At 46.0% G+C, this 288,358-nt stretch overlaps 4 protein-coding genes across 7 annotated transcripts; 1 reads left to right on the forward strand and 3 right to left on the reverse strand.

Annotated features, from left to right (window-relative positions):
* Window positions 1-17,831: 17,831 nt before the first annotated feature.
* LOC142799297 (uncharacterized) lies at window positions 17,832-45,233 on the reverse strand. 3 transcript variants are annotated; one of them, XM_075887425.1, is made up of 4 exons: window positions 45,104-45,233; window positions 26,288-26,379; window positions 25,872-26,011; window positions 17,832-25,809 (listed from the first exon to the last, which is right to left on the reverse strand). In XM_075887425.1, exons 2-4 carry the CDS (start codon window positions 26,316-26,318, stop codon window positions 25,576-25,578), a joined length of 405 nt encoding a protein of 134 aa, XP_075743540.1. In that variant the 5' UTR covers window positions 26,319-26,379; window positions 45,104-45,233; the 3' UTR covers window positions 17,832-25,575. The 3 variants fall into 3 exon arrangements, with proteins under 3 accessions (XP_075743540.1, XP_075743542.1, XP_075743541.1); XM_075887427.1 differs by lacking the exon at window positions 26,288-26,379 and having other exon boundaries at window positions 45,104-45,186; XM_075887426.1 differs by lacking the exon at window positions 45,104-45,233 and having other exon boundaries at window positions 26,288-27,123.
* A 17,596-nt stretch (window positions 45,234-62,829) lies between these two features.
* Window positions 62,830-215,724, forward strand: LOC119177840 (activating molecule in BECN1-regulated autophagy protein 1A). Of its 2 annotated transcripts, XM_075887428.1 has the most exons (19): window positions 62,830-63,029; window positions 73,367-73,532; window positions 74,011-74,069; window positions 76,653-76,836; window positions 83,699-83,866; window positions 94,092-94,325; window positions 95,139-95,282; window positions 103,321-103,637; window positions 104,850-105,033; window positions 105,672-105,765; window positions 135,352-135,534; window positions 169,490-170,091; window positions 174,442-174,646; window positions 188,501-188,584; window positions 194,584-194,843; window positions 195,551-195,613; window positions 196,454-196,599; window positions 203,324-203,453; window positions 208,536-215,724. In XM_075887428.1, exons 2-19 carry the CDS (start codon window positions 73,377-73,379, stop codon window positions 208,770-208,772), a joined length of 3,450 nt encoding a protein of 1,149 aa, XP_075743543.1. In that variant the 5' UTR covers window positions 62,830-63,029; window positions 73,367-73,376; the 3' UTR covers window positions 208,773-215,724. The 2 variants fall into 2 exon arrangements, with proteins under 2 accessions (XP_075743543.1, XP_075743544.1); XM_075887429.1 differs by lacking the exon at window positions 95,139-95,282.
* On the reverse strand, window positions 96,278-99,220 carry LOC142799352 (uncharacterized). The gene has a single exon (XM_075887430.1). The coding sequence runs from the start codon at window positions 98,752-98,754 to the stop codon at window positions 96,889-96,891; it is 1,866 nt and encodes a 621-aa protein (XP_075743545.1). The 5' UTR covers window positions 98,755-99,220; the 3' UTR covers window positions 96,278-96,888.
* A 48,451-nt stretch (window positions 215,725-264,175) lies between the features above and the next one.
* LOC119177838 (uncharacterized) lies at window positions 264,176-265,217 on the reverse strand. Its single transcript, XM_037429026.2, has 2 exons — window positions 265,000-265,217; window positions 264,176-264,364 (listed from the first exon to the last, which is right to left on the reverse strand). The coding sequence occupies exons 1-2, from the start codon at window positions 265,111-265,113 to the stop codon at window positions 264,176-264,178; spliced, it is 303 nt and encodes a 100-aa protein (XP_037284923.2). The 5' UTR covers window positions 265,114-265,217.
* Window positions 265,218-288,358: the final 23,141 nt, after the last annotated feature.

The raw sequence follows: 288,358 nt of genomic DNA on the forward strand, positions 1-288,358 counted from the left end.
AGAACACATCCAACATACACTGCTTTATGTCTAAAGCCAGCAAGGCTCTTTCTAACGCCTCCGTGACCCACAATGCCAAAAAAATACCGCAAGACGAAGAGTAAGCTCCGCACCTTTCCATGAGCATTCTGAAATTAATGATGCACCCATGCGACTCTACCGCCTAGAAGACCAATCGCTCAACCCAAAGCCACGAGAACAATCCCCAAGCTAGACCTATGGCCCATATATTTCGCGGGACCCCAACATGCACCCCCCCCCCTCCAGCCACCAGGACTAACAGGTGAAGTCCACACACAGGGGGTCATGTAAAAAACACACCATAGCTAACGTACAGCAACTTTTCGTGATATGGCAATGGCACTCTAATTCATTCAACAAAAAAATTATCACGTATAGAAAAGTCACACGTAATCATCTTACACGAATGCGGGGAGAAAAAAAACACTCAAAACATGTATTTCTTGAGGTGCAGGTTTTCCACACCGACCCTTGACTCAGACTTCAAACAAGCCAGGGAAAGTGCCATTCTCATCCACAAAGACGTCACTTTTATGGCAAGAGACAGCTCTAAATACAAAAAAGCCTTGAAATCTATGTTAACAGAAGTCATATCGAGTCAAGTACTTAACCCAGTTTAACATACTAAAGGTCCATAAGTCCCCTACCGACCGACACAGGGAGCATTACCAAACTCCTCACATAGGCCACGTCGCAAGCCAAAGACAGGCTGTTACCGGCGACATCACTGCGCACAACATCATCTGGTTATATGCCAGCAATGAAACAGAAAGATTGACCTTGCAAAGTGTGCGTATACCCTCGGCATGACATTGATCACGGACTCAAGGTTGCTGACACGCATTTCAACGGGACACCACTCCCGGCCTGACTTTTCTGGGATACTCAGAAGGGTCGTGGTACAGCCAGCAAGAGGACCTTGGAGTGACCATTTTATTCTAGAAATTAACGTTCGCATCACACCCTCTCTTCCCAAGACGTACAAGTACGTCCACTGAGCATTATCCGAAGCATGATATGTAGCGAGGAAAGACAAGAATGTTATCTTCGACCTCGTGATAAAAAGAATAGTTTACTCTCACATAATAAAACTCATGCCACACAGGCTTACTGAAATGCCACACAGGCTACTAAGCACCACACAGGCCACACTGCACGAGTGTCTCTCTGTCAACGTCGTCGTCTTTCTTCACTGTCCACAGAAGAGACGTGCATTTCCAACAAGGAGAAACCTTCCAAGGACTTCTAGAAATCAAAAAAGTACGGTGGCTAATGCCAATAAAAAAATAAGCGAGATTCTGGAGGTGCCAGTCATGGAATCCAGACTCGCACATTTCCTGGAGTCTAATAACGCGCTGAGACAACAATGAAAACAGCAGAAGCTAAACAGGATGCTTAGATCTAAGGTAACAGAAATAAACAAAAACGTCGAAGAACATTCCAGAAAGCTGAGTGCGCAGCAATGGGACTAGATTAGTGATGGCGCGAATGATAAACTGGGAATGAGAAGAAAGCGGAGCCTTCTCAAAAACCTATTCGCTGACAGCAACAAACCGACGAATAGCAATGCCCAGGTAATGGTCGATGGCTTGCTCAGCTGCACACAAATGTAGGCACTTGTCTCCGGGACATTGCTGACAAACTAGCAGACATATAACTGGCGGCAGAGTCTGTCCTCTCACACGACCCGACGGTCCTGTCATAACTGAATGGGAAACAGGTGAACAAGATCATGTCTCTTGAAATAAGCTGGTTATCGAAAACGACTGCGGGATCTATACAGCAGAGATCTGCTGGAACACTTTGGCGAAAATTCAGTATCGCCCTACAAAGCGTGTTCCTTCCCAAAACAATTGAACACCGCGAAAGGAAACACATGTGGCCTCATTGTAAAATATTGAACACTCGGGGAAGTCGCGCGGTTTGCAATACAGCACTGTTGTTTTAACCAAATATTTAATTCAGTGTCTGCTCAGCAGAACCGCGAGTCGTTTTTGATAACTAGCTTTTGTTGTTAGATATCACTTTTTTTCGCTTGTTTTTTTAATCACCAGGCTTACATGCCTGGTTTCAACCTCAAATCAGCGCAACCAACAATAAGAACGCCAACTATGTAATCTGAACTCAGCATTCATCTCTTAACGGCAGCCTTCATCTCGCCGTAGCGGTTACTTCTTATGCTCTGTTCGCTAACTTTCAAAGTAGGATGCTGGTGCCGTCGTTCGGAGCTTCCGATGTTTGTGGAGGCCTTGTCTTCTTGAGCACAGCCTGTAGCATTTCGACTGCTGCTCGGTTACCAGTACACTCTAGTTCGGGTCACGAGCCTCCTGCGCTCGTGCTATTTCGAACGCTCCACACTTCGTCTTATACGTGTGGGGGGGCGTTTTTGGCGCCACCCGCCACGGCCGTCTACGTACGTTGAGCCTCGAAATGTCACGGGATCAAATGCCAGCCGCGTTGGCCACATTTTAGGCACAGGCGAAGATGTTTGATGTCCAAGCGCCTGAATTTAAATGGTTTGCATCTTGGGCTGGTTGGTGTTTTTGCATGTCGAATGGTTGCAGCTAAATTTCAACGTATGTGCACGAAACTTTGGCGCTGTCCCCGTATTTTTATTTCATGCGTACGTTTAAATTTAGTTGCAACATTTTGATATGAATAAATTTAGGCGCACATCAAAGCACCCCCGGTGTTCAAAATTCCTGGTGCCCTCCACTACGGCGTCCCTCTTAAATGTGTCATGTCTTTGAGATGTTCAACCCGAACAATAGTTTTTTTTCTCATACTTCCCTCATTACTCTCTCCATGAGGACTACAAATCGCTTTCATGTATATATATAGGCATAAAACACGAAGCTACTTGTGAAGAGCTGAGCCTCCACTTCTCTCAGACCTCCGAGTTCACGTCATTTCGTTATCATCATAGCCTAATACCATCATGAATGTATTTTTACTCCACAGCGTCATCTCTCCCCGGTACCCACTAAACACTGGAAGCACCTGATGTGGCGCTTAGGGCTCCCAGCCACCGTCACTCTTACTCTGACTGTGCTGGTTGCGAACTACGCGCTGTGGATCTACGTCTACAAGAACCGTGGCAAGTTAATGACAGTGTCTCAGCTTTTCCAGGAGGAAGAACTGGGCGAGAAGTTTGGCGGTGAGGCCGAAGCCCCAACGACCTCGAAGACCGTGAGAACGACAACGAATAGAAAAACTACAAGCAATACAACAACCATGTCAAGTACGTATGCAGCCCTCGATTCCACCTCTACAGGCACGATCACCTCTTTTTGCTCTTTTTATCTTGCACAATACGCTGTCCAACTTCACTGAGATCAATTACACGATGCTTCCAGAAAAGATTATTATGAAAAAAAATTGAAACCAGCTTACACTATCAGGCCGAAGTTGAAGTCAAATGTCTTTTCATGAGGAAAAAACGCGTCAATCATGCCAGTACTGGGAAGGTGTTATAGTGTTACCAAGATTTAGTTTGTGCCGACCGACCATAACAATAGGTCGGTGAGCGCATTCGAGTGAACGCAAGTGAGTCGTATACGTCAGCCTGCACCTAAGCATGAAATGCGAAATACTCGTTAAAGTGATAAACCCGAAACCAGATGAGGGCTTGGATAGATGTGCACCTGACGTAAGCTTATGTTGAATTACAATGGCGGAGTCGGAGCAAATGTGTTCCAATGGCAGAGTGAAGGCCGGAATCAAGTGTTCCAATGAGAGAGTGGGAATGTGTACACCTTGTCACAGGAGCCCACTCGAACCCCTGAGCGGCATGCAGCAGTCGAGGGTTGGTTCTCAGTGTTACCATCTTGCCTTGGGCTGCGCATGCAGTACCAGGACACATGGTACGCTTGGATGTAGTGTGTAATAGACGCCTCTCTCCGATAAAAAGTGACCGCCATGGCAGAAAATTGTGCGTATTTTAAGAACAGACCAACTGGACATCAGTGTGTCGTTTACGGGTGCACGTACAATCAGCGCAAGAAGAACAATTTGAGGGAAATCGTGTCTGCAGCGTAGTACGCCATGCGATGAGAGCCGATGTGATATATCCGCACTGCATCGCTTTCCGTCGTCGCCTGAATTGCGGAAGCAGTTGGTGTCGTCCGTAAATCGAAAGAACTTGCGCGTGTCTCCTTCGTTACGCCTATATCCACAGCACTTCGTTGGTGGCAAGAAAGCTGGCCAGAACAACGTTCCTGTGCTACATCTTGGATACTGAAAAGAAATAGAGACGGAGTCACTCGTGTCCAGAGCACCCGGCCGGCCGCTTTAATTACCGTTTTCTTCAAAGATATGCAGGTATCACGATGCTAAAATATTACGTAACATAGTTACACTGCATGCACTTTTTTTGCTTTATTTCAAGCATGACCGGAAGCTTGTAGCTAATGTGAAGTAGCAGCACTGGCCAACAGCGTTCCCAGCCATGCACCTTGCTGCTCTATACAAGTGTGGTTACGTCTGTACGCAAATCGCTGAAGGTACTGCACTTGCTGCTACTTGTACCGATGATGAAGCACTGCCGGTCGCGGAAGCAGAGCTCATTTTTACGTATAGCGTAAAGGCGCACCGCTGACCTGTTCATACAGCGACGGGTCGGTCAGTGGCAGCAAGGATATCACGAACAACAGTCTGAGCAAGCTAAAAATTGGCGAACACACACTTTAGCAGGGATCTCACACCAACGAATAATGTGCCGATTCGAGTAAGCGCAGCCTTAGATGGTGAGTTTGCCAAAGTTGCACGTTAGGCGGAGCGCATTTAAATATGGCGGCTGCCTGTCGTGAGGTTCATTGAAGTCACCGTCTGCATCGGCTTTTGGTTAAAGAAACCTGTGGCACACTTTATTTAGGTTGTGGTGTAATGTAATCGCTAGTGCAATCATGGTTGGTTGTGCAGTTGTCAGTTGCTCGAGTTCGAGCACCAAAGAGAAAAAGATTTTCAGATTCCCTTGAAAGGAATGAAGAAAACCGAAGTGGGTTTTGTGGTAATCATGAGAGCCTTTGGATGCGTAGCGTCAGGTGGGTGATATTTGGCACAAATCCTGCATGTGTGGTTTGGTTTCTCTGACACATTTGGTATTTACGTACGGATGCTCCCACCAAAGACCCACGGCAGGTTGACATTTTGGCACAATGAAAGAGGAACTGAGGCGTGAAGACAAAAGCACGAAAGGCATTTTGATGTGTCGTTTTTCATCAGCACAACCGCAATCGCTATATACGCAGCCACGATCGACAGGCATATGGCGTTTACGCTATATCGCACGGCCGCCGCACAACGTACAGCAAGCTTTGACCCCGATATCGAAAATAGCCTGACACAGCAGCCAACAGCCGCACGACATCAGGCCAGCGGTGACGCAGTGTAATCCACGGACGTGGCATTTGTCAGTGATATGCAACGATGTATACACAATCAGCCAGTGGTTCTGAAGGCGATGACCTCACACCAGTGGGAGAAAATCATGTAAGGCTATGTATACAAGAAAAAGCACCCCACTAATCTACTTACCAAACAGGTATACAATGTCTTGCTGGTAATTTCAAGAGTACCTCCAAGCATTTCTTTCGTAGTACTCAATTTATTCATACGTCACTTGGTGCACATGCGAGCAGAACAGGTAAGCATACGCATAACCAACACGGTGCCTGACTATGAGGTTAGTGTTGTCTTGGCCAGCTTGTTTACCGTAATACGTAAACGCTAAACCAGCTCAACTTCGCTGAAAAAAAAGTTACCGCCAACATATTTCGCTTTCAAAACTTTGTCAGCGCTACATTGAAGTCGAAGTCATTCACTAACAAACATTTGAACAGTTTGCAAGGATGTTGCCGCTGAACGCGTTAGTAAGATGGGATACCCATTTCACACGTTGAACACTGATGCGAGCTGCGGTGCAACTGCAAGTGCAAAAAAATTTGCCCCGTATCTGCATGTAATCTGCAAACGTCGTCAAAAGACGATAGTCTTGCGTGTGGAGAGAGTGAACAAGACATTTATTTGATGTTCTGCGCAAGAAAATCGGTGAATGGTATTCTGGAGGCGCTGCGATAGAGTGCCTCAAGCGTGCAGCGGAAGCGAACGAGCGCATCAAGTCACGCCACACGTGAGACATAAGCGCCTCCTGGCAGTTTTCTTGAAAAAAGAAGCGCGTGGCTCTGAGACGAGCGTGCGCGCCCGTCTCAGAGGTGAGAAGGTGTAGAACGCAAGGCGACGTGTAGGTGCTACCACCTAAGCAAAGCGGTAGAAACACTCGCCTTTTCGTGCAAGGGTTGCATGTGAAGCACAGCGCCGGTTTTAGTAAAAGACGCACATGCAGAATATATACGTGTTTGTTATGGTGCCACAGACATGCACAATAAGTGATTTTTAATTGACAATAGCACAAGTATGAACGCTGAACCTTGAGCAACTTTGGCGGACGCTGCGGATGGGGTCGACCGTTTCAAGTACCCGGTGCTATTAAAAGTGGACAAACAGACAAATGTACAGACAGACAGACTAAAATTTTTGCGTTGAAGGTCCCCAAAAAAGACTATCGTCTTTAAAACAGCTGAGCGCACCCACTGACGGAAACATGTAGAAGTAAGCATATTAGTGGGTGATGTGCGTTATTTTGTAAATGTAAAATTAATTGACATACGTGACAACCAAGGCCACACCACTTATTCCGAAGAAACGCAGAATCGGGATAGCACGTACCGCCTATTGTTCGCCACTTGAATGAATGAATGAACTTTATTTAAAGTCCGGCAGTGTCACCGGACGAAGTGGGGGAAGAGGAGTTTAATACCTGTTCCTTCCCCCTCTCCGTGCCTCTTGAAATGAAAATATTATTTCGCTATGACAGCGCATGCTTTCCTTTCGTTGTCAGTAGTATAGGTACAACCAAGCTAACGTGTGCTAGAAATTCACAGCATACGTGATGTGTAACCATGAAGAAAGCGAGCGACACCGACACCAAAGGGGTGAAGCAGCAAACGGAGAGCCGTTGAACCGAAAGCTGGTGCCGACCGCGTGCATCCCATGAACCTTCGTGACTCCAAGGAGCCGGAAGCCGCGTTCACACGGCCTCGAAGGCACCGAAAGCGGCAAAACGCGCCGGAAATTCACTTGCTTCGTCGCCTAAGCTGCCGGAAGACCACGTCGCGAGTCCAGAACAAAAAAAAAATGGGTCCGGGACCGATTTTTGCGCTACGCGAAAAGCGGATCCGCTTTCCGCTTCATTGCGTTAGCTGCACTAGCTCAAGCTATGTGATCTAACCAGCTGGCCGCCCGATTCAACACGGCGGCACAGGCGTCGGCGTTGGCTCACATCGGCTCAAAACGTAAACTACCCGTGCAGCACGACGAAGTTTGACGGCCTTCAAGAGGACGCGTTCATCGAGAGAGCCTGGTTTGGATTACGATGGCCGAAAACACAGGAAGTAGACGGTGCAGCAGCAGCAAGTTGGCCCCACCGCAGTGGTCTAGTGGCTAAGGTACTCGGCTTCAACCCCGCAGGTCACGGTATCGATTCCCGGCTGCGGCGGCTGCATTTTCTATGGAGGCAAAAATGCTCTAGGCCCATGGCTCACATTTGGGTGCACGTTAAAGAAACCGAGGTGGTCAAAATTTCTGGAGCCCTCCACTATATACGGCGTCTCTCACAATCATGTGGTGGTTTTGGGACGCTAAACCCCACATATCAATCAATCAATCAGTAGTTAGTGGGCATGCCCAAACGTGTCTCGCGTTTGTGTTCAGCCGGTTAAATCCGCCAACGCCGCTGCCGATGCGTTCACGCGTGTCGTTTCTGCTGGCTTATCTCCCAAAACAACGTTTGAAAAGGTGTCAGGTGTTTGTTTTCAGTACTTTGCGTGAATGACTACAATTCGCTAAAAAAGCAGGCAAAATCGAATTGATTCTGAAGGTATATAGCAACGGCAGCGGCTTGGGATGGAGCAGAATGAGTGTGAACGTCTTCGATGTACGTGGTCGTGGCTTTCAGGCCGTACTGCGTTCTCGTTTTCACTTCACTTTTTAAGTGTGAACGCGCCCTTTCACTTCCCCCTTTCTTCTATGCTTGCTCCGTCGGCGCGGAATTAGATCCAATAGTAGATTAGGAGGCGCTGCTCTACGCCAGAGTCGAGTGCTCGCTCACAAAATACATGGGCTCTCCGTCTCTGTCATTAGAACTATTGTTACTGACACTGCCTCAGGTCGCTTCGATGCCTTTCACCGTCTACCTTCCTAGGCGCTTCTAAAAATATACAAATGGCTTATTTTTACAGAAAAGGCAACGGAAAATAATTCCTGGAGGCCCTTCTACCACCGCGAAAACCCCCAAGGAAAACCAGATCTGCCGAGAATCCTGTTTTGGACACCCATTTACGGTCAATGGTATTCGGGGCTTTCGGAGGAGGGAGTGGCGGAGATCGAGTACGAAGGATGCCCCGATCGCTGCTACATTGCCAACGATCGACACATGCTTAGCTTCAGCGATGCCATTGTCTTCTACGGCCGAGACATCGACCCCGAGCACATGCCAGAAGAAAGGGCCCCTTTTCAAAAGTGGATCTACTGGTCCCTCGAACCTCCGTGGCACACTCCCGTGGCCTTACTCAAGGATCTCAACAATACCATTAACTGGACTATGACTTACAGGTAGGTGGAGTGGCCAGTGATCGCTTTTTTTGTGCGTGTGTATTGTTTAGCGTGTGTGGGTCGTTCACTGTGCGGAGAGAGTGGTTCTATAGCCTTGAAAAACGTGAGCAGTTGCCGTACTAGCTCGAGTGAAATATGCTTTATCCGTACAACAATAAGGGTGGTGTACCGTTGAGTTAACACTATTAATACCAACGAGAGCAGACAAGAATGGCAAGTAATGTAAAAGATACGTTGTTAGAAGTAACTGTAATGTCAATGAGAAGAAAAGAAATTGGACGAAAAGACATCTTGCCACCGGTACGGACCGAACCTGCGTGCAGCAGGACCACCCGAAATACCGAACATTTAGGGTGCTTCCTTTGGCTGTATAACTTACGGGGTGTTTTCTTGAAGTTATATGAATACTGGGGTATGCTTCAAGTACAGGTGACTTAGGTATATATTACTGATATTTAGCGTTGCGCAGCATCACAAATCTTCTTGATATCTACTAACACCAAGTAAAAGCAGTTTTTCCACGTTAGTTCGTTGTTTGCTGTATGTAGTTTAGCGTCCTAAAACGGTATAGGTTGTGACAGATGACGCAGTGGAGGGCTACAGGTAATTTCGACTGCTTGGGGTTCGTTATCATGCAGTGACATTGCGCAATACACGGGCCTCTCGCATTCCATCTTCTTTCAGTTCCGACCTCCATGGCCGAGATCGATGCGACGACTTCATTGATTCCGGGTCTACAGTGAAGCGCGGCAATTAAGAATACACTGTGCCTTCCGTGGTAGGGTCTTCCCGTGCACTCAACCAGTTCGCTTGGGCAGGCTGCGGAATTTCTGTTGAGAGAAAGAGAGAAAAAAAATAAGGGAAGTGCAGTGTGCTTAACGAGAAGAACATTTCCGATTCGCTACCCTGCACTGACTGGATTCGCAGGGAGTGCAAGCGGGTGAGGGGGAGACCGAAAGTTGGGTGGGCAGAGGAGATTAGGAAGTCTGTGGGTATAAAGTCGCAGCAGCAAGCACAGGACCGAGTGGCACATGGGAGAGGCCTTTGTCCTGCAGTGGACGTAGTCAGGCTGATGATGATGACCCTGGACCGGAGAACAGCTAAGGGGGATCAAAAAGTAACGAGGAAAAAGGAAAAAAGGAATGGATGAAAAAAAGAAAACGCGCTCACACCAAAACACCACGGGGCTATCAATGCCGTTTTTCGAGTCCGCTTGACCGCAGAAACTTCAGCAGAACATTCCTCGCTCTCTGGTTGGAAACTCGAACGTTCCGGCAGACGTTCTGTTCCGTGACTGAAGTATCGTTATGGAAACTCTTTCTGGGTTGCTCCGCAAATTTTCATTGCGTGTAGCTTGGTGTTTCCGAGTTTACCTGACAATTTGTTGCTGTGCTGCGCTTCGCATTTGGCGCCAAATTTGTCGCGTATGCCCCGTTGCCACTATAAAGCATGCTCAACTATTTCTACAATAATTAAAGAAATAAGTGCATAGGCAAAGTATGTTGTATTTTGCAACCATAAATGAAGCGTAGAGAGGATTATCCCATCGAGGCAGAATTTGCATGCCAAAAAAAAAACAAAAGGTAGGCCAAAAATAGAATAAACTATAGCCAAAAAGAGTTACGCGTCTATGAAAACGACTGCAGTGCTAAATTTAAAAGCGTTTTGGGGAAAATACGAATAAGTATGGTGCGAGCTCGTCAAGACCACAGAATCGTTGAGATTTAGGCATTATTTGTTGCCTTTAAAAATCATATTGGTCGATATAATGAAACCAATGAAAGCACTTTTTTAAAGTATATTTCTGTTTAAGCTCTTTGCGTGCGTGTTCTGGAAAATAATGGAAGTAAAATCCTTTTGGTGACAATAAATATGACTACAGCATGAGTGTGCCGGAACTGACAGTTACTGTGATTCAATCATAGAGTATTCATTCTGTGGGAACTACACACGGCTGCTATCTGGATGGAAAATGCCGCTCGCCTTGGTCGATAGCTGTCACCCCGGCAGCTATACTGCTCTGTCCGGCTTCGAGTCCATCCAGCGGAATATCTACGAAACTGCAGCCTCGTCGGCAGCGCACCGACTCTTCCTTCCGAACCGCGCAAGCTGCCACGGGCACCACCACTGCGCAGCACTGTCTCGAGATAACTGACACATGGTACCTACATGAAATTTCATGACTATTTATTGCGTCACGACAAAAACGGGGCACTTAGTGTTCTGGAGTCCAGTCCGCACTTAAACCAAAGAAACGACTCAAGCAGTTTGTCCGACATCCTATTTCTAATGTCGTGTGTAGAGTGCCCTCGTTGCGAAATACAGAGCGCTTGTCCTGTTCCCTTCCAACTTTGGTTTGTAGTCGCAGTTTGCGATGGAAAAATTCAGGTTCCAGCCACGCGTTAGAAAGCCTTAGCTTTTGTATACTTCTGGCGACAAATTCAATTTCGGGAGCATGAAAAACACCTTGGACATTATGTTCTCTCGCCACATTATTGAACGCGAGTGGTTGTACACCGTCTACATATATTTATACCTTGGCTCTGGCTAGTCAAGGGAAGAAAATACAGCCAATGAGTATTCATGTATAGCCATGGTGATTTTCCTGCCACCGCCAGCCTAGAAGAATAGCCAAACGGGCGCAACGTAGTCAAACTCGATAAACCTGAGTCGAGAACAAGTGACAGAATGCTTCATAACGTAACCCTTATTGTTTTACAGAAACCAATGCCCAGGTGGTATAGGTTGTGCGCTATATATAACCCATTATATATTTGCGTTCATGGCAGTTGAAAATAGACCGTCCTGTCACATTCCTGTGCAGGCACGACTCGGACGTCCGAAACGACTATGCCACGATCAGGAAAGTAATGCCAACTCAACAACCATACTCAGAACAGACCCTCAAGGAAATCTGGAAGGGAAAGTCTAAGACGGCGGTGTGGGCCGCTAGCAGCTGCAAGACGTCCGGAAAGCGAGAACACTACGTGGAAGAGTTACAGAAACATCTCTATGTGGATGTGTACGGCGAATGTGGTGAAAACGTATGTGCTCGAGGAAATGCACAGACTTGCTACCAGATGTTCGCGAGAAACTATTTCTTTTACCTGTCTTTGGAGAACTGCATCTGCAAGGACTACGTCACCGAGAAACTATACACCCCGCTGCTGTACGACATCATCCCTGTCGTGTATGGCGGAGCAAACTACAGCAACGTTGCCCCTCCAGGGTCATACATCGATGCCCTCAGCTTCGAGTCCCCGATGTACTTGGCTCGTTACCTTAAAAAAGTGGCTAAGAACTACAAGTTGTACAGGAGCTACTTCCAGTGGAAAGGCAAGTACGACATTGAGCCTTCGAACGGCTACAACTTCTGCAACTTGTGCCGGAAGCTTCACAGCGATGACTTCAAGAAGACTTCTGTCGTACCGGACATATACAACTGGTGGAACACGACGTCGAACTGTCGCGTTTGGAACAGGAGAACCAAGAAGGTAGAGTAGCGAGCGCCGTTTCATAACGGGTACCGGTGCACATGAGTCTGAAACCTTCTGATTTTGAAAGACGGCAAGCTAGGCACAGCAGCGTAATGCGTTAGATAATCGTGTATCATTTTTTTGTTTTTCTTTTCTCAAAACAGTGAGCAGTTTACTGAGTGACGTGACCAGTTGGACAATTTTCACGTAGCCGCCCAGTGAATGAAGTTGTTTACGCGCATTTCCCGTGTCAAATGTGCCGTTTTACAGCATGTGCCCGCCGTTGGTCCATATAGAGGAGTAGAAGCTTAATTATTTCAAAATAATTTTGTGTTTCTTCTGTTTCATTGTCTTTCTATCTGTGTTCTTGTCTTTTAATAATGATAATATTATCTGACGTTGATAATGATGTCTTGGGTTATTATCTGCAGGTCGAGCTCTATAACCACTAGAGCATCGCGGCGGGGCGATTTTCTAAATACGAATCATTTCTTTGCAAACCTTACGTAGTTTCAGCATATCTATCCATCTATCTATCTATCTATCTATCTATCTATCTATCTATCTATCTATCTATCTATCTATCTATCTATCTATCTATCTATCTATCTATCTATCTATCTATCTATCTGTCTATCTATCTATCTATCTGTTTGTCTGTCTGTCTATCTGTCTATCTATCTATCTATCTATCTATCTATCTATCTATCTATATATCTATCTATCTATCTATCTATCCTAGCCGCTTACATCTGGGTTATCTCTTTAACTTAACACATGTCAAAGTTTCAAAGGAAGGGCCATAGTGTATGATGAATGCATACGATGAACAGGGACCTTTACGTCAATTACGTGAGATATTTCACGCGTACGTCGATCCCTTTCAATCCGCCACGTGTATGGCACCTACCCGCATAGGACGGGTCATGGAATGTTGGTATGAGCCAGAAATGATCGACAAGTGATATCAGACCAGAAACAGCGATGACAGAACTTCAAAACTCTTTACGCCACGGCGTCACCCGTGAAATGAAAATTCGCGGCAGGATTAGGCCGTGCTGTACCTGAGGCAAAAATCAGAAAGTTAAATAATCGCATTAGGAGCCGCAATCAAACCCAGGCATTCTGCGTGACACTCAAGTACTCTACCACAAAGCTGAGCCAGCGCTCGAAACAGCTTACGAGGAAACTCCTTTAATGGCGTCATATCGCGCCAATGTCATCTTTAGACGCCCTGTTCATTATCAGCTTTTATAACAATGTAACCGACATTACATAGTGACTCTCGTGACTCGCCAAGTATGGTATGGTATGGTATGGAAAAACTTTATTTAGGTCTGTCGGGGCGTGAACTATAGCATGTAGCGGGCCGCTCCCACGTCGGGACACATAGGCCTAAACTCTCCACCACGTACGTCGTGGGCCCATTGGGCTAATAGCTGCGTCCTTTAATCCGTAGTGCGTAGTGCAGCATCGTGATCATCAGCAATTGCGCAACCCGGAGGAATATGCTGAAAACCACTTCTTATGATATACACTCATCATCTCACCTTAGCCTGTAGTTCATTCGGATAATACTGACAGCTGTGAGTATACAGTCATGACGTCGGACCATAGAGAGTCCTTCGGACGTCAATGTAGCCGACGTGCCTAATAAACTCACGATCAATCAGGTCACCGGGGGTGGGAGGGGGGATCCTAGGAACTTATTTTATTGTGTACAGCAATAAATTCTGGAAATACAGGTATATTGTGTTGCTTACTAGGTTTGCGATTTTTCTCCTCAAAAGTCATTTACACAGGAGCGCAAGCGGTACTTTTTTTTCGTGGGGGAGAGGGGGGGGGCACCATGCTAATCTGGAGTTCAGGCCCAACAGGGAGATGTGATCGACTGTCACTTAGAGGGCTCTATGTCATGGCTGGGGGGGGGGGGGGGGAGGGCATAGGCTCGGTGTGTCATTATCTGGCTATATGTATATATCACTGCTTCGACCAACGCTGGCTTCGACAGCAAAATAAAATGAAATACTTTTAAGATTGCACATCACTTGTGTTTTACGGGAATAAATATTATCAGCAAAACTAGCACTCTTTCACTAAGTGCGCTCAAGTTTCGTAAAGCGCCAAATTGGCGGTAAAGTGTTTTTTTTTTTTGCAGCAGAACTTTACATAGTTTGGGGCAGAGAGAGAGAAATGAACTTTATTGTGACCAGGCTCTCTGTACTTCAGCCCTAAGGTGGATGGCCTCCTCAGTCCAGGTATAGAGCCATGGTTCGCGGCCGCACCCGGAGCCATTTTAACTAATCGTAGCTGGTTGTCAGGGTCTTGCGTCACCAGCAGAGCCTCCCACATAGTCTTCGGATACTTCCTCTGGATCCATTTCTTTCTCTTCATGTTTACTTCGCAGTGACAGTGGTGGTAAGTCCGGATTGTTATCACACTCCTGCACATTGTGGCTGAGGGTGTTGCGTGTGTACGGAGGAAAAAACTTGGAGTTCGACCTTTAGGTTTCTGGATACGTTGCGTGCATCAAAGTTCCGTGTGAATGAGTTCCAGCTTGTGGTCTTCTCCATGTTACTGCTTGCACCCTACTCAGACTCTTGATTGTGCCGGTAACCATTTTGCAATACTTCGAAATCATTGTTCTGTGCCTACAGCCTGCTTGTACAGTAAATTTAATCAAAATCGGCATCGGGTACTGGAGACTCATGTGTCGCTCTGACCTGGGCACAACCGTAGACACAACATTGTACTTACACACTCTCACCACATCCACACACGCATACACTCAAGACCACCCCAAACAACGATGCTTGTGGGTCACTGTCTTCGCTATATATGTGCGTGGATGTGCGCTTGAATGGGGGAGTACAGCTTAATCACTTCATTAAAACTCGCAGAGTCTGAAATAAACTTCCACAGCGTTTCGATTGCAAGCATGCTCTTTGCGGTACTGCACTTGTCTGCATGCTTACGCATGACCACGAGAAGTGTCTTATATAAGCAAAAGCGCAGCTTCACGTAGCCGCACCGAGGACAACAAAGGGAGCTGTGCTATTCAAGGCAAAAGCCTTATGTTGTTCTTGAGTTCAATAATTCTGGCGTCTTGCGGTGTAAACACGGATGCTGTTCCAAGCCAGGACATAGCTGCCACAATGCATAGATTAGTGTATAAGGTTAATCACATGTGTATGAAGGCGAATTAGTATGAACCAAAGTAAATGATAAAATGTGAATCACGTGTGAATTTAAGATAATTTAAGCTGAATTACATGTGAATTGAGGGGAATTAAAGCAACAAATCAGATGTGGGTTCATTGTGAAGCAAATGTTAAAGCGTTAGTTAAAGTGGATTAAATGTGACTCAAACGTGAATAAACGACGTGCGAGTCTCATCACGGAGTTGTCAAGGTCTTGCGTCACCAGCAGAGCCTCCATTGGTACAGGCATTTATTGATCGAGTCACCCCACCATTGAGCTGAGAACGTCAATTAGATTTGAGCATATTGCGAGAGCACAGCTGGCTCTGTAGCATAGCATAAAGGATTGTAAAATTTTTCTGTTCAGAACAATTTCCTCTCGTTCCTCAATGCTCCGCACTTCACAGAACCTTAGACGTATGATGTCCCACTCAAGCTCATTCTACTGCAATTCTTGAAAATCAGGATGATATATTACTTTGTAACTCAGTTGGGGTGTTTTCTCGATTGTCTCAGACAACGTCACAAGACATCTGCGATATCTCACGAATATGAAATACCCGCCTCGGTGGTACGATGCTAGGCTGCTGACGCGAAGATCGTGGGTTTGATGCCATTGCACAGGCAGTCGCATTCCATAAAGGCGGAGCTCTGGAAGCCTATGCATGCGGATAGAGTTACTGTATATGCTACCTTTGCATGCCGATGTTTTGCAGAGGCACCGTGCGGTGGAAATCTGCAGCCAAAAACGCCCATGTGAGAATATCTACGCCCGAGCATCGACAAATTTGCCTCTCATACAGCCTGGCCCGACATTTTCAAATGAGCGCTAAGTTACATAAAAGCGCCAAACGATTTTTTTTCTCGCCACATGCAAGCTTCTTCAACAGCGCAGCATCCTTTTCGACCATACGAAGGAGCGTCGTGGTGCAGGGAAAAGAGCCGACACGCCCACCTCTCTAGCCACTATAATAACACGCTCTCTCCGTGCGATTAAAGGGGCCCTGAAACACTTTTTCAAGTAACAATAGAATGTATTCAGTAAAAGAACTCATTGCCTCACGAATTAAATGCCGCTCAAATTTTAAGAATCCGTCCTGTACAAGCGGAGTGTCAAAAATTTGTCAAACGTTGTAAACGCATTCTCTCTTCTCTCGGCCCGATGAAGGCGCTGAAAACTAAGCAGACAGTAATGGCAGGAAAAAAGAAAAAACGTCACGCGCGTTTTGTGATTTTGCGCACTGTTATGTATTTTTTTTCTTCGAATACGCGGCTTTGTCAGTGTGATGGCGCGCACACGCGTTGACAAGTCACGGCCTCCCGCTGCGATCCCTGTAACGACCAAGCGCACCATGTTCAAATCAGCCAATGGCTCATAGATGGCCTTCTACAAGTGATTTTTAAAAGTCTTCTGTTCTTTTATTGTGAATTGTATGGTGAATTTCAATTTATTGTGAATTTCAGGCCACGTGCTGCGCTATATTATTTAGCTAGGGTGTTTCGGGAGCCCCTACTGCCAATCGGCAGCGTTTTCTGACCGTGTTCAAGAAATGTTGGAAAGAAACAAGCCACGCGCCCGCTATCTTGGAGGCTAAGCTCTCTCCCATTGGTTTGCTGCAACGTTTTAAATGCAAAGCATTTCTTAGCGAACTTCAGCGACTTTGAGCGTATCTATCTATCTATCTATCTATCTATCTATCTATCTATCTATCTATCTATCTATCTATCTATCTATCTATCTATCTATCTATCTATCTAGCCGCCTATGACTTTTTGCTCTCCTGACCGTTTGGATAATGATATCAAAACCACACTTGGTAAGGCATAACATGACTGTATGAAGAACATATTTGACTAGTCATGAGATATAAATCATGACATGTCATGTCATGTCATGAATGTCATGATTTACATTTCATGGTCCTGCAGCTCTTGCGGTGGTTTCGTTCACATGGCATGTTGCAAAACTGGTATGGTATATGACACGATTGCATGGCGAACACAAGCGACAGACCCTAACATGAAAATCATGACACGTGTGTCATGTAACAACATGGCTACATGCCACGCTCATGATGCGCTCGCGGCCGTTTCACTAGCGTCACAAATACCAAATTTGGTATTACGGTACGTGAATGGATGACGAAGGTATTGTCACGGTACAGCGTAAGCAGATCACCGAGACTATGAGTCCGAGTACCGACGGCGTGCGTTTTTTATCCCTTTGCGACACGCATTATGTTGCGGCCATCAGAAAATTTTGAAACTGCTCGTGATTGCTTCTGATAGTACCGATTTCACTTAAAAACCATAACCAACTCGATCGCGTAAGTATTTAAAAAATTAGGTCGTGTCCTCATATGTACACAGTGTGACTCCATACAACCAAACCTGTACAAGACAAGCAGATGGTTTATTGCATAAAAATATTATAGCTACTGCAATAAAAAACATGTTTTGGGGTCCAAGGTGGTAAGAGAAACATCTTTATCAACCTTCTTCCTTACTTGATGTGGTATTCATATATCAGTCGTTAGTGGCAGAAAGGCACAAGAAAACTTCGCATTTCCTGCATCGAACTCGTGACTTGGGATTGCATCCAGGTTTCCGGCAACGCTGTGGGAATCTTACCGCTACGTGTTGTGGCCAGTGCTCTCTACCATCTAGCCGAACAGAGTTGGTTGGAAGTGGTCCACTATTGTGGCATGCTTTTGGGACGTCCTACAGATTTTCCGCACTTGGTCGCCCGCGCTGCCGCTCCAAAGTTTTATTGGAGACTGTGGGAATTGAGGCTAGCCCGCTGCCTTTGCGCGGGCTTTGCCGCCTTTTCTGCCGTTCTCATGCCCCGACATGTCTGCCCTCCTTTGCTGTCTATCGTGGTGGGAGAGCGGAGTGACGTTTAACTCCCTCACCCGGAAGCGGATGTTGACTGTGGCGCTGCGCGCGGGGACTCACGAGAGGTTTTCGCGTGCTGCGTCGGGAGCGGTGAGATTACTCTCCGGGACAGCAAACGGTGAGCCACGCAATCTTTTCCGCCCGTCGACTCCCGTCGCTCGGGGGCTCGTGGGACTTCGCTGACGGCGCCTCGCGCCCGAAGCGAACGCTCATCTTTTGTTGCCCCGCTGCGTACGCACGGCTGAGGGCAGTACGGTGTCCTAGTGCGTGGCCTAGCTACGCCGACCGGTCTCCCTCCGAAGCCAACGCGAGCGCCTTTGCCCTTGCTCGAGCAACCGGGCCTTGGTCCCGGTGTCTCCGTGGATCACCTTTACCGCGGAGACGTGCTCGAGGCACCCTGTGTAGTACTTTGTGCCCGTGGCGTGGATAAGCCTATTTGCTTTCTCGTCGCGCCTTTTTGCAACGGGCTGTACTGCGTTTCGTGTTGCCACAATAAAGTGTTGCGACTTTGAGCAGTATCGTGTTCTCGCCACGGCGACGGTTAACGCGTGCCATGCGGCTCGCTAAGACCGGACCCACGCTGGTGGCCATACTCCTTCGGGATACGTGTACACCGCCTCTATCGACGGGCGCCCTTCGGCGCTCGCCTGTGTCGTCACCCCCTTTTTGTGGTGAATACACTCCTACGTGGTAGCTGACGCGCTATCTCGTGCCCCCTGTTGTCTGCCGAGAACCTGGAATTCGGTGCGACGGCCGCTCGCGGTGCCTTAGCACATGCAAGCGTCGGGGGCGAAATAGCGGCGAAAAGGGGGAGTCCCCATGAGGACGACCTTGGCTGCTATCCAGGTAAGCGGCGCACTGCGTAGCGGCCGAGCGGGGCAACTTTCCGAAGGCCACCGTGCCGAGAGCGAACCCGTGACGTCGTGCACGCGGCGGTTGCTGCGGTCCTGAGTGGGCGCGATACCACACTCCCCCATTTGGGAGAATGGGAATTGCTTTCGGCAGCGAAGAGCTACTGAAGGCTCAGCAGAGTGATCCGTTTCGAGTCTCGGAGGGACGGAGCGCCGTATACGCTGCTTGCTTTGTAGCGGGCGCCGTTAAACCGTCTTGAGAGGCGCGGAGCGCCGTTACGCTGCTTGTTCTGCGGCGGGCGCGATTAGGGGGCTGAAACAGCGTGTGTCGCTGAGTCCCTGGCGGATTCATTTTGCTAGACCATGACGGGCTCCTGCTGAACTATATAGCCACTGACGACGAGTCCATCGACCCGTTTAAGGTGATTATGCCCAAAAGTCTAAGAGCCGCCCTGTTGCGATCCTCTCACGACGAACCCATGGCCGGTCACCTGAGTGGCTCGAAAGTTTTTGCAAACTGAGCAATGTTGTGACCTGGCCCGGCACGAAGCGTGGCTTTTATCGCTATTCCGTGCCTGCCACGTCTGACAAACGGTTGAGCCAAGTGTTGGAAAGTCGCCCGGTCTTATGAACCGATTGTCATTGAGCGTCCGTGGCGCGTACTAGCTGAAAGATCCCCTTTGGGAAAACTCAGCCGTGCCCACATTGCAGATCTGAAGCCCTTTGTCACGGTCTGACGAGCTCGCGCCAGTGCCCTGCGGCACTTCGCGCAAGCAACGGGCACACCCGGGGCGGCGGACCGCATTCGGACACCGCACCGGTATAATCTGAGGAAGCGGTCACCTTTGTAATTTCGCGCCGGACGGCGGACTTCTCCGCAACCGAAGGCCCTCAGTTTACTGTCTAGTCTCAGTACAGGTCAGCTTCTTTACGGCCTTTTCTCGTAAAGAAGTTGACCACGCCCTGTCTGCTGCCAGTGTTTTTTTTTTAAGTGTTCTTGTGAATTTTTGTTTCTTTTGTCTAATATTAAGTGTTGCCCCGCCGCGGTGGTCTAGTGGCTAAGGTACTCGGCTGCTTACCCGCAGGGCGCGGGTTCGAATCCCGGCTGCGGCGGCTGCATTTCCGATGGAGGCGGAAATGTTGTAGGCCCGTGTGCTCAGATTTGGGTGCACGTTAAAGAACCCCAGGTGGTCTAAATTTCCGGAGCCCTCCACTACGGCGTCTCTCATAATCATAGAGTGGTTTTGGGACGTTAAACCCCACATATCAATCAATCAATATTAAGTGTTATTTGTATTTTATGTTTTTTGCCAGATGTTGAGTGTAATTTTGCTCTGTTACTTTTTTCCCGTGTTCATTTCGTCTACCGCGAAGGGAGCTGTGTGTGACCTTAAGTGTCAGTGCTGGCCGGAAGAGAGAGACGAAGGACGCTTTGCGCCTACGCTCGCGCAGCTGTCGGCGGTGTGCGTGTGTGGGTGCGTGACGCTTCGGTGCGAGCCCGCGAAGAGTGCGTCTTGGCTTTCTTCCCATCGACGCGGACACTGGAGGTGCTGGGGGGGCATTGACCCACTGACGTCAGACCTTCTGGCTATGCTCTGCTCTCTGCCGTCGTCGAAGAAGCCCTGCTGCCTTTCCCACCATGGCTCCTGCGCGAGGCCAGCTGAAAGCAGCTATATGCTGCCGGCCAACGCCAGGGCGCCTCGCAGCCAATTTTGGTTCGGCCTTCCTGACCACTGGAGAGGCCCGGCTTCCCGCAACGTCCAGCTCCGTCATCGAGCCAGAAATGTGGGGCCTCCGAACAACCGAAGCGGCTTTCGTCGGACTCGCGGCTTATCAAGAGCAGCAACAAGCCATCAGTGAGCCACCTCCCGCACCTCTGACCTCGCACTCGGGCATCGCACCCAGCGGACACTGTCACGCCCTTCCGCCCCTCCGCGCAGTGGACGCTATCCCCCTTCAGCACCGCGAACACTAGTGCCACTTTTCTGTGCTCTTTTCCGCAGTTATCTTATTAGTGTCATGTGTTAATTTTGTTGTTTATGTTTTTGTTTCTCCTTTATAGTCATTTTTTAGCAGCAGTAGCAGGGCTGGACTGAGGTTAGCTGTCGCTCATAGCAGTGTCATTTTAATTGCGTGGGTGACACCCGGCTGCTTTTTGCAGACCGGTAAAGGGCAAATTTAGGAGAGGGGGATGTGGGAATTGAGGCTAGCCCGCTGCCTTTGCGCGGGCTTTGCCGCCTTTTCTGCCGTTCTCATGTCCCGACATGTCTGCCCTCCTTTGCTGTCTGCCGTGGTGGGAGAGCGGATTGACGTTTAACTCCCTCACCCGGAAGCGGATGTTGACTGTGGCGCCACGCGCGGGGACTCCCGAGAGGTTTTCGCACTCTGCGTCGGGAGCGGCAGTGATGCCAACCCTAGGAATTTATCCCTAGATCTAGGGGTTTTTTGTCTCTTTTAAAGATTTGGCGTCTTTTTTGTGAAATCTAGGGATTTTTTAGAGTGTTGAAATGAAACGCTAAAGGGATTTTTTAGAGTGTTTAAATGACTGGTGTTGCTGAGTAACCACGCGTTTTTAATAATAACTGCAAAGAATGTAATTTTTTGCTAATTTCTATTTTTCATTTCTAACTTTCCTTTGCTATTTCTATTTTTTTCGTTTAGAAGAGCATTGGTGTTGTGCAAACCGAGAGAGGGCGACTTTGGTTCTGTAACGCGAGCATTGAGAAAGTAATTTCTTTTTCTATGACGTGAGTTTCTCGCAGTAACAACCTCTGATGTGTGCTGTCGAAGGAACTTGTCTGAACTTCTCGTCGCGAGTGACAACTTTTCTTCGCAAGTGAAGTGCAACTGTGGAAACTCTGAGGTGTGCTGTACACTCGAAGGAACTTTCCCGAACTTGTCTTCACGAGTGACTACTTGGCTTCGCGAGTGAAAGTGCAATTGTGACTTACAGTGCACGGAAAAACGCGCGAAATTCACCTCCGCCGCGCACCTTCACTGTGCAAAGTGAAGGCGCGCTCCATGTGAAATGGCAACTTCTGGACGAAGAGACTTTGAGCAAGGTGAGCCAAGTAGAAAGAAAGCGAAAGCATACGATCAAAAATATTTGACGAGATGGGAAGCTGAACCAAAGTACAAGGGATGGCTAGCAGCGAGTAAAAAAGGGCCCCTGTACTTCTACTGCAAGTCATGCAACGCTGATTGCAAAGGTGGAAAATCGGAAATCAACCGCCACCTCGCTAGCTCCAAGCACAGGAACAGTGCTGCAAGCTTGCAATCGACCCGCACGCTGACATCTATGCCTGCAGTAAGTGGGCAAACTCAGCTAGACAAATCTGTCAAAGAGGTGGAAATAAGGCTTGCAGCGTTCATCACAGAGCATAACCTGCCATTTAATGTCATGGGGCATTTAGTTGACGTTGTCAAAGCAGCATGCGATGATTCCCAAATTGCAAAGAATGTGAGCTGTGGCCGGACGAAGTGCACTGCTATTGTAAAAAATGTTCTTGGAGAGCAGAGTCGCCAAGACATCTGTGAACTCTTGCGCAGACAGAAGTTCTCTCTGCTTGTCGACGAATCTACTGACAAGGGAACAGTGAAGCATCTGTCCCTTGTCGCCCGAGTGATGAATGCCAAAGGCGACGTAGTGGATGCGTTTCTTGACTTGGTACCAGTCAGCGACGGAACCGCCCAGTCTCTCTTCAGCAGTCTGAAGGCAGTCTTTACTAGCACAGAAATTCCATACGAAAGAAACTTGATCGGTTACGCGGTGGACGGAGCAAACGTGATGATGGGTGCTCATCATTCCGTCGCATCGATGCTGCAAGCACAAATTCCAGGAATTTTCATTCTGAAATTCATTTGCCATTCCTTCCATCTCTGAGCCTCCTACGCGTGCAAAACACTACCGAGAGGAGTGGAGGATCTGGCCCGCGATGTGTACAACTACTTTTTGTCTCCCAAGCAGACGTCTGCATACCAGGAGGTCCAAAGGCTCGCAGAGGTGAAGCCACATAAGCTACTGCACCCGAGCCAAACCAGGTGGCTGTCCCTCCAAGTTGTTGTTACCCGCCTACTTGAGCAGATGCCGGCCTTGATTTCATTTTTCAAAAAAGCAGCCACTGAGGACCGCGTGCTTGCCGCAGAAGCCATTCTCGAGAAGCTTAGCAACCCGTCGACTAAGCTTTACCTCGAGTTTCTTGAGTACATGCTGCCTTTTTTTACAAACCTAAACAAAGAAATGCAGTCCGAGGAAACCAGAATCCACTTGCTGCACGAAAAGGTTTCGGGCACGCTAAAATGCATACTCGAATGCTACATCAAGCGGGACTACTTGGAGGCCACGCCGTTGTCCGATGTGCAGTACAAAGACCCCGCCAAGTTCCTGCCACTAGAGGAAATATATCTCGGAGCAAAGCCAACCACAGCGCTATCCGGTGGCACACACGGCATAAACGATGACCAGATTCACAACATTAGGCTGCGGTGCTTAGAGTTTTTCATCGAAGCCGCTCGTCAGATATACTTGCGGTTCCCCCTGTAAAGTCACCAGTTGAAGAACCTTCGAGTCCTGGACCCGAAAGTTGTCATGGGAAAGACGATTCCATCAATCGCACCCCTTGTGGTCTCATTTCCCCTGATCGTGAGGGAAAATGAAGTGAATGAACTGGACAGGGAGTGGCGTCTCCTCCGCAACATGGACTTGAGTGAGCACGCTGGCTTGACTGCGAGCCAGTTTTGGCACGCCGTATCCCAGATGCGAAGAGGCGATGGATCACAAGAGTTTCCCCTGTTGTCAGCGTTTATGAAAAACATTTTGTGCCTACCACACTCCAGCGCTGTGGTCGAACGTGTGTTTTCGCAAGTAAATCTGCTGAAAACAAAGCAAAGAAACAGGTTGTCAAGAGACGCGTTGTGCGGCTTGCTGCACGCAAAAAGAACCTTGACGGACAGCTCCTGCTACACCTTCCAGATCACTCCATCGCATTTGAAGCGGATGAAGAAAGAAATGTATGGTGATTAAGACTTCAAAGGGTTACGTGTCACGATGTCCAGCATTTTCGTCGTCCTGCAAGCCTCGGCCGGCTGCCTCAGTAATTTGCGCATACAGAGAAGAAGCGTTGCTGTGAAACCAGAGTCGTCTGCTCAAAGAAGCGAATTCACATCGCTCCACAGAAAATATTAAAAAAAAGAGCTGCAGTTGCTGCTAGTAAGCTATATCTTAACTCTAATGAGATTCAGAGCAAACGAAGCGAAGAGCAAGCTGCGTTTAGACTAATAAAGGTGAATACCAACGTGCGAAAAGAAAAAAATGCAATCTGGGTATTTTGTCTGCTATCTAGGGATTTTTGAGGGGTCATTCTAAGGATAAAGCGTTGCCTCAGGTTGGCATCACTGGGGAGCGGTCAGATGCTCTCCGGGACAGCAAACGGTGAGCCGCGCATTCTTTTCCATCCGTCGAGTCACGTCGCTCGGGGCTCGTCGGTCTTCACCGACGGTGCCTCGCGCCCGAGGCGAACGCTCACCTTTTGTTGCCCCGCTGCGTACTCACGGCCGAAGGGCAGTACGGTGTCCTAGTGCGTGGCCTAGCTACGCCGACCCGTCTCCCTCCGGAGCCAACGCGAGCGCCTTGGCCCTCGCTCGAGCAACCGGACCTTGGTCCGGGTGTCTCCATGGATCACCTTTACCGCGGAGACGTGCTTGTGGCACCATGTGTAGTACTTTGTGCCCGTGGCGTGGAAAAGCCTATTTGCTTTCCCGTCGCGCCTTTTTGCAACGGGCTGTACTGCGTTTGGTGTTGCCACAATAAAGTGTTGCGACTTTGAGCAGTATCGTGTTCTCGCCACGGCGACGGTTAACGCGTGCCCTGCGCCTCCCTAAGACCGGACCCACGCTGGTGGCCGTACTCCTTCGGGATACGTGTACACCACAAGACAAGAAGGCTCATGTCAATGTCAGTTTGAAACTGAAGCATGTCTTTTGTGTTTTTCCTGACCAGGAATTCCGCAAAAGCAGCTCTTAGATACTCAAGCCATGAGTTTGCAAGTGCAAAAGAGGTGAGGTGTGAAATGAGCCTTACCGGCAATTTTTTTTGTCTTTGCTCGGATGTGGTAAAGCGACATGATAAAATCAGGCTTGTCAACCCCAGCCATGTGGCGGTTGTACTCAAGTATAGCCATGACATCAAGGAGGGGCCTCACCTTCCCGAACTTGTCATCGCTAGAAGTGTCCCTTGGATCATTCTGGTCGGTTATATGCAATGCGCTTCGCAGCTTTAAAAATTTGTTTAGTGCCATTGCATCTCCAATTGCAGAAATTCGGGTACCGCTTTGCCAATACATGCGGGCACGAGGGAATTTCAGAACTCCCATGTAAATAAAATCCCAAAGAACACCATCTCTTGAACAGAGCACGAAAGTTCTGTTTCTGTGTTCTGCAAGGCATAGATATTTGTGTACTTCATTAAGTCCTTAAATCGTCTTCGGTTAAATACTTCGCGAAATACTTTAGCGGTTCCACTGGCGTGGACCCGCCAAGCGGCTGGTAGGTGCAGGGCGTATCCACTGGATCGAAAGCCTTTGCGATCCACTTGAATTGCTTTCCTTTTGTCGGTGGCGGCTCATCGCTGTCACTGTGACGAGTCTCAGATTCTGCCGGATGCAATGTAGGGCCCTGCTCCTCGTCCGATGCAGTTTCCTGCAATTGTAAACGCATAGTGATGCAGCAACTAGCAAGACTTTTCTCCACATTCCGCTTACCGTTTCAACAAATTGTGCATCGGCGACTTCATCGTCCGAAAGCTCAGCGTCTGATACGTCTCCAGTGATGATAGCCACAAAAAGCTGATCAACCGCCGAGTTTACAGCCCTTAGCCTTGTTCGGGCATGATTGCGGATATCTAGAAACAGAAAACAAACGACAAAAGCAGATAATCGACATCCGCAGCAGTAACAGAAGGTTAACAGGGCAGCCGCTAACGGAGTGCAACGGTGACACGTTGTGTACAAACGGACACGCCATCGTAAACGTGACCACCGCTTCATAAATATTGGCACAATAGAAAACATAATCACAATAATATGATATTTAGCCCTTATATATTAACGTACAAGCTCGATTTTTGCTTTAAAACATGTTTTAATTAGAGAAAAAAGACAAAACCAAGAGCACCTACTTGGCGCGCCGTAGAACGCCGAGGCATCCATCTTGCTCTCTCGTTTTGGTAAAGAAGTTGGCGCGGCATTCACGAGGTAGCAGCACTGTTTTCTACAGTGGGAAATTCGAATGTTGGCTTAGCGGTTCAAATCGAAATGACGATGATTGTGACTCACAAAACGTCTGTTAAAAGTCACATGCACAATTGTACACGCCGTGTCGCAAAGGGTTATGCAGGAGCCAAAAGCAAAAGAGATTGTTTTGTTTCCCTGGGATGTTGTCTCATACCCACTCAGGGGGATTGGCCAAGAAAGTGTAGTGCAGTTTTTCTGTGATCAGATCGGGTCTCTGTCAACGCATTCCTCGGAGCCGCAACGACCCGATGCCGAAGACGGAGAGTATTTTATCACAACCTACGCCGACGTTCTGCAGTGGTACAGAACGAGCAGACGCCTCTACCCACCGCCTCACCGAGACCTACAACGCAGTGAAGCAGCCACACTACGGCAGCTGCAAGTACAAGCAATATGGACCCCCGTCTGGGCAAAGCACGTTTGCCCGGTGTTTTACACCACTGATGTATGCCAACACTGGAAGAAGGCGCGAGCCACCCAGAGACACCTCCTTTGGGACTGTGCACCACCACCGGGTAACCAAGAAGTAATGCCAACTGCCATAAGCAGCAAAATCATCAGCCGAGAGCCAGGCAATCAAAGAGACGTGGTCCAGCACGTGCTTAGCATCCTGGAACGCCAGCGGCCGAAAGCGGCGCCCCCACGGGTTGGACGCGAGTAGGTTGCTGCTCCGGGACGTCCGAGCACGCTAGTGTCTCGCTTTAATCCCCCTACCCCTTCCCCATTTATGCCGGATCGTCAATAAAGTTGTTTCACTCACTCACTCTGTGATCATTTTAACTATGTGTAATGAAATGGTATTATAATAAGACTAATGTAAAATTAAAAACAACATAAAAAGAGCAAAAAAAATCAAGTTGAGCAATTTGGAGATTTGAGGTGTTATGATTACCACTCAGCTGCGTTTACTTCACTCTGCCCTGGGGAGTAATAAATAATTTTTTTGTTTGAAGATCACAAAGGTATACGCTTGGTTGCCTGAATATAATCGCAAGCGGCATTGAAAGCATCCCTGTGGCAATGTCCCAAAACTGAGGCACCAAAGCTTAGCGCCGTTTCCGCCGTCAATCTAACGCCTGTTTTCAGAAATGGCATAACTAGTAACCTTTTTCTTAGTATATCGTAGCGGCGACAACACAAAAAATAATGATCTAGTTATTCAATTTCTCCGCAGAATGCGCAGAGGGGTGATGTCTGACCAGCTCTGTGTAGATACAGGTTTAGGGGGGGGGGGCACGACATCGAAATTTAGTAATTAAGACTTCGAGCTTTCTGGACTGACTCCAGTGGGGTTGCCATGGAAACATGAGGTGGTTATAGTCTGTCCATGTAGTTACTTTTTCTATCGTATCAGTGGAGATTGCTGATTTTTGATATCTTATTGCCGTGATATATTCAACATCTGGCAGTATGGACAAAACTGGCCCATCAAGTGCGGCTCGTGCTAAGGAATCGGCCAATTCATTTAATCTTAATCCACAGTGTCCCGGAACCCATAGTAATCTCAGGAGTCTCAACTGCGGGGGTACTAATGTTTTGAATGTGCTTAGAATTTGAGAGTTCTCTGGACCTGTCACAGCTGCACAAACTGAAAGAGAATCCGTCATCATGACTGCGTTGTTTTGATTTGATGGAAGTTTTCGAAGAGCTAAAACAATCGCCAAGAACTCCGCTTCAAAAACTGGAGTAAAATCAGGCAGTCTCACTGAAAAGGACCAGTCAAGCGAATCAGAGGCAATGCCTACACCTGCCTTTTGATTATTTACGGAATCATCTGTGGCTATTATATTTTTAGTTTCTGCATGCTCCAAGTAATCTAATAATATGTTATTTAAAAATTTGAGAGATTGTAATTTGGAGTTTTGGGGGAATATATCATCATACTCAATAGTAACATGACAATTTGAGTCATTAGTCAATTACATTTCTAGTGTTCACATTTATACTTTGTAGATTTTTTTGTACAAACATTATCTGAGGTGTGTGAAACCATGGCCAATGAGCAAGAAAGAAGGCGTCTGGGTTTGCGATAAAAGCATATTGAGATCTTCTTGCCGGTAAGCTATAAAATTTCAAAAATGCTTGTATGGTCAAAATTCGAAATCGACAAAGTAGTGTAGGCAGGCGCGCTTCCTGGCACAGTACGTTGATAGCCACAAATCTAGGGAGTCCCAGACACATTCGCAGTGCTTCTCGCTCCAAGACAACTAGAGGTGTCGTTTTATAAGCTGGGCCACCCGAGAATAATATGCAGCCGAATTCAATGATGAGGCGCATATAAATCTTGTACAACGTTATCAAGGTGTGCCTCCGTAACCCATATTTCCGGTTACTTAGCTTGTGTAGTGAGCCTGAAGCCCGCTGTGCTTTGGTAGTTATATACTCTATGTGTGGGCTCCAGTTAAGTTTGTCATTATAAATGATTCCCAAATATTTTATAGAGTCTACTTGCTGGATGGGTTCCTGTTTATATAGAATTGAAATTGAAATTGGTTCTGCAAGCGGAAACGCCATGAGCGCGCTTTTGTTGACATTTAACGATAACGAAATCGACTGCAACCAAATTTCTAACATGTTAATATATTTTTGTAATTTAAGTTGTAGTGAGTAAATACCACAGTCAGCAACAAAGAGCGCGATGTCATCAGCATAAATGTAGACAGTAGCTTCTTGATCTGTTGGAGTTGTGCTCATTAAAGCAATAAATAATATTGAAGATAAGACTGCTCCTTGGGGAACTCCGCGCGTTTGTTTAAATCTAGATGAGGAACATCCATCCTTGACGCAGTAGAATTCTCTTGATTTTAAGAATTCTGCCACCCACCCAATAAAATATTGTGGGAAGTTCAATCTCTCTAGCGTATTTAACAATATGAAGTGCTCCACACTGTCATACGCCTTGGCTATGTCAAGCTTTACTAAAGCAGCGTATTGCCTTCTTTTACGCGCGAGCTGTATTCGGCTCTCTAAATCAGCATGGGCACACCAAATAGAGAAATCACTACGAAAGCCGATTTGGTTCGGTTTTATTACTAAATTGTCTGCCATCCAGATACTTACTCGGCTAAGTAGGACCCTCTCTACTAGTTTGACCACGTTAGATGTTAGAGAGATTGGTCTGATATTATCGACTGTTAATCCTACACCCGGATTTTTTAGTAGAGGAATCACCTTTGCTATCCTCCAATCCTGCGGCACCCATGAGTTTTTCAAGGAGTAGGTAATAACATTGGCGAACAGAACAGAATTGAATTGAACAGAATTTTAATCATGGGTACTGTGATTTCATCTGGGCCAGGAGATGCACAGGGTAAATGTTTAATCACGTTGGATACTTCAGTCTGTGTCACTTCTTCAAAGTCAGACTTTGTCGTAGACTTGTGGCAGTTGTTTGGCACTACTGAAGTGAATCTGCTTTCCAGACCTTTGCCGATTGCCTCTAAGGTAGTGGTCATTTCTTGTGCCGACAGATTATCACAAGCTACATTAACTGGTGATGGCAAGATTTTCCGAGCTCTCATATATCGGAACAGTGCTTTCATATGTTTAGGCTTCGACAGGTATTCATAATGTCTTCTGTCATATTCTTGTTTAGCTTGAGCTACCGTTCTTTTAAAGCCCGCAGCAATGAATTTATAATCGGCCCAGTTTTGGGGGGTTGATTATGTAAGAGCTGCTTCCAAGCTGACTGACGTCGTCGGTGCTCTCTTGTACATTCATCATTCCACCAACGGCTATATACTCTTTTTGTGGATTCAACAGTAAATTCGGCTCTTTTGTAGGATCTTTTAATGACTGCGTTTATTTTCAGGGCTTTTTTATCATCGCTCTCTTCCGAGTGAAAAGCCAATGCTGACTTCAGGTCATTCCTAAATTTAGTGTAATTTACAAATACTCTTACATTTGAACAATATAGAATTATCTGACAAGAAATTTCAAAACTTATCGGTAAGTGGTCACTGTTGGTGCCACAGCCCAGCGCTTTCCAAGAAGAAGTAGTAATGGCTGAACTGACAAAACTTAAATCTAAGGCCAACCTGGAGTGATTACGAATAAATTTGGGGGTTCTGACGTTGAGGCACGTCAGGTCATTAGCCATTGTCCACTCCCACAAGCGTTTCCCACTCAGATCAGTTCTAAAACCCCAACTCGTGTGGTGGGAATTAAAGTCTCCAACTAAAACTTTGTCTTTGCACCACGATTTTGTAGCTATAGATCCAAACTTCGTGCGTCTTGAACTCCATACGGAAAATACATATTAACTAAAGTGAAAGGAGTGCAGTTGGGCAGTGTAATGTCTGCTGCCAAAATTTCGCATTCTGGCGACATGTGTTTGTATGAGCATTTGACTTTCATACTAATTCTATTATTAATAAAGAGAGCTAGACCCCCACCTCTCGATGGACGGTCCAGTCGAAAAGATCGGAAGTTATTTAAATGGAACAAATTATGTACAGATAGCCATGTCTCTTGTAATGATATATTATCAGGAGCGAATTTAGAAGTCAAGTATACCAAATCCGTAGATGCAGAATGGATTGATCGGCAATTCCAATGGAGAATCTTAAGCGACCCTATGGTTTCGAAAGAGCTGCTTCCGCTATAGCTTTCTCTAGAATGCTTTCTTTCAAGAAATCTCTCTTTGAAAGGCTCTCCTTTTCTTTCAGATACCTTTTGTTCTTTGTTTGTTTCGGTGAGTTAGTTTTCCTTGACACAGGAGATCTAGATCTCTTCAGGGACCTAGGGTCCAAATCCATGTCATCGGAATCTATTGTATATGCAGCTTTGTCCTCACTTACACTCTGTATATCTACTGCAGAGGGTGCTGTAGACGGAGAATACGATGGTGCGGTTTCAAATTCCTCATTTTGGCTGTGGACGCCTATTGCAGAGGCTCCTGCGGGCGGATAATACTGTCACGTAAGAGTGAGGGTAGCCCGAAGACAGGAGACCGGGAGGTTAGTAGAAATAGAAGGAGATCCGTTTATTTGGCGGACTTGCACCCACTAAAGGAAAACAGACGCGCCGGCTTAGCGGGTGGCGAACAGCGCGTTCGACGGCCGTCGGGGAACAGAATGTCCCACTGGAACGCAAGGCGCGTTCACCATCCGAGATACAGTCACCGTAGCGTCGGGCGCTACGGCGACTCCTCGCGGCATTGCCCCCCTCCTCAACGTAAGCATCGACCCGATGCTTTGTTTAAAATAAAACCAAAACAAAAGGACAGCCTGTGCGAAAGTAAATGGCAAATAAGCACGAATCGCGCACACATCAACAAAACAAGAGATGCAAACAGGGAGCCTCCTTTAGCGCGTATGATAGGGCTTCAAACGGGCGACGTGTACCACTTCTTGTCGTGCGTGGCATCGTTGATTGATTGATATGTGGGGTTTAACGTCCCAAAACCACTATATGATTATGAGAGACGCCGTAGTGGAGGGCTCCGGAAATTTAGACCACCTGGGGTTCTTTAACGTGCACCCAAATCTGAGCACACGGGCCTACAACATTACCGCCTCCATCGGAAATGCAGCCGCCGCAGCCGGGATTCGAACCCGCGCCCTGCGGGTCAGGAGCCGAGTACCTTAGCCACTAGACCACCGCGGCGGGGCTGGCATCGTTGGGATGAGCTAGCCCCATCAGGGACCACTTCATAGTCCACTTCACCCACTTGACGGATGACTTTGTATGGGCCGAAATAACGGCTCATGAGTTTATCGCTTAATCCTCGGCGGCGAACGGGCGTCCAAACCCAGACTTTGTCACCTGGCCTGTATGTTAAATCGCGTCTCTGCAGGTTGTAGCGTCTTGCGTCGTTTCGCTGTTGGTCTTTTATGCGCAGACGAGCAAGCTGCCGGGCTTCTTCTGCCCGCTGAAGGTAGGCGACCACGTCTAGGTTGTTTTCATCGGTGACATTAGGCAGCATGGCGTCCAGGGTAGTAACGGCATCCCTCCCATGTACGAGGTGTCATTTTAGTGGTCTCCTGCACCGCGGTGTTGTAGGCGAAGACCACGTAAGGCAGAATTAAGTCCCAGGTCTTGTGTTCTGTGTCCACGTACATAGCGAGCAAATCGGAAATGGTCTTGTTCAAGCGTTCCGTGAGACCATTTGTCTGCGGATGGTACGCAGTTGTTCTTCTGTGATCTGTATGACTGTAATGTAAGATTGCCTGAGTAAGATCAGCCGTAAACGCCGTTCCCCTGTCTGTTATTAGTACCTCAGGTGCGCCATGACGGAGGAGAATCGATTCGACAAAAAATTTGGCAACTTCTACGGCTGTGCCGTTCGGAAGGGCCTTAGCTTCAGCGTATCGGGTAAGGTAATCAGTGGCCACTATGATCCACTTGTTACCGGATGTTGACGTGGGGAAAGGTCCAAGCAGGTCCATACCAATCAGTTGGAATGGTCTCGACGGGGGTTCAATTGGCTTGAGAAATCCAGCTGGTTTTGTTGAAGGTCTCTTCCGGCGCTGACATTCACGGCAACTCTTGACGTACCGCGCAACATCTGAGAAAAGGCGTGGCCAGTAGTATCGTTCTTGAATTCTGTGGAGTGTGCGTGTAAAACCGAGGTGGCCTGCAGTGGGTTCGTCATGTAACGCTTGTAAAACATCTCCTCTGAGGCTGCTTGGGACGACAAGAAGGTAAGCTGCCTTATTCGGTGCGAAGTTCTTTTTAACTACCACCCCGTTTTGCACACAGAAGGAGGATATCCCACGCTTGAACAGTGCAGGCGGTATGGAGGCCTTTCCTTCGATGTAGTTGATCAACTGTTGTAGTATCGGGTCTGAGCGCTGCTGTAATGCAAAGGTGATGCTGCTGATAGGCCCAAGAAAGGCATCGTCGTCTTCATGGCTTGGTGGTGCGCCGACAGGGGCTCTTGAGAGGCAGTCTGTGTCGGAGTGCTTACGACCAGATGTGTAGACTACCTTCACGTCAAACTCCTGAAGCCGTAGGCTCCATCGAGCGAGGTGGCCAGAAGGGTCTTTCAAACTGGCCAACCAGCACAACGCATGATGGTCCGTTACGACCTTGAAGGGTCTGCCATACAAGTATGGGCGGAATTTCGAGGTGGCCCATACTATCGCAAGACACTCCTTCTCAGACGTGGAGTAGTTCACTTCCACTTTCGACAGTGAGCGGCTTGCATACGCGATGACGCGCTCGCAGCCCTTGTGCTTCTGAACGAGAACGGCACCTAAGCCGATGCTGCTGGCGTCTGTATGTATCTCAGTTTCGGCATTTTCATCGAAGTGACCCAGCACAGGCGGCGGCTGTAAACGTTGTTAAAGTTCTTTGAATGCCTCACGTTGCTCAGCTTTCCATTCGAAAGGGGCGTCCGACTTGGTGAGCTGCGTCAAAGGGTCAGCAATGTGTGAGAAGTTCTTGACGAAGCGCCGGTAATAGGCGCACAGTCCTAAGAATCGGCGCACTGCTCTCTTATCTTGCGGCTGAGGAAACTGTGCGATAGCGGCTGTCTTCTCGGGATCTGGTCTTACGCCATCTTTGCTTATAACATGGCCAAGGAACTGTAGTTCTTCATAGGCAAAATGGCATTTTTCTTGCTTCAGTGTCAGCCCTGATGACTTAATTGCGTCCAGTACTGTCCGGAGCCTTTTCAGGTGGTCGCTAAAGTTGGAGGCGAAGACGACCACATCGTCCAGGTATACGAGACATATTTTCCACTTGAGACCTGCCAGTACTGTGTCCATTTGACGCTGGAAGGTTGCTGGAGCGGAACAAAGTCCAAATGGCATCACTTTGAACTCATACAATCCATCCGGCGTGATGAAGGCGGTCTTTTCTCCGTCTCTTTCATCAACCTGAATTTGCCAATACCCTGTCTTCAGATCAATGGACGAGAAGTACCTTGCATCACTAAGACGATCTAGGGTATCGTCGATGTAAAGGGTACACGTATTTCTTGGTTACACTATTCAACCGTCGGTAATCGACGCAAAACCGAAGACTTTCGTCTTTCTTTTTGACAAGGACGACTGGTGCCGCCCATGGCCTTTTCGATGGCTGAATTACATCGTAGTGTAACATTTCCTCAACTTGCTCTCGGATGGCCTGACGTTCACGTGCCGACACACGATAAGGGCTTTGATGGAGAGGGCGGATGTCTTTTTGTGTTATGATTCGATGCTTTGCCAGAGAAGTGTGTCGGACCTGTGAAGAAGTGGCGAAACAGTCGTCATAACGTCGAAGGAGGTTCTGGAGCAGTTGCTGCTTGCATTAAGGCAAGGAAGGGTTAATGTCGAACGACAGCTGCTAGTTGTGGGTCTGGGGTGTGATGGTCGCTGGATTCGAAAGGGCGAGGGTGTCACTGACTTCCGCGATTTCATCGAGAAAGGCAATGGTCGTGCCTTTGGTCAGGTGACGGTGTTCTTGGCTGAAAGTTGTTAGCAGCACTGGGCCCTGTCCCGGTCTCCTGTCTTCTGGCTACCCTCACTCTTACGTGTCATCTGGTGGAGGTGCGGGGTATGCACAAAAACGACTTTAAAACAGCCACTGCCGAGAACGAGGACGCTGAAGACACAGATACTCGAAGCAGTCGCCGCCTCCGAAACCTGCCACCTGAGCTGGGGCCGCTACCGGACCCCACGCGACCACGAAAGGACGCTTCCACAGCCACCATGAGCACCCCGCAATCACCTACCCCGCACTTCCACCAGATGTCACGTAAGAGTGATGGTAGCCCGAAGACAGAAGACCGGGAGGTTAGTAGAAATAGAAGGAGATCCGTTTATTTGGCGGACTTGCGCCCACTAAAGGAAAAACAGACGCACCGGCTTAGCGGGTGGCGAACAGTGCGTTCGACGGCCGTCGGGGAACAGAATGTCCCACTGGAACGCAAGGCGCGCTCACCATCCGAGATACAGTCGCCGTAGCGTCTGGTGCAACGGCGACTCCTCGCGGCAATACGATGGCGCAGTTTCAGATTCACCGTCAGCTATTGACCATTTGGGGAAAAGTGAGCGTCCCCTGTCGTGCAAACAGGAAAGCTTTACTCGTGCTTTTGGTTGGAAAACATCTTAGTCAACTGACATGCTCAATGCAGTGTTTAGTGGTTTAAATGTGCTTGTTTTGCTGCTTTAGGACCAAAAACGCAGGCCCATTATTGAAAGAAGATGTTAAGGAGAAAAATTATTCTGTTGACGTTTGTACGCACGGTGTAAAACAAGAATTTTTCGCGTTTCAGCCTGAGCAATAACCAAGTGAGGTGATACCTGCACTCCGCTACCTCGACGGTTTGCCAGGCTCATCAAGCCTGCTCCTTCAAGAAGAACATTATACACTTGAAGTTCAACCTTGATTCATTATTGATATGTGGGGTTTAACATCCCAAAACCACCATATTGTCACGTGATCAGAGAACGACCACAACGTCTGTTCACAGGAGCAGCACTGGACGTCGAGCCGAACCGAACGTTAGAGCACGAGCACACCAACCGTCCTCTTCTTCTTTCACACCATGGCACATACTCGCCTTGGCATGGCTAAACCTCGTTCCATGCCTGTGACAATATGATTATGAGAGACGCCGTAGTGGAGGGCTCCGGAAATTTCGACCACCTGGGGTTCTTTAACGTGCATCCAAATCTGAGCACACGGGCCTACACCATTTCCGCCTCCATCGGAAATGCAGCCGCCGCAGCCGGGATTGAAGTTGAACCTTGAAATGTCTGTCGATTAACTATAGGTTCAGTAAGGACGGCTTGTGCACCGTCTGTGAGGTGTGGTGTTTGCGTAAAAACTGCAGTGTTTGCCGTTACTACGGATCACATTTCACATACCATTATACAAGCATCTCATTTCAGCACGTAGCCTCACGGAAGAGAACCTGTCAAAGTTAGCGCTAATTTCTCGGTTTTGCTGTGACAAAAACCAGCGAAAACTCAAAAGGAGGACGATCAAGGCACAACCGCATACACAGTCACCGGTAGTTTTCGTAGGTTTTTTTTTCGCACCTTAACATGAACTAACAAGCCCAGCTCTTCACGCTTCTATCTCGGTAAAATAGTTTACGCAGTGTGTTGGCATATTTGCCCTAACTACGAAAGCAAGGCCACTCAACCACGGCTAACGAATGTATGACTGGCGGCTGGCCAGGCTGATGTTTTCCAACCAAAACCAAAATGCCTGTAGAGGGCGCTGCCTGTGCCGTTACTGCTCATGCGCAGTAGTTTTCCCGCAAATGGTCAATTGGTCATGAACTCTCAACATGTTGGGATACTAGGCCTGACTCTCCCGTTGTACCAAATATGCGAGTCATCTGGTTAGCCAAAATTTGAGATAGAGAATCGCAAAGGTTAGAAGTCAGTCGTTCCATTGTTTTTTCTAGAGCCTTTCCTATGGCCTCCGCTATATTCAGGGAAATCGACCCATTTATTTCCGAGAGATGTCGTGCTGCAACACTCGCATACCCCTGAGTTCTAGTCTGTATTTCCGCTAGGGCTTCTCGTCGGGAACAGTGCCTACGCCCTATAATTTCAAGAATTTGCATTTCTGAAGCCCCTGCTGAGCAATCAGGATTATCCGCACAGTGTTGTTCGTTGCAGAGACAACATTTCTCTTCCTTAGCTTTGCAGTAATTTGTTTCCTGGTTGTCACCACACACTCGGCATCTGAGTTTTGACCTGCATCCTTTAATAGAGTGACCGTATCGCCAGCACTTCGTACACTGGAGTGGTCGCGGTGATAGCGGTTCCACTCTGTATATTAGTGGCCATGCCTTGATTTCGCTTGAGAGATTCGCTCCAGCAAAGGTTACAATTACCGACTCAGTCGGCGTCTTCTGCTTCTCTACTATAGTCGTGCACACCTATAAACGGAAATAGCACCAGTCACGGCAAACATCTCTAATACCTCAGACGGGGTCAAGTTAACATCGACACCGCGAACAATACCTTTCACACATGCCAGATGCGGGGGAATAAAGGCGCTCACCGGATTGGTCGCGAAACTCGAGCACTTCAATAGGTCTTGGACACAGCGCTGATCAGTTGAAAAAGATAGAATACCACCTCTGCCGAACTGGCGGACCTCTGTGATGCTGTGAAAGTGAGACGTCGCAGCTCTATAAGCTCCGCCTGGATCACTTTCGGATTCTTCATACGAATGAAGCCCTCATTGCTAGGGACGAGGGCCACAGGAACTGCGGGAATGCCGTAGCGTAGAAACTGATCCACTGGTATTTACTGTGGCGGAAGTGAAGCAGACCAAAGGCAAGCCCGTGTTCGAGCGTTCCAGGCACGTGCCAGCGACGGTCCGCCCCGCCCCGCCAACGTCGTCCTTCTTCAGTGTCCCTTTTCACGAGACTGTTGGCGCGCACATCGTTGTCGTTCTCTGTTTATTTCAAGTGCCGCATTTGCCTCCCCTTAAAAGAGCATCGCCCCGATGCTATAACTGAGCCAGTCATTCACGCATAAGGTCACTTTGTACAAGTGACGGTGCTTCGCCGAGTCACTCGCTGACGTATGGCTTAATGCGCACTACGTGCACAAGTTCAGGTCAGTGCTGGCGACGCCTTGTACAGTTTGGGCTATCCGGGACGAGTTCGTAGGTAACATCACTTAGTCGTCGCAGCACTCGATAAGGTCCGAAGTACCTTCTGAGCAACTTTTCGGATAGTCCCCGTCTTCGTACAGGCGTCCACACCCATACCTCCCGGTTTCGTACGTTACAGGTGTATTACGTTGGTTATAGCGGCCTGCGTCGTACTCTTGCTGTTGGTATATTCGCAGACGTGCGAGCTGCCTGGCTTCCTCTGCGCGTTGAGTAAACGCATCAGCACTCGTTTCATTGTCATCGCAATCGTGGGGCAGCATCGCGTCCAACATCTTCCTTACTTCTCGTCCGTGAACAACGCTGAATGGGGTCATCTGTGTGGTTTCTTGTTTAGCAGTATTGTATGCAAACGTTATGTAAGGGAGAATATCGTCCCAGTTTTTGTGTCGATGTCTACATACATTGGAAGCATGTCTTCCAGAGTTTTGTTGAGCCGCTCGGTCAACTCGTTGGTTTGTGGATGGAAGCTGTCGACTTGCAATAAATAGTACCGCTGAGCACCAACACATGATCTAAAGGCGCGGCCGTGAATGCGGTTCCGCGATCTGTTATAACGATCGATGGCGCACCGTGTCTCAGCACAATGTTCTCTATGAAGAATCGGGCCACCTCCTTAGTTGTGCCTCTCTGGATGGCTTTTGTCTCGGCGTAGCGAGTAAGGTAGTCTGTCGCCAATATATCCTAGCGGTTGCCAGCACTAGAGGTGGGAAGTGGGCCTGAAAGGTCCATTCTGATCTGGTAAAATGGCGTTGTCGGGATCTGGACAGGGTGTAGCAAACCGGCTGTTTTCTCGGAGGGAACTTGCGCCGCTGGCAATCGAGGCAGGTCCGAACATGATGTTTTACGGTGGCGGTGAGTCTAGGCCACTAATACCTCTCTCGATCTCTGCCCAGTGTGTGCGTGTAGCCTAAATGTCCAGATGTGACCTCGTCGTGGCACGCTTGCAATATCTCAGAACGAAGAGTGGTAGGGACGACAAGCAGGTAGGTGGACCCGTCTGACGAGAAGTTCATTTTGTAAAGGACATTGTTTCGCAGACTGAACGATGATAGTCCTCTTGCAAAGACTTTGGGCGCGTTCTGGCTTCGTCCTTCTAAATAAATAATCAAGCCAATGTTCAACATCTTCATGTGGGGCACCACTGAAGCGATGAGGTACAAGTGGCTGAAGAAGTGTTACCTGGGCTGAATTGGAAACGGGACTGCCTTGTATCCCTGGGACCACCTGTGGCTGGCTGGCGGAGGCCATTCGCAGAGATACGCAGTGCCTAGTAGAATGTTCGTCCAAGGTGGTCAGCTCAGGAGAGAGGCCTAGCAACCGCCGACTGAAGCGGTGCACTGGTGTCGTAACAGGTGGCTGCGTGTCGGGACTTGATGAACGGCTCCCAGATGGGGTGTAGAGCATCAGCAAGCTTGCAGTCCAGCACCTCCATCAATGTCGCGGTTCAACGTAAGCAGATTACCGAGACATTGAGTCCGAGAACCGACGGCCTGTGTTTTTTATGCATGGATGATGATAATGATGAGCCTTTAGCTTTGCTGGCACTCGCCTAGAACGGGGGATCGGCCAAGAACCGGGCGGCAGGATCATCAAGTGAGTTAGTTATGAGTCAGGCATTCAGGTAGTCTTGTAGCCGGAAATAATGATAACGATAGACTAACAAGGTAATCTTTCTGTTGCCATTATGTACACACACACGGCGGAGCAAACCTCCCTGTGGTTATAACCTAATGTAATCCCTCCGAAGGATAAAATTACTGCCACGTTCATTTTTAAACCTATCTTCTCAATTGGTTCGACCAGGTATCTTTTCCTTTGATAAGAATATCGTTGACAGGATAAAAAGAAATGATTTATTGATTCTGATTCCTTGCAAAAGAGACAAAACTGAGATGCTGTGAGTCCAGCTTTATGTAGGTAGTAATTCAGGTTCGGAATTCTGCATCTTGATCTATTGATTGTAATTTCTAACTGCCGAGATACACACCGCTGTTCGTTCCAGCAAAATCTTAGATGTACGAAGTCTCTGACTTTATCCAATGATAATTTTTCTATATATGAGTGCTGTTACATAGGATAAATCAGGTAAAATGGGTAAGAGTGGTTCGTGTAAAGATTATTTGGCTAACGAGTCTGCAATCTCATTTGGATAAATCCCGCAGTGGCCAGATACCCATAACAAGTGGAATTTTTTCAGGTTTGCTGGTGATAAACTGCTAATCATACTCAATAATGTCAATTTTTTGCTGTAGATAGTGCAGTGCATACTGAGAGAGAATCAGTAGTGACTGCTTCTGATTCACTTGCAGGAAGTTTACGAAGTGCTAGAATTATAGCAAATATTTCAGCGATGAATATAAGCGTGTAATCTGGTGATCTAACTGAAAAATACCAGTCCAGAGAAGTACAGAATATGCCTACTTCAGCCTTTTCATTTAATACGGATGCATCCGTCGCAATAATAATGTTTACGGACAGATGAGTCAAGTAGTTTTGTAATTGATTATTTAAATATCGAAGGGGCAGTTATTTCGCATTAGAGGGGAAAATATCATCGAATATAACTTCAAGTTTTTAATGAGGCATCTACGTTAAGGCAATCTGATAAATATTTACATTCAGAGGTTCTAGCAGCACTTGGACAAACCTAATCTGAGGGGAGTGTAGTCTAGATCATTGTGTTCCGAAGAATGCGATTGGTTCTTGAATAAAAACCTACGATGCTTGTCTCAGAGGCGTATTATATATTTTAAAGGAAGTTTGAACTGTAAGTATTCTAAATCAAGTTAACAAAAGTAGAAAACGCGCTTCCACATACAAAACATTACTTACCACAAATTTGGGGAGTCCAAAACACAAGCGCAAAGCTTCTCTTTCTAATAATATTAACTGTCTCGTCTTGTATGCCGCGCTGCTAGAAAATAATATGCACCCAAATTTCATAGTAGGCAGCACGTGCATCTTGTAAATCATTATCTATTAACTCCTTCACAATCCTGTTTTTCTGTTTCCCCATTTTCGTAACCACCCCAAGGCGCATGACGCTTTACAGCCAACCTCGTATATAACGCTTTTCCAATTTAGCGTGCTATCATATACGATGCCTAGGTATTTCAGGAAATTGACCTGAAGAGTGAGCTCGTTACAATACACCAGGGAAATGTTGACATGATCCTTAAAACGGAACGTTAGAAGCGCCCTTTTTTTTTTGACGTTCAATGACATATGAACATTGTCAAGCCATGCTTCTAGCATGTTCATGTAACTCTGTAATGCTTGATACAATGAGTGCAGATCACTGTTTGCTGCAAAGAAAGCAATATCATCTGCATACACGTAAACTTGGATATCCCGATGAGTTGAAATGGAACTTAGGAATATGTTGAATACAACAGGGGATAATACTGAGCCTTGAGGTACACCTTGTGTCTGCTTATATATTTTAGAAGAGCATCCACCCAAGAAGCAATAAAATTCTACGTCTTTTACAAACTCTGTAATCCATGATGGTATATATTTTGGAAAGCGATAGTCTTGCGTCTGCTGGATTAAGATAGGATACTCCACTTTATCTTACGCTTTAGATAAGTCTAAAGGGACTAGTGCACAGTATTCGCGCTGATGCCGAGCCAGCTGTATGCGACTTTTCAAGTCCACGTGTGCACACCAAATGGAGTATCCCGATCTAAAGCCATTTGTCTGGAGTTTAATATTGTATGTTCATTGATATAGTTCATTATACGGGCATTCAAGACTCTCTCTACAAGTTTGACCAGGTTAGACGTCAATGAAATAGGCCTTGTGTTATCCAGAGTAAACTCCATTCCCTGTTTCTTAAATACAGGAATTATTTCGGAAAGCTTCTAATCTGCCGGAATCCAACAATTTTTCAGTGAACAATTAATTATATTACGTATTTCATGTAGGGATATTTCGTATAGCACTTTTATCATTGTAGAGGTCACCCTGTCAGGTCCAGGAGCAGCGGGCGGTAAGCTCTTTATCACACCCGCCAGTTCAGCTAAAGATACCTCCTGGAAATCATAATCCACGCTTAATTTCACCATAGGCTTTGGCATATTTGTCGTAAACCTGGTTTGCAAGCCTTTAGCAACATTTTCCAAGAAATCAGAGAGTTCGCGAGGCGACATAATGGCAGAATGAATGCTTTCTGCCTGTGGATTCATTTTTCTCGCACCATTTCCGATGGAGGCGGAAATGGTGTAGGCCTGTGTACTCAGATTTGGGGGCACGTTAAAGAACCCCAGGTGGTCGAAATTTCCGGAGCCCTCCACAACGGCGTCTCTCACAATCATATGGTGGTTTTGGGACGTTAAACCCCACAAATCAATCAATCAAATCAATCATTTTTCTCGCACGCAAAAACCTGAAAAGCGCTTTCTTATTTTTAGACAGATTGTTAAATTTATTCATGAAAGCGATTTTAAGCGTATACGCTTAAAATCAGCGGCCATGAATTTATAAACACTCCAATTTTGGGGGCACTGGTTAATTAACAGCTTTTTCCAAGCCGCTTTTCGCTTTCTATACCCCCTGACACATTCTACATTCCCCACGGGCTAAAAGATCCCGCTGTGTTCAAGTTTATAGTAAACGTTGAATTTTTTAACGATCGTTTCAATACAACACATAGACTCATAGCCCTAAGGTCTTCCTGCATTTCCTCGCGAAAAGTTAACGTAGATTTTAAGTCTTTTTGAAATTTAGCATAATTTACGAATGAGCCAACTTTCCCGGCCAAACTAAATCTCGGGAACTTAATTTCGAAACTAATGGGAAAGTGTTCGCTGTTTATAGCACAATCTAAGATATTCCACGAGGATATTCTTAAGGTGGAGCTGGAAAATGTTAAATCAATAGTCGATTTAGAGTTACCTCTTATAAATGCAGCAACGTGTGAGTTGATGCAGGAAAAGTTATTATCAAGCGTCCATTCCCACAAACGTCTTCCACATACAGCAGATCTGAAGCCCCAAGACACATGGTATGAATTAAAATCACCACACAGTAATATTTCTTTTCTGCATGAAGCTAACATAATATCGAGGCATCTCGTGTCCTGAACTCCTGCAGGAAAGTATACATTTGCAAAAGACAAAGGCGAGTAGTCGGGTAGTGTTATGTCTAACACCAGAATTTCGTAATTCGTATCCATACGCTGATATGATATCTTGGCACTGTGACTGAATTTCGTTGATATTAAGAAAGCCAGACCACCACCTCTACTCGGCCGATCCAGCGGGATTAATCGATAATTTTATATGTAAACTTTTTTGCCATTAGCAAGCCAGGTTTCTCAATGGCAATTATGTCGGGAGAAATTTGCGAAGAAATATATTGTAAATCTGTAGTTGCCGAACAAATCAACCGGCAATTCGACTGCAGAATTTCAATGAACCTATTTTGTTGCTATACCAGCAGTAGAAGCTGCCTGATCAAGAATATCTTTTTTTTTCAAGAAATTATTTTTCGAAAGGTTCTCAAAGAAGTCCTTCTTTGACAGGTATTTCTTGGATTTTGGGTTCTGAGGAGACTTTTTAGAAGGGGGAGATCTGTTACGTTTCAAAGTCTTTTGAGATTCTGTGTTCATATCTGTAAAGTCCCCTGAATCATCTGTCACAGGTTCTGACTCAGCCTAAACTATATTTTTAGGAGGTCCTACATGTTTCGGAGAGATAGATCTGTGATTAACTGTCAGATTTTCCTCTTGTGTACTTCTGGAAATTAACAGAGCCTGCGAATCCCGATTTTGCTCAGAAACTGTACTAATGATTTGTGTCAGCTGTTGTGTTATCATATTAACCAAGGCTTCAAAAATAGTAGCTGTCAGACGCTGCATTGCCTTTTCAGTAGACTTTTCAATGGCATCAGTTATCGACTTTGCGAGCGATGCATCCATTGCAGCTGTGTGCCGGGATGTTAGCCTGCGTATCCTTTCGATCTTTCATGCATTTTTGCTACCACCTCCCTCCTAGAGCAACGCCTGCGTTCTATGATTTCTAGAACACCCATTTCCCTTTCTTTTGCGCCACATTCAGCAGAATCTGCAGGGTGCGCTCCATTACACAAGTAGCACTTCAGGTCATCAGATTTGCAATCGCGGCTGTCATGACTCTCTCCGCACAGACGACATCTAGCCTGTGATCTGCATCCTTTCATGCTGTGGCCAAATCGCCTATACATTTCGAGCACTGCAAAGGTTTCGGGGAAAGTGGCTCTACTTTGTAGATTAGTGGCCATGCCTTAATTTCTATTGGTCTGACTTTTCCTGCAAAAGTTACTATAACCGATTCAGTAGGCGATTTTGTTTTATCAGTCCTTCGGGTGCATCGATAGACTGAAACTCTCCCAGCTACAATTTCTTGAGGTGCCAGACTCGTATCCACCCCACGGACTATGCCCTTCGACTATGCCCTTCGTAAACAAAAGCACGTCGTCTTCTTGAGTGTCCCTTTTCACGAGACTGTTGGCGCGCACATCGTCTTCGTTCTCTATTGGCGCAAACATGATAAACATGAGATGCGTGTCAAGTAGCAACATGACTACATGCTACGTTAATAATGCGCTCGCGGCCGTTTCGCTAGCTTCAATTATACTAAATTTGGTATTACGGTACGTGAATGGCGTCTCTCATAATCATATAGTGGTTTTGGGACGTTAAACCCCACATATCAATCAAACGGTACGTGAATGGTTGACGAAGTTATGATACTGGTGAAAAAATGATAAACATGAGATGCATGTCATGTAACAGCGTGGCTACATATGCTACGCTCATGATGCGCTCGCGGCCGTTCAGCTAGCTTCACACGTACCAAACTCAGTATTACGCGACGAGAACGGACGACACAGGTAAATGACACATCTAAACATGATAATCACGACATGCGTTCTATGTAACAACTTGACTACATGCATGATGAGCTCGGGGCCATTTCACTAGCTTCACATATGCCACATTAGGTATTACGTGACGTCAATGCATGACGAAGGTATGCGACTGGTGCAAACATCATAATCATGAGAAGCGTGTCATGTGAGAACATGACTACATGCCACAGTCAAGGCGCGAATACATTTCGACGTGACGCGGTGCGCGTGCTCACCGGCGTTCATGTCGTCGCTTCACGCCAGCGTTGCCACGCAGGGCGCCGGTCCTGCCCACGACCTATTGTACTCCTGACCTGCCCAGCTGGTGGCGGTCTACGGAGCTGCCTGCGCCGGCCTCGATGCCGAACTTCACCGCCTAGGGGGCGCTCTAGTTACCTCAGCTGAGTGCTGGTGGATGCATGGAAATGCATGGGTTACCGCCGGTTCAAGAAGAATTTCATCACGCATTGAGTAAATATGGCAGGTATCTTGAATTTTTTTTATTTCATATGACTTTGAGAATCTTCTTTTGCATTTTAGTTGACATTTTAGTGCATTATTTTTCAAATGGGACCACAAATCAGATACAAACACATGTATCAGCGTGCAAAACAAGAATGATGACAGAGACAGGTAGTAAAAAGTGCTGGCAAACCAAATGTTTATCTAACTCTTGATAGCGGCTGTACGTGTATACATTGGCAGACTTGTCGCACACTCAGCTGGATTGAATTTACTGTCAGGACAAGAAAGGGCAAGGACTATGATATTTGACAGTGGCCGCGGCATCCAGCGCGCATAGAAAACAGCCCAATACAGACAATTTTGCGCATAAATACCTTCGTCTCAAATGGCAAATGTAGATCGCAGGTACAATAATAATCAATAAAAACACTCTGCAACTGTTTTGAAACGAAACAGCGCCAACAGCAAACAACTTTACCTGCAAGACTGCAGCGTTTGCTCTTGGAGAGAAGATTAACCTTTGCAACTTCATGGTTCAGCTTGGCTATTTGCGCTTTTATTTCAGCATTATTCCTTGCCATGGTTTGGCATTTCCGTTGCGATGATATTGCAGAAGTCATCACATGGCGCATCTTCTGGCTGGTTATAGTTGTTTGTGTGATCAAGGAGCGTCGGTTTTTTTTTTTACTTTGTCGCCAGGTGCAGTTTCAGGTGGTTCTATGCGTTCAAATTCGGTAAATTGTGCATAAAGTCTGAGGATGATCCCGCAGTTGTGTTTGTGGGTGGTACTGATGACATGTCGCTCGATGTCAAGCTTTGCTGCGCCAGGGCTGAACCTGTTTTCTTCCTGCATTAAAAATTGCGTTCTGTTATACGCCTTTCCTTGAAATTCGTTTTCATTGGTCTAATTTGTATGCAAGAGCCATAGGGAGACGCCAAGCATTAAACATTGTTAGCCACTTTTTTTTCTTTGGGCAGGGTCCATGTTCCTGAACATTTGAACGTTTCAAGGTGCGGCGGACTTTTGCAACGGGTGGCACCATGTATTTTGGGTAGTGTGGAAACACTGACGGCACAGCATCCGCTTTCAGTCTTTTTATCTTTAGTCCCTGCTTATAGTCGGTTGAAGCAAAGTGCACACTGCACACCTTCGACCTGTCATTTGGGAGCCAAACTTCATTGCCAGCACCTTGAAAGGAAGAAGATGAACATTCAGTGAAATGTTGTGAATAAAATACAAAATTTCTTGTTCTTTTCTAAGGAGTATATCATGCAATTAGAAGTTTATACCATGGTGGTGAAGTGAATAAAGCACAGTTATGAAGTGAGCGTATGAATTCACCTCGTTAACCATGTGACACACGTAACTGTCTGAGATACATTAGCGCTAAATAAAATGGATGACCACAAGAAAGAAGGCAAGGACACACGCTAATCACAACTTTTCATTGGGAGAAAAGTTTTCACGTACATGTCCTTTTGTCATGCATGCGCGTAGACGGGTAAACTAACACGTTCATATCAGACGCGGGAGCACATAAATTCAAGTTCGAGGTCGAACTAATTAAGCGACAGAGGATAAATATTCACTTATGCAACGATCTCTGCTCTTTTTGGTAATGTAATGAAACTACCAAAGCAATCTCGAAGAAGCTGGTTCTTCCCACAATGGGTGTGTTTGAAAACCTAGTTGCATAACGTAGTGACATGGCTTCCATATGTGCGCTCTTGTCATCTGTTCTTTTTCTTTTTTGCTAATAAAAAGTTGTGAGTATAGCACGTCGTCATTTACTTTTTTGAGGTTGTTGGTTTATTTATTTTCTTGCGCTAATATGCGTCTCAGTCTGTCATGCACCACCAACCAGCCCAGCAACTCACTCTTTTAAAGACACGTAGTCATTTACAACCCATTATATTTTCAGCATGCCAGACAACGCCTAATTGAGCAGACTTACCCTTTCTAGAAATCACCTCGGCGTTTGTCTGCCAGTCTGTCTGGCACGGTTCCAAAAATGGAACGGTTCCATTTTTCACCAACCTCGGTCACTGGAAACTCATGAAAAGTGACATCAGAAGTCTTCCCTTGCCTTGATTCGCAGAAAGGCACGCAGCACACCACCATTGTGATGGTTCATTTGCTACAAGAAACCTAGCTTCGCTGGTGTACAAATTGCACGTATACCTGCACGCTTCTATTGCAGCTCGGCACGAGGAGATGGTGGCAAAAGATCGTCATTATACCTTTAAGTTTATTCAAAAAGAGGCTTTTATTCATTTTTTTTTTCAATTGTCCAGAGTGTATGCACGCGTAAACATTGCTGCTTTTCTCCCAGTGTCGCGCGAGCAAACGACAAAGAAGAAAAAAAAAAAGCGCGGCGGCCTATATGTTTTGGCCGTCAACAACCGGTGCGGATGGGGTAAGTTGTAGCGCCACAAAGCGCATAGTGGCAGGTGGCAGTACCAGAAAGGGCGTGCTGGCGCCTCACTTGCTGGGTAGGTCAGTACTCAGTACAATACAGTAGGTCGTCGTCCTGCCATATATTCGCAGGAGCGCGCCGCGCCGCGTTGCTATGACGCATGCGCGTTTCAGTGCGCCTGGCATCCCTCCGCATCATAGAGTTTCCCACAATACTTACTAGAGAGAACTCTGGCGCTAGTGTCTAAGGGAGCTGCAACGCACGGCGCTTCAGCGCTGTCGAAATTTGGGCTTGTTGGTGCATTGTGACGACAGAAAATAGCGCAAAGAAACGGGGACATAAGACGAGGACACACGGCAGCGAGCATGGGAATGATGGGTAGTACACACATTTGTCTTATATTAGTACTTCTGGCCTGCTTTTGGCTCCGTGTGCGTTCGTGTGGCTTGGAGCTGTTTTCTTACAAAACAAGTATTAGCAAATGTTCAGCGGTTGCGCTTCACCATTTTATTTTTTTAGACTTATTTTCCAAATTGGCTGATGAAGTTCAAAAGGGTTCAATCTTCCTTTCAAAACAAAACCGAAACACAGCAATAAACACAGCCACAAGCACGATTCGCCGCCCACAAGTACGAAAACTAGGCAAATGTGTGTATTACCCATCATTCCCATAGTCGCTGAACGATCGCAGCGCCAGAGTGCCCTCTAGTTAATTTTGAGAAACTCTATGCCCCGCATGACGCATTTCTCGCCGGTTGCGTCGGGCAGCGCCGACGGACGCTCGTTGCGCCTGAAGTAAAATGAACTTTATTTGGTTTTGGAAAACTGATCAGACACCCCCCCTAAGAGGGGTCCACCGCAGTTGCTGGCCGCGTCCACGCCGGGACTGGAAGACCATGGCCCCCCGCCCGTTTGCAGGCCTCCTGGACTGCGGAGTAGTGGACTGAGAGTTCGGGGCTTTTAAGAGTCCTCTCCCAGTCTTCTCACGCCTGGCATCAAACTGTAGAGTGGCGTTTTGCTATAACGTAGCGTCACTGTGCCCAGCGTGCGCGCGTGTCAACGCTACATTGGAGTATATTGGGCCCTTCGTGATGTGCTCGTGACCGTTCTGCTTGCTCCACATATACCAAATTTGGTGTTACGTGACGTCAATGGATGACGAAATATATGACTGGTGCAAACATAATAATCCTGACACGCGCGTCATGTAAGAACATGACAGCATACCACGCTCATAGCGTGCTCGTGGTCGCTTCGCTAACTCCACATATACTAAATTTGGTATCACGGGACGTCAATAAATGACGAAGGTAAACAACACATCCAACCATGATAATCACGACATGGAAGTCATGTACAGCATCACTTACCTCCGCCTATTGACGTGCTCATTTTAAAGTGACATATGAACCGTTTCTCATTCGTGCTTCGCATATCATCGATTCCCACTGTACGTGGGATCTGCAAATTTTTTAAGATATGGTTTGCGGTGAAGACTGCACACTGCCCCATTCTAGTACACTATAATCATTGTATGCATGCAACCACAGAGTTTTATACAATATATATTACCTAGAGAGGAATCTGGCACCGCGATCGTGTACCCTCAAGGGAATTATGAGTTCCTAAAATTGATGTATTCAGTAGTACACCTTCAGTGTGTGCTACTAAGCACATTGTGAAAAAGTACTCCACAGAATAAATTAGGAAGTTATTCGTTTAGAAGTTTAGTATAGGAGCAGAATCTTCACCTTTGTATGCATAGGTTGTATAACAAAAAAAAAAAGGAAATGAGTACAACACTTTTGCAGGAAGTTAAAAGAATATCAGCAATAAGGAGAAAGGACAAAGAAGTCCGAAGACCTAGCACTCATATGTAATAGGATATGACAATCTTGTGTACTTAAAATATAGCGAAATTCCTACCCTGATTTCCTCTATGGCTTTGTTGATGCCAGGGGTGTATGCATTGTCCCTGTACTGCTGTAGCCATGCGTGAAACACAGCAGAGAAAAACACCTTCTTCTATACAGTATAAGTACGTCCATAGGAACGAGTATGGATTTGATGACTAATTACCAATTGTGTTATAATAAACAAAAAATTAACCGAGTATATATGGTTGTTTCAACAGGGAAAGAGATAAAACCTGAGACCAAGGTTACAATCAATATTGCACCTATGCTGTCCTTAATGTAGTTATTTCCTTTTGTCATGATTTATATACCAGTCATTCTTTAGCGTGTGTGTATGCCAAGCAATCTTATGACTCACAATAGAGCCAAAATATGCTGCGTCAAGTTAGGGTAGTGTTTGCTGGGTCACAATAATGAGGTGTCTCAATGATTAGGCTGCATTTGAATAGACATGATTTAGCCATGAATTTATAAGGACGACATTCATCAACATTATATAAAGAAAACGTGGGGTAAAAATTACAGACACAACATGCGTGTCCATTGCCTTATCTTTATTTCATCGACAGCGCTGTTTTTCCCTCCAAAAAAAGTAGTATTCAATACTACACCTGCTTACACTGCGCATGTGCCACCAAGCACATTTCAAAGAAGTGCTTCACAAAGACTGTGTAATTCCTTTCAGAGCCAATTACATCTGGTATGTAATAGGTATGCCACTTTTACCAAAAGGTTATAAAAACATATACCAGCAATTCTAAAGCTAGACAGAAAAGATATGTCTTTCAAATGCTAGGTATTTAATTGGCAAAAAACTTTGAATATAGCTTTCTGAAAGAATCATATTTGCAAGGAACTGCAGGGTTAGTACTTTTTAGTTAGTACTGCGGATGACTTCAAGTATAGTCACATATATCCTTTATAACGTGTACTGTGCGCATACATGTGCATCGTCACTGCACAACAAAAAAGTCATTGCAGTTGATGAATCAGGCAACCAAGTTTTTTGTATTAATTGCAGCTGCATAAACTGCTTAGTTCATTTCGGGTTAAGATACACTTTGCACCCGGACACATATATTGTTGCCAGAGATACTTGTACTGCAAATGAAACAAGTCATGGAAGGAATACGTACAGACGATAATTAACAGCACGATGTTATGAAACCAACGGGACTATCACAACTGTGTTAGTTCACAGCCGAGTTTATTGTATGACTTAATTTTTATTGTTCATTTTTTTGGTGGGTGTAGAAAAGTTGTGAGTGAATCGCTGAAAGAGATTTGGTTGTATACAGTATAGCAGTGATATTCCACGCTCGCTCATTTCTTTTTTTATATGATCGTGTTGGTCCCATGAAAAATTGATCAGCGCAGGTCATGCCCGAATTGTGGCAGCTTGGGCTAGTTGGTATGACATGGCGATAGTTATAGCCCGTTCGTCTCCTTCTTGTCTCTGTGTCATCGTTCTGTTCTCGCGCTATAACTATCGTCACGCCAGAATGTTTGAGAAACTTCTATATTGTTGTAGACTATTTGCATGAACGACACGTAGTAGAGGTTACTAAGACAGTTTTTATAACTGTGCTCCCAACGGGAGCCTCTGCGATAACGCTTGTCCTACCGATGGTTAGATTAATGGTGGCCGTCAACTACTGCGAGTGTACGTGTGATCGAGTGAACTTGGGTTTTCCGGGCACAAGTCAACTCGATTTAAGAGTTTCTTCTGTAAAGAGCTGGTGTACGAACGGCATGCTGTCATAAACACGCATGACAATAGTACTGCACGACCTAGATTGTCAGACGAGAAGCGGTTCTGAATGCCTGATGAATGATGTAGTACATTGAACTACGTAATGGACGCAAAGCATGTGAGCTGAAGTGCGTTACAGGCTAGTTTGTTCATCGTACTTTTATGCTTGATAGCTTGAGATAACCACATAATGTCTTCACAAATCTGGTCTCTAGAGATAATGTTGACTCTGATCTATTCGTTCGAGTGAAAATTGCGCCGTTGTGACCAGAGTTGAAAACGGTGGAAACGAAAGCATGTGCGCTACTTAGCTCTGAATTGTCATGTTCCAATCCGTGCATTTGTGTGTGCATTCACGCCTGTAAAAGCGCATGAAGATGTTAATTTGATGCGCAAGAGGTTCTTATTAGCCTGCTTGCCATGAGCAACCCAAGAGGTCCAATACCTTCCATTACATATATAGATTTTTGACAGGCACACCTTCGATCGCCGAACGCAATAATTTACGGATTTTGAATACCTTTTACCGAAAACGAGGAAACCGCAAGTGGACATGGGGGTGCCCTAATAGCGAAAATAAGAACGAAATAGATTTTATAATGATTGTACAGCCAGGCATCGTGCAGGATGTGGTATAGTGGTTGGCAAGGTACGATGCAGTGACCATAAAATGGTACCGTCTCGAATTCGCCTAGACTTGAGGAAGGAACGACAGAAACTGATACGCAAGAAGCCAATCAATGAGCTAGCACTGAGAGGGAAATTACAGGAATTCAGAGTCTCGCTTCAGAACAGATACACGGCTCTTAGTGAGGAAACCAACCTTAGCATAGATACAATGAATGATAATCTGACGAGTATCATTACGGAGTGTGCAGTAGAAGTTGGAGGCACGGTAGTTAGACAGGACACTGGCAAGTTTTTCCAGGAAACGAAGAACCGCATTAAGAAGCGTCAAATCATGAAAGTCTCACGTACAACAGACAAAATAGAACTGAGAACTGGCAGAGCTTTCGAAGTTGATTAATATGTGTGAAAAAGGGTTTATTGGCAACTGTTGCGACGGTGGTCCTACGACGAAATACGATCGGGCAAGAGCAACGGTCAAGCAGATGCCGGCGATGATCAGCACGAGCCGAGCAAGCGAAGCCAACACCACCTAGAGCTAGTTCTAGGTGGTGTTGGCGAAGCCCAGCACCCAGTACCCAAGCGGTGGCGATGTTGCTTGCCAACGATGCGTTTTCTTCTTCACAGGTGTAAGGTATCCGATGTAAGAAGGTATAACATGGAGAGAATTGAACACGCTCTGAAAAACGGAGGAAGCGTCAAAGCAGTGAAGATGAAACTTGGGATAGGCAAAGATCGGATGTATGCACTAAGGGACAAAGAAGGCAAAATAACTACCAATATGGATAGGATAGTTAAAATAGCAGAGGAGTTTTACAGAGATCTGTACAGTAGCCGGGACAACCATGACTTTAATACTATAAGAACTAGCAGGCAAAGCTGCTGGTGAGGATCAGGTAACATCAGATCTGCTGAAAGATGGAGGACAGATTGTGTTAGAAAAACTAGCCACCCTGTTTACGAGGTGTCTCCTGACGGGAAGGGTACCAGAGTCTTGGAAGAACGCTAACATCATCTTAATACACAAGAAAGCAGATAACAAGGACTTGAAGAATTGCAGGCCGATTAGCTTGCTATCTGTAGTATACAAGCTATTGACAAAGGTAATTGCTAACAGAGTAAAGAAAATATTAGAATTCAATCAACCAAAGAAACAAGCAGGATTTCGTACAGGCTACTCAGCAATCGACCACATTCATACTATCAATCAGGTAATAGAGAAATGCTCAGAATATAACCAACCACTGTACATAGCCTTCATAGATTACGAGAAGGCGTTTGATTCAGTAGGAATATCAGCCGTCATGCAGACACTGCGGAATCAGGGCATCAATGAAGTATACATAAACATCCTGGAAGAAATCTACAGGGGATCAACTGCTACCATAGTGCATCATAAAGAAAGCAACAGAATACCAATCAAGAAGGGTGTAAGGAAGGGGGACACAATCTCCCCAATGCTATTCACCACGCGTGCTCACCGGAGGTTTTCAGTACCTTAGAATGGGAACAGTTAGTGATAAAAATGAATGGAGAGTACCTCAGTAACCTGTGCTTCGCCGATGACATTGCATTGCTGAGTAACTCAGGGGACGAATTGCAACTCATGATTACGGAGTTACACAAGGACAGCAGAAAGGTGGGTCTTAAAATGAATCTGCAGAAAATGAACGTAATGTACAACAACCTCGGAAAAGAGCAGCGCTTCGAGATAGGTAATAGTGCACTTCAAGGTGTAAAAGACCATGTCTACTTAGGGCAGGTAATAACCGCGGAGCCGAACCACGAGATTGAAGTAACTAGAAGAACAAGAATGGGGTTGAGCACATTTGACAAGCACTCTCAAATTATGACAGGTAGATTGCCACTATCCCTCAAGAGGAAGGTATATAACAGCTGTATCTTGCCACCACTTAGCTACGGAGCAGAAACCTGGAGACTTACAAAGAGGGTTCAGCTTAAATTGAGGACGACGCAGCGAGCAATGGAACGAAAATTGGTAGGTGTAACCTTAAGAGACAAGAAGAGAGCAGAGTGGATTAGGGAACAAACGGGGGTTAAGGATATCATAGCTGAAATCAAGAAGAAGAAATGGATATGGGCCGGGCATGTAGCGCGTAGACAGGATAACCGCTGGTCATTAAGGGTAACTCACTGGATTCCGAGAGAAGGCAAGCGAGTTAGGGGGAGACAGAAGGTTGTTAGGTGGGCAGATGAGATTAAGATGTTTGGGGGTATAAATTGGCAGCAGCAAGCACAGGACCGGGTTAACTGGCGGAACATGGGAGGGGCCTTTGTCCTGCAGTAAACGTAGTCAGGCTGATTGATGATGATGATGACACCTTCGATCACTGATCGTGCACCAAGAATGTTTATTCTGTGTAGGTGTATGTGCGTGTTATCTTCTGTCCGTATTCAATCGCGCTGTTCAAACTTAGTGGGAGCTTGCGCAAGAAGCTCTTGCAAGTTGTATACATCAGGGAGTGCCACTCTCTGTATGCTCACAACGAAAATGCTTTACCGCAAAGCAAACATGCTTCACCGTGTGATATTTTTGTCCTGCAGTGAAGCCAAGGAAATGCTACATTGTTTTTTGGTTGCATATACAATCGGCCCTTCCCCATGTGTGGATATGTATGTGTTTTAAGACCACGGTCGTATTCTACGATTGCGACAATATCTGTAGCTCCAGTGCTGTTTTAAATCTCGATAAGGGAAGTTGGTTTTGAATTTGAATTGCTGACATTCTTAAAACATTTTCACAAGTATAGTATACTCATTTTCTTTTTCAATGATGTAACCCATACGTGCCAGATGTGGTGCCTCCACTCCCGTACTGTTAAATGATTGACTCCTCCAGGTTTTGTGGTGCACTTGTTCAAACTGTGCATGGTAGCCCACACTGCAGGTGTACTACTGAATATGGATTTTTTAGGAGGGTATCATACAGCACTGTAGATGAAATTTAGAGAAGGCAAAAGACACATATGTTGTGCCTGTCATTTTCACCTGCTTTTCCTTTACGGCGCTAATAAATTTCTTCCCCATCAGGTAATGCACAAACTTAATTCAGTCCAATGCAAATGCAGCCTACACACGAGCTAAATTAATGTGCCCAAGAAAACACAGCCCTGACTTGACATTGAACATTTTGGCACTATTTTGCATCATAAGATTGCCTGGCATAGCCACATGCTAAAGAATGTCTGGAGAAATCAGTCACAAAAAGAAATAATTATATTGAAGATGGTGGATATTCAATATTGCTTCTCACCTTGGTCTCTGCTGCTTTTATATGCTCCCATGCTGGCACAAACACATAACTCTGCTTTCTCGAGTTAGTAAGAACTTATTTGTAGCTCCAGTGGCTGGATGGGAATAGAGGCTCAGCGAGGTGGCCCCACCTTAAGAACCCCATTAGCAATTTGTCACTTAATCTCTACTCCCTCCTACACGTACTTCTGCCTTGGAAAAGAGTTTCTATGTGTGTGTTTCGTACTACATGGCTAGACCTGCACAGGGACTATGCATGCATCCCTGGCATCAGCGGAGCCATAGAGGAAACGAGGGTATGAATATCACTTTATTGTACGGTACACAATACTGTCACATCATATTATGAAGCTGACAAGTATTAAATGGAGGATACAAACATTTTTAGTACATACTTTGAATGAAACACAAAAGTTATTTTTTATACGAGATCATTTAGCAAAAAGGCAAAAATGTGAAGGTGCACCTGTAATTTGGAAGCATAGTAAACAAATAGTGGATTAAGATGCATCGAAAGTAGGCCAGGCCTATTAGAACCAACTTTGTAGGTGGCTTCCAGGCACACATGTGCAATGCCAGCGTCACATGCACCCAGGGTTTAAGTTGTTAAAGTGCGAATGCTAAAAATGAGAAAAGGCTAATGCGTCTGTTAATGTAAAAAAATTGGCAGATCCCACGTACAGTGGGAATCGATGATATGCGAAGCACGAATGAGGAAGGTTGATATGCTGCTTCAATTCAGAAAAACGTTACAAAGTGGACGTAAATTATATCGAACATGACTTCCATGTCACGATTATTATGTTTAGACATGCCATTTACCTTCAACGTCTTCTTTATTTCAAGGTACCTTACAGGCCCCAGGGGTGGGGGCATTGAGTAAGGGGGGCGATACACTAAATACATGTACATATACATATAGAGTTGGCAAAAATACATAAGGAAAGATATAATTACAATATAGTAAACATAAAGCATTATAGATAAGCATATACATGTAAAGATGACGCACACATGCAAATAATAAGCGAAAGTGTGCGTTTATTGAGCACAAGAAGGGAGCGGTTAAATGTCACAGTTGCAACAATCTTAAAACGAGTTCATGTTTTACAAAATAAAAACTAATACCATGTGTGATGAAGAAAAAAAAACGCTACATTTCATAGCCGCAATACATGGAGGTGAATTTACTGCGCGAGAAAAAAAAAAAGGCCATAAGCGGGATAACTGCCAGTCAGAATAGCTCATGTGACTTAGCATACGAGTGATTTGCTCTAATAATGGTGTAGGGTGGAAAAGTTCCCAAAACTCATCCTTGCGCTGCGGAAAGGCATCTACTCGGTGAAGTTTGTAAAGTAGATCGATAACATATGACAGAATGTTTCATGATTTGTCTCGGCAGCAATGTAATCAGGCAAACTATTCCAGAGAATAATGGCACGTGGGAGTGCCGACTTGTTGAACGCATTTGTAGAGCCGTATATACGGGAATAGCTGAGATGATTGTGTAATCTACGTGAGGTGAGATATGGTTTGTTCCGACCAGTAACGGTGATTCGGGAGGAGTGGGTGATTTTATGAAAGAATGAAATCAGGGCAAAGTCACGACGGATGTTCAAGGGTGGAAGTGAAAGTTGTCGTTTTATATATGATATATTGGAATGGGGAATGTAGAACTTGGCGATGAAGCGGCTTGCCCAATTCTGAATTTTTTCCAATGTGTGAATTAAGTATTTTTGGCATATTCTAGTTGAGGGCAAAGCAGGGTTAAGTATGATAATTTCAATGCTTGAAGGTGCAGGTTTCAAATTACGTCTTAAGAAACCAAGTGACCTGGAGGCGTTGGCAGAGATTGCTTTAATGTAGTCGAACCACGATAGAGCAGGTGTAAGTATAATGCCCAAGTACCGATATTGCGTTGCAGTCGAGATAATGAACTGATTAATGCTGTATAAAAATTCGGATGTGCTAGATTTACGTGTGAATAACATTACTATGCATTTCGAGGCATTTAGAGCCATGAGCCATGTCTACACCAACCATTATTTACATCGAGGTCATTTTGAAGCGACACGTGATCATTAAAGTTTTTGATTGGACGGTAAATAATGCAGTTGTTGGCGAATACCCTGATGCAAGAAGAGACATGTTGCGGAAGATAATTTGTGAATATGAGGAAAAGTAATGGTGCAAGTACGCTGCCTTGTGGTACACCTGAAGAAACATCAGTTAGAGAAAAAAAAAATTGTTGACTGTTGTGTACTGCTGCTGATTAGACAGAAAATTGCGAAGCCATGATAGTGTACGGGAGTCTAACTTCAAGGCGGATAGTTTCGATAACAGGCCACAGTGTGCAACCCGGTCAAAAGCCTTCGAATAGTCCAGGAACACGCAATCAGTTTTATAATTATTGTCCATATTTGCATGAAGATCTGTGGTTAGTTCGAACAGCTGAGTCTCACACGAAAAACCCTTTCGGAAACCGTGTTGATTTTTGAAAAAAAAATTATTGGATTCCAGATGTCTGTAAATATGCGAAGCGATAATGTCTTTAGCATTTTACAACAAATGCATGTAAGCGAAATAGGACGGTAATTTTCACATGAGGTTTCATTTCCACTTTTGAATATTGGTATTACTTTTTCTAACTTCCAGTCAGACGGTATTATGCTAGTTTCTAGAGACTGCCATAATATATAGAGTAGAATTTTGATTGAAACCATTACTGTATTTTTAGCACCTTAGAATTGATTCCATCTACATCGGACGACGAAGATAACTTGAGATTGTTTATGGCTATAACTATGCCGTCTTGCTCAATGTCTATTGATTCTATGAATTGGTAGTCAAGCTCGGCTACGTAGGGTATCTTTGTACTATTCTCTTTCGTGAAGACAGAAGTGAAAAAGGAATTAAGTGCTGTTGGGCATTGGCTAGCTGAAAGAGGGATGTTGTTGAAATCGTGTAATGAGATGTCCTGGTTTTCGCTGGTGGGATTGATGACTTTCCAAAATTTAGCTGGGCTGTTTTTCAGTAGTGTGGGTAGATCAATAGAATAATACTTCTCCTTAGCGTTACTTAAAGCAGTGCAATATGCTTTTATGCAGGTTTTATATTTGAGCCAACAAGAACTGCCTGAACACTTTGCGTTATTATATAGCCACTTTTTCTTATTCCGCATTTTCTGAAGATTTTTAGTGAACCACGGCCTTGATTTATCGTTGCTAATTTTAACCAGGGGTACATATTTGTCTACTAATGTACACGTCACGTGATAACGAATTCGCATCGATTCACGTCACGTGATTCCAAATTTGGTATATGTGGAAAGCGGCCGCGAGCGCGCTGAGCGTAGCATAAAAAGATGTTTTACATGACATGCATATCATGTTTGGACGTGTCGTTTACCTTCATTGTTCATTCACGTCACATAATTACCGAATTTGGTATATATGAAGCTAGCAAAACGGCCACAATTGCATCATAAGCAGGGTATTATGTCATGTTTATCATGTTTGCACCAGTCATATACTTTCAACATCTATTGATGTCTCGTAACACCAAATTTGGTGTATATGAAGCTAGCAAAACAACAAAGAGCACTTTGAGTGTAGCATGTAGTCGTGTTTTACATGACACGCATGTCATGATTTCCTCGTTAGGGTTTGTTGCTTATGTTCGCCATGCAGTCATGTCATATACCAGTTTCACAATATGTCATGTGAACGAAACCAGTGCAAGAGCAGCAAGATAGAAATGTAAATCAAGACATTCATTACATACACGTAATGATTTTCATGTTATGACTAGTCACTTTTGCTCGTCATACAATCATGTTACGCAATACCAATTTCGGTATCGATACCATTATCGAAACGGCCAGGAGAGCTAAGAGTCGTAAGCGGCTATCGATACCATTATCGAAACGGCCAGGAGAGCTAAGAGTCGTAAGCGGCTAAGTAGATAGATACGGTCAAAGTCGCCGAAGTTCGCTAAAAAAACTTAATAAACTAAAAGAGTGAAGTGGCAAAGCAATAAGGTAATGAGTGGAGCACAATTTTCTTAGTTTATCAAGCTGTAAAGGAAGGGCAGCATTGGAAACAGCTAGACATGATTGTGGTTCACTAAGCCCAGTGCTAATCAGGTGCACTGGGAACTCTTCAGAGGACAAAAATAAAAATAAATCTATTTGAGAAAAGATGCATCAGCCTTTGAGTGAATAACAATGCAGCTGCTGCTATCTGCAGGTATGTAAAGCACAACAAAATTAAAGCACATCCTTCACTTGTAGGGCAATGCATGTGGCAACACAGCTTTCAGAAGTGAATCGTTATTTGACATTTATTTCATACATTAAGTATTCTCAAGAGAGGCATAGTGAGAAGTAGAAATGAACTGAGTATGCAGCACTAGGACTTGGTGAGCATTCTTCTGTAGCATGCTGAAAGCCCCATTAAGTTCTAAAACTGAAAACACTGGAGAGTATGTTTTTTTTCCTTAGCGCTGTTGTTGCAGCAAGCTGCAGATGGGATCGTGAGCAACAGCGGATGCAGACAAGTGGACCCCTTTCACAAGATGCTTTAGTTGTTCTAAGATAGGAGTCTGCACATACAACACATACAACTAAGCCTGCTTATACAATGCTGAAAAAAAATAACTTCATTAAAGAAAATGAGAAATCGAGTGTTTAGGTACATCACGCTCATAACAAATATTTTCCACCGTGCAGCGTTCAATTGGCTAAGAAGAAACTGACTTCAATGGTCTATCTATCTAGCCACCTACGTCTGGTCGCTCTCGTGATCACTGCCTTAGCTTTGGCTAAACCAAATTAGTATGGGAGGTAAGATGGTTTCACAAATACGATTGCCCGTCAGGTCATGAATAATGCCGCGATCCCGTCGCGTATGTCGTCAAACCCTTTCTTCCAGATGAGTGGCACACATCTGGCAGGTATGCGATTATGTGCCCCAGGTGAATGACAAATCGTCTACACAAGAATGACAAGAAGTAATATTGGTAATTTTAACACGACAACATCCAAGAAAAAGTCAGTGTTGACTCTATAAATGCAATGAAGAAATATCAAGGCCCCAGCAGGAATGAAAGCCAAACATTCTGCGTGGCAATCAAGTATTCTACCACAGAGCCACACCAGGTCTCTGCACTGCTGTGGAAATGGACACCACTCAGGCACAATGTCAATTGCAGTTGCAATGCTAAATATAAAATTTTATAAAAATTACAGATGCACTCCTATAATGCAGCCGTCACAACCAGTTCACGTCAATTGTAGTTAAGTGCCATACACTTTGGTAGATTTATGTAGCAGTGTTCGGGGCTACCATCCTTGAGAGCACAAGCGCTACATATCAGCTTACCACGTCTGATGTTGCTAGCACTCGTGTTGCTACTGGCATCATTATGCAAATGTAAACAACTGGTTATATAAAACACATGTGACTGTTGAACATATATCTGTGCATACAACATTCACCTGTTTTCCTAAATACCCCACAGTCACCTTCCTTCAATGATATATGTGAGTCTCAAACAGTAAATTATGCCGCTGTACAACATTTTTATACATTAAAAGAAGTCACTATGTTTCCAGTGCTTTTTTTTTTTTGCAGTTCTCCTACATGGATGAAGTTTTTTTTCCCCCTAGAAGTTTACTTCCTTTCCAATTGGAGAAAAAAAGAAAACAGGTGGCTATCTGATTTTTTTTTTAATCTTTAAAAGGGATTGATACTAGTTTGTTATTTGCTTACAAGGGTGCCATTTCACACCTGAAAATGAGGCACGCGTGGGCAGGAAAACCTGCGGGATTCAAACCGCACGTTCTACATACCCAGGCGACGAACACTTGAGTATGTACAACTATCGATCGTGCTTGAGTAGGCTTGAGTAGTGCCATACAGGCTCTTTTAATTTGATTCGCGTTTCTCAACCATGAAAGACTCACTTCTGCATTTATGCACGGTCGTGTAAATTACATAGTGTAACACTTGCATGTCTCAACCAACAGAGAAAATCGGCCTTGTTAAACGATAAAACGGCAGTTATGTCACTCATTGATTAATTGATACGTTCGACGAGCAAGCGGCAAAACAGTCAAAAGCAAGTTGCCGATCAAGCACAGTAAAAAACACACTTTCACGCTCAGTAAAATTTGTACAACGAACGCTGCCACCTCACATAGCAATCACAAAAATAACGCTGAAGCACGCAATGACAGTGCAAGGGACCATAGTACAAGTTCAAGCACTGCAAACACCATTCGCGCTCGTCAAGCACACGGGCAACGATAAGCACAATCGCCATGCTCGCGTCCACGACCAGGACACCGCATCAGCACACGTCCAGCACAACACAAATGTGTACAGCTCATCCCACACACGCACGAATGCACACACGCCGAGAGAACTTGAGGTTGCCTGACCCACTGTTAACTAATGCCACAGCACGCCACACGCAAGAAAAATATGCCCAGAGAACCAGGTTTAACCACAGAACACCTACTCAGCTGGTAGATGTTCTGTGACCTTCCATGTAGAGAGGCTGGAACTTTGTACTTCCATGTGTGATCTACTCTGCAGAGAACCTCGGTTTGCCTGACCCACCGTTCTCCAAAAGCCATAGCTTTATACGGATCCAAGCCAAATTGGGTGCGCTATTTTCACCGGGTCGTAGCAGTCATAGAGTTTCGGAAACTCTATGGTAGCAGCACGGCCGCTGGATCGTGCGATCTTTCATCCAGCGGCCGTGGTAGCAGTCACTGCCAATTCCTATGGGCATAGAGTTTCATACAATATTACTTTAAGGAACTCTATGCCTATCGGGGTACAAGCTCCGCTGAAGTCATGGAGGAAACTTTCTTCATGGCTGAAGCAGCCCGCGTAGACACTAGCGCCAGATTTTTCTCTAGGTATTATTGTATTCATACATCTTTATTGAATGGAACCACGGAGGAAGGATTCCTTCCTCCGTGAATGGAACTTTGCAAATCCGAAAGGGAGCCAACTTGAAAAGGTGCTCATATATACGAAAAAGAAGATCAAGACATCACAAACGTTCTGTTCTCTTCTCATGTGTCTGTGTTTACAGTTTATGTTCTAGCATGACACGTTTGTAGATTGTCTATTATTGTTGATAACTTAGCAGTTTTTCTTGTTTCCGACTTGACTCATACTATTATTGTATGTCACTCTATGACTGATAAACATCCTTTCGCCCGTATGCTTTCACCGCCTCAAAAAGCCTGTCTTCTTTCTCTCCTGTTTTCTTTTTTTCTATTTTGCTGCCTCAAAGCATAGCTTTCGAGATTGGCAATAACACTCGGTAACACCATAGTTAAGTTAGCAAATAAATTTTTATTGGCCAACAAAACTTAACGCTAAAATATTATGATTAAGTATTCAACTTTTATTTATAAATATTAGTCTTTGTGTGATGAGCAATGTTTTTTTCCCTTTCATATCGGTTTGGTTACTACCGTTCTGTGGCGAGAAGTCGCTGGAGACGGCCATGTTTGATGAGTGATGTGCTTGGGTTGTTCGGTTTGCAACTGTAGTGGCATTACATCTCCATAATTTTGTTAAATCCTTCGAACTACATTGTTTTCCTATGTTTGAAGTGTCGCTAGTGTGATGGATTAGTGGCTGCACTGCGCAGGGATTCCTGGAAGAAGCTCCAGGAGCTGTGTCGCAAAGTGAGTCGCCCCGTGTTCCTCTGCTCTGGTGGACTAGCCCCTGGCACATTATCGTTAAAAAAATTTCGAACCCTGTTTTTTGTGTGCATTACGCGAAAACTCGGAGTTGATGTGTTGTGAGCCTCCGTAGCCGGCTAGAGCTTTCAGGTGGCTCACTTCATTGCACTGGTCTAAACGTTTTGGAATTCGGTCGAGATGCCTAGACGACGTTTTATAAAAGCGTCGCGTAGTATCGCATTTGCTGCAGAGACGCACGGCGCTTGTCGGGCGCCTTGAGTGCGTTGTCTTTCGGCCACACTCGTCTTAAAACTTCGAGTACTCGGGGAGCGATGGGACTTCGCGACGTTTTCGTTTGCCCCCATCTTGCGCGTTCACCGCGCTTCTACTCGTAGACACCCCGGCAATCGGTGACGTGAGAAGGATAACGCACTCGAGGTCATTAGCTCTCCGGTGTCGGCTACTACGATCGGCGTCACCTGCGCTGATCACGGAGATTGGAGGAAACGGGGATAGTCCCTAAAACGCGACAGCAGAGATCCCAAGCTGCGACGTTGGCCGAACGAAGCGTGAAGTCGTGACGCTGGATGAGCACGATCCAACCCGCCTTTTAATCCGGGCCCGCAGTGCATGCATGGGAACACTTCCGTGCGTAGAATATTGCCATGGTGGCTCAGACAGCGAGCCAGGCTAGCCGCTTCCGCACCGTTACATTTTAGTTGGCTCTAACTCGTCAACGTAGGGCTGCTTATGTACAGACATGCCGCGTCGTTGTTTGTATATTTACTAGGTCCGCCTTTCAGTGGTACTGATGATCCAATGAATTTGGAACGGATACCCGCACGTGAGCACATGCTATGGTTTGCACATGAAAGCAGTATTGTTGCCAGAATAGTAAAACTTCTTTCGCGAAGACACAAACATACTCAATGCATGTAATGCAAGCAATATGGACAGATGGGGTTTCGTATGGATTGCTAGCTTTCCAAAGGATAATAGATTTACAACGTGTAGGCGAAGGTTTGACGTGGTTCAAGGCACACTATATTGTGTTCAGAGAGCATTTTGGTTGGCACATGAGATGTATACACCACCGTGCTTATGTACGCACATAGTGCACCGCTCTCAGGCTTATTGTAAGATCAGTGATTCGCAAGAAATGATTAGCTTGCGATCAGATAGTTTCAGCTGAAGAGGTCAATGTAGAACACAATAGCATCGAAACATTGAGGCTTTTTTCTGGCATGCACAAAAATATCCAACTCATTTATAACAATCTACATTTGGACTAATGTTTCTTTCAGTTTGTGCCGTGCTCTTTTGCTTTCATGCGAAATATGTCTAAGCTCGCATTGTACAATTTCTCTGCCTGCAGACTGCGTTTATAAACACTACATTTGGGTGATCAAATGAGACCTGGTGTTTTCATTTGCTCATTCCCACAATGTATCAGCATCGGCTTTGTGTGTTCTTGCTGAGCTTAAGTGAATTCAGCTTGATTGGCACTTTATCATCTATGCTGCAATATTTTGCTTGATTTTTGTGCTGTTGTGCTATAGTGTTGTGACCCATGAACAGGAAGACGGCTGAGCTTCGGTTGAGTGCAGCTGAGTGTAACTACATTCGGTATGACCTCACACTGAAGTAGAGTTTCAGCTCGGGGGGGGGGGGGGGGGGGGGGTACTATATTGTGCTATAGAGCTGCAAAAGATGAGAGGTGGATGCAGGAGAATAACACAAAGAATTACTGACAGCTGGGTTATCGAAAAAGCACCTAGGCTTCTTTAGGTGATGTGCGCTGCATGATCCAGAAGGTTTTCACGAGGCACAAATGAAATCCAGAAAGAATGAAAGCTATACTTGAGAAATGTGCCATAACGACTCATGAGAATAAAGAATTGTAGGAAAGTAACGTGCAGACCACAAAGAATGGACAGTAATTCTTTCTGGTAAAAGATAGATGTCTGTGAGCTAACACAATCACTGCTGGAGGGGGTTGGTGTTTGAGGTGAGAGAATGTAGGAACGTGACTGTCTCAACAACCTCGCTTTTCAGCTTGCGATGTGTTGGTTGGCTAATCAGTTACTCGCAATGGAATGTGTCAGTGCACATTAAAACACGAAGCTTAAGAATAACCGACAAAACATTTTTATGCATTCTGCCTATTGGATCTGAAGATGAGGTGCGCTCTCGTAACACACGAAGACAGTCATGCAGTCGTGCAAACCAAATGTGTACATTTATTCACTTGCTTTGACAACGACGATCTCGCCAGCCGAATCTAATGCATCACTAGTGACATGCTAATTAACCTTATACAATATGCCATCACAATGCACAAGCACTGAACATAACCAAACGAGGTACATCATGCTTTTAAATGTACCGCAAATGTGGTTTTGTCAACATTAGACTCACCACAAGGGATTCATGGGAAACGATTAGTGGTGTCGTCCCACATGAACCCACCGCAGGAGCTGTCCCTCGATGCACTTGTCCAACCTCAAAAGAGACTCCTTACTGTTTCCTGTCTGCCCACCTAACCTCGCCAACCCTTATTCGTGTAAACACAGCACACCACTTCTTAATTGGCAGCTATTAAACCTAACTGCAAAACCTAACTTATAGCTCTAATGTAATTAATTTGATATAGCTTTTAGTGGGAAGTGCTTCCTTATTATAGTCTTTAAACTGTTTCAGAGCTCATTCCATTGATAAGCGTTTAATAACCTACAATCTGTTGAAGGAGTACTGGCACAAAAAATTTCAAAGGCGAGATAGCGAGTGAGATAAAATTATGTGGAGATAAGCATCTTCTAAGTATATCAAGAGCAAATATAGCCTGGAAGATCAAAATCATTTATGGAGTTCATGCTGTGTGACTGCGCGAGATGTGGAACAACTTGCGATGTCAAAACCAAGATGGTTTTCACATAAACAACCTCTACATCACAAATTTGTACTGGCGAGTTGCTGGCACGTGCCTCGCTGCAGCTGCCTTGGAAGCCTTGAGTGTGTTGTCAGAATTCTCTTCTGCTATTCGCTAGTTGGGCTCATTGGCAGATGTTACGCACCACCACTGTCGGTATTCCGGCACTGACTCCACAATGGTGATGACATTGCTTAACATGTGGAGGCATAGCAGTCTGTCAATGCAGCACTCATGCCACAGATTTCTGTGGTCACGTGGCTGGTGGCGTTTACCTTAAAACCCGGAACTGCTCTTGCCTGCCTCGGTGCTATTTGACGCCAAAAATGCGATTGGCTGAACTAAAAAAATGCCTCTAATTAATCAACCACCATGCACTCAAGCAAATTAAGTTTGGAGCCGTGTTTAGAGGTGATAAGCTACCAATTGCAATAAAAAAAAAGCAAAATTTTTATGTCACTGGTCTTTTACCCGTAAAGAATGTTGGTTTTTCAAATTAAACATTTCCGTACTTTAGGCTCTAAACTGGTGGCCGCCGATTGGGCACTAACTGATGACGATGCGTGCTTTTAGCTCTTGTCGGTATATATTGCTATATTGCGCTATAGAGCTGCAAAAGATGAGAGATGATGCAGGAGAATAAAAAAAATTTCGAACCCTGTTTTTTGTGTGCATTACGCGAAAACTCGGAGTTGATGTGTTGTGAGCCTCCGTAGCCGGCTAGAGCTTTCAGGTGGCTCACTTCATTGCGCTGGTCTAAACGTTTTGGAATTCGGTCGAGATGCCTAGACGACGTTTTATAAGAGCGTCGCGTAGTATCGCTTGGCTCAAAAGGTCGATGACCTCGCTTGGCTCTGCTCTTTACATGTTCTGGCATCCAACAGTGCAGCAAGAGCATTGTGGTGGAATTGTGTCTTGAATTCCATCAATAAGAAGCAGGTGAAGACTCCCTCAACACAACTGTAAAAGATCAAAAGAAAACCACGCATGGTGGATATTACAAATTTTCAGCCAGCCCTTGTGAGTCTCTTGTATAGAGATGTGCATCCTTTGATTTCACTTGACTTGCATTTCTCGAAATGCTGTGTGATTTAACATTGCTACGAAAAAAGTATCAAATACACGCACCTAACTTTAATCGGTGCACTTAAATTCTTGATGGCTTTCTGTGCCACATGTGCAGTTCAGTCAGAAACAGGCGCATCACTGCTTGACATGAGTTTTCTGTTGTATTGTTTGCAGCGAAAGTAGTATCGACTCCTTTTACCTTTTAGTAAGAACAGACGACAGCGGTGGTGCCTAATAAAATATACATACTAATTTTAAGGATTACTTACAATGGGTCTAAAACTACAAGGGACCACAGACAGCAATCTGAATGGATCTTTTGTGCAGTTTCCTGGTTTATATTCTAGGCGGCATGACATGCCAGTTCTTTGTGAATTTCAAACGCAATTTAAATATACAAATTCTATCCAAATAGCGAGGAGTATGCTTGGTTTTGTCACTGCTTTGTGGTCCTTTCATATTCGCTAGTATTTAATGATACGTCCTGGCTGCTTGCCTGTCCATTTGAAAGAGCGTGCATATGACTGATTCCTTCCAAGCATCAGCCTTGGAATAGTGGCCTGTACTGTTGCACCAGAAGTACGGTACGGTACTTCTGAACGTTCTACTTTCAAGAAGAAGCTTTTGTGGTCACATGTGTACTGAACCTGCTTTACCGTCTCATGCGTTCCCATCTTGTTTCTACATTTGTTTTCGTTATGTAATATACACAAAGTAGAATTTTTATTTGTGCCTTGGAAAACATAAACAGGGTCAGTTTGAACATTAAGCTTGTCTTATTCGGCCAGCATTTCACAAGTTCATGTCAAGACAAGCCATTTTATGGGTAACTCTGGCCAGAAGCGTCACATCCGATGTTTAAAGGTTTAAGATGATGTCTATTGAAAGCCTTAAACCAATCGTTTTGTAACTTGAAGAAACATAACTTGAGAATTTTGGTATACATTTCAACGTTTGTAACGCACTGAAGGACAAGGGCACTGAGTGGAAATGTAGATTATGCACTGTGTCCCTGTCTCCCAGATTGTCTGATTCTGCCAAGCTAGCAAAAAAAAAAAATCATTCCTTAGGAAATCTAAATAAGTTCTGTAACATTTGTGAAGAACTGCAAGACAGGCAGAGTTATAATCAATTTTTTCATTCCTGAAAATATATTTAAAAAAATCAAGAGAGGAAAGTAAAAAAACTAATTTTAATTATTTCATAGTGATGAAATATGAGCGCATATGAAGATAGCACATATTAACACGAAAACGTTTTATGCTGCGATCCACCTTGGTTCCGCCGACGTACTTCCATCATGGAAGTGACATTGAAAAACTTATACTAAGAGATTCCGAAGAAAAAAACCATTCGTCATGTGGAATTGAACCAGCCACCTCTCGGTTCTGAGCACACTTCCAGACAACTTCGCCACGGAGCGCAAGTTGTCTGGAGGGCTAACGGCGAGCCATTTGTAAACACCATACACCGTTCGGCAGCCCTCAGAGCTTTGATACTTTAGCACGTTTTCGTTATCAGTGGTGAGATGGCGCGACAGGCTCGCGTTGGGCGCGCTCTAAAGGTTGTCGCCTCCACAAAGCACCGCCTCTGCGGAGCGTGGTCTCTCCTGCGCACCCTCTTATCAGACTTGTAATTCGGGAGAGGACGAAGCTCGCTTCATATGCTGCTGCGGCTGAGTTTACGAAAGGAGTGCACTGCAGACACACGACGCAGGAAGAATTGGGACAGTTGTTCGCACTTGTCCTTTGTGTACCTGTGCACTTGTTTCATGCGGCTTTTTTTCTGTTTGAACAGCACGCTTTAAGTGCCGAGCTGTGACAGTTGTAAGTCCGCGCTCATCCTGTGTATGCTAATCTCATGCATGCTTTATGCTTGAGGTGCGCACTGCAGGTTTCGAGCTGCTTGCTGTTCTTAACGTGACTTTGAAATTTCTTGCGGTTGCTGAAACAATGTACAATAAATGCACAACTACCTGTGTTATGAGAAGCTTCACTTTTGTGTTACCGATTTCTATATCGGCTACTTTTTTTTTACATTTTAACATAGTCTCCGGGATAGTATACAATCTGTTCATTGCATTTTATTCAGTTCATGAATGCTAAGTTACAAAAAATCAACAAACATTTTATTAGTGAACGTAAAGTAACCATATTTGCAGGACAAGTGCACAAGTAAGACCAAAAAATGTGACAAGTGACTGCAAAATTCTACTTGTGACTTGGTGAGAAAAAAAAAAAAAAACAAGAAATTACCCAAGTCCATTTTTAGAATTGAAACTAGCAGCTTTGGCATCTTCCCTCTGTATCCTGTTCATTTGGTGCAGTAACCGTTGAAATTTTTTTAATGGTAAAACTGTTTTATTGTTGTTATTTTAAGCCAATACATGTGCTTAAGTTTTGTCATTCTTAACTGGGCATGAAGATGTACTAGTGTTGAGTACAATGTTTATCAGGTTTACATGTATGGATGTACAACAGTCTCTTAATAAAATAATATATAGATACACTAATTGTACTTTTAGAAAAGGGTGCATGATTGTAAGAGCAGACTGAGCATTTTGTTTTGTTAGTGCCATGTGTGTTTCAGCTATGCATTGTGCAAGCTTTTGTTAAAAAGCACACTTCTTTGGAGCGTTTCGTGTTAATATTTGGTGTGTTGATGCATATGATGCTTATGCTTATACGTTTCTTCTTTTTCAATGTATTTTAGCCATTTTTAGCTTTCCTTTCTTTCATCTTAGCAAAACCTTAGGTAGCAACAACAACAAAAAAATTAGATGTCTAAGAGGGCATCTTTCTGTTGTTCTAGTTGGGCCCTGGTGTAATTTAATGCAATCCTCAAATGCATTCTCGTAGCTGTCGCCTCACCTGCACCTTTTTTTGCTAGCTTGACTGATGGGAGTCACACATTTGTTGCTGGTGGCAGTAAAGCAATGAGTAGGCAGGTCTGCTGAATTTCTCTAGCTTCGTGCCACAACAGCCTTTGTGCTACATCACCCCCCCCCCCCCCCCCAAAAAAAAAAAAAAAGAAAGCGTGGTAACAGAGCAGATGAACAGCACAAGAAGGCTGACTATGAAAACATTATCTTGGTGCAAGGGATCTTAACTTGGGGCAGGTTTCTTCAAGGGATCTTAACTTGGGGCAGGTTTCTTCCGGTATGTACGACAGTGTGATTCCTGGTAAGGCTGTGCAACAAGTATATTTCCAGCAGAGTTTTTTCGCTGCTGTGTACATTCCAGCATGCCACCTTTGGAATGTCTTTGCACAGTTCACTCAGCCACATGAAGTTCCTTATATCTCTGAGGTCAGGCTAAAGCCACTTATGCTACATCATTCCTCACTTCCGGGCAATAAGTAATTGCATTGTCTTTGTCAGTTTTGCGGTGGTCCTTTAGCAAAAGCCAGCTGGTCAAAATTAATATAGAATGTCTGAGCTCATCGATTCTCGTGATTAGATAGTGACGTTTATTTATAAAACTGCCTAATTTTGCTGCCTTCATTATCGTTCAAAAAGAGGCACATACATCTCTGTGTGTGCACGGAAGTAAACACGGCACAAATAAAGGGAGTATTTGTCTTGTCAGAATTAAGCACTGAAAAGCTGGTCACTGGCCTAATGCTTTTAGTAATGTTCAGCTGGCTTTTTATGTTTTATTTACCATTGGACATGCATTTGTTACAAACGCAAGTAAAAAAACGTAGACTGTGCTGGAGCAGCGATTTCAGTCAACGTGCATTTCTGAACTTCTGCCTCTGAATATCTGTCATATAGTCGAAAATTTATTGTCACTGGATTTCACTCGGCCTGTGGCGTTGGAGGTAATTCCAGCATTCACTTTCATTTTCAGTGTAACCTGTCGCAGTAATTTTAATGCCGTTGCTCTTCTCATTGAGCCTCAATGACCGCAGAGTGAGAAGCCACAGCACTGGAGATGTAGACACGCTATGAGGGAAGTAGCTGTAACCTTTACAGCCTTTGCTAAATGTCAGACACGTTAATGTAAACAAAGTTTGTTGACAAAAGAGTATCCCACAGGTGCAGCATATTTGGCCGTGGCAGTTACATTCTATATGGGGAAAAAAAATTTCAGATAATCGTGTCCTGAAGTGCACACGTGAAGAGACTCGTTTCGGCTTTTGCATGCGTCTGTGTTTGTTTGTGCCTGACATTTTCCTGCAGGGGTCCTACTTGCCAGATGTTTTTTTATGTATATTGTTACTGCTGGCATTTACTGCTTATTTTAGCTGGCTTTTGTCTATGCACTTTTATGTGAATCAATTTTTAAAGGGACACTAAAGTCAAATAACAATTTGCGTTGGAGTGAAAGCTCAATGTTCGGCAACATCTAAAACGACAATATTATCAACAACAGTTCCTTACACACAGAGAAATTAACTTAAATGCACAAGAACACATGCGCTGCTATTGGACATTTTCAAAATGATCGCTATGACATTAGACGGACCGCCTACAATTAATGACTAGTAATCGATCTAGCTGCACTAAATAAAGAACCTGCTGTGCATCAAGAGACGCAATAAAATGCTGCTTTTTCATTTCTGTTTGATTCATGAAAACAATAACCGCCGGACGTTAACTATAGGGAATGGCGCGAGTGGTTCAAAAATTCAATTTTCGCGTAGTTATACTGGATAGGTGGTGCCATCTAGCGGGGTGCAGTTGAACCAAAAAACGTCTGCAATTTTGGAGCCAGTGGTGAGAAATTCATCGATGGTCGTTGTTGCTGCTGTGGCTCCCGTTGCTTTCAGTTTGTTGCTACTAGCGCAGTAAAGCCAGGCAATGTATACGGCAACAGTGACGCGAGTCGGTCCGCTTTTTCAGGTGGGTAATTTGAAGTGCGCTAACCCGGTGTGGACCACTAAAACGTGATTTTATTTCAAAATAGGCCCTTCCTTGGCACAAAAGTAACACTACGAGGTTTCTGGACCGCTATTTCAACAATCAACGCCGACTTAAAAGGTGCCTTTAGTGTCCCTTTAAACGTTCCCTGCGCATGCCCCGACGTATTTCAGAATTGTCAGGTGTCTACGGGAATTTTTGCTGATGGAAATTTGAACGTTAAAGTGGAGCAGCATTTTGTGTCTACTTAGGTTTCTTTATGAGACTTTTCCTCAGCTGCACCTTTTCACTGAAGGTCATGATGCCATTCAGCTGCCATGACTGTTCATTGGCTGTGGCACTTTGGTGAATGCAATGTGGTCAAGTTGTGGGCATTTCGTTGGGTCCTTCATCATCTGTTTATACATTGCCCTCATCAGACTGTGCGCCGTTCTTCGTCATTGATTATGTCAATGGTTCCTGATACTTCTTCCTCCTTTTCAGAGCTAGTAAAGGCCTGCCAAATTTCTACATCACAGCAGACAATAAAAAACAAATAATCGGCTGTGACATATGGTGCCAACTCCTTTGTAAGGTATGCCGTATGGAGGAGTAGCCATTGTTTGTAATACTTAGCAAAATTTTAGCTCATTAATGGAATTCCACAGACAGACTGCTTCCTAGTTGTTGATGTTAGGGTACCTGGGAAGAAAATTTATTTCTCTTGAAGGCATTTGTGTTATTAACATTTTTCCTTTTTCCAAACTCACTATATTTCAACACAACTTGGGAAGGCAGGGGATTAAGAAATAGTCCTGCCCTTGTTCTCGGTGACGAGCTGCTTCGCTCAATATGTCAGTCTAGAGTGTGTCCCGTTGTTATTGACCCTATTAGTCCGAGTCTGAGGAGGAAACGCTGTTTTCTTCCAAAGTTCTGCTGGACTACTTGCTTCTTAATTTTTCAATTGGTTTGTTTGTTACTCCACAATCCTAATAATGTTTTGCATAAGTTGGGCAACACATGTACACAGATGTATAGTTGGGTCGTCTTGCTGTGTCATTTTGTTCATGGTAATGGGAAGTATGGAATTCATAAATCGGGGCTTGGATCCTAGCTCCAAACAGTATATCTAAGGGGATTAGTATGATCTATCATTGCGCCTTAGTCTTTTGCCGAGTGTGCTTTTCTGTAGGATGCTGCGTTGTGGGAGGAATTTATTTGGTCAAACCTCATCTAGAAGTGCTTGTTTGCTACGCACATGCATTCGCACACATTGAAGAGATTTAGGGGTCTGTCCTATGTTTATGAGCAGGAAGCCACTGATTTATTTCTTAGTGTTGGTGACTGCAGTTCTATGAATTCAAGCTATGCAAATGTTTATTTACTCGAATGTCGGTGTACGTTGAAGAATGCCAAGTAGTTTAAGCAACTTTTTAGCCCTTGCCTGAGACATCTCTTGGTGCTGCAGTGTACCCAGTTTACAGTGCCTGTCTCTTGCAGTTGTGGGGCCATGTGGGTGGACCGGCGACGTGCACGCTGCCCGGGCAGCACTGTGACGCTGCTGCTCCAGCGTGAGCTCGGTTATAAACCGCGGCAGCCGACGCATGCATTGGCCTTCGACTGTGTAGGTGAGGACAGGGCGGCCCACTACGAGCTGGAGGAGACGGTGAGTGCATGTGTGAGTAGGACGGGAGAGTACGAAAGCAAACAGTGTGCTATCAGTGCTTCACCGTAGTATCCAGTTTTATACTGCTGTGTTCATCCAACAGTAGTATAGATTTGAATGCTCACTCGACTCGGTGTCGAGGCCAGTCTCATCAATATATACTGGTATGAAATCAACCGAGCAAATAAATTTGCTCCTAATTGTGCTTGTGCGAGTGTCGGCACATTTGTTGGCAAGGGATTTTTGTTAGCTAGGTATTTGTGTCTATAGATCTCACGCAGTTTTCATTGAGAAGTGGTCTCTTTCACCCTCTCCCCCATAGCTATACATAAATGTCGAACGATAGCATAATCTGTGCGAGCATGTAGTGCATATTTGCACTGTGTTTTGGCATATGTGTACCTCTCTCTCTCTCTTTGAGTGCATATGTTTGTATGCATTGACTTAATAGGACTGTGTCTTACATTTACTTTTGCAGGCATGTAATCTTCCGCAATCAGTTCGTTCAACGTTCCTAATGGCATTCAGTCCTGACTGGTGAGTTGCCTCTGTCCTCGTGCCTATTGAAATTTTGCTAGGCTTACCAATTCTGCATAGCAGGTTGTGCTTGACAGTGGTGATAGCGTGTATGTTCATCGGTGTGCGGCAATAACAAAAGAATATCAAGAAAAGAAGTGCGCTAGGGCTTCAAGCACATTAGTGCCTTCTTTTGTTACTGCTCATTTGGAAAGGCCCTCAAGTCTCATGGCACAGAAACTCTCTAGTATTTTTAAAATTACTAGAATTACCTGAGAAGTGTAATATTTAAAGAATTAGAAGCATTGTTTACAGCACTGAATGTGTAGTATTGCAGTTGTGAGCGCACAGCTTGCTCGACCTGTGTAGGCACCCCAGTTGCCACAATTTTAGTCTACTCGTGGGTGTTTCGCTCTGTACTGCATGGACTTGCACAAGAGCCCCTATCCTTTTTTTCTTATAAAATCTTTTGCTGAAATGCAACCTTCACAGAGCACCAAGCCATGTGCTATAGTTTTTCTAATTAACCGTAAAATCCTGTGCACGTGCCCCTTTTCCCTTCTTTGGTGATTTAAAATATATGCCAATGATTGAGCAAGCCCCCTATTCGTTCCTTTTTCAACCTGTTCTCCGCTATAGAATCCTACAGCAGTGGTTTTTAGGAAGCTAAGTTTTGAACTTCTTTAGATATGTGCACCATTTCTTTGTACATTTATAGTGTGGTACCTTGGGGTTGCATTGTTAGGTTTCACAAATGGTCGGGACATTTTAAGAACATTTTTTCCCTTTTATCATTATGCAAATGCTAGGATTCTCTCTCATTCAGTATAAAACAGTAAATGCAGGCACATTCAATAAAAAATTTCACAAGAAACGCTGGTGTGCATTGTTCCTTGAGGCTGCCCTGCTTCACCGCCATCTTGAATTTTATTCTGCCACCGAGCAACGTCACTTTCTTCAAATCTTGCCTGAGTATATTTAGCTGTAAGGGGGGGGGGGGGGAGGCATATTTTGGGGATTTATTTCACGTATGAATATCGTCACGTGTTCGTGACGTTAGAGAAGGCAGCAGTCGGTGTGTTCAAGACGAAACATGTTATTTGGTGAAGTTGTGCCCAGGAAATGAATAAATCAAAGTACAAGCAATACATGCTCTGCGCTGATAGCAGCAGACACTGTCTTTGGTAGTCGGCAATCTGATCTTCGTAAAGGGACTGCCTACCGTCCTTCGTTTCTCTCGTGTTTTGTGTCGCAATAGAAAGCATACCACGTGAAGGGTTTAACCATGCAGCGGTTTCTCTGGAAAGTGCGTAGAAATTTTTAAAACAGATTTTTTTTGGTCTGCGTTATGTCTCCTTCCATCGGTGGGATGAATGCCCACAGCACTGGTCGGTGCCCGTGAAAGTCGGAAACTGAAACCGCGTGTGGTTTTGTCGGCTTCACCAAGTTTGGTTATTAATAAAACAAATATCTTAGTGGTTGTTTTAGGCACATACACATTTTTGTTGTTCTCATAAGCGGCGGGCGGCGGCAGACGTCGTGGTCGTGTTTCTCCGCCGTTTGCTGGCAGGCATGCAGGCAAGCGACCGCACTGCTGGCAGCCACACCGGGCACCTATTTAAGCTCGTGAGGAAAAAAAAAAAAAAGGTTTTTGGCACAATCTAAAGCTGCTTCATGTGCACAAAATACAATTTCAAGTTAAACGTGTTCATTTTTAAGCAAAATAAGCTTACCTGCGAGGATTTCTTGTCGTACCAATAGATTGTCTAGATTGACCACATTCGCTGTTGGGTAACGCTAGTGGTCGCTTTTTATCGACCTTCAACATCAAGTAAAAATTACTATTCCTTGTTTCTGGCCCGAAAGCATGCTCGTTGCCGCTGATATGACGAACGATCTTTTCATTTGCACCACAATCAGAAAAAATTTTTCAAGCAGTAGACAGTCCTTTTAAGGTGCATAAACATTTCATGTGCATTGCGTCAAAGATTCCATTGTTTTATCAAGGTGGCCACATTAGTTTCCAAAATATACTCAGCTGTTCTTGTTGCACATTCAAGCTTATCGGAAGGTGTTAGACTAATGTGGAAGGTTTGTAGACACTGGATTGTAGTAGTTTGTACAAAGTAATGGTTATACATTTTATGGACTGTTTTCATAAATATAAAAAGAAGCACGCGTGGTGGCACGAAGCAGGCCATAACCTGCTTTGTTCCTTCATGGTCGTTGCCACCTCAAAACAAATGCTGTCCTTTTCAAAATGATTTTTGATTGATTTGCCCACGCTCAGCAGGGGGTGCGTTTGTTCGCTATCTTTTCTTTGACTGCTTATGCTCTGTTCTCTGGCATGCTCGTAGATTAAGTAATCTTCCGTGCTGCCAAGTGGTATAGGAGACCTCTATTACTTGAGGAGCTTCAATGACTACGTGCATTTAATCAGTTAGAATATACGTCGTGGCTTGGGATACGTAGGTCGGAATGTTTGCTTCTCGTTTATTGTTGCTGGCTGTATAATTAATTTTCTCGGTTTCGCGCTGCCAAGCTGGGGTCACAGTCCTTATGCGAGTTTGTACATAAACTGTGCGACACCACATTCTGCTGCAGCACCAAGGTGGCCTCGACGCACGGCGACCACCGCATCCACGTGTGTGAGGTGGCGACGGGCAAGCTGGCACACACCCTGGAGGGCCACCCACGTACTCCCTGGTGCCTGGCCTTCCACCCAAGCTCTAACCACATCCTGGCCTCTGGCTGCCTGGCGGGACAGGTGCGCGTCTGGGACCTGCGGGTGAGTGGAAACTGCTCGCTTGACGCTTCTTTGGCCTGTGAATCTCGGGTCGGTGAATCTCTGGCCAGTGAATCTGGCCAGTGAATCTGGCCAGTGAATTTCAGCATGGACAGCCTGTTGCGGACTGCCCAGGAATGCATAGGCTTCCTGAAGCATGCGTAATCAGTTTGTGCTATTTAAGTATTCAACCGTAAATCAGATTTAGCTCATTTTGAGCTAAAAAGTTGGTTGTTTTACAATTATCCAGGTGGAAGTGAAAATTTCAATTGTGGAATTTCGTTCTAAAAGCAGAGTGCCTGTTAGCATCTCATCAATATAGATTTCAGTATTGCTACAACAAAGTTTAGCGACTGAAAGTTTTTCGTGCATCCTCTCGTTGTCATTGTAGTGAGATTTGAATTTGCAACCGAACACTTGAGGCACACTCTTGACGTCGGTCTCATCGTCATGCTGTCTCACTGTCAACACCGCCTGCATTGCTCATTGCAATATTGTCAGAAAGTATCCAGGGATGCGCAGTGGATTTGACTCCAAAAACCAAGGAAGAGAAGATATGTGGTCAGTGTACCACTTAATCCAATGGTGTTGTCAGTACAATATAATGCCTTCAGCTGCCTAGTATGAACATTTTGCGTACACAGTGCTGTAAGTACACGAGCGTTCAGCCTGAGCTGCAACTCTGCATGTTTGCTGAAGTTAGTGGAGCATGCAGTCAACACAAGACAAGTATTATCTGATGTTTTGCTAGGTGTCAACCAGCACCGACACTTATCCATTGGTCTTGTCTCTAACACCATGAAGTTAAGAGATGCCTGTAATACTACCAGTGAGCCGGCAGCTGTAGTGAGTAGTGAGCTGGCAGCCGACGCTAACACCAGCAGCTGTCCACCGTCAAAGGTAACCGACAAAGCCTAGATGAAGGTAGGGTATCGTAGAGCGGCGACTTTTGCATTATTCTATGCCATTCTTATCATCCATCATTCGCAGCTAGCTGATTTTGGTAATAATGTAGACGAGCACTCACTCTGGTTAGTTACCACACTGGCCAAGCGCGAACATAATGATAAGCATTGGAATCGGAAAAGGCATCGTGCCGTTTTTGCACCCAGCAGCTGCGAGAAGGAAACCATGAACTGAGCGACTGAGCTTCAGCTTCGGATCGTCTGCAGCTCAAAAGCAAGTCAGTGGCAAAACAAAAGCAGGACAGTCTCATTGCCATCACTATCGAGCAATGGTGGTGCTCATGCTTGCTGAACAGCGGCGGTATAGCGGCGGTTTCTAGTTGTGCAAACACATGTTTTAGACTTCGTTAACGCATTTTCAGGCTCTGAAAATGGATAGAAATGTTAAAGATTGGGTTTACTGCATAGCAATAAGTATCTTAGCCTGGAATTGCATCGTGAAATTTCATTGAAGTGGGACGAACAAAGAAAAAGTGTTTGTTGTGGCGACAATATTTATGCATTGACTCCTATGGACTGCTGACAGGGAATTGTGAATTTTTCGTTGTAGTGGAAATTTCGTTCAAGTGGCGTTCGTTGCAGCGGAGTTTGACTGTACATGCTGTTGCTTCAATGTCATCCTAGCAAACACTCAGGCTTTTGCTTCTCTGGTCGTGAACCCAATCTCAAACCGCCTCCTCAACAGCAGGGTATCGTGCAGACTTCGGTTTGCAAAAAAAATGTGTGTCGCGGCGCACGCGAGGATCTTGGCCCTTTGTTTTCTCCATTACCTCATGCACTTTTCTGACACATTGTACTTCCGCCCTGCTTCGACGTTGTTTTCTGACTCTGCGTTGAGGATTGCTTGCCCCATGAAAGCAGGGCGGTTGCCGGTGTAGCAGTGGCATTTGCGTCTGTTGAGCAGCTTTGCAAATCGTGCACGCCACTGTTCGCAAGTGAGGCGAAAGGCAGGAATGATAAAGTCGTACAAGTGTCAGTGCAAGAAGATGTGCAGACGCTTGTGGGCGCATAGGTGGGGTGCATGTGTGACTGGTAATGTGGTTTAGTTCCTCATGAAGTCTTGCCAGCCCACGCGGCGCTGCCAGCTTGTCTGTGGAACGCCCATGGTGCTTCGCGGTCACGGGAAATCTCAATTATTGTATTGCCTAGTCTGCAAACGCTGTTAGGCCACGCTCTCCACTAAAGCTAAAAACTCATGTCGTGTCTTTGGTGAACGATAAACATCATGTTTTGGTTAGTCAGAGATGCATGTCGAGTTTTTTGCGACAGATAAATGTATGTCACATTGTTAGCAAGTGATAAACGCATGCCGTGTTTCCTTGCGGGCCAAATGCACCGTCATACCCATGTGCGGCGAGTGCCAGTGTTGTTGGCAATCTCGCCCTACAGACACGCCGATGCGGTGGCGCTACCATGGAATCTGTAATGCCATCGGCAACACATCATGAAAAAATGCTGCATCTCCGATGCGCCATTTCTGACACCTCCTCCTCTAGCCACTTTAGCTATACTGCAGTTTTGCGATTGTCCTGGTAGATCGTAAAAATGTCCGGCTTCGGAAGCGGCACACGTGCATTAAAAGATAGCAGTTCCCGCGACTCCGTTGCCTTTGTGACTGATGTTATCGATGAGTCGAATAGCAGTGAATCAGAAAACGGTGACACTTTTTTGGACTCCTCAGAAAAGTCGATTTTGTGATTCCAAGTCTACCGTATAAACCGAACTATAGGACGAGTGGGAATATAGGTCGACCCCCCAAGTTCAAGTTACCGAAAAAGAAAAAAAAGGAAAACAACCCAAAACTGCCGAACCACATTTATTTGCGAATTGGCGCACCGCATCCCGATCGTCGAAGCTCCCCTCTACCACCATCGCAACTGCTCCTATTCGTCCGATGAAGCACCACTGTCTTCTGAAGACGAGAGTTTGTCGCTGGCCACCTCCCACAGTGCGTCGTCTTCAGTGCCATCCAGCTAGTTGCTGATGCAACATTTCTTGAAAGAATTTTCCACCATGTAATCCGGCAAGGAGCGCCAGGCGGAAAGCACCCAGCCACAAACAGTCGCAAGCGGAGGCCTCTGTAGGCGGCCCGTTGGTGTCTTGGGGTTGTCGCCGGGCATCCACTCTTGGTATTCCAGCCGCACTCGGTCCTTGAACGGCTTGTTTAGTACAACGTCGAGCGGCTGGAGGGTTGACGTCATACCACCTGGTATCACTGCGAGGTCCGTTTTCCCGTCGCTGAGTGCGCGTTTCACTGCGTCGGTCAAGTGGCCACGAAACGCATCTAACACCAGCATGATGCGAAGACGCAGCAGTGCACCTGGCCACTGGTGGTGTTGCACACCACTCGTATCCGTTCGAGCATCATGGCCTCGTCCATGTATCCCTTTTTGTTGACGCGAACGACAACACCGGGCGGGAACACTTCCTTCGGCATTGTCTTGCGTTTGAAAATGACGAGGGGCGAAAGCTTTCTACCATCTGCCGTGCATGCCAGCATGACGGTGAAGCGCGAGTGCTCGTTGCCAGTGGACAGCAGCTTCACATTCTTGGCGCCGCGCTGAGTGATCGTGGTCGACGAAGGCATGTCAAACCACACGGGGGTCTCATCGGCATTGCCAATCTGCCCCATCATGTAGTCGTTCTGCTCCCGAAGCCGGTTTACGAAGCGCTGAAAGTTTATGAGCTTGTCCTCGAACTCCTCCAGCAACTTTTGACAGATGGATGTGCGCCGCCGGAGAGAAAATTCTTTGCGTCGCATAAATCGACGCACACAAGAGTTCGGTGCACGAAACTCTTCTCTCGTGAGCCCAGCTTCCCGAGCGAGTTCCACGGCTTTCTTGCGAATGGTAGCCATGGTCACTGGCAGCGAGCACGCACGAACTTCCCGCACCAAGTCCGCTAGCTTATCCTCCAGCTGCGGATGAACGGCACTTCGTCCACGAAACGACATTTTTCGAGGATTGCACATCTGCAGCCTCCCTTTCTGCGCCCTCCAATAGCGCACGCTTTTTTCTGATACACCAAAGCGGCGCTGAGCAGCCATATTCCCGTTCGCTTCTGTGAACTCAACAACATCTAGTTTAAACACAGCTGAGTACTGCCTCCTCGCATCGCTAGACATATTCAGAGAACGAAAAAAAAAGCCACTAAAAATGCAGCGCAATGTCAAGCGGAGCGAAAACTCTGAACAGATCAGAAGCAAATCACGAACACAAAGAAAACAAACTGCGATTGGATTTGGATGCGGATATGGCCGCGTCTGGCTTCACAAGCACACGCAAGCCATATGTTGCGAGACAGCGTTGCACTTTCGGCTAGACACCGCTATATAAGACGAGGGGCGACTTTAGCTTATTATTTTATTGAAAAATCTCGACTTATATTCTGGTTTATACGGTATTTTACAACTCTGTGTATATGCCGGCCTCCAAACTTTGGAAGGCCTTTTTATGAAAAAGCGTTGACTTACAATCGGCAATATATGGTAGTTACCAAAGGTGTTGTTTTTTCTTCTCATCAGAAGTTGTCGTGAGGGCTGCATTGTACCAGAATGTTGTACTCATCTATACTATGCAGTGTTGAACTCTGTCCAAGGGTATAGAGCCGAACATCGAGCTTAGCTGAACGAGCACTTCCAGTGCCTGCCAGAGGGCAGGCAGTGGATTTCTTTTCATTTACCTTATTTTTGAGCTTGCACCGTCCCCTTTGCCAAGGAGAACAAAACAGATGTATTGAAATGTACAGCAATGCAGACTGATTTGATTTTGTGATAAGTACTGCAACTAAGTGACAAGTGAAAAAAATGGCATAAAGGAAAAAGCTTGCACTGCACTTGCAGGGACGAAAGAAAAGACAAAGCCACTTATTGGACGCATACGATTCTTGGACACACACATTAAAACCTGCTTATAATTAAACTCCATATAACGAATTCCTCGATATTATGCAGTTTTTCTATCCCCTGCCGTTAATTCATCGAAGCACTAGTATTTGAGACCTCTATGTAACAAAGTAAAAGCAGGAGACATCCTTTATATAACGAATTTTTGCCACAAACAATTTAGAAATTTCACCCCAGATTTTGTCATTTTGGCGCAAGCATGCATCTACCGTCGACAAAGCGCAAAGTAACGGCCCGGACAACTCCCAGGCGAGAGCGAGCGGTCGCTTTTGCGCGCGGATCTCCGAAAGCCGGGCAGGTAGGCATGCACACTATGGGTACCGGTGTCACCGCGGATCTTGCCGCCGCGGGCACATGTGTGAATGTTTCTTCCCCGTCTCCAAACCAAAAAAGAAAACTACTTTTGTGTTGGCAGTAACATTCTTCGATTAGCATCACCTATGTGGGGCCACGCCGCATGTGGAGAGCACTTTACCAAATAGTTTCCGCGATATCCGTGGTTCACTCTTTGTTTTCAATGCTGTGTGCATGTGCATGGTTTCACTGCGCTTGCATGGTGTAATCCCCGACGATCTTCAGATTTGCTTTTTTCTTTTTTTCTTTTAATAGGGATACAACCGTGTCGTTCCTATTGAGGCGATGTCAAATTAGGCGCTGATGGGAATTCTCCGAGACCACGGTGACAACAACGAATCTTTGGAGGTCGACTCATCATGGGCTTTGTCGTCTTGCATTGCGCCGCGAGTTTGTGGAAGCGTAGCCTTCGCGATTAGCTCTGTCAACACGACGGCGCGTCCAGTGCAGTGCAATGAATGCGATAGCAACAAATTGTAATATGGTAATTGTAAGTTGTAATTCTTTAGAAAGCTTGTGATTTCCGTCTCGCATCTCCCTTTGAACACTTTTAAGTTCCGAAAAAGATTTGAAAGGCAGTGTCTACAATGTTGCTGAAAAAGTCCGTGTGATTCAAAAACAATATTGTCAGTTCCCGCTGTTCCAAGATGGCTGCAGTTAATTTGCTGATTGCAGTTAATTTGCTCCAGATGCAAGACGATAGTTTTGCATCTGGAGAGAGTGAACACAACGTTTATTTGATGTTCTGCGCAAGACAATTGGTGAATGGTATTCTGGAGGCGCTGCGTTAGAGTGGCTCGAGTGTGTAGCAGAGGTGAACAAGCGCATCGAGGCACGTTAGGCACAAGCGCCATCTGTCAGTTATCTTCGAAAACGAAGATGTACAGCCCGCGGAGAAAGATGCGTGCCAGTGTCGGAGTTGATAAGGTGTAGAACGTAAAGCGACGGGCAGGTGCCACCCCCGTTGGAAACACAAAGCGTTGGAAACACCTTTCTGAGCATCGCATTGCACTGTCAGTGCAGTGGGGTAAACACTACATTCCTTAGAGTTACTTGTGTGTGCCTCTTCTAGTATAAAGGCAGACATACAAAACATCGAAGCATTGTTGGGGCGCCTCAGATATGCGCGACAATTGCTTTTTAGTTGACAATCGCACAGCTATGAACGTTAAACCTTGAGCAATATTGGTGGGCGCTGCGGATGGGGTTAGCCGTTTGGTGCCGTTTGAGGTACCATCTAGGGCGGACAAACAGACAATTGTACAGACAGACACACAGACCAAAATTTCTTCGTCGAAGGTCCCCAAGAGGGTCTTGTGTGCCTAAACCTCACTATGATTAAGATGTATGTCATAATGTCTGCAATTTTCGACCATGTTAAGTTATATAACGTGTGCCAATATCGCACAGTATACATGGGCCTCTAGCATTTCACCTCCATTAAAGTGTGTCTGCCGCAGCCGGGATCCAACCGGAAACCTTTGGGTCAGCATCCGAGCACCACAAGCACTTCACCACCGAGGCAGACGTTCATAAATTTTAAGTTTGCAAATCGATAGGCTTAACATCTATCGTAAACAATATTGAAGAGAAACTGTGTTACCTTTCCTTCTTTACATGTTTGTGTATGTTGTATGCGCAGGGTGGCAGTGAAGTGTGGCATTCCCCGGAGGGCACGGTGATCTCCTCGCTGGCGTTTCACCCACTGGAGTCCTTGCTGGCCATTGCCACGGCCAATCGTGTGGTGCTCTGGGACTGGCGTAAGGGTCTGGCACTGGCTACTTGCAAGACCGCCTCCGAACGAGAGAAGGTAAGGCCTTCTTGGTTTCACAGGAAGCATTAGCGGCATCTACAGAGAGATGGTCCTTAGTAATGGTGCGTTGGAATGATAGCATATGGTCATAATTCTAGAGCACCTTTCTAGCTGGTTTATCTTTGTCAGACTCATTCATGGTGTTAACACATTTGCGGGGAACGCTATTAGGTGCTCACTATTTTAACATGCCGTCTGTTGTACCATGCAAACTTAAGAATGGGGCTGGTACGTATGCACTCAGACCTTGTTATAACATAGTTGTATCTTACATGAAAATAAGTTTCTTATATCCAAAAATTTGTTAAAAGGTATATTCCTAACGCTATATTTGTTGCAAGACTTCATTTAGTTTGATAGAATGAAAATTTTCATTATAGCCGATATTTCATTATATCGAGGTTTGAGTGTAGTGTGTCAGCTATGATTGCATGAACAAAAGCATCAATGTTTACCCTCGCTAGTTTTCACTGTTGTCAACTTGTTTGCCAGAAGGTTCTGGGTCATTCTAATTGAAGTTGGAGCACGATAGGAACCAAAGGAATGTGTTGAATGGGTTCATTTTCAAGTCCTGGCAGACATTTGAAAAGTGTGGAAGGAGGGTAGGAAGCATGGGGTGACGTGCGAACTTGCATATTTTGACCATGTTTCTCTGAAGCTCCCAAAGCACGCTGCTCTGCCGTTACTTGACATTTTGGGTACCGAAGTTCATATCCCCCACCACGGCACGAGAAAAATGTTTGGAACATTCGAATTTTGGCTCATCAAACAGGGAAATTCAGCCGAATAATTTCACAAACTAGTAAAAGATTATTGTTTTTATCACCGAGACTCTACCGTGGTTTTTCACAGTGGCCAAGAGTTGCTGAGGGAACTGTGTTTTATAGACCCCCGGTACTGACAAAGAAGGCACAATCCGTGAAGCACGTCGTAAAATCTGGGCACGTAGGAACACATTATGTCTCCAGTGCTATCACGAGCGAACTGTTCGACAGTTTCAACATCGTCATTAGACAAGGAAGTCTATGTTGTTTCATCTGAAATGCCACCTAGAAAGCTAGACAGGTGGCCCAACAAATGAGTGGAGTTTCTCGAGTGACTGATCTTGCTCGACAAGCTGGGATAGTTGGTACCGGCCTTACCTGAAACGCTGAGACCAATACAGTAGAGTCTCGATGATACGAATTCGGAAGGAGCGGGTAAAATATTCGTATCAGCCGGAATTCTAATGAACCAAAAACAACTTAAAGCTGATAAAAATGATGAACAAGAACTTCATAGGCAACTACACCTTGCTGAAAAAAGTCTGTGATGTTCTTTTGATTTTTCCTGTCTTCACCTTCTTTTAATTAAGTGCCGCGGTTTCCTCGCTCATGCTGCTGGCGCAGCGCGTTCACAGTTGACATCAAAGCAAGCGAAAGCGGCCTAACTCATTGGAGATTCACTCGCTTTCCCGCTTAAGCAGCTAGAAAGCCGCGCCGCGAAGTTGACACGAAAAAAAAAAAAAAAGTGTCCTGGAGAATTCGCATTGGAGAATTCAAGCGAAAATGCCAGCGCAGCCGGAAAACCACGTCCGTGCCCGCCGAAAACGTTCACATTCGTTCTGCACCTCGTATACATGCCACCCCCTCTGCCGCCATCACCGCTTGAGAATTTATTCCATTTTGCCCGTTTCCTGAGCACTGAAGGTCGTACAGAGTTAGAATTATGCATTCAAGGCACTAAAAAGAAACAGTTTACACCTTTACTAACGTTATTTGGGGAGACAGGCCAGCCGAAAGGACACGAGCGGACACAGTGGCGCCGACGGATTCAGCCGGCAGTGCAAAAGCAAGACACGTTCAGGCAAGCCGACTCGCTGCTTCTGCACGGTCTTCTATTTTCGGTGTTGTCAGGGATAGTAATCCAAACCAGGCTCTCGACGATCGCGTTCTTGTCAAGGCCGTGAGCTTTGACGTGCCGCGCGGGTAGTTCATGATAGTGCCGACCCGTAAGCCTCTCGGCGTGTTCTTGCCGCGTTGTGCCACTGGCATGCAGCGGTGAATTGCACATTCGTATCATCCGCGGTGGCTGGGGTAACCATTTGTATAACACCGAATCAAGGTGTATTTTGTATAATGTAGTCAATCCAAAACAACCTTGAAATTCATATCATCGTGAAATTCTCATCAACCGTAATTGTATCATCGAGATTCTACCCTATGCTGAAGGAAGTTCCGAATCGTTTGGTGCAAAGCACATGCCACAGGCTGGCAACATCATTACGTCTTACATAAATCACTCTACTCGCAGTCGAGCAATGAAATGGATTGGGAGCTAGCAGACGTGTTGCCATATTGAAAGCTAGATAGCTGGCCCAACAAATGAGTGGAGTTTCTCGAGGGACTTACCGTATTTACACGACTGTAAGACGACTCGAATGTAAGACGACCCCCCCAAAATCGCATCTCAAAAAAAAACAAAACAAAAAACCTACGCGACCTACGCGACCAACAACGATCGATCGCGTAGGTGTCACGTAGGCCGCAAGCTTCGCCTCTAGTTCCGGAAAGCGGCCAGACTTCGGCCCGCGAAAGCCACGGCGCTTGGAGTCGCACGAGAAAATTATCCACTTCCGCACCACACATTCACCGATTCCGAACTTTCGTCCTCATGTCACGGCACTCATGTCAGACAGAAGTGACTCGAGAGAGCCGGTCGTGGACACAAGCGACAGGAGCACGCGGTGACGCGCCCTCTTAGAAAATTGTATCACAAAGAGGAGCTCTTCCGTCAACTACCAATACCCCCCTACGGCGGCTCTTCCATCGATTACCGGTGCTCCCTCAAGAGCCGTGCGCTCGTCATAAAGGCACTCGTAATGCGCGCAGTAGATGCTAAAAAAAGAAAAGCTTTTGTATAAGCACGCGGAAAACTATGCGCTTTGGGTTGAGCGGGAAACTATTCGAGATGACAATACATGGTTCGATTTCGATTCTAAGGTACATGGTTCGATTTCGATTCTAAGTCGACCCCCCAACATTGGATTGTCAAATTTGAAAAAAAGGGTCGTCTTACAATCGTGTAAATACGGTACCTTGCTCAGCAAGCGGGGAGAGTTGGTACCGGCCTCACCTGAAACGCTGAGACCAATATGCTGAAGGAAGTTTTGAATCGTTTGGTGCAAAGCACCTTCTAGGCTCGTTGGTGCCATCCTAAGAACAGCCATGCTCTGAAGGGGAAAAGCCTGCTGTTTTTTAGGAAGCTGGCAATAATCAAGAGAGTTGAATGTGGACAAAAGTAGTCTGATGATGCTCCAAAGGCCGACATTAGAGCCAAGCTGGCCTTAAGACCAGCTGTGTAGGGCACCTGAAAGGCACACACAGCCACATTTGAAAATGTTGAGGTGACCTTTAACAAAAGGTTTCTGGTAGGCTTGTGCAATAATTCTAATGCTTCCATGCTTGCTCGATCCACCCGAGATTTTTTTGTTTCTTGACTTCGTTCCGAAGCACTTGAATACTCTTATGCTCTTGACATCTACCACACAGGCTTCACCTCATACCACTTTGCCAACTATGTCTCCTGGACTAGAGCCACCGGGAAAATTGGGTTTGTCAAGTGTAGAATGAAAATCTTTCATGATCTCTTTAAGGGGGGACACGGGTCTTAGAAGGCCGAAAATCGCAAAAAAATTGACTTTTTCAAGCTGACATTTTCGGAATCTATATCTATTTTTGCACAAATCTGCTAAGTTTCTAGCTTATATTGTCATTATTTTCGCCGTAAAATCAATTTGTAACACCAATATGAGGTGTGTATGAGCGCAAATTGACGCTAAAATCGCGCTTTTTCCGTGCCAAACCGTTGCCGGTACACAAGGGCTATCGTGGCCATCTCGATCTCGTTTGGAAGAGCCGTTCTTCATCTTCAATTTCCCGCCACCACTGGCTCGCTTTGCTCATTGGTTTTCTAGCAAAAGCGCGTCATCGAGAGGTACAAGCGCGCGATTCTATTGGCTGCTTGGGGCACGTGACAAAATCTAGGCATCCGATTGGCCAAGCGGCGTTTCTGGCGTCTGCTTCACCGCAGAGACGCGCGTGAGCGTGCGCCATTTTGTCTTGGTGTTGTCAACTGCCTACAGCTATGGGTCGTGCCATCGAGAAGTTCCGCACCAAACACAAATTTGGAAAGCGGGTGAGGCGATCGCTAGCCGAGAACTTCAGGAAGCGCCCCGCAACGACCCAGGACAACGAGGATGACGAACTCGCAGCGGCCAGCGGAGCGGTCGTCGACGCCAGCGCGGCAGGCCTAACGGACGCTAGTCCTACGAGCCCGTCAGTTGCCGACAACGTCGCGGAAAGCGGCCGTGTGCGTCACGACACACAAATTCTGCAGCCACAACAGATAGAGGATAAAAAGAAGAAGGCAGAAGAGAAGCTGCGAGAGATTTCATCTGTTGCGGCGACGGAGCGGAAGCGCAGCCTTATCGCTAAACGTGCCGTCGCTGTGGGTCCCCCACCCGATGAAACGACTTTCACCATCCTGGACTTGGAGGCGGTAAATGCTTTGATAATATTGCATTTAAAGTGCAAGATTTGCAACGGAGACGCCGAGATTAGGAGAGGCGAGCGGGAATACGGCCTTGCCGTCAAGCTTGAGCTAGTGTGTGTGAACTGCGGTGACGGGTCGTCAAAGTGGAGTGCGCCGCGCGTCGACGGACAGCAGAAAATAAATCCATTCACAGTGAACGTGCTCGCCACCCGCGCAATGCAGGCAACTGGCAACAGGCAGACTGCTTTTAACGACATATTTGCAATGATGAACATATCGCGTCGCGGCCTCTACACGAAAACGTGGCAGGCGTACGTGAAGAAGAAGCTAACACCTGCCGCTACTCTTGCTGCCACGAAACTTATGAGTGAGTGCGCGAAACTTAAAACTTGAAAAAAAGGCATGCTCATGCTAACAATCAATCTGATTATATGCCTGGTGCATATTAACTCGCTAAAATTATGTGTGCCTGTGATGTTTTACATTCTGTAACGCTAAATAAAGTTTTAACCTGTTTTGCTCATTTTCTCAGAACATGGATTTTGGCCACTTCCCTTGTTTGCTTCTTCTCTAAAAGTCGACCCAGGACAGCTAGAGCTACAATTCTTTTTGCACAATGTAGCTAAATGTGCATAGAAAGCAACGCTGCAAGCAGATTTTCAATCTGCAGTTCAAAATTTTTTTTATATTAATTTAAAATTTTTTTGTTTTTGGCTAGGTGTAGACCATGAACTCATTAGTGCTGTAAATTGAGAAGTAGTTGTTCAATTTCCAATCAGCTTGCAGCGTTGCTCTCCTTCGGCTTTCTTGTATCCATATATGTGTTTAAAATGATGTTATGTTGCATAGATAATACTTTATTGTTTCGGCAAACAATAGAATGAGAGTACTAATTACCTCTGGAAATAATTGACCTGTGTAAAATATAACTGGATAGTTAAATAAAGCTAAAGAAACTGAACAAAGCAGTGCAGTTTCATCTACTTTGGTCAAGAAAGAACCTATGTTATCTCTAAAAACCATGTCCCCCCTTAATTGTGGGGCAGGGAATTGAAATGTTTTGGGAACTATTATCTAGCAACTAGGCTTTTGCAAATAGTGAATTTGGTCAAAGAATTTCGAATTAAATTTGAATAGTATATATCGCATATTATTAAAGAAAATTGGTATATTTGTTGTGGCTCTACTAACTTGCACAATATATCTTAAAATTGAAACTAGGCCAGTGCAGATGCCATTCTTTCGTTGGGTGACCGTGCCCAACTGACTGATGAATGCCATCTAGAAATCTAGACAGCTGGCCCAACAAATGAGTGGAGTTTCTCGAGTGACTGATCTTGCTCGGCAAGCGGGGAGAGTTGGTACCGGCCTCACCTGAAACGCTGAGACCAATATGCTAAAGGAAGTTCTGAATCGTTTGGTGCACAGCACCTTCTAGGCTCCTTGGTGTCATCCTAAGAATGGTCATGCGCCACACTTGGTAAATTCCACGACTTGCCACCGGTCCTCTAAAAATGAGGAAGGCAACAGCTAAGCCAACAAATAGCCACTGATGTTAGTGGAGCAGAAATGTCCTTCCCTACATGTCCAGTTTTAGGCTTGGCACCACAACTTCTTCACCAAAGAAATTCCTCTCAATATTCTCCATGCGTCGCCCCTCCTCGGGTTTTACGTTAGTGGAGCTGCTTGCTTCGATCAACCCGAGATTTTTTTTCTTGACTTCGTTCTGGAGCATTTGAATCTGCTTATGCTCTATGTCTAACTATGTCTCTTGGCCACCGCGAAAATTCGGTTTGTCAAGTGTAGAATGAAAATCGTTCGTGATCTCTTTAATTGTGGGGCAGGGAATTGTAATGCTTTGAGACCTATTATCCTGCAACTAGGCTTGTGCAAATAGTGAATTTGGTCAAAAAATTTCAAATTAAATTTGAATAGTATATATTGCATAATGTTAAAAAACTGGGTATACTTGTCGTGGCTCTACTAACTTGCACAATATTTCTTAAAGTTGAAACTAGGCCAGTGCAGATACCATTCTTTTGGTTCAAAGCAAGAGGAAACAACTTAGATTTGCGGCAGCATTGGACTTTCGGCAGAATGTGGGTGGTAACTTCTAAATATGTTACATTTTCAAGTTTGCGATACTTGGAGCATTTAAGTTGGAATTAGAAGCTTTTAACGTAAAAAATGATTAATAGGTCTGAGGGTAATACGTTCATCTAACCTGGAAGTGGGGCTTTTCGGCAGTGCGGATTTCTTAAAAAAAAAATGTTTTCATGCCTTAGCATTCTTTTACTGCAGTACAACCACTTTTAAAGGAAGTTACGTGTTAATTGATACAGTCGAACCCGGGTATATCGAACTCGCCAAAAAACGTTTAGTAGTTCGATATATGGCATAATTCGATATAGGCCCGGTATAGGTTTTGACACAAAGGCACATAACAAACTAGAAGAAAAGTACTTTATTAATATGGTGGCTTACTTGCGTGCCCTACTGTGGAACAAAATAGTCCCGGATTTTTTTCTGTGTCAACGCTGCCTGCAACAGCACGCACACCTCCACGTTATCCGAGTCGGAGCAGCTGAGGCCGCAACCTTCCGCATTCAAGCAATAGCGCCGGACCAACCCAAGTGCACTAATCACTTCGGAGGATGTAGGCAATGGGCCGTCGTCGATTTCCATATTGCTGTCGCTTTGGCTCGTGGTCAACACGACGTCTGCAATGTAATCCTCATCCTGTAATTGGCCCATGATGGGGACATCATCGTCTGCACTGATGAACTCGTCAATCTGTCGATAGCACCCGGGAACTCTGCCAGCTCGTTCAAAACTTCGGCGGAAACACCTGCGGTGTCTTCAGTGCTGTCAGAATTTGGGGTGTCATCACCAGGCATGCGAAATCCGGCATGCCTAAAGCAGTTCTGGATCGTCTCCTTCTTGACATCTGCCCACGATCTACTCAACATAGAAATAGCTCCGAGCAAGTCGATCTTAAGCTCCCTGCCGACACGAAGGTTCTGCAGCAGCCTCTTTGCCAGGTGCTTCTGATAGCTGGTTTTCATAGTGCGTATAACGCCTCGATTCAGTGGTTGCAGTACAGACGTAGTTTTCGGGGGCAAAAAACGCAGCTCGATGTTGCTGAAGGTCGTACTGCAGTGGTGCGATGAACAATTGTCCACGAGCAGGCACACCTTGTGATTTTCGCCTACCAAATCATCATTCCACGACGATAGCCATCTGCTGAAAAACTCCCCGGTTATCCACGCTTTTGAGTTTGCTCGGTAGGTAACCGGAAGTGACAGCGCATTTCGAAAACACCGCGGTGCCATGCTTTTCCCGATAACCAGAGGTTGAAGCTTTTTCAATCCGTCTAAATTAGCTGCCAACAGCACGGACACACGAGCTTTGTTTGCCTTGCCGCCGCTTGTCTTGTCGCCATGACACGCAATGTCTTGTTTGGCAACATTTGCCAAAATAGAGCGGTTTCATCCGCATTGAAGATATCTTGGGCTCTATATCTTGCTGCGACATCTCGCCAGTTATCCTCGAGCCATTTTTCTACGCTGTCCAGGTCCGCCGCTCTGCTTTCACCTGCAACAGCTTTGTCAACGATGCAACGATGTCGTGCCGTTCTTTGAACCGCTGAAGCCAGCCTGAACCGCCTTGGAAATCATTCCTGCCAAGCAGAAAAGCAAGGTCCTTGGCTTTCTGCTCGATCACAGGGCCGGACACCGGGATGTTTCGCGACCAAACGTCCACAAACCACTTGTAAACGGCCGCTTCAACATCTTCGTACACAGCAGCGTGCACACGTCGGGCGCCACGGGCACCTGGCCTTTTGTCCGACTTGGCCCTGATGTCTGCCTTATTCTTCAGGATAGTACTCAAGGTGCTCCTTGGAATTTTGTACGCGGCGGCGACGTCGGACTTCCGCGCTCAACCCAATTGATGATTTCGAGTTTTGCGGCGAACGGCAAATTTTGCCTCTTTGCGCAAGCCATGAAGACAGCGCGCCAATACAGTTCACAGAGCACCAATAGGCAACACCACAGACCACGCTGAATTTGCAGCAGCAGGCACACAAGCATAAAGAAAGAAAAATTGGCACTCACTTCTACCGCCTCCGCGCCTCGGAGAAAGCACAACGGCCTCTAATTGGCTGTAAGCGCTGCGAGCGGGCCAGGATCATTTCTTGGAGGGGGGTGTTCGCCCGCGCACAACTGGGTCTAACCAACTTTTTCTAGGGTGGCGCCGGCAGTTTTCCCCGCCACCGCGAGGGGAAAGCCAACTTGCTAGGGCACTTTTGAGGCACATGGAGTTTGATATATCAGTTATCGTTGCTATTTTCGTTCAATAAAACAGTAACTTTTGCTATATATTCTCAATGTAAACTTACCCTGCTGAGGAATTGTTCGATATACGGGATAATTTGATATAAACGGGTTCGATATAGTCGGGCTTGACTGTATGCGTTTACATAGGTGCTTTCACCGTTTGTCACTTCTTCACTGCAATGAAACCACCTTTACAGGAGGTTACATGCAAACTAATGTAATCCTACTTGTTCATGTCGAATACTGTGAAGTTATAAACAATTTAAATTTGACTTAATGCAAATCCAAATACAGTAATATTCAATCGAATATTGGGAGCATTAGAATATTTGCACAAGCCTACCAGCAACCTTTTATTAAAAGTCGCCTCAACGTTTTCAAATGTGGATATGTGTGCCTTTCAGGTGCCCGACACAGCTGGTCTTGAGCCCAGCTTGGCTCCAATGTTGGCCTTTGGAGCATAATCAGAATACTTTTATCCACATTCAACTCTCTTGATTATTGCCAGCTTTGTAAAAAACAGCAGGCTTTTCTCCTTCAGAGCAGCCATCGTCACAGAGAAGCGGTGACCTGGCCCAACTGACTGATGAGCGTGGAGACGAGGAGTCATATCACCATGTGATAGCAATCGTTAGTTTCTGATTGCCCTGTGCACTCCCTCGTTATTTCACTGTTGACGCTCTTGAATGCATGCAGGAAAGACCCCAAATGTGAGAAAGAGCCAACTTAATTTGAAGGAAAGCAAACTTTCCTGTGCTATTTTGCACTGTCTGGCTGTTTCTGTTCGATGTAGCCGTAGATTCTTTGATGCATTAACATTAAAGGATTGTTATTTTTGTACATATAAGGGATAATTTGATTAGGTATAGTCGGACCTAACTGTGCATTGGGTCTAAGTTGAGCAACTGCAGCTGGTAGGGATAAGTCGGCCTGGAGCCGTTGAACATCTCATAGATACTTCATGTAGGTTTGGAATTTTATACCCTATCTGTCAATGAATTAGCACTAAGAACCTGATATGAACACATTGCATGTAGTTGTGACTTTGAATCTTTGAAAGGAAGTGTGAGTGGTATATTGGCTCCGGCAAAGTGACCCATCTGCTTATGATGACATAAAAGGTGGCGATAGAATGAATGCAAAAGGACGAGATGAAAACAGGGCTGTGTGTGTCCCGTCTTCTTCTGGTCTGTTTGTATTTGTTTTAGTGCTGCCTTTTGCGCTATTACAAGCCCAAACCAAGTTGCCCGTTTATCTGTCATATATCTGCATTCTTTCGAATTTCTCTACTTTAAAAGTTGCTATGCTGCAACATGTGCTAATGGTGGCTGCTCCTCTCTGCTCTTCTCCAGGTGCGATTTGTGCAGTTCTGTGCACCCCGAGGTGATTTGCTGGTGACGGGCATCACCAACGTAGATCCGGGTGCCCCCGGGACCAGTGGTCCCCCTCTTTTGGACCCCGTGCTGGGGACGCAAGTGCGGGGGCTGCATGTGCCCGCTGCGGCGGTAGACACTGGGGCGAGTCAGGGGCGCAGCATCAGCGCTCGGCTTGTGTCCTTGTACGAACGCTTCGGAGTGTTGCATCAGGTGAGACGGACACTGGTTGCTCTGTGGTGCCAGCACCAACTTAAATGAAGCTTGATAGGAAGGGCGAGTTTTCTCCGTTCTTCAGTATAGACATGCAATGACTAATTAAATTTAACTGCGGTATTCTCGAATGCGCTGCGACTTGACTTCATCTTTCGCTCAATTTAGTCGAGCATAGTGCTGCTGCTCATATGAAAGTGATGCCGCGTTTCTTGTGTATTTGCTGCCGACTATTGCTTATTCATATCAACCACTTCTGCCAAGGGGTAGTGCTACCGTAGACTTTTTCGAGTTGTGGAGGAGTGTTGTGCCGAGGTGGAGTGTTGTGCAGAGGTACGCTGTCGAGTATAGGGGCAAGTATTTCTGGCGTGCTGGCACTGGTACTGTTTGCTGGCCAAACCCTCTGGGAACCAATGCACTATCTTGTTTTTGATCCCAAGCTCGACTGTTACCAACGCTGGTCACTACATGCGACGGCTTATGGTTGCTGCGTGTGCCAGAGTCATCAGCACTAGGATTTCTTAAAACAAAAAAAAACATGCAAATTGATAGGACGGTCAAAAAATAAAAAAAATAAACACACACACACAAGCTTCCTTCGCGCAGTGTACCTCAGTGCCGTACATTTGATTCCTCACAGTGCATGCCGAGGTAGCACCACAATTCAATGGAAGAGGTGGACTTTGATGTTTTTCAAGCTACCACCAGATGGGTGTTGACTTGCTATTGGTGGACCCCTGTTGAAATGTCGATTGCAAACTGCCCCCAGTGTAACCGGTACGCCTTCGTTTTGTGTGTGCACTCTTGGTTCAGCGGTCGGGACACCAGCAGCTGGTGTCGCCTTTACTGGAGCCCGAGGAGGCGCTACGGCAGGCACGCAGCTATGCTCACGAAGTCACCAGCTACTCTGACTACCTTCGTCGCGTGAACCGGTTCAGACGACAGGAGGTGTCGCAGGCGAGTTACAGAGTGGGCCAAGCCAGAAGGCTTTGGGTCTTTTTTGTTTTTGCAATGGTAATTTCACTAATTTTTGAAACTCATTCAGGCTGCCATGCTGAATCCTGGATGCGATCGGCATGTGGGGCTCAAGTGCCTTAAGTCGGGGGATTCTGGAGCTGCAGCCTTGGGCAACGCAGCTGGCTTTGATTTCGGAGTGCACAAGGCCCCTAATTTTTCGCTTTATACCAATGTCCTTTTAGCATGAGGAAAATAGGGAGCTGGGGGGTGGTAGGGGGGATTTTTGTTTATTTTATTTACAAATACAGGCTCCAAGGACGAGTATTATATGAGAGGGACTATACAACAGTTTTTTTTATCAAGAAACATGGAAGAAACATTAGTAATTGAAAGCCTAGTCTAGAATTGCGAAGTGTGAGAGATTACATGCATTAGTTGTATGAAATCTAGATGTGTTATACATAACTGAACAGGTTGACAAGTAAACGTACAATGAATAAATGCCAATAAATATGGTATGTTTAGAAAATACAGTCGTAAATAGTTAGTATTTTATTCCTAAGTGCCACGTGATCACGAATGCACACATCATCAGGAAGGTCATTCTGTTGAGCAATGGCATGCGTAGGGCGGATGGGTTGAAAGTAGGCTTGTGGGAATATTCGAATTCTTCAGATATACGAATGAATAGTTGAGTATTGAAATTCACTTCGCTTCGAATTTAAATTATCGTAAATTTTGAAGTATTTGCAGTGAACAAATAAGTGTATATTAATCTGCACGTAACTGCCTGTAAAAGTGGTTTCGCTTCAATATAGGGGTGCTAAGCCGTGAAAGCACCTATACAGAAAAAATTTGTTTTGTCGCGAAGCCTTTCTTCAAATTTAAAGGGGCCCTGCAAAAATTACTGAGTATGGTCAGAAAACGCTGCCGATTGGTAGTTGAGGCTACCGAGAACACGCGAGGCAAATATTATAGCGCAGCACGTGGCCTTAAGGGGAGATGCTACTCGAAAAAGGTTTTTTTTTATTTCATAACCCAGCTCCTTGAAATTTTAGGTGTTAGTAAAGCTTGCAGTGCTGATTTCATAACTGCAATTATTTGTTTGATAGCTATAGTATTTCCGGAGTTACTACAACTTTGATATCAAAATATAGTGTTTTTTGTGCACATAATAAAGCTTACTAAAAATTTTCACACAGAATTGCAAAATGGCTCATTCTGCTGCACTTGAGCAGTACAATACAGAAAAGTACCTCAAACAGAAAATTTATTTGCTACATTAAAAAAAAAAATTAAAAGTACTAAATGCATATTTTACATCTCTCTATCAGTGTATCAAGTTGTGTAACAAAAAATCTGTGATGTATAATGCAACCTAAAGTAGATACTTGTATTCTAGAGTGGCTGATTAAGCTCTGTGCAAAATTTCATCAAGATAGGACTATTTTATGCCTAAAAAAGATTGTGCACAAGATGAGAGAATTACCTCAAAATGGAAATCGAGAAAAATGCATTTGAAAGTTGTAAATATGTTTACTCATGATTACACAGTGCGATTTGCACAAAACTTGGTGATATCATAGAAGGGACACAGCTAGAGCACCTAAAATTGTCCTGCTCCATATGTGGATCCTTCTCGCCGCTTGAGAAGGGAGTCATCAAGGCGCGCTTTCTTTGCCACGTTCCGCCGATGGGCCCTTGCCTCGGCTGTTTCACACGCAGACATTCTTTCGATTCTCCTCTGGTCGCGGGATCGGCCCAGGGTGATAAGTTGATCTGGTGGGACTACACCAAGCTCCTCTAGCACGTGTTCAAAGCTTGAATGTCCTTTATTGAACCACAACACGGCCATAGCAGCTGCAGTTTCCACTGTTGTCCGGGAGGCAAACTTAGTCTTCGGACACAACAACCAGATTTTGCTGTTCAAAGATTCTGCAGCGTTTTGGGTCTTCCCTTGGATACAACGCACCAGCAACTTTTCATCTGTGAGCCGCTTGTAAATGGGAAGCACAGCCAATCCTTGAGCCTTGGTCAAGATTGGTGTGTGGTCGGGTGGGGCCTCCCCAAGCGCTTCAGCTCGCCTATGCTTGCACCAGGAAGTCGCTCCTTCTGGACAGTATCGGTGGCTGCCTGCTGTGTTGCTCGATGATGAATGGAAATATGAGGCCCAGATGGCACGATGCATTTTCAGAATATCACCTCTGTTGTTTGTGATTGCAATACGGTAATAGTTCTGCAGCTTCTGAATTGTGCCATCTGTCAGCTTTTCCCCTCGTGGAAGTCTTGTTGGCAGTTTCCGAAGTGCAGTGCCTAGACGCTTGGCCACATGGTTTGTGCACTCCTCCTTGTCCACAACAGCTTCACCATATACCTTGGCCTCAGCGACAGCGGTATAAGCTTTGCTGTCCCCATCACTGAGGAACTTGGTGAAGCGCAATGGTGTTGTGTATGAGGATGTCCTGCCCCATATGCGCAAAGCTGCCTCAGTCTCCATGGCATGAGAGGAGCACTCTGTATTTTTTTCGCAGACAGGTGTGTGGAATGCTTGCCATATTTCTTCCTCATCACCCAAGTCCTGGTGCCGGCTACAGGCAAGGCAGTAATTCGATAGCACTTCAAAATCTAGGCACAAACCAGTGTCCACAGACACAGCAGTGCCGATGCCATTGTGGCTCTTGTGCCCTCTTTTTTGCCATGTGCCATCATACATGACAGCAACATCAGCCCCATCCACTTTCTCTTTAGTTATCATCCGCGCTTTCGCCAGGTTTTCTTGCACAGCTTTGGTAGCTGCAGCATGAACTTTTTTGCCGATTGCAATAAAAGTCTTATGATGCATAGGTATTGGCAGTCCAAGAATAGCGCAAAAACGCGACAGCTGTTCATGCCCAATGCCTATTGCACGCGCAGCCACAACTACCTTCACATTGACAGCGAAGCTGTCGCGCGAGCTGCCGCTTCGGTAGCTCCAGTCATCACCGGCATCGGTGGGCTGTCTTTCCGGCAGAACACGCCGCGAACTATGCGCGGCAGAAACCACTGACTCAGGACACTCACTGTTATCACAGTGCAGCTCGAGGAACGAAGAGAGGCCCTTACGTTTACTTGCGGTGTCGCGAACGACGAGTCCAGCGGTGTGGCATGTTGGACAAACAGCACGGCTTACCATCGATGTCAGTGCGCCGATGTCACAAAATACTCCGCTCACAGAGCCACAAACACTCTTCGTTCTTTCGCTTTCGAACTGTTCAATCTTTTTTTCTGATGCGCTGATGAACTTGATCGCGGCGTCGATTTCGTCAAAGTTCCCGCAAGCCGCCGTATCCCCGCTGCCTTGATTAGGCCTAGTGGCCCGCGGCTCGCATTCTTCTACCGCTGCTTTGCGCTTCGGTTTACGTCGACGCCCTTGGTACTTGTTCTTGCTTGCAAACTTTCGTGCTCGGAAGTCTCGCTTCTTCGAGTTATCCATGGTGAACTCGGAAAAACATAGAAACGCACGGCAAGTGCCGATCGTCGCAAGCGCTCAGCGAGCGAGGCCGATCAGATGTAGCCAATGGCGGCCTCGGTAGCGTACCATGTGACCGGTAGAGATGCGCGAAGCGGCTGCAGCTTGGCTGCAAACCGACTTGGAAACGACTGTTTTGTGAAATTCCTCACTAAAATACGAAACTAGGGGGACGCCTGTACACTAGAAGGAGCCTTGATCTACACCACCGAACAAACCCCGATGGCGGACGTCATCGTGTTGCCGAGTGGCGGATTTTCAAAAATAGCCGTCGGATGCGTGAATTCGCGACTTCGGCAGCTACCTTCACTAGCGCAGATCGACTTTTTACCACTTTCTCGTTTGAATTCAGCTATGACCTTTGGGGAAATGATAGTTGAATGATCAAAAGTGATTTTAGCAGCAATATCTCAAAAGTGGAAATTTTCGCAAAAAACGCGATTTTTCGACCCGCATCTCCCCTTAATAAGTTTTCAAAGCCGAACATTGCTTTCTTCTCTCGTCGAATGACACTACAAGCTCGAAAATCACTTGTCGCAGCCAAGAAGGAATATACGGCTCTGGTCACAGCCATTGGCTGATTTGAGCATGGCATACTTGTCGTTACCGGGTCTGCCACGGGAGGCCGCCGCTTGTCCACGAGTGCATGCACGATCGCACTGAAAAGCCGTGTATTCGAAAGGGGAAAAAAAAAAGAGGTTCTCAAGGTCACGAGATGCGTGTGACCAATTTTTTTTCGCCGTTCCATTCTTCTCTGCTTAGCTCCCAGCTATTTCGTCAAGACGAGGAAAAAGAATGCAATTGCAGCGTTTGACAAATTTTTGGAACTCCGCTCGCACTTGACTGATGCTAAAAACTTTGGGGCGGTAAATTTGTGAGGCAACAAGCATGTTTACTGGCTCCATGGCTACTTGAAGAAGTGTTGCAGGGCCCCTTTAAAGGAACATGTTACCCTCAAATCAATTTTTCATTTTATTAAGCTTTATATGACGGCTTATTTGCTCCATGTATAATGAATTTTAAAACATTGAGTATCTTATAACTCACATCCTACCCAAACTACTACTCAAGGTTGTTTCAACTTTCTTTGAATAAAAAAAAATAACCTTTCGCATAGAGCCCCTATTTCAATTGAAAATAAATGTTGTGCAGGTTAGTTAGGTCATGATAAATATTCCTCTTTCTTTATATGTCATACATACTATTCCAATTCAATTCGAAATTATTCAGTCAAAATCACTATTCGCTTCGAACCTAAAATTCACTATTCGCACAAGCGTAGTTAAAAGGCTTGGGTGCGGCCGAAAAGACGAGCAAAACTATGCCAATTATGAAGCCTGCGAGATAAGCGATGGAGCTCTGATAGTTGCAAGGTGTTCGTGTGTGTGCTGTAAATGACCTTATGAAATAAGCATGGGGTGTTCATCTACCTACATAATGCTAAGAATGGTAAGGATAACGAAGTCTTTATGTAAGTTACACTAGAATAGCGGTTGTAGTTACGTGCAATGAAACTTGCAGCACGGTTTTGCACAGATTCTAGTAAGCAAATGAAGTAGGCTTCGTGAGGTGAACAGAAGGATGATGCGTATTCTAGTTCAGGGCGAACAAGTATTAGGCATGGTAGCTTACACGTAATGGATGGCACTATATGAAGAACGCGTTTCAGGTATCTGAGTGTGCGTGATGCTGTGGCAGTAATTTTTTCAATGCGTGTTGACCAGGATAGATTCCGAGTGAAGGTAATGCCAAGGCACTTGTAGTGGTTCATTGCAAATACAGTAATAATACCTCGTTAGCTCGAGGTCGTAAAAACAAGGGAAAACTTCTAGATAACCGGAATTTCAGGATAATCAAAGTTGTGCAGATTGCCTGGGAAAATGAGTGCTTTTAAGAAAGTTTACTACTACTCATTGGCTTTTTAGCGGCACTGATCTTTCTTCTCATACAGATCTAAGAGAGAAGAAAATAACATACAAGAGACTTTAACTGGCTGGGTCTTGCTGCACTGGCATGGCATTTCATTTAGCGGAGAAAAATGGCATAATGCTTGTCTGCTTTGCGGTCGTACGCGGGGCTGGGAAGGCGTCCTCCAGCTGCTTGATGCATTGCATTAGTTGATGTTCTTTGCTGCTGCACTCAACCTTATTCTAAAGCAAGCACTGCAGATTTCTCGTCTCAGAAGATGTCGGCACCTCTGGAGGTGGTTTGTCATCACTGCAATTTCCTACGTTAGTGGCCATTTGAACAATTTCAGCGTCCTCCATTTCTCCGGTCACTGCCACATCCTGCTCACACAGCACATACTCAAAAAAGTCACGTCATTTTTGGCGGGACTGTTACTCGTTAGCTCGATGACCTCTTGACAAAATTTTTCACAGCCTGTGCAGTCATCTGCAGTCACTGCTTCCGGCAAGCTTGGTGGCACGTGAAAAACCCTGCGTGTGCAAAAGCAGTTTGCGATTCCACTGCGGAAACTTGCTGCCAAGTGCTGCTGAGAAGGTGTACTGCTTCCACCAGACCAATTTTGGAGCCTATGTCGTTGTCATGAGACAGTAAAATTCTGTGGAGATCGCTCTTTTGGTATAAGGTTCTTTCGGCTCTTCTGGTCGACACCATGCTTGCCGCACTCAGGCTAAGTTGCCGCTTTTCACAGCCAGTGAAAAATCCGTACCGCGTGGTTTCCGCAGATTGGGGGAGGGGAGCTCAAACTCCATGGCTCTCCCTTTCCCAGTGAGCCTGGATCTCAAGGGGAAGAAGGCGAGGCGGAGATAGTTGGTGTGTTAAGGCTCACCAGCACTTTATTTTCCTTTGGTAGCACTACTGCTGAATCTTTTATGTGTGAGAAACTTGACGACACTAGCACCTCCAATTTCTTTTGGAGCACATGCCATATTTACTTGCATAACGACCATAAAAATACTTCATTTAGCCTTAATGCCAGAAGTGGGGCATCTTATTAAAGTTACGTTACGTCAACCATATGCCTCAACTAATGTCATCTGTGCAGGCAATGTGGTGGGACCAGGCAGAGACTGTTGAACTTAAAAGTGGTCCTTGTTTTGCAGGGATTTCCAAGTTTGTTTGTGCTGGATGGGCACTGCGGTGCTGTGCAAAAACTACGCTGTGAGGCCAAAGCGAAAAAAATTGGTGCGACACCGGTTTTCCCGGCATGCGATAGCATATCGCCTTTATGCTTCACAGCTTTGGCTACACCGGCTGCACTAGCTCTCAAACCACGTGATGTGAAGAACCAGCCGCCAATTGAACATGTTGACCAAGGCATCCGCGGTGGCTCACATCGGGGCAATTGTGAACTCCCCGTGCAGCACGTCAAAGCTTACGGCCTTGACGAGGACACGTTAATATTGAGAGCCTGGTTTGGATTACGATTCCTAAGAACACTGGAACTAGGAGGTGCAGAAGCAGCAAGTTGGCATGCCCTAGCATGCTGCCAGCTGAATCACTGCTGGCATATCTCCTGAAACAACGTTTCTAAAGGTGTAAACTGTTTCTTTTCAGTTTGCATGCACAACTTGAACTCGGTACGAATTTGATTGCACAGAAAACGGGGAAAAACGGAATGAACTTTTAAGTGGCAGTGGCTATGGTGGCATATTCGAAAAGCAGAATGAATGGAAACGTCTTCGACCGGTGCAGACGTGGCTTTCCGGCCACTCTGGTGTTTTCGCTTGAATTTTGCAGTGTGAATTCTCCAGGACAATTTTTTTTTTCGTGTTGACTTGGGGCGCGGTTTTCTGGCTGCTTAAGCGGCGAAGCGAGTGAATTTCCAGGACTTCAGCCGCTTTTGCTCCCTTAGATGCAAACTGTGAACGCGCCTTTAAGCACCAGCAGCATGAATTGGAAAATCATGGCAATTTATTGTGAGACAGTAAAGGCAGGAAAGTTCAAAAGAATTTCATGGACTTTTTTCGGCAACAACCAGTTAACCCCAGTAAAGTTCTATATTTATGTGCACTGACGGTTTTCATCTTCATGATCAGCTATAACTTGTTTTTGGTTCATACGAATACGAGATGATACGAATATTGCGTGCCTCCTTCAAATTCGTATCCTCGAGATTCTACTGTAGTATGTGTAGCTCACTACAGAGTGTCATTTCTGCTGAATTTCCAGCTTGACATCTACTTTTGGCAAGCTTACCAGCCCCAGGTGTTGTGGAAAAGCATTGCAGTCATTGTCTAAAATGCCCGATGCTTAACGCCGGCATGCAGGAATGGAGAAAACTCGCTAGCTGTGCCATGTTGGGTGTCTTACTGTACACTGCCTAACTGTCGCTGAAATGCTAGCGTACATTGAAGAAATGCTACAACCTCAATCCAAGAGCCTCATTATTAAGCACCGAGTGCTTCTGTTTCTATATAGCACTTAATGATTTTTTCTGAAAATTAACTCTTCAAGAGGGCGCTCATGCTTCAACCAACTTATGTTTCATTCTGCTTTTTCCGCCTTTTAGCAACGCCAGTTTGAAATGTGCCGAGAAGCGATAACAGTAAATCTCGAATGCAGGGTAGCAGGCGCAGAGCTGAACGCGGCTCGTCAGCCGATGAAGAAGCCGGCCCAAGCGACAGACTGTCTTCGGCTTCAGTGGGAGCGGGTCCCAACAGCCACGATTTCTGGGCCACATTTTACCGGCTACGATCAGTCTGCTCGCGACTGGAACGCCGCATGCGACTGCACGCATCCCCTATGTGGGCACCGCCCCATACTCCAACGGCTACAAGGAGTGACTCTTTGCGAACAGCAAGTCTGGGAGCCACGACTCCGACTAATGCAGCGGCTGCGAGCCGTCGTACAGCCAGAATGTCGGCTCCTGGTCCTTCAAGGTGAACAGACAGGCACCTTGAGCAGCATGTTATTCATACAACCCGTAGTGTTTCTAATGATGCAGTCAGATTTATGTTTAAAGACCATGAATGTAAATAAATATACAGTCGAACAAGGTTATATCGAACCCACATATATCGAATTTTTGGGTGTATCGAACTCGCAAGTTTTCCCCTTGAATTTCTTTTGTAGAAGTATAGAAATTCGCACATTTATATCGAACGGTGCGGTATTTTTACCACCTTTCGAATATATCGGAAGGCCGTGCGAGCTGGAAAGTGCGCTTCAGCACTTGCTTCCCCCCCCCCCCCCCCCCGCGCGCGATTTTCGCGGCAGGGTGGCTCCGTGCGCGAGTTGGATGGCGCGCTTTTGGCACTCGAGCCCCGCCGGGGGCAACATGGGCATTTCAAATGTTTCTTTGCCTATGCTCTCACATCTGACTTATTTTGTTACCCTGTAATGCTTTAGTGGCTTTATATAATTGTGAAATTGCTCTAACCTGTTTATCGTTGTGCGAAACGGGTTTGAAGACTCCCATGGAAAATGCGCATCTACAATACAGGAAGCAGCCTGGCATTAATGGCATAAAAAGTTAAGTAAGGTGACGTGCTGCACGCAACTAGCAAGGGACAGCCGGCTCTCTGCTGTAGCACTGTTCACAATGAAACTGTCAGTTTTCGCTTAGAAGCGGATTATGATACAAATGCACACACATGTATTGCAGTAAGCAGATACGTCTACCTGTCCGTTCTTTCGCTACATAAGTCGCAGTATGTTCCAGACCCTGTAATAGTTTCGAAATGCTCTTCAGCATTGCCACTATATGCTACTAAATGGTCGTGCAAGAGAGCCAGAATTTTTTCTGTGCACTGCCATAAAGGAAGAAAAGGCCTTGTAGTGGGCGCATTTGGCAACATTTGCTCTGGTGTATACACACATACGGAAAGGCCAATTCGTACTTGGGGGTGAATGCGCACTACTGTTTAGTGCATAGTTATGCTTCGTTTTCGGCAGGTATGTCTTACGGAGGGGAACTTCATTACATAGCAAGTTCGATTGTAGGAAGGTTTCACCACATTGTATGTAAAGTGTGCATTGTGTGCCTTTGTGTAGCATCAGTGAGCATGCCACCTATAGATCTTTCTGTCATGAGCACAGCCCATCTTTTTTCTCGAAGCGATACTGATTACTGGCTTGGTGGCTTCACGCAGCTCCTTCATGGCTGGTCTTTCATCGACAGCCTCGTCTTCATCGAATCGTGAGGCGGCCTCATCAGAGACGCACCCAGACATGCCGCTGTCCCTGGCGTCACTTCTCGCGCGCCTTGAGACGTCGCTGCAAAGCCTGAGCAGTGTTGCTTTCACCACGGCTGTCGCTCGTGACCAGATCCATCAGGTCAGTGACAACGCTGCAAGGAATATGCCCCCATTGAGCCAGTCACCGCTACTGTAGATTCTCTATGATATGAATATGAATTGAATATGAATTTAGCAATGTTACAAATTTTAAGGTTGTTTTGGATGTACAATGCGCTGTGATTCGGTGTTATACTGTGATTCGGAATTATTTCCCAAGCCAACCGCGATGATATGAACGTGCAGTTGCCCCAAAGGGATTGAACACGGCAAAACTCGCCAAAATTTTCCTCTCTTTGCTGCGTAAGTGACCAGAAAAACGCCGAGGGGCCGACATAAAAACAAAAACAAAAAACAGTCGCAGATCAATTTTTCCTCCTTGTGGTAGCATATCGCCTTTCTGCTTCGTGCCCTACAACCAATACAACAGCACGGCTCGAATCACGTGATCTAAACAACCGGCTGTGAAATCAACATGGCGGCAAAAATGTCGGCAGTGGCTCGCATCAGTGCAGCTGAATATGTTGATGAGTTTGAGTCTGGTTCAGAAAAAGTTTAATGACTCTGAGTCCCATTAAGTCCGCAGAGCAAAATATATTTCTTGACCTAGCTCCAGTTTTGTTTTTGCTAACTTATTATGCAGTGGCTTCCTTTCACTCTTGTACATTGCTTGGACAGGTACGGCTGCGCATCACCGAGATCTCGGAGCGCTTGGCTAATGTGAGTGGCTACAGGGCTCGCCTGACCAGTCTACGAGATCAAATTGTCGAAGGTGAGCACTCTGGTGTGTGCTGTGAAAATCTCTATAAATGGCTAGTAGTGGGACAGAGGAAAAAAAAAAAAAGGTGGTTTATGCAGTGACTGACCGGTTACACTAATCACTTCACACCACTTGTCTTGTACTGCCAAACTGACTTATAGAAATTCCAGATAAAACGTTTTATTAGTTATAACAACTATATTTATGTGCACTGACGGTTTTCCTATGCCAACCATCGAAACTGCATCCACACATAGTGAACATTTTTTCAAAGCCTCCCACTTTTACAACGAACGCTTCAGATATGGCCGCAGTAAAAATATGGTGCATACCAAGGATGAAAAAAATCTTTAATCAGTAGAGACCAAATTTTAGGCGAAAAACATTTTTTCCTCGCATTCCTGTCGTGTCACTTTGATATATGAGCATGAATTAGAAGTTAAAAAGGACTTTTGTAGTGTTTTTATGTTGCCTATCAGTGCATATTTTTAACGTTTCTGCATAAATAGCACCTATAAGTGATTATGAATGCCTATTTTCAAGATCGGCACTTGTGCGAACACTACTTAAAATCAAGCTTCACTTTTGAGTGAAGTTTGAGACTAACATGCTTCAAGACAGGCTTAACTGGAGGCTAGGCCTGGCAGAAAGCCACTAGTGTTGCCAAATTACTTAGCATGCAGATAGCAGCATGGTCATGTCAGTTGAAAGATCGTGTCAACGTGGCAGAAATACGCTTTAGTGCATGATTTCTGAAAAAAAAAAAAAAAAAAAGGTGCTGATTTAGTCCACTGTAGCCGATTGTTGTATTGCGGTCCATTACAAGACAACTTTACGCAGACCAAACTTAGGCTGAATAATTTTTCGTTATATCCATAAGTCTGTTGTACGCGGGTATGTTATCACAAGTGTAGACTGTTATAACATAACAGTCTACACTTCCACGAGTGTTGAAGATTGGGCGAGTTGGTTCGTCGTACTTGAACTTGTATAGCGCATTACGGGGAAGAAGAAACGGCCGAGCAGACCGACACAAGAGGACAGCGCGCTAACTTCCAACTGAGTTGGAAATTAGCGCTCTGTCCTCTTGTGTCGGTCTGCTCGGCCGTTTCTTCTTCCCCGTAATGCGCTATACAAGTTCAAGTCTACACTTGATGCTACACAAGACGCCTCAGCCTGACAAGCTGGGGCGTGCGAAAACTAGAATCACGTTTGCGTATATTTACGTGTTCCAGAAAGCACTAATTGGCAATTGGGGCTAGAAGAAAATGCAGATAGATACAAGGATTACGTTTTTGCTAAAAAATAAATTTATGTTTGGGAACATTCGGGAGATATAAATTCGACGTCGTCCGAGTATCTCAGGTGAACCTGTGAAAGATGCATCTCTGATACTTGAATGTAAACAATGGACAGAAGTCTGCCTGGTTGGGTATGAAACTAGGAGATGATTTAGATTCCATCCAAAAGTTTTGAACAAACCCAACGTATCGAAACCGACTTGGTTCCTTCCTCAGGGGTGACTGAGAAGACTACGTAGCAGCGGCGTCTTCAAAGCACTCGCGTGGCGAATAATGACCCCCGTCTCTCTCTCATTTTGCCGTGGAGAGCAGTCCATGTGTATACACTGGGGGAAGGGTTCCGAGAGAGCGGTTGATGTTATGGGCTGTCCTCTGTATGGGCCACGACTCGAGTAATGACCTTCCCCTCCAGTTCAGCTTGCTTTCAAGGATGACCGTCGCTTCGAAATTTATCCGGTGATCCAACGTCTCGGCATGTTCAGCGGCTGCACTGTGCTCTTTGTAGAGCTTCCGCACTTCGTTGGCGTGTTGCTTCAGTCGTACAAAGAAGGGCACTCGGCGCAAAGAATTTTGTAAACGACACCTGGGATCCTGTCCATTGTTGGCCGGTCTTTCGGGCGGGGGAGAAGGCGGCCCAGCGCACACGAAGGCACGTGCGCGATGCGAACCCCATCCTTCTTGAAGATCTGCGCCAACATCTCGCTGGTTCCCTGAACGTATGTGACCGGTGCGCATTTCGGAGGGCTACCAATTAAGGTTGATAGAGGTTTTCGTATCCTCTGTTGCTCTGCGCGGTGGGTGGCGGCTCGAATGAAGTTCCTTGGTTATCCGTTTTTTCTGAAATCTGCAATTACGTGGGCCTCTTCTTTCTTTCGCTCCGTGTCCGTGTTATTGGAGCGTGAGTTCTTAGCTCTCTGGAGTAGCGTCATCACAACCGAGGCCTTGTGGCAGGCGGATTGGGAAAAATCATGTTGAAGGTAGCAGCCAGTGTGCGTTGGCTTCCTGTGAACGGAGAACTCCAGGCCATTGCACTTTCTTGCCACCTGGACGTCGAGAAAGGGTAGGCAGCGGTCGCTTTCACACTCCATCGTGAATTGTATGGCTGGGTGCACGGAATTTAGGTGCTGTCTGAAGTTTTCAACTTCAGATGTCTTCATTACGCAAAAGAAATCGTCCATATAACGGAGAAAAAGCTTGGGTCGCAGCAAGAAAGAGCTGAGTGCTTTCTTTTCTATGTACTCCATGATCAGGTTTGCCATCGTGATGGAGATGGAAGCTCCCATCGCGGTTCCACTGTTCTGCCTGAAAATAGTTCCTTTGTAGGAGAAGTACGTACTGGACAGGCAGAACTCTAGTAGACGGAAGAGCTTGTCAACCTCCAAAGGAGTCCATTCACTCAGGCATGCGCCCCCTCAAGCGCAGAACGGGCAGGGGAGACAGCTTAGGGCACTGGCACCTTGGTGAACAATGAAACAACATCAAATGAGATCAGGCTCTCGTCATTGTCGATGCTCACATTTGATGCTAGCTGCACGAAGTGGCTGGAGTCACGGACATGAGTTGTGTCTTCCGGGTTAGGAAGGCGAAGATTCGGTGTAGAAAATTCGAAAAGGCTCGGCATGGGGAGGAAGTGAAGCGTGCAATCGGTCTGAGGGGGACGTCAGGCTTGTCAATTTTCGGTAGTCCATAGAAACTCGGTGCGGATCTGTTACAGCAGATTAGTCGCAGCTAAGGTGTTCTAAGATCCGGAAAGGAACTATTTTCAGGCAGAGCAGTGGAACCGCGATGGGAGCTTCCATCTCCGTCATGATGGCAAACCTTACCATGGAGTACATAGAAGAGAAAGCACTCAACTCCTTTTCGCCTCGACCCAAGCTTTTTCTCCGGAGCCGGTCAGGTGACACCGAAACCCGTCGAGCAGAAGCATCAAAGGGAGCCCCAGATGTGCTCCAGGCGTCGATACCACACATACTTTATCCAGTCATGCGCTAACGATTCGTCTATCCACCCCTTGTCCTGGCAGCAGATAACAACATTTCTTGGGTGCTTCTCCCCCTTAGGCAGCATCTTTCGCTTGAACACCACATAGGTTGGTAGCTTGTGACCATCTGCTGTGCATGAAAACATTCGTCACCTGGGTTTGCTCATTCCCAGTCGATCGCTCGATAACTTGCGTGGAGCCTTTCTGATGCACCGTCAGCGCCGAGGGCATAATCAAGTAGGCCAGCTTCCCCATTGCCGATCTGGCCCAGCTGAAAGGGGACAGCCTTTCGCAGCTTCTGCGAGATCGACGTATGCTGACGTAGGGAAAACCCAGTGCTGTGCATGAAGAGAGACGCCCAATGCTTGCTCGCTTTGAAGTTCTCCGGCTGAATGCCTTTGGCTTGGCCGATGTCCCTTGCCTTCGCTTGTAGCAGCTCGATGTTAACAGCGAGATTAGCAGCCTGCTGCTCCCGCACAAATTCTGCAAGTTCTTTTTCCATGACAGGAAACGCTTCATTTTTTTGTTCAGAAACTTTTTCAGTGGCCACTGCAAGCAAAGACAGCGCCCTTCTGCTTCCACTGACCACGTATACTCCGCTCGTTGACTCTGAACTGCCGCTCTGTGGCACAGTTGCCAATGGTTTTGGCAGCAGCGATAACTTTCCTTTTAAAAGCAGCCAAGTACTGCCTGCGCGATGCTGACATGGCGAAAAATCACAGGAGCAAGATCATGGCCGTTTTTATGGGCGCCAAATTGAAGCAAAGGCCACTGACCATTGTTGCAGGCGTGGGTTTGTAAAACTAATGCCTGCTACCGCCGCTAACAGTACCTACCACCTAGCGTAGGAGCACGCAAACACCTAATGATAATGATAGCACCGCGTTATGCCAAAACCAAAACCGAATTTAGGCCAAAAATTCTTGGGACCCGCATATAGTACGCAACCGAAATTCCGTGCCATAAAATCTAGAAAAATGCCCTGGGCTTTACGTGGGCTTTTACGGTACTTCTACTGCCATTGCTGCACCTGCTGCCATGGCAGAAGCGAGAGAATCAGTGGGTAGCACTGCGCTGGTCACCAAGAAGGCACTTGTTCTTAATATTGACCCGTGTCTACATGTGGACAAAAACGATGATGGGGGATTTAGCGGACACCAGGTAGTGGGCCTCTGGCTTGACGCGAGAACGAGGAAGAAGATCTTGCGGCTCAGCTGTTGCGAACACGCTGCTTTCGCTGCCTCAAGGCGTACTTGTGCTTTGTTCCCATTGTACTGCGACACTGGTGGAGGCGCTGGCCCGCGACCCCGCCTGATGCTCCACACTCCCACGGGGAGCCGTTCATCCAGCCCAGAAGCACTTGTCGACACTCCCGTGCAGCGCTTCAGTCGTCGCTTGCGAGGCCTCGTTCCAGAGTTCACCCTCTCACAGGAACACTCTACAAGGCACCGCTCACATCTACCAATGGCCACCGCCAGTCCACAACAGTTAATACGACACAGTAGTTTGCCAACCCGTCTCAGGTAACCCTTTTTTCACCGCTGGTGCCTGATCGCTTTGGTGGTGGAGCACATGAAGACGTCGAAGAATGGCTTGATCACTATGAACGTGTCGCTAACACCAACCAGTGGTCCCTTGAACAAAGGCTTTCCCGCGCCTATTTTTATCTCGACGACAGCGCTAGAACTAGGTACGAGAACAGAGAAGGCAGTTTGTCAACATGGAGTGACTTTAAAAGAGGGATGATTGACACATTTGCCGATGTAGACTGGCGCGAACGTGCGCAGCATTTACTCGAGCTACGGGTTCAGAAACCCAATGAAACGGTCGCAATGTTCGCTGAGGACATGGCCCGTCTCTTCCGTAAAGCTGACCCGCACATGACCGACGACAAAAAGTTGCGCTACCTCATGCGCGGCGTTAAAGAGCAATTGTTCGCCGGACTTTTGCGGAACCCGTCAAGCACCGTGACAGACTTCATGAAAGAAGCTACGGCTATCGAACGGGCGCTTCACCTACGATGCCGACAATACGATCGCTTGTCCAGCAGCGCCCACATGCAAGTCGCCGCTATGACATCTGACAATCAAAGCTCATTGCGCTATTTAATAAGAGAGATTGTTCGCGAAGAGCTGCTGAAGCTGCGGAATCTGGTCACGGCGTCTGTCGCTGAAATCGTCCGCGAAGAAATACGCCAAGCGTTTTCAACAGCTGATCCTACTGACGATCAGCGACCTATGAGCTACGCAGTCGCGCTTCGCTGCCCACCGCCCGTTGCGCCGTCGTATCGCCAGCCATCGGCAGCCGTTCCTTGGTCGCCACCGCAAGAACAGACACCGCGGCGCCCTGCCATCGTGCCGCCGTACGAAATGTCGCCGTACCAAGAGCCGTCTCCCAACGAGACACCGCATTTGCCACATTACGAGCCGTTGCGGCGTCTACAGCTTCGTAATACAGACGCCTGGCGCACTGTAGATAGGCGTCCGCTTTGTTTTACCTGCGGAGGTGTGGGCCACATTTCCCGCCATTGCTGGCACCGCGTAGATATGTTTCGACCTCTTCGGCAATGTTCTGACGATCGACGCGCCAACGACGGCTACGCACCACGCCGGGACGCTCATTCTCAAGGACCCCCCTTGTTTCAGTCCCATTTTGACAACTGCCGTGCCAATAATAACGACAGTGTGCCTGATTACCAGCCAGGTTTGGGACGTCGACCACGTTCTCCGGCATATTCGCCTTCGTCGCGACACCGAACTACAGCCGACGTCAGTGGAAGGAGGTCACCAAGTCCACGCCGGGGAAACTGAAGGCGGCGACCTCCGGGGGTGAGGTTGCAGGCCATCAGGGCGACGAAAAAAAGCCCCCGTTACGTGTACCACAGGACGCCGTAAAGCTGAGAAGTTGTAACACCGATGAAACTGTGACCGCAGATCTTACCGTTTCGGTAGACGGACAGCAAGTAACAGCCTTAGTTGACACCGGCGCCGACTTTTCTATCATAAGTGAAAATCTTGCCGTACGCCTCAAAAAAGTGAAGACTACGTGGACGGGACCTCACCTGAGGACAGCAGGCGGCCAGCTGTTGATGCCTGTCGGAAAATGTACAGCAAGACTCGACATCGGTGGCTCTTCTTTCGTGGCGACGTTCGTCATCCTCACCTCGTGTTGCAAGGACTTGATCATAGGGATGGACTTCTTAAGAGAATATGGTGCTTTCATCAACATCCCGGACTGTTCAATTACATTCCGCAACAGCCCTGGTTTAGTTGACTGTTCAGACGCAATACGCAACACTTTACGTATAATTGATGATGATGTGGTCGTCCCGCCCCGGTCATGCACTCTTGTTTCGGTGGAAGGCCATGAAGCGTTTGATGGCGAAGGCATTGCTGACCAAATTGGCTCGCTGCTATTTAGTCATGGCATTTCGGTCGCACGAGGTATCGTCCGTCTCACTGGTGGATGCACGAATTTACTTCTGACGAACTTTAGTGCTGAGCGCCGGCACCTTCCGAAGGGCACAGCTATTGCTTTGTACGAAAATATTGTAGAAATGCGAGGCAGTTTATGTTTGTCGGTATTGGACAAAGCGCCTGTCAAGAACCAGAACCACTCTGTCAAAGGACGAGCGACTTCTTCAGCTGCTAGCCGAATTCTGCGACTGCTTTTCAACGACATCACGAGTTGGTTGAACACCTTTGACAAAGCACCGAATAATCACCGAGGACACGGTGAGACCTATCCACCAGAACCCTTATCGTGTAGCTTCAAAGGAACGCGAAGCCATACAACAAGTCGCGAAAATGCTTGCAGATGACGTCATTCAGCCGTCACAGAGCCCCTGGGCATCCCCTGTAGTGCTAGTAAAGAAAAAGGACGGCACCCTGCGTTTTTGCGAGGACTACAGGAAGCTGAATCGGGTGACCAAGAAAGATGTGTACCCGCTCCCACGTATTGATGACTCCCTTGACAGACTTCGGCACGCTCACTACTTTTCTTCCATGGACTTGAGGAGTGGATACTGGCAGATCGAAGTAGACCCAAGAGACCAAGAGAAAACCGCTTTTGTGACGCCAGATGGTTTATACGAATTTAAAGACTTGCCTTTCGATTTCTGCTCCGCACCCGCGACATTTCAAAGGCTTATGAACACGGTACTTTCGGGATTGAAGTGGAAGACGTGCCTAGTCTATCTGGACGATGTTATAGTGTTTTCGACCACTTGTGACGAGCATCTCAAAAGGCTGGAAGTTGTTTTACGTGCCATACGGTTCGCGGGCCTAACATTGAAACCAGAAAAGTGTCATTTCTGTTTTCACGAACTTCAGTTTCTCGGTCACGTCGTCAGCAACGCAGGCGTCCGGCCCGATTCTGGAAAAATTGCCGCCGTCGCACAGTTCCCAGTACCCTCCAATAAGAAGGCTGTCAGATGCTTCCTAGGCCTTTGTGCCTATTATCGCCGGTTTATCGCAGACTTCGCCTGCATCGCGTCACCACTAACTCGTCTCACAAGAGACGATGTTGCCTTTGAGTGGAAAGAAGAACAGGAGGCTGCCTTTAATGACCTGCGTCAACGTCTTCAAACGCCCCCTGTGCTTGCCCACTTCGACGAAGAAGCCCCGACGATGCTTCACACAGATGCTAGCAATGTAGGTGCAATGTAGGGTGTAGGTGTAGGGCTGTGCTTGTGCAACGGCAAGAGGACACAGAAAGAGTGATCGCCTACGCAAGCCGAACGCTAACACGCGCAGAGGCTAACTATTCAACAGAGAAAGAATGCCTCACCGTAGTATGGGCAGTAATGAAATTTCGCCCGTACTTGTATGGCCGGCACTTCAAAGTTATTAGTGACCATCACTCCCTTTGCTGGTTAACTAATATAAAAGATCCCACCAGCCGATTAGCGCGTTGGAGCCTAAAACTACAAGAGTTTGACATGACGGTCGTGCACAAGTCGGGCAAGCGACATATGGACGCTGACTGTCTGTCCCGTTCACCCATTGAGTCGGCAACCCTACCTGAGGGGGAGGAAACGGCATTTCTCGGTGTCCTCGAGACGACCGCCATTGCGCAGCAACAACGTGACGACACTAAGTTGCTTGGCTTAATTAACTACTTGGAAGGCAGATTTCAGAAGGCGCCAAGAGTTTTCGCAAGAGGGTTGTCATCGTTTTGTTTGCGTGGCAGAGTACTCTACAAAAGAAACTTTTCGTCGACAGGATCCGCCTATGTGCTTGTCATACCAGCAGCCGTTCGTACCGAAGTACTCAAAGCATGCCGCAACGAGGTGACCTTTGGCCATTTGGGTTACATGAGAACGTTGGCCAGAGTACAGCAAAGGTATTACTGGCCGAGACTAACCACAGACGTGAAGCACCACGTTCGTACCTGTCTCGACTGCCAGCGACGCAAGTCACCACCGACTAAACCAGCTGGCCTCCTGCAACCCGTGCAGGTCCCAACGGCTCCATTCTACCAGATAGGCATGGACATTTTGGGCCCACTTCCTATTTATACTGCAGGGAACCGCTGGGTTATCGTCGCGGCGGATTATCTGACACGTTATGCCGAGACAAAGGCTATCCAGAGAGGTACAGCAGCGGAGGTGGCAAGATTTTTCATCGAAAATATTGTACTGAGGCATGGTGCACCAACCGTCGTGATCACAGACAGAGGAAGCGCATTTACGGCAGCTATTTTGGATCACGTCCTGATGCTGAGTGAAACAACGCATCGTAAGACCACTGTCTACCACCCACAAACAAACGGGCTGACGGAGCGTCTTAACAAAACCATTGAAGACATGCTTTCGATGTACGTAAATTTTGAACACAAAAATTGGGATGAAATCTTGCCATACATAACGTTTGCGTACAACACGGCCAAGTAAGAAACGATCCGCATGACCCCGTTCAGCCTCGTTCATGGACGAGAAGTACGAACTATGTTGGATGCGATGCTACCGCACGAAAGTGATGACATCGACCCAGACGCCAACACGTTTACGGAACGCGCGGAAGAAGCTAGACAACTGGCACGCTTACGGATCCGCCAGCAGCAAGAGTACGATGCAGGCCGCTACAATGCTCACCGCAGAGCAGTCGTCTATCAAACTGGCGACAAAGTATGGATTTGGACACCCGTACGGAAACGAGGACTATCAGAAAAGCTCTTAAGAAGATGCTTTGGGCCATACCGAGTGCTGCGACAACTGAGTGACGTCACTTACGAAGTTGTTCCCGACAATTCGTGTAGTACCAAGTGTCGCCAGCACCATCCTGAACTCGTTCACGTAGTGCGCATGAAGCCTTACGTCAGCGAGTGATTGCGTGAGACTAATCTTTTAACAAAAACTGCATTATTGACTTCGCATCGGGTCGATGCTCTTTGAGAGGGAGGCAAATGACCCGTTTCTACATGTGGACAAAAACGATGATGGGGGGATTTAGCGGACACCAGGTAGTGGGCCTCTGGCTTGACGCGAGAACGAGGAAGAAGATCTTGCGGCTCGGCTGTTGAGAACACGCTGCTTTCGCTGCTGAAGGCGTACTTGTGCTTTGTTCGCATTGTACTGCGACAATATTGTTAATGGACGACAGCACTTCAAGCAGTTTTTTTGCTCTTTAATACTGTTCACATCAGATATATGTCTACAGTTCTGAAAGCAATTGCATGACCTTAATGAAATGGTCCTCTGAGCCCAGACACGTTTCTCTCATTGTAAACATGGCCATGTGCTCATATCAAGGCCTCTCAGAGGACGAGATTCTTCCAAGGGTTTTTGACAGCAATGCTGAAAGCAGCCGTCCTGATGACAGATCTGCTACTGGACTTGAAGGACTTCGAAAGTGCCAACAGCAACATTGTTGGTGATGATGTTGCTACTAACTTGTGAGGAGCGAGCCGCACTTCACATTCTTTTGTGTCTAATGTTTTTCCGCACTCATGTGTCACTCTGAGTGCATTTAATGCTGTACAGCAGGGGTCGACAACCTGTGGCCAACTGGGCGGTATCATGCTGCACCCTGCGTGTTGTCACTTCTTCTATGAAGGTCGACGTGGCGATTTTTTCGTCAAATGAGCTTCGGCAAAAATAAAAAGAATCACTTCCAGCTGGCATTGTTTCACACCTAACAAGATAAGGCCTTACGATTGATAACTCACCTTTCCAACTCACAATAGATGACAGTTATTTTATCTATTGATATCTATGTATATCTATCTATTATAGATTACGATTAATGCCAATTTGTTGATTTTTTTTCTCTGTGGCCTGCAAAGCCCCCTCCCTCCCCCATTTTCGATTTCCCATGCGGCCCCTGCCAGTTGGCTTCACACAACTTGGCCCCTCCTCTTCAAAAGGTTTCCAGCCCCTGCTCTATACCATTGAGATGAAAAAGAAAGCGTAATCTTTTAGATACAACTCCTTTAGCATCACCTATTTTTGGCTTTATCGAAAACTGCATACCACCAACAAGTTTTAAGAAATGTGGCACAGACAATAGATCGGAGCACGCCTATGTTGTGCTCAAGTGCCAAGGCTCTCGGCGGCATATTCTTGAACTCAGATGCCATTTTGTTCTGACTTCCAAGGGGTGTATCTGTTGCACCATGTTAACATGGCAAGTGTCGTCTCTGGTACTTCAAAATACTAGGAAGCGCCTATTCGTGCCACTCCCGCTTACAAGAAGTCGTATGGGCACCACTGCGCCATCTTTGGATGCAAGAAAAATCAGCACAAGAAGAAGATATTACTTCTTGGGATTGTCTGCAAAGATCATAGCACGATACTGTAAATGTGCGATGCAGTGTTCTCAGATTACACGGATTTCCATCTGCAATAAAAAAAATGTCGTACAGCACTGCCGGCGGATAAGTAATGAACGGGGAAAAGTGTGAGCCCTGTAAAAGTGTACGAATCGGCAGACTTAAGGGGGGAGGCTACCCAGGAAACCGAACTTTATTTTTTAGGATTTCTTCATGAAACTGTATTCAGGGGTTCTAGGAGTTACTGAGGTCTAACTGGGTGGTTCACTTTTGGGCCTGAAGAAGAGCCGGAAGAAATCCCAGGACATACCAGAAGGCTGAAATTTTTTGTGGTCATCCCTGGATAGATATCCTAGGGTGCTAAAGAGCCATTTTTTTTTCAATTTGCCTCCAAAAAATTTTTATGCAAATTTGAATTTGATGTATTCAGTAGGTATGACATTTATAAAAAAATAATTGTTGAATAATAATAACTGGACCAATTTTTCAATAAAGAAGCTTGTTACACCCTGAGAAAATCATCCAGGAGCAGAATAAAAGAAACGGTCCTCAAATCTAATAAGCAGTTCTTGAGAAATCGCTTTCCTCAGCACCACAACTAGCTGAAAAATCCATTCCGAGAAAACGGGCCTTGAAAGTTCAGCACATGTGCTTTTCTCAAAAAGCTCCAGCAGAGTAGCTTGAAGTGTGCTTGTGCACCTTTTTCTCTTTTGTCTTCCCTCCATCTTCTCCAAGTGCCATTTAGAATTTTTTTCCGGCGTAGGGCATCTTCTTCAAGAGCCGGCTGCATCAGTTCATATTTTTTCTGCGTCGCTGGCTTTGATTCGAGTTCAGCGCGAGCAGAGTCTTGACATCTTGCATTCACATTGCTTTCTTCTTTAGTACGTAAATGCGTCCGCAGATGAAGGGTTGACGGCCCATGCACGCTGTTGGACCCAAAGCAGACGAAGTGCTGGGTCTGGCGATCTTAGCAACACTCTGTGTGACGCTCGTGGTACTGATTCGGAACGCGTACTGGATCCGGCGATCCCGGACACGCTTGATGCATTCGCGGCTCCAGGTACGCACGGTTTGTCGGATTCTGAACTGGTGCCAGCCGACAGCACAGTTTCGTCACCGCAAGCATCTACGCACTGGACACTAGCAGCAGAAATGTAGAATTTCGATTCTCGTAGAATCCGCATAAAGCGTTTCCGCGCTCCCAACTGGTGCACCGTCTTCAGCTTTGTTGCTGGCATCCCACAAAGCAACAAAAATAAAGGGCACAGAACTTGTGTGAAAAGAAAAAAAGAAGAGAAACTGATCGAAAATACAGCGCAAGGCTAAAAGCGGCCCGTAAGCAATCGTCTATCAAGGCGGACGGAGCAGAGAGCAACGGCGAGACGAACGCGCCGGACGTGCCATCACCAAGCGGGACCGCCTGTTTCCAGCGCAGCAGCCAATGGCGGGCGCGCTTTCACCGCGAGATATGAATGAGATGCTCTAGCCAAGCAGCGCTCCGCATCACATCTTGGTGAAATGCCGATAGCATCTCGACCGTGCTGTTGACGCCATTTTGAAAGGTGGCAAACGAGAGAGAAAGAATTCTCAGTAAAAACAAGACCAAAATGACGCGGGACGGCCGCATGGTCTCGAAATAGCGTGCGCGCGAAGTTTGGTTTGATTTTGGCTTTAGCGCGTGCTTTGGGCACTACGGCAGCTTCCAAAATAGCATGTTTTGTGTACTTTGGTGTTGAATTAGGCACTGATATTTGCAGAATAGGTAGTTTATCTGACATGCAACCCAAAAATATGGTTTTTCAAAAACAGACTTTTTCGCAATTTTTCGGTTTTCAAGATTCGTGTGCCCCCTTATTGTTTGTTTTTAAGGATGATGCCAGCTATTTCGCTTGCAGCAGTAATTTGCGTGCAGTATGTCTGCAGTATGCAGCACCAAATCATTGCCATAATCTCGCAGGTCACATACGAATAATAGGAGCTATTACGACTCGCACGTGCACGCACATTGCGCACGTTTAGTACAAATGTAACGGCGTACTATGGCGATGCAAGGAAATGTGAACAGCAAAAAGCGTGGCTTTCGACTCAGTCGAACTGCCACATACATGCCTTGGATGTCGCTAGGCGAATCTGTGCTTTTAGCGGCCGTCACTGTAGCACTACAAAATCTTGCTCTGGCTAGCACTCACACTGCGTGCGTCTTCCAAGTGCCAAGCATGACTGGTAAATTATAAACACTAGTAGTGCATGTGCGCAAGCCAGAGCGGGATTCTAGCGCTGCAGTGATGCTGACAGAAAGCACGAGTTTTGCCTAGCCAGTCAGACAGTCAAGGCATGTCACAGTTTAACCGAGCTGAAAGCCACACTTTCCACTTTTTGCGTTTCTTTCCATAGCGATAGTACTGTACCTGACAAATGGCATCTTCGACTGGCAACATCGGTGGCGTTTTCTGTGCACTTCTGCCGTGCCATACGTTTGTCTGGGCACCACGCGTGCGGTGCCGCATGGTGCGATCCCATCAGCCCGCGCCTCCGGCAGACGACGCGGTGACGTTCCATCATTGCAGGTGTAACTTAATAGCTGGCGCTGCCGCAGAACACGGCTGGACGGCACGGGAAATGTGCGTGAGCTTACACTGTCCGACCGTACTTGTACAAGGCTACTTTTGCTGCCAGGATTCTACAGGACACCGAAGGTGATGCGAAAATTACCGTAACCCTCGTTGAGTTGGTACACAATCGATACAGCACAACTGTCTGGAGAACATATGCGCACCCACTGGACAAGTAGCATCTCGCAAATGTCTCTCATTGTTTGATTTTCTCTTGTTTGCTCTCTTATTACCAGTACAAGCAGGACGCTGGAAGTTGTCGTCTGCTAAATGACGTCTCTCGCATACAGCGCTGCTGTAGCGTATTCGAGGTTTGTGGTTCACACGTTCGGCTGGTTTGTAGCGAGGCGTGAAACTCGGGCGGTGTTTGACAAAACTTCCTTTCCACCGTCACGGTACCAGTGCATCTCAGCCGAAGATGCCAAAAGTTGCTTCTGCAGTCTACAGTGCACATGCTGTAGACATTCTGGACTGACGAGGAATGTCTTCTCGACGTTTCACAAGCAAACAGCACCGAATTCAAAGAAAGAAAAAACGCGAAACATGCTCCCAGACAGACTCGGGTTGGGAAGTTTTGCATTCTAATTGCAAAGCGTCTGCTAGCATGGCAATTCGAGGTGCTGTTTCGCTGCATTTTTGCCTAAATATGGCAGCAAGCGTTCCCCAGGGTAAAAGGTGATCCGGCTAGAGTTGGACGGCAAGAGGGTTTCTCGGTCATGGATCGAAATTCGAGATGGCAGTGGAAGTGCGAATAAAAGTAAATACTAATACACATCCGTTCTTCTAATGAAATGCTTCATTGAGTGCACGAGCATTCAGTGTGTAAAGGCATCTATTGAACGTTGTCCTAAAGTTCGACTGGTAACTCAACCAGTGGCTCAGTTCATGAACTCCTAGCACGTGCAAGCGATGTTCGTGAGCAATGCTCAATAGAGACAGACCCACTAGATGTTGTCACTGGAGAAGATGACCAGCCGTAGCATTTGTTCCTCTTCTCTGCAAGTGTTCTTAAAGCTCTCGTCAATTGAATAGAAATAGTTCATGAAGCTGTTGCATGAGCATAGCAACATCTTTGAAGGACATTGCTATTTTCTTGTAGAACTCATGACATTACACAGATGAGCAGTTCTTCTTCTCAACTCCCTGTACTGCTCCACTGGTTCCTACCAACAAAACAGTAATAGCAGGTTTTACACAGGACACCCTAAACATCTTCACTCCAACAAAGTCTCAGACGTACAGAAGCCTGTTTTATCTTTTGCAGAAAAAAGTAGAAAAGTAAACTTGCCAGTCACACTGTCACTAATCCCGTTAATTAGGGAGGTTATAGCTGGGCTAATTTCAAGGGCAGATGTATCGGCCCCCGAATCAAATGACGAAAGCACTGACAACTTAGTATCGGTCCCTTTGGCAAGCCAGCTGACGTCGGCTGTGGTCCAAAAAACGAAGCAGAGCCGAGAGTTGATATCAAAAGAAAAATATATACTCAGATATGGCAGAACAAAAAACACACAAAATACACACATGGCAATAATCCAATCACAAGATACTCAGAGTGTGCTATACAAAACAATAAGATACACTCAAAACAATCGGCACAAAAAAACACGCGCTACATTGCAATCTCATGCATTAACTAACTAAGACATTAGAATGTCCATCAAACAAATTCAGTCCAAAGTTCTTGGAACGAAACTTGAATGCTTCTTTTCAAAGAAACACTCACTCATAGTCTGGCGCCGGTTCTATTTCCGCTGCTCCTGAAGTTTTTCTTCCAAAAAAACTTCGCGTCGTCAAATGTCCACGCTTCAATAACAAAACAAAAATTTTTCGCCGGTAACACGTTGGCGACTCACGCACTGCGATTGAAGAACACGTCTTCGCCCGTGAGCGGTACACACACACTCTTCTCCTGCTTGTAACATACTGTGTTCACCAACAGGTAGAAAACCTCTTTATCTCCTGCTAGTAGCGGTTAGAATTCGGAGGCGCTCGCATTGTTGAGCGCTCGTTTGTGACACTGCACCCCACTTTAAGAATATTATCTCATAATATTGGAAACCACACAAATGAGTGCAAACAAACAGCTACATTATAAATGTCCCACATACATTGTCCATCACTTATGGCACATCACATTCACGATGGAACAAAGAGTACAATTTCAGATTGCAATTCAATTTCACAGTACATAAAATATAACCACAGGTGCATGGGTACAATCCGTCACACATTTCAAACGATTAAAACCTACAAGGGTTTGCTTTGACAAGGCCTGTACAATCATATCGATGACATCACGCCACCGCAACTGCCACTCTCACTTGACATACACTAGTGACACAGGGTAACAATGACACAATACAGTGAGGTTCAACACTGCCAAACACATGCAAATTCAACCCAGACTCCTAGTAATAAGGGCTGCAGCGCGAGCACGAAGGTGCTAGAAGAAACGTGAAACGAAAGGCTAGGCAAGGAAAGCAAAGAGGACAACACAAGCGCTTCCTTGCCTCGCCTTTCATTTCACGTTTCTTCTAGCACCTTCGTGCTCGCGCTGCAGCCCTTATTACCATGAATTCCAACCAACTAGCCCAAATAGCCGTTCTTCTCCAGACTCCTATCCTGTGCACTTCGGGTTGCACTTGCGCCCTTTTTTGCGGTGCTCACTCGATCTCTTATTTTTCTTCATTCTGTCCTGGCGAGCCATTTCAACAATGGTATCTGAGGCACCGTTGACATTTTTGACACTGCTAAAGTGTCGTCACGTTCGACTGATCTTGGCTGGTTATTTGCCAGCTTGTGCACGTCGCAACGTTGAGCGTGGATGGCCGCCTCCGTCACCTTTCGACTCTTGGTCGATTGAGGTCGTTTCGCTGCAGCTCCAACTGCATGACAGGTTTTCTCGTCCGATGTGATGACCTCTCGATTCACCTTCTTTTGCACCACGGCTTCATATTCAGCTCGGGTGAAATCCGGCACAGAATTCTGTTCCACTGCATCTGCACTTCGCGGTTCCTGTGTTAACGAGGGCTCCATCTTCAGGTCTTCCCCAAACGTTCTAGATTGTTCGGCCCTCACGCTCCCTCGATGTTACAGGGGGCTCGTCATGCACAGGGCCGTAACCTTCCCACTAAAGTAAGGTGTCTCGACTTCAATCTCAGCCTTGGAAAGCATCTGATCAGAACTGTCAATTAGGCAAACTGGCCTAGTTCTGCCTGTTAACTCACTTTCCTGCACCAAGTACCTCTGCACGCTCATAGTGGAGCTTCCTTTGTCTCTTAACACTGCGATCCTCCTTCCCGCAATTTTCCCAGGCAGCATTGGCATTGCTGCCGTTACACCTGTTTGGTGCGTTGTCATGACAGCACCCACAATAGGAAGTTTATTCTCGTTTTAGAGCTCCACAAATCCGTCGCTGATGTCTTCGTCATCTTTTGATGGCACATGCACACAGGCTACTTGGTGGGTTTTACTCGCTTTGTTTTGACATGCGTCTGCCTTGTGCCAGGTCTGACCACATTTAAAACATTTTGCTGCACTGGGACGTGTAAAGTTAGTTTGAGAACTGTTAGCGCGATGACCCACTCTGTTACACAGAAAGCATCGTGTGACACTCTCCTGTGCACGCTTCTTTTTTTCAGGTGCTGATTTCTTTGAATCTTTGGGACACTCCTTCTTAACCTTGGCCAAATTTGTGGCACCTTGTGCTTCCAAGAATTGATCGGCCAATCCAAGCATGTCTTCAAGCGGCTTAGCTCTCCTCTCTTTCAAGTACAGCGACAGGTTCGGGTGGCAACTGATGAGATATTGTTCTCTAATATGGAGCTCTCTAAGCTCGCCATACTCCTGTGCTGTTCCTGAAAGCTCAATCCATCTGTCAAAATAATGGCTAAGTCGAGCAGTGTACTGCGTAGCCGTCTCACTATTGGCTAGTTTTTCCGTCCGAAATCTGTTTCAGAAGCCTTTCACACTGAATCTGAGTCGCTTCAGCAAAGCAGCTTTCACTTTTGCATAGTTAGCTGCATCGCTTAAAGGGAGATGCTACTCGAAGCCGCTTTTTTTTAATATTCATCCTAGAGCAATGAAACTTGAGCTGTTTATGGAACTTTTTATGCTGATTTCAAATATAGAATTAGTTTTCTTGTAAGTTACACACTTTTAGCTCTGCAACATGACAAAGTGATAACCTTAACCCTTTTGCACCCCCTCTTTTCATTCATAAACTTCTGTAATTTTTTACCATTCATAGCTCATAATGCTTCAAATAAGGTGTAGAGTGCAAGTAACTAATTAGGAAGCATATACAAAATATGTAATATGCATGAAAAATAATAGACGTAAAAAGTCCATATATCACCTACCCTAGTAAAGGTATACATACAACTTTTTTATTATACAATAAATATAGAAATTTAAACTAGATAATTGCATTTGTCATACTTTGGAAAAAAATTGGGCAAAATTTCATGCAGATTTGAGCACTAGAAGGGCTCGAAAAAGGAGGGGCACATTGGAAAAAATGGCAAAATTTGTGTTTTGGAAAAAACGAGTTTTAAAGTTGAAATTGAGTTTTTATTTATGAAAGATATCATTAAATCAGATGAAATTTGCACACCAAAAAGAACAATCTTTCTTGTAGTGGCCACTGTGACTAAAATATGCCAGCACCATGAGTTTGTCCCTATCGACTTTTTCGAGCCGACTCCTCACAGGCATTTCGCTCACAGACAAGGCCATGAAACGCTTGCCAAACTTCCGCTCCATCTGGCAGAGCCTTGTGCCAACTGCAAGCTAGGAAGAAGTTCGACAGGACTGTGAAATCTAAACTAAGTCCAGTGTCATGCCATTTTGCAGTCATGCTTGTGCCACATACCGTCGTACATAATGGCAATGTCATCCCTGCTAAGTTCTCTCACTGCGAGCTCTTTCGACCTCTCAAGATTGGCGCTGACGTCATCCATTGCCGCGTCACGAACTTTCTGGCTGACGGGTGTCAATGACTTTTGATGCATTGGCTTTTGCAAGCCAACAACTGCCGCAAATCGGACCAGCTGCTTGTAGCCTATTCCTACAGAGCGCGTCGCACAACGGCTTTCACTTGCGAGCAATGCTTTTTTTCATCCATAGTGGAGATAATTACATGAGAAAAGCATTGTTCAGCTGCGCTGCTTGACGAGACATGGACCTCCCAAATAGGTTTCATAGCACATACAGGTACGTAGCGGCCAATGGTGGTCCCCGGTTCGTACCACGTCATAAGCTAGTTGCGGTGCTCGAAAAACGTGCAGAAGAGTGCTTCTTTTTATTATTTCTTGCGCTGCATCAGCGAGAAAAACGGTTGTTATTTGAAGAGTGAGGCTCGACTCTTCGACTCATGCGATCAACAATGGCTAGCGGCGGTGCATTATCGGCGGCAAGGTGCTCGAAGACTGCACACTTTCGACCTTTTAACAGGCACCTTGTGCTCTTTAGATGCAATTTTAAAGCATTTCCAGTCAAGTCTCGACCTGTATTATTTTTTTCATAACAGTAGATGTACTAATCTTATCAAAACAGGCAAAAATAAAAAATCGGTAATCTTGAAAAAAACTCGAGTTTTTCGACCCGCATCTCCCCTTAATGTCAGCCTTTCATACACACTGAGAGCTTCGCCACTCAAGCAAGTACTCAAAGCAGTTGCCCATTGACGCTCTGGCCAATTCTGGCTCCTAGGAATTGTCTGAAATCTGTGAAGGTATGCGTCAAGTTCCTCCTTCCTCTCGTCAAACATTACGAGCAGTTAGCTTTGATTCAAACGGAAGCTAGTATCTTCCCATTCACTGCATTCAACTCTAGCCTGTACGGGAGTACAGTGGCTTGAATAGAGAAGTGTGACAAGCGGCAAGTGGCGCCTACGAAGCGCACTAAAGCTTCTGAAGAGGAGCCGCGTGGGGGTGCGCGCAGTCGTTCATGCGTTGTTTTCACGGTTCTGACAGTTTCGTCAAGCGCGTTCGTCCTTGTTTCCTTTTTTGCGGTGGCACCAATGCTTCTTTCTGTATGCACTCTCATGGCGCAAAAACAAAGTGATTGCTTTGTCTGGGTGTGTACTACAGGCTACAAGCCAACTAAAAAGAAGCATTCGTTGTTCTGCGTTCCAAAGGACAAAGCTCCATTTGCGCAGTGGTGCAGAGCGATCCAGTGCGCTGACAAACTACTTCAAGAAAACTTGGCTGTGTGCAAGCTGCACTTCAACGAGAGGTACATCTCCCGGCACTTCGAGCACACTGTGAATGGTGAAATTGTCTGCATTGAAATGGGTAGGCCTGTAGGCGTGCGCAGGATTCCCATTCAGGGTGGGGGGGGGGGGGGGGGGATTTGTAGACGTCTTTGAAATCACTTTTTCAAGGTGGTTTAGCTACAACGAACTTCACAGTGACAGCTTGGAAGGGCTTGTTTCCTGCTTGCAAAAAAAAAATATGATGTAACACTGGTCTGTGCTCAACATGGTCAGAGCCTCACCAATCAAGTGACCAAGTTTTTTCTGCTCTAAAAAAATTTTTCCCGAAATACAGCCAACTAATACTTGTATCTTCTGCTACGCTATAGCTAACTTGGAAAATATACTCTGGCAGTGCCCCGCATTATGTGGGGAATTATTACGCCTTCCAAATGGGAGAGTGCTATCACAAGCTCCGGACTCGAACAACAGTTATTGGCAAGTCCACCGGGCCCGCAACGCAGCATAGAGACTTGGTCTTTCTGTCCTGATGTGGGAGCGGCCCGCAACATGCTAAAGCGCGTTCCGAAGGAGCAAATAAAGTTCATCCATCCATCCATGCATCCGTCTAACCAATTTTCATTTTTACACAAAGGCACTCCACAAGAGGAGCGAGCATCGTCTTGTGAAAAGAAGCACCTGAAGCTCAGGCACGTCACTGGACTTGCAGCTGAAGGGAAACAATGTTCTGTGGTGCGCTTGTGAACTACAAAACTTTTTTTTCTTGGGGAGAAAAAATTACGTGCGACCAATAATTAAGAATGCATTGTTGTAAACAGATAGTGAGTCACTACTCCGAAATGTGTTGTATGACCAGTGTGTAGAAAATAAAATGTTTTCATCCAGATACCTCTCGTGATTCTCGTCTCCGAGTTTGATTATGCGTTAGCAGAAGTAGCTGTAGCGAGCCAGGCATGTTACGAATGATGGAGCTTTATTTACAGATTAGTGCTTCAGGAAATGATGGTTCACCGTGGAAAGTGTTGCAAGCAATGGCTCACAACTGAGTTCATCGTTTTACTGTTTTGCGACTTCACATGTATAAAATGTTTGGTGCCGTCACACGCTCGTTTTCGGCGCCCTGTTGAGTTTTTTTTTAGTTGCTCACCCGGGTAGGCGTTCTATAATTCTAGAAGCTACTTAACATACTTGCTCGGTCGCCATATGAGGCCATGCACGAGCAACAAAATGTATTTGAAATGCTTCACATTGCTCGCGCGTGTGTTGATTCCCATCGCCTTGGGTGACGTGCAAACGTGTGCCAGCGTCACCTGGCGGTTTCCTCCCAAGGCGTTGCGCTCTAGCCGCCGTGTTCATCACACTTCCCTATTCTAGCCACTGTAACGGTAGTTTTACTTCGCTGTTGCAAACCGAGCCGCTCAAGTTCCATCTCCTGCTGCCGCTGCCTTTCTCTTTCAGTTATCTCAGCTTCTCTTTTTTTTCTTGCCCTCTCAGCTGCCAGCCTTCTTTCTCCAGCTCGGCCGCTTTTTTTTCCTTCAACTGCCACTCCTTCGCCTCTCTTTCTTCTTTCAACCACTGCTCCTTCACGTCTCTTTCTTCTTTCTCCCTCTCAGCCGCCAACGTTTATCTTTCCGGCTCAGTAGCTTTTTCTCCTTGGCCCTATCAGCTGCCAACCTCTCCTTCCGCCGCCTCTTTCTCCTCCTGGCTCACCCACTTCCATAGTACGGCGCCAGAAAGACCCACCTTCTCACCAAGAGCTACTAACTTCTCCAGATCCATGGTGCCTCTCGAATAAAATTCAACCGCATGCACTAAATATATGCCTAACACTGGCTATCCAAAACTATCTGCACAATCGTTAGCAAAGAATGCAGTGCTACAAAAAAAAAAAGCACTACCAATGACTCGAGGCTCTTTCTTTCTGCTTTGGACACACTGTGCACCAAAAAGGTCCTGTTGCCGACACCAGAATAATTGTCACTGGTCCCGTTAGTTAGGGAGGCAATCGCTGGGCTGATTTCAAGAGCTGACGTATTGACCCCCCGAATTGCACGACGAAAGTCCGGACTACTTAGTATAGGTCCTTTTGGCATGCCAGCGGACGCCGGCTGTGGTTCAAAGAACGAGGCAGAGCCGAGAGTTGATATCAAAACAAAAATATATTCTCAAATATGGCAGAACCAAAAACACACAAATATGCATACACACGACGATAATTCAAATACAAGATACTCAAAACAATAGATACAAAACAATGAGATACACTCAAAAACAGCGGGCACAAACGACGCGCGCCAGTATGCAATCTCATGCATTAACTAACCAAGACACTTGAGTAAATTTTCACTTGTACGAATGTTGGTTTAATGAACATTTGAGAATAACGAACTTTTAGGAAATCCCCGGCGATTTTCTTATGCATTCTATGTAACAATCTTTCAGTTAAACGAATTTCAGAATAGTGAATTTTTTCAGTTGAACGAACATTATCCGCGGACCGAGGCTAATTTTTAAAATCAATTCAGCGAATTTTTGTGCATTGCAGCATTCGAATAGCCGATGCAAGCCGCCAGTAAATCGTCCATCCATCGGCGGCAGCGGCGCGACATCGCTTGTGCATGCATAGCCGCTGAGGCAAAGCGGCCGTGTGGCTGATGAAAATGAGTCACGTGCGCATCAGTCACGTGCGCACCAGCACCGCCGGCGCCCCTTCTTTTTTTGTCTGTCTCATCGGCATTCATCGGCACCATTTTCATTTCGGGAAACAACAGCTCATTTCACATGCCGTGCGGCCATTCGTAATGAGTTCGACGAAACGCAAGTGATTGACTCTGTCAGACAAGCACAAAATCTTTCAGTGTCCTGACAGCGAGCAAAGGCAAGTGGACGTTGTGAAGGAATACGGAATTGTACCGTCAGCGTTGTCAATCATAGTCAAGCGAAAATCAAAGCTCGAAGGAGAAACTTTGTTTAATCGTACCATGAAACGACTCTGCACGGGACATTTCAAGGCAGTGGATGATGCCGTTGTGGTGTGGCTCCAGTACCTGCAATCCCAAAACATACCGATGTCCGACCCGATGATACAGTGCAAATCGAAAGAATTTGCTCTGCTTCTGGACGTTAGTGGCTTCGAAGCAAGTAGTGGATGGCTTACCCAATTTTGGGATAAGCATGGGACCGCATGGAAAATTATTTGTGGGGAAAGCAAGGATGCTGACCATGAAGCAGTGAGAACCTTGAAGGATGAAAAACTACGGGATATCATTAGTACATATTCGCCCGATGACATTTACAATGCCAACAAAACTGGTATGTTTTATCAGGTTCTTCCAAAAGAGACAATGGCATTAAAAAATGACAGCTGCAAAAGCGGGAAGCAATCAAAAGCAAGGATCACTGTGCTGTTGTGCTGCAACGCCAGTGGCAGCCACAAGCTCAGGCCCCTTGTGGTAAGAAAATATGCGAAACCGCGATGCTTTAAAGGTTTCCCTTCACTTCCATGCACGTATAAAAGCAACCAAAAAGCATGGATGACGAGGAATCTCTTCAGTGAGTGGCTGCTGAGTATCAACGATGAAATAAGAAAGGCAAAAAGAAAGATGCTTTTGATTGTATACAATTGCTCCGCACACCTTGTCGATCTCAATCTGAGCAATGTGCATGTGGAATACCTCCTGCCAAATTGCACTGCCGTGCTTCAATTGCTTGAATTGGGCATCATACAGAACTTGAAGGTCGAGTACTGATGGCGGCTCGTGCAGCCGATTTTAATTAATATGAGGATTGGCAACAATGAGCCCATCAATGTCAGGCAGGCAGCCGAGATGGTGACATGCTCCTGGTGGTAAGTGTCACAGGCTACAATTAGAAACTGCTGGCACAAATCCGGCCTTTCTCCCATGCAGTATGCAAGTGAGCATGAAGAGCACGACGAGGTCAGTGAGCAGGAGGAGGAGAATGGCGCAGTCATTGACTCTAGAATGTGAACAGAGGTCTGTCAGCAGCTGGACGTTTACAGTGGTGCTTCATTTAAGGACTATGTGCAGTGTGACAGGGATCTTGTCACTTGCGTAGAAGGATCTGATTTAGAAATTGTTTCGAGTGTTTGTGCGGAACCAGAAGAGTGCCACGAGGATACGTAATAACTGAGGTTGGTTGAAACCCTGTAACTTTAGCCGAGGCAGTAGAGTATGTTAGAAAGTTGCGAGACTTCGTGTCTCAGCAACAAGCTGTGCCAGAGCCACTGCACAGAAACTTAAACTGTCTAGGAAGCTTTGTCTCTTCTTTTGCTTTAAAGGTACCAGTGCAAATAAAAATTACAGATTATTTTTCAAAATGAATTGCATTTCACTCCTTTGACTCTATTGTCTGCCGTGTCCAATGCTGTTCCATATTCTAGTGAATATTCAGTTTAGTGAACTTCCAGTTTAGTGAACTATTTTCTTGGGTCCCTTGAAGTTCACTCCATTGAGAGTTCACTGTAGAATGTCCATCAAACGAGTTCAATCGAAAGTTCTTGGAACAAAACTTCAATGCTTCTCTTCAAGGAAACACTCACTCAAAGTCTGGCATTGGTTGTAGTTCTGCTGCTCCTGAAGTTTTTCTTCCAGGAAAGCTCGCATTGTCAAATGTCCGCACTTCAATAACAAAACTTCTTCTCCAGTAATACGTTGGCGACTCACACTGCAACTGCGGAACGCGTCTTCGCCTACTGGCGGTGCACACGCAAACTCTTCTTCTGCTTATAACACAAGCCTTCACCCGCAGGTGGAAAACATCTTCATCTGCTTTGGCACTGAAGACAAAAGCCTTCGCCTGACAGCGGAAAAACTCTCTTCATGTCCTGACCACCATCCTCTGCTGCTCGCCTATATACGTTAGCTCTGAGTTCTGGAAATGTCATTGGCACGCCGCACAGCCAAGGCTGGGAAAGGGACGAGACTTTTCTCGTACTCTCCTCAAAGCATGACACAACCAGGGAGTAACTCAAGCTTTTCTTCTCGATGATTCTGGTGGCTTGTCGATGGATACTAGGAGGTTGGTCAGGGTAGCGGCACCTTCAAGGGGGAGAGAAGGCGCATGGGGCATTTTTATGCTTGTTTTCTTCTTTCCGCCGGCTTCTATCACCTGTCTGGTGCCTCAATTTCGCGTAGCGGTTAGAATTCGGATGTGCGCGCTTTGTTGAGCGCTCGTTTGTAGCACGCTGCAAAATGGCCATCAATAGACAGATAGCAGGGGCCCTGCCGCAGTCGTCTAGTGGCTAAGGTACTCGGCTGCTAACCCGTAGGTCGCAGTATTGAATCCCAGCTGCAGCGGCTGTGTTTTAGATAGAGGCGGAAATGCTGTAGGCCCGTGTGCTCGGATTTGGGTGCAACCTAAAGAACCCCAGGCAGTCGAAATATGCGGAGCCCTCCACTATGGCATTTCTCATAATCATATGGTGGTCTTGAGACATTAAACCCCATATATCAACAGCTAGCAGCGCTAAGTCAATGTGCAGCCCACAGCTGACACAAAGCGATGCCTTTTGCGCTTTTTAGTTACAGAACCAAGGTGCAATGAAACCTCAATAATTCAAGCTTGGGTATTTCGAAATTCTCCTCAGTATGAATTTTGGCGGCACTTGGGTGCTCCATCACATGACTGAACAATAGGAGAGATTACCGAAGCATTCTTCGTTCACGAGACAGGCGACGCATGTTGCGAGGCTATCGTGTCATGGCATAGTTTCGAGCTTGTATATCTGGCCAGGAGCGCAAAGGTCACGATTTGTTTGTTTGAAATAGTGCTTATATATGTTTTCATTTTCTGTTTTAATAAACGCACTTGTTGGATTGGTGCTTTGTCATCCACTCTTTCTCGCCCTTCGTTTTTTTGCACCTTAAATTTCCTGTAAGGACTTACAACTTGACCTGTATTTAGTTCAAGTCGCTATTCCCAGTTTCGATTTTGCCACAAACCAGCAAGAGGGAACGAAAAGAAATAGAGGGGGGGGAGGGGGGGGGCATGGTCTTTGGAGCGATAAGGCAGGGCCACATAGCGATGTTGAAGAGTGACAGGTAAGGCACATCAATATTATTGCTGCCAGCGTAGAGAAAAGGAAAAAAAAATTGGCAGCATATCCACGGAGTGAATGATGGAGAGTGGGGCGAAGCATTCGTCCGTCCATTCGTTCTTGCTTCTGTCTGTCTATGCGTCCATCTGTGTGACCGTCCATGCATCCATCCGCCCATCCGTGCGTGCGTCTGTTCGTGCGTCCGTCCCTGCGTTCGTCCATGCATCCGCCCCTGCGTCCGTTCATGCGTCCATCCATGCATCTGTCTATGTCCGTTAGTCCATCTATTCAACTCTCCAAGTACCACCATCTCGCATCTTTTCATCATATATTCCCCATATAGAAGCATCGCCATCCAGCAGACATTTCAAGGACTAAACGAGAGGTGGCACACGCACACTTTCTTACGACTTGCGCTTCGGGTCTACTTCCCACCTTTAACCACCTCGAGTTCATGGTATATACTAGTTCACTGTATTCATGGCACTGTGGCCCAACGCTCGCTAAACTTTCTAAAACTAAAGAGGTTAGGCCCAGCGAGTATAACGTAGCAACCTTTTTCTGTCAGATAGTGCTCAATGTACATGCCAATGGCTGCTAATGGGAAATGAGAGACAGAAGAATTCGGCTTTTACTTTCTTACGACTTGCGCTTCGTATCTACTTCCCACCTTTAACCACCTCGAGTTCATTCATGGTATATACTAGTTCATTGTATTCATGGCACTGCGGCCAACGCTTGCTAAACCTGTCTAAAACTAAAGAGGTTACACCTAGCGAGTATAACGTAGCAACCCTTTCTTGTCAGAGAGTGCTCAATGTACATGCCAATGGCTGCTAATGGGGATCGCAGCATGCACATTAACTAAAAGCCGAATGCTCCTGTCTCTCATTCCTCATTAGCAGCCATTAGCATGTGCATTGAGCACTATTTTTTATTGTTCAACAACGCACAGAAGAAATCTCTCACCGGCACCACCTTGGGGGTCAAAATGTTATACTTGTTACACACTACAATAGCTACGAGGGACGAATGGGTGCCGCTATAAAGAGCTTCGCCCCTAAAAAACAAAACAGTCAGTCCTTGGTCTCATAGTTCGCTGAAATGCGCGCTTGTCATGAAGGAAACATGCTTCACCGCAACTCAGAAGCGTGTCATGTGCTCCTCATAATGCCGTGCAACCTTTCGATAATTTATTGTGGGAAATGAATAAAGAAAGAGTAATGAAGGACAGTCTGATGAAGTTCGCTTTGAGTTTTGGCTGGAAAACGTAACCCTTATATTGCTGCTTTTTTCTAAATATTGTTGCAGACAAGCGCTTCTTTGGTAGTGTCATTTCACACGTTAGTGGAGGAACACGTAATTAGTGGTCTACGAAGTCTAGAGACCATACTGTTCTTGACCTATGTGCGTATTTGCATATCTCTTCAATCCCGAATGGAAAAATGGAATGGTAGCTCGGTTTAGCATTTCCTGCGGACAGTCAGTGGTAGGGATCCGATGCAGGTAGGATGACATTCTTATGAAAGAACTTTTTGATTTTTCTTTCGAAAAATTGCCTATCTTGTAGCGAATCTAAGATGTTCTTATTTTACTGATGAGGTTCAGTTAGGTTCTTGGCCTGATGCCAATGGCATGACTGTAGTTATGGGAGCAGTCGTAGCTGTCCTACAAGCCACTGGACTTGACGCACCAATTTGACGGTGCTATATTCTGACCTTTTTAACTTACCATAAACCATAACCATTCGTTACTCTCTTCCCTGTCCTCCTTCCCCAGTGTGTATTAGTTGGTCTAAGTAAACTATATTTCAGGCCCACCTCTCTGCCCTTCTGTAAATGCATTATCTCTCTCTTTTTCTTTGTACAGCACAGTATTGGGCAGTAAACCAGTGTGATACTGAGCACCAGTGAAATGACCAGTGTCATCTTGGTACGAAGAGCTGGCTGCCTGGGCTAGCGGGTGGAACACACACAATAGTGCATACGCAAGGGCAGCACTGCTGCTGACCAGTGACAGTGTCTCTGCTCTTAAAGCTTGCCAGTGGGGCTCCTTTGGTAAAGATAAGGGTTCTCAAAATAATATCGTGGGGTACGAAGGCCTAAAACCATGATATGATTGTGAAGCCCACCGCAGTGGAGGGCTCTGACAATTTCGACCACCTGGTGTTCTTCAACCTGCACTGAGATTGCACAGTATACGAGCCTCTTGCATTTTGCCTCCATCGAAATGCACTCGCCACGTCTGGGATGAAACCCGACGCTTTTGGGTCGGCAACCGAGCACCGTAGCTGCCTCATTGCTGCGGTGGACAGGGGTTCTGGCTGCGAAAGTGCTGTGGTAAACGCACATGCTTTACATTAGTTTTGTGTAGCAGCTCTCGCACAGGAACGACAGCCCAGTCATATGTTCACGCATAGGGACTCTAGTACCTAATCTACCTTTTTCAAGGTGCCACGGTGCATGCGTCCTTCCCTGGTGCAAAACTCTCGGGAATGACTCCTTGTCTCAGAGGCCTTCGTTCTAGCAATGCCAGTTCTCCTGGCTCCTACCAAACCTACCTAAACGCCAGAGGACAGCGCGGGAAAATGGAAAAGGCGGATTGCTTAACTGCACGTGTCAACCTTTCTGAAATACTTCACTGGCCACTGCGCATTGGGAAAACCCTGAAACTGGGAGTGCCATTGGTGTAGCTCCTACATTCTTCAGCTACTCACGGCATCTATGCTGGAGTGCTACCTCCTGCAGCTGCAATTTCCTTGCGTGCACCCTAGACAGAAACCATGCACTCTTTGTACTGTGCCTTTAGCTCATAATGATGTCTTTTGTGCTGAAGCTTTGATACATTTTCCTCTGTGCAGACTGCCCGGAATAGTTTCAGTGGTTTTTTATGGCCCACTGACAAGTAGAATATGTCTTTTCATTTGTTACCAGATTGACTCAAGTGCTGTGCCTGAAGCATATATACTTTTTCACCTTGTTTTAAACATGCACGCTGCTAGAGTTGGCTGGGTGCCGTCACTCGTGAACTTTTCAGTCGCGCCTGTTTGGGACGTCATTTGTGCTACCTGTGTGATAGGTTTTTCGGTGTTTCTACCCGAGGAGAAAATTCGAGCAGCCAGTGATATGCGATGGTGCAGAGACCAACCAGGCAAACATGGCATGTTTTACATCACGTGCAAGACTTTTGATAAGTGTTGCGGAAGGCAGAGCATAGACTTGACCACATAGTGAAAAAGTTAGCAAAACATAGAGCCTTGGAGGACAGCGACCTTCACTTGCACCTAGCTTCCTCAGTAAGGGGTGTTTCACTGGAAATGGGAGTGCAAATAAGTCAGCGCTCGTTAAACAGCACCTAATAGGACCAGGAAAGAATGTTCTGTGTAACGAAAGAGAAAGAAGGAGGGGGCACATTTTAAATATAAAATGAGTCATGTCAGAGGCAGTTCTACCTGAGCAGCAATGCCATTAAAGAAATTTTTCATTTACTGAGAATCTTCCATGTTTATGTTATAGTATTTGAGTGACTGCTTGCATAATTTAAAAAATAAGTTTTTGGGTCTCCTTATGTCGTCCGTAGGTAATTGAAGGATTGAAAATGTGACAGCGCTGTGGAGACTTAGTTGTTGAAACTTTCCCCATGTGTTTCTATTGTAGCGGCTGCTGCAGCTAGTCGTTCCTGGTCTGGCCAGCCGGGTATGGGCTCTGTACCGGAGGCGGAGGCAGCTGACCACCATTCACGGGCATCTGTGGCAGCCGAGCGTCGCAGGGGAGGTGGCATCGAGGATGACACCTCCCGTAGCCAACAGTGGGACTTGGTGTACTGCCTGTGGCTTGTCGGTGAGCTAGCACACACTAAGGAGTCCATGCACAGCATGGGTGATGTATTTTTTCATGGCACTAGGGTCATTTTTTGATCAAAAAGAGCCAGGATATGGTGATGCAGCTTGGGTCAGCAATCTGCAGTATTTGATGCCTCATGAAAACACTTTCATATGTCTTCATATACAACATTCTTTGTGATTATAGAGATCATTTTTCTTGTTCAGGTGTACCAAAAAAATCATTCAGCGAATTTCACTTTTAGCAGAGCTGGCTATAGTACGTAGTCGGTGTAGAAAGATTTTGTCAAAATGTGCTACGGGGCATAAATGTGATGTACATTTGCTGACCATTTATTTGGATACTAGAAATTCGGACATGCTCTTCGAATTGTACATCAAGGTGCTGCCACTCATCCCACTGATGTGCTGTATAACCATGATTGACAATATTTTGCAAGCTCAACAGCATGCCATCAGATTTTTCAGACTGCGGCATCCAAATGAAGTGTGACATCAAACGCCATGACAAGCCGACTGAGCAATGCTTACATACTGCTAAGTTGCCAGCACCAAAAAGGTGCAGTGGCGGTGACTGGGCAGCTGGTGGCAAAATTCAGTGGTGGCCTCCTATACGCTAATATTTTTAATTTATATCGGAGGCTATGCTTTTGCTGGCTGTGCATATTGGTTCCTAGTGTCTGGATTGAGACAGTTGTCAGTCGAGTATGCATTGGCTGTCCACCATGGCCAAACCACAGTCCACACCAAGCTACTGCTCTTGAAAATGTAATCTTAGCATTGTCATTTGTGTCTTGAGGTTAGCCTGCTGTGTTATACTTCAATACCATTGTCATAGTGTATGTCGCTTGGTGTGCTAGAAAGGCTCTGCGGCTGCTTTATCTCATCCAGTCGTCACACACTTGTTCAAGATGGCTCCGATGTTTCTGCCATTGAGACCAACGAAACATGTGCCAATCTTTTTATGCTCTCTTAACAGGGAAGAAAGTAGCTCTTATTGGTCAGGCGGGAAGTTAGCCTGCTTCGACTGTATCTACACACTGAAATTCTTTGTTAGAGAATATTAGAGAGTGTTCAAATCATATGGATAGGTGCTCACGCCTGTGTGCGAGAACGCGTGTGTGTGATGCAGCGCAAGGTGCATCAGAGCTTTGCAGTCCCATGTCGTGCTTCTGAGGCAGTGATCTCAGTCTCCAACTCGGGGCCCAGAAACTCAGGCCGAAAGTCATTCACATAAATAATGCGATATTGAATCATTTACTGAGAGCATTCAAATAGCACTCCTTGGAGCAATAAGAAATGTTTGAAACAAAGAACGCACTTGCCGCAAGTGTGATGTTTCAACTCCTTTAAGGGGGGACACGGGTCTGAAGGCCAAAAATCGCAACAAAGTCGACTTTTTGAAGTTGACATTTTCGGAATCTGTACCTATTTTTGCACCTATCTGAGAGCTTTTCGCGTCATTGTTTCTGGTGCAAAATCAATTCATAACATCCTTGTGAGATGAATATGAGCGCAAATGGACGCTAAAATCGCGCTTTTTCCGCACCGAACTGTTGCCGTTACACATGAGCTATCGTGTTCATCTTGGTCTCGTTTGGAAGGGTCGTTCGTCACCTTCAATTTACAGCCACCGCTGGCTCACCTTGCTCATTGGTTTTTAAGCAAAAACGCGTCATCGAGAAGCACTATCACGCGATTCTATTGCCTGCTTGGGGCACGTGACAAAACCTAGGCATCCGATCGGCCAAGTGGTGTTTCCGGCGTCTGCTTCACGATCGTGATGCGCACGGACATGCGCCTTTTTGTCATGGTGCTGCTGTCTGCATGCGGCAGTAAAGAAGTTCCGTGCTACAGTAATTTGTGAAGCGGGTGTGGTGATCGTTCGTTCGCCGTGAACTTCAGGAAGAGCCCCGCTATGGCTCAGGACAACAAGGATAACCAACTCGCAGCAGTCGACGGTGGTCGCCGAATCACCGGTGTAGGCCTAACTCACGTGTGAGCCCTTTGGTTGCTGACAACGTTACTGAGAGTGGCTGTTTTTGCAGCCTCATCAATTAGAGGACGGCAAGTGAAAAGCAAAAGTGAAGCTACAAGAGATATCAATATTTGTAGTGACGGAATAGAAGCGCAGTCTTATCGCTAAACGCACCGAAGCTGCATTTGCCCCTCCCAGCCTGACGAAAGGGCATTGAACAGTGTGACGGGTCGTCAGAGTGGAGTACGCCGTGCGTCAGCGAACAACAGAAAGTCAATCCGTTCGCGGTGAGCGTGCTCGCCGCCCGCGCAATGGAGGCTATTGGCAACAGGCAGGCTGCTTTCAACGACGCGTTTTCAACGTTGTCGCAGTCTCCGCTAGAAAATGCGACAGTCTTTCGTGAAAAGGAAACTTAACACCTCGGCACTCATGTAGCCTCGAGATTTATGAGCGAGGGAGCAAGTTTAATTCGCGACATTTACGGTTAACTCATTCCGAACAAGCCGGAAAACATCGCCGTGTTATTCGACGGATCGCGGATGACGCGTGCACATTCGTTGCAAATCGCCATCAGTACAGTCACCGAACTGATAAGCGGCCTTGCGGCAGATGAGCACACGGCAACAACTTGCTACAGGACTTGAAGAAACGACACGCTCGTGCAAACAAGCCTATTACATTCCCGGTGCATATTAACCGACTAAAAGTATATGTGCCACAATATTTTTACTCGAAACGGCGAAATGAAGTTTTAGCAGCATTTTTTTCGAAGCACAGATTTTGACCACTTTCTTTTGCTTGTTTGGTAAAAGTGGACCTAGGACAGCTAGAGCTATAACTGTTTTTGCACAGTGTAGCTAAATGTGCACAAAAAACAATGATGAGAGCGGATTTTTAATGGGCAGCTTCATATTTTTTCTTTTAATATAAAAATTTTTATTTTTGGTTACATGCAATGAACTTTCGTGCTGTAATTCGAAAAGTACTCGTTCAATGTTCGCTCAGCTTGCAGTGTTGCACTCCTTAGGCTTTCTAGTATCCATATATATGTTAATGACTATGTCATTTTAAGTACATACATTTTTACGGCTAAAAATGTTAGAATTCTTTGTTTTCTTGATTTTCTCGAAATGGCAATTTTGTACACCGTGCATGATAATTCCTGCAATATATCTGAAACTATTACAGATAGCAGAATAATTTTTTTTTTGCAGCATGAAGCTATATGTTTGGAGCACACAACATAGGAAGCAAATTTTGGTTTTTCTTGATGCAGGTTCTTTAAATTAGTCTTTTGTGTGACCACACAGTGGCCACATTCAGAGCTATGAAGTTTAGTGTCATCATCATCATCAGCCTGACTATGTCCACTGCAGGACAAAAACCTCTCCCATATTCCGCCAGTTAACTCAGTCCTGTGCTTGCTGCTGCCAATTCATACCCGTAAACTTCTTAGTCTCATCTGCCCACCTAACTGTCTGTCTCCCTTTAATCCGCTTGCCTTCTCTGGGAATCCAGTTAGTTACCCTTAAGTGGGGACGTGGCAAGTAAAACTAATGTTTTTATTAATGTACTGTTTGTGATGAAATTTGGTGTGTGTATGTGGATGATTGTAAGGATTCCAAATATGAAAACAGTTTTCAAATACCTCTTGTACTTTTTGAGTTACAAGCATAATTTTACTATTAATGCTCTTCACACTTAAAGAGATAATTATTGCTAAATGAAATTTTTTTTTCATATTATTATGTTCCCAAAGCATCAACTTGTGCAAAGAAGCTATTAGTTGATTTTTCTAGTTCTTCTAACCATAAATAAAATTTCCAAAACATGGATGTTGTTTTGCGCACACATCGCAGTAATTATAAAATGTGTTCTAAAAATTTTAAATGATGGGTAAGAAGGGAGATAAAGCTTTATTGCACTGCTAAAGGCCTCCTGAGCCTAGTGCAAAAAACGGAAAGACTCTACCAGTCTTTGTTAGAAAATGACAGATGTTCTAGCGAAGGCACATAGGCGAAAATCAAGAGTTGAGAAAACTGACTTTGAAAGTTGACTCTTGTTTGGAAGTTCACAACATGCCTAAAACACTCAGAATCCCCCTGGGCAGTAATCCTGAGATGCTGTGGCCTTGGCCTCTGTAGAGCGCAACCCAGTTTTGCGCTTCTTTGTCGTGGAACAATGCGCCTTTTGAGCCCTCTTTACCCTTTTGGCATCCTTTTCGGCTGCTCGCCGCAAAGAGCAGTCTCCTGGATTGAAGCCCAGTTGAGCTGTGATCTCTTGCAGCGCACTCTTGCAGCCACCGGGGGGGCGCTGGCGTCGATCGACGGGAGCGGTCGCATACCACGTCGGCTCTGTGAAATATCGCAATTATTTGCGTCACATCAAGTCGTTCTCCTGCAAGCCTTCTACCACCGTCTCCAAGAACGTCAGCCGCAACCGAAGACATCACGTCTTGTCAGGTGGGCCGTCTTCTAACCCTTTTTTGGTCACTTGAAGCTTTCGCCAAACCACCGCGGAGTTAAGCCTAACCGCAGTAAGGGCCGCGCTGGCCCTGCCCGGGGTTTCCCCGGTAATGGCGTCTCCAAATCAAGTCACCGGCTACGATCCGGAGTCCCTACAGATAATACAGATGGATACCACTCAAACCGAGACACCTCTACCAACCGAGGAAGAGTACGTCAAGGATATGGTCCGCGTCTGGCGCGGAAGGAAGAACACAGCAGTGGCGTCGAGAGACGCCAGGGCTCCTGCAGCCAAACAACAAGCAGCGTCTCGCCCTCAGCAAGCACAGGGCAAGAACGCGCCGAGCGTCACCTCGCAGCGCGCCAAGCAACTCCAGTGGCGGCCGAAGAACACGCCGCGCATCGAAGAAGACGACATCATAGTGGTGCTGAAACCGCGTGAGACGCTCGACCTCAAGGCCACGTTTGGTCCTGGACAAGCCGGCGCTGCAGTCCACAGCATCCTCGGAGCCGACGCAAGTGTGGGACTTGCGGTGTGGCCCCTCTGGGATCAGAATGTACTTGTGTGCACGCTCAAATCAGTGGACGCCGAGAGACTCCTCGGGGACATTAAGCTGCCAGTCGGGGGCCGCCAGCTAACATTCCGGGGACATCCCAAACTCTCCGGTGAGTTCTGTCGGGGCATCGTGCATGTCTCTCAAGACGAAACGTCCGAAACTGTGAAAAGCAAGCTCAGTGCTGAGCCAAATATAGTGTCTGTGTGCAAGCTTGGGGACACCCCGGTTGCGGTGATCACCTTCGCGGGGACCAAGGTGCCACGGACGGTGTTATACAACTGCGAGCGGCTCCCTGTTCGCTTGTATAAGAAGACAGTGCCTGCATGCCCACTTTGTGGCACAGTGGGCCATCGAGCAGATACTTGCCCGCGCCCGCAGCCCGGCCGCTGCACAAGCTGCGGCGTTCAGGTACCTGCTGCTACTCCTGACGGCCCTACGGAACACCAGTGCATTCCGAGCTGCCTCCTCTGCGGCGGTGGCCACAAGACTGGAGCTCCCGGTTGTGCTGGACGGTTCCGGCAGCCGGTCAAGTCGGGATCCCCACGCGGATCCAAGCCGAGGGCAACGGGGGGAAACGGGGGAAACAAACAGGCTCCGACTCCCAAGACTGGCCCCAAGAAAGCACCAGCCGCCAAGTCGAATAAGCCAGAACTCAAGAAGACCGACACCGGGCACTCCACCAATGTAAAGCCTGGGACCCCGTCGGGGCCTCCTGTTGTGGTCAAGGACTTCCCACCCTTGACACCCGTCCAAGCACAGGTGAGCTGTTGGGGTGGGGCAGGCTCTGGACCTTCCTCTTCTCCCTCCCCTACTGAAACCGCCCTACAGCAACAGATAGGGGAGCTCAGGCGCCAGAACCAAATTCTTGCGCGCAAAATTCAGGAATTAGAAGCGAAGCAGGTTGGGTCATCCGAGCCAGTGCAGGAAGCCGAGGCAGAGGACGGGGATGACGGCTCTTCCGTCACATCCCGCCTCACTAGCGTCTCGCGGCAGGACGCGGACACGGTAGTTGGACCAGCTTCCATTACCGGATCCATCCGTCGCATCGAGTCCCTAGAGCATAAAACCGAGCAATTAGAGGCGAGCGTGGCAGCCCTCCCAACTCAAATCATGTCGGCAGTCCGCGAGTCCTTTCAGGACATGTTCACGGCAGCCTTAACGCAAGCACTTCCCGAAATTGTGGTGCGGGTCTCTAACTCAGTCCTTAAAGCCATGCAGCCCTGGGTTATCGCCCAAATTAAAAACACCACTCAGAGCGACTCCCCGCAGGTTAAGCGCAAGCCGGCCTCCCGTCAGGCAGCAGAAGAAGGCTTTTCGGGGCCGGCTCCAGGTCCGGACCGGTCCTCTGCACCGTAAATAAATACTAAAAGATGGCTAGCCGATCTAATAAACAAGCTAAATATCTACAAAAATTTGAGATTATACAATGGAACTGCAGGGGTTTTAGAGCCTGGAAAAAACGGTCGCACCTTCAGCTCTACTTGCAGTCCCTTGGAAACATGCCTGCCTTGCTTGCTTTGCAGGAGCCCGGTTTGGACGTTAAATTCTCTGGCTATAGCACTTTCCAGGGGGGCTTTCGTCATGCATCCTGGTTAACAAGGCATATACCGCGATTCAGGTCGATTTAAACTTAAGTACTGAACAAGAATACACAATGGTCAGAGTACTGCCTCTCAGACGTCGCGACCAGTCAATACACATCCTAAATATATACAGCCCCCCGCATAAGCCCCGCGTAACTTTTAGCGAAATCTTCCTCCGGGCGATCAAGTTGGCAGACAAGGACCCCTTAGTGATCGTGGGAGACTTCAATGCTCCCAGCCTTCACTGGGGCTATCACTACGAGAAGGCCAGAGGACGTAAGCTGGCGGAGCTTATCTCCACCCTTCGCCTCACGCTGCTCACGGATCCGGCGTACCCCACTCGAGTGGGGAATTCGGTAACCCGTGACACGTGTCCGGACCTCTCTCTCTCGTAAAAAACGCTAAGGATGCTACCTGGGAGAACTTGGGCGATTCTCTAGGCAGTGATCACTGCCTTCTCCGGGTCACACTCCTGGAAAAGTCAGCTCATAAAAAATGCGGTCAAGCCAAGTTGACCGATTGGACCCAATTTCGCAATCAGACTATCCCTCCCGTACTATTTTCTGGAGGCTATGCAGAATGGGCTCAACACGTAAACAACATTCAGAAAAGACTTAATACTACCCTCCAAACCAACGAAGAAATCCCCGCAGTTGACACTCACCTCCTACACTTGTGGGAGGCGCGCCGAAGCTTAACAAAACGTTGGAAAAAGCAGAAGACTAATCGCAAATTACGTATCCGCATAGCCCAACTCACGGAACAAGCTGCAGCGTATGCTGCCCAACTCTCAGATTCAAATTGGATAGCCCGCTGCGACGCCGCAGCTCGTCAGATGAGCTCGAAGGGGACATGGCGTCTCTTTCGCAGTCTCATAGACCCCTCTCAAACGAGAGGGGAGGCGCAAAAGCAGCTCCGGCGAGCTCTGCAAGGGTACCAAGGCACTCCGGCACAGCTTGCGGATGCTCTGTGCGATAGGTGTCTCTGTCGTACGGAGGACCCGCCTGGGCCGGCGTACACGTACTCTGGTAAGCCTAATCACCAACTCGATGCCCGTTTTGAGTTGCATGACCTTAAAGCGGCTTTAGCTAAAATGCGCAGGGGTACGGCTCCGGGGCTGGACCGCATAACAGTAAAGCTGTTGGCAAACCTCCCTGACACAGCCTACCTCCATTTATTGGAATACATGAACGAGATCTGGGACGGCCGTGCGCTCCCGTCCGAATGGAAAACGTCACTTGTGACTTTTATCCCCAAAGCAGGCAAGGCCGTGAATACGGAAACTCTGAGGCCCATATCACTGACTTCGTGCGCGGGCAAGCTTATGGAGACGATGGTACGGGATCGCCTCTCCCCATACCTTGAGGGCAAGGGCTTCTTTGCAGACACCATGTTTGGGTTTCGCCCACACATGTCTGCACAGGACGTCCTTCTCCAGCTCCATAGGGCCGTCATACAGCCCATAAGTATGCAACACAATGATAAAGCCATCCTCGCCCTTGATCTGAAGGGGGCTTTCGACAATGTTAAACACAGCAGCATCCTGGCTAACTTGAGCTCCACTGATTGCGGGGCTAAGGCCTTTGCATATGTCAGAGATTTTCTCTCTAAACGCCAGGCACTTCTTCGGATCGAGGATGAGGAATATGGCCCGTACATTATGGGAACACGGGGTACCCCACAGGGAGCAGTGTTATCACCACTCCTTTTCAACATTGCTATGATGCGCCTTCCAAGCGAATTGGCCAGGGTGGAAGGCACACAACACGCAGTATATGCCGACGATATTACAATCTGGACCACTGAAGGGAGCCTTGGTGAAATGCAGGAACGCCTTCAGCAGGCCGCATTCATAGTCGAGGCGTATGCCAATGATTGTGGACTCCAATGTGCTCCAAACAAATCAGAGCTTCTGCACGTTAGAGCGAAGCCAAGAGATAAGTCAGCCATACACATCTCCCTGTCTGGGGTTCCCATCAGAGAGGTGGAGGAGCTCCGGGTTCTGGGCCTGTTCATTCACCACAGACTTAGACCGGACTCCACTATAGCGAAACTTAAGAGAATAGGCGAACAGGTAGGGCGCATGATCCACCGCGTTTCCAACAAGCGGGGTGGTCTGCGGGGCAGGGACGCGCTTCGGCTCGCGCATGCCTTCGTGACTAGCCGGATCCTCTACGCCGTCCCATACCTTCGCACTAACAAGCAAGAAGACGAAAGAATAGATGCCATCATTCGTAAGGCTGCTAAACGAGCTCTGGATCTCCCGGTGGCCACTTCCAACGCCAAACTGAGGGCGTTAGGTGTGCTCAACTCCTACCAGGAGTTGCGGGAGGCCCACCTTATGAATCAATATACGCGGCTCGTGCAGACGGCTCCCGGGCGCCGCCTGCTAAACCGCTTACATATACAGCACACTTGCACTGCAGAGGAGGCGGAGCGTATTCCGGAACTATGGCGGCATATGCTCTCGGTCGCTCCACTCCCCAGTAACATGGATAAGCACACGCACGAAAGCAGAAGACAGGCGCGGGCTCGCACGCTTGAGAGGCAACACGGCTCCCGACCTGGTGTATTCTACGTAGATATAGCAGGGCCTTCGCCCACGGGATTTTACACGGCCTCTGTAGTTCACCGGGAAAAGCATGTCAATGGGCTCTCGTTCCGAGCACAAAATCCAGAGCGCGCTGAGGAAGTCGCGATAGCGCTTGCTGCTGCGGACCCCAACTCGAAAGTTATCATCACGGACTCCCGGAAAGCATGTACTCATTACTTGGTAGGAGAGATATCCCCCCTAGCCAGCCAAATTCTAAAACGGGCTCTCGCTGATCCAGCCCCGAAACGCATCGTATGGGCTCCTGGCCATCAGGGCTTACGAGGTAATGAGGCCGCTGACGCGGCCGCCCGAGCGCTTACCCACCAGGCTCCTCACCTTGGCTCTTATGACTCGGAGGCCAATACACCGCTGCTGCGGTTCAAAGAAATTCTGACTTATTATCGTGACACTCACCGCCTTTACCCGGCTCCTGCAAAGGGGTTGAGTAAGGCGGAAGAGCGAACTCTAAGGCGCCTGCAGACAGGTACTCTACTCTGTCCTGCAATCCTAAAGCATTTCGATGCGAACACAGATGGGCGGTGCCCATACTGTGGGGAGACGTGTGATATTTTCCACATGGTATGGGCATGTCCGAAAAATCCCCACCTACCCCCTTCCCCTACCCCTTCCTGAGAGGCATGGGAGACTGCCCTCCTCAACTGCTCATCACTAGAGTCTCAACGGGCTCTAGTGAGACGGGCGCGAGTAGGGGCCTCGTCATGCGGTGTCCCGGACTAAGGACGCCGACCATGTAGCACGGTCATGCTTTGGCCCCGTACCTCTCTCTTCTCTCTTTTGTAATAAATGTTTTTCATCATCATCATTGCAGCCACCATTGAAACGGCAGACTGCATCTGCAACTGCACTTTCCACACTCCGAAGGGAGGCGAACTGGCTCTTGGACTGGAGTGACCAAATGGCGCTGTTCATACTCTCCACAGCGTTCTGGGTTTTTCCCTGTGCACACCTTTCAAAGAGCTCTTTTTTCGAGAGGCACTTGTAGATTGGCAGCAGTGCCACTCACACGTGAGGGGGCAGTTTATGTTCGTGAGGCGGCAGCGGCTCTCCCTTGGCCAATGCCTGATTGTGCGGGCACCAGGAGTCGGTCCCATTTGGGCACAGGTCGTGGTGTGGATCCTTGTTTGTGGTTGTTACATGGTAATAAGTGGCCATGATGGCCCTCTCCATGCCAGGAACATCGTTGGGGTGGCTCTTAATGACCCAGCCATAATACGTTAACTTCTTTATCAGGCCCTGCGTCAGCCGGCCTTTGCCACCCATGCTCAGTCCTCGGCCTTTGGATTTGTGCTCATCAAGAAGGTGGCGCAAGGAAGTGCCCATTCTTTTTTTCACATGGTTCATACACTCCTGTTTCTTGATCACCATGTAGCCATACATTTTGTCTTGCGTGAGGGCAAGGTACGTATGGCTGTCACCGTCGCAGAGCACATTGATGTATCGAAGCTTGTACTTGGTAAACGATCTTTCAAACATGATCCTAGCTGCTTCTACTTCCATTTGGCCTGCATTAGCATCGGTGTTCTTTTGGCACTGTGGCTTGTGTTTCTCAAGTCACTCCTCATAGTTGTCGTCACCAGGCTTGGGGCCAACAGCACAGCCTTGGCAGTAGTTGGACAGGACACAGTGGTCCAAGACCAAGCCTGTGTACAGCTCGATTACACAGCCCACGCCAATATGACTTCTGTGCCCCCTCGTCATCCACGTGCCGTCGTAAATGACGTCAATGTTGCCTGGCACTCCTCCTAGGTCCTTGTAAATGTCATGCACCTTCTGTGCACTTTCTGCTTCAATGTGGATGGCAGCTGATGTGGTGGCAGGGTGGCTGTACTTCCCTTGCAGTCTCTGGTAGGACTTGTGGTGCAGTGCTCGATGCGAAATGTCCATCGCAGAAAAAATGTCATTTATGGCAGATTGTTTTCTGCCAACTGACTGCACAGCCCTCAAAGCACGCACGTTTACCTCAAAGGGGTTCGTTTTTTGTTGCCCGCAGCACCTCGGGGACGACCACGCACTGTTCACTATGCCACAATTGTCACAAAAAAGTTCCATCCTCGCCGCGAGTCCAAGGCAGTGCGTAGTCTCGAGGCGTATCGACCCTTCATCGCACTTGTTGCACTTTGCTGACGAAAGCAGACCGTTCAGCATCTTCTTATTTACAATAAAGAATGTGGAGTCCTTACCGCTGTCATTTTCGTCGCAGCCTTCGTCAGAAGCTCGAGCTTCCGCTTTGAAGCGGACTTCAATGCTACGGCATCCAAAACATCCCGCCTTGTCTGCACCCGCTGCGCGATTTCTTCACTGCTCGGAATCTGGGCCGAAACTCGCGATAGAATGTTCGACGCGCGAACGCCCGGAGTTGCAACGGCTGCCGACGCGGTGCCACCGCAATCGGGTTCGCGAGAGCGTTCATCACGGTCGACGGCACCCGGCGGTCTGACATACGACGAAGTGGCACCTTCCACACTCTCGGCCTCACAACAATCAGCGAAGGGTCTGAGTAGAGGCTCCGTGACGCTTGAAGAGCATGCTCCGTCCGGAACTGCGACTGGGACGGCAGCCGCAGTCGTCTGTCCTTTGTTCCAAGCTTTCCGACGCTTGCCGTACTTGTGGACGCTCCGAAACTTTTTTTGCGGCAACATAGCACCGCAGTATGAGCAAGCACTCAGAAGAGACCACCGTTGTAAACAAAGCTTGGTAAAAAAAGCACGCGAACTATCACAAAAACAGCAAACTGGCAAAAAACAAAGCGCATGCCGGATGATTCTCGGCGCGGCGGCCGCAGATGCGCTCGCGCTTCCAAGGTTGCCAAGGTGCGCGGCGCAGCTTTGACCAGTAAGAGGTCGCGCCTGCTACCACGTGACCCGCGCAGCCAATTGCCGTTCTTCATTTTCGTTTTTTTACTTGCTCCTCGCGCTTTTATTTTCACTCGACGAAATACGAGACCGCGACCATCGGGAAGCCGGCTTTCTCCTCTTTCCAATGCTACCAAAATGGCGGCTCACGGTCAACAACTTGGCGCGTTTGCGCGGCGTGAACAACACCGTTTCAGGGGCTTTTTTTTCGCACTTTTTGGCGACTAGCCTCGGCAAAAACACTATTTGCGGGATTTGTAGCGCACGTTTCGCTGTAATATTTTAGAACAAGGAAGTTGAAGGTCTGAAGATTACGAAAAAAATAAATCAGAAAATCGCATATCTTGACCAAAATCGGCACTTTACTTGCCGCGCCCCCCCTTAATGACCAGTGGTTATCCTGTCTACGCCTTACATGCCCGGCCCATGTCCATTTCCTCTTCTTGATTTCAACTATGATATCCTTAACCCACGTTTGTTCCCTAATCGACTCTGCTTTCTTCTTGTCTCTTAAGGTTACACCTACCATTTTTCTTTCCATTGCTCGCTGCGTCGTCCTCAATTTAAGGTGTACCCTCCTTGTAAGTCTCCAGGTTTCTGCTCTGTAGCTAAGTACCGGCAAGATACAGCTGTTATATACCTTCCTCTTGAGGGATAGTGGCGATCTACCTGTCATAATTTGAGAGTGCTTGCCAAATGCACTCCACCCCATTCTTATTCTTCTAGTTACAGTAGAATCTCGATGATACGATCACGGCTCATACGAAATTCTGGGTGATACGAAGTTTTTGTGATCCTGGCTGAGGCCCAATAATTTACTATGTGCTAGAGCACGGTTGTTACGAACTTATTTTTTACCCGAGTTGCTTAATACGAATAAACCCCACCCCACCGACTGCCGCGGAAGCAAGCAGCGTGCACGCACGCGCTGAAATGCGTGCTGCGCCGCCAGTTCGGCACGTTGTCAGCGCCGCCTGCGAGCGGCGGGCGACAGACTCGAAGATCTGCACGATCTCGAACGCCGGAGCAACAACCTAGTTCTAAAAACGTTGCGCCGGAGTGCGCCTTTTGCTTTCTCTCGAAGGCTCCAGATGGCGCTGGCGACGGTGGAGACACAAATTCAATCCAAGCTTTGTTTCGCTTGGTGGCGGTTGCTCTCTGGTGCGGACACGTGGTTGCTACAGTGCGGAGGCTGTTGAAAGTCTTGCCCAGTCGAGAACACATATTTGCTTTGTTGTGCCTTTTTGTGGAGTCGCAGCAAGCCATGTCTCGCAAGCGGAAGGCTCTCTCCTTTAAGGAGAAACTGGACATTCTTCGAAAGGTCGATGAGGATCCGAAAAGAAAACGCACGGAGTTGGCTAAGGAGCTAGGCCTCGCTACGTCGACATTGAGCACAATTGTTGGACAGCGGGACACAATAATGAAAAATGTGCTTTTGTTCAGCGCCAACGCGAAGCAAGCGAAGACAGCCCAACATGTGAAACTTGAAGAATCTGTATTGATCTGGTTTAAGGAAGTTACTGCAGCCGGTGTGAACATTGACGGCAAAGTTTTGCGTGAAAAAGCCGACGAGATCGCCCTTGCTCTGCACATCGACGGATTCCAGGCTTCAGGTGGGTGGCTGTACCGTTTCAAGACGAGACACGGTCTCGTGTACAAAAGCATCTGCGGGGAAGCTAAGAAGGCTGACGAGATCATTGTTAGCGACTGGCTCGCGAAGCTGGAGTCTCTTATCTCGGGGTATGAGCCTCGTGATGTTTTTAATGCAGATGAGGCAGGCCTGTTTTTTAATCTTCAACCCGAGAAGAGCCTTTGCTTAAAAGGTGAAGCGTGCCAAGGAGGCAAAAGAAGCAAAGAAACAATAACGGTTTTTCTGTGCTGTAACGCCGACGGGTCGGAAAAACTGAAGTTGATCATAGTTGGAAAATTTCAGAAGCCTCGGTGTTTCAAGTGCGAGAGCCATTTGCCATGCGTCTATCGCGCAAACAAAAAAGCGTGGATGACGGCGGCCCTGTTCGAAGAATTTCTGTCTCTCCTTGACAGGAGAATGGCCTGCAAAAATCGGAAAACTAGTATTTTGATTCTTGACCTGTGCGCCGCCCACCCGAAGCAAGTGACGCTTCAAAACGTCAAGCTGTTTTTTTTTTGCCCGCAAATACGACGACGCACTTGCAACCGCTTGACGCTGGCATTATAAAAAACGTCAAGCATCATTTCAGACGCCTTCTTGTGTGCCGGCTCTTTGCCAAAATCGACAGGGACAGGAAAGACGAAGGTGGCCTGCGAATAAGCCTTTTGAACGCCATCCATTTTATCTCAATGGCTTGCAATAGAGTAACGCCGACTACCATTGCGAACTGCTTCGGTAAATGCGGCTTCTTTAGGATTCCCGAAGAGGTGCCACAGGCCCTTTCAGAGTCGGAGGAGCCCATTTAGGGTTGGGAATGCCTTGATACCAAGTGTTCGGCTCACAACTTTTGCATGGCGGATGACAATCTTGCCACTTGTGGTGCGCGCATGGTGGAAGATATTGTCAACGAGGCCACGTGTGCCGATTCCAGTGACGATGACGAGGAAATGGACGAGTGCGACGGCGAAGGACTACCACCGGCGGCTGAAACTCTGCACGCGCTCGATGTCCTGAGGCGTGCTATGGCTGCTGAAGGAATCAGTGATGACACGTGCACGCGTTTTACCGATTTCAGAAAAGTCTGCTGAGTGACTTGGGAAAAAAAAAAAAGAAGCAGAAAGACATCAGAAATTTTTTCTCCAAAAAATAAATTTTTTTCGAGTGTGGAAAATCAGTTTGCCTCCGACTCGGTGTTAATTTAGCTAGCTTTGTGGGTGTTCCGATGATACGAATTTCGGATATTACGAATATATTTTGTGACCCCGCGAGATTCGTATCATCGCGGTTCTACTGTACTTCAATCTCGTGGTTCGGCTCCGCGGTTATTACCTGCCCTAAGTAGACATAGTCCTTTGCAACTTCAAGTGCACTATTACATATCTTGAAGTGCTGCTCTCTTCCGAGGTTGTTGTACATTACTTTCGTTTTCTGCAGAATAATTTTAAGACCCACCTTTCTGCTCTCCTTGTCTAACTCCGTAGTCATGAGTTGCAATTCGTCCTCTGGGTTACTTAGCAATGCAATTTCATCGACGAAGCGCAGGTTACTAAGGTACTTTCTATTAACTCTTATTTTTAACTGTTCCCATTCTAGGTCTCGGAAAACTTCCTGTAAGCATGCGGTAAATAGCATTGGGGAGATTGTATACCTTTGCCTTACGCCCTTCTTGATTGGTATTCTGTTGCTTTCTTTATGAAGCGCTATGGTAGCAGTTGATCCCCTGTAGATTCCAGGATGTTTCCAGGATGTTTATGTATGCTTCATCGACGCCCCGATTCCGCAGTGTTTGCATGACTGCTGATATTTCTACTGAATCAAATGCCTTCTCGTAATCAATGAAGGCTATGTATAGCGGTTGGCTGTATTCTGAGCATTTCTCTATTACCTGATTGATGGTAGGAATGTGGTTGATGTTGAGTAGCCCATTGAAAATCCTGCTTGTTCCTTTGGCTGATTGAATTCTAATCTTTCCTTTACTCTGTTAGCGATTACCTTTGCAAATAGCGTGTATACTACGGAGAGCAAGCTGATCGGCCTGTAATTTTTCAAGTCCTTGTCATCTTCTTTTTTATGTATTAAGATGATGTTAGCATTCTTCCAAGACTCTGGTACTCTTCCCGTCATGAGACACCTCGTAAACAGTGTAGCTAGTTTTTCTAACACAATCTGTCCTCCATCTTTCAGCAGATCTGATGTTACCTGATCCTCACCAGGGGCTTTGCCTCTTTGCATGCTCTCCAAGGCTTTTCTGACTTCTTGTATCACTACTGGTGGGGTGTCATCTGGGTTACTGGTAGTTCTTATAGTATTAAGGTGTTGGTTGTCCCTGCTTTTGTACAGATCTCTGTAAAACTCCTCTGCTATTTCAACTATCCTATCCATATTGGTAGTTATTTTGCCTTCTTTGTCGCTTAGTGCATACATCCGATTTTTGCCTATCCCAAGTTTCCTCTTCACTGCTTTGAGGCTTCCTCCATTTTTTTTTTCAGAGCGTGTTCAATTCTTCCCATGTTATACCTTCTTACATCGGATATTTTACGCTTATTAATCCACTTCGAAAGCTCTGCCAGCTCTATTTTGTCTGTTGTACTTTGTGCTTTGTGGGGTCTCGGCGAGGCGAACGAGCTCATCGCCACGCCACGCTCTTGGAGTGAACGGACACAGTAGACGCGGTCGGTACAAAGCACACAACATACATACATCAGGGTGTCTAGCAACCGGGAAAACCGGGAATTGTCAGGGAAATGATACACGCCGGGAAAAATCAGGGAATCGTCAGGGAATGTTGCCAAAAAGAGAACCCAGTCAGGGAAAATGACTCGCGACTTGTTCCCCGGCGCGGAGCGCGCACTCAGCTCACTGTAATTGGCGCAAACAACCTACGGGGACAGATGCAATCCAAGCCAGTGGGGCAGTAGTGCCAAGGTTGACAAGTTTGGCCTTTTTTTCTCCGTGGCCTGGCAACCTTGAGCAGTGCGCGCTGGGCATGCTGGGTATACACTTTTGTTGTTTTGGACCACCTCTTCTGTCCACCATGTTTTGAACGATGGAACCTTCCCGTGGCGGTGTGTTGTCATCGTTTTTTTCTGAAGAGAAGCCTTCTCACTGACGATGTCGGCGGCGAGAAAGTGCTCCTTTAATTCGGACTGGACGATCCCGAACGTTTCGGAATATGCAAGCTGGATTAAGCCCGTGCAGAATGATCCTCAGAGTGCTCATTGCACACTGTGCTGCAAAACGTTTTCTTTAAGCAACATGGGAGGAACTGCAGTTTCCAGTCACGCGTCCAGCAAGAAGCATCTTGCTGGTTTGAAGTGCCGGTCGAGCTCCTCGCAAACTGGTATGTTGTCCTTTTTTACGCCAGCGACGAACGCCTCGGCCAAATGTAGCGAAGACCGGACAGTCGCGCCCGAGGAGCCTGCCCCCACCACAAGTGCGAAGACATCGATGAGCGGCTTTCTTCTGAAGAGCGCTGTGACAAAGGCCGAAATAATGTGGTGCTTAAACGCGGTAGCGACTCACGGATCTTTTCGGTCAACAGCGGCGTCGGCCTCGCTCTTCCCTCTCATGTTTCCGGGATGTGAAGTCGCTGAAAAACTTCATCCAGGGAAGGACAAGGTAGGGTATACGATTTGCCACGGTATTGCGCCTTACTTTCGTAAGAATCTTCTATCAAGCCTTGCCGGTGTGCCGTTCTTAGTTGTTCCATTTGACGCTGCCGTAGAAAGAGGCTTCTCGGTCAACAAAGAATGCCTCGTCGAAAACTTGAAAGAAGACTCGCTGATAGCACAACGACTGGTGCATGATGCCGTGTTGGCGGCAGGCGGCGTGGAAAAGGTTCTAATTACTGACAAGATGCTGCAGATGGTTCGGAATTCCTACAGCGTCTTCAGAGAGGAACTGCAGAAGAACAAGGCAGAAAGACGAGTGGAGTCAGGTGTTCAGAAGAACAAGAAAAGAGTGGCTGCTCTTGTCAAAGAACTGGAAGAAAAGAAGTGAAGGCTGCTTAGTGACTCGCTGACGGAAGCTAGTCTCCTGCAAGAGAAAATAGATGCTCTTAAGAAGTAACAGATGAGTGCTTCAAGAACTCTTGTGCAGTGGCTGACACAAACAGCAGAAGCCGATGTGTGTTTGCATAGACTTTGTGCAATAATACTCTAGTCAGCGACTACAATTTGCGGTGAATTATTTATGTTCGCGCTCTAAATAAAACAATGTTTTGTCGTCTGCACTAATGATCTTACATGTATTGCCGCCTATGCAGACGTCAGGAAATTTCACTTGAAATTGTCAGGGAAAACCTGGAAAAGTCAGGGAATCTTAAAATAATAATTTGCTAGACACCCTGTACATACATTTATTAACTAATTTAGACGACAATATCATCCACCGAATGATACATCACGCTACTATACAAACAACATAACGCAATGACACACTAAACACACAATAACATGATAAACACACACTAACACACCCAACACACTAACACATACCCAAGGCAGCGTCGCCAATGCCTGACTTTCCACGTGGGACCTCGGCGCGAAGCCCACGGTGCCGAGCACGGGACCCACGTTACAGACAACCGTTCGCGGCAGCCGCCACGTGCAGAAGAGGCTCGCTCAACGCTCGCCCACCACCAAGGCCTGTCTACCGCCAGGGGCCACCGCTGGCGCTACCACTCTACCAACAGTGGTACTCAAAGCGAACACAACGCCATCTATCGCCCGGCGGCGGTCACCACCGAAATAAAGCCTTGGGGTGAGACACGTGCGCCACGCGGCGCAGACAACTTTACAGGGGGGGTGTCAGCACCCCCACATTCCCCCAACCTTAAATCAAACCACATCCCGAAATCAAAAATTAGCTACACAAGCTTTAAAAAAAAAAATGATATCGCACGACCATAATGTCCTTGCACCACGACACCGCCGCTGGTCGACACTGCTGCACTGTCCGGCTAGACTTCACCTCAGTACCGGCCCCGCAACAGCAACGTTGCCGTCGGCGCGACGATCCGTCGCTAGCGCCGACACGTCTTTCAGTTGCGACCAGCACTCGCGAGGGTGCCGGACTGCAGGCAGTTGCGCAGATCCCAGGCATCTCCATCGCCCGACCTCACGACCACATTCCTGGCCAGCGACGCTGACGATGTGCAGGACAGCCGGCCGTGGATGACATCCCTCCCGCTGAATACATCAATAACAACAACAAAAAACTTGAAAGAAAACAATCGAGCAGGTCCTCGGGAAGGGAGCTTCGAGCTTTTCGTCCACGTGGTACGTTGGTCAGTACTGCTAGCTAATACATCAGGGGCGGCCGAGACGCCCATCAAAATAAAACAAAAATCACTTTTCCTAACTCGTGCTCACAAAAAAAAAAGTGAGGGAAGCAGAGCGCAACACCTCAACGCCACGATCCACCTAGTTGTGCCACGTGCGACAGGCGGCTGCGCAGAGCCTTAGGCCAAATGAGGCGCTCGGCAACAACCGGCATCCACCCAGCACCCAGCCTAGGCGCAGAAAAGGCAGCCGCGAGGAGACGTCCACTCTGTGAGGTGGCCCTATCGCTCGCTGCACACAGCAGCTTACCGAGCGATCGGCGTCCACCGCCCCGGGCGGTGTCACGACGCCTCGGCGTCGAGCCGCAATACCAGACAGCAACGACGCCCGGCTCCCTGAGCCCAAAGATATAGAAGAAGCTATTTACAGAAAATTGGACCACCCACGAGGCTTCCGTACTCACTCGCTTGGGGCCTGGCCTACAAACCACGTGCTCTAGGCCTTGCTCACCCCAGGATGTGGACCGCATGGCTCTCGTCCTAATTCAATAACGTTTTTGAAAACTAACAACAACAAAAAATAACAATACTTGCGAGCAAAAAAAATAAATAGAAAGTCAACCTGCCGACAAATTCAAACACGTTACAAAACCAATCTCCTCGCTTCTCAACAAAGCACACCACCGACGCTAGCAAAGAAGTCCCCTCTAGGCCTACTCTACTCCGGCTCTAACAAGGTCCCTGTATTGAACCGCAAAAACTGTCGTCCGATACTCCAAGAGCTCCTTGTTGGGCCGCCAGTGTGGGGTCTCGGCGAGGCGAACGAGCGCATCGCCACGCCACGCTCTTGCAGTGAACGGACACAGTAGACGCGGTCGGTACAAAGTACACAACATACATACATACATTTATCAACTAATTTAGACGACGATATCGTCCACCGAATGATACATCAATTTTAATTAACACGCTACTATACAAACAACATAACGCAATGACACACTAAACACACAATAACATGATAAACACACACTAACACACCCAACACACTAACACATACCCAAGGCAACGTTGCCAACGCCTGACTTTCCACGTGGGACTTCGGCGCGAAGCCCGCGGTGCCGAGCACCGAAGACCCACGCTACAGACAATCGTTCGCAGCAGCCGCCACGCGCAGAAGAGGCTCGCTCAACGCTCGCCCACCACCAAGGCCTGCCTTCCACCTGAGGCCACCGCCGGCGCTACCACTCTACCAACAGTGGTACTCAAAGCGAACACAACACCATCTATCGCCCGGTGGTGGTCACCACCGAAATAAAGCCTTGGGGTGAGACACGTGCGCCACGCGGCGCAGACAACTTTACAGGGGGAGTGTGAGCACCCCCACAACTTGAGACTTTCCTGCTTTGACGCTTCTTAATGAGATTTTTTCGTTTCCTGGGAAAGCTTGCCACTGTCCTGTCTAACTACCGTGCCTCCAACTTCCACTGCACACTCCTTAATGATACTCGTCAAATTATCATTCACTGTATCTACGCTAAGGTTGGTTTCCTCAACAAGAGCCGAGTACCTGTTCTGAAGCGAGACTCTGAATTCCTGTACCCTCCCTCTCAGTGTTAGCTCATTGATTGGCTCCTTGTGTATTAGTTTCTGTCGTTCCTTCTTCAAGTCTAGGCGAATTCGAGACAGTACCATTCTATCGTCACTGCATCGTACCTGCCAAACATTTCCACATCCTGCACGATGCCTGGGTGTGCACTCATTGTAAGGGCTATTTAGTTCTTATTTTTGCCATTACGGCTCCTCTATGTCCACTCACGGTTTCCTCGTTTACCTCGTTTTTGGTAGGAGGTATTCAAAATCTACAAATTATTGCATTCTGCGAATTCTACTAGTAGCTCTCCTCTGGCATTTCTAGTACCGATGATCTCCTACTTCTTGATCTCCAGCCTGCTTCTTCTCTACCTTTGCATCAAAGTCTCCCATCAGTATAGTATACTATGTTTTTACCTTACTCTTTGCAGATTTCACGTCTTCATAAAAGCTTTCAACTGAAGCATGATCATGGCTGGATGTAGGCGCATAAGCCAATACCACCTACATCTTGTATCTCCTATTGAGTTTAATTATGATACCTACCACCCTTTCATTAATGCTAAAGTATTTCTCTATGTTGCCAGCTATGTTTCTGTGAATTAGGAACCCTACTCCAAGTTCTCTTCTGTCAGCCCAGCCAAGCCCCGATAGCAAAGGACGTGGCCATTCTGTAGTACCGTATAGGCCTCATCAGTCTTCCTAACCTCACTGAGCCCTATTTATCCCATTTTAGGGGGCAGACTGGTCTTAGACTTTTTTTTGTTTATTTCTTCAGTGATCTTGATCAAACTGCACAGGGTTATGCAGTTTTTTCTGCTGATTTCAAATATTTAATTAGTTTTTCTGTAACTCATTTTGTTCCTGAGGTAACTTAAGTTAACCCTCTATTGTTTAAGGCTGCCATAGAAAAAAAGTGGTTAATTAAAAGTGAAATTTAGGATATGACTAATGACTATAGAGTGAAAGTATGAAGGAGTTTTTTTGTTTTTAGGCCTTTATTGGTTATTTTACAGCAAAATGAACTATTCATTTTCAAAAGCAGTTGGAATTGTGTTACAATTTTGATTAGTATATAATTAAAAAGGCACGTGCTCTAGATTCTGCTCCCATACTTGCATTCTACACACATACAGGTTTACACTGCAAAGAGAATTATTGTTGTACCTGCCCTAACTGCAGATATATTGAGGCCTCAAAATTGAATAGTCGCAAGTTTACTTTCTTGAGAAAAATGGAAAAAAACTAAAAACACACAGTTTTTTCAAAAAGCAACAATCATGGTGTGCATGTTTTGCAATCCTCATAAAGGTGCTCATAAATTGGTAGTAGAGCTTTAGACACAGGTGCTGGCAAATTATAAAGAAGCCTCAAAGTCCGTTCCCAATTTTTTTACAGGTTCTCCATGTTAACAGCACCAAGTTAGAGAATGACATGAAAAAAAAAATACTACTTCCTGGTGCACAAAAATTTGCTGAGATATAGAAAAATAATTGCAGAAACCAAATATGTCAATTTTAAAAAATGAATTTTTTTGTCACTTTTTCATCCCAAAGACCAGTCTGCCCCCTTAACATCCTCTAGCTCCTCGAATAGTACAGCTAGACTTGCCTCACTAGACTAGGTTCTAGCGTTAAACGTTGCCAAGTTCAGGTTCCAATGGCGGCCTGTCCAGATCCAGAGATTCTTAGCACCCTCTGCTGCGTTGCAGATCTGACCGCCGCCGTGGTCAGTTGCTTCGCAGCTGCTGGGGACTGAGAGCTGCGAGTTGATTGATGTATGCACGTGGGAGGTAGTGAGTGGCCAGATACTCACCAGGGTGGCTAATTCTTCTCTGATGAGGGAGTGCGTTACCGGTGGTCGTTACCGGCGAGGCTGCACCCCAGGCCTCTTGATGCAGTTCCATCACCACGCGGATTTTTTTTTATTCGGTTGGGAATTGCCCGGCACAGGGATTCGAACCACGGACCTCTTGCATGCGAAGTGGATGCTCTAACCACTACGGCATCGCTGCTACTGAAGTTTAGTGTACTGTAAAGTAAAAAATAATGACCCAATCAAAGAAGTGCTTCCTATGTTTTGTAGCTTGTGCTTTCTTGTGTTGATCCCTATGCTATTTGTAAATTTCAGACTGGTGATTATTTTTCTATTGTAGTAGGAATAATATATATTGTTATCCTAATTAAGTAATGAACTAATGAAGATATAGAAAAAATAACTACATTTTTAGAATCTGGAGAACAAGCTTAGTAAGCTTGCCAACTTTTGTCACATTTTGTTCAAAAATAAATGAGAGAGTCCTAAGTCCCATGTCTCCTCTTAAGGGAAGCCATTGGGCTTACTCTGCCGTCATAGTTATTAAAAGCTTGGGTGATGTCCGCAGTGGTGTGGCACCGATGCTCTCATTTACATTAAAAGGAAATAATTGTTTCCCACTCGCTCTGATGAATGTGCAGCATCAAAAATCGTTGCATGCAGCAGTCTAAAATTTCATAAAAGCAAAGCGACGACCTATGTTTATGGCACCTTTGTTTGTGGTGGTCACGTTTTCTGTTTCAAGACTTTGCACATGCACATGTCGAAAGAATAGACCAACAAGCATCACGAATTTGGTACATGAATTTTGAAAATAGGCCTTATCACTAAACGTCTAGATAATATTATAGAGTGTATAGTGATTCAACTTGTGTAAGTGCAAGCAGCTTAAAATTAATCGGTTGGCTCTTAAAATTTGTTGTGGCATAGCCTTTCTTGTAAAAAGGTGCCTTTCTTGTAAAGGCACCTGTTCTAATCGGGATTAGCTTTCGTTTCGGGATCAGGGAGAGCTGTGTGATATTCCGAAACAGACAACAAGGTTCTTTTTCTCGCCAGTCAGGATCGCTTGCGAAATACTAGCCACATCGGCAGCATCGTTTCATAAATGATCGCTTGCAGGATAACTGAGAGCTTAATGTGGTTATTCATGCTTCATTTACGGCCCCTTATGCTTTTTACTTGATGCATGACTCTTCGAAAAACACCATGTCAGGCTCTTGACACACAGAATTCGTGGTGCAGGAAACAGAACTATGCCACGGAGTGGTGCGTGGAGTAGTGCGTGTGCCGCAGTTCAAGCGTGCCACAAACAAGTCGAATCGGTTTTCTTTGCCACTTCGAAGGCAAGGGAGCTGTGGTCATTCTCCATGGTGCATCGCATGATTTGAAAAATTCTTTCACAAAAACCATGTGCGATTCCACCGTATGACCCCTGGCAGCTGTGAAAATTTCGTTGATCATCCGGGTATTGTGGATTAGTTTAGTGGATATTGTCGCACCGAGTTAACTCGGCTGGTTAGAGGCCCCCACGTTGCTCCGAAACCAGTGCAGTCTTGAACACTATGTCTGGCCGCATCAGCATTCAGTAGCAGTTGTGCGCAGCACGTGCCAGTCAATTTTCTCACCACACTGTGAGGGTGGCCGAGAGAGGGCATTACGTGACGGCATGATCATCATCGGGACTTGGCGGAGAGAGGGCACTACATGATGGCACCATCATCATCATTGGGACTGGGAGTTGTAAGGGTTGCGTGCGTGGGGAAGAGGGGAGTTTGGCCTGGTTGGGAAGAGTGGCAAGACGTAGGGGTGGTGTTGTGCCCGATTTAGGGTTAGCGCGTGACAAGTGGGGGCTCGTCCGGGACGGCTTCAGGCCCGACAACAGGAGCGGACAACATGCCTAGGCTCCAAGGTGTCGTTGAAGAGCTGTTGCTGGGCACAGACGGCTCCGCCATGGAGCGCGAACGAATCGCGGCAATCGTGTGCGATTGAGTGATGGCAACGCTGCTGCCCACAGCTCCGCACGTAGGGGCATGAACTGTGATCGCTAACACTGGCGCGGTCTCTCGGGCCACTGATGACTCTCTCGGCTCGACGCTACGCACCTCCCTCGCTACTTCCGTGTTAGAGACTTGCAGTCGTCGAGGGAGTTTCTTGAACGCCTGGAAAACTTCTGCCTCATACATAACAAGGGTCGCCGCCGCTAAGGGACTGACTCACGTGGTACCGGCTGCCCTCGAGGGCGGCGCGAAGTTGTGGTGGCGGTTCGTGCGCGGGTTCGACTCGTGGGAGCAATTCACTGCCGCCTTCCGCTCCGAGTTATCGTCGATTGACGCGAAGCGTCGCCTGAAGGCGGAGCTCGAACAGCGCACGCAGCACCCGGAAGAGAATTTGAAAGAGTATTTATGCGATCGCTACGTTTTACGACCTCATCGAGGAAGAGGTCTACGAAGCCGAGAAGGTGCAGCGCGTACTGAAACAGATGCCCCCTCAGCTGCAAGATTTGGCGGAGGGACATGCCTATAACGACCTCGCCGAGTTGGTGAAGGCAGCCGACGGCCTAATGGAGCGGGCTTGACGTTGCCTCCAGTACAGACCACCACCACTTCCAAACAGCCAAGTAGCCAGAGATCTGGCATTGCGTCCTGGCCTGGCCCCCGACCATCGCTCACTGCCGCAGCCGAACACTATAGCGACGCCGTCGTTCGCTTCGTTTGCTGCTGCCCTACCGGTGCCGCCGACTTATCACTGGTCACTGCATCCAGCTGCGCTGGACCCGTCGTACTGCCGGGACCGGCAGTACTCGTGCGACACAGCGCCTCCGTTCTCACCCTACGGGCCGGGACCGACGCCGCGGCAGGAGCCCACGAGTGGAGCAATGCGTGTGCAGTGCCATCGCTGTGGTGGATTCGGCCACATTTCTCCTAACTGTGCCACGGGTCGACGAATGGGGCCACCCGTTTGCTTCCGGTGCCAGCGATCGGGTCACCTGCAAGCACAGTGCCCGGGAAACCAGTGGCAGTAGGTGCTGCTCCGGCGGGCACCTACGGCTGTGCGCACCAAGTAGCGACCACAGCCGGTGGCAAAGAGCCCCTTATGGACATTCATATCGGGTCGTCGACGTTCAAGGCCCTGCTAGACACAGGCTCAAGTGTAAGCTTCTTCAGACCGCATGCTGCGGCGGCGGCCCAAGCTTCTGTGGCCAAACCCAAGGCAGACGTACGCGTGCTGCGTTTGGCATCAGGCTGGTCAACCATGTCTCTTAAGTGCCAGATCGAGTGGGCTGCCGGTTGCCGCAGACAGCAGTTTTTGTGCGTTCCTGACCTGTGCCGTGACATTGTCCTTGGTAGAGATTTCCTGACGGTGAGTGGCATCTCTCTGCACGTGTCACTTGGTTGCTGGACTGTCGGCACAGAACCACAAAGAATTGTGCCCTTTGTCAAGGCCGTTTAGGAGCAGCCAGAGGCTGTGGATGATTTTGGAGACAGTCTGCGCTGGATTTTTGCTGAGGGCTATGCCAGTGTGTGTGCCAGTGTGCCGGAGGCGACTGCAGCCTGCAATGTGATCATTCCCGGCCACTCGTCAGACCTAGACCCACGCATGAAACACGTTTTAGAAGAGTTTAGTGAAATCTTCACCACCACTCCGGACTGCACAACCCTGGCAGACCATCGCATTAACACGGGAGACAACCCACCTGTTTGATGCAAACTGCCACCAGTGAATGCCAAGAAGCAGGCCATCATGGACAACTGCATTCACGACCTGCTGGCACAGAACCTCATCCGCCCTAGCCAAAGTCAGCGTGCCAGTGCTCCAGTCCTGGTTGAGAAGAAGTCTGGTGGCTACCGCATGGCTGTGGATTACCGCCAGCTGAATGCACGCATTAAGGTGCCAGTCTACCCCATGCCCAGGACTGATTGGTTGCTGGCACAGCTGGGGCGAGCCAGGTGGTTCTCAAGTTTTGATCTTTTGCAGGGTTTTTTTCAAATCACTGTTGAAGAGCAGGATATTTCAAAGACAGCGGTCATTTGATATCGGGGAACCTTCGAGTTCATGAGAATGCCCTTTGGAGTTGCCGGAGGTCCTGCCACGTTCCAGACCCTGATGGACCGACTACTGGAGGGAATCAATAACCAGTTTACCATGGCGTTTCTCGATGATGTCCTGGTGTATTCGGAGACCTTAGAGGATCATCTCGAGCATGTTCGGGAGGTGTTGAAGCGGATAAGTTCGGCACAGCTGACCATTAACCCAGAGAAGGTGCACATGTGCTGTCAATACCTGAAGTTCCTTGGCCATGAAATATCGCTTGGGCAGTGTAGGCCGGACAAGCAAAAGGTGCGTGCGGTGCTGGACTATCCTCAACCAACAACTATGGTGGCTAGAAGGGGCAGTGTGACGGGCAGGGGCCAGATGGTACACATACGTTCAATGAAACATGGTGGCACGTCTAGGTGGCGCTGCGCGCGTCGGAAGCGCGTGCAGCGGTGTTGGTAGAGCATGGCTGAGGGCCAAGTATGTATATATGTTTCTTTTCATATTTGTTCGTTATGCGGCATGCATTTGTTGCACGCTAAACTTCCCGTGTATGCTGCAAATGAGCAATTTTATTCAGTTGCCAGTCTGCGCGAGATATGCGATACATACGGCGAATGGGTAGTTGGCAGTCGCCCGTGTTATGTAAATTTGTGTTAGACATTCGTCCCGCATACGACATGCTCCTCAAATTATTTTATTCTTGTTGCTCCCTAGTTACGCCCCGCACTCAATAAAAAAACAAGCTCCGGTTCGCGCAGGAACTATACTAACTGCGCAGCTGTAACTTGAACGTTTTGAAGAGGGCGTTACATTCCCTTAACATTTACAACTTGTGCGTATCACAAGGCTACAATACTCTGGTCATTCTACTACCACTAAGTATATTGAGCAAGTATATTGAGCAAGTGTTTCTGGAAATGTAAAAAGTTTGTACGGTGCATCCAGCTGGTTCTTCAGAAACATTTTATTTTTGACATGCTCAAGCATCAGTTCCAACACAGTGCAAAAAAATGCACTAAAACAAATCAATCAGCACAGCAGAGAATTAGAAGTGAAAGTACCCACAAAATTTACTGGCACCTTCGCAACTTGATGTGTTTCTGTTTTTGCCGCTGGACAGATCGGTCTTTATTCAGCGATTTAGTATAAAAGTGCAGGCGCGTGAGCACAAAAAACTGCACAATTTTTGCAGTTAGTTCTTTGCCATGATTGGCACAGCCAACTTGATGAAGCCTAATGGTACTCAGAAATGACATGAAATCATGAATACTGAATGCCTGCAGCTTCTCGGTAGAGAGAAAAAAAGTAAATGTTTCTTCTAATGTTGCCACAAGGATGGCCAAGTCATCTCTAGGATATAACAAACCCCTCGATCAAAATGTTTGGTGAATTCATTGTCTGCACTTTCTGCTACAACATCCTGTTTTTTCATAGCTAGCTTTGATGCACATGTGCCACAAGAATTTTTGGTCCTGAACTTTCTAGCTACATAACTAGACAAGTAGTAAACCAAACGGCTGTCACTTTTCTCTACCACATAGCTGCTGTGGTCGCTTCTAAAAGCAGACTGAATGGCATCGCTAGCACCATCTATATCTCCAGCCTCGAGCATATCCTCAATAATCTCTCTTAGTTCGAAAACGGCACTGTTACTTGCACCTGCTGAAGACGCCGTGTCCAGTAGAGCGTTCACAACTTGTGCCAGGGAGTTTGCAGACTTTGGTGGTAGCGCAAGATTGTAGAAACTGAGACAATTTATAGTTATAAGAAACTGCCCCGGGCTTGGGTGGTCATTTGTACCTGAATACTGTCTTATTATACCGAACAAGTTTTCCAACTTGTCATGACTTAATCTTGATGTCAGCAAGTATTTGAACGCCACTGACGACGATAAATACTGCAGAAGTGAGAGTGCTCTGCGTATTGTAGCTCTCATTACAATATGCAGTGCACTCTCACTTCTGCAGTGTCACTGACAAACACAATGTGATTAAATCCGATGCCACTCTTGAAATTGCGCACATAACGCTGTAGACAATTTCGGCTTGGCAGGACAAGAATTTTCTGCTTCCGAAGGTGCTCATAGAGCTTCGGACTCCTCATGCGAAGCAGCACTCACACTCTAGGATCCAATTTTTCTCATACAGCATGCCACATGTCGATTTTCATTTAGCTGCAGCATGCCATAATTGCTATCTGTTGTTTCTGAGGCAACTTTTTAATGCATTCATTCAGTGCCTCATCTCCAATTAGCTCATTGGAAGACTTCATCATGTCGAGTTCCCTCTGCACGTTCAGCAGCTTTCGTTGAGCAGCTACCTGACGGCAACGAGTGTTGGCGTGCCTTGCAAGGCGTTTAAATGAAACGCCACGTTTCTGCCGTGATAGCTGATTTTGCAAGAGCTTTCATAGGTACTTCCAGTGCATGCAAGGGCCCTTACTTTCGCATGTAAGGCTGCACTTGGGCGAAAAGTACAAGCCGGCAAAATACTCATATTTTCCTACTGTGTTTAGTTTCATACCACAGCCAGCACATAAAACCAGAGAATGTGCACTGTTCAGCGCCAACTGTGCCTCATCTGGTGAGGAAACATTGCGTTTTAGGTGCAGCTTGCCCCTAAGAAAAACTGAACAACTGACTATTCCTATTTGCTCAACGGCCTGTTCGAACTTCACCAATTTCGGCAGCAGTAGGTGATCCAACTCGCCACCCTCTAACTTGCAAAGGCCGAAAGTGACGGTCCCTGTTTCACTGGAAAACGATAGTTTGTTCCAGCTTGTGTTAGGAAGTTCAATGTTGCGGCACACGTATTCCGCACTAACTTCACTTTGCACTCCACTTCTATTGTGTCAGTACGTACAGCTTCAGTAAACTCCGATTCTGCAGCATGTTGTGCTTCTATTACTTGTTCACTTTCTTCTGGCGCCTGCTGCTTTACAGTATTCCTTCTTTTTTTAGTCGGGGGCTCACCTTGTTCACACAGGTTTCTCTCTTTCCTTCTAGTCGGCGTTTTCTTTGTGAGGTGTTTTGGCGCATCCGGGAAGATTGTAGGAACGGCGTCCTCTGTTAGCAGCGGACGATCGCGTGGAATTGCAACCAGCTCACCATTGATAACATGACGATAAGTTCTCTGTATAAACGTTGCCTCGAAGTGAGGTTCACAAACGAAGCAGTCGTTGGTTAGTTCCTTATCGCCCCGTTTTATATTACGGGCCCACTGCTCCCGTTTCAATGCATTCTTAAGAGCTCAAAACGACGACACCCTTGCCGGACACGACTTGTACCCACTTTTACAACCGGGTACAAAACACGTACCTGCTTTTGCTGGAATGGTAACAATGTGTCGCTATTCGCAATCATTCACATGGTGCGCGTCCAGGAGTCACACAAAAACAGCTGCACGTGCGGAAGTTTGCTCACAATGCCAAACACACGTGGCTGTAGCAGCTGTAGCAATGGCTGTAGCCGCGGAGATCTCACGTGCTCCCGACGACCGCCGCGCCCCTAGCGGCATAAAAAATTTTATCGCGTTTTGTGCGCCTCTCTCCCACGGCGTGCTTATGGCTACCGTCACACTGCCCCCTTCTAGCCACCATACAACAACACTCAAACAGCTGCAGGCCTTCCTGGGACTAGCAGGCTATTACAGAGGGTTCATACCTCAGTTTTCTATCACTGCACGTCCACTCACAGAACTCCTTAAGAAAAACCAACGTTGGTGGTGGGAGCTGCAGCAAGAGGAAGCCTTTAGAGCATTGAAGCAGTCCCTGGCCGACGATGTTGTTGTAAACTTTCCGGACCTCAACAGACCATTCGTGGTGGTAACAGACGCCAGTGGAGTCGGCATTGCAGCGGTGCTTCAAGTTTGAAGTTTTAAGTTTTATTATTTCCAAAAACAAGGTACAAAATCCAAGATTTACAGATGAGAGTCCCAGAGCTAGAGACTTTAGTGGGACCCTCGGTTTGTCGACACAAATTGACGGTAAAATTTATACAGAGCAGCAGAAATATCTTACAATATACAGACATCAAAATGCACTTTTATATCACAAATCAAGCCAAAACACGCAACATGGTATTAAAAAAAAAGAACAAACGAGTCAAACAGGTAAACGATCACAAGTAAGGTTATTCAAAAAATGATTTTTGACGGACTTTTTGAACAAAGGAATTGAAGTGCAACGCTTAATGCTAGAAGGTAACGCATTCCAAAAGGATATCGCACTGAAAGCGAAAGTTTTTTGCCCATAATTAGTATGAGTGGGGGGTAACAGGAAATTTTTATCAGCCGCAAACCTGGTCACATTATTATTCTGCAGTTGATTATACAGCAGTTTGTGGAATAATGTCACAAGATTTAACCGGAACAAAAGATTTACTGGCAAGATATTGTAAGAGCGTAGTAATGTGTAGGCATTGGATTGCGAAGAACTAGAAATGACAATGCGGATTGACTGATTTTGAATGTGCTGTATTGATGATAAATGACAAGCATAAGTGTTGCCCCATGAGACTACACCGTAAGTAATATGACTATGAATGAACGCAAAATACAGCGCCAGTAGAGCTTCACGGGAAAAGAAAGGGCGAGCTTTGATGAATGCGCGGATACCAAACGCCTTCTGCAGGCAGACGAGAGTGATGCTCAACTGCGTTCAATAAGCTTCATTTGCAGGGTCCTCACTGAGGCAGAGCAGCGTTATACAGTGCAAGAATACGAGTGTCTGGCTGTGGGGGGGGGCAGTGGACAAGTTCCGACCATACCTTGAGTTCACCGAGTTTGAAATACACTGTGATCACTCCTCACTGTCCTGGATGTTCACCACAGACCAGGCCTCACCACGTGTAAAGCGTTGGGTTTTGCGGCTGCAAGGTTTCAACTGCAAGATCAAGCACAGGCGGGGTCTTTTAAATGTGCCAGCCGACGCCTTGAGCAGAGCTCCCCTTCAGCACCAGGAAGTTCCAGGTCCGAGTCTACACGAGACGCTGTTCCTTATGGCTGTTCCGGAGCCCAGCCCACAAATCAGCTTTGAGGCTGCTGCTGTAGCACCTGAAGTGGACGACACTACTGTCTTGAATGATGCAGGGCTCCTTGCCCAGGAACAAGAGCAGAACCCCATACTGTCAAAACTACGAACTGTGATGAAAGGAGGGAAGCTTCCGCCCACTGACAGTGATCAACCTTTGATCAAAGACCTGGCGAAGACGACCGAGATGGAAGAGAGTGGGTTGCTTGTACAGCACCGAGGGAACAGGAAAGTACCTTGGCTACCAAACCATCTCTGCAACTTGGTCCTGCGACTGTCCCATGACCACCCGATTAGCAGCCACTTCGGCTTTTTTAAGACCCTCAAACGCATTTCTCAGAATTTCGTGTGCCTGGGTATGCGCTCCGACATACCCAAGTATGTGTGCTGCTGCCAGGTTTGTCGGCGCACCAAAGCCCACCGCCAGAAGCCAGAAGGGCTGATGAGCAGCCAATCGGCCACTGCCCCCATGGAACAGCTCAGCATGGACATAATTGGGCCCTTGCCTATGACGCCTCGACGCCACAAGTACCTTCTCGTGGTGATTGACAAGTTCACCAAGTTCATTGAACTTTTCCCGTTGCGGGCAGCAAACAGCAAGAGTGTGGTGGCCTGCATGATCCAGGTTTTTTGCAGGCATGGCACACCTGTCTCCATTTCAAGTGATAATGGAAAGCCCTTTGTAAGCAGGTTGTGGAAGGGCCTCCTTGAGCACTGGGGCATACAAGACCGACACACTGTTCCGTACCACCCTGCAGGGCAAATGGTGGAGCGCCGCAATGGCACTATCAAGCAGTGCCTTAGGGCTTATTGTTCCAACCACAAAGACTGGGACCAGCACATCCCTGAAATTTCTCTGGCCATGCGCACGGCTGAAAGCATTGTCGCGGGCTACATGCCTGCCTTTCTCTGTTATGGCCGGGAGCTAAAAACCCCATGGACACAGGCTGAAGCCAAAGACGACGCAGAGCCTCCTGCTACAGCATACCGTGTGTTTGCCACTGAGGTCTCCAGGTGTCTGCAGGAGGTGCTTGACTTCGCCAGGGCACACCAGGACTACATTTCGCGCGCCCAGAAGACTCGCTACGACCAGCACAGGCGGCCACTGACAATACAGGAGGGTGATCTTGTTCTGCTGGAAAGGCACTCCCTCAGCGATGCCACCAAGGGCTTCTCCTCGAAGCTTGCACCCCGGCGGTCCGGTCCCTTTCGGGCAGTGAGACGTGTGGGACAGAATGACTTTGTTCAAGTGGACCCCAAAAAGGGTCGTCGGCACGGTGTGAGACACGCAGATCAGCTGACGCTCTACCATGAAGCTGCAGGCGATGTGTAGTGGTGGCTTCACATTTTGAGGGGGGGAGACCTGTGATGGTGGCCGAGAGAGGGAGTTACGTGACGGCATGATAATCATCATTGGGACTCGGCCGAGAGAGGGCGCTACATGATGGCACCATCATCATCATTAGGACTGGGAGTTGTAAGGGTTGCGTGTGTGGGGAAGAGGGGAGTTCGGCCTGGTTGGGAAGAGTGGCAAGACGTAGGGGTGGTGTTGTGCGCGATTTAGGGTTAGCGCGTGACAACGCATGTAGGTGGCTGCACATTATTGCTTTTTGTGTGATCCTCCCGTCTGCTGGATGTTTCAGTGCACAGTTAGGCGTGATATCCTTGATTACTATGTAATCTTGGAGGTCACGCTTTGACCACATCTTGCTGCTGCGATCCAGCAAGCTAAATTTAGCCAGGGTTCAGTCCAGTATGCATTGACCATCTACCATGGCTGAACTGCAGTCCAAGCCGAGCCTCTATGCTTGAAAATCGAATTTGAGCGTTGCCATTCGTGTCGTAAGCTCAGCCTGATTAATCACTGTGCTTCAATACCACTATTATAGTGTGTTTCTGAAAACGACAAGCCCTTTGGTAGCGATACTTAGCTGCACTGTGTCCTTCTACTGCTGTGGCAAGAAAGAGGAGGGAGCAGAGTGGGGTTAAGGGGTGGACTCATTGTGATGCAGAAGAGGAAGGCAGTAGTGTCAGCAAACAGTAGGGTGATGTGTGCACTGCTTTCATGTGGCAGTGCAGTAGGGATGCAGGAGCATTGAATTGTTGTGCTAAGCACCCCCAGGAAGCAATGCAGTTAGCACGAATGCAACATTATTGTGTGGCTTTGAAGACGTTCTTAGTTTGTTGAATTGATTTACAGGAAACTCCGCTGCATTGAAATCAGGTTGCAAATGACGTATCTCTCTGAGGTCATCACAGGGGACTAAATTAGCTTGCTCACATTATTTTCCTATATCCTGAGGTTCAAGTGCAGATAGCTGATTATACTCACAGGTCTGTCAATAAGGTTTGACTGACCAATGGAGTTCGTTATATCGAAGTGCATTATATGGTTATTAGCTCAAGCCACCGTTCAGTTCATCTGTGTTTGCACGTGTTCAACAGTGACCCAACATTCTTGCCTACCCAGCCTTCTCCTCATTATTCATTCATTTGCTCTTTTTTTACTGCCACTGCAGAGATCAGCCTGCAGCTGACCCGCCAGATGCAGCGGATACTGGCTGATGACTACCGGCGCACGCAAGTCCACCTCAACCCCACATCCACATCGCCAGGCCCCAGCGCCTCAGTGAGCCCTCCTTCCTTTTCCCCGCCATCATCCTCGTCTTCGTCCACAGCCTACGGCAACGACAGTTACCTCCGCAGTCATTCTACTACTAGGGGGAATTCTGGCTTGCTGTCTGCAGCTGCCAGTGCTGCATCTACGTCGGGGAGGCCAGGGGGCCTCGCTTCTGCGCCTCTGCCGTCTCACCGGCCAATGCATTGCCCGAGGCTGAGGCATTACCACCACCACCCCCAAAACAGGCGTGTCCATGCTTCTCCTGTGGTCAATGGCAGCAGTGGCAGCGCACTGGCTTTGCCATCCTCGTCATCAGACTCGCTGGACTCCTCAGACGAAGAGAGCCTCGACTTTGGGTCTATGGAAGTAGATGCAGCTGGCAGTGGATCGTTCCCACCCGCATCGTTGTCTCGGAGACGGAGTAGGATGCTAAGGCGGAACCGCTTCTGGCCAGCCTCGCCTCCTCCAATTGTACCAGAAGAGGATCCACCTCTTCCAGAGGTTGGTCCCTCCTGGTAGCTTTGCAGTTTCAGACATGATTTTGTACTATGTTACAAAAAAAAGTTTGGTGAAGTTGTTCATTCTCTGTGCTAGTAGTTCTCAAAGTGCACAAAACTAGGCTTGTGCAAACAGTGAATTTCAGGCTCGAAGCGAATTTGAAGCCAATAGTGATTTTGGTTGAAGAATCTCTATTCGAATGCGAATGGGGTATATTAATTTATTTATTTCAACATTTCCAACATGCTTTTTTTTTAACAAGTTGAGGGTCCCTCAGGCAAAAAGCGGTTAAAAAGAACCACTTGAGAATGCCTGAGGGCCGGCCCACATTTATGGCAGCAGTTTGGGAACACAGGGTTTTGACAAATATAGTGCATTTATAGGCGGAAACATAACAAAAAAATTAGAACAGTATTATGCAAATAGAGCAGTGGTACAAAAAGACACACAGTAAACTAAATATCTCGATATTCACTTATAAATAATAATCATGAACGTGATACGAATTTAAATTTTATAATACAAAGTACAAATAGGCCACCAGAATGATTTCGTTCCGGTGACATATTATGCATAACAAAAACATACTACGAAGAACACTATGCAAGGGCGACAAAACCTCATGCATTTCTCTTTTTTAATACACAAGAAAGTTAAGTTCACTACACACATATTGATTAACCAAGGAGGGTAGTCTGTATCTAAGGGACTGTAGGAAATAGTTTGTGGGAAAACGAGGAACAAGTCATTGGTCCGCACTTCGGGTCTGTGAATCCGTGTGTTATATACTTATGTATGACAAATCTTTAATAAATTTTTGAAATGGTTTCTTTGCAAAGAAGTAGTAGTCAAAAGCTGTACATATGTTTCATGCTGATTATTTTATAGCGGTAGAACTTAATAATGTATCGCATATTATAAAGAAAAATAAGCATATTTGTCATGTCCCATTTAAACTGCGCAATATTTTCTCAAAACTGAAACGAGGCCTGTGCAAATTCCACTTTATTTATTCAAAGGAAGCAGAAACAACTTTGAATAGTAGCAGAATTTTACTTTTAGTAGAATGTGTGTGATAACCTGTAAAATATATAACATTTTAAAGTTTACTATTGATAGAACATGTAAGCTGGTATATTAAGCGTTAAACGTGGAAAATGAATCGATTTGGGGGCATGTTAATTTAACCTTGAAGTGAGGCTTCGCGGCAGTGCAGATTTCTCTTGAATTGGTGTTTTCACGGCTTAACATTTCTACGCTGCAGTGAAACCATACTTACATGGGGTTACATCTGGACTAATATAATATACACATAATTGCTCAATGCAAATGCTTCGAAATTTCGCACAATTAAAATTAGAATCGAAGCGAATTCGAGTACAGTCAAAACCCACAATAACGAAATCGCCGGGGAAACCAAAAAATTTCGTTTTCGCGAGAATTTCGTTGCCGCGAGTATGAGACATAAAAACAGTGACACGGCCAGCAGAACGAAAATTTATGGCCAGAAGTCGGTCAACTTACTTTGCCAACCCTTGCCATGCAACAACTTCAAAGCTCTCCCTTCGCACTGGAAAAAGTGGTCCGTTTCTAGGTCGTCGTCATGTGCGCCGAAGAAGGAACGAAGGCTGTCCAGCGCATCGTTCCTGCCTGCAGTCTTGCTGTCAGCGGAGTTAGGGTTAAAGCCAACTGCGATGATCCGCCGCGCTCAAAGACTGCGCGCTCGCTCGTAGTAATCTTATCGTCCATCCGGTGCGGCCACTCGTAGTATTCTGACCGTGCCGCCGCTTACAGCTTCGTTGCTTGCGACGAAGCACGTCGCTACGAGTGCGTTGGCGCGTCGTTCCTGCCCGCAGTCTCGCTGTCGGTGGAGTGAGGGCTAAAGACGACTCCGATGACGCGCCGCGCTTGTAGTAACATGATCGCGCATCCGCCTACTGCTCCTAACTAAAGCGTGAGCTGAGGCAACATGGCGGCCACAGCCAATCAAAGGCCTCGAAACAACCTTGAAACATTTGCTTTTTGTGCGCTTGTTTTTAAAGGGAGGAGCCAGCTGAAGCAGGAAAGTTAAACACGGAGAAATGCTCTTTCCAATGAGCCCAAGAATCGCAGTTTTCTCGCGATTTTCAGAAAAAGTTCCGCTACCTAGGTGGGTGAAATGAATTTTCCGAAGCACTTCTGCGCAGTTTTCAGTGTAGATATTTTGGAATCTGATAGAAAAAGGGTTCCAGAAACTGAAAACTTGATTTAAAAAAAAATAGATTTTTTTGCTATTTTTCGCGATCCCAAAGCCGCGTCCCCCCTGAAGTAAACAAAAATGGCGGTACCCACGCTAGCGTCATTCTTGCAAGGTCGAAGAAACTTAACAGGGACAACATTGCCATTATGTACTACAGTATGTGGCACAAACTAGGCCGCAAAATGGCATCGGCACTGTTGTGTGTCTCGACACTGGACTTAGTTAAGATTTCACAGTCCTGTCGAACTTCTTCTTCCTAGCTTGCAGTCAGCACAAGGCTCGGCCAGATGGAGCGAAAGAAGTTTGGCAAGCGTTTATCGGCCCTGTCTGTGAGGAGTCCGCCTGAAAAAGCCGAGAGGGACAAACTCATGGTGTTCGCATATTTTAGTGGCAGTGGCCACTACAAGAAGGATTGTTCTTTTTGGTGTGCAAATTTCATCGCATTTAATAACATCTTTCATAAATAAAAACTCAATTTTAACTTTCGAACTTGTTTTTTTTCAAAACACAAATTTTGCCATTTTTCTTTCAATGCGCCCCTCCTTTTTTTGGGCACTTCTAGTACTCAGATCTGCATGAAATTTTGCCCACTTTTTTTCCAAAGTATGACAAATACAATTATCTAGTTTAAATTTCAATAATTTAATATATAATGAAAAATTGTACGTAAATTTTTACTAGGTTGGGTGAAATACGGACTTTTTTACGTCTATTTTTTTTTCACGCCTATTACATACTTTGTATGTGCTATTAGTTATTTAGATTCCACACTTTATTTGAAACATTATGAACTATGAATGGTAAAAAATTACAGAAGTTAAGAGATGAAGGGGGGGGGGGGGGGCAGGCATAAGGGTTAAGGTTTACCTTTTGTCATGTCGCAGAGCTGAAAGTACGCAACTTGCAAGAAAACTAATTACATATTTGAAATCAGCATACTAAGTTCCGTAAACAGCTCAAGTTTAAGTTTCATTGCTATAGAGTTGATATTAAAAAGAAAGTGCCTTCGAGTAGCATCTACGTTTAAGTCGCATGTTGGTGAATGAACTTCTCATGTAACCTTGGTATTGAATTTATTGAAAATAAAAATGGAAAAAGGTCACCAGGGGGGGGGGGGAGTCTTTGGCACTTATTGTAGTGCTAACAGTGTTCCCTGGCACCACCATGCTTGAGAACCTTCGCTTTATGGGAATGAGCGGCCCACAGTCAAGTCTCATCATAAAAAGGTTGAAGCGGGAGCCAAAATTTCTGCAGTGCAGTAGAATCCCGCTGTTACGTTAAGCAGCTTTGGATTTTTGTGGCTATTTCTTTTGTTCTCTGCCGGTCCTTGCATAGCTCTCCAGAATACAATGTATTCGGAACCCTACTGTTACGTATTACTTAGCACTGTTGGGCTGCCAATATGGAGTTCTCACTGCCCCCAATATTAGAAACTTTTTCATTTTAACTGCTATGACATGGCATATTAGTTGCCATAGCTGTCATAAAATATAATTCTAACATTACAAATGAGTGGTGCAGAAACCCGCAAAGTGGCCGAAGAGATAAGAAAGCACAAAGCCACAAGGAAATTCCTATGGATTCCTCAGAAAAAAAGGCTTCTTAGTTACCGTACTTGTGCGTTACATACATTTACATTACTGGTGTTCATGCACTTCGAGCTGTCCATATATTTGCCCTCGCACCATCTATTGCTAGCTTCTTGGTGAGCTTAATTAGCAGAGTGACTGTCCCGGAAAGGCGCTGGTCCCATGTTCGCAATTCGGACCACGATGAATTTTTCGGCAACTAAGAAGCTTTTCTCTCTGAGAAATCGGTAGGGATTTCCTCCTGGCTTTGTACTACAAATGGGTAGTTGTCTTCTTTTCCTTTCTTAATTCTAACATTGATTTGTCCCTACACTTTTCCTTGACTGAAAAGGTTGTTGCCTTTTTTTTTTTTTCGTTTTACTAGCCACTCCAAAGTATAGTTTATCCGTTCCTGAATTCTATTTTTCCTGCTCCATAAAGAGCTTTAACACCTAACTGAGCTGTCCCACACCAGCCCTGATATAACTACCGTTTTGTCCATTATATAGTGTGAACAACTTGTTTTACCATGACGTTTACGTGCAGGTGCATGTGTCACCACCATCATCACCGCCACCTGTACGTCCCACAGCCCCCGTGCCTCCGAGGCCGCAGTCGCCGCCAATGCCGAGGATTCTGTTTAGGAGTTCGTCTAGCCTGGTGCCCCCTTCGGACTCCTCCCGGCTGAGTTTTTCTCCCTCGACGACATACTTCTCGATCTTCTACGAGGGGGGCTTCCGACCACGACTCAGTGAGTGTTGGTGCTCTTGACAGCACCGGTTCAGTCAAGTGGTTGCATCGGCTGTAGTGTCCTAGATGGGGCAGCATTTCACTGCTGCTCACGATGGCACATCTTTGATGGCATCGCGATTCGAGTAGGCATGATCATGAAGGCAGTCAAGAAAATTCTATAGAATTTCCAGTGCCATGGCCGGAACGAAAGACGTTGGGGTCCGAAAGTGACACAGCTGTTCGAGGGTGACTGTGAATGAATCCACAAATCACTTTTAGGTTGAAGATGTTTTTCAAAACGATTGTCTTTCTTTGGATATTTCAACACGAAAATTTCAGTCTGTTAGTGTCTCTGTTTGAAGATTCAGCTACCCAGTAAAAGCTTAAGCCCGTGCTCAAAGCCCACCCATCTTAATTTGGTGACTGCGTTCGTACTTGTGAATATTGTCAATCAAAAAGTAAATATGCATATTTGAGGCATCACATTAATTTTATTTATAAAATGCATTGGTACATACAGTACTCTCCCGGTAAACGAAACTTGAAGGAACCAGAAAAATTTCTTCCATTTAATAAAAGTTCTGTTTACTGAGAGAGATGTAAAAAAGTGCCGATTGATGTGTGCACACTCTCATAAAACTATTTTATGGATATCTGAACATTATGAGGTGCATGTAACTCATAGTTTTTTTAGAAAGCAAGGAAACTACATGAGGTTTTTACATAGCATTCACAAGTTTATATTTCAGCAATTAATCACTGTGGACTAAATATTCATATAATTTTTTTTTTTGATTCCTTCATCTTCAGAATCTTTTTCTCCATGTCACTTAGGCTTTGATGAACACTTCTGATTCTGGCTCCTTAAGAAAAAAATTCCTCAGGTAAAGCACAGCAGACTCTGCCCCATGAAGTGTGGTAACTTCTGTGGCAGCTACCTCTTCAGTCTTCGCCCAACTCCTCCTGTTCCTCCTCATCGCATACTTCGTTAACAATGCTTTGCTCAGTGTTGTCAGGGCAAGTTGAAACACCACTGTCAACTTGCACATAATCATTGAAGTCCAGTGTTGTTTCCTTTAAAGCACTCTGCTCAATTACCTCTTGCCTTTCAAGGGCATCTTTGCTGTCGCATTCAAAGTCTTCTAAGTTAAATGTCAGGTCACTTGAAGAAAATTCTGCATGCCTGAAGCAATTCGCTATGCTTGTGGGACCTCTAGGCATCTGCAATGAAATGAACGACGTCAAGAACATCCACCTTGTACTCTTTATCCTGACTCATGCACAAGAGGGCTTGAGCTGTAACATGGGTTGTAACAGTGCTGTGGTGTAATCTGGGAGGAACTCCAACTGAATCTATTTCAGTCGTGTTACAGTCCCATGTCCAGGGCAGTTGTCAAGTAGAAAAAAACGTTTTTATTTTGCCGCGAAAATTTTGCATCCTCTGTGTGCAGCCATTTGCTGAAGAGGGCTTAGGTCATTCAAGCTTTCGAGTTAGACTCTTAAGTGACGGGCATGGTAGTCATTTCCTTGAAACAACGAGGATTTTTTCATTTTCCTATCACAAGGAGCTTCAACTTGTCGCTGCCCAGCATATTTGCTCCAACAAGAACAGTCAGTCTGTCTTTGCTCTGTTTTCCCCCTGTGCAAAGTTTAGCTTTAAAAGCGATTGATTTTGGTGGCAGGAGCTTGATGTGCGGTTTCATGGACGTTGTATATGCCATCGTCCTTGAACTGCAACATTATCTCTGGCAGCCGTCTCGCCCGCCAGTCACGACACACAGTAGCATCAGCTGCTGCAGCTTCTTTTGCGACAGTGCCAAAAACGAGGCCATTTCTTTCTTTAAACCTTGTAAGCCTGCCTTCACTGCACAAAAAGTACTTTATCCCGAGCTGAAGAACAAACTCTTCTGCTTTGGCACGGATTAGTGGTGGCTCGTTGATGGGAATGCTCTTGCTCCTGGCTCTCTTAAGGGGGGACGGGGGTCTTAGAATGGTGAAAAATGGCCAAAAAGTTGATTTTGAGAAAATGCGATATTTCAAATTTTCAGACCTATAAGCAAGTGTCCTCAAATTGTGAACGCTGAATTCGATCAGTTAATGGATTAAAATTGATTATGAAGTCGCCACGGGAGCCGCAAAACAACCCACGGCAGGTCAAACTCGTTCAAACTTTTCGCGCGCGCCGCCGGCGAGGCAGTTGGTTGATCGCCGCCATCTTGGGCTTGTTTTGAAGCTGATTCCTTTGTGCGCATTTTGCCACTCTTCAAAATGGCGTCGCTTAAACAGAACAGCTGCCCTCGCCCCTTTTCCGGAGCCCCCTTCCAGGCCGCTGATTGGCCGGAGCGCGCGCGCACCAGGCGAGCCCCCTGTTCCTCGCTTCCCATTGGCTGATGCGGCCAAAGGTGCCCGCGCTTTTTTTTGTATATTGTTCGTCGGCCGCCGGTTCCCGTTCGCGCACGTTGTTCGTCTGCTTCCCGCACGTGCCTGCTTGTGCTACGCGACCGACGCACCGACTTTCCGTCTTTTGCCGGCATGATTGGAGACGCTCGTCTAAAGAAGAAGACGCGCCGAGAAAGAGTACTGGCTGTGTTCGAAGCTCATAGTCACGTGCGGCAGTTGTGAGTTTCGCGAAGAGCGTTTTTCGTCCCCACGTATAGCCGATGAGACCCACGCCAAAATAAGGCCGTTTGAAGTTAATATGCGTGCCATGAAGGCCATCAACAGTATCGGCAAGGGGGCAATGGCTCTGTCGGACTTCTTCACCGGGATGAATATTTTGCATTGAGGGCTTCACCACAAGAGTTACCAAAGCCACATGAATATAATGAAAGAAGCCTGCTGTGCGACTGCTGCAGAACGCCAAGCGGCGAGCGTTGCTCGCGTCAAGGAGCTTTATGCGGAGCTCGGCAAAGCGCCCGGAAACGTCGACGCCATTTATGATGGCACCTGGCTTACGCGTAGACATAGCTCGCATATATGTGTTGGCTGCATTGTTGAGATGTATAGTGGCCTCGTGATAGACCATATCGTGCTATCGAACTTTTGCCTGGCTTGAACCACAGGACCCAAGGAAGGAGAAGCAAGACATTCTGCCTGGCTCATTCAGCATGCCCCTCTGTGCCAGAAGAATGTTGATTGTAATGCTGGCCAGATGGAAGTGGAGGCAGCACTACGCTTGTTTGAGCGGTCACTTGAAAAGCACAAGCTTCGTTATACGACAATGCTGTCGGACGGCGACAGCAGGACATTCTATGCACTCACAGAAAAAGAGGTGTACAGCTTCATAAAGGTAACCAAAAAGGACTGCATAAATCGTGTACACAAGCGTATGGGAGCTGCCTTACGTACCGTATAAACCGGACTATAGGTCGAGTGGGAATATAGGTCGACCCCCCAAGTTCAGGTTACCGAAAAAGAAAAAAAGGAAAACAACCCAAAACTGCCAAACCAAATTTATTTGCGAATTGGGCACACCGCACCCCGATCCTTGGAGCTCCCCTCAACCACCATCGCAACTGCTCTTATTTGTCCGACGAAGCAAAACTGTCTTCTTAAGACGAGAGTTTGTCGCTGGCCGCCTCCCACAGTGCGTCGTCTTCAGTGCCATCCAGCGAGTCGCTGATGCAACATTTCTTGAAAGCATTTTCCACCATGGAATCCAGCAAGGAGCGCCAGGCGGAAAGCGCCCAGCCACAAACAGTCGCAAGCGGAGGCCTCTGTAGGTGGCCCGTCGGTGTCTTGTGGTTGTCGCCGGACATCCACTCTTGGTAATCCAGCCGCACTCGGTCCTTGAACGGCTTGTTTAGTACAACGTCGAGCGGCTGGAGGGTGGACGTCATACCACCTGGTATGACGTCCAAAATTTGTTTATGTTATATTTTTGTTTCATGTATAGCATACTCTGATAATTGAACGAAACTTCACATTTTAGTTGGCTCACTATGTTTTCAATTTACCTTAATGTAGCCTACTTAAAACTGTGCTATATTATTAGTTTAGTTAATTGTTACTTTACTTTTTGAATCTCTGTGCCTGAAAATATATGGTGCCTCTATCCCTTGTAGCTAAACTTTTACATTTTCATGTCGATAACTGTTGCAAATAAAGTTAATTGCCTGCCTAAAATATGGCCAAACCAACCCGAACCTCATTCAGCAACAATCATGTTGAATGAGTAGGAATGAAAAAAAAAATTGATTCTGTCTGTCTTTCTTGCACAGAACCTGTATCCACATTTGTGAACAAAACTTTTCATGATGATTACAGCAGTGATGGAAGTGCTGCTCCAAAGTGCAATATTCGCTAGTAACTATTCTAAACCTGCTCTGAAAGGATGTTGGCAAACTAAAAAGAATGAAGTTGAACCATGGGACCATTCCGTGAGCCTAGTCGAAACTAAAAGCAAGCTGTATACACTATCATCCTAGTATGCTACTCAGTGGCATAAATCCAAAAAAATCTCATAAGGTGACACACATCAGGCCATGGTGTCCAATTCCTATTTTTAATATGGGTTGTGTTTTTATTTATATAGGAATTACATCGGGCTTTCAAATGAAATTTTGAAAAACGAGCATATGGTCCGAGCTCCATGAATTACATTGCATTGGTCTATCCAGCTTCTTTTTTTTTCACCTTTTTTTTCCGATTTCCACAGCTGAGGAGCATTTAACACAGGTACGCATGAAGATAAAAAGCCTTTTAAAAAGTTGATTACGCTATACTTAACTGTTAACTCTATGATATCATGCGTTAAAGCTAAACCTCAAGTGGGACACTTGCATCACAGTTCGTACTAGCAATGGATCATTGGTACCAAAAGTCGATGCTATTAAGGTCCTTGGTTTTGTAAATGAAACAAGTGGATCGAATAATATAACTATTCAGTGTATTAGCCTATTACCAAGAAGACACAGGAGGCCATAAGACTTATCCGAAAGATCTTTATCGGGCATAGAGGATAAGGAGAAGAAGGTGCGATGCACTTGGTTCACGCATTCATTTTGTGCCATATTTTCTACGTAGCTGCTATGCTAAATTGGAAAAAGAGGGAGAAAGACAAATTGGAAGCTTTAATTAGAAAATCCATTAAGGCAGCGCTCGGTTCGCCTGTGAGTACGTCAAATGATATGTTGTTGCGGTTGCGTTTGCATTATAATTTTGATTAAATCGCCGAGGCTCAGAGTATAGTACAGAGAGAGCGGTTGCTGGGTATGCGAGCTGGTAGGTATATCTTACAGTCAATCGGAGAATCGGTGGTGACTCGTGATCGTGCGCGCTATACAAGTTGACCGTGAACATCAGGGCTAATATCACGGTTCGGCCATTTCCGCGAAATGTGCACCCTGTCCATAATGTAATAAGGCGAATGACAAGAGCTAGGGCTTTGTTGCGCCAGGCAAAGGATCAGGAGGAAGAGTCTGCCTTTGTTGATGCAGCATGGATTAACGAGAAAGATGCTTACTCGGTGGTGGTGTTAGATGGGAAAGGGAGTGTCTGAAGTGCCGCTTCCGTTTATACTGTCACGGGGTCGTGACGTGGCCGAAGACAGGAAACTTTATGTTGGAATTCAACTCTTTATTTGGGCGAACCTGTGCCCGGTAAACGGAAAGTCTGATTACAGTAACAGTCTTGCACAGATAGCAGTGAACGGAGCATCGGCCGTCGATCAACTACTGACAAGCGGCGAAGTGCGTCGGCATTTATACTCTTGCCATCGAATGTTCTAGCGTTATTGCTGGCGGTGGCATAGGTTCCAGAATAATCTGTACAGTTCGCAGAGTGGGCGTGATCTTATCGAAATGATCTACTAAAGTCCGGAAGCTTCTCGAAAACTGCACGCGCGTTTTGCGCTGGGAATTGTGTAGTGTTTTGGGGCGATAACAAAACTTGAGAAATGGAACGTGGCAATACATTCTAGACTTGACAGGCCACAGGCGGTTACATTAAGACTTCTACAGATGTGGACGTACCCCAACCCGGTCGTCATGAATAAATTTGATCGTGACTTTGGGGTTTCGATTTATTGTAGTAAGTGTGGGGGCTTGCTCAATTTTGAACACATGACCTGGCGCTGCTCGGCAATGGCTTCTCACGGTGAACAGTGGTGGCAGCGAATGCTGCACAGTGACGCGCTGGCGGACCAACTCAGGGCTGTCCAGAGGGCCCGTGTGGCGGCAGAGGGGCTTGGCCGCTCTGTCCCGACGGGGGAGCGGCCAGCATCAGTCATGGACTGATCCTCAGGACTTCAAAGAAGTTTTCCATGCCATACCATACTTGCAAGGGGTGTCCCCCCCTGCCTGAACACCAGAAAAGTCCAGACTTTCTTGACCCCCTCACCCTCCCGCCCATGATTTATGCCAACTATGCTATTTGTATACTTGCATACGGCATGTTTAATAATAAATATAAGTATTTATTAGATGCCTAAGTGATGTTTTAGACTTCAGGAGTCATTAGGAACATGCATCTGCTCCAAAAATACCAGTAGCAACTCTAAAATATAGCATTTTTTTCTGCTCCAAAGACACATAAGGCTGCCCCAAAACACCATTTTTTCTGCTCCAGAATCTGCTCCAAAAATCAAAACATTGCTTTCATCACTGCAACAGCAAACTGCTCAGTGTTTTTGAAAACCTGCATCATTGCAGCCACTCAGGCTATCCTTTACCTTGCTCTAATAGGGAGGAGCAGAATGTTAACTTAGCTGCTGGGATGTAAACAAAAGTAGATGGCAGTTAGCTGTTCGTGCTGCACGTGGCTGCTTATGCCTAACTCTTGAAGCTATTGCAATAGACACCCTTTTTTCATCAAGCACCCTGTTTCTTGTAGTGGTCAACTCCTCACGGCTCGAGCGTGCTTGTGGTTCTATCTGAATGGAAGCACTGGAACAGCAGAAGTGGCTAATGCTTTGGCAATAGCTTCCACACAATCACCACTACAGTTAAACCTAGTTAGTACGTACTCACTTTAAATGTACTAATGGTTAAAACGCAGTTATGACGAGTGACAAATTCGTGGACCGCTTGAGCCGTAGTCGTTCATCTTACGCCTACTGGTTAATGCGTACCTACTGTGTACAGTGATAACATTTTTCCACCATAAAAGTTTACACTGCCACCGAACTTGCAGATGCCACAATGTGCTGTAAATGAAATGTTTTTTCGTCATTTCTATAAGTGCGGAGATCAGCTGATCAACTATCCACACTTCCAGATGATTCTGGCGGTATGTCTGCGGGTAATCATAAGGGAAAAAATGAAGGTGAGATGGTGACCTTTGATGAATGCTCCAGTATGACTTATTGCCGACGAAATGTCTCATCAGAGTAAGCATCCCCAGCTATCTGCTTGGACATGCATATGACGTAGCGCTTCTTTAAGCCTACTGCACGCTTTTAATGTGTGACTACCAGAATGTGCTGGATCGCCAATTACTGCTTCCTTGTTGTGTGGGACCGTGTTCAAGCCTGCAGAGCTTTGCAAAAACACAAGCGGGGCTCTCCATTGTGGAGTTTAGCATTGCAGGTCACGGGAACTGAGAAGCCTTGCTGTATTGACGCTACGCGCGCACGGTACAGGAAACATACAGTGTTGTTGTATTCATACTGCACGGTTATATTAAGCAACGGCCCGAAAGTGCCTCCATCTGCTTCCAGGACCGCTAGAACATCGCGGAGTGCACATCGCTTGTAGAAAGCTTGCCATTGCTGTGTTAGCACCACAGGCAACTCGCCGCATTTGGACACGGTCTGAAGCGGAGTGGGCATATTCTACAGCAAGTTGATCCATAGTCAGGGCATGTGCTGAGTAAGCGAAGTGCTGCACGCAACCAGGCAGTAGACAACTTGGTTTTCTGCAGTTGTACCGTGTTTCAAGAAAACTCTGTCAGTTTACGCTTGGAAGCAGACGACAGAACACATGTATCGCAGACAGCCGATAATGTCCGTTCTAGCGCTCGCTATACCATGCAGCACATCCCGGACCTCGCAGCATTTTCAAACTCCTTGGCGTCTCCACCCCATGCTATCGAATAGTTGTGGAAGCATGAGAAGATATATTCTGCACTTGGGCAAAAAGAAAGAAATGGGTTTGTGGCGATTACTTTTGCCAATATCTGCTGTGTCGCTGTGTTTATTTCTTTCTTGGCAGTGATGGCGCACATCAGGAGATGAAAATTTGTAGCAAGTGGTTTAGTGTGTACTTATGCGTTGTACATTTGGTGTTATGCTGTCATTTATGGCAGGTGGTTGACTTGGTGTCATTGTACATTACATTGAGACCTCTTTATAACAAAGTTGCATCTTGCACGAAAATAAGTTCACTATATCTGAAAATTTGTATGTAAGGTTTATGCTTAGCACTGTCTCGCGCTATTTTTCATTTACTTTGTTATAACTGATATTTTGTTATATCGGGGTTCGTTACATCGAGGTTTGAGCAGTGTAATCTCATTACGACATACCTCCATAGTGAAGAGGATTTTTGTCTGCTGTAAGAGGAGTATGTAAAATCCAAGTACTGTTACAACAGACTTTTACGTAATTGCCCAATCAGTATGTTATACCCAGAAAGAATTGCTAGTCATAAACAGATTTACTCTCAACTGGGGCATTAAAAAGATGATTTTCTGAATACCACACTTAGTGCACCCCCCCCCCCCCCCTTTATTAATCTTATTCCAAAGTATCGTCACTGCAAACTACACAGAAATGCTGTAAAAAATATTTTGTGCCTGCCGAGGTGGTGAAAATTATTGGGAAAGTCATGAAAAAAAAAAAAACGGCATTTCAAAAAATTTATAGCTTTTAAACGGCACAATCGTCCCTTGAACACTCGTCCTGTGTTCAAGGGACGCGATGTAGTTACAGCAGCTGCAAATAAAAGTTCAGTTTCCAGATTACCATAGCGCGCCAAACTCGTTGCTAACAACACAGACGCGCATCTCAGACCCACTGTAATGGCGTCTCGTTGCACCCGCTGCTTATCAGAACTCGAACCTTGGGACGAAAACCACTATAAGACAACTCTTCATACTCGCAATCAAGCATGGATACCTTGAAAACGTTGTCAGGTCCTGCGGCCAAGCACATCGCAACCGAGACTGCCGATCGAAGTCGTGGCTAGGCCTAACTTGGCTCCGAACTGTGTTAGCAACATCATCTTATCTTGTTAGTGTGTTAGCCGTAATGTGCTTCGTTGAAAGCGATAATTACATCGCCCACTGGCTCCTCAAAACCAGGAATAGGCATATTGCGCATGAGCGGCAGACTTTCTGGCCAAGCACAGTACGCAGCGACAGCTTGAAGCAAGGGCTAGCCATTGCGAGCGTCATCGGCCAAAATGCAAGACGAAGCGCTCTGCACGCCGTTTTTTTTTGTCGCGTAGTTAGGCATAATTGACCATTAACCGAATGCAGATTGGCGGCCTTCATTCTTGAAGGGTCCCTGAAATACTTTATTTATTGAGTAATCATGAAATGGATTCACGAAAAAAGTTATTGCCTCACAAATTCAACGCCGCAAAAATTTTAAGAATCCGTACTGTACGAGTGGAGTTACTAAGATTTGTTGCACGCTGCAAACGCGTTCTCTTATCTCTCATCCCAACAAAAGAGCTAGTAGCTAAGCAGGGAGAGATGGCAGGAGCAAAAGAAAGATACGGTACGCACCTCGTGACCTTGAACACTGTTTTTTTTTCTTTGAATACGCGGCTTTTTCAGTGTGCGCACACGCGCATGGACAAGTCGTGGCCTCCCATGGTGATCCCTGTAACAACCGAGCACGCCATGTACAGATCAGCCAATAGCTGACAGATGGCCTTCTACGAGGGCCTTTTGGGCATCTTCTATCATATTACGAGAGAAGAGAAAGCAATATTTAGCCCACTTTGATAACTTGTGAATTTCAGGCCGCATGCTGCACTATAATATTTAGCTCATGTGTTCTCGAGAGCCGCTACTATCGATCGGCTGCCTTTTCTGACGATGCTCGAAAAATGTTGATGATTTGTGTGGTTTAACGTCCCAAAATCACGATATGATTATAAGAGACGCCGTAGTGGAGGGCTCCGGAAATTTTGACCACCTGGGGTTCTTTAAAGTGCACCCAAATCTGAGCACACGGGCCTACAGCATTTCCGCCTCCATCGGAAATGCAGCCGCCGCAGCCGGGATTCGAACCCGCGCCCTGCGGGTCAGCAGCCGAGTACCTTAGCCACTAGACCACCGCGGCGGGGCTCGAAAAATGTTGCAGGGCCCTTTTAAATCGGTATCTCAATATCTGCGGTGCTCTGTTCCTATCCTGTAGGTATGCCGATGTTTGAGTTGGGAGTTATTGAATTTAGGATGGAGTCCGTAGTAGAAGAGTTCGCTGTAAAGGAGTCCTGACCACCTTGCGGGCTTCACATCTTAGTCAATTATATCCGAATGTTCATCGTATCAGAATCCATAGTAAAGGAAGCTCAGTCAACAGAACAAACAGGGAGGTCGGCATAACGATGCCAATGGGTATGTCATATTCGAAAGTCTGTTGTAAGCAAATCCGTTGTAACGAGATTATACCGTATTAGTGGTTTTAGAATGGCAGTAAGCGATTTTGCTACAGGTCGTATCTTGGTTCCATAACACACATAGTACTCAACACCCAGCATCATCACCCAAGACGAATAGGTGACCAGTAAAAGAGCGAGCATTTGTGGGATGCACCGTCTGCTTTCGGCTTCCGGTCCGAGAAGAGTAGACGACGGTGAACCGCTTCACCGCAAGCCTCAGATTATTTGGGATTCGCGCGCGCGGTCGCCTGTTTATCTTTGTCCTGATAAACCTTGGACGGTTGTTCAGCCGTTGGCTGCTCCAACTTGAGCGTGAAAGGCAAATGGCGTGTATCGATTTTCATGGAACGAAGAAAGAAAAATGAGGTGGGCCGCGGCTGTCAAGAGAGCCACAGCGAGAGGTAGTCTTTGAGTGCGGAACATTGAAGTCAGAGTGTGCGAAAACCATCTTATCACAGATACGTGTGTATTCCACACTAAAAAAAAAAAGCTTATGCATGAATTTGCTGTGAATATTATATTGAGAAATAAATTGTCGTGCAAGCGCCTCGCAAATATATTATGGGAACGCGTGGGTGAAATCGACTTGTCATACGAGGTGAGCACCGGCTATTGCAATCTTATATATAACAAAAACACAAAAGCTTCTTTCAAGAGTAGGTTTACATGAAGCGCTGGATGAGTCCATTTGCGTTATCTTGGTCGACCTGTGCGCCAAGACGGCACCCAAAGGAAGAAGTGTGTTAAAAAAGTGCAGGGTTTCGATTATTCGGTGCCGTCTATTCCTCCTGACTGCATTGTTTATGTGCCGCCATGCCACGCAGCTTGATCAAGATCAGTGTTTAAAAGCATCTGGTTTGGACTAAGAAATACATCTTATAGCGCGCTGAAGGCTAAAAAAAAAAAAAGATATCTCAACGCGCTCAATAAGTGCTGCGCTTCATGCCGATCGCCTGACGATGTCGACCGAAGCAGCAATCCCGAAATGAACTTTTAGCAGACCGCTACAGTCATCACCATCCCCTGAGATCTTTAAAATGTTGATTTTTTATCAGCAGTAATGTACCATACAATGAAAACTGTTTTCTGTATTAACTGTATCAACGAGCCAAACTGACAGTACCCCGAGCAGCATAAAAGCATTGTAGATCATTTTAGTGCGATAAAAAAGTTTCCTTGCCGTTCATGGCTTTCGTAGCTTGTCATCGCCACAGTCACGGTTAGCAAAAACAAAAAACCAACTTCTAAAGCACTGACATTGTGTGGAGAGGTGTTTTCTTTCAATGGAGCTGTACAAAAATGTACGCGTGCCGCTGCTAACCTGTGTGGTGCATCGTCGAACAGGAAGCCGTCGTATCCCACAGTTCTCTGCGATGGCTCATATTACCGGTCACCTATCGAATTTGGGCACCAGTGCACTTTTGCTACTCTGCAATGGTGCTGCCCTCTCTGCTGCCCAAAGAGCACTTGGGTGGTTCATGCTGGGATCAGAGAGGGATCGCATGGTCAGCGGTAGGAAATAACTTAGCATTACAGGTTCACTCAAGCAGTCTACCTGCAGCTCAGAAATCACTTGAAAAGTGCAAACTTGATAAGTGCAAACAACGATGACGAAACACATATAACAGGACCTGTGCTTTACTTGCAACTGGCATTTATTTGAAACGAACACTGTGACATACCCGGGCATCAAGAATATACACATGCACACATTGTCCCGCAAGAGATGATAAGTGCACTTGTATGTGCTAGATGCACAGTTTTGTCACATTCGTTTCAAATAAACGGCATTTGCAAACATTGTATGCCAGTCCTGTTGTATCTGTTTCGTTTTGGTCGTTTACACTTTTCAAGTTACCTGTAAAGATAGACCAGCTCGCGCAAAACAAGGCGTCTCCTATCAAATACATACCTCAAACCCATAGACTATCACTATACTCAGACCTCTATATAACGAACCTGGATATGATGAATTATTGGTTATAAGTAAGTAAATGAAAAATTGCTTTGTCATACAGTGTTACAGATATGTTTATAACAAGTTCTCGATATAACGAAGTATTTTTGGGGCAGGTGTGACTTTGGTACAATGATGTTTGATGAACCAGGACTACCCAGGCCAATATCCGAATACATGCAAGCACTACAAGTGAAGAGCATATTTATTTCACAATATTTGGTCATATGCAGCAGGGATCATAAGAATCTGGACGTAAATACAGTTGAACTGTTTTGTTAAAGACACTCACGTAAAAGACATATGGGGATGTAAGACATTAGTGGGCCTACATTAAAATAGCAGTTCATCAGAAAAGGAGAACATGGTACCCTGCTCACGAGAGACTCCTCATGTTAGCAACAAGAAGTGCTTTGCCATGCATCTCTTTTATTAAAGTTCAACTCTAATTCTGAGCAGTGGGAGGAGATTCTGCGCAGCTGTAACATTACCCGCAAACCAGTGTGCTCTGGAGAGCAGAATATGCCGCCCAGGGCCTCGTGGCCACCTAACCACAAAGCTGCACGCCAAAATATCTTGAATCTTTAATAAAGTTTTCACTCACTGACTTCATATGAAGTAGTGTGAACAAAAGTTATGCTATTGGTCTTTGGGAATTATTCAGCGATACATTTAAATGGCAAGAAGTTCAAATCCACATTTATGGGGCTGTTTTACCCATTTTTGTAACATATGTCCACGTCTGTTAACACATATTTCAACTCTGACGATGAAATTTTGCTCACAGTGCATTTTCTTTGTGCAGTTGTACAGCCATTTGAAGTAAGATTGTAAACAGAGTGTTTTATTGCCCTCGTGTTTTTCTATAGTAGTGAGAATATTAAGTCGCTCTCACTGCAGTTCACTAGCATCACGCAAAAAAGTGCAATATGATTGAGAAGGGTCTACCAGCTGTCTAGGGACACAGCACATTTATTTCTTGCCTTAATTGTGTACACTGCAATGTGCACGCTGCATACAATAACAAGTATGAGTATGGTAGTTGACGTCTGAAAACATTACTGGCTGGCTTCATTCACAGCTGTCTCTGAAGTTACTGTTGCCCTAAGAAACAGCAAACATTTCAATGAAGTTTGCATGTAGCCATCTGTCATACTTATCAGAACTTCTCATTTGAATAAAATGCTGGGCACTCGTTATGTTTGAATGATTGAGAACCTATTGTATTTTAGTGTGTAACATCTGTATTGCGTGCAATGCTTACTATTCATTTTGTAATGGTATTCCATTCGTTGTTGCGTCAGCTGTTATTTACATTAGTGGAAACTAAATGAACACATCGTTTTCTTCACCCGCCCTAATCCAGGTGTGTATGAGGCTGGCCCGAACCTGACGCATCGAATCCAGTGTTGGGACATGACCGGTTCTAAGCTGCCAGACATTGGTGATGGTGAGCCTAATTCATATCTTGTCCACCCTCTTGCTGGTAATAATCAATCAATCAAATTAATCAAAATAGTTTATTTTCATCATTTCGTACATAAGGTGAAAAAAAGAATTCCAGAAAAAGCCGAACGTTCACCGGCTTGACAAAGCCCCGGTCTCTCAGACAAACAACGGTGAAGTTGTTCTTAGCACAACAGTAAAAAGCATGTTACACGTACTGTATAGCGGGATAGAATAGTACAGAGCATTTCATTTCCATATGGATACCATGGGAATAAAAATCTAATGAATAAATTTAATAACAAATATATAGACGCTCCAGAATACAACCGAAAGACGCTTTTATATAATATAGAAAAAAAGTGCAATAACTGAAGCATATAGTCCGCCCCGCCACAGTGATCTAGTGGCTAAGGTACTTGGCTGCTGACCCGCAGGTACAGGTATCAAATCCCGGCTGTGGCAGCTGCATTTACGATGGAGGCGGAAATGTTGTAGGCCCGTGTACTCAGATTTGGGTGCACGTTAAAGAACCGCAGGTGGTAAAAATTTCCGAAGCCCTCCACTACGGCGTCTCTCATAATCATGTGGTGGTTTTGGGACGTTAAACCCCACAAAGTAAATCAGATCAAAGCATATAGTCAGAAATCGCTCAGATTTGTTTTATGTTGTTATACGTTTTTATGTTATTTCATGTCAATAACCTGCTACAAGAATAGGTCTAGCATTTCGGTCTTGTTTAGTGTTAGAAGATTATCATTTTGTTTGTTGAAATGGTTAATTAAGAAAAGCAAAAGTGCTGTTTTCCATAATTAGTGCAGGAAAGGGGGATTCGCCACGGAGCCTGACGGCGATATGATTATGTACTTTTATTTTCTTGTAGATCAGCTAAGCCTAGAAATGAATCTAGCTTTCCTAGCATAGCATTCTTGTAGCTTTGTAGTGTTTTCAGTTTGCATATGTTACCAGATTTTATTATTCGAAATTGCCGAAAAAGTTATTCCATATGTTCGGATAAAGGAACATTTGCTATGGCTCGAATTGCTTTCTTTCGAAGTGTTTCCAGCATCTGTATGTTTTGTGCGGTAGTGTTATCCCATATGAGTGAGCAATAACTGAGGTGTGATTGGAAAAGAGCATGATAAATGACATTTAATTCTAGAGGGTAATACATTTCGATAGGGATTTAAGACACCAACAACTTTTTGTACTATCAAACAAACATTGTCAACATGTTCATTCCAGGACTTGTGCGAAGTGATTATAACGCGGAGTGCTTTCATAGAGGACGTAATGGTCATCGTGTACGGACCTAGAACAATGTTATCTGGGACTATAGTAGAACTTCCTTGAGCAGGGAAAACAACACATTTCATTTTGGTTTCATCGAGAATCAAGCAGTTTGTTGTTGACAATTATTGAAGTTTGTGACATTCAGTGCTAGCTATAGGCATTATTTATTTTAAGTCTTTTCCTGTAAAGAAAATGGAACAGTTGTCTGCATATGCAACAAAATTTCACATTTTACTAATCTCTACAATATCGTTGATGTAATGGAGAAAGAATATCGGACCAAGGATGCTCCCCTGAGGGACACCTGCTGTTAGAGGTTTCAGTTGCGACCGGTATTCATTAATTTCAACGGACTGATGTCGATTTTCTTGACAAGATCAGATGAGTTGAAGTGTTACTTCTCCGAAGCCGTATCTCTCTAGCTTTAGGGGCAACAATTGGTGGTTGACTCTATCGAATGCTTTGCTGAAGTTTGTATGTTCTGAAGAATGAAATCCTTTTGTATAGTTGAGGCAGTTTCCATGGACCGTTTTTATTTTTCGGAAACCGTGCTGATGTTTGGTTAGCAATTTTTGTTTCTGCAAAACATTATTAAACAGTCATTGATGATGTGAATGGATCAAGACGTACAGATTAACACGAGGGTATTCGCACAAACCCGCAATGTGGCGAAAGAGTCGGGAAAGGGGAAGTGTTTCGGGGTTTCAAGTTTGTAGCACCTAAGGGGCTCGTCGTCCATCCATAGATCATGTGTGGTGTTGTCATGCTCACAATCAGGAGTCAATACAGGCTTAAAAGATGGCTAGCAATCTTGAAACCTGGTTAAAACAAATTAAGAAGGTTTAAAATGACACAAGCAACAGCAGTAATAAAACAATACGCATAGTAATTGACCTGAAATGGGTAAAAATTCCTCGGGCGCATGTAGTTAATTCGTGTGCCATACAAGAGAGGGCACCACTGACTCTCAGAGTAGTACATGATTGCTCCTCCCACTTGCATTTCACCAGCACTCTGTTGCTACATCTGAAGGGGGGAAGGGGCAACAAACTGGTACAACTTGCTGCTGACACGTATCGTAACTGCCGTAACACGCGGGAAGTTAATAAAGTGCCAACGCAGTGCGCATGTTGCTATCGGAGTTTGCTAATATTGATAACAAGATTCTGTTCATGCTGGGGAAACACCTACATGTTTGCTTCAAATATTGGCGCATCGACAATTTGGTAAATGGAGAAGTGGGAACTCTACGAGCGGGAATAGCTGCACCACTGTAACATGCACTTCCTCAAGTTTCACAGTAGCAGAGCTGCATTTGTTTTTGTTTTTTTTGTGATGTGGTCCCTTTTCACCTCTCTCCCCACTGTAGGCTGTGGGGTGGCAATCTTTTGAGCCCGCCCCCATCACATCGAGGCATGGGAGCCATGAGGCACATGTGCTCACAAAACTGTTTCACATACAAGAGAATATGCATATACAGTGGAACTTCGATTATACGTCCCCCGGTTTCGCGATGACCCGCATTTTACAATGAATCCGTTAGGTCTCGGCAAAATCCCCATAGGAATAGTGTATTAAAGAGCTTGGTTATATGACGCAGTTTTACTTCGACCCCGCATCTTACGACGACATTCAGATTTCGTCCAAAAGAAAAAAGAATGCCTCTACTTGAATCAACCGTGGACCAAATATTCACGAGTGCAATACATAAACTGCGTTCCCCTATGTTGACGATTAGAAAAGTAGAGAGCAAGAGAGATGTCTTCTGAGAATGGAAAATTTATTCTCGTGGAAGTTCATGCGCTTCTACACACGCAGGTATCTGGGGTCATTACCTAGTGAAGCTCTATCCACACAAAGCAGCTCTAGCCAGCCAAAAAGCTGATATTTTCACGTTTTTGGTCCACGAAAACATTTTCTGGTCGACATACGGCTGACCTCCTGCCTTTTTCGTACTCGCATTCACAGGCTTGCGGATGCATAAGGGCGTGACACAGCTGTTTTCACTGTGAAAGATTACTTTCACTTGACGTCAACGTTCATACTAACAGTGGGAACACACAAGTTCCACTCCACAAGGCCACAAATTACAACGTACGTAGCTCAGTCGGACACGAAGGCATTCTACACACACTCGTGGTAGGTCGCCATTATGTGATAGCGATGACACTGTGCCTGGCTCTTCTGACAGGAGGCTATTGGCAACACGGTTTCGGTTTTGTTATTACGCGCAGGCAATTTTTGCCTTCTATTTATCCGTAGAGAGATGCGCGTTGGGTTCAATTTTTTTTAAACTTGAGAATTGAGATTCACTCGCTGCCGTTAGCTGTTGCTGGCATGAACAATTTAATCTAAATTTATAGTAAAAGCACAACGTCGTGCTGTGGTCTTATTCAGGCGGTCTGTACCTATTTTATGGGGCAAGGCTGAGTGTTGTTGCTATATTCTTAGTTTTTCGATTATATCATTTTTGACCAGTCAAAATGTCAAGTTAACCGAATTCCGGATAATCAAATGAACCATCCAAACAAAAGGAAAATGTACTCGGCACGCACAAACCTTTATTTCATGAAAAACTGCATCAACTTAGTCTGCCTCGTCATCGGAATCGGTGCTAGAACGATCTTCTTCAACCCCATGTGATGATGGTGTGCAAGCTCGATGTCGCGAAAAATGAAAGATGCAGTACTCCGCGAGGAAAGCGAGAGCTCCGGTGGCCTCCTGCACTGTGCGATGTCACGTCAGCTCATCTTGAATGTCATCATCAGAACAGTGATTTTGATCCTACTCAAGCACTTCTAATAATATGTCGTCATCAGTCAGCAAATCAGCAATGGCCACACCATCATCAACGCGCTTAAACACAGCCTGAGAATGTAACAATGGTTTCTATGTCAAAGCATCAACTTGCCCAACAGTCAACTCTTTTGATGTACCCGAGCTGCACACGCTATGCGGGAAGTCACAACGCAAAGAAATCAACAGCGTAGGCGGCGCGAGTAACTGGGGTAGTGGCGGCTGCGCGAACTGTCCCGTGCGGCGCCATGTGTGGTGCATTTCGCAGACACTGAATGGACCGCCAGCCCAAGTGCTTCTGCCGGGTGGTGACTAGTGCCACCTGGACACTTCCCCCCTCATTCACTATCATCGTGATCATATTCTGCTGCTGTTCATTCGGTTTCGGTTTCTTCAAAACTTCAGTTCCGTTGTTGGTTACAGTGCCAGAGCTGGGACTTCATGCTTTCAGTAACCGGTTACCAAAAGCTTGAAGCCCGGATAGCCCACTCTGGAATCCTTAGAGTTAACCGGTGCGCGTCTAATTCCCTCCGAATTAATGAGCATTTGACACCATTGAAATACACACAGTTTTGCCAGGACCGGACTGCGTGTCCGAGTTAACCGAATTTCCGAGTTGAGATCCGGTTAAACGAGCTCTTACTGTACTTTGAGCCCTTACTGTTGCTCCTACATGCTAGTGTGCTGCGCATATCGGTGCAGCCAGGCGCTGTTGGACCGGTCCTCCGAAATTTCAGCAGCCACATGTGCCCTTCTGGATTGCTACTGTAAAAGCTCCTTAATTTGCATCTCAATAACGAGAATTATTAACATCACTTCGTAATCTTGATTGATGGATATGTGGGCTTTAAAGGGCCCTGCAACATTTTTTGAGCATGGTCAGAAAACGCTGCCGATCGATAGTAGACGCTCCCGACAACAGGCGTGCCAAATATTATAGTGCAGCACGCCGCCTGGAATTCACAATAAATTATCACATTTTGCTAAAAATAGCTTTCTCTTCTCTCTACAAATCATGGAAAGTAAGCCCAGTAAACCCATCTATCAGCCATTGGCCAATTTGAATATGGCGCGCTCGGTTGTTACAGAGGTCACCGCAAGAGGCCGTCACTTGTCCACGCGTGCGCGTGCGATCGCACTAAAAAAGTCGCGTATTCAAAGGAAAAAAAATTTTCAAGGTCACAAGGCGTAAGTGACGTTTCTTTTTATCCTCCCATCCCTCCCTGTTCAGCTTCCAGCGCTTTCGTCGGGACGAGAGAAGAAAGAATGTGATTGCAGCATGTGCGAAATCTTTGTTTCTCCGCTTGTACTGGATGGATTCTTAAAATTTTTGTGGCGTTCGATTTGTGAGGTAATACTTTTTTCCAGTGAAATAATTTCATGGTTACTCAAAAAAGTGTTTTATGGCCCCTTTAACGTCCTAAGACCACCTTATGATTATGAGAGACGCCGTAGTGGAGGGCTCTGGAAATTTCAACCACCTGGGTTCTTTAACATGCACCCAAATCTCAGCACACGAGCCTACAACATATCGGCCTCCATCAAAAATGCCGCGCCGCAGCCGGAATTCGATCTCGCGACCTGGGGGTCAGCACCCGAGTATCTTAGCCACTAGGCCACCGCGGCTGGGCCTTGCATCTTAATTTTGACTGAAACATTTACACCAGAGCCAAAATCACCTTAACAGCCAGATTAGTAGACGCGTGACAGGGTTATCACAAGCAAACACTTATAGTAGTCTTTATGCTAGAACGTTTGTTGTGTGTGAAATTATGAGGACTGAACAGCTTTCATCTATAGGACTGTTTGCCTGCAAACTGTTAATCAGCTTGGTCAAATGAGAACTTAGTGCAAACACGTCCTGCTGTTCTGTGCGCCAACTGTGTTCCCTCTGTTGCTTTTTTGTTAATGCAGCCAAGGCATGCCTGGTGGCACCGCGATGCAAGATCCACAACGATGCAAGTGTGGCCCTGGGCGGTGGTCTGCTGGCGGCCCTGGTTCCCTGTGGCCTACTAGGAGCTTCGCTGTGCGTGTACTCTCTGCAGCCCCGAGGCACCCTCCTGCACACTTGGAGCTTTGGGGCCAACGCCATCTCGGTCAGCCTGTCACCGCTCGCTCGGTACCTGGTCGTCGGGTTCGCCACCACTCGGGGCTATTTCAGCCAGGAGAGGGAGGCAAGTAGTGTCTGTAAACTAACGTGAATGTACGGAACCAAAGGGAAGTTATTTGTAGGGATGTGCGAATGTTCAAACTTATGAATATTTTTAATAGTGTTTGCTATTCAATTCGATTCGCACTAGAACTTTACTACTCAAGCTATTTAACTTCTGGATAGTGCAGTCGATCCAGGATATATCGAACTCGGATATATCGAATAGTTGGCTATGTCATACAGTTGAGAAATCTTGAATTTCTCACGCAAAATTATGGGACCGATGCACACGTATACAGTGAAACCCCGTTAATACGTACCTTCCGGGGATGACAGCGTAACTAAGCACTAAATGTACTTCGCATTAACCACCAGCTTCCATAAACTTCCTTCCTTGTCTTCATGCCCTGATTACGTGTTGTGTTGATAAACTTCCTTTCTGGTATTTATGCCCCGATTACCTGTTGTGTTTATATGGCTGCAGCTAATGTAAAAAGGGCCCTTTGACCAGTTCCTTCTTTTTTTCATTTAAGACCCACATACGCATTGAAGCAGAAGGTGCTTCCTGAAGACGTAGCATTGTTTTTGGCCTCATCATGTTTGGTGTAATAATTTCAAAAGGAAGTTCGAACACCACAATGACTATGCAAAGCGGAAACTGTGTCAATGGCCTGTGATATCTGTGTTTACTTCTACTTGCAGGTATGTAATTTAATGTAAATTTCGCAGGTGGTGGCTCAAATCTTCAAGCTGACTCCACAAGATGGCGAAGGCTCATCCTCCTCCTCATCGGTGAGCACTGTCTGCTTTCTCCAGGGACTCTTGCATTACCACTTCAAAACACATAGAATAATTTGTCCTCTTAGTTGCCTTTGGTCTGCTAATCTACGTTTTCTTATGACATAGACATTTGCTAGTGTTTATCGGGAATGGGTGAATGGGAAATTCTGAGGTTTGAAGCAAATGCAAAGCGAATTGTGATTCCATCAGATGGTTCAAGTAGTATGCATCATATGTTATAAGCATTTTTGCTATGGCCAGCTAACTTGCACAGTGTATTAGGAATTGGAACGAGGCATGTGCAAATGTCGTTTTTAATTCAAAGTGAAGTGAAAGCAACTTCGAGTAGTAGCAAGATTTTAACAGTAGTTGGGTGCAAATTATAAGCAGTAAAATATGTTGCACCTTAAAATTTACCATGCTCAGGGCATGTAGGCTCGTATAATGAGCTGCTAAAGTTCGGGAATAATTGAAGTGAAGGCGCTATGCATGTAGTTTAACTCAGTGGGAGGCTTTGCGGCAGTGCGTATTTTCCCTGAATAGGTGGTCTCACGACATTGCACCCTCACGCTGCAGTACTGCTTCTTCAGGGGGATTACATACAGTCAGATATTCACCTATTGGGTCATTTCCAATATTTCAAAATATTGAATAACCTAAAATTCATGGAGAAGGGAATTCAAGTACTGTAAGATTCATTCGAAAATTCTAAGTGCTGGAATATTTTACCATGCGTAATGAAACAGTGTTTATAAATTTGGAAAGTCATGAAGCAAATCGCGATGTCTCTCAATGTGGTTGACCTCTGTGTGCGGTCTTGTGGCTGACCTCTGTGTGCGGTCTTGTGGCCAGCTTCAGCAGGTGGGAAACCTGAGCCAGCCAGGGGGGACTGCTGGCCAGCCTCCGGTCAGCCTCAACTCAGTGCGCTGGCTGCCTCGGCCAGGTGAAGGGCTCATCTACGGCACAAACCGCGGATCTCTCTGCATCTGCCGCCCAATGTGAGTGTGAGGAAAACCATGGCAAACGCCTGTTTGAGTGTGGTGCCTTAGAAATTGCTGTAGGCTCTTATTAATTAGTAATTCACTTCCAAGGGGACCCCAGGATATAGTTTTTATTATCAGAAGTTCTTAGCAACGTATCAATTTGTGTCAACATAGTTGTAAGTTGTGACCTTATCAGTGCTACAGCATTTGTGTCAACATAGTTGTAAGTTGTGATTTCATCAGTGCTACATCATTTTAATTTGGCAGGTCCCATTTTTGATGAGCTTGAGCACTGCATAACTTCAAACCTCGCTAATGCACAGTTGCGTGGGATCATGTTTTGGTATGCACTAAGCAATGCACGAATTAACCCTCACTGCCAGTCTAGCTGCCACCTTCCAGCCAGAAAAAAAATGCCGCAATCCTCACAAACACGCACACACACATGCAAGCACGGAAGCTTTATTCAGGGACTGACAGGAAAAAAATTATCTTCACTTGCCATCGTGCTGACATTTCTGTGCCGACAACATCTTCAAAGTCGGGGAGGCCGCAAGACTGTTTGTCCATTAAGCCTCGCTTCTCTGCGAAGAGTCTCATCTGTGTCGGATACCAAAGAGTGGTTGTCCACTTCGACGCTGCTGTCCTCACTTTCGCTTGAAGTAGGATGTGGTGCATCGGCAGCAACAATGTCACTGTCGAAAAAGTCATGGGATGTAATGACATTGTCGTGGACATATCGAAAGGCGCCGAAAACGTTTCAACTGCTTCTTCGTGCAGCTCAAAAACGTCATCAAGGAGGCTCTCACAACCCTCAGCCTTCTCGTTGTCGCCTTCTTCAAGCGTTTTGACTCGCACTCGCACAAAGCAGTCCTGTATTGCTGCAGGCTGTACCTGCATCCATGGGTGCACAAGGAGGTGTGCAGGGTCCAGGACATCTATTGTGTATGTTTTGTCACTCTCCCTGGTGAGCAACATCCTTCTCAACAGATTTTTGTAGCGTTTCTGCTTGGCTGAGGGGCTGAGTGAGCGCTTTAGGATGGGTGGTGAGAGCTTAAGGGTGAACACGGGTCGTAGAAGGCCAAAAAAATGCAAAAAAATCGACTTTTTGAAGCTGACATTTTCGGAATCTGTACCTATTTTTGCACCTATCTCAGAAGTTTCTAGCTTCTCGCGTCATTATTTCTGGTGCAATATCAATTTATAACATCAGTGTGAGATGAATGTGAGCGCAAATTGATGCTAAAATCGCGCTTTTTCCGTGCCGAGCCGTTTGCTGTTGCGCACGAGCTATCGTGCTCATCTTGGTCTCGTTTAGAAGGGTAGTTCTTCATCTCAATTTCTCCTCGCCGCTGGCTTGCCTTGCTCATTGGTTTTTCAGCAAAAACGCGTCATCGAGAAGCACTATTGCGCGATTCTATTGGCTGCTTGGGGCACGTAACAGAACCTAGGCATCCGATTGGCCAAGTAGCGTTTCCGGCGTCTGCTTCACGATCTTGACCCCCACCGACATGCACCATTTTGTCATGGTGCTGCTGACTGCCTGCAACAGTAGAGAATTTCCGTACCACAGTAATTTGTGAAGCGGGTGTGGCGATTGTTTGTTCGCTGTGAACTCCAGAAAGAGCCCCACTATGGCTCAGGATAATGAAGATAACGAACTCGCAGCAGTCAGCGGTGGTCGCTGAATCATCGGTGTAGGCCTAACTCACGTGTGAGCCCGTTGGTTGCTGACAACGTTACTGAGAGCAGCTGTGTTTTGCAGCCTCATCACTTAGAGGATGGCAAGTAAAAAGCAGAAGTGAAGCTACAAGAGATATCAATCTTTGTAGTGACGGAACCGAAGTGCAGTCTTATCGCTAAACGCGCCGAAGCCGCAGTTGTTCCTCCCCGCCTGACAAAAGGACATTGAACAGCGTGACGGTTCGTCAGAGTAGAGTACGCCGTGCGTCAACGAACAACAGAAAGTCAATCTGTTCGCGGTGAATGTGCTCGCTGCCCGTGCAATGGAGGCTACTGGCAACAGGTAAACTGCTTTTAACGATGTGTTCGCAACGTTGCCACGGTCTCCACTCGAAAATGCGGCAGTCTTATGTGAATAGGCAACTAACACCTCGGCATTCGTGTAGCCTCGAAATTGATGAGCGATTGAGCAAGTTTGATTCGCGACATTTATGGGTAACCCATTCTGCACAAGCCGGAACACATCGCCGTGTAATTCGACGGATTTCGGATGGTGCGTGCACATTCATCGGACATCACTGTCAGCACAGCCAACGAACTGATGAGCGGCCTTGCAGCAGATGAGCACATGGTGACAACTTGCTACAGGACTTGAAGAAATGACACGCTCATGCAAATAATCAGTCCTATTACATTCCCGGTGCATATTAACTGACTAAAAGCATGTGTGCCATGATATTTTTTACTCGAAACGATGAAATAAAGTTTTAACAGCATTGTTCTTGAAGCACAGATTTCGACCACCTTCTTTTGTTTGTGTGGTAAAAGTGGACCTAGGACAGCTAGAGCTGTGATTGTTTTTGCACAGTGTAGCTAAATGTGCACAAAAAAACAATCCTGAGAGCTGATATTTATTGGGTAGCTTCATTTTTTATTTTAATATAAATTTTTGTTTTTAGTTACATGCAATGAAATTTATTGTGCTGCAATTCAAAAAGTACTCGTTCAATTTTCGATAAGCTTGCACCATTGCACTCCTTAGCCTTACTAGTATCCATATATATTTCAATGACTATGTAATTCTAAGTACATACATTTTTATGATTAAAAATGTTAGAATTCTTTGTTTTCTTGATTTTCTCGAAGTGGCAATTTCGAACACCCTGCATGAAAACTCCTGCAATATATCTGAAACTATTACAGATAGCAGAATAATTTTTTTGCGGCATGAAGCTATATTTTTGAAGCACACAGCATAAGAAGCAAATTTTGATTTCTCTTGATGCAAGTTTTTTAAATTAGTCTTTTGTGTAACCACTTAATGCCCACATTCAGTGCTATGATTATTAGTGTACTGTAAAATAAAAAATAATGACGCAATCAGAAAAGTGCTTCCTATGTTGTGTAGCTTGTGCTTTCTAGCGTTGATCCCTATGCTATTTGCAAATTTCAGACTAATGGTTATTTTTCTATTGTAGTAGAAACAATGCATATTGTTATTTTATGTAAATAATGAACTAATTAAGCTACAGAAAAAATAACTACATATTTAGAATCGGCAGAACAAGTTGAGTAAGCATGCCAACTTTTGCCACATTTGGTTGAAAAGTAAATGAGAGAGCCCTAAGATTCATGTCCCCCCTTAATAGCCAACAGCTTATCCAAATCAACGTACGCCGATGCATTGTCAAGTGCTATCAGTATTCTCCTTTTATTGGTCGCAAAACAGTGGTCCAGCTGGTGCACTTACTCCTCGAGCAGCTGAGCTGTCATCTAGGCCTTTTTGTTGCGCTTGTCAAGAACGACGCATGACAGCCGCGTGCGTTCGAAACATCGCGGATTTCGTATCTGCCTATCACCATCAGTGGCAGCTTCTCACTCCTGGTCATGTTCACATAGAAAGCGGCCAAAATACGATTTTTTGCATGTTTCCCACTGATGGAATTTTCGTTATTCAATGCCAATCTCTTGTTTGGAAGCAGGCACTAGAAAAGTGCCAACCCATCAAAATTAAGAAATGTCGGCGGCATTGTAGGCTACTAAGGCTTCCTGCAAATCGATGTTCGGCCGCTCGACAACGTGTTCTGTGTCTGCTGTGGACTCCTTCCTGCAAACAGCTTTCTTCACTATGTGGAAGTTCGCTTTTAATCACCACAACAAGTCGTTGCGGCAGGCAAAACTGGTGCGATTCAGCTGAGTGGTGAAAGTTTGTGCTTTGTCAGTCACGAGGGGTCCTTTAACTGGCAGGCTCATGCTCTGCGCTTTTTTCTACCAAAGAAGCAGGGCCTTTTCCATATTAAGAAAAGCACTCTTTGGTGCAGCACCTACTCAAATTACTGGCCTGTACCGTTCCTCATCTTTTCGCAAGCATTCCATATTCTGCACACCATCATCAGAGGCTAGTACTTATCACTGGCTACTGCAGATTTCTTGTACATTTTCAATTGCGCAGATGATTTTTCGTTTTTCTTTCACACTCAAGACATCTTTTTTCAGCACAATACACCATCTTTGTGCGCGAATTCAAACGCACCTCTTGTGCATGACACTGCAAAAAAAACACGCCGCACAAAAACAACTTGCGTAAAACGACCAAATCCCCAGCATGATCAGCACTGCGTAAACGATAGAATGAAAAAAGAAACATGCTCAATGCTTTTGAGCCGTTTCAATACAGTCGAATTCTGAATTTGTTTGAATTATCAAGAATTTTGGATTACCAGAAGCTCCCAGATATATGACTCCAGCTGAGGTGACATCACATGTTATGATTATGCATTGATTTTACCACACTTAAAAATTTTTAAGTGTTTTTAAACACTAACTGCACGCAATGAAAAAAAAAAAATCGGCGGTGTAAGGTAAGGTCCACAAGTTTATCGGCCATTTACTGTGGATCACTATCAGACCTTTTAAAGAAATCGGGAATCGCCAACTGCTTATTTGCTATACGTGCCTTCAGCTCAAAGCTTTCGATACCAGTTGAGAAGCATCAGGGTTTACCACTCCTGAGCTTCGTTTCAAACATTTGTTTGCTAGCAAAGCCTTTTTCTTTGAAGTCCTGAGGCACTTATTTTTCATTTTTTTAAAGTGTTTGGATTATATAAGAACATATATTTTGAAACATTAGTGGAAAAGCAGCAAATATTTTATGGTATAGAACTGCAAAAAGCATGAAATAATGGAATGATGGAGTTTGAATGAAGGGGCTTTTAAATACAATGAAAAAATACAGGGCCAACGAAAAAATTGAATTTTGTTTGAATTAACTGAAATTTTGAATTATCAGAGTTTGAAATATTGCGAGTCTACTGTACTATGATTGGATTCGAGAGTGACAGCAAATTCGCACCCCCTACCAGCAGCTCCTTCATGTTAGCGAAAACCAATCTCGACGGGCATGCTTTTGCAAGCTCCGATTGGCAGCAGCCATACGAGCAGAAAATATGTCAATGTGGTCATGTTTTGACTTGACTATTGCTGGCGCTTGTTCAATCATCACAGCTTGGGTATTGGACATCTGCGCACGAGAAATTTCGCTAATTGTCAGCCTGTGCATGTACAACAAGAACGAAAATAGTATGGGCCGAATTTGCTCACACAATAAACGCACCCCGGACTTCAGTCGTCAGAATCTGCATTTTTTTTCTCGTGCGTAATAAGCAGCCCCCACATTCGTCCTCTGTACTCCCCGTTAACCGGCACCTGGTGCCTCCTTGCCCGTTGAACCTTCTTCGTTTTTTATTATCATGCCGACCCCCTTCGGCCACCTTGGCTAGCTCTCCCCCCCCCTTCACCCTCTGTCGCACTTCGTATTGTTATTCTTTCTATCTGCGCGCCGCATGTCCCATCTTTTTTTATTATCTGTCCACCACAGCGCCATTCCTGAACGGTGCGAGTGTAGAAACATCACAGCTGCACACACCGAGCGAAGCTAGGTCACGAGACTGCCTGCGCTAAGTTACGGTTGCTTTCTGCAAATACGAAATGCTAAGGCCCAGCCACATGCCTGTGATTTTCGAGCGACGACGACAGGGTTTGCTGTCACCATGACTGTCTCAAAAGGCCGTTCATTGCCATTTTGTCGCAGGTTTCTAGAAAACCAGAAAAAGATCGCTTGTCGCCCATAAAAGATCGTGATGATTTCCGCAAAATCGTAGCACTCCCGATTCTCACCTTGGTTGCAATTTTTTCGTCGTGCTTGTTATCCGCGTGTACCTCAAATAATGCTAGATATAGGCTACCTTTTCTACAATAACTTCTTTTGTGAACAGCGAGATGCAGCCGTGTTTTGTCGTTCATTTTGTCATCGACAGTCTGCTTTAGATGCTTCGGTAATAACTCGGCGGAAGGTTAATGGCGTCGTCACGGTCGTGGGAGATTGCCTCGAACTCGGCAAAGTGCATCGTAGCATTGTAGCGCATGCTTCTGGGCGCCCGTCGAGATCACAGCAGATACCACTGTGGCGATTAAACGATTGCAAGCCAAGAAAGCAGCGAAAGGCATTTATGGAGTGCGCGGGTGGTGCAGGGACACCTGGAATTTCCATTTTCAAATACTGCTTGCGTTTGACAGCCATGATTGAGTAAAATGCCCCCTTACTCCATCCAATCTTTTCATTCACACCACCTTTCTTGCAAGGTCTGTTTTCTTCCTGTTTTCGTGTAGTCATGTTTTTTTTTTGTTTCTCTGGCTTCCCTCTCCTTTTTCTTTTTCACTGATGCATTCCCTCTTTTTATTTGTTCATTTAATTTTGCATGCCAGCTTATTTTAATATCATCTTATTGATCTTCTCGTTCTTTCTGCCACCTCTCCCTTCTTCGTTTTTGCACTTGTCCTCTCCTCCTGTTCTGTTTTGGTTGGTGAAAAAGGTCAGAAGCATACTCATACATACGCTAAAGTAGACCATTGCTGCCTTAAAGAAGGCAAGACTGCTTGTTAAAACCTTGGATCCAGCGACACCTCGTGTTCGAAAAATTCCCCCCTCCCTCCACTTCAAGCTTTCCTTTTCGACTAAACGTCTGCCTGTTTTTTGTTATTTTCTTCGTGAATGCAGCAAGCCCATCTCCAAGGAGGGTGGCAGCACTGGGGCATCATCCCGCACCGGTCCGACACGAGATGCCACCAGCCCATTTGTAATGCTCACCGACCAGGTGGACAGGACGGCCAGGAACACCACCATCCAGGTCAGGTGACCATGCATGCCCGGGCGAGTGTCATCACTGGCAGGAATCATTGTAGAATGCTCAGTACAGCTTCGGCCAGCGCTATTGCGGCCCCTCCTGTCAGGTTTGCAGATTTGCACTCACATTTAGAAGTGTGCAAATGTTCGAAATTGCGAATATTTTTCTAATAGTGTTTGCCGTTCGATTCAATTCACACTGGAATTTTAGTATTTCAAGACAAATGCGGTACACGTCTGATTAAAAGTGGCCCCTTCAGATTTTCAAATGCTTTTTCTTATTGCATTCTCGTATTGCGGCAAAGCTGTCTTTCACACTCTGCAACGGTTGCAAATGTATTAACTCAACAAAACACTGGTTCCAACACGGAGTTGATTGACAAGGTAGAAGTGGGGCTCAATGAAAGCTTCTTTGACCAAAAATATTGGCAGGAAGTCTGAAAAATAGGATGCAGAAGATCTCTAGCATCCAAAATTTTAAATGTTCTTTTCTGATGATGTCTACAAGGTAGACTTGAAAGTCTTAACTCGAATGGAGCACGACCTTGTGTGCCACATTGTTTGGGTTTTCACGGAAGTTGAAAGGGGAGGACGGGCTGAGGAAATGGCATTTTTGCGTTTCACGTGTTGCGGCGAAATGTTTCACGTGTTGCAACCACAGTGTTGTCTGCAATGCTATGGTTGCAAAAAATCATGCACTAATACAATATGGCCTCTGCATTCCCACATTCTTGATAAGACAACTATTAAAGAGGCCCTGAAACACCTCTTAAGTAATCATGGAATGAACTCTCTGGAAGAGCTTATTGCCTCGCGAACTAAATGGTGCAAAAAATTTTAAAAATCCGTCCAGTGCGAGTGGAGTCACAAAGATTAGTCGCATGCTGCGATTGCATTCGCTCTTCTCTCGTCCTGATGAAAGCACTGGAAGCTAAGCAGGTAGGGATAGCAGGCGCAAAGAAAAACGTCACGAGTGCCTCGTGACCTTGAGCACTTTTTTTATTTATTTTTCTTCGAATGCGTGGCTTTTTCAGTATGATCGTGCATGCATTCATGGACAAGTCACAGCCTCCCGCGGCAATCCCTGTAACGACTGGGCGCGCCATGTTCAAATCAGCCAATGTCTGATAGATGGGCTTACTTCGAGTGATTTTCGGGCTTATTCCGTGATTTGTCGAGAGAAGAGAAAGCAATTTTTAGCTTACTTTGATCATTTATTGTGAATTCCAGGCCACGTGCCACCGTGCTGGCACGGTGGTACTTAAAGGGGCCCTCCAACACTTTTTGAGCATGGTCAGAAAGCGCTGCCAATCGGTAGTAGAGGCTCCTGACAACACGCGAGCCAACTATAATGTTTGGCTCGCATGTTGTCAGGAGCCTCTACTACCGATTGGCAGCGCTTTCTGACCATGCTCAAAAAGTGTTGGAGGGCCCCTTTAAGTACCACCGTGCCAGCACTCAATCTAAAAAGAACACTTTCATGTTGCTATATCTCCTAAGAATGTGCTTAGAAATGCTCTCCAACTTTTCTTTCTTGCAATTTCTCTTTGAATTATTAAAGAAATATTCTAGAAGTATTCTATTCAATTTGCACTCACACTTCAATATTCGAATTTGCTTCACGCTAAAAATTTTCCTATTCGCTCAGCTCTGCTCACAATACTGCCTGTGCACACAGCTGATGCCATGAGGGAGGTGTGCATAAATTGTACCTGTCGTCCTGTTGATGGCGGACTTCTGTCTTAATTGCCGTTGTGTTGTGACAGCAAGTCGAATCTCAATCCATCGCGTGCTTCCGTAAGCAGCGTATTCTTCACTAGGCTTGTGTGAATATTTGAATGCTTTGAATATTCGAACGAATACAGTCGATCTCGACTATATCGAACTTAAAAGGGATTGCGAAATAGTTTGATATATCGATAATTTGAAATACGAAAAAGGCCTAAATTAGAGCATTTCAGACCTTGGAAATTGTTACAAGTGCTAACATAACGATTTGCTCACAGTATAATGAAGAGCAAGGTGTGAACTGCAAGTTACCGCACCTGATTTTACCTGAAAACAGTCTGTAAACGTGTCTTGCTTCTTGCACGCCGTCAAGTTTCAGTCATCTTCGATATCATTGACGCTTTTCAAGCAAGCGAATTCAGCTAGTTCGGCCACAACGACGTTGATTGACGCAGAACACCGATGTAAGCTTTGAAAGCGTGGCAAAAGGTTGATTAGAAGGGGCAGCGAAGGCGTTCGCATCACATTAACCGCACGTGTACACTTCAGCGACACCGGCAAAGGGAGCCATAATCTCAGCATCGATGCAGTCCGAAACAACTATGTCGTCATCTGCACTGATGAAGTTGCGCAATGTCCAAGATGAAGCCGGAAACTGATAAGTCGCAGAGTTGATTGAGTTACTCTACGTCGTTGTCAGCAGTTATGACGCATCCAAAGTGGTCACCTGGCACGCAAGGAAAGTTTACGATGGTGCTTTATTTGATGTCGCTCTAAGCACCAGTCATAATTGTTATTGCTACGTGCGGATCAATGTTCTGTTCAACTCGTTTATCAGGAACGGGGTGAGAAGTACACAACAACATCAAGTACTGTAAAAACCCAAGTATAGGTTGGACCGGAATATAGGCCGACCCCCCGAACTTTGAATCTCCAAAAAGGAAATTTTTAAAAATTGCAAAGCAATGCAGCGCACTCTTACCTCGATAAATATGAGACACAGCCAGGTGCACTGTGGTGATGTTTCTTTTTATTTCAACACTAATCTTACTTAGTTAAATGCCAGAATGCCACAAAGTGCTGTCATTCAGACTTGTCCGAACTTGAGTCCGACGACATATGTTTCTCACTAGTTACGTCCAAAAGTGCATCGTCTTCCGTTCCATTCAATGCATTACAGATGCAGCATTTGTAGAAAAACTTATGCACCATCACTGCTGGAAAGATGTTCAGGCTGACGACACCCAACCACAAACGGTCACAAGCAGTGGACGTCGTAGGCGACCAGCGGGCCTCTTGAGATTGTCGCCCAGCATCCACTCATTGTAGAGCTCGTGCATGCGATCTTTGAAGGGTTTATTGAGCACTACGTCTAGTCGCTGGAGCATTGATGTTAGTCGATCCCCCCCCAAGGATCACAAGGTCCGTCTTGCCATCGGACAGAACTCTCTTTACATCAACCGTGAGGTGGCCTCGAAATGAGTCGAGCGCCAACTTGCTCGCTTGCTGAAATAGCGCACCGGGTTCTCGATTTTACACGAGTCGGATCCACTTAAGCATGAGGGACTCATTCATGAACTATTTTTCGTTCACTCTCACGATAACATCTTCGGCTAAAGTCTTTTTTTGGTAGCCCTTTTTTCTTGAAAATGATATAAAAGGGCAACTTCTTTCAATCGGCTGTGCACGTGCGCATCACTGTAAATTGCGAATGCTCGTTGCCCGTTGTCAAAAGCTTCACCTGCTTAGATTCTTTACCAGTCACAGTCTGGTTTGAAGACATATCAAACCAGATCGGAGTTATGTCAGCGTTGCCCATGTGTCCCATCACGTAGCAATGCTGTCGACAAAGCCCGGTGACGAAGCGCTGATACTCGACCAGTTTGTTATCGAAATATTCGGGCAGTTTTTGCCATGCGGAAGCACGCCGGCTCAGTGCAAAGCCCTTCTACTTCATAAATCAGCACACCTACGATGGCAAGCCCTTGCATTGCTCCCTATGCACAGTAGACTCCGCCATGCAGTGTGACATGTAGAGCCTCCAAAGGATGGCTGTTTCAGTTGTTAGCACCTCTTGAAATATTGCCAGAGCTGTTGGAATGCGATGGTGCTTATTTGATTGAGCTGTTGACCAGGTATGTCTGTTCATATCATAGGCCACAAGCACAAATTCAATATGTATCCTGCTTGTGAATGTTTAACTGGTGCTCTATGCAAGCCACGGGGCAATTGTAGGAAGCACTGGACAGAGAACGGTTATGTTTTAAAAGGGGACTCCGCTTAAAAAAAAAAAAAAAGTAATTCTCTTTTGATATTTATGAAGTTTTCTTATGTTATATGTGCTGATTTTAAACATACATTCAATTTTCTTGTGCAATATCTGTTTAATAAATGAAAGCTCCCATGTGCCTTTTTTGGGTGCAAGGATTTTTTTCTGAATTGAGAGATCAGCAAAAATGTATCATAGCACAATAAGCTCAAATGAAAACACTATATAATCAAACTACAACAGATGTTCTAAAAAAATTTGAACAGAAGTTGTGGTGTGTTGAACATTAGCAAATTTCCAGCATAGCATTGACTCTCTTGCAAATGTTTAACGTACCACCGGCATGTAGCCCACATTTATTTTCTGTGTGGGAGTCTTAATGTCGCCACTAATGGGGTACGACACCCCCTTTTGTGCAAGCGGACACAGTGCAAGTGCAGACAGCGCGCCCTCTGATGAGGCTCGCTGGTGAGCTAGGGTGTGATTTTTCGTGGTGCTGTCCAGTGCTCAAAAATACTTTTTCTTAAAACATATCTTTTTTCGTGCCTTTCGTATTTCTCTTTTACCTTGATGCATGGAACACTTTTTCAAGCAATAATGCAATGGCATCTGAATTGGAGTCAGTTGCTTCACAAATTAATTTCAGCAAACATTTCTTGTGTCCACCAACACGAATGGAGTTGGGGCATTCATTGCATGCTTTAAGTGCATTTGCTCTTCTTTTGTCCCTAATAGAATGCTGGGAGCTACAATGGGGTTGGTGACAACAGGGCAGGATGCTACGTCAGTGAATCATGACCTTGAGCAAGTGTACTCTAGACAACCCGCCAATCACCACATTTTTTTCTGTAATGACGTTCATCAATCATGTAACTTACCGAGAGAAGAGCGAGTGATTTCCAGCTGTCTTCAACACATACTAATCGGAAATTCCTAGTCGCATGCACCACTATATTATCTGCCTTGTGCTAACGAGGGCATCGACTACCGATTGGCAACATTTGCTGACCGTGTTCAGAAAGGGTTGCCAGGGGGCCCCTTAAGGTGTGCAGATAGAAGCTTCGTAACGTCTCGTTCGCTCTCCAACAGGTGTTGTCAACCGCCTCGCAGACAGTGCTGCCGCAGACGCAGACGACGGGGACGCAGACGATGCTGCGTGGTCCTGGAATTTTTACCAACCAGTCCATCGGTGGCACCGACACGTCGGTTGACTCGTCGTCTTTGTCGTCGGGATCCTCCAACAACGAGCCTGTGCCGGGCCCCAGTGGCTTGGGCTTAGACGCGGCAAGCAGCAGTGGCGCCTCCACTAATTGGTACACGTGCTAGTGCTGGGAACTTTGCAGCAATGCTAGCAACCATTGATCTCATTTGGTTGATATTCCACTATGTCTGTGCATTCATGTGTGGAGCAACCTTTATCCTTTTGTTCTGTTCCTTCCTTACACTGGCCTCCCCTCTCTTTAGGTGTAGCAGTCTTTCAGGGAGTAAGTTAATATAACAAACAAAAGTTATGTGGCAAGCACGCCATGGTATTTTCTGAGCAGATAAAATAATTGTTTATTAATTAGCACAAAGTATAATGTGCTAGTGGATTACCCAATTAGCACTTTCAGTGATCGCTTATTTGTTGAGTTGTGGTGAGGAGATTGTATTTTTGTAACGGTGTTGTTTTGAAAGGAGAAAGATAAAGGTCGAAGTATATAAGTTTGTTAGTCATGCAGTGCCTAGTTTGTCGTCAGCGCTGCTGTGCAAATAGAGTAGAGTTTATGTTGTTTATTGATTACGTGCACTTCAGCTTGTTCCTGGTGACATACTTGCTGCAAGCTACTGTGGTCTGGTTCTGTCAGCAAGGTTGACAACGGCATTTCAACAATTTGTCAGGGGGTGGAAATGTCACTAAGTAGTGCAATGGTAGCAAATCATAGTACTACATATTGGGCACTGACATAAAACTGGAGCAGGTACAAGAATACCTCATTAACTCAAAACCATAAGAACTAAGAAAGATTTTAAGATATGACAGCAGAGTTTTTAGATTAGGGACGTCGTGAAAATAGCAGTGAAAAGTAGAGTTCTTTTTGAAAAACGTGTCGCTTTCTAACCAGTTTTCTGACAAGAAATTCTAAGCTGGCTCTCGCTAGAGGTTTTCAGAAAATAAAAGTTTACAGCATGCTAGATATATCAAACGCCACCATTTTGCAGTGCCATTTTTTTTACGCAGAAAAAGAAATCTGCGGAAGGCTTCCTTTCTTCACGCATTTCCCTTCCCCGATCAACCTTTCTCTGCACCAAAAATTGTTTAGAGCATGTGTCGGCACCGCTCATGGACAGCTGTTGAGTGACTAAATCGACACTGCTACTTTCGCACTGCTCAAAATCAAGTTTCGCTAAGGCAGCCATTTCTACAGGTGTAATCAACGTTGCCCATTTGCCGGACTATGGCACCTGCCCTTTTTGTTCTCAGTGTTGTGGGAATTGGAAACTTGGCTGCTCTCGGATTTCGCAGCCACGCCCATTAGTGTTGCTTCGACACCTGGAAACCTTGAGCATGAAACCCGCTTGTGCTGGCTAGACACTCGGACTCTTTTACCGGCATTGAAAGCCTAGATGTGGGGAGGCAGAATTCTTGGGCAAAGCTCGATTTAATCTGGCCTCCTTTCTGCGCTTCCTTGATTGGGGCTTTTTCTTTTTTTTCAGTGTCAGTCATGCTTACTTACTTGTTTATTTAATTACATTACCTTGAGGAGACGGAAAGGTCTTACAGAGAAGGTGGGTGGACTTAACAAAAATACAGCATAATAAGGTAATAAAAATAAGGTATGTGCTAACATTAGTTAGTTATTAGAAACTTAAAATGTAATAATTTAGTGTACTCTTAAAGTATGATGTTAAATTTTGTTGAATTTGTGGACCAAGAAAGAAGAGAACGAAGTGTGGGCACGATAGGAAAGCGTGTGCATGGGGAGTGGCGAACGAGTGTTTGCAAGACATGGACGCATTTGTTATCTCTTCGAGTCATTAAAACCCTTGTTTTTTTGTACTCTACCGGCAAATTCACCTTTATTCCATATTTGATGGTGTCGAAACCTGGGATTCTGCGATCCAAGCGACCCGACGAAAGGACTTCACTCGCAACGAAGATGAAGTGCATCAAAGGCAAGCTAACGACTCGGCGAGCTCTGCACACAGGTTTAAGAAATGAAGCATGGCAACTCATCAACTCCAACCAGACATCCTCATCAGATCTTAGTGTGGTACATGATAGGCTAAAGGCATGCAGCGAAGGCCTGCACACGCTCAACTTTAAACTCGAAGCCTCAGTGAGTGTGTAATTAAACAATCTGTTGATTTACTGCATGAAAGCGTGAACAAATTAAACTTAAAAACGATAGGCTTATTTGGCGTACATCCTTTCACCTCTACTCTTTCCACTTTTTGCGCTGCCAGCATATTTTTTTCTTCATTTGCTTCTGTTTGTAGCTACACCATTCTTTGCAACTAGATGCACGACAGTGTGAATAGCGAGCTCATCTTATACAAATTTACATGCTGAGTGATATCCTGCAAAAAATGTGCGTGATATGTTCACTGAGTTACTGCATACTGCTGTACTTCCTTTTTTTAGTGTATAAACTGCAGTGGTTTAGTATGTGCAGCAGCATTTGCAGGTTACACTTGAAGCTTCGCAGAGCATATTGCAAAGCGCACATGGATGTGTACGACATGATGAAACTGTTTTGCTTCGTGCTCCGGTAGTAGACGTTTTGTCGAGCTTTCTGGGCTTCCTACCTCAACAAGCTATGATTCCTATTTGCCTATTTGAAATGGCATGGACGTCTCGTAGCTCATCTTTTGTTCGTCATGGGAAATGAGGTGTGTCAGGATGAGGGCTTGCAAAGAAGCCAGCTTTACTGCGACTGTGCTTGCTTTGAATGAGAGAACCTTCTGAGTGTGGGTGTAACCTACATTAGGAGCTTTTATGACTGAGCAAGATTGCGTGTCGTGAAGTGCCTGGCAGGCACGTGCAATTTCGAAAGTTCGAGGGCATTTGTGAGTAAACGCAAATTCGTTGTTTGAAAGTGAATGTTAGCTGTGCACTTGGATTGGTTGTTTTGTTTTTCTTTTCTCTCGATTTAGAGGAAGTTTGTGTAAATGCGTTGGATATGTGAAGACTCCATCTCCATTGTGTTTTTTCTTGGCCTTTGTCACTGGCTTATATGTATGGTTGTAAGCTAATGCTATGGAGATGAGTCATTCATAGCAGATGTAATGGGCAGGCTCCTTTGGGCTGTCTCTACTAGGAGTGATTGTTTGATATGACATCAGTTGAGGCGATCACATGGCAGGCTGCTTATACTGGTACCGGATGCGCTTCGCAGCACAAATATGATTGGTTCCTCTGCCTCAAGTATGCCGCTTCTGGCTTACTTGATCAGAATGCAAGCAATGTTGCAGCATTCTTTTGCTGCCATCAGCTAACTAGCTGTTTATGCAGTGATTGTCCAGTGGGCCCTGGTACATTGTTCTAGCTGTTCTAGGGGTGATTGCTAACAGCCACCAAACAATTATTTCAATAAAGAAAGAAGATATTGAAGGGAAAAAGAACCCTGTCAGGTTATAACCCATGGCTTGTTTTTTTTTATATGCCAGTGCAGTGCATTCAACACTAGTGCTTGGTTATTGATCATTTTATTCCATTGCTTATACTATCAGAGGTCTTAAGATGCTGAACACAGGGGTGTGCGAGACTTTATTCTTCTCGCCCCTCCACCACACTGTCGTAAAAATGTGTATGATTGGTAAGGCGGGTACCTTGTTAACGTGCCGAACAAGGGGGGGTGGGGTAAGGGGGTGCACTAGGGTACCATTATGGAATACTGGTAGTAGTCCATGTACAGTGGTAGTGCCAGTGTTCCATCACTTCCAGTGACGAAAGTACTAGCTGTACTAGAAATGTTATGTATGTACTGTTCGGTGAATTGCGCTCAAACAGAAGTGTTTATTCTTGCATGGTTAATAAGTCTTTATAAGCGTATTGTGCACTAACTACCTGCCCAACTGCATTCCTTCCTGCTGAACCGAACATCACAGAGCTTCATTGACGTGTTAAATGTAGCACACACACTGAGTTGTCATATTCGTGTGTATGAGTAGTGAATAGCCAGAATTGGAGTACATTTGTTCATTAATAATCTTTAGTTGTTTTGCTGCCTGCTTCTTCGGCAGTGGTGTTGTTCAAGGCTCGTAGAAAGCGTCTACATAAAATTAGGCACACCTTTTTCCTAGCATTGATTCCCTAACCACAGCTCTCGTTTTTCTCAACCTGTTCTAGGATGCGAGCCTAGACAGAAGATGTGAGCCAGGCAACATCAAAACAAATACGTGCTCTCAATGGTGATCATCACAGTTACAAGGCGCTGTTAATTTTTAAAAGACAGTCGGTGGTTGCGTCTGAGGACGAAATTCTTTTGCCATAGTAACTATTAGTTTCTGGTTGTCCATCGCATTGAGTAAGCAGCTTTTGGAATGCGGAGTGCGAGCCATGCAGAGCTTGTGTAGTGTGGAACGCAAGCAGTTGTTGCAAAAAGGGACCTGAAGTTTCCGTATTCTGGTAGGATATAACTTGCCTGTTCCACTTAGTCTTGTCGGAAATGTCTAGTTCAGGCAGAGTTGACAATATTCAGATTTGTAGCGACTTTAAACCAGTTCTGTTGCAAATGAATACCGAACCCAGAACCCTTGCACTATGTCGTTGGTAGTCTGTCTCCATCAGCAACAAATTCGTTTTTTTTTCTAACCAGATTTATTTTTCGTTGTCTCATAATCACTTAACTTGAATGAAAAAATAAAATCACTGTCGCTCATGCTTTCGTTCACTTCATTATTGTCTTTTCATGGCTTTTTGTTTGGAAATAATTGTTTTCATTGTAAGTTTTTGAGTAGTCGTTATTTTTTTATGTGAGGCATTTGAGCGCTCCTTTTCACGGTCCATGGCTGGCTGCTGAATGTTGAGCCTCTTTTGTAGGCACCTGCGGATGGTGTCTCCAGTGCTTAGTCTCCGCAGTATTGCCAGAGTTGTACAAACGTGAGATTGGTTTATGAAAGATGTTTGTATGCTTGTGTGTAGGTTATTGAATCGACTTGTGCGGGACGACACATTGTCTACATAGACATAGTCTAACTTAGCCTGAAATGAACCTTTTATTTATGTGCCCGATGGAGAAATGTATGTAAAAGCAATACTAGAAAATAATTGTATGCAGATGAGAAACTTGGGCATCAACCTAACTGTTGTATCCAGCCCTTCTTTTATGTATTGTCTTTTGTTGTCTTTGTGGTGGTTTGTAAAAACGAGTTCAAGATGTCATGTTTCTGTCGGCTCTGTAAAAAGCTTTCTTTAGGATTAAGTGGTTGTTTGTGCTCCTTTGTTGTTTTCTGTTTTTTTGAGAGAAAATAAAGTATTGAGTTTATTGGCTCCGTGCACTGAAGGTGTTTTGTTTTGAGGAGATGTTGATGGCTATTATATGTGGGTGTAAAATGCTTGGATATATGTTCTGTCAGTATGGCTGTAAATACTTCATTGTGTGAATATTTAATACTGAATGGTTGCTTCTTTGCATCAAATGTTCATTGATGTCCACATTGCTTCAAGCAAGTTTTACGTGTGCATCCACAGAGAATTGTATAGCGATGCTCTGTGCATTTAAAGGGACGCTGAAGTCAAATAATAATTTACATCAGAGTAAAAGCTCAATGCATAGCATCTAAAATGACAATATTATCAAGAGCAATGTTCTTCTTACGGAGATGTCTCGGTAAATGCACAAGAATACATGCGCCGGTGTAGGACATTCTCAAAATGATCTCGATAACGTCAGACAAACTGCCTACAATTAATCACTAGTAATCGAGCTAGCCGCACTAAATAAAGAACCTTCTGTGCATCAAGAGAGGTAATAAAACGCTGCTTGTTCGTTTCTGTTTACGTAAAAAAGGACCGCAGGACGTTACTGTACTGTTGGGAAAGGCGCGAGTGATTGAAAAGTTCAATTTTCGCATGGCTAAACTGGACAGGTTGCGCTATCTAACGGGGCCCAGTTGAACCCAATAATGTCTACCATCTATGAGCGAATGGTAGGAAATTGTTGAATCGCCGTTGTTGCTGCTGTGGCTCCAGCTGCTTTCATTCTGCTGCTGCTAGTGTCAGCAGCCGCGCAGTAAAGCTGGACAACGTTGTTCACGGCAGCAGTGAAGTAAGACCATTTGGGCAGGTAAATTGAAGTGTGCCGATTTTATGTGGGTCACTAAAACGTGATTTTATTTCAAGTTAAGCACTTCCTTGGCACAAAAGTAACACTATGAAATTTCTGAACTGTCATTTCAACACTCAACATTGACCTAATAGTTGCCTCTAGTTTCCCTTCAAGAAATCATGCTAAGCTCATCGCGTATTCTAATGTTTACCAATTTCAAAGCTTACCGACCATGCCTTGAAAGTTTATCCATATTTAACTGCAGATTTCTTACTTTTAAATATAAAAAAATTGCAGCACCCGAGAGAAGACAATCTGTTCTGTTGTAGACTTTGTTTTATATACAGCATTTTGCCATTTGCTGGTGTTAGAGCGAATGCTTATCAAAGGTGTCTTGTTATTGATGAAGGCACCCACTTCATTGGCTAAATAAGTGCTCTTTGTAACCTATAGTAACCTACCAAGAAATGCACTTCATACCTTTTTGTTCACTAATGATTGTGCACTGATGAGTTGATGTTTTTAAATCATGCATGTTGATGCCACAATTGATCAAGTTTGTTTCTACAACTGTTCTGATGCAATTGCCATCATTAGCAATGTTAGGCCCTGAAGTTCATTTTGTTGCGGCTGCCTTTTTTTTTATCATTTTATGTGCATTGTGTAGTTTCTGATCTTCATTGTAAATTGCGAAACTTGTTGCAGTTATGACACGATATTTCTTTATCCTTATAATGAAGTTTTTTCAACTCTTGGTGTCATTGTAAGGAGGTACTCTCACAGCGATGGGAAAAGGGGGACGAGGTGTTGGTGAAGGTATGCAAGAGCAATTACCTAGCGGGCAACTGCGACACATGTATCTTCTGCGTGGAAGCCTTGTGCTGCAGTGTGTTCTTGGAAGACAAAGGCAGAAAGGAACTTCGTGACTAATGCCTTGTGTGATTAAGTGACTGCCATCTCTCATTGTGTACAAAAAATAATAAAGGAAGGGGCTATAGAGAAACAATAAATAAATTCTATAATAATCATTGTCATCCCTTTTGTTTGGCACTCGGTGGTCGGCATCGTGTTGCTGCTTGTTTCCTATCTTGTTTTTTTTGTTCATCATATTGAATAAAATGTGCAGAAAAAAGTGCTGCAGCAGAGCTCTTAAAACTTTTCGTATGCACTTGCCTCGTTCTTTTCTTCAACTTCTGCCTCGCTACCACAGTGAACTTGCGTCTATAGGTCTGGCCACGGAATACAATAACTACAATGGGCGAGTATGTTGAGTGATTAAAAATCGCAGAACATCTAGTCGCATGGCTGGAAGTCGTAGCATCACGTGACTAGTTGCGTGACTGAATCAGGTATGTAATACTGCCCACATTACTAGATTCGCATGACGTAATTATAGACACCTGATAGAAGTCACGAAATATCACGTATCAACTATTCGCATGACTAAAAAAATGGCAGCATATCTACGGGGTGAATGATGAAGAGTGGGGCAAAGCATCGGTCTGGCCATTCGTTCTTGCTTCCGTCCGACCATGCGTCTGTCTGGGTGACCATCCGTGCGTCCGTCTCTGCGTTCGTCCATGCATCCGCTCCTGCGTCCGTCCATGCATCCATTCGTTCAAGCAGCCATCCGTGCGTCCGTCCATGCATCTGTCTGTGTGTCCGTTCGTCCATATAGACAACACTCCAAGTGCCACCACCTCGCATCTTTTCATCATATATGCGCCTGTCTGTGTGACCGTCCGTGGGTTCATCCGCCCGTCCGCGCGCGCCTGTTCATGCGTCCATTCCTGCGCTTGTCCATGCATTCGCCCCTGCGTCCGTCCATGCGTCCATCCGTCCGTGCAGCCATCTGTGTGTCCGTCCATGCATCTGTCTGTGTGTCCGTTCGTCTATCTAGAGAACACTCCAAGTACCATCATCTTGCATCTTTTCATCATATATGTGCCTGTCTGTGTGACCATCCATGCGTTCATCCGCCCGACCGTGCGCGCGTCTGTTCGTGCTTTCCTCCCTGTGTTCGTCCATGTATCCACCTCTGCGTCCGTCCATGCGTCCATCCGTCCGTGCAGTCATCCGTGGGTCCGTCCATGCATCTGTCTGTGTGTCTGTTCGTCCATCTAGTCAACACTCCAAGTACCATCTCGAATCTTTTCATCATATGTGTGCCCGTCTGTGTGACCGTCCGTGCATTCATCCGCCCGTCCGTGCGCGCGTCTGTTCGTGCATCTGTCCATGTGTCCATCCATCCGTGCGTCTGTCCATGCATCTGTCTGTGTGTCCGTTCGTCCATCTAGACAACACTCCAAGTACCATCATCTCGCATCTTTTCATCATATATGCGCCCGTCTGTGTGACCGTCCGTGCGCTAGTGTTCGTGCGTCCGCCCCTGCGTCCGTCCATCCGTCCGTGCAGCCATCCATGCGTCCGCCCATGCATCTGTCTGCGTGTCCGTTAGTCCATCTAGACACCATTCCAAGTACCACCATCTCGCATCTTTTCATATATGCGCCCGTCTGTGTGACCGTCCGTGCGTTCATCCGCCCGTCTGTTCGTGCGTCCGTCCCTGCGTTCGTCCATGCATCTGCCCCTGCGTCCGTCCATCCGTCCGCGCAGCCATTCGTGCATACATCCGTCTGTGTGTCCGTTCGTCCATCTAGTCAACACTCCAAGTACCACCATCTGGCATATTTACATCATATATTCCGCATATAGAACCACTGCCACCTAGCGGGCATTCCAAGGACTAAACAAGAGATGGCACTTGCACACTTTCTTACTGCTTGCGCTTCTTGTCTACTTCCCACCTTTAACCAGCTTGACTTCATGGTATATACTAGTTCACTGTATTCATGGTACTGCGGCCCTAAACCTTTCTAAAACAGCGCTAAACATTTCCAAAACCAAGGAGGTTACGCCCAGCGAGTATAGCCTAGCAACTGTCAGATAGTGCTCAATGTACATGCCAATGGCTGCTAATTGAGAATGAGAGACAGGAGAATTCGGCTTTTAGTTAACGTGCACGCTGCGAATTTTTTGTTTAACAACACACAGGAGAAATCTCCCACTGCCACCACCTTGCAGGTCAAAGCGCAAAACTGAATATGCACTACGACTGCGACAAGAGACGAACGGGTGTCGCTTTAAGGAGCTTCGCCACTAAAACCTCGTTATTCTCGCGTAACTTCTACTCACGTGATGAATTGCATAACTTCGTCACGAGACTAAAATGACGAACCCGTCGCAAACGTAACAGCTAGTCACTTTGCTAAAACTTGCACGCAATCTTGCCACATAATCGCGTATCTAGTCACGTGGCTAAATAACGTAAGTTGTCGTGCGTCTTTAAATCACGGACCTCGGCGAGGTTGTGGGCCTAAAAAGCTTCATCAAACCCTTATAAGAAGTTGCGCACAAGAAAACATCCATATAGTAGGGCGTGGTGTCTACCCACGCGCGGACTCCATGCAGAGTAACCCAGCGGGTGAAACACACGTGCTTCAGCTTTTATCGCACCATTATAAGAAATGTTTCGCAAAACGAAAACTAGCACATAGCAGAGCGTGGTTTCGATCCATGGACCTCTGGGTTATGAGCCGAGCACGCTTCCACTGCGCTACTCTGCTGCTTTTTTTTAACTTATTGCCTGTTTTGGTCAAATTACAACATGACCCATCAGATAGTACATATAATAAGAGAGAAAACATGCCGTCAGTCTTGTTTGGACTGATATTGCCGATTTTAAAATGATTTGAATGATTTTAACTTAATCTTTAAATTGTTCCCAGACTTCTGTAGCGCTCGTTTTCTTATTTAAACCAGCATCCCCAGCCTTCTGGCTCACCACTTTCACAAAAGTAGCGTCTTTGAAGGGTTTTTCGTTTAACTTCGTAGGTCCGAGTTAAACTTCAGATTTCTCTTTTTCCTGCTTTCTTCGAGCATTATATGACTGTGATCTCTACAGCTAACATATGTTTCCAGGTATAACACCCCTGTCACACGTGGCAACTCAAGTGCACTTTGAGCGAGTGTACTTACGCTCACAAAGTGGCACTTTGGCGGTTCGCTGCTACACGAGAAAGCGAAGTGTACTTTGGAAGTAATGATAGTGGTGATTGTTGGGTTTGTAGAACAATATATAATTGTTATTTTTGCACCTGTGTCTCATCGTTTGACTACGTTGTCTTCGTGGAAGTAGCTCCAGTGACACACGCCACTGTAAACGACTAGAAACGACTCACCTACGCATGTGCTAGTGCACCTCAAGCAGAGAGAGAGGGAAAGTAGCGAAAATTTTGTTGGTTTATGACCTGTTTTAGTATATAGTAGTATCATTTATAACGAAAACAATAGTTTAAAAATAGTATGAGCGCCGCTTTGGGTAACAGCGTATTTCTGTGCAAGCCACTGGTACCAAGGCTACACACTTGGTCGCAGCGAAGTGAGGTTGGGGAACGTACTTACCTGTAGGTGTACTTTGCATCGAGTGACACTAAACTTGCTCGCGTGACGGCGCTTAAATCAGACTCGCGGCCAAGTGTACTCGCTTGAAGTACACTTAAGTTGCCACGTGTGACAGGGGTATAATTTGCGCATAAATGCACGATATTTTCAACAACATATACACGATCTAGTCTAGCATGGCTTTGATACTGAAAATGTGTAAATTGCACATAGCTACCTCGGAGAACATCACCAATGTCTGCTGAACCACACTATTGAGTTATTGCACACAACTGCAGGGCACTTTTATCGCGAAGTTGTGCATTCTTAACACTATCCTCGGGCATGCAAAAATAGTTGAAGTCTCCGAGCAATACAACAACTCCATCATACTTGTGGAAGTTGGCTACATAATAAAATAATATTATTAATTTAATAATAATAATAATAAACTTTTCCTGTCGGTGGCTATGTTTGGGGCGTATACACAAACGATTCGCTATTCTTTCCTGCATAAAGCAAGATCACACAGAACTAATCTTCCATCATCAGAAGTCACCGGCCTTTCTTCAAAGATACCAATAGAATTCTTAAAGAATAAAATGCACCCCCCAGACTTCGCAACGGCATGGCATACACATACATTATAACGAACTTTAAAAAGGTTCACCATGCGATCCACCTGCTCAATGCTCTCAATCTTAGATTCTTGCAATGCTAATACGTCTACGTCATTTTGTATTAGCATTCTCTTTAACTGCGTTTGATTTTACCTTTGCACCACTAATCCGCGTATATTTAAGGTGCCTATCTTCAGTGCAAAGCCTGAATTTGAAGAAACAGAGAGTGATGACACAGGTTTCGCTCATTGCAACTGTTTCATATTATCGGGTGGCAGACTTGCATCAATTGACGCTCTGCTTGAAGTGGCGTGGCCTTCTCAGGCGAGGCCCGAGTGTTTTCCCTGGCGGCGCACATTTTCAACTTCCGACACGGCACGTATATCCCCAGCTCAGTCGGGAAGTTTCGCAAACCACCACACCCGCTAAGGTGGGTCTGCTGGCGGTGCCTTTTTCTCTGCTGATGATGCCGACCTCCTCGCGGGCGGCACCTTAGGTTGTACCTTCAAGGTTGGTCGCCTGACGAACGGCGCCTTCGGAAGTGGTTCACAGGCAGAAGCTGCCCCTTTGTCGTTCCCTTCATCTACCTCAAGCGGCCTTTTAACGACCACTCACGCAGAGTTTTGCTCGTGTCGGTGGGGTCCTTAGCTGGTACGTCCGTACCAGGCTCGCTGATTTCCTCGAGAACGTTCTTCTTCGCTGTTGCCTTGTCCCTTTCCGTTGACTCCTTTGTGCTGGCGGCGGCTCCAGCCGCACTTTCGTTCTTGTCCTTGATCTCGATGGAGAGTGCCGCCTGCTGTTTACCTTCAGTCCTCGCCAAGTCACCGCCCCTCCATGACGGTTGCCTCCGCGTCAGCCAGGTCCATGAAATGCTCTTCCATAGCTTCTCTTCGTCCGGAGCCTGTTGCGTAACTGCGCACGCACTGGGTCTCGTCGTGGCCGAAGCGACGGCAGAGCCTGCAACGTGGTACTCGGCACTCGCGCCGTATGTGTCCGGTGCCGCGGCACCGGAAGCAGAGTGGTGGTCTGCCTGGAACGTGCACGAGTACATGGTCTCCTCCAACGCGAAGTTGATGCGGTAAGTTTTCTACGGTGTATCTGGGCTTCAAACGCAGAGACACCAAACGCGTGTGCGACCCTTTGTCTGCGCAGCCTTGGACACGCCGGGAAATTTCGCTCACTGTTCCGGAAAGCAAGAGGGCGGTCTTTACAGCTTCATCAGGAGTAGTATGCAAGAACCAGTATAGCTTTATCCGGATATCTTGATTACACGGATCTACCACCACACATGTGCGATCCTTGACACTGAATGCTGGACTGGAAAGAATCTTCTTCTTGGGGGCGTTTTCGTCTTAGAACGTTATTGCCCACACGTGGTTCATCTGAGAGGCCCCAAGGGCCACCACCTCCGGCATAAGCTGCAGTTTGATCAAAGTATCGCGGAAATATTCAACTCGGTAAGATTTGGCCTTAGCATCAATGTTCGAAGATACCGTTGTGGTTACGGTAGTACCTGTAGGCAGATGTGGTAAAATAAGCAGATAGTCCTGTGTCGAAGTCGTGTCGTTGATCCTGATACCCGGCTGGGCCGCTGAAACCGCCCCTTTCGATTGATTGATTGATTGATATGTGGGGTTTAATGTCCCAAAACCACCATATGATTATGAGACGCCATAGTGGAGGGCTCCGGAAATTTCGACCACCTGGGGTTCTTCAACGTGCACCCAAATCTGAGCACACGGGCCTACAACATTTCCGCCTCCATCGGAAAGGCAGTCGCCGCAAAACCACCCCTTTCGAGGAGCATGACATTCCACATCCCACAGCGAAGACCGGACTTGAAATCCGACTGCGCCACACTGCTGCCTGGGTTTGTTGAGGCTAAACACATGTGCTGTAGCTCTTATGAGAAATGTAACGCAAAAAAACTAAATAAAAATCTAGCTCATAGCAGAGAGTGGTTTCGATTCCCGGACCATGTGGGTTATGGGCACAGCACGCTTCCACTGCGCCGCTCTTTTTTTTTCTTTTATTCCCGACTTTTTCACTTGATGTCACGGGTTACATGCATAAAACGTGTCGGCCACGCTTTGGCCAATAGGACATTAGATTTTTTTTTGGACAGGTTAAGTCATCGAGCACAGAAATCCACACAGGAGGGCTGGAGAGCGTGCGGTGCACCTCTCTTAGACGCACAACACTTTCATTGAAGTGGTCACGAACAACCTGGTGAAAATGCTCAAACTCCATTTTCGTTCTCCACAACACGTGGAGTCCCAGGAGCAAAATTAGGTCATAAGGAATGTCATCTGCTTTATTTACGGATAAGAAGCGCATATCATACGGGTCGAGGGCACGGTAAGTCTTTCTTTAGGGTGCGTTGAAGCACATCCCAGAATAAGATATGATCCCAGCAGTCCAGAAAGACATGTTCTATTGTCTCGGGCTTTTTACGTAAAAAACAGTTTGTTGTCCATGATATGAAGAAGCCTTTATCAGCAATCCAAGTCTTAACAGGAAGTGTGTTCGTGTGCAACTGGAGGAAGAAAGTTTTAAATGATGGTAATACCGGCATTTTTTTAACTCTTCTTAGCACATCTTGTCCTGGGCCCCCGAGGTGTGGAGAATGGCATAATAGCAGCGGTGGCGTACTTTCTAAAAGATCCATGTCAATTTTTTTCTTGTTGACTTCGCCCAAATACTCTAAACTATATGTGGCATTCAACGTCCTGTACCAGAGTATCACTTCACGCAGGTACTCCAATACAGACCCACACATGCTTCCACATGATGTCACAATTAATGTGGGAATAAATCTCGGTAGCCGTACTTGAATGACCGTGTGGAGAAAGGGATCATTTTGTTCCCGTAAGAAAATAAATCTCGATACAAGCTGTCACAGAAACAAGTGAGCTAACCCGAGTCCACCTTGCTTGACTGGGCGAAATAAATTCATGCGGCTAGTCCGTTCGCATGTGGACGCCCAAATAAACGCGGCAAAAACCCGATGTATCTTCTGGATATTCATTCTCGATGCACGTCGCACCATCATCACATACCAGAACTTCGATATAAGGACCAGGTTACACACAGTGGCCCGTGAAAATATGCACAGTTGCCTGCCTTGCCATGCTGTGGCCTTTTCTTTTGCACATAGCACTTGGTGAGACCAATACGCTTCAGGATCGCGGTAACTACCGAGTGGCACGCCGAGGTATGGCAATGCACATGCTGACCAGCGCGAAACGAAGTTCTCTGGCGTTGCCTCCAAGTCGCCATGCCAAAAACCACAACTCTTATCCCAGTTGATATGGGCACCACTACATTCACACTTTCGAAAGTGGTCGTAGTGTGTTTAATGCCCTTCCTATCTGAGCAGATGACAGTGATCTCATCTGCGTACGCCAGTATTTTGACATATGCCGTCTGTAGCCTAAAGCCCATGATTAGCTTGGTATGAATGATGGAGAGGCAAAGTGGTTCGAGGTAAATGGCAAACAACAAGGGCAAAAAAGGCATCCTTGCCTCACTGACGAGCGTACGCGCAGGCTTAGCTCTCCATTAACGATAATACGCGTGGTGCAGTTGGTGTACGCCATCCTAACGTCATCGAGAATGACGTGACCAACGTACATCAGCATGTTCTAATATGCTCAAGAGAATCTGGTGAGAAACGTGGTCAAAAGCTTTCGCCAGCTTGAATTGTATCACCACGTGCTCACCTATAGCGCGTCGCAGCATTCAAGCAGACTTCGCGCGACGTGTACATTCCTCGCGATACTGCGACCTTTGATCCCACATGCTTGGTGTGATCCCACCAGCGTCGTTATTACCAATTGTAGTCTTTTTGCTAGTACCTTCATATATATTTTATAGTCAACGTTGGTGAGACTGATTGGACGGTGAGATGCTACAGACAGACGTTTTTAGGAATGGTTGCTTTTAGGGATGAGCACAACACGCGGCGTTCGAACGATATTGGTAATCATTTTAGATCATACGTCTCGATGAAACCTGTGAGCAGCATCTGAGTGACCATGCTTTTGAAAGTTTTATGAAAGGCTGCTCCAAGGACATCGGGTCCAGGAGCCTTCCATGGAGTCAACTCGTTGATAGAGTTTTCAATTTCACGCAAACTAATCTGTCATTCTTGACGTGCCCTGTCGTCTTCGTCCAGCTCTCGCATAAATCGAAGGAATTCCTTCTGGAAGCCTTCCACGAGACCACGTTGGTGGCCTAACAGGTCACTAAAATATTCGGATATCACACGCTTGATAACTTTGTTGTTAGACGTGATTTCATCGCCATTCGCTATCTGACGAATTGTTTTCGGGCATATGGATCTTTTTTCGTCCAATAAAGCTCGTTTCGTTGGCCTTTCCCCGACCCATAGTATTTCCGGTCTCGCACGTATGATAGCGGCTTTATATTTTGCGTCGATTTCCTCCAGCTGACGACGTCTCTTAATTCCTTGCTGAATGTGCAAGGAAGATTGCTATTACTCAAAAATTCGAGATTTTCTCGCAGCATTCGTTCAGTTCGGTTCCATTCATACTTCAGAATGCAAATTATTTCCATGGGCATTATTTTATATCTCTGCTTAAATTCTTCCCATTCAGCTGCCAAAGGTTGATGAAGCCACGAGCAGCTTCTCCAATTCTTTTGTCACTACGTTGACAAAGTGCTCGTCAACGAGCAGCTTAACAATAAACTCCCTCAGGTTCCAATTTAAACAACTTTTTACCTGCCTTTTCCCAAACACTGCAATAACTAAACAGTGGTCGCTAAAAGAAACAGGTTTCACGTCGTAATCTGTGCACAAAGGGAAAGGTTCTGCTGATACATATATCTTGTCCAGTCTGGCGTAGCTGTCGCGTTGGAAATGTGTCTACGTTGGGCGAATGCCACTGGAAAATACGCTGCCCACGTCTTCTAAGTCCCCGGCACTCTTATCGCTCATGTGAGATTTCCTTCAGTGGTCTTCGGCCGAACAAACGCAGTTCAAGTCACCAAACAGCAATACAGTTTTGTCACAATTTAGATGTGTTTTGAATCATTCTAAAAATGTTTTCCGCTCTGCTTCCACGTTCGGTGCATACGCGCAGATCACGCGGTAACACAAGCCAGAAAGGCTGAAGTCAACGAGCAAGATTCGTCCTCTTTCGCACGAGAGAACTCTGTCTACACATGCATCTAAGCTCTTACGAACAAAAAGGGCGCAACCGCCCGAACTTCCAAACGTGTGACAAACACATATGTCAAAGTGAGAACTAAAAAGGACGCCATACGGCCTGTCGCTTCCTGGCTCTCTATATTCGTTTCCAGAACTGCTAATAAATGCAAGTCATTGTCATGTAGTAGGTGGCCTAACTGACACTGTCGCCTTCTAGCGCGGAGCCCTCGTATGTGTAATGTTGCTGCTCGTAACTCATTCTCAAAATTTATAGCCATATTGTATAGATAAAATTTGACTCTCTGCGTTTCTACGTGAAAGAAACGAAGTAATGGAGAGCCTCTTTGAAAGCAGCACAGAAGGTAGGGGAAAAAATGGCTTGAATGTGCATGTTACACTGCCAATGTCGTCGAAAGACGACAGTCATGCGTCTGGAGAGAGTGAAGAAAACGTTTATTTGATGTTCTGCGCAAAGAAATCGGTGAATGGTATTCTGGAGGCACTGCCTAAGAGTGCCTAAGAGTGCCTCGAGCGTGTAGCGGAGGCGAACGAGCACATCGAGTCACGTCACACGTGAGACACGAGTGCTATCTTGCAGTTATCTTGAAAAACAAGGGCGTGCGCGCCTGAGGAAAAAGATGCGCGCCTGTCTCGGAGGTGATAACGTGTAGAACGCAAAGCGACGGGCAGGCGCCACCACCGTGTCGTCGTAGCAAAGCGTTGGAAACGCTTACCTTTTTGAGCATCGCATTGCCCTGTCGGTGCAGAGCGATTAACGCTACAGTCTTTAGAGTTACTTGTGTGTGCCTCTTCTAGTATAAAGGCAGACATACAAAACATCGACGTGTTGTTATGGCGCCTCAGATATGCGCAATAGTTGCTTTTTAATTGACAATCGCTCAACTATGAACGCTAAAATTTGAGCGATATTGGTGGGCGCTGCGGAAGGGGTTGGCCGTTTGGTGCCGTTTGAGATATCGTTACGGGCTATTGAGAATTCAAAAAGGTAAAGTTCATACTTGCATGACGCGCTGCGAGTCATGCTGTTCGCGGTGAGGCCCACGGGACGGCTTTATGCTCTCCCATAGATGAGTACCTAATACTCAAAATCGTTCACAATTTTTTTAAACACAGACTACTGTCTTTAAAAAAATTGGCAGCATATCCACGGAGTGAATGATGGAGAGTGGGGCGAAGCATTAGTCTGTCCATTCGTTCTTGCTTCCGTCCGTCCATGCGTCCGTCTGTGTGACCGTCCATGCGTCCATCCTCCCGTCCGTGCGTGCGTCTGTTCGTGCGTCAGTGCCTGCGTTCGTCCATGCATCCGCCCCAGCGTCCGTTCATGCGTCCATCCACGCATCTGTCTGTGTGTCCGTTCGTCCACCTATTCAACACTCCAAGTACCACCATCTCGCATTTTTTTCACCATATATCCCCATATAGAAGCACCGCCATCCAGCGGACATTCCAAGGACTAAACGAGAGGTGGAACATGCAAACTTTCTTACAGCTTGCGCTTCGGGTATACTTCGCACCTTTAACCACCTCGAGTTCATGGTATATACTGCAAGTATGAACTTTACCTTTTTGAAATCTTCAATAGCCCGTAACGATATCACTGTATTCATGGCACTGTGGCCCAACGCTTGCTAAACACCTTTCCAAAATCGAGGAGGTTACGCCCAGCGAGTATAACGTAGCAACCTTTTCCTGTCAGATAGTGCTCAATGTACATGCCAATGGCTGCTAATGGGAAATGAGAGACAGGAGAATTCGGATTTCACTTTTTTACGGCTTGTATTCGTATCTACTTCTCACCTGTAACCACCTTATTTAACCACCTTAGAATATTTTGGCAATCGACGTGATGAACCCGAGCGCACTGAACACGTACGCTACTGCATGTGTCGGAGCTGGGAAACATCAGTCTGATCTATCATACCAGCGAATGGTGACACCGTAATAGGAGTTATCTATGATATAGACACTGGAATTACCAATGAAATTTTTCTTGTACTGATAAAACCAGTGAGTGAAAACAACGTCATTGTGCATGCTGGTCGCCTAGGCAACACTCGTTGCGTGCGAATAACATTCAAGGGTGACTGTCTTCTCTCTTACGTGATGTTGGTCATTTTCCTCTCAAATTCGCCCATTCATTCCGAAGCCTATGCAGTGTTTCAAGTTCCAGAAGATTGGCCACGTGAAGGGCGTTTGCAGAAATTCCACAGTGTGCCCCCTATGCGCTGAACACCACTCAGAAGACAACTGTGGTGCAACTACGTTGAAATGCCCCTACTGCCATGCTGCTCACAGTGCTTCCTCCAAGGACTGTCCTCAGATTAAGAAGGAAATTTTTATTCGAAGGCAAATGGTGTGAGACAACTCGGCTCACAGAGAAGTTGCGCAAAAGGTAAGGCGAAAGTGCCGTCATCGTCGAAGGTCCTCATGAAGGACAGTGCCAAATCTGACGAGAAAGTCAGAAACTAAAGTGAAATCGGGTGGTGCGGCTCCTAGCACGAAAAAAATCTGCGCCGAAAGAGAAGAAACTGAGAGATCTCTCTCACCAAAGGAATGGCCACCCCTTCAGCCTACACGTTCTGTTGAGCCTTTAGTGAAGCCACCTGTAAAACAAAAACAAGATGCTGCAACGACCGGGAAGCCAGATCATCGCGTGATGGTGATGATGCGATCATTAGTGTAGAACGCAAAGCGACGGGCAGGTGCCACCACCGTGACATTGTAGCAAAGCGTTGGAAACACTTACATTTTTGAGCATCGCGTTGCAGTGTCAGCGCAGCGCGATAAGTGCTACATTCCTTAGAGTTACTTGTGTGTGCCTCTTCTAGTATAAAGGCAAACATACAAAACATCAACCTGTTGTTATGGCACCTCAGATATGCGCAATAATTGCTTTTTACAATCGCACAACTATGAACGCTTAAATTTGAGCATTATTGGTGGGCGCTGCGGATGGGCTTGGCTGTTAAGTGCCGTTTGAGGTATCTTTAAGAGCAGAGAAACTGCAAATGTACAAACAGACCAAAATTTTTCCGTTGAAAGTCCCCAAGAATGACTATCACCTTTCTTGGGGACTTTCTTGGGTTCACCAGCGTTGACCAACTTCATCATCGTCTCAGCATCCTTGAAAGTGACAGCCCACACGTAGCTCATGCGATACTCCTCCAAGGCGATTATACCGCGGGTATAGTATCGAGCGCTGGACCAGCGCGTCTCGACAATTTTCGATCTTGTACAGGCTAGCACTTACGTCCGCATGCAAGAACACTGTATATAAAACAAACCGACCTGTAGGCAAATCAGGCAGAACAACAGGGTACTAGCTATCCGTTACCAAAGACCCGTTTCCGCTGCCAAGAATGGCCGCTACCATCGCTCCGTCGGAGCACATGGTGACACGTCCACTTGCTAGCGTGACCGGAACTGCGCCACTCTGCCGCCTGTCTTTCTTGAGGCTAAACCATGTGCTGTAGCTCTTATCACACGTTTATGAGAAACGTAACGCAAAAAAAGAAGACAGACTACCACATAACAAAACGCGGTTTCGATCCACGGACCTCTGGGTTATGGGCCCAGCACGATTCCACTGCGCCACCCTGCTGCCTGTCCTTGTTGAGGTTGTACCCATGTGCCGTAGCTCTTATCACACCCTTATGAGTCTTTAATGCAAAAAAAACTAGCACATAGCAGAGCGTGGTTTTGATCCATGGACCTCTGGGTTATGGGCCCAGCACGTTTCTACTGCGCTACTCTGCTTTTTTAGTCATTTCCGGTCTCAGACAATGTACACAAACACATGTTACAAAATTAGCAAATACATTTTTTATTACACACACAACAAATACCACCAGTCCACCTTGAACTGGTGCTGTAGGCTACGAGAGGTTCTTACCTCGTCAGCCATTCTGCTACGCACTCCTGTATTTTCGCCATCTCAATGAAAGCAGACATACTTTGCGTGAAATATATTCTTGCTGGCTTAGCATCCAGGTCGTAGTGATATCAAGCCATTCGTGCACGCCATATACAGTGGAGGCCAGTCAACATCACGAGATTGAATGGGATACCATCGTCATTCTTTACCGCCAGATACGTGATCGCGCGTGAATCCAGTGGGAACTCCTTCTTTAATGTTCTTTCTAAGGCGTCCCAAAAGTAAGCCCCTTCCTAACATTGTAGAAAAACATGGTCTATTGTTTCAGGCTTCTTGCATATCAGGCAGTGTGATCACCTTGGTGTGTAACAGCTCCGTTACTCTGTGAATGTTCTTACTGATAGTATTCCTGTGTGTAACCTGAAGAAAAATGTTTTCACCCCTGTAGCCACCTGCATGTTTTCACTCGCTTCAGTACGTCTTGTTGCGCTCTTCCACTGTATATGACCCCGCACAATGGTATTCGAAAAACCACGTCACATACATCTTTATACAATTGTTTTCTTCTCACATTTGATAAGTAATCAATAGAAAAACGTACAAGCAGGAAACGTACGCTATCTACCACCTCCTTGAGATAGCCTTGCAATTCCTCGGCATGCCTTTATCTTTAGTGAGAACGAGATCTGGTAAGGCGTTGCCTAACCAGAGTTGGCTTACCATACGCAGAAAGAGATCACTGACGTTCAGGAAGAATATGAATCTGTTTACCAACTGTCTTACAAAAAGGTGCGATAAACATAAGCCCACGCGTCCTTCACGCGCCTGGACAAGTTGGTCCGGCTGCGCCTTTCCCCATTTGAGCACCATATAAGTACCGTGAACACTCTGTTCAGCCCTTGCACGTTCATCCTGCTACAATGTAGCACCTTTATCAAGTACCACAGCTTAGTGATGACGAATATGTTGCATACTATAGCCCTACCAAAGTTTGAAAACTTGGTTCTTTTCCACCTTTCTGCTTATTCTTTCGTTTCTTTGGTTTGAGTCAACCAATACTCGTCGCGGTCTCTGTAACATTCTAGGGGAACACCGAGGTATCTTGTCGGCACTTTCGTCTAGCGCACATTTGCAAAATGTTCCAGTGTTGAAGGCCACTTTCCGTGCCACAACCCAAGAAATTTGCCTCAGTTTACCCGGCTCCCTGTGATATTACAAAAAAGCTTCACAACATTTATTGTTTGCTGACGACTTCCTTTGTTCGCGCTACACACCGAAATATCATCAGCATATGCGAGCAGTCGGACCTTCGCTGCAGCCAAGCTGAACCCATGGATTTTATCATTATGAGTGATTGCTAAACAGATCGCTTCAATGTAAATACAAAACAAAAGAGGGCTGAGGTGTCAGCCTTGTGGCACGGAACGCATTATGTGAATGGGGGTCCCCAAAGACCTATTGACAATTAAACGTGTTGTGCAGTGCTGGTACGCCAAGGGCACTCGCTGACTGTTGATGGATCCAACATTAACATAATATAAGATGACATACAGAATATCATGCACAACACAGCCGAATGTTTTCTCCAGGTGCAGCTGGAGCACAGCAACGACAAGTAACACTTCGTCACAACACTCAAGCACACATCGCCGTTTGTACTGCGCCACTCTGCTACCTGTCTTTCTTGAGGCTAAACACATGTGCAGTAGCTCATATCACACCCTTGTGAGAACTGCATTCCCGATGGAGGCGGAAATGTTGTAGGCCCGTGTGCTCAGGTTTGGGCGCACGTCAAAGAACTCCAGGTGGTCGATATTCCCGGAGCCCTCTACTACGGCGTCTCTCATAATCATATGGTTTTGAGACGTTAAACCCCACAAATCACTCAATCAATCACGCACTCAGTCACTCAATCAATCAATAAATAAATCAATCAAATATTGCACACATTAAAAAAATGTTCGCCTTTATTGTTCTCTGTTTGGTGCGTAAACACATACTGCACGCCATGACATATCACAAAACATAAATCGAGCACTGCTAGTCTTTCACTTTCACACGTGGTAACAACTTCTTCAATAATTTCTATTGAATTGCGGTATTATACCAAACAGCCTCTAGATGTACCACCAGCATGCGATACCCAAATATTAGATGAAGACCTGAACATTTCCATCATTTTATTTGTTTGTTCCTGACTATCAATTTTTGTTTCTTGAATTGCCACTAGGTCTAGGTTATTTTCGGTTAGAAGGCGGTTTTGCTGGTATTGCTTCCTCCTTGTTGACAGGCCACAGACGTTTATTGTTGCTATGCGCCAAGCGGCATTAGGTTCGTTAGCCACGGTAAATGGATAATGTATGTACGTACCGTAGCGATCAAAATTTTGGAGACCACGGGAGCGCGGGGCCAACAGCACCGCGGCGCCTTCTCACGGCTACCAGGGAAGCTTGACAGCGCGCACTGCGCAGGCGCATCCTTTTCTATCTGCCAGCCTGCGCTTTCGCTCTCTTCAACTGCGCAAACACCGGAACGCCAGAAATACCGCAAGCCGTCACTTTTGCAGTCGCCGCAGATGCACCAAACGATAATATCGCAACAAAAATATCTAACATGTATCGACAGTGCTCAGTGAGCACCGCTTCTTCGCGTTTGTTCCAAACGTTCCACGACGGTGAAAACACGCGTGGTTCGCCAAGACACCAAGAGACAGGACTGCTCGGTAATGTTATCACAAGTGTCGATTAAACAACAACAACAACAACAACAACAACAACAACAACAACAACAACAACAACAACAACAACAACAACAACAACAACAACAACAACAACAACAACAACAACAACAACAACAACAACAACAACAACAACAACAACAACAACAACAACAACAACAACAGACGCAATGTGCGTGTTCTCGTCGCCGCGGAGCGTCTGGAACCTATAAGCGCAAAAGCGGCGCACGCCGAGCACTGCCGTTATAAGCTAGATATTTTTGTGGCGATATCGTCCCTCCGTGTTTCCGTTGGATGGATGGATATGGCTGTACCCTTTAGATCCGGCGGTGGCTTGTGCCACCAAGCCGTAATACTTAATGAACCAAAAACTAGATTTATTTTTTTCCCTTTAAATAGTGAGGTTGAGGATTCGTACTTTGCAGTGAAGGGTTTAATTTTCACTCATGCCTTGATTTTAGCCACCAATCAGATAACCTCCTTCTAATTATTTCCACTTGAAGTCTATTTTGCCCTCCGTGTCCCTAAACCCCAGTGTTTTGAAAAACTCTGCGCCTTCATCCTGAACTATAGGGTGAAGCCCCTTACAAAACATTATCGAGTGTTCGGCAGTTTCTTATTTCTCTCCACACGCACTGCATACCGTGTCTACTCTTCGTATTTGGCCCGATATGTCTTGGTTCGCAATACTCTCGTCCTCGCCTCAAACAGTAGAGAACTACCCCGAGTATTATCAAAGATTCTTTCCTTGGCAATTTCCGGCTTAAAAGTTCGATAGATCTCTAGTGCAGACTTTTTAATCATGCCGATTCTCCACATATCGGTCTCAGCTTCCTTCACCTTCTTAAACGATAATTCTTTTTGGTTCTGCCCCCTGCAGTTTTTTAAGTATTTACCAGTCAATTTTGTGGTTCGCTTCCTCCATTCTGTATCGATAATATTCATGTACAAGTAGCTGAATACATTCCTAGCCCAACGCTCCTCTCCCATTTCTCTCAATCGCTTCTCAAATTTTTTCTTGCTGCTAGCTTCCCTGCCCTCAAATGATGTTCATCCCATATTACCTTGTACTCCCTGATTTGGTGTATTCCCGTGAGCCCTAAGGCAAGCCTACCTATTCCATGTTGCTTAATTTTCAACCTTGCTTGAACTTCTGATCTCATGCACAAGACCGCATTGCCGAACGTCAGTCCAAAAACCATGACCCCTTTCCATATTCCTCTCACAACATCATACCTATTGTACTTCCACAGTGTCCTGTTTTTCATTACCGCTGCATTCCTGTTACCCTTAGTCGTCACGTATATTTCGTGTTCCCTTATGTACTCGGCCCCATCGCTTATCCATACGCCCAGATATTTGTATTTATCTGTTATATCTAGCGTGACCTCCTGTATTCTAAGATCACTACCTTTATTGTCATAAAAAATCATGACAGCTGATTTTTCCATACTGAATCTGAAATTTAACTTATCTCCCTCATTACCGCAGTTGTCCCCCAATCTTTGCAAATCTTCCTTGTGGTCGGCCATTAGCACTATATCATCTGCGTACATCAATTATGGTAGTGCCTGTTTAATAAGTTTTCCTTGTTTGACGAAAGACAGGATGAAGCCCAGTCCACTTCCCTCTAATTGGGCCTCAAATCCTTGTAGGCACATCATGAATAGTAAGGGTTACAGGGGACACCCCTGCCTAAGCCCCCGTTTTGCCTCTGCAGGCTTTTCGACATGCTATGCATAGCGATAAGCATCATCAGACCACTTGTATGGCACGTCGTCTGCTAGTTCCCATGGCAAGAAGCGGATACCGAATGGGGTGATCTGAAAGTGTTTCTTATCGTCCTCTGGAGGACTTCCCACAGGAACATTAAGTCATAGCAGTCTAGAGAGATGTACTCGACTGTTTTGGGCTTTCTGCAAATCATACAGTTAGCACTCCGAAGAAAAATAAAACAGGGAGCGTGCCTATGTGCAACAAGAAAAAGAACGCCTTAGTGGATGCTCTAATAGGCATTCTATTGACGCGTTTGCACACATTCTTATGTCTTCCCACTACATACACTACGGTACAAAGGTACAGAGCACACATTATCAGGTAAATTCTAATACCGTTGTTTTTTGTTACTGAGGCCAAGTAATTGAAAGAGAAACGCACTTGAAGAAACTGAAAAGCACACACAACCTCTCTCAAAAAACCATTCACCGCCCCGCACGGTGAGTCATATGACTATACCACATACTCCGGTAATTTTTCCCGTGGTCGTACTTGCACCACATCGCTTAAGAACCGATCACTCTGGTCTCCTAAATGAAAATACCGCCAAACAATCTGAGGAACAAGTGCGACAGCTCAAGTCCCCCTTCTTCACCTTATGAAAAGTATCGATTGATTGATTGAGTGATTGATTTGGGGAGTTTAACGTCCCAAAACCACCATATGATTATGAGAGACGCCGTAGTGGAGGGCTCCGGAAATTTAGACCACCTGGCGTTATTTAACGTGCACCCAAATATGAGCACATGGGCCTACGACATTTTTATGAAATGTATCAACTCTGCCAGTACGCTCCCACGTAGAACTCCATGTAAATACGGCAAATATTCGGTGCAACCTAAGAACGAATACTCGTGACATAAATAAGAACTGCAGCATGTAAACGACTTTCACAACGAGAAACACGTTACAAACTGTTGCGCGTGCAAAAAATTGAAATATCTCGCCCTCCCCCCTTAGTTGTTTTTGTCCTAACACGCTCGGTTTCCGTGGCCCATTGCTCAGCCGTTCTCCGATAATACTGCAACGTAACTCCAAGAAAAGTTGGACGACGTACTTGTAAATGCGATGCCTTGCATTAGTTCTGTTTTTTCATTCTACTCACCATGCCAGAAACCTTGACACTTGCGCCAGATGATATCGCTTCCGGTGAGAGCTCAGAAGGTTCGTGCATCCCCTATAGCCTCGTCTACACTCTTTTCATTTGACAGAATACCACGGTATCATCAGCGTACGCTAACACTTTTATTTCATGTGACGAGAACTGATATCCTGTTATCTTTGTGTTGTCCAACACTTTCAAACAAAAGGGTTTTAAGTATATTGCGGGCAATACGGCAGAACAAGGGCATCCTTGGCGTACACTAGATTTCACATATATGTCTGCGCTGATTTTTTTGTTGATTACTAGTTTGGCAGAGTGATTCTGGTATGCCATTTTCACCCCGTCAGCTATTACAGCGCCTACACTGATGTGATCAAGCAGTGCAAATAGTATTCGATGACTTACTCTGTCAAAAACTTTTTCTACGTCTAACTGTAGCATTGCTATACGTCCACCGTACTGATCGCAACACTCCATAATTGTTATTGCGTATGAATATTAATAAAAATACTTCTTCCTTTAATTCCGCGCGTTTAGTGCGAACTGATGACACTGGTAATCACCGTTTCAATTCTTTTTGCCAACACTTTCAGGCATACCTTACACTCTGCATTCGTGATACTAATGGGCCTATAGTTTTCCACCGATTGCAATTTTTCAGCAACTTTAGGCTTTGGAATAAGTATTACATGACTCGCTCGAAACCATAGAGGAAGTTTCTTCATTCACATCATATGCCTCCTTGAAAACGCGATGTAGCATCTCTGACGTTTCTTCCTTGAAGGTTCTCTAAAGCCCTGCCCCTATGCCATCGGGTCCAGGTGGCTTACTTTTAAGGTCACCTACTGCTTGGCCAACTTTCCCCCTCGTAATCGGCGTCTCAGGACTCTCCCTAACGTCATTCTCTAGCTTTGGCTTCAGTGTTAAAACCTCTCTTATAAATGAATCTTTAACTTTGATTTCTGAGCACAACAATTTTCGATACATTTCAAGAAATGCTATTTTGACAAAATCCTGCTTCGAAGAAAACGTACTTTCATACCGCATTTATTTAAAATAATTTTTCGTTGCATACCGTTTTTCTTCTGCAAGCGCACGTTTTGTGGGCGCTTCACCCATGATAAGGCGTTCCCCACGCACTCTTATAACTGCACCCATTTAATGTACTTCCGCGATGCATTCCATCTGTCTTTTGAGGTCCTTGATTGCATTGCTAAACATTACCGGTGTGGTTCTATCTGCATTCAGTAGGTAATCGAGCGTGTTGTGCAGGTCTTTTTTTTGCTTTTCTTTATATCTTACCTTCCTGCTGTCTTGATTGCGCACATTTCAAGTTCTATTTTAAATTGTTCCCAGATTTCTATAGCACTTGCTTTTTTATTTAAAAGAGCATCCTGAGCCTTCTGGCTCACCACTTTCACGAAAGTCTCGTCTTTTAAGAGTTTTTCGATTACCTTCCATAGGTCCCAGTTAAACATCACATTTTTTTCTTGAAAACTTCGAGCAACACATGACTGAACTCTACAGCTAACATGTTTCCAGGTATAATTTGCGCATAAATGCACGATATTTTTAACAACATATATACGATCTAGTTTAGCATGGCTTTGATGTTGAAAATGTGTAAATTGCGCATAGCTACCTCGGAGAACATCACCAATGTCTGCTAAACTACACTCTTCAGTTATTGCACACAACTTACGGCGCGTTTATCGCAAACTGGTGAATTCTTAACACTATCCTCGGGCATGCAAATACAATTGAAGTCTCCTAGCAATACAACAACCATATCACACTTTAGGAAAGTGGCTACATAATAATATTGATAAAAAAACATTTCCTGTCGGTGGCTATGTTTGGCGCATATACCCAAACAATTCCCCGTTCTTTCCAGCATAAAGCAAAATCACACAGAACTAGTCTTCCATCATCAGAAGTCACGATCTTTTCTTCAACGATACCAATAGAATTCTTTAAAAAGAAAATGATTGATTGATTGATATGTGGGGTTTAACGTCCCGAAACCGCCATATGATTATGAGAGACACCGTAGTGGAGGGCTCCGGAAATTTCGACCACCGGGGGTTCTTTAACGTGCACCCAAATCTGAGCACACGGGCCTACAACATTTCCGCCACCATCGGAAATGCAGCCGCCGCAGCTGGGATTCGATCCTGCTACCTGCGGGTCAGCAGCCGCGTACCTTAGTCACTGACCACCGCGGCGGGGTTTTAAAAATAAAAAACCACGCCGTTGGGAAGCCCCCAGACTTCCCAACGGCGTGGCCTACACATACATTATAACGAACTTTAAAAAGGTTCACCATGCGCTCCACCTGCTCAATGCTCTCAATCTTAGATTCTTGCAATGCTAATACGTCTACGTCATTTTGTACTAGCATTCTCTTTAACTGCGTTTAATTTTACTTTTGCACCACTAATCCGCGATTATTTAAGGAGCCATCTTCAGTGCAAAGCCCGAATTCGAAGAAACTGAGAGCAATGAGACAGGTTTCGCGCATTGCGACTGTTTCATATTATCGGGTGGCAGACCTGCATCAATTGTCGCTCTGCTTGAAGTGGCGTGGCCTTCTCAGGCGAGGCCCGATTGTTTTTTTTTTTTTGGTGGCGCACATTTTCAACTTTCGACACGGCACGTATGTCCCCAGTTCAATGGGGAAGTCTCAAGTGGCTTCTTTACGACCACTGGCGTAGAGTTTTGCTCGTGTCGGTGGGTCCTTAGCTGATCCATCCACGCTGGTTTCCTTGGGAACGTTCGTCTTCGCTGTGGCCTTGTCTCTTTCCGTTGCTTCCTCTATGCTTGGGGCGGGTACAGCCGCACATTCGTTCTTGTCCTTTTCTCACCGGAGGGCTGCTGTTGACCTTCATTCCTCGCCAAGTCACCCCCCCCCCCCTATGACGGTTGCCTCCATGTCAGCCTGGCCCATTAAATGCTCTTCCATACCTTCGCTTTGACTGGAGCCTGCCCCGTTTGCGTAACTGCGCACGCACTGGGTCTCACCGTGGCCGAAGCGACGGAAGAGCCCGCAACGTCGTACTCGGCACTCGCGCCGCATGTGTCCGTTGCCGCGGCTCCAGAGGCAGAGTGGTGGTCGGCCTGGAACGTGCACGAGCGCATGGTCTTCTCCAACGCGAAGTTGATGAGGCAATTCTTCTACGGAGTATGCGGGCTTCAAACGCAGTGACACCAAACGCGTGTGCGACCCTTTGTCTACACAGCCTTGTACACGCCATTTATCCCGGGAAATTTCGCTGACAGTTCCGAAAGGCAACTGTTCCTTATGGCTTCATCCTGAGTTGTATGCAAAAGCCAATATAGATTCATCCGGATATCTTGATTACTCGGATATATCACCACACATTTGTGATCCTAGACACTGAACGCTGGACTGGAAAGAATCTTCTTGGTGTTTTTGTCAAGAGCCGAACAGTTGGCTGTAGCCCTTGCCCTTTTGGATGACAATAGATCGCAAATCTTCACCGACTCAAGGTCAGTGGTCAAGGCTTTCGCCTCTGGTTCCGTCTGTACTGAAGTATTGAAACTACTTGAAAATAGGACACTTTCTCCACATACCATTACCTGGTTTCCTGCACATCTCGAACCCATACTGGACTCTCAAGTAAACCTGAATGACACTGCTCACTCCCGGGCGCGCGCACTGACCCTCCGCGCTGGGTGGACGCAGGTCCGCAGGTTGGCAATGAGATGTTCAGGGACGCTTTACTGACATTCAGTGAAGTGGCTAAACACTACCAGTAGAGTAGGCGGTCATTTGCTCCACCACACAACAAGTTGTCTAGACCTCAAGCCATCTTGTTCAGAATGCTCCAGACCAGGTCCTATCCAAGCCTATTTTTCCTCAGCATAGTCTCCTCAGAGGCTTTTGACTCTACCTGTCCTGATTGTGGTGAGATTAGTGACTTAGCACATATGCTCTGGCAGTGACCCTCGTTACGTGGCCCAAGTCGGCTAACAAAAGAAGATTGGGACTCTGCCTTACAAAGTTCAGAGTTGCTACCACAACTACGGGCTGTCCAGAGAGCCCACGATGCGGCGGTGAGGCTAAGCCTCCCCGTTCCAACGTGGGAGTGGCCCGCGACGTTGCTCTAAAGGAGCAGCGTTTCTCAGAACCCAATAAAGTTCTTTGTCTGTCTGTCTGTTGTCTTGAATGTTATCGCCCACACGTGGTTCAACGAAGATGCCCCAACGGCCACCATCTGCGACATAAGCTGTAGTTTGCTCAAAGCATCGCGGAAATGTTTACCTCGGTAAGGTCTGGCCAGCGTGCAAAAATACTGTTGTGGTTACGGTAGTACCTGTAGGCAAATGGGGCAAAATAAGCTGGTAGTCCTGTGTCGAACTCGTGTCGTTGATCCTGATACCGCGGCCCAGCTGGGCCGCTGAAACCGCTCAGTTCGAGGAGCATGACATTCCGCGTCCGTTCACTGCGGTGGCCGGAAGTGGAATTCACTGAGCCACTCTGCTGCCTGTCCTTTTTAAGGCTGAACACATGGGCTGTAGCTCTTATCATAGCCTTATGTGTATGTAACACCAAAAACTAAAAATATAGCACATATAGCAGAGTGTGGTTTCAAACCACGGACCTCGGGGGTTATGGGCCCAGCACGCTTCCACTGCGCCACTCGGCCGCCTGTTTTTCTTGATGCCAAAAACATGTGGTGTAGCTTTTGTCACACCCTTATAATAGGCGTAACGCAAAAAAAAAAACAACCAGCACATAGCAGAGCATGATTTCGTTCCACGGCCTCTTGGTTATGCGCCCAGCACGTCTCGACTGTTCCACTCTTATTTATTGCCGGTGTAAGACAGTGTAAACATGCACATGTTACAAAATTTTCAAATCCATTTTTTTCACTGACACATACACAACAAAAAATTCACTGTTTTCACTCACCAATATTCGAGTGTTTTTTTTTCTGTTAAAATATTTTGAGTGCTGTTTTATTTGTTTTATTTGTTGAATGTATTGTTTTAATTGAAAACTATGTAGTTAAATTATTATGTGTACCTCCCCTACGTAATGCCTCACGGCGATGTAGGTCAAATGTAAATAAAATAAAAATAAATAAAAATGCCATGAGACCCACCTGGACTGGTGCTGTCTACCTGAAATTTCGTCAAGGCTGCCAGAAGTTCCAACCTCGTCAGCCATTCTGACACTCACTCCTGTACCTTCGCCATCTCAATGAAAGCAGACATACTTTGCCTGAAATATATTCTTGCTGGCTTAGCATCCAGGTCGTAGTGATATCAAGCCATTCGTGCACGCCATATACAGTGGAGGCCAGTCACATCACGAGATTGAATGGGATACCATCGTCATTCTTTACCGCCAGATACGTGATCGCACGTGAATCCAGTGGGAACTCCTTCTTTAATGTTCTTTCTAAGGCGTCCCAAAAGTAAACCCCTTCCTAACAGTGTCGAAAAATATGGTCTATTGTTTCAGGCTTCTTGCCCATCAGGCAGTGTGATCTCCATGGTGTGTAACAGCTTTGTTCCGCTGTGAATGTTCTTACTGATAGTATTCCTGGGTGTAACCTAAAAAAAGTGTTTTCACCCCTGTAAGTAGCTGCATGCTTTTACTCGCTTCATTACATCTTGTCCCGCACTTCCACTGTATATGACCCTGCACAATGGTATTCGAAAAATCACGTCACATACATCTTTATACAATTGTTTTCTTGTCACATTTGATAAGTAATCAATAGAAAAACGTACAAGCAGGGAACGTACACTATCTAGCACTTCCTTGAGATAGCCTTGCAATGTCCCCGGCATGCTTTTATCTATAGTGACAGCAAGATCTGGTAAGGCGTTGCCTAACCAGAGTTGGCTTACTATACGCAGAAAGAGATCACTGACGTCTAGGAAGAACATGAATCTGTTTACGGACTGTCTTACAAAAAGGTGCGCTAAACCTAAGCCCATGCGTCCTTCACGCACCTGGACAAGTTGGTCCGCCTGCGCCTTTCCCCATTTGAGCCCCTTATAAATACCGCGAACGCTGTGTGCAGCCTTTGCATGTTCATCCTGCTACAAGGTAGCACCTTTATCACGTACCACAGCTTAGTGATTACTAATATGTTGCATACTGTAGCACTACCAAAGTTTGAAAACTTGGTCCTTTTCCACCTTTCTGCTTATTTTTTTGTTTGTTTTAGTTTGAGTCAACCAATACTTGTCGCTGTCTCTGTAACATTCTAGGGGACCACCAATGTATCCTGTCAGCACTTTCGTCTAGCGCACATTTGCAGAATGTTCCGGTGTTGAAGGCCAACTTCCGTGCCACAACCCAAGAGATTTGCCTCAGTTTACCCGGCTCCCTGTGATATTACAAATATGCTTCACAACATTTATTGTTTGCAGAAGACTTCATTTGTTTATGCAACACACCGAAATATCACCAGCATATGCGAGCAGTTGGACCTTCACTGCAGCCAAGCTGAACCCATATATTTCATAATCATGATGATCATCATCATCGTCATCATCATCATCATCAATCAGCCTGACTACGTACACTGCAGGACAAAGGCCTCTGCCATGTTCCGCCAGTTAACCCGGTCCTGTGCTTGCTGCTGCCGATTCATACCCGCAAACTTCTTAATCTCATCTGCCCACCTAACCTTCTGTCTCCCCCTAACTCGCTTGCCTTCTTTGGGAATCGAGTGAGTTCCCCTAATGACCAGCGGTTATCCTGTCTACGCGCTACATGTCCGGCCATTGTCCATTTTCTCTTCTTGATTTCAACCATGATATCCTTAACCTCCATTTGTTCCCTAATCCTCTCTGCTCTCTTCTTGTCACTTAAGATTCCACCTACCATTTTTCTTTCCATTGCTGGCTGCGTCGTCCTCACTTTAAGATGAAACCTCTTTGTAAGTTTCCAGGTTTCTGCTCCGTAGCTAAGTACCGGCAAGATAACAGCTGTTATATACCTTCTTCTTGAGGGATAGTGGTAATCCACCTGTCATAATTTGAGAGTGCTTGCCAAATGTGCGCCACCGCATTCCTATACTTCGAGTTACTTCAGTCTCCTGGTTCAGCTCCGCGGTTATTACCTGTCTTAAGTAGACATAGTCTTTTACAACTTGAAGTGCACTATTACCTATGTCGAAGCGCTGCTCTCTTCCGAGGTTGTTGTACCTTACCTTCGTTTTCTGCAGATTAACCTTAAGACCCACCTTTCTGCTCTCCTTGTCTAACTTCGTAATCATGATTTGAAATTCGTCCCCTGAGTTACTCAGCAATGCAATGTCATCGGCGAAGCGCAGGTTACTAAAATACTCTCCATTAACTCGTATCCCTAACTGTTCCCATTCTAGGCTTCTGAAAACCTCCTGTAAGCACGCGGTAAATAGCATTGGGGAGATTTTGTCCCCCTGCCTTACACTTTTCTTGATTGTTATTCTGTTGCTTTCTTTATGAAGCACTATAGTAGCAGTTGATCCCCTGTAGATTTCTTTCAGGATGTTTATATATACTTAATCGACGCCCTTATTCCACAGTGTCTGCATGACGGCTGATATTTCTACTGAATCAAACGCCTTCTCGTAATCTATGAAGGCGATGTATAGTGGTTGGTTATATTATGAGCATTTCTCTATTACCTGATTGATAGTGTGAATGTGGTCGATTGTTGAGTAGTCTGTTCGAAATCCTGCTTGTTCCTTTGATTGATTAAATTCTACTGTTTCTTTACTTTGTTAGCATTTACCTTTGTAAATAGCTTGTATAGTACAGAGAGCAAGCTAATCGGCCTGTAATTTTTCAAGTCCTTGTCATCTCCTTTCTCATGTATTAAGATGATGTTAGCGCTCTTCCAAGACTCTGGTACCCTTCCCGTCAGGAGACACATCGTAAACAGGGTGACTAGTTTTCTAACACAATCTGTCCTCCATCTTTCAGCAGATCCGATGTTACCTGATCCTCACCAGCAGCTTTGCCTCTTTGCATACTCTCCAAAGCTTTTCTGACTTCTTCTATCATTTCTGGTGGGGTGTCATCTGGGTTACTGCTAGTTCTTATAGTATTAAAGTCATGGTTGTCCCGGCTACTGTACAGATCTCTGTAAAACTCCTCTGCTATTTTAACTATCTTATCGATTTGGTAGTTATTTTGCCTTCTTTGTCCCTTAGTGCATACATCCGATTTTCGCCTATCTCAAGTTACCTCTTTACTGCTTTACACTTCCTCCATTTTTCAGAGCGTGTTTGATTCTCTCCATGGTATGCCTTTTACATCGCATACCTCACGCTTACTAATCAACTTCGAAAGCTCCGCCAGTTCTATTTTGTCTGTTGTACTTGAGACTTTCATCATTTGACGCTTCCTAATGAGATTCTTCGTTTCCTGGGAAAGCTTCCCAGTGTCCTGTCTAACTACCCTGCCTCCAACTTCCACTGCACACTTCGTAATGATACTCGTCAGATTATAATTCATTGTATCTACGCTAAGGCTGGTTTGCTTACTAAGAGCCGAGTACCTGTTCTGAAGCGGGACTCTGAATTCCTGTACTTTTCCTCTCAGTGCTAGCCCGCTAGCCCAGTGATTGGCTTATCATTATAAGTGATTGCTAAACAGATCGCTTCAATGTAAATACAAAACAAAAAGAGGGCTGAGGTGTCAGCCTTGCCGCGCAGGACAAATGATGTGAATGGGGGTCCCCAAAGACCTATTGACAATTAAACATGTTGTGCAGTTCTTGTACGCCAAGGCCACTGACTGCGTGATGAATGAACCAACATTAACATGATCTAAGATGACATAGAAAATATTGTCACGAGGTGAGGGTAGGCAGAAGGTAGAAATACATTTACCGATTGTAGACGGAGTACACAGTGTCCTTGAACCAAGATGGCGGAGTGGCAACAACCCCCCACGAGCTTTTATTCAATCGACATCTTCATCGCCTTTATGATGCCTTTGTTGATGCTAATGGTTACTTGTATTATATAGCCGCCACTGTTGAAAGCGCCGTCTCGGCGCTTAAGAAAACGTGCAATCTTGCGCAGAGAAGTACGGCTTAAGGCGGAAGACGTGTACAATATCAGTGGATGGCAGAGATGATGAGGATGAAGTGCCTAAGGGGGCGATCTCATAGGTGACCTCGGTCAGTTGTCGCAAGACTTTGTAAGGCCCGTTGTAGCGAGCGAGGAACATCGAGGACATGTAGGCCAACGTGACGGGAGGGAGTCCAGAGCAAGACCAACGATCTTGGGGAGTAAGAGACAACTCTGTGACGGCTGTCGTAGCGTTCCTTTTCCTTTTGAGAGAGCTGCGAGGCAGAAAGGCAATTTCGGGCAATTCAGCGGGCCGCTTGAGCCCGAGTAGTTGCATCGCGAGCGTACTCGGTAGGAGTATCAGTATGCGACGGTAGAAGAGTGTCAAAAGGCAAAGTAGGGTGACGGCCGTAAAAGAGGTAGAAGGGAGAAAAGCCAGCGGTGTCATGTCGTGACGAGTTGTAGGCAAACGTCACGTAAGGCAAAGTGGCATCCCAATCACGATGATCTGCGGAGACATACATCGATAGCATTGTCGTCAGTGTGCGGTTAAGGCACTCAGTGAGTCCACTTGTTTGCGGTTGCGTGGCAGTGGTGAGTTTATGACGTGTGGAACGCGAGCGAAGAATGTCGTCCACGACCTTGGAGAGAAATGAACGACGACGGTCGGTCAGCAGTTGACGCTGTGATTCTTGGTGGAGAATAACGTCATGAAGGAGAAAGTCCGCAGCATCAGTGGCACAGCTTGTTGGTAGCGCTCGCGTGATGGCAAAGCGTGTCGCGTAGTCTGTAGCCACAACTACCCACTTATTCCCACTCAGAGACGTTGGAAATAGTCCAATGAGATCGAGGCCGACGTGGTAGAACGGGTCTGTTAGAATGTCGATAGGCTGAAGTGGGCCTGGTGGTGCCAATGAAGGATGCTTGCGGCGCTGGCAAGACTCACAAGATGCAACGTATCGGCGCACAGAGCGGTGAAGGCCGGGCCAAAAGAATCGACGCCGTACGCGGTGATACGTGCGGGCGTCTCTGAGATGCCCAGCAGTTGGGGCATCATGACGTTGTTTGAGCACAGTGGAATGGAGCGTTGCACGAACTACCAGTAGTGGTTCTGGGCCTTCTGTGCTTGTGTTGCGCCGGTAGAGAATTCCGTCACGAAGCGTGAACAGGCGAAGGGAAGGGTCCGAGGTGTCAGAAGCTAGACGGCGTATGATAGACCGCAAATTGGCATCACTGAGTTGTTCCCTACGTATGTCAGTGAAATCGGAAATGGCGAAGACACAAGCATCTGAATCGTGCGCTGACAGGTCAAGGTGATCGACGGGATGGCGAGATAGACAGTCGGCATCGTGTTGCATTCGGCCAGACCTGTAACTCACGTCAAAGCTATATTCTTGTAGCTTTAAAGCCCAACAACCCAGGCATCCAGAAGGATCATTTAACCATATGGTGTAGTAGCGCAATTTTCACGAGGACGAAGAGGACAAGAACACACGACACTCGCTACACTCGCAACTAATTTTATTTCAGAAGCAGCACATCATATATAACCCATAACCCTAGCGACACAGAAAAGAACTACGAACATTGAATCATTGCCAACAGAAGCTTTTGCGCAGACTCAAGTGATAGTACACGGCAGTTACGCTTACACTTTAAGATGACATAACTAAAAACAGCCCTGGGTAACATCAAATAAAAAAAAACAAAAAAATTTTGCGGGAATTCACACGTGTTTGAAACAAAATTTTGAAACGACAAAAAGGAGAGTATGACGCATGCAAACACTGATCTCAATTAAGTCCTTCGAGGTAGCTGGCTTCTCGGTCACTTAACGAAACCGATGACTGACTAATGCATCCTTCTTTTCTTTTTTTAATGTGGAAGGCTTCGACAATTTCTCTGGTTAGTTGGTTTCCATGACGGAAGACTACGGTCGTGTCACTGAACAGTGGTGAGCAGCCACACTGGGAACAGTGTCTCTTTATGTGAGAATGAATGTCAGTTCTTAATGATCGCTTGTGTTCTAAAAGTCGGGTGTTCAAACATCGACCCGTCTGGCCGATGTATACCTTTCCACACGTTAGCGGCAAGCAATACACGACTGATAGGCTACACTTAACAAACTTTGTTGTGTGATTTACCGTACAACTACCAGCATTAGTGTTTACTGCTATGGAAACTTTACGGTCTAGTTTGGAACATATTTTACTAAGCTTGTTGGGTGCCGAAAAAACTAGTTCTAGGCCATAGCGATTACCTACGTTTTTTAAGTTATGGGCAATCTTGTGCGCATATGGAACTGACACTATGTTCTTCCTGTTTTCATTACTTGTCATTTTTTTATGAAAGTTGTTGCGTACGTGACTAATCAGCTTGTTAGCCGATCTACACAACACGTATTTTTCGTACCCAGCATTTTTTAGCCTGATAATTTGTTGGTTGAAGCTTTCGCTAATCTTTCCTGGACATGACTTTGTTAAGGCTGCTCTCAAACATGAAAAGGCTATGCCACTCTTTACAACTTTAGAATGTGCCGATCGGTAGCTAAGTAAGGGTTTTTCCGTTCGCGGATTGTATGACCAGCATACATGTTCTGCTGTGGCATCTAACTCAATATCCAAAAACTGCAGTTTGTGATTGACTGGTAATTCATGAGTAAATTCAAGCCCTCTACTATTTTTCTTGAAGACTTTCAAAACTTCTGCGACCTTTTTATCCCGACCATCCGATTCAATAAAAACCAAAAAGTCATCTACAAACCGAAACACTTTGAGTGAAAGCCCTTTAAGGTTTAAATCTATTGCCTTGTCCATTTTTGCTAAATAAATTGTGCTTAAAACCGGGGCTACTTTCGAGCCTATTGTGATACCGGATTTTTGTCAATACATAGCCTTGTTCCACATAACAAATGTCGACCTAAGGTAAAAGGTTAACAATTCAAGAAAGGCATCCACCGATACACCACACTTATTCACAAACTCTAACTCATCGTTTTCTTCTTTTATACATTGCTTTACACTTGAAAATAGCGGACCATGCGGGATGTTGTAATACATATCTTGTATGTCTCTCAATCAGTCAATCACAAACTGCAGTTTTTGGATATTGAGTTAGATGCCACAGCAGAACATGTATGCTGGTCATACAATCCGCGAACGGAAAAACCCTTACTTAGCTACCGATCGGCACATTCTAAAGTTGTAAAGAGTGGCATAGCCTTTTCATGTTTGAGAGCAGCCTTAACAAAGTCATGTCCAGGAAAGATTAGCGAAAGCTTCAACCAACAAATTATCAGGCTAAAAAATGCTGGGTACGAAAAATACGTGTTGTGTAGATCGGCTAACAAGCTGATTAGTCACGTACGCAACAACTTTCATAAAAAAATGACAAGTAATGAAAACAGGAAGAACATAGTGTCAGTTCCATATGCGCACAAGATTGTCCATAACTTAAAAAACGTAGGTAATCGCTATGGCCTAGAACTAGTTTTTTCGGCACCCAACAAGCTTAGTAAAATATGTTCCAAACTAGACCGTAAAGTTTCCATAGCAGTAAACACTAATGCTGGTAGTTGTACGGTAAATCACACAACAAAGTTTGTTAAGTGTAGCCTATCAGTCGTGTATTGCTTGCCGCTAACGTGTGGAAAGGTATACATCGGCCAGACGGGTCGATGTTTGAACACCCGACTTTTAGAACACAAGCGATCATTAAGAACTGACATTCATTCTCACATAAAGAGACACTGTTCCCAGTGTGGCTGCTCACCACTGTTCAGTGACACGACCGTAGTCTTCCGTCATGGAAACCAACTAACCAGAGAAATTGTCGAAGCCTTCCACATTAAAAAAAGAAAAGAAGGATGCATTAGTCAGTCATCGGTTTCGTTAAGTGACCGAGAAGCCAGCTACCTCGAAGGACTTAATTGAGATCAGTGTTTGCATGTGTCATACTCTCCTTTTTGTCGTTTCGAAATTTTGTTTCAAACACGTGTGAATTCCCGCAAAACTTTTTTGTTTTTTTTATTTGATGTTACCCAGGGCTGTTTTTAGTTATGTCATCTTAAAGTGTAAGCGTAACTGCCATGTACTATCGCTTGAGTCTGCGCAAAAGCTTCTGTTGGCAATGAATCAATGTTCGTAGTTCTTTTCTGTGTCGCTAGGGTTATGGGTTATATATGATGTGCTGCTTCTGAAATAAAATTAGTTGCGAGTGTAGCGAGTGTCGTGTGTTCTTGTCCTCTTCGTCCCCGTGAAAATTGCGCTACTACACCATATGGTTAAATGATGTCTCACCAACTAGCCCAGCTCTCAACCCTACTGATCCAGAAGGATCTTTGAGGGAGGACAACCAGCACAGGGCGTGGTGATCCGCGATGATCGAAAAGTGGCAGCCGAACAAGTATGGATAGAATTTTCCAGCTGCCCATACAAGAGCGAGGCTCTCGCGCTCAGTGATGGAAACGTGCACTCGTATGAGGAGAGGAGGCGACTTGCGTAGGCGATTACACAATTTTGACCCTGTTGCCGCTGGGCGAGGACAGCGCCAATACCGTGTCCGCTGGCGTCGGTGCAAACTTCAGTGGGCGCTGAAGGATCGAAACGACCTAAGGTGGGCGGGAAAGTGAGCAACGCAATAAGTCGGCGAAACGAATTCGCTTGCTGGAGATCCTCCAAAAAAACGGCATGTCCTTCTTCAGTAGCTGTGTCAAAGGGTCAAAGGATGAGAAATGTCGGCGCAGTTGTGGACGAAACGCCGGAAATAGGAACAGAGGCCGACAAAGCTCCATAAATCTTTCGTGGAACGTGGTGTGGGGAAATCTTTGACGACGTGAATTTTGTCGAGATCAGGTTGCACGCCTTTAGCACTGACAAGATGGCCTAGCATTGCGGTTGTTTGGCTGCCGAAACGGCATTTGGAGGAGTTGAGCTGTAGGCCTGCCCTTCTGAAAACTTCCAGAACAGCTGACAGACGGCTAAGGTGACTTTCGAATGACGGCGAGAATACAATGATGTCATCGAGATAACAGAGGCACGTTGACCATTTGTAACCCCGTAGCAGGGAGTCCATCATTCTCCAAATTGTAGCGGGAGCATTGCAATAGCCAAGGGGAATTACCCTAAACTGGAAAAGTCCATCCGGTGTAACAAGTGTGGTTTTTCACGGTCTAATTCATCGACGGAAATCTGCCAGTATCCTGAACGCAGGTCGATAGAGGAGAAGTAGGTAGACCCGTGCAGGTGGTCGAGGGCATCGTCAATCCGTGACAGTGGGTAGACGTCCTTGTGCGTGACCTTGTTTAAGTGATGGTAGTCGACGCAGAAGCGCCAGCTGCCATCCTTCTTTTTTATTAGACCGACTGGTGAGGCCCATGAACTGCAAGATGGTTCAATGACGTCTTTTGGAAGCATTTTATCAACTTCACGTTGGATGACTTGTCGCTCTGCATGTGACACGCGATAAGAACGTCATCGGGTTGGGCTGGCGTCTCCATTGTTGATTCTGTGAGCAACAATTGACGTCTTTCCTAAAGGGCTGTCGCCAAAGTCGAAGATGTCCCTGAAGGATGCCAAGATATGCCGGAGATCGGCTGCCTGTGCTGGAACGAGGTCTGGCGCGATCATCTTTTCAAAGTCGGCATAAGTGGAGTTCTGTGAAGAGGATGCAGCGGCGGGCAAAGGAGCGTCTGCAATGAATGCAGAAACAGAATATTCACTGGTGGAAGAGACGTGGGCAAGAGTCATGCCATCTGGAACAACTTGAGCACACCAGCTGAAGTTTAGTATCGGTAGAGACGCCACATTACTCGTAATCGTCAACAGAGTATTAGGAAGGCCAACATTTCTGTCTAATAACACGTCCGAAATCGGTGCCAGCACATAATCGCCATCGGGTACCGGAGGAAAAGACCTCATGGTTACATAGGTAACAGATTGGGGCATCAGGCGAACGTATCCGACAGAACACAAACGTGGTTGAGCTGTAGTTGGAGTCTCATAACAATAAGGTAGCTCAAGCTAAAGTAAGCCTATTCCACAGTCAATTAAGGCAGAGTGCGCAGCAAGAAAGTCCATGCCCAGGATGAGTTCATGAGAGCACTTCTCGAGCACAGAAAAAAGCACAGTTGTGGAACAGTCAGCAACATTAACACGTGCGGAGCACATACCAAGCACAGCAAAAGTTCCACCATCGGCGACTTGGTTGAGCGGCACTTTTGACGGTGTTAAAACCTTTTTTAGACGGCGGCGAAGCTCCCAGTTCATGACCGAAATATGGGACCCTGGGTCTACAAGAGCAACAACACATGCATCGTCTATTTTAACGTCTATGGGGTTGCGTCGTGTCGGCATAGTCAGAGGATTTGGCTGGCGAATCGTCGATGCAGCATCACCTCTGGGAGCTGCATCGTCTAGTTTTCCCGAGCCAGATGTGCAGTCGGTGAAGGACGGCGGAATTGGAGTGAGTGCGACGATGGGCGACGAGACAGCGCTGAGCGGGACTGGTGGCCGGCAGTGGATGGTGACCGACAATGCACCGTCGACGAACCGTTACCACCGGCTGGCCGAGGCGACTCGTGGCGAGTTCCGAAGTGGCCATCATCTACCTCTGCACGACGGTTGTAGCCATGAGAAGGCTGACGCCAATACCACCTGCTACTGCAATAGCGGGCCACGCGACCAACACGACGGCAGTTAAAGCAAATGGGTCGGTCATCAGCAGTCCTCCACTCAGCGGAATTGCGAAAGCGCGCTGGGAACCTCTGGCTTTGGGCGTAGGAAACTGGCGGACGACGGTCAGTCGCTCGGTAGGGGCCGGCGGTGCACACAGATTCCAGGCCAACGTTCGGGAGTTCTTGGCGAACGATGACATGCACTAAAGGCACCATTTGGGAGCTGGACTCACAGGCACGAGAGAAAGTTGAAGCGGGAGACATAGCTTCAAGGTCTCGACGGATGATCTTCGTGACGTGCTCTGCAGTCAGTGGTGCCTGTGGTACAGGCATGTCTTCGCACGACCATGTTGCTGCGGTGTTGGGAAGTCGAACAAACTGATGGGACATGCGTCGGCTTTTGGCTGCCTCAAAACGCTGACACTCTCGGATAATGGCATCTACTGTGTCACAGTCTTTGCAAATTAGCGAATTGAACGCGTCATTGGCAATGCCTTTTAATATGTGCGCTACCTTCTCGGACTCCTCCATGCCGTCGTCTGCTTTGCGGCAAAGGGCGAGCACATCCTGTATGTAAGACAGGTAAGACTCCGATGACGTTTGAGCGTGAGATGCCAGCTCCTTCTTGGCTGCTGTCTTCCTGTCAGTCGATTTGCTGAACAGTTGACGCATCTTTTTTTTTGCACGCATCCCAGCTGCCAATGTCCGCTTCGTGGTTCTCAAACCACACTTTGGCTGTCCCCTTCAGGTAAAATAGGATGTTCGCCAGCATGAGCGTTTCGTCCCAGCGATAATTCCTGCTTGTTTGCTCGTACAGTGGCAACCATTCCTCAATGTCGACGTTGTCGGTCCCGCAGAACGTGCCAGGGTCTTTCAGCTGGGGCAGAACAACTGTCGTCGTTGCGGTGACCGCTGAGGAGCTGGAGCCGGACCTCTTGTGCCACCGTGGAAGAAATCAAGCGTCGGCCGCTGCGTAGCTCCGTCTTGCTACCCGGCACTTCCACCAAAATGTCATGGGGTGAGGGTAGGCAGAAGGTAGAAATATATTTACCGATTGTAGACGGAGTACACAGTGTCTTTGAACCAAGAGGGCGGAGTGGCAACAACCCCTCACGAGCTTTTATTCAATCGTCATCTTCATCGCCTTTATGGTGCCTTTGTTGATGTTAATGATGACTTGTATCAATATCATGCGCAACACAGTCAAATGCTTTCTCCAGGTCAAGCTGGAGCACAGCAACGCCACGTAACGCTTCGTCACGGCACTCTAGCACCCTTCGCATCCTGTGAATGTTAGTGGTGATAGTTCTACCTTTGATCCCACACGTTTGATGTTTTGCCACTATTTTTTATGATACCCTGAAGCCTTGATGCTAGAACCTTCATAAGAATTTTGTAATCGACGTTTGTCCGCGATACGGACCTATTCGAGCTTTCCGAATTCGCCAGCTTTAGGAATCAATATTCTATGCGTTTGCCCCGCCACGGTGGTCTTGTGGCTTAGGTGCTCGGCTGCTGACCCCCACGTCACGGGATCAAATCTTGTCTGTGGCAGCTGCATTTACGATGCAGGCGGAAATGTTGTAGGCCTGTGTACTCAGATTTGGGTGCACGTTAAAGAACCTTAGGTGATCAAAATTTCCGGAGCCCTCCACTACGGCGTCTCTCATAATCAGATGGTGGTTTTGGGACGTCAAACCCCACAAATCAATCAATCGAGACATTGTATTCAAAAGTAAAAAAAATACGTAGCAGAGCGTGGTATCGATCCACGGACCTCTGGGTTATGGGCCCAGCACGCTTCCACTGCGCCACTCTGCTGCCTGTCTTTCTTGAGGCTAAACACATGTTCTTAGCTCTTATCACACCCTATGAGAAACTTAACGCAAAAAAAATACTGGCACATAGCAGAGCATGATTTCGATTGACGGGCCTCTGGTTCACGGGCCCAGCCCGCCTCCACTGCGCCACTCTGCTGTCTGTCCTTTTTGACATTGAACACATGTGCTGTAGCTCTCATCACACCCTTATGGGTATGTAACGCCAAAAAGAGAACTATAGCACATAGCAGAGCGTGGTTTGGATCCACGGACCTCGTGGTTATAAACCCAGCATGCTGCCACTGCACCACTCTGCTTTTTTGATATTACCGCCTTGGCAAAACATGCAAACACAAGGAATACACATTAGTAGGACATTCAAATCACAATACAAGCACCTGCCTCATACTGGCTGACACGGTTAAAAGCGCTTTAAGTTCGCTAACTCATTCGATAGAATCATCGAAAGTAGTTCATCTTGTTGCAAGCTGTAGAGCACAAGCTTTCAATAAAAAGTTCCTCGAAAAAAATTATCACTACGCCAGAAATTTTTTTCATGAGGCCACCCTGCCTCAACCCCCTACCTTCTATGTAGCTGATCGCTGAGAGCATATAATACCAAAACCACGATATGATTGCGAGGGAGGACATATCAGAGGGCTCTGGAAATTTGACCACCTGGTATCCTTCAACGTTCATTGACATGGAACAACAGACCTCTTTAACGAAAAGGAGAATCCACTCCCTTCTGGGTTGTTGCATGGGAGTACAAAAGCTAATGCCAAAGCTTTGACCCTGAATTTTAGAGGGATCACGCATGTTAACAAAAGCCCAGACAGGGTAGGCGAAGCCCAAGGAGCCTTTGTTGATGAGGTGTAAATAAGGGGCTGTTCGCTCTACCATTTCAGCTCAGCTGAAATGCTACGGTTTTGACTAGCATCGAGTCTGCGATTTTCGGGTTAACTTCCAAGCACCAAAACCATACGTTCATCCACCATGGTAGGCGACAATGGAGAGCAGGGGCTTCAAAGACACGTATACTAAAGACGGCGTGTGTGGGCAGGAAAGGAGAGGCTTGATGGCTTTTCGCGAGTCCTAACTGTGGCTAAAATAGAGAGCGGTTCAACAATGAAATACCAACAAGACCCATCCCACGCTTTACTTCACTAGAGAGCGGAGTGTTTTTGGTGGATAGCTTTGGGTGCATCATTTTAAGGATTACGTAGAAGAGCTTCAACTACGTAGAATAGCTCTAAAATAGCTGAAGATGTTTCGTAGAATGACTGTAGATATTATTGTCTGCTTTTCTCACAACAGAACATTTTCCTTCGACAGTGGTCAACAACTACTGCATAGTGATTCCCCAGCTTAGGCGTTTGCGAAGATGTGCATTTAAAGGAAAGTTCCCACGGTGAAATTGCGTGTGCTTCGAGAAAATAAGACTGAATAAATATACGCGTGTAAATATTCACTGGAGGCGTCTAAAACACATGCAATGTACAGGGTTAGTATGCAGATTATCGAGTGCAATTGATGCGGGCGTCGTTCAATCGTCAAAGGTTTAAGATGCAGCTGAGAGATCTGCAATGTACCAAATTGTGGCAACAGAAGTTTGCAGAAACGGGTTGCTTATTACAAAAGGCTTAGAAAAAAAAGAGGAGTGAGGGGGTCGCTGAATGCTTCCTGTCTTCTCTCTTCTCCACTTCTGTGGTCGTTGAATACAGGCAGGATTAATTGGGTAGCCATAGCATGTTGGCCATTAGGACGTTAAGATTTATTCTTGTTTATTTGATGAAGGCATTTTGACCTTTAAAAACTTGTATTCTAGACGAAGTCATGACTGTTAAATAGCGTTGGGACCTCGTAGGTGGTCGTATCCATCAGTGCGCCTGTGAAGAAGAAAAGCAATATTAGTGTAGAAGTTTGCAGTTGCAAATTAAATAGTGAAACTTATTTACGAACACAAACAGTACGGGCTAATGATTTCTGCATAACTGCAGCACGATAACAATAAATAATAAAACTGCAGTTCCTGACAGTAATTGCAATCATTTTACATATAATCGCGTGCGTATTGTTCTAGATTTTGTCGATGGCCATTAAAATAGAATAAGCTTAGCACCTTAGCATCGTCAGCACAGTATCGCTTCAGTATTGCTTTTATGCTTGACGTGTGACTTAAACAGATATACTAGTGACCGAAAGTTTTTGTGGCTGGAAAATTTACAGCAAGTTAATCATCGTACTATCAGCTAGCGTTGGTGACACGAACCCTTTCGTACTTTTTCGGATGGAAGCGAACACAAGTAGCCAAAGGATATCGTGTCTGACTTCGAATTTAGAGAATATATGGGCATACTGCCGCTAGTATCGCGTTAAAAACGTAATCCTCTTTTCTGGGCACAGGCTCGCCTAATCAAACCTTAAATTCATCATGTACTGCTTTACCACATTCCTCACGGTGGCAACAACTAGGCGATAAAGTAACCAGCATACATTCCATGAACTAAGACAATATGCTTTACTAGCTGTGTGTTGTGTAATGGCACAATCATATGCCAGCTGGGCACTTATAATCGCATTGCCATCAACATCACAAGGAGTTGGACTGCACAAAGAAGTTAGGTTGAAAATTAACCCAACACAAGACATACGCCACGGTTCCGACTACTATAGCTCCGGGAAATAATGAATGACGTCGCAGTTTAATTTATATTCAACCTCTTCAGACTTATTTTTTCTTTTTGATTTGTACCTAGAGGGTACATGCAGTACTTTACCACCGGTGGGTTTTTTGAGGAATGTCTATATGTCTAATTGACTCTACAGAAGTGATGCCACACTGCTTCATCACTGATGTATAAATATGGATCTTGCTTAATTATTCTACTTTATTTTGCATAGGGACAAGCGACAACGCTTTTTGCGATGCCTGTAGTTGCAAGGAGACGCTACGACACATCCTGTGTGACTGTCCGGTATATGATGTTCAGATAGTCAATAGCGCCTATTCTAGAGCACCGTGTAATTAGACGAATGTCTGTTGCATCTATTCTTGAATGTCGCTCACACAGGACATCATAGCCAAAGACAACTTAAGCACTCAAAGTTTCTAAGCAAAACTAACTTGGACAAGTGGCCACGACAGCGATGTGTTGTACCACGTGAGCGAGAGGGATTTATGAACTGACTGCATGTTTGTGGTGCGTGATTGCTGAAGAACAAAAAGAGGCACCTAATTTCTTCAGTCTAATTGGCGACATGGCGCAGCACCTTGTAGGGGATGGTAGAAGGGGGATGAAAAGAATAGTAGAGGTATAAAGAAGGGAGAGCACTCGCCACACAAGAGTGATAGGAAAAAGAAACAGATAGGGAAGATACAGGACACGGTTGAAGCAATCCGAGGACGGGGCACAACTCAGCGAGAGCTACACGGCCTCAGGAGATCGCGGAAGGCAGGCCAATCGGCGAGAGCTACGCTGGCGTCAGAGATTGCGGGCTACTCAACCAATCAGCACGGAATCCAGCAAGCACGTCGCCTTGTTTGTGTATGTTTGATGTTATGTGCCATCTTTATTTCTCTTTCCCATTTTTCCTCTTCCTTTTCTTCAATCTCTCCTTTCGTGTTCTCACCTGTGGGGCAGCAAACCAGCTTTCCTGACCTGGTTAACCCCCTTGCCTTTCCTTCTTTACCTTTATTCTATTCTTACCAGCGGTGCAAGCGGTCAAGAAGCAGGTGATCGAACCGGCGATCAGTGCGCGTCCCGCGACGCGGGCGCAGTCCGAAAGCCGTTCGGGCACCAGTGCGGCGAATACGCCCAGCTGGACGCCCAGGGCGCCGAGGCTCGAGAATCCACAGAGGGCATGCGTGCACAGTAGTCGCGCACGCGGGGACAGCAGACCTTCACGAGCCAACCGACCCATCTCGTTTTGGGCGAACACCTCATTAAGCACCATCTTCAGGCCCACCAAGGAAGCAACGCGTGATGACTCGTCCACGCTCAGGCCCATGCCCAACGCCAGCGGGATGAACAGGCGGCCCACCAGCCACTGCGTTATAGAACGCCCTAGTTAATTAAGGATGCCGTTGACTACCTTCCGCAGATGAGACAGGTAACATCGTGTTTTGCCGATACACACCACAAGACACTTTACAGTGGTAACTGCAAGGCCGCCTGCCTATTCTGGTGTTTGTGTAGGCTTTTATGTTCGTCACTGTAGTGGTGCGGGAGAGAGGGCAGTGAGACAACATTTAAGAATTAATTGCCGTGATATCGTCTTAACATAACACAGATTTTTCCGTTACTGTCTCGATAGAGATGAGCAAAAGTGCAGCGCTTCATGTATCAGGCACAAGCGGCTGAAGATTACGTCGCCGGGTCATCCCATCCCTGAAGTAATCGAGAAAATTTAGCTATCGTTGCCTCTCGCCATTTTTGTGATGGTGGAACTCTCACCGGCTCTGCAATAGCGCAAGTTAAAAAAGTGAGTGAGATCACGCAGCCAGACTTGTGTTTGTAACCGATCACCTAGTTAGCTGATTTGTTAGATCGTGTGTGTTTAGCAACACACGGGGTGGGGTGACGGCAGTCCTCTTGCGATCCGGCACTCACGCTCCGTGGACCTCAATTCCTTGTGCAAAGCACCTTATGGTCGAGGAGACAGAACTAAGAGTGCAGAAATGACGATGGAGTACGAAAACAAGGCGCCGAAGTATGAACGTAAGAGAGAGTTCCACATTGTCATCCATGCTTGTGTATCTAAAGTGTAAACTATTTGCGATGCTTACAGTAGGACCAAATTGTAAATAATCAAATGTGCTTGCTGTCAAACAATGCATTCAGCATCCTTCGTAAAATTCTAATTTGCGGCCCTATGTTGCACAGCCTTTCAAGAAGCCACGACATTTGCCTCCGTAATATGGAACTGTTTGGTATGTAGAGTGAGTAAACCAGTAATTTGAGCGCTTATTCAAAGATTCATTTGGAAGCCCACGCAATCTGTGGCTGCTCTCGGCATGCAGACGCTTCAACCACAAAGAAATGTACGTATCCCCGTGACGTCAGCATCTGAGAACGGTAGTTGTAGCCGGTAAAGTGCGTCAATGACATTTTTAAAACTAACTGCATGACACCACGTTGATTTACCTTTACCCTCCATACCGCTGAACGGTGATGCCATTACTGGCATGAAACCATCAATACATACCACTGCAGCAGAAGCTGCACCTATAGCACCTGTAACAATGTGTCGATTACAATAGTATCAAAACGATCCATACTGCCACCAGAACCACCTGTAGCACAAAATGTCACTGCAAGTGACGTGCGTTATTGTGTGCTTTCAGTGGTGGTATAATTACGAAACGAAAGAAAAAAAATTGGTGGACCCTTAAGCTTCACCTTTGAGAGTTGAACGTGATAGCGAAATCCGGCCCCTGGTTCACCTTCAAACGCACAGTGCATACTTAATAATATGTTTCTCTCTCTCTCTCTCTCTCTCTCTCTCTCACACACACACACACACACACACACACACACACACACACACACACACACACACACACACACACACACACACACACACACACACACACACACACACACGCGGTAGATAATACAGCGCGCGCGCGCTAATGGCATGTACATGTATGTTCTAAAGCAAGAGTCGTATGACATCCAAGATACGCACCGTGCGCTCGCCATCGCTGCGATGTTATAAAGAGTCTCACAATGCCTCGCGGATAGCAGCACATTATCTAGCGTTTGCTAATTGCTTGATCAACGCCTCTGGAAAAGAATGATATGTTTTCCTCTACGTGAACATAGTTGTCCATTTTTTAGGGCTTTTTGAAAGTTCCTGTGCGTTTTTAGCGGTGCTGGCTGCACCACCCCGGCCTTTTTCAACGTAGTTTAATGACCTCCCAAATGCGTGTACAAATCACCGAATGGGCTCGTTTTCGTCGTGACACCTTCCGAACAAAATGCGTTATGGAGACTCTTTCCACTACATGGAATTTATGTAGTGTTTTTTCCAAGAAGAGCTGCAAGTAACATCGTGGCCTTGTAATAAATGGACAAAAACGCCAGTTAAATATCTCGGAGTTCCGCTCGAGTCATAGAAAAGTACTAAAGAATATTTGTCACAGTAAACAAAATAAATTAAAGAGAAAGCGAATGGGTGGAATGCAACTTATCTGTCCATGTTTGCTAGGGCTAGTGCATGTAACTGGTTTTTTGTGTCTAAGCTATGGTATGTGATGCAAGTGCTGTACTGTTGTTCCCAGGTCCATGTGCAAAAATTACATCAGGTGTTTTCAATGTTTGTGTAGGGGTCTAACTGGGAAAGGTAAAGTAGCATGAATTTGTTTAGACGGGTGAAGTGTGGAGGTCTTGGGCTAAGACATCTGTTTATCAAGCAGTTAGAAAATAGTTTTTTCTTTTTCCACGAGACAAAAGATTCTTTCCTACTAACAGTGTGTCAAACAAGAATAAGTATACTGTTGCCCAAGTTTGTTGTGAGCACTCATGTTACCAGGGGGGCTGTGCAAGGATACATGAAAGAAATTGTTGCCAGCGTGCCATTTTTGTGTGTTTGTTTTTTGACAGACTACCTGTAGTCTGTTCAAAAGAAAGAACTGTACAAAACTTTTGACACTGTGCCTCCCATCCCACTGTACAGAGCACTATATATACAGCACGCAAGGGTCAGAATGTTCTTAAGCGAGTTAAAAAAATGCCGGCAGCTCCTAGTGCAAGAACGTTATTTTTTAGATTACACACCGGAACACTTCCTCTAAGAACCTTCCTAGAGGAGCGTGGGTTTTATATTCCTTGGGGATCTCATTGTCTAATCTGTAATAAACTGGAAACTACTGATCACGTTTTCCTGCATTGTTGGGAAGGAGTTTACTTTTGGGGATGGAGTTTACTTTTGGGGAAGGACAAAAAAAAAGGACATATAAAAAAAGTTTCGGTCAGACACTCATGGAATCAGGTATTTGGCAATAGGGAATGACGTTGAATTACCTTTCGATTTAATTATGATGACTGCCTTGCACCGTATATGGTGCTCTAGAATGGCTGAATTTCACTGTGACCCTGACAAGACACCAACAAGAGAGTATTTTAAAGAAAGTATCTCAAAGCTTCTCGAGGTAGTAAGAATAGCCGAATGAGTACCTTTATGGTTAGAAAGGATAGAAACCCTACTGACCATGAAGGAATTCTAAGACGTGATGTGTTATAGTAATGCTTGACGGCCGTAATTATTTGTTGTTAGGTTCGCTGTGTATTCTTCTATCTTTATCTTAGCCCCCGTGTGTGAAGTTTAAGCGGAAATAAAGAAGAAAAAAAAACATCGTGGCTCTGTGGTAAGACACCTGCATGCCACTCGAATGGCCTGGGTACAATTATGAATGGGACCGAAAAGTAATTCTTTATTTCATTCGCCTTTCTGTCAATTATTGGCTCATAACCGATTTTTCGCTCACAACCAATGGTGCTGACGGCGCAATTTCCGCTACACGAGCTTTCTAACGTTATCGCGTTAATAAAGAAACTACTATATTATGGAGCCTTTGTTTTAATCAAGCTCTGGAATTAGTTGCCATAGAATATTAAGTGTGCATTTCCTGTTTTGTCATTCAATCATCAGCTTCGAAAATTAATATTTAATGAATAGCATCTTTCATTCATTGTTCTTCAAACACATTTATAATTAGGTCGCTCTGATCAGTGTCCGCTTTAATTATACTACAGTTCTTTCTCTCGATATTTTTGTGTTTTAAATTGTATAAATCTTAGAATCGCCATTGTTTAGATATGTATACCTTTTACTATGAGTACTATATGTTGCATCCATGTTGTTGTTAAGTAGTATTTGCTTTTTTACTACTATAATAAGGTCCCTCTACAGTGTTTACACTATGGAACCTTTTTTTGTAATAATGTGTCTGTAATCTGTATATGTTTTGAATACTGAATAAACCTAAAACTTCAAAACTTCAAACAGCTGAGGCATTTGCGAGGATACGCAGCCAACGGAAACCTCCCGCGATGAACTCTTTTTTTTGTGGCACCAGTACTGTTGCGATTTACCCGCGGAACGGCTCAGTGTGGCCCCGTCTCGAACTGCATGTGGTGGGAGAGCGAACTATTTCACGGTGGAGCTCTTGAAGGCCGAGGTTAATCTCTGGGGATCCGTGGTGCACACTTCATAGCGGATGTGTGAGCGTGAAACCTGACAAGAGGGAGGATAGAGGCGAAGTTACGCAGGTGAGAGGGAATTCTATAGAGTAATGACTTGAGCCTGCTTGAAAAACGGTAGTGATGAGCAGGGGGTAAACCTGGGTATGGACGAGGAGGAGTGAAGGTGTAGTTATGTCAGGAGCGAAGCAGGTGGTGTGTAGAGATGCAGGGGCTGCCGACCATCCTGAAAGAAACGTAAGGTCTCGCATTCAATCTAGAATGTCAGACTCGCATCGCCTATCCTTGGTTCAGGAATATCCGGCCACAATTAAGGTAAAGTTTATGGCGCCAGCTCCTCTGTTTTATCAGACTTCCTGATGTTAGGTCAGCTAAAGCTGCACAGAATGGTTTTCAATGCTATGCTATTTAGAGTGTTCACACAGGGTTGTGTATTTAGAAGACGGCAGCTTCGAGTGACTCAGTTTTATTTTTCGCTCTCCCGCGACGTGCTTACGTTCACGCTGAGTTTCCAACCGACGAGTGAGCCAACGTGCGCCAGTATAGCGTCAGCCAACGCGACGCAGGCCACAAATGCCAGCAGCGATGCCACCACGTTGGCCGCCACCGCAAGCAGGGAGGACACGCTGCGCGCCATGGACTCGAAGACGTTGGAGCTGCTTCTGCAGCTGCGTGTTGACACAAAAGAAGACAGCAAAGTTGTGGGCGACCGAAACACGTGAAAGGGAGGGGAGTTGGAGGCGAACTACATAAAAAATACATAAAGCTACATTGGTGACACATCTGTTGATAGCGTGGTGCTGATTATGAAACTTACAAACACGTTTTAAGCTATAGCACGTGCTCCTAAAGTGACTGATATAAGGTTTTGTGACAGAAAATAGGCACGCATGTGCGGCACTAGTATATATGAATCCTGTTTTAAAGCAAAAGCCGGGTACGAATGACTTGTTTTTTTTTGTTTTTATTAGCTTGTACCACCTAGCTCAACAACAACAAGTTTCGCTCATTATTTTGGTTTGTTTTAGTCCGTCAGACTGCTATAAGACGTCTCAATCTAGTTGTTTTATCATATCGAAACAAAAAAAGCGCACACTTGCGAAGGACGGACCGCGAAAACACCGGACACAGGCGCTGTGTCCAGTGTTTCCTCGCTCCTTCCTCGCCAAGTGTGCACTGCTTACGTTTATGTTAGACGAAAAAAACAAGTGTTTTAGTTAGCATATCTTGACAGCCCTCGTGAATGGCTAATCGCTATGTATTGACTTGATCGCCTCAAGAAAAGTAGGGGAGCCTTCTTGAAGCATGCTTCGTAGAAAAGGGTTTGTTTACGTTGGTTCTGCAAAACATTTCTCCACTTCGGAAATCTTCAGACACTTAATTGTCAGTAGCCTTCAATAATATGTGCAGTGCTCAAGTGATTGACTGTTGGTATCTCTTACGGACAATTCTAGCAGAAGAGATTTTGTGAGCATGGCGCTACATGAGTTTGTCAGCGAGTTGTATGACCCACTAACTCAGAAAGCGATTGTCGCAAGCCTACACATGCATCTGTATCAAACATGTAGGCTGAGGAGCTCACTCATCGGTTGCATGCACGAAGCAAATTGACAATATTTAGTGTCATGTAGGTTAGCTCTGCACGTCAGCTTCCACATCAGTTTGTCATGTATAATCAGTTTGGCTTGAGTAGAGATATTTGTCCGGATGGTTTAAGCGATATGAATGTACAATGACCACTCAACCTTTGAGGTAGATGGGTCACGGTTCACTGAAAAAAGCTGAATATTTCTGCTGCTTAAACACGCCCGCAGACTCGACTTTAGATTTCCAGTCGGTTCTGAAACGCGCTTGCAACATGTAGAGCACAGTTATGCTGTATACGTGAACTTCCAAAGATCCCACCAAGTGGTCTCTAAATTTTCGAAACCGACTGTACATGATGATAGCATCCAGTTCTTCTTACATTCGTAGTTTTGCACTTGACGTCTCTTAAGATCTTTGTGCTGTATACGTTATCAAAAACCAGCAAATGCAGAATTATTTAATGTGTTTACCTCCTTCGAACGTCTTTAATGGTTTCTAAATCACTGCTGCTATCCTCTGTTTCGGGGTAAAAGAGTTTGGAGAAACCGAGGGCTGCCGGCGCGGACATCACTGAGGCCGCCAACATGTGTTCGGCCTTTACCTGTACAAAAAAAAAATTACCCACAGTGCTTTGCAGTGCGGCTTACGAAGTCCACATGCTAATTTCTTGTAAAAAATTAACAGTGGTAGAACACTTGTCTTGTCTTGCCCAGGACTCGCCCGAAGAAGACACAATCAGGGCTAGGTAAGATGCATAACCCGATGTTGCTAAACACTCTGGGAATACATTTTTGTGTTATTGCTTTGCGATGAGATTTAATATTTGTCTGGTGGAAAGAAGTTAAGACGTTTGCACTTTAATTATGAGATGTACGGCAAAGAAGCAAGGGGATCGAACTGAAGGCGGCCTGCCCCCCCTCCCGTCTTAAATAGATTGCCTGAATGAAACACAAAAAGAATGATGATGCAAGCGTCAATGTGTAGAGTTGAATGTCTGGTAGGGCCTTATGTGGAGTTATTTACTGAGCTTGCTACTACAGCTTGTTGATGAACCAGTGATACGTTAATACTGTGGAAAAAAGAGTCGGATAGAAAGAAGCAAAGGCTGTGTGGGTTCATGCATTATTTTTTGCCTGGTCATGTATTTCGTACGTAACGTTATAAGTATACAAGCCGAGTTATTGTTGTCGATGAATTAAAGGAAATACAAATGCAAAGTGTTTAAGCCTATCATTTGGAGATATGTATGATTGTCTAAGGGAAACAGATAAATGCCACTCACGCCGAAGATTGTAAATACCACGAACAGGCTCCCTGATATCGTGGCGAAGCCGCACGTCATGACTGTGTGCAGCTCGGATCTCGTCAGCTGCGCCAAATAAATCCTCACCAGAGCCGCCGAGTCAGCCTGCCCTCACAGCAAAAGTGAAGTGTGAGATAAAAAAAATATACAGTAGCGTATTTCGCTACTTAAAAGATAAAAGATACAGGCAGTGATCACTGTTACATGAGAATCACGCTCTGAATGTTGCGGGAAATGAATCCGGTGCGATCTCGTTGATTGAACTTTTCCGCGAACCTCAAAGTAAACGCGTGATCCGAGAAATGCATAAATTGAAGCAGGCTCAAAGTAGAATAAAATCGGCCTACTCTGTCACTAACTCAACCGCGAAGTATTCCAATAGTTGAGTACGAAGTACTCGAAATCGTTTAACATTTTTTTCTAAACATTATGTGTCGTCAAATGCTAGAGGTACGCAGAGCGCATTATACGGAGCAGCATTTGAGTGTTCTAAAACGCAGATTGAGGAGCACGTGATTCAACCTGCCGCCAATAATATAATACACATTCTAGTCTACAGCCTATGCTGGGTGTTAACAGCATACATACGTGCCTTGAAATCAATGGAACATTTTCATTACAGAGAAGCGAAACATTTGGAGACATGCTTAGAGACATGCATTGCAGTTATTTGTGAGCATTCCAGTGTAGGCTAAAACTTCTCCCATCGATTTGAGGATTAAAATTTACGACAAAGGAATATTTTAAATGCAAATGGGTCGTATTGACTCCTCATTGGCGTTTTGATGAAATATTGGGGTTTACTGAGTTACATAGCACCATTAAAAGTAGTTTATTGTGGTTTCCCAGCAATGCACCTACGCTTGTAAACTTTCATATCTCGTTTATGTTTTCGATATATGCAGGGAAGAATAATTTCTTTGGTGGGTGTGAATAAGGCTAAAGAGGGAGTGCATGACACCATAATACGGCACACGAAAGCACGAACATTTTTTACGCGCGTAATGAAGTATTCATTTGGGAACATTCCTACGGCAATGCAGTGCCGGAAGTCGTAGCGGCTATACCGTTATTGTGAAGTCTATACCTATTATCGAATACGGCGAAGAGACCTCACCATGCCAAGATAGATGCTGCAGGCGGCGCAGTAGGACTCGAGGGCCGTGGTTCCAATGGTCGCAGAAATAAGCCTGGCGAACCATGAAGCCAGGCATTCCAGAATACCGTAGTGACACAGTATTGAAACTAGCAGTCCGAAGAACACCACGGTCGATACCACCTGCGCGGTTGTCAGAAGTCATTGTCTCATCTCCAAGGGAAACAAGACAAAGAAAAAAAAAGCCTGCGTGAGAATCGATATCTGGCATTTTACGTCCCGATACCATATGATTACTTGATTATATCAGGGACGCCGTAGTTTAGGGTTCCGGAAATTTCAACCATCTGGTGTTCTTTAACACCACACAGCACACGGGCCTTAAGCATTTTTGCCTCGATGAAAATGCGACTGCCGTGTTCGAACCGGCGGATTTCGGGTCAGCATCTGAACACCGCAACCACTGTACCACCGAGGCGGACAATCGACGTCAAAGTGCGCAGAGCGGGAAACACGGAATTATTCGCATGCTTCGTACAACGGCCGCCTCCTGGTTCACAGCTTCGTAAAGTTACACTTGGCAGTGGCAGAAAAGTTATCTCCTATGCAACATCAGTGGCTTTTGGCCACCATTATTGTCAGAAACCTGCATGACCATAGCCCTTCACATTGAACAATGAGAATGGAGGTCCGACAGAGGAAACGCATGAGGCAGATTTGCTGCCTCCACCCCTCCCGCGCCTAGTCATTAAGCAGGTGCAAAAGAGAAACCAACTACTGATCTCGCACTAGAATGTGACGATGTGCGTAGTGCTCACCATAACTGCGAGCATGGGCTCTTGACGGGGCAGGCCTCCTTGGAGCTCCCCCGTGCTCAGGTATCCGAACGCGAAACCTCCCCCGTGCTCAGCGAATGAAATGATGGTGGCCATCTTCTCGGCGAGGCAGGCCAGAGCACTTCGCCCAACGTGCCAGCGTACCAGTAACAGACCCAGCGCAAACTGAAGTAGCAATCCGCTCAACACGGGGCGCCACCTTACCTGGTTAACGTAACGAGTCGCGACGTGATTAACGAAGCAAACCACGATGCAAGATTTTCGTAAGCGTCTTGGTACTTGCAATAGGAGTGTCTAAAAGATCGAAGAATTGTGCAACCACATGACCTCCGGTTAGCATTAGTACATGTTACTGTACAGTGGACATTCCCTGCAAGCAACAGATTGCTTTCAGTGCCCCATCTTAAAATGATTTTTCATATATACAGGGCCACGTTATATCCGCAAACAGGAAGCTCATGACTGGTTTGGTAGGCGAAACATTGGATATGCCTTCGTCTTGTAAAACGGCGAAGTCAGAATGAAGAAGATGATGGTGATAAGTGTACAATGTGCGTAAGCTAACCATGGCCAGAGTTAAATATGCTGATACACTTTATATTGGCAAGGCTAAATGTACGATGCTGACTATACCATGGGTATGGCATGGTACTTTTTTATTGTAATTAGTTGTTTAATTAAATATGTTAATTAACAAGCTCATAAAGAAAGGAGTCTGAGCAGGGAATTCTAATAAGAAATTTGTAGACCGGTATGTAAAAACTTCCCATTGAGCAGTTTGTAGCTTTCTGTTTACTGAGTAATTGTCTTTTTCTGACGACTACAGATGCCGGCGAAAGGCAAAAAAATGCCACTGCTCTAATATTTATAATTATTAAAATCAAACTGCCAATTTCATAGGATGCCCAAAGCTATTCGAATGGATAATTGGAACAGGTTTAGGACTTCATAGACGCAACTATTGAATTTCTATGAATAGATATCAAGTGATGACTATGACTGTTTTGAACACTGTAGCGGGAGTAGCTGTTAGAAGAATGATTGAACTTACCTGAGTTTGAACCTGTCGGAATGTATATGGATTTAAGAGAACGACCACTGGTGTTTTTTTGACTATATACCATTTGTTGTGTTGAAATAAAAAAAAACACTAACAACAAAAGGTCACAAGATATGAGTGTATTCACTGGAATGTTATGACGAAGACGTTTTATCGGCCAGCACTACTTGTTAACATTTTTTTGTTGTATTATGCTGCTTTTCTACATTTGCAAGAAAACTCGTAGGCAATGCCTGTTGTCTTTTCTGCTGCAAACTCTGAGTGGGGTTACTCTATTCCGGATTTCGTTAGTGCTTAAACTATTGCGAAAACATTAATATTGCAGTACCATCAGTTGGGACAAACGCTAGAGCTTCACAAGACGGGCCTGGCACAACGTAGAGGAGACGGATAAAATGAAGCCAGCCGAAGAGCTAGCTGTTTGCTAATAAAAGAGGAAGAAGTAAAATGGTTAGTTCTAAATGTACGCGCACCTAAATTTGAGATGCAAAAACACTTACACACTAGGTACTATGTGAACTTTATCGGGTTTATAACGTGTTATGGTCGGTTTCTCTGTTCTGACGGCCTATGAAATACGCTTGCAAAGTGACGAACCAGTTCTGACATAACAACGAAAAAAAAAGACGTGTTCGTGTACTAGTTGTCGTCTATAAACTTCGTGCCTTGCTCCGGTTTTTGGAAAAGATGTAGCCGAAACCGACTAGTAGCACAACTCCAAGGACAGCCGTAAGACGGGGTCGGTGCAGCCGCGAGTCGATGGTGACGAGCAGCAGCATGGCGGTCACGGCTGCGGCAGATGCGCACCTGCAAGCGATTAAAATGAACAGATTGCTCGGAGTAAGTGTAGCATGCGATAACACCAGTTTACGTAGTTTGGACGACTTCATAGCGAAGCTTGTTTCCCTCAAAAGAACAGACGATTTTTCGCGTATTAGTGAAGTACGAATTCGAAATTCAGAAAGCACTATACTCTTACAGCGACACGGCGATCTGTAAACGAGAAAACACGCTAAAAAAGATGCTGCAGATGCCGCTTGAGATTCTCGCACCAAACACAAAGACGTAACATATTTCAAGGCGTCTACTGGGTTTTATACGTAACTTTCTAATCGAAAAAAACGATATACATTGTCACCTGTGAACGCCGCAGACCTAACTTACGAAATTTCAGGAAATTCGGTCGTAAACATCTCGAAAATACAAAAATTACATTTGAAAACTTTTGACGTCACGTGCGGAGGTTCCAGTGCGAAATTAAAAAAAAAATGAAACTTCAACATACGTTTTGTCCGCTACTTTTAAACTTGTGATAGTGAAGCATAGAGAATTTGAGTCCTTAAACTGAAGTTTGCCAATCTGAGCCAGGTCATCGTACCTCTGCTGTGTCCTTTTAAATGGTCCATAAACCAGGCTTAAGTTGAAACTTAGTCGGGTATTGCATTTACGTGTCAGTGTGCACACGCAACCACGGGGACTTTCGAAAACAGAGCCATAAGTATTTGATAATCGTGAGAGAGAGAGAGAGAGAGAGAGTTTCAGGAAAGGAAAAAAAAAAGCCACTTCTGCAGGCCTAGTTGGACGCACGGCTCATCGCCGATGATCGAAACGTAGCCTTCGCTCGTTGCTTTGCGACGCTCCGTTCTTCTGGCTGGTCTCTCCTTCTCGCCGAGTCCTTCTACGACGAGGAGGTGCAGGAAGCGTGCGTAGGTGCTTACAAACAAAAATGTTCTTGTTCCACCGTACGACGGCTTCTAAACCTTGCAGACATCGCAGTTCTACCCTGGCGACGTCAGGGCGAGTGCTGAGGTTACAGGAAGAGCTCGGACACAAGGTCGGCTTTTTATATGTCTTTTTTCATGTTGTGGTGCGCCAGTGGTGCGTAGCGCTGCAACGTTTCACATCTTTGATCGCAGCGGCATCCTGAACTCGACGTGCGCGTTCACTTCCAATGCTATGAAGTAGGCGAGGTGGTTTGACAACCTTCGGTTCGTATGGAATCTTTACTTTGTCAGTGTTACTATTACAAGTACACATATGGTTGCAGAAGCCATGAAAATTATTAGCAGGCGCCTTGGTGCTGCAGTGATGTGACGCAAAAATTAACGATAGACCCGACACGACGGTCTAGTGGCTAAGGCACTCGGCAGCTGACCCGCAAGTCGCGGGAGTGAAACCCGGCAGCCGCATTTTCGATGGAGGTGAAAGCGCTCGAGACTCGTGTTCTTACACTCAAGGTGCACGTGGAAAAACCGCAGGCGCTGGATTTCCAGAGTCCTTTACTTCAGCGTCTCTCTTAGTCATATGGTGATTTTGGGACATTAAACCATAATAATAATAATAATAATAATAATAATAATAATAATAATAATAATAATAATAATAATAATAATAATAATAATAATAATAATAATAATAATAATAATAATAATAATAATAATAATAATAATAATAATAATAATAATAATAATAATAATAATAATAATAATAATAATAATAATAATAATAATAATAAACAGCATGACATACATTGATGTTCTTAATTGTGGCGACTGACCACTTTTTTCTAACCGCTAGTCTACAAAGCGTTCGCAATTGCTTTAGCGTTAACGTGCCGTCCTCGCACGAGGCATTTCGCCGGAATTATCTGAAGTTTCAACGTGTATAGCCTAAATTTACCTGTAATAAGTAAACGAGCAAGCTGTCGTCGCGCAGCAACTGTACAGCGAAGTGTGAACTAAACCACTGTTCTCGTGACAACCGAAGACATAAGAAGAACGAATTGCATTACAGTGCAGTCAGAAAGAGCGGCCATGTATTTGTTTTGTCTTGTTTTGATTGCGGTTTTGTCAAGCCGATGCCATGCGGCGAGATTCTCGAGAAACGTCTTGTGCTTGATGAACGTACCTTTGAATTCAATGGCTGATACGACACTGAACCATCAACTCAACTAGCTGGCACGAAAACTGCAATTTGAACAGTGTCTAATTTTACCATATTGTCAAATGCTGTAATGTTGCCAATTTACGCCAATTAGTGAGGCTGCAAGAACCCACTGGGCCAATCTGAGTTTACAAAAGTAGCAAAATCGACAAGGGGAAATTCGCAAGTGTCCAGAATAGCACCTTCGACTGCGGTGTGACAATGAGGTGCATGACCTGTCGCCCTCTAACCACCCCCCACCCTCTCACCGATGTGCGAAGCATGGACGGAGCTCAAATGCCTGCGAACTCGCTCACTTGTAGCACAAAACGAGTCCCTGCAACTGTGAGATGAGAGGAAGGTGTACGCAGTCCAACGTTGGAACAAACGGAGAAGAAACCAGCTCGGAAGCCTTCTCTCCATACGGAATAATGGTTAGGTGTTTCCAGGACCGTTTCTTCTACTGTTTAATTTGAGTCGATGTGTTCTGAGATTGAATGATTGTTATGTGGGGATGAACGTACCAAAACTACCATATGATTCTGAGAGATGCCGTAGTGGAGGACTCCGGAAATTTCGACCACCTGGGGTTGTTTAACGTGCACCCAAATCTGTGCACACGGGCCTACAACATTTCAGCTTCCATAGGAAATGCAGCCGCCACAGCCAGGATTCGATCTTGCGACCTGCAGGTCAGCAGCAGAGTAGCTTAGCTTGGGAAGTAAAAACAGCGCACAAATATAGACAAGGATGGAAGAAGAGACGACACCGCGCTGAACTCGCAACAAAATTTTATTGGAAGGTACACGCACATATATCAAGCATTAGACCCATTCACGTGGAAAACCAAAGGCGTCTGCGCATCAAAGCAAACAAGGTTCGAAACAAGCATAATCATATTGAACAACGACACGTGTGTAACAACCCAGAAAAAAACAAAAAACACACCTTCCTACTTGCCAAAAACATATGCAACAGTCCCTAACAGACTAACAATCTAATATGGCAGCGCTGAACCCAGGTACCTAGCTCCATTTTCACCAAGGGCCACGGACGGCTCGCTTACACACCTTTCCCCCTCCTTTTTAATGAAAAAAGCCTCCATCACTTCCCTAGTGCACTTGTCCCGATGTCAAAATAAACAAGTGGCTTTATCTGCAAAAGGTTGGCAGCCACACTCCCTACAATGAGCTGGCAGGTGCAACCCGCCAGCGGCCGTCAAAAAGGTTAAGTGTTCTTTTAGTCTCACGTTAATGCACCGCCAGGTTTGTCCTGTATAACCCCCCCCCCCCCCCCCCCGAAATTGGCAACTAGTTGGTGTTCATGGGCTGGTTGATGGCCAAATATGAACCACCAACTAGCCCAACTTTCGCTATTATTGCGAGTACCTTACTGCTGACTCGCCGGTGGCGGGTTCAAATCCCGGCTGCGGCGGCTGCATTTCTGATGGAGGCGGCAATGTTGTAGGCCCGTGTGCTCAGATTTGGGGGCACGTTAAAGAACCCCAGGTGGTCGAAATTTCCGGAGTCCTCCACTACGGCGTCTCTCATAATCATAAGGTGGTTTTGAGACGTTTAAACCTCACATATCAATCAATCAATTGCGAGTACCTTAGCAGACCACCACGACGGGGCGATGTGTTCTGAGATACAACACTATTAAACGCATTCTTTGCACTCACTTCGCTGAACTACATATTGCCACGTTCCTTTCCTCAAGGTCTGTCATCACACCGGTACATTACGTTCAGCGCAAACCGCGCCTCTCTCTCTCTCTCTCTCTCACACACACACACTCTCTCTCTCTATATATATACATATACATACATATATATATATATATATATATATATATATATATATATATATATATATATATATATATATATATATATATATATATATATTATATATACATATATATATATATTGTTACGAAAAAATCTATATTCAAACTGATGCGTATGGCGTCGACTAAGATGAAAGACAGCACGCACAACCGACAGACCACTTCCTCGTTGTCGTCTTCTGACCACTGATATGTCAGCTACGTAGCATTACCCCGGCGGTAAAAGCGCCGTCTCAGGGCACATTAACTACGGTCTTCAGTAGGCAGGTGGTAAGGTTTTAGCCTGCTGACGTACACAACATCACTGGGTGTGGTTGCAGGCAGGCTTGTGGTCTCAGATGCAGGAATGATCTCATAGGTGACGTCGGTTACCTGGCGGATGATACGGCAAGGACCCATGTAGCGAGACATCAACTTCTTTGATAAGCCAACTCGACGAACTGGGCACCACAGGAGAACAAGAGAACCAGGTGAGAAGTGAACGTCAGCATGCCGGCTGTCGTAGATGGCTTTCTGGGTGGCTTGCGAAGCCGAAAGTCTAGAGCGGGCGATCTGACTTGCGTGGTCGGCACGAGCAATAGCGTCGCGTGCATATTCGGTTGACGGCGTTGTAGTGGTTGGAAGTAGGGTGTCGAGTGGTAACTTCGGATCACGACCATAAAGCAAATAAAAGGGTGAATAACCAGTGTTGTCGTGGCGTGAAGAATTGTACGCGAAGGTCACGTGAGGTAGCGCCAGGTCCCAGTCATGGTAGTCGGAAGACACATACATCGCGAGCATGTCCGTTAGGGTCCGATTTAGCCTTTCGGTAAGACCATTTGTTTGGAGATGGTAGGAAGTGGTCAGCTTGTGGTGCGTCGAGGAAGAGCGCAGAAGATCATCGATTACATGGGACAAAAATGCGCGACCGCGATCCGTGAGTAATTGGCGAGGAGCGCCAAGGTGTAGGATGACGTCGTGGAGCAAAAAGTCCGCAACGTCGGTTGCGGTGCTGGTGGGGAGCGCTGGAGTGATGGCATACCTAGTCGCGTAGTCTATAGCAACGGCGACCCACTTGTTGCCCGATTTCAACTCGGGAAAAGGACCGAGAAGATCTATACCAACACGGAAGAAAGGTTCCATTGGGATGGAGATCGGTTAAAGAAGTCCAGCCGGGGGCGCAGTAGGTCGCTTCCTACGTTGGCATTTATCGCAGTAGGACACGTAACGGCGAACGGACCGGGCGAGACCGTGCCAAAAGAAGCGGCGACGCACGCGGTCGTACGTCCAAGATACACCCAGATGACCAGCAGCTGGTTCATCGTGAAGCTCGTGCAGCACGGTTGAACGCAAATTTTTCGGCACGACAAGAAGGAGCTCAGGGCCATCTGGCTGGAGGCTACGACGGTACAGCGTGCCGTTCAGAAGGACGTATATGCGAAGTGACGTGTCGTTCGGAGCAGATTGGAGACGCTCAATAAGTTGTCGCACAGAAGCATCACGCCGTTGTTCATCACCAATCTGAAGAAACTGGGACATTGACATGACGCTGAGGCTAGGCTCGATGTCTGGTTCATCGGGCTGATCAACAGGGTAGCGGCATAAGCAATCGGCGTCCAGATGGAGACGTCCAGACTTATAAGAAACCGAGTAGGAATACTCCTGTAGGCGTAATGCCCAACGACCAAGTCGTCCAGTGGGGTCCTTCAGAGAAGAAAGCCAACACAGCGCGTGATGATCTGTATGGCACGGAAAGGGCGGCCATACAAGTAAGGACAGAATTTCGAAACCGCCCAAACAAGAGCGAGACATTCCCGTTCTGTTATAGAATAATTACGTTCACACTTAGAAAGCAGACGGCTTGCGTACGCGATTACACGGTCGTTGCCCCGCTGAATTTGCGCCAAAACTGCACCAATTCCGTGACCACTCACGTCTGTTCGCACTTCTGTAGGAGCATCGGGGTCGAAACGTGCAAGAATAGGAGGTGTCGTTAGAGCGGTGATTAGCTTAGAGAAGGCGTCAGCTTGAGGAGGGCCCCAACAAAATGGAACGTCTTGTTTGAGAAGGTCGGTGAGTGGCCGTGTGAGTGCCGCAAAGTTTTTCACGAACCGGCAAAAGTAGGAGCAGAGGCCCACAAAACTGCGAACATCATGGACAGAGCGTGGGACTGGGAAGTTTGTTACAGCGCGTACTTTCGCCGGGTCTGGCCGTACGCCGGCCGCGTGAACAAGGTGACCCAATACGGTAATCTGACGAAGAACGAAGTGGCACTTGGAGGAATTGAGCTGCAGACCAGCCCGTCGAAATATGGATAGAATGGTCGAAAGGCCTTCAAGGTGGGTTGCAAAGGTAGGTGAGAAAATGATCACGCCGTCCAGGTAACACAAACATGTCGACCATTTAAATCCTTGTAGGAGCGTGTCCAGCATTCTCTCGAAGGTCGCTGGTGCGTTGCAGAGCCCGAATGGCATGACCTTGAATTGGTAAAGACCATCAAGGGTAACGAAGGCGGTCTTTTCTCGGTCCATGTCATCTACAGCAATTTGCCAGTAGCCAGATCGGAGGTCGAGAGATGAAAAGAAGGTGGCGCCATGGAGGCAATCAAGGGCATCGTGAATGCGTGGTAGAGGGTACACGTCTTTTTTAGTAATTTTTGAGGTGACGATAATCAACGCAGGAACGCCATGAGCCGTCTTTCTTTTTTACTAATACCACGGGAGATGCCCAAGGGCTCGTTGATGGTTCGATTACGTTTTTCGTAAGCATTTTGGCCAGTTCTTTCTGAATCACTTCTCGCTCGGACGCTGACACGCGGTACGGCCGACGGTTAATGGGCGCAGAGTCACCAGTGTTGATTCGGTGAGTGACAATTTTAGTCTGGTCCAAGGGACGATCGTCGGTTTCGAAAATGTCACTGTATGAGGCCAAAACTTGGCAGAGAGCGTCGGCCTGGTGAGGCGAGAGCTCCGATCCAATCATGTTTCGAAAAATACCATCGTCTGAGCTGGGTGACCGTGAGACTGCGCTTCGATCAAGAGCAGATACAGCGACGACACTGACATCGTCCTCTGTTATGTCAGTTAGCTTGGCAAGAGACATCTGGCAGGGCAACACTTGAGGGGTGAAACCAAACTTAAGGAGCGGAAGTAACACGCAGTTATCCGCTATGGTCGCGATGGTATAGGGCACAGTAACACTGCGCGTCAGCCGAACGTCAGTAATTGGCGTAACGATATAATCACCGTCAGGAACGAGAGGGGTCGATGACAAAGACACGTACGTGACGGCTCGAGGTGGCAGGCGAACGAAAGTGGTTGGGCTCAAGCGGCTGGTGGGCTTTGCAGAGTAGTCGGCAAAGATTGGTAGATCAAGGCTGAGGGTACCAGACGAACAATCAATTAAGGCCGAGTGTGCCGAAAGAAAATCAAGGCCAAGTATGAGTGTCATGAGGGCAGCAGGCTAGCATGGCAAAAAGGACCACGGCGTGACGACCGGCAATGCTGATACGAGCAGTGCACATTCCGATTACTGGTACAGTACCGCCATCGGCAACACGTATTGCCTGCGTCGTAGATGGCGTCATAATCTTTTGTAAGCGGCAGCGTAGAAAAGCGCTCATAATAGACAGGTGCGCACCTGTGTCAATGAGGGTGGTCACAGGAACATGGTCGACTTCTACTTCAAGCAGGCTATGGTGCGTGGGAAGCGTCAGTAGAGGATTTTCGGCCGTCATTGGTATTGCAGCTTCACCTCTATAAGCTGCAATATCTAGTTTTCCTGCTGCGGTCGTCCAGAGAAGCTCGGCGAGGAAAAGCGCAGAGGTGGCGGAGAGCGGGATTGGCGACGTAGCGGCGACGGGGAGCGAGAGCTGTGGCGACCGGACGAAGGGGCGTCAGGGTAGCGGCGACCGGGCAAAGGGGCGTCAGTGGAAGGCTCGTAAGATGACGACGAATAGAAATTCAAGAGCGTGGCGACTGAACGTTGAGGGGTCGTCGAATGCATGAGCGCCGAGGTAGAGAAAGTCTGACGTGGTTGGTTTGACCAACGGCGGCGGCAATAGCGAGAAACGTGCCCATGCTGGTGGCAGGAAAAACAAATAGGCTGGTCGTCGGGTGTTCGCCATTCTGAAGGGTTACGGAGGGGCGTTGTTGGAAGTGAACGGCAAGCGTGTCCTCGGGAGTAGGACGGGACTTCAGGGCGAGTCAAAGGACATGCTGATGGAAGGCCGAGGTTCGCAAACTCCTGCCTCACCACAGCTTGTATTAACGCCACTGACGGCTGTTGTTGGTCAGAGGCGAGCGTTGCGAAAACGGGTGGCTGAAGAGGAGCCGGACAGGCGGCTTAGATTTCTCGACGAACAATGCGTGTGACGTTGTCGTACGTGGGGGACTGCGGGCGGCATCACACGATGAGGTTTCGGCCGTGTTGGGTGGGCAGCCGGGTGAATGGCTGAGTAATACGGCGGCTCTTGGCTTCTTCGAACCGCCGGCACTCTTTAATGATGGCGTCGACGGTGGCAACGTTGTTGTAAACTAGAAGAATAAATGCGTCGTCTGCTATGCTTTTCAGCACATGGGCCACTTTCTCAGACTCACTCATGTGCTCGTCAATCTGGCGGCATAGAGCGATGACGTCGTGAGTGTACGCGACGTACGACTCCGTCGACGTCTGTGCACGAGCCGCCAGTTGATTCCGCGCTGCGATCTGCCGCCCAACGGTGTCGCCAAAAAGGTCGCGGATCTTCTCTTTAAAGGAGTCCCAGCTCGTAATCTCCGCTTCGTGCGTCTCGAACCACACTCGCGGTGGGCCATCGAAGTAAAAAAGCACATTGGCAAGCATTAGAGTCTGGTCCCACCTATAGCTTGCGCTGACCCATTCGTACCGGTTGATCCATTTGTCGACGTCAACGCCATGCTGACCGGAAAATACACCGGGATCACGAGCAGGTGGTAGAACGACGTATGTAGAAGTCACGGTAGGGGCAGGTGGGGAACGCGAGGGTTGTTCAACCTGTGACATGGTTGGACCTATGATGATGCGGCCGTTGCGGAGCTTCGTGATGAAGACGGGGAAGTACCGAGCACCTCCACCACAAAGATGTAACGTAAAAATGACACGAGGCGTGTCTATTTAAAATCTATATTCTGTTACCTAGACGATGTCATTGTCTTTGCTCCGGATTTCTCCACGCATGTCCAACGTCTGAAAGAAGTTTTAGCACGTGTGAGCAATGCCGGCTTGCAACTAAATCTGAAAAAGTGCCGCTTTGCAGCACGGCAACTTACCATACTGGGGTACGTCGTGTCCAAATACGGCATTCTTCCTGATCCTGCCAAGCTTCAGGCCGTGGCCGAATTCCCCAAACCTGCATCTGTCAAAGAACTGCATAGTTTCGTAGGCCTGTGCTCATACTTCCGACGCTTCATACGAAATTTCGCCACAATCATATCACCGCTGACGAAGCTCCTTGGAAGTAGCGGGCCCTTCAATTCGTGGTCAGCCGAGTGCGACGACGCGTTCGCGAAGCTCCGCCATTTGTTGACGTCGCCTCCCATTCTACGCCACTACGACCCCAAAGCCTCAACGGAGGTGCACACGGACGCCAGCGGTGTAGGCCTCGGCGCTGTCCGGGCGCAGCGAAAACCCGGATTCCCTGAATATGTCGTAGCATATGGAAGCCGTATGCTCACGAGAGCCGAGAAAAACTACACCGTCACGGAGAAAGAGTGCCTGGCGATCGTCTGGGCTCTTACAAAGTTTCGACCTTATTTGTATGGTCGCCCAGTCGATGTCGTCACCGACCATCATGCAGTATGCTGGCTTTCATCATTGAAAGATCCCTCAGACCGTCTTGCCCGTTGGGCTCCTCGCTTACAAGACTAGGACATCCGCGTGCTGTACCGCAACGGACGCCAGCATGCTGACGCCGACGCCCTCTCGTGCTCCCCTCTGCCTGAAGGTGATGTGCCCTGCTCAGTATCCTCGGCTGCTGTTTCTGCCATTGATGTTGACATCATCGCTACCGAGCAGCGAATGGATAATTGGATCGGCCCGCTCATCGCCATGCTCTCTGATCCATCCGCAACGCCATCCACGCGTACCTTGCGTCGCCAAGCTCGCCATTTCGCCATCCGTGACGGCCTTCTACACCGACGCAATTACGACGCCGATGGCCGGCAGTGGTTACTCGTGATACCCCGCAGTCTGCGCTCAGAGATATGTGAATCCTTCCATTTTGATCCGCAATGCGCGCATTCTGGAGTATTCAAAACCTACCATCGCATTCGACAACGATACTTCTGGCGCGGGATGTACCGCTATGTGCAGCAGTTCGTTCGCTCTTGCCTCACTTGCCAACGCCGTAAACCGTCAGCCCACATGTCGCACGCCGGTCTGCAACCGTTACCTTGCCCTGACCAACCCTCTTGGACGCGTAGGTATCGATTTGTATGGGCCACTTCCTCTGACGTCGGCTGGTAACCGCTGGGCCATCATTGCCGTTGACCATTTAACGCGATACGCCGAAACCGCCGCTCTCCCTGCGGCATCTGCGCGCGATGTTGCGTCCTTCCTGCTGCATCAATTTATACTGTGCCATGGACCACCCCAAGAGCTTCTCAGCGATCGAGGCCGTGTCTTCTTGTCGGAAGTCGTCGAAGCCATTCTGACGAAGAGTCATTCTGTCCACCGCAAAACTACTGCTTACCACCCACAGACGAATGGCCTCACCGAACGCTTTAACCACACCCTCGGCGACATGCTTTCTGTGTACGTCGCTGCCAACCACACTAATTGGGATAATATACTTCCCTTCGTCACCTACGCCTACAACATCGCCCCTCAGAGCACGACTGGTTTTTCACCTTTATACTTGCTGTACGGAAGGCACCCGTCGCACACCATGGACACGATACTCCCGTACACGCCGGATACATCTGAGTGTACATTTATTTCCGAAACAGCCAGGCTTGCTGAAGAGTGCCGCGAGCTTGCCAAGACTTTTACGACGCAAGAGCAAGAGCGGCAGAAGAGTATTCGTGATGGCTCCACCACTTCTGAGCCCACGTTCCTTCCTGGTGCGCTTGTATGGCTCTCGATCCCGACCTCTGCAGCTGGCCTCTCTTCCAAACTACGTCCCAAATACGAAGGCCCCTACCGTGTCATCGAGCGCACCTCACCCGTCAACTATCTGATCGAACCCGTTGAACAATCTTCGGACATGCGTCGCCGTGGGCGAGACATCGTCAACGTGGAGCGCCTGGAGGCTTATTATGACCCGCTCATAGTAACAAGCTGTAAGGTCGCCAGGCGGCTCCCTCTTCGACCCCGGGGTAATTGTAGCGAAGCCTCCGAACTCTGAAATGGGTCGAACTCTTGAGTACCTTCTAGTGGGGCTACCCAACAAGGACGCCGCTCGCGCTGAGAGCCCGTGCTTGGCTGTGATTGTCGCCATTGGATATTCTCGCTCGTTACCGGCTAATAAACGCCTTAACAATTCAAACTAATGCGTATGGCGTCGACTAAAATGGAAGACAGCAAGCACAACCGACAGACCACTTCCTCGTTGCCGTCTTCTGACCACTGATATGTCAGCTACGTAGCATTATATATATATATATATATATATATATATATATATATATATATATATATATATATATATATATATATATATATATATATATATATATATATATATATATATATATATATATATATATAAATTCGAGAAGCTTCGAGGCTTTAGTAGATTGTTTTAAAATTGCGCCCACTTTGGGAACGTCACAGATTATTCGGGAACCTACGTCGCCGCTATCGATAATGCTAGAATATTTGATGGAGAGGATATAAATGCCAGCACGCTTCGCCGCTTGTACGTTGATCAACGGGCGACGCTCTGTTCGCCGCTATCAGTGCCAGTGTCTTGCTGTAATATGACGTTCCTTTTACGCGGCCACAAGTTCGGCTCAAATAAACAGTTTATTATTTAACCTGCAACTACTTCTTTCTTCCACGTCGAAGCCCCGTGATAATAAAGAGTTTTAGTACTGCATACGCTGCGTACGTGGAGGCGTTGCGTACGTAAGGACGCCACGTTCTGCGTAGTGCGCATGCGCAGACCGCAATTCGCACGTATCGCGTTACGTACGCAGCCACTACGTACGCACGCATGAGATGCGTGCGTGCGTGCGTACGTATGAGCTGATCGCGCCGCTCTCGAACAAGTTCGCGACAGCACGAGACTTCGTTTTGCAAAATGGCGGTGTCGAAGGCAAGCACCGACCGGCTCTGTGGCTTAAAATATGGCCATAATCTGGCTATAACACTTGGATTGGCTCACATTGGCTGTCAACAACACGTGCTTCTATTTTGATATTCCAGATGGCGCAACACGCTTCACGCTCGTTACGTACGCGGGTACTACGGCGTACTAAAAGCCGATTAGTGGCAAACGACGCCACATAACGCAAGGCGCTTGCGTGATGCGTACGTAGCACCATTCCGCAGTACTAAAACTCTCTAATATTTGCGGCGTCGCATCTCAGAATCTGTTTGGTGCGTGCACTAGATGAAAATTCGTCTCACAATCTAAAGGTCTCTGAAGCTTGCAAACGCTGATTTAGTCAAGTGATATGCGCACCTGGAAAAGCACTTCATGTCGGTGAGAAGAGACAGTTTCTTGCTCGCGTGGTCAATCAGGTTGGATGCCTTTTTATTTGTCGTCCAGCGCGAGCAGTACCCAAATGCCAAGCAGAGATCCAAGGATGCCAAAATCACGAGTAACAAGCCAGCCCCGTTGCACCAAGGGCTCTGAAAGGGTGGGAGCATGATACATAATTGTATAATATATTTGAAAGCGGAATAATGGGCAGACTAAATTCTGAGGTCTAGCTACGGACGTCCTAGGGCTTTAAATCTGTTTGAATGTACTTACTACCGCGTTTATTGAATTGAACCCAGTTGTGTATTGTGCAAACTTGGCAAGTGATTCATATTCGCTAGAGTGAATGCAGTGGTGACTAGACAAAGATGTCGCAGTAGGAAATGAAATCTTTCAAGTGCTTAGTAATTTTAATTGATAGTGTGCTAGATTTATTCACAGTAGTAACATGGCGTACACAGTACTAGAGTCCTATGTTCAAACGTGAGGGCCCTTGTCTCTCGGGAACGAGGTCGCTCGACTAGCTGGTACTGCATCTTCGCCGCCCAGTTATCGGCAACAGCAAGAGGTGTTTTATCATTAATATATATACAATTCAGTTGCAGACTTAGTTGCGCAAGTGAAGCGATGCAAGAACATGTAGGTAGTAGCAGTCAATCAGCAGCAGTGGATTGCAAAACAAAATGATTAGTTTTTAAATGCGAAGCATTTCTTAGCGAACTTCGGCGACTTTGAGCGTATCGATCTACCTATCTAGCCGCCTACGGCTTTCAACTCTCCTGGCCGTTTCAATAATGGTATCAATACCAAGCTTGGCATGGCATAACATGACTGTATAAGCAACATATTTGACTTGTCATAACATAAAAATCATGACATGTATGTCATGAATGTCATGATTTACATTTATGGCTCTGCAGCTCTTGTGGTGGTTTCGTTCACATGGCATGTTGTAAAACTGGTATGGTATGACTTGATTGCATGCCGAACACAAGCAACCGACCCTAGCATGAAAATTGCGACATTCGTGTCATGTAACAACATGACTACATGCCACGCTAATGACGCACTCGTGACCGTTTTGCTAGCGTCACATATACCAAATTCGGTATTACGGTACGTGAAAGGATGACGAAAGTATGTGACTGGTGCAACTATGAGAATCATGAGATGCGTGCCATGTAGCAACATGAGTACATGCCACGCTCATGATCCGCTGGCGGCCGTTTCGCTTGCTTCACTTATACCAAATTCGGTATTACGGGACGTGAATGGATGACGAAGCTATAATACTGGTGCAAACATGATAAACATGAGATGCGTGTCATCTAACAACATGACTACAAGCTACGCTCATAATGCGCTCGCGACCGTTTTGCTAGCTTTACATGTACCATACTCGGTATTACGTGACGCGAACGGACGAAATAGGTAAATGACACATGCAAACAAGATAATCACGACATGCGTGTCATGCAACAACATGACTACATGCCACACTCACGATGCGCTCGCGGCCGTTTCGCTAGCTTAACACATGCCGAATTCGGCATTACGTGACGTGAATGTATGACGAAGGTATGTGACTGGTGCAAACGTGATAATCATGAGATGTGTGTTATGTGAGAACATGACTACATGCCACAGTTATGGCGCCAGTACATTTCGACGTGACGCGGTGCGCGTGCTCGCTGGCGTGACGCGTCGCCAGGTGCCGGTTCTGCCATATACTCGCAGGCGCACGCCGTGCTGCATTGCTTTGACGCATGTGTGTTTGAGGGCGTCTGGCGTCCCTCCGTCACGAAAAGAGGGCGACACAGTGTTGTGTGGGTAACGCATCGGTGTGAATTTCGCGCCGGTTGTCGTCGCGACGGACGCTGGTCGTGCCGGTAACGCCTGGCGTCAGATTATAGAGTGCTAGCGTTTTGCTAACGCCTTTGGCTAGCGTGCGCACGCGTCACCGCTACATTGGAGTATATTGGGCCCTTCATGATGCGCTCGCGGCCATTTTGCTAGCTCCACATATACTAAATTTGGTGTTAAGTGACGTCAATGGATGACGAAAGCATATGACTGGTGCGAACATGGTAATCTTGATACACGTGTCATGTAAGAGCATGACAACATACCACGCTCATAGCGTGCTCACGGTCGTTTCGCTCGCTCTACATATACTAAATTTGGTATCACGTGACGTGAATAGTTGACGAAGGTAAATGACACATTCAAATACGACAATAAAGACACGGAAGTCATGTACGGCATCATTTACCTCCACCTCGTAACGTTGTGCTGAATTTAAGATGGCATATCAACCTTCTTCATTCGTGCTTCGCATATCATCGATTCCCACTGTACGCGGAATCTGCCATTTTTTTAATTGACGTAGGACGTAACCATTCTTCATTTTGGGAAGAAGCGTATTGGTATCCGCTACACATCTGTATGGCATAATGGAAACTTTGTGCTGTGGCTGATGATGACGCGAGAAATCACGGCTGAGGCCTTTGTAATAGGTTAAAAACACTCGAGGACTCACTCGATGCGCAATTCAGATTGGGTGACGCCTTATGGTCATTTTAATATCATACCTATCAACATTATAAACATTACGCCTATTAACAAAATTCCTTGCCCGGCATAACGCCTGTACGCGTTCTTTTTGCTAAGGCGTTTCGAGAACTGGTGTGGCTTTCTGGTAGAACAGGAAGAATACTCGAGTGCCATGCGGAGTGAACAGGTCATCTGAGTGAGTTTCATGTTTTTTTTCAACGACCTAAGGTTTTGTCCGCACATCTGCAGCGTTACTCTCAGCCTTAGCCGGATTCACGTTTATACTCACGTGCACTCACACGCACTCCGAAGCAGTATCATCCATGCAACAATTCAATATTTATTGATCAGAGGCATCAGTTAAGTAGGTGGGCGCTTTGACATCCCACCACCATGTCTTCGAGAGCAGTTGATGAATATGTCCTAAGTTGTCATCTCTTTTAAGAATGTCCTTGCTTGTTTGCTATCATCGATGAATCCTTTACGAAAGTACGATAATAGAAGGCGAGAAGAACACTGGTTACTTGAGAGATTGGTGTTAAAGAGCATCGACTTCATTCCCGGTCAAAGCTAATTCGAGGCTAACAGACTCGCAAGTCGATCAATTTGGACTCACTCAAGCTCAGATCGAGCTGCGAGTCAAAGTGAGGCTGGGAGACAAATAGTTTGGTCAGTTTGAGTTGCGAGGAAGTCATGTTGCAGAAACTTTTTGTGAGTGTGAGTCGAAATCAGCGCGGCTCAAGAAGTCTTTAGTGAACCTGAGTCTGAGTGAACTTTAAGCTTGAGGTATATTTCATGAGTGAGTGTGAGTGAGCTCCACAACCGCAGCCAACCTATTGATGGCGAGAACTGCAATTGTTGTCAACCAGAAGACAACGGGCGCGCTGGTCTTGAGGAATTAAGGGAGGGGGGTCGGTATCGGAGGAGCTTGGTTAACCGCATAGAGTTTTCTAAGAATAACTAGAGGGGACTCGACCACTACGATCCTTCAGTGACCATGAAAATGATAGGTAGTAGACGGATTTGCTAAGTCTTCATACTTCAGAGCCTCAAATCACACTTGTGGCTTCGTTTATTGCTGTGTTTAAGTTTCGTACTGAAGAAAAGAACGAACCATTTTGCACTTCGTGACCCAATTTAAAATGTTAAGCCTAAATATTTAACGTAGTGAAGTGTAACTGCTGAACTTTTGCTGATTGTCGTGTCATAAAGAAAGCAAGTCCAAGCCATGTGAACCCAAACGAAGCCGGAAGTACAAAAATTAGACAAATCTGCGTACTACCCATCATTACCTTGCTAGCTGAAGCGCCGCGCGTTGCAGCTTCCACAGACATTAGCACCAGGGTTCCCTCTATTCTATTTACAGAAAACTCCATGGTTAACCAAGACTAGCGGAAGCATTGGACTCTCTCTTCTACCATAGTCACTGCAGCCACAATAATCAATACGTTATATATCTGCACTGAATGAGCAGGCTCCGCAAAAAGAGACACTCTGGCGTCTGGCAGTGACTCAAATCAAATCAAATCAAACTTTATTTCAGGAATGCATACATTTACATGAATAAAATTCTACAGTACAGAGGAGGTCCCGAATTTAGAAAACTGTCGGGGGGACCTCCGTTAGAGAATAAGTCAAGTGCGATAACAATGCAGCAAGCAGTGAAAAACACTTTGTACGAATTAAACAAAGAATGGTTAGAATTTCATAACCACAAGGCAAGAAAAGTTCTGTGTAACAGCAAGTGGTATAGTGAGTAAAAAATACTAAAATTATGAGTAAGGCACGACGGCAGAGTTTAGCAAACACGTTTTGTGATTAGGTACTCTTTAAACATTTTGCGAAACAAATAGAATGTGGGGCATAACTTTATTTAGAGTGGTATGTTGTTCCATACGGATACACCTCTAAATTTAAGAGTTAGTTTTCCATAATTGCTACGCACTTTAAGGAGAAGGAAATTGTGACAGGCTGAAAACCTGGTGTTATTAGTATTGACAAGATGTTGTGTGGATAGTCCTGAAACACATAGACCATGATAAATGAGGCGGTACATCAATATAGCTAACTTTAGAGTGAATAAAAGATTAATTGGAAGCACGGAAAAAATAAATAAAGAGTGGCGTAGAATGCGATTGAAATGGAGCGAAGGCGATCAGACGTAGTGCCCGTTTCTGAAAATGTAGAAGGGGCTCCAGGTGACTGGCAAATGTATTACCCCAGGATGCAATGCAATAGGAAAGATGGCTATGAATATATGCATAGTATAATGATAAAATAATGCGTGACTGAAAATACGGGCGGGCTTTAATGAGAACATGAATGCCAAAAGAAGCTTTTTTTAATATTGAGAGTACATGATAGTTATATTTCAAATGCTTGTCTAGTATTACACCTAAGAAACTTCACATGATCCGATACGGAAATAATATGGTTGTTAAGAGATACGGAAACTGGTGAGGGAAATGTGTTCTGTGAGGATGAAAACACCACAAATGTAGATTTAGAGGGATTCATATAAGGATGATTGTTAACACATCATTGATAAATATTACAGAGATCGGAGTTTAAGCTACTTTCAAGTTCAGCAGTTGTTTTCTGGGATGTAAAAATAGTAGTGTCATCGGCGTAAAGAAGACAGTTAGTATGGTTAAGGGAACTAGGTAGGTCGGTAATAAAAAGTAGGAATAGTAGAGGGCCTAAGATTGAACCTTGAGGGACGCCCATGGTAATTGGTTTAGCAGATGACGCAATGTAATTGACATAAACTACCTGTGAGCGATTTGTTAAGTAATTGCGAATGAACTGCAAAGCGGGACCCACAATTCCGAAAGATTCAAGTTTACACAGAAAGATCCGGTGGTTAATTGTGTCGAAAGCCTTCGTGAGGTTAATAAAAACTGCCCCAGTAAGTAATACATCGTCTATGGCTTGTTTAATTCGGTCATTAAAGCTGAGCAAGGCGAGCTCTGTCGAGTAGCCAGGTCGAAAACCAAATTGGTGGGGAGAGAGTAGGTTAAATTTAAGCAGGTAGCACATCAAACGCAAGTAAAAAAGCTTTTTGATTACTTTGCTAAAGAAAGGAAGTACACAAATCGGACGGTGATTATTAGTTGACAAACGATCGCCCTTTTTGAAAACAGGTGTTATCTTTCCTACCTTTAAAGCATCAGGAAATGCGCCCGCTTTGAACAATTTGCTAATTATTTCAGCTAAAATAGGAGACAGTTCACATGCCACGAGCTTTATCTTAGACGGGTGAATGGAATCTAAGCCTGGCCCTTTGGTTTTAAGAGATGACATGATTTGAAAGACTTCGTCTGCAGATGTAGGACGTAAGTAAAAAGACTGAGGTGAACGAGATAGAATGGGAAAATGAAGGTCAACTAGTGAATCGGGGGAATTTGATGCAAAAGTATCACTGAAAGCATTAGCGATATCGAGTGGCTCGGTAAGGGAACGTCCATCAACCATTATTTTTGATAAGCATGTGGTCTCGCTGCTGTTCAAGAATTTTTTTTATTAACTGCCAGTTTTTCCTGGTATCATTACCGTTGTTATCTATTTGTTTTTCATAATACTCGCGTTTGGCCCTCTTGAGCAGCATTGAAAGTAGATTTGAATATATTTTAAGCGCGTTTTTAGAGAGCTGTTTGAAGGCTGAGTTTTTAATTTTTTTCGCATGTTTTCCTTTTTAGATATGGAATGCAAGAGACCAGGAGTTATCCATGGGTTTATGGGCGTGCGAAACCAATGTATGACGGTACTTGTGGTTATGCATTCTGCAATGAATGCGCTTATTTTTGCCGAAAATTCATTAAACTCTTCCTCGCCACATTCTTCTTGTGCAACAAAGTCCCAGTCAGCATTACGCACTATCTCAACAAATTCCGCTGAGTTGAATACTGTCTTGGTATTATGCTTATTTTTTATGGGAATACAGGCATCAAGACAGAAAAATACAGGATAGTGGTCGGTGAATAAATAGTCAATAACCCCGGACTTCGAATCAGCAAAGATATTCGACAGTACATGGTCGAATAATGTGTTAGACCCATTCATATCACATCTAGTCGGGGAGTGAATCAGAGATTGTAGGCCAAAACTAAGAAAACAGCGAACATATTCCAAGCAAACTGGAGTGTTAGTATCAAAGGATATTTATGTTTACGTCACCGCAAATAATAATGTTTTTGTTTTCCAGGGTTAGAGTATCAAGGTTTCTTTCAAGCTGCACGCAAAACTCGGAATTCGAGGATGAGGGAGAACGGTATTTAGCGGCTACGGTCGTATTTAGCGGCTATGCAGTGACGCAAAATATAACTTGTATTCATGTGACATAAAGATGCGACATCAGTATGAAAAAGCCATCCACGACAGAGAAAATTGCACCATCTCCCGCTGATGAGAACCATGTGTAGATGCGAAGTAACAGGCGCTAACACTTACACTGGCGGAGATGCTGATGCTGGCGCTCATCGCGGCGTTGCACAGGAGAGAAACCTGGGGAGGCGCTAAGCACGCAGTGATGGACCCGTGCTTCCTACTGGAACATGCCAATCACTGCTAATGGGCAATGAGAGACAGAAGACTCCTGTTCGACACAGAAACACGCTTTCCGCTTTTAGTTAACGCCACACTGCGAATTTTCGTTTTTCAACTATGCACAAAAGAAATATCCTACCAGCACTACCTTGAAGATCAAGCTACGGCGCCGTTATATAAGGGGTGGTAAGTAAACGGTTGTGCAGCGTGACCACTCGGTTTCTTCGATCAAGATACTCGCTAGCAGACGCTACCTGCATCGGCGTTGTGAGGCAAGAGTAGAATAGCGTAGTAGAGGACAGAGAGTGGAGGCGACGCACATGCGCAATGGCGGTGTAAACGTCGCAGGTAGGAATGCCTAGAGGAGAGGGGGGTGCGAGCGTAGATTAGCATACGCTTCCTGCGTCGGTGTTGCGAGGCGAGAGGGGGGAGCGTAGGAGCGTAAAGTTGCGCATTCTTAGTGTGGGCAGATTGCCTGGAATATAGTATATTCTAGGCACTTTAGTGTGAGTGCGGACGCTGATGCCGGTGCCACTGGACATAGACCCAAGCAAAAGATGATTGGAATCTACAAAGAAACATGACAAATCAGATTTAAAGCTAACTTTGCTTTTTAATCGTTAACTCTGCGAAGCCAAGGTCTTGTTTAAGGTGCGCTGTTTAAAACTAGATTAATGCTGGCCCTTTTAGGCTCGTATCTCACGTTTTTGTCCCATCCGACTTCGAAAAAGGCGACCAGGAGAGTGGCGTGCGCGACCAGGAGCAGGATCAGTCTGAGCAGCCGGGGCAGGTAGGCAATTAGAGCAACCCAACGGATCTGGTGCTTGCGAACCTCGACGGGAAACAGAGGCGGCAACGTGGGCGCCCCGTCGCCGCAGGGCAAGCCGTACGCCAACGTCGTGGTGCTGGCCGTTGCGAGGCCGGCGACCAAGCCGGAGGAAACGGCGTCGACCTCCTCGGGCAGGACGGACGCGTGGTCGGGCAGCCGCGACATGATGAAGGACATGACGCTGTGCGTCTCTTCGATGGAGTCGTCGGCCGAGGCCAGACTCTCTTCAGACGCTCTCTGCGAACGGACATTTGTGAAATAGACATATCAGTCTTCTTAAAAGATGAAGTGCAGAAACACAGCACACAGCTTGACTGTTCCAGTGATCAGGTAGTGCCTCTGTTCACCCCGAAAAAGTTTCCGTATGCGCCAATGGAATGTACAAACGGTTTTTATTTGTAGTACAACCCTTTTTGTATGAGTCAGTCCGTGTATTCTGGGATAACGGAGAGCCGATTCAATGTAAAAGTTAGGGGGCCGCACAGCCAAAAGCTAAAACTAAGCCACCAATTACAGCGCCTGAAAATGAGGAATTTAGGTCTATATTCTTTTAGTCTGACTGATAAATTACTCTATGGCGTAGTAAACATCCCCGTGACTGTAGCCCAGAGTAGAGGCGCCGAATCATTGAACAACTGATTCGGATATTTCCAGACTACAGCGCCAGTAGCGTATACTGCGCAAGCATGAAGGAGGACGAAGAAAACTTGCGCTGTTTACAGTTTCTTCTTTTTGCTTTACTTGTGCTTGCGTAGTACGTACGCGACCCGTTAAATATGAACATTGATTGATATGTGGGGTTTAACATCCCAAAACCACCATATGATTATGAGAGACGCCGTAGTGGAGCGCTCCGGAAATTTCGACTACCTGGGGTTCTTTAACGTGTACCCAAATCTGAGCACACGGGCCTACAGCATTTCCGCCTCCATCGAAAACG

Source organism: Rhipicephalus microplus, chromosome 1, assembly GCF_043290135.1.
Source record: "Rhipicephalus microplus isolate Deutch F79 chromosome 1, USDA_Rmic, whole genome shotgun sequence".
In the NCBI taxonomy this organism is placed as follows: domain Eukaryota; kingdom Metazoa; phylum Arthropoda; class Arachnida; order Ixodida; family Ixodidae; genus Rhipicephalus; species Rhipicephalus microplus.

Bases quoted from the DNA above. Each gene is read 5' to 3' on its own strand.
- LOC142799297 (XM_075887425.1), bottom strand. From the start codon at position 26,318: ATGGATGCCTCGGCGTTCTACGGCGCGCCAA. The intron at 26,012-26,287 runs GTAGGTGCTCTT...TTCTGTTTCTAG, and splicing joins GGCGTTCTACGGCGCGCCAA to ATATCCGCAATCATGCCCGA. The intron at 25,810-25,871 runs GTAAGCGGAATG...TTACAATTGCAG, and splicing joins ATGCACAATTTGTTGAAACG to GAAACTGCATCGGACGAGGA.
- LOC119177840 (XM_075887428.1), top strand. From the start codon at position 73,377: ATGTGGGTGGACCGGCGACGTGCACGCTGCCCGGGCAGCACTGTGACG. The intron at 74,070-76,652 runs GTGAGTTGCCTC...ATTCTGCTGCAG, and splicing joins ATGGCATTCAGTCCTGACTG to CACCAAGGTGGCCTCGACGC. The intron at 174,647-188,500 runs GTGAGTGTTGGT...GCCCTAATCCAG, and splicing joins GGGCTTCCGACCACGACTCA to GTGTGTATGAGGCTGGCCCG.
- LOC142799352 (XM_075887430.1), bottom strand. From the start codon at position 98,754: ATGGATAACTCGAAGAAGCGAGACTTCCGAGCACGAAAGTTTGCAAGC.
- LOC119177838 (XM_037429026.2), bottom strand. From the start codon at position 265,113: ATGGCCACCATCATTTCATTCGCTGAGCACGGGGGAGGTTTCGCGTTC. The intron at 264,365-264,999 runs GTGAGCACTACG...ACAACCGCGCAG, and splicing joins AGCCCATGCTCGCAGTTATG to GTGGTATCGACCGTGGTGTT.